Raw genomic sequence first — 288,358 nt, 5'->3', positions numbered from 1 at the left:
ACAGCCCTTCTCTTATTTTGTTGAGGAGGCAACTGCTAGCCCAGCTGCTTTCCTTCACCCTCACTTCTGGCTGCACAGTCCCAAGGCTGTGCCACCAATCCCAAGGGTACAAAAGCTCCCTGCAAGCTGCAGCTGACTGGTGCTCAGTGACTCCTGTTGTATTCCTGGCCCAACCAGCATCTGCTATCCCAGTGCCCAGCAAGCACCCTCGCAAAGAACAGAGCACACAGTCTTCTTAAAGAAAAGCTTTTACACAGACTTCTCGTCTCCGGCTTACAGGAATTGAAATTGATTCTCCTGCTTCTTTTTATGTTGCTCTATGATTCCTGTGTTCCAAGACCAAATGATTACTTAAGGAACAGCACAACTTACAGGCTAGGAAAAAGAAAAAAAAGTCAAAGCAAAGAGGAAGAAGACTTTCTCCCTACTTTTCCCAGATGAGTTCACAGACAAGGACAAACACTGGAGTCCTTGCTGTGCTTGGTTTGATTCTGAGACCTTCACATCCTCGATAAATCCCTGAGCCACATAGCTTTGCTTGTCCTTGAGCTGATGGATGGAATCCCTTTTAGAAAGTCTCTTTCTGTGCTACAGCAGAAGAAAATCGAACATCAAAATGTTAGTATTTTTCATCCAAAAAATCATGAGTTATGATCTGCCTTTTAAGGTTCACTGTTTTTTTATTTTCAAGATGCCATTAGCAAGCAGGAAAAAATCTGCAGGAGATCATTCTCTAGTGAAGATACATTCAACCGTGGCAGCTCTTGGGACAAAAGAAAATACAAAACCCAGCAACAGCATTAATAATCTCAATCCATAATCATCCTGATTCAACCTCACAGGGCAGAGCTTTTAAATTAAGCTCCTGTCACTTCCTGTGTAATTAATGTTGTTATTATTTTTATTTTACTGTAACAAGCCTTTAATATGTGTGCACAAGGAGAGGTGGAGGAAGCTGCTCTTTAGACAACAAAAACACTCAACTGTTTTGTGGGAAAAGGTGATGAATAAAGCCAGGCAGCACTATCTGCTCTGGGCCAGTAAGAAAAGGAAGATGTCGACACGGGCGTCACGGACAACACAGGAACAATCAATGTGATCCGCGAATGCCTATTTATTGCAAAGCTTTAACTCCTTGTATACCATTTCTTACAGGCACTTACAGTGATTTGGCGTATTATGATTGGATACATGTCTTGAAGACCTTTAGCAACCAACACATAATTGGTTAAGCACAGGTGTGAGAACTTGACCTCGAAAGCTTGCCAACAGTCCGCAGTTCTCATAACTCAGTGAATTACGGCTTCTTATCTTGCTTGCTTAAGCTTCCTCGGGCCTCTCACAGCCTTGCTGTACCTTTCAGGATTATTCAGTTTATGTAGCAATTATCCATTCTCCTGTGAGAACACTGTCTCCACAAGAAGAAACCTGTTTGGTTTGCCTGTTTGGTTCACAGGATCATGAGGGCCTGATAATGAGGGAAAATGAACAAATTCGCAACTCATCTGGCCCCAGAATGGCTGCTTGCCTCACTAAATGGTGTTTGCTATGCTGAGCACACTACCAAAGGATGCAAGCAGGGGACAACAGTCACAGGGTCAATGGAGGTGATCCTTCCCCTCCATTCAGCACTAGTGAGGCTGTATCTGGAGAGCTGGGTCCAGTTCTGGGCTCCTCAGTACAAGACAGACATGGACTCACTGGAAACAGTCCAGTGAAAGGCCACAAAGATGATGATGGGGCTGGAGCATCTTGCATGTGAGGAAAGGCTGAGAGAGCTGGGACAGTCCAGCCTGAAGAAGAGGCTCCAGGGAGTTCTCATCAAGGTGGTGTAACCATCATTCCCATACTTGATGGGAATGAAAAAAGAAGGTGGCAGGCTCTCTGCAGTAGTGCCCAGTGACAATGGCAGTGGGCACAAATTAAAACACATTAAACGATCTGAACACAAGAAATTTTTTTTTTTTTTTTTTTTTTTTTTTTTGCTGTGAGGGTAGTCAAACACTGGAGCAGGTTGTCCAGGTATCTTGTGGAATCTCCATCCCTGGAGATATTCAGAAATCATCTGAACAAGCAGCTGCATGTGGCCATGCCTGAGCAGGAGAGGCTGGACTAGATGACCTCCAGAGGCCCCTTCCAACCTCAACTGTCCCTTGATTCTGTGTAGTACAGCTATGACTTCTCCCCTTCATATCTCTGTTGTTTCTAACATCGTTGTTACTGTTTTTAGCTTTGTTTCCTGGGGCCTTTAACTGTTGCACGAAAATTTCAGATGAAATTCCCAAAGGGATTCTCCGAAGAGTGGAGAGGTTTGAAATCCAGAAAGCTGATGGCCTGTGCCACCTAGAAGCTGTTATGTAAGAGATGTTTTGGGTCCTTTACTGTGTAACGGATATTATTTAGTTAAAACCTATTAGGTGCCATTTAAGCAAGCAGAACCTTAGAATGCTAACAGAAATTCAATGAAAAACAACATTTAGGATTTTGTGTGATTTCAGAACTCTCCTTCCTTATGCTGTTTAAACTTCTGACTGCTAAAACTGGATTTCCTTTCACTAATAATATTGATCATTATTCAGTCTGCACCAACTTTGACACTTATTTTCAGAACTGAAGAATGACTCGTGTACCTTAAGACTTCTTTTGAACTACTGATCAATCCACTACTGATCCTCTACAAGCCTTGCCTAAATTCATTAAATCTTCTTTACTTTTGTACATCTGCATTTCTTTCTTTCTTTTTTTTTTTTTTTTTTTTTTTTTGGCTAGTACTGTTTGGGCCTAAATGGGTAAATTCCAAAGAAATCCTGAACATTTTTTATTTCTAGATATCTGAATTATTATTGTAATAAGAATAATTATGTGGTCTACTTATTTATTGGCCATAGAAACATACTATTTCACATTGTGGTTCTTTTCAGACCCACTGAAGTAGTAAAGCTTTTTTCAGATTTTGGAAGACAAGTGTAATCATGCAAACTTTACACCCTAGCTTTTACATATTTGAAATCAGACAAAAGTGACTAGCCATAGTATAAAATATAATTTATGATTAAGAAGTTCTAGCTTTGTGGTCTTCATAGGTGAGTGATAAGTATGATCATCTTTTAAATGCTCATTTTGGGGGGTTAAAAATTTTTCTTTGAAACTAACAGCCATTTTTTGCTCTGGCAGTCTCTACATAAAAGGCAGAAAGTTTTGTGTGAGCCCACGGATTAGAAAAGTTAAAAAATGGATGAAGAAGAATAAGCACAGGACTCCCAGAAAGAAACTCCATGGTAGAAAGCAGAGAAGAATCAGAATTATTAAAAGAAAAGGAAAGAAACAATAACAAGATAAAGCAAGCTCCATGATGAAGATACCTGTGGCATATGGCATTTTGAACATAGATACCAGACTTTGTCAATGATGGATGATTGTAGCATTAAAATGACTGTTCAAGTACCTAAGTGCTAGAGAAAGCAGTGGCAGAAAATATCACCTGTACTTAAGAATTATGCTGGTCAGATTACCAGTGAGATGACAAGATGTTCCTGACAGCGCCTTGTAGCAAGCATTCCTTGTATTTAAATTCAGACCTAAATCCCCCTCTCTCCCACCCTGTTTCCAAGACAATCTCCCCTGTAATTTCTATTTCAACATGCCAGTACGCAGTTCCTCCTCATTGATCCATTTTCCCAGTACTGTTCTTGGTCCTTCCTTGTCTGCAATCACCTTTGTCACCTGTTTTGTTTCTATTCTTCCAGTCATTTTTTTATTTCTTCTTAAAATTTTACAGATAGCTTTCCAGATACTAGTTTTGTTTAACTGGTCAAAAGCATGTATCTTTTACCTATTCCAAACAATCTCTGCTCTTGGCTGTTAATATCATGAAATATAATTTCAGTGATAATAACTGAGCTTGTTTATCGAGCCCAAAGTGTGGCATCTGGAGCTATGCAACAAAGATAATCTCTACTGCCTTTGTTCATCCAATTACCTGTTCAAACTTCAGACGGGTCCTTCCTAACCCTCTTTGCTGAATTTCTAGTAACTAGCATTGAAAGTTGCATGTATCTGTCAATGCCTTTCTTTGTAGATTAATTGTAATGCTGGTCTGACTAATGACTAGTGACTATGCTTCACCATAACCTCCCACCCACTGCTCTGCACTGCCTTCTCCTGTGTGGCACAGTCTCCAGTTCCCTTGCTCCTTCTTTGGAAATTTCAAACTAATTTACTATTTCCACAAAACCACCTCAGTCAAAAGCACTCTTCCTCAGAGGCATACATGGGAAGCAGCAAATAAGGGAAAAGAAAGGTTTCAAAAAGAGTGAATGCCACAGAATGCATACTTTAAATATTTACTTAGCTAGCGAAAAATACTCAGTATACAGCATAATTCTGTTCTTCATCCTCTTCCCCTGCTAATTACTGTTTGTTCCTATTAACTGCATTTGACTTAAATTAGCTCCTCAGAGTTGTCTCTTGGGTTTCTTCTGTAATTGTTATGTCTAACTACATACTGCAAACACGGGAGAAAGCATGGCAGATGACAGTAGATAGAAGCAGCCACTTTTGGTTCCCTAAATAAAATAAAGATGAACATCTGTACAAGGCAACTAAAGAACAGGTAGCATACTCCCACAGATGCACATCTGATGAAAGGAAGTGACTCCTTTCAAAACAGGTATGAAAAACAAGAAATCATCTTCCCTGATGAGTCAACAGCCTCCTAACATCTCTATCATCTAACTCCTCTTCCAGTTTCTAGGGAATATTGTGTACACCATTGTACATTGTACCATATGCCAACGTACACTATTGTGAATGCTGGCATTCCTACATTCTCTTCCTGCTGAAATGACATGCAGGAAGCTTTCTGCCAGGAGCAGGAGCTGGGATTGATTTCTCTGACTCTGAACACGCACAGAATCTCTTCTTCCTGAATGCCGTGATCAGCATGCTGGGGAGGCAGAGGATGGACCCTGGCTGATGCAAGCTGAAACGGCACACGTACACCACCATTCCATCTGCACTCTGATGCTGCACTGTCTGGACACCACATGGATTTAGTGAATGAGTGTTAGACAGAATCCAATCCTCCTGTGCCCAGGCCATCAGAGAGCCAAGAATGCTAGATTGCTAAAATATATAACACTACTGTATCTACATCTTACTGTTTCTGACAGTTCTATTCATTGTTTTCCTCATGTTCTGCTCCTGATTCCTGATTTTACCTTCACACTTCCCTCTTGAATCACAGGTTTCTAGGTGGGTCCCTGATGGCATCTCAGCTCCTCATAGCCTTCCCATCAATGCAACCATTAGCCTTTGGAGTGTATACAGTGTACCCGAAGTACTGACTAAAGTACGGACTGTACCCTAATTTCCATGCTTTTCTATCGGCAACTGTCAGTATTTCACAGGATTAGAGCTGTGCAACTAGCTTTTCAGGCTGACGCAGGCATGTCTGACGCCCGTGTGAACCATCTGATTGCTTCACTTACAGAATCATTCAGTGTTGCCACTTGGTAAAGGCAAGTCACGAAAGTCTTGGAGATTTGAGAAAGAAGGGAGAAAAGTCAAGCTGACAGTACAGATGAGAAAAAGTGAAACTACGGCTGTAGTTGAGGCCACAGCAGCACCACCACCATGAGTGGAGTCTGTTATTGGAAGAGGAGGGAAGTGAAGTCTCTATTGGTTTGGTCACAGGCTGCGGGGAAGATCCATGCAATCCTGGCTTACAGACCTGTCAGTTTTAAGTGTGCAGCACAGCTGTGGTTCTCTCTCTGGTTGGAGCACAGTATCTGCTTCCTAGTGGTGACCTCTTCTTGTACTGTCAGCTTTCCTGGGCCCTACAACTTAGATTTGTACCTGCTCAACAATTACTGCTTCACGTTTGAAATTCTGTAACTCTGCTCCAGTTCCCCCTCTTGCACATAGGGTGTAAAAGCAGCAAAGTGTGATCTAAACACCATTCTATAGTTCTAATAACTGGAATTGTTACAATTTCACAAATATTCTAAAACCCAGCCATCTCTGCAACTCAAATATTATTGAAATGTTTGCATTTACTGGACCTACTTTAAGACAGGCTGTGATAGATTTGTTTACATTTCCCAGTTCTTCAGAGTGTGTGTTATTGTGTATCAGGTTCTCCTGGAGTCAGCAGATCAAATCCAGAGATTACTAGATGGCAGAAGTCCTCTACCAGCTGCTAGCTGTATTTCAAGTTTGGGTTCCTGTACATTCTTCTGAGAACTGAATTAGAAATAACTTCTACTTGTCATTCAATCCAGAAAACTTTGTCCCTTGATACTGGATTAAGAACAGCACTTGAAAGCTCTACTGTCTGGTACAGTGTCATCTATCTCTGAACCTTAAAACACAAATATGTAAAAGAAATCCTTCCATTTCCAAACCTACACTTGGGTGACTTCACACTCCCTTTAGCTGAGCACTATTTTTGACCTTTGCTATTTTGTGCTTGGCAAAAAAAAGAAAATCAATACTTTTTTCAGTAAAATCATCTCAACATCTTGTTTTGTGGAAGAAATTACTATTACACATGACATTGTTTTCCTTGAAAACGCTGGGTAAAGCTTTCTTTTCAATGGGTCTGGCACCAAAAGATGTAGTTGGCTGCATCTGAAAATCCCAGTGAGAATTTTAGTGACTTAGAAGTGTAGCTCCGATTTAATTAAATCCAGATTAAGCCTGTAATTAATATTCTTGAAATTTCTAATAAATTAACTCTTATACAGTTTTAAGCAACAGCTTTAATCATCTGGCTGTTTATTTTAAGAGTTATTAACCTAATACAACAGTCTCTACCTCTTTAGGAGGCTTTAGGAAAAAAAAAGAAGTCATGGAGAGAATTGCTGAAGAATTACTAAACAGAAGCAAAGAAACTGTTGGGTCTATTGAGACAAAACCAGCATCCTGAATTTGATACACTGGCTTAAAATGAGGTGAGTCATCAGACAGCAAACACTTCTGTTTCAAAACAGTACTGGATTAGGAGATCCTACCCACCTTTACACTTGAAAAATTGCAAGAGAGCCTCAAGTTCAAACTCCTCTTTTATCAAAACAGATTGGATTTTAATGAACAAAGATGCTTCCTAGCAGCATCTGAGCGTGTTTCTTCTCCAAGCTTATTCTGGGCTAGCATGCTGAGTTTCTCTAGTAATACCATCTCTATTAAATGGACCTCTCCTATTTCAGGTTTCCAGTTCTAAGGTTACTGAGGTGCAGATTCATTTTTGTACACTAGTCCCATAGAATCTCAATTGAGAATCTCAGTGGACAGATTTGTCAAGCTGTAGGGCCACGAAAGGAAAACTTGTGTCATTCTTACAAGCTGGGCTGGAAATAGTGGCAATCACATGTCTGGAGCATAGTTTGGTTAGAGGACTATAATTAATTACCTAAGAAGTTTGGAACAAGATTTACCAAGCCCTTTAATGTTATTACTGAGATCTTTTCTAGATATTCATATAAATCAACTGTAGTCTGTTGCAGTAGCAGTACAGGCACAGCCCTTTTTGTGAAAAAAATAGTATTTGTTTTCTAGGAATTCTCTTGCAATATACTCAGTGACAGGAAAAGCAAATAGCCACATAAAGCTGAATAAAAAGAATAATATCACTGGCAGCAACTATAAAATAAATTGTACTGATTAATAAGAACAAGTAGCAGATATTAGGCTATAACTAACTAGTCATCAAACCAGTCTGCAAGATGAAGACTACTTCAGTGAGTCCAGAAGAGGCCATGGAGATGATCAGAGGGCTGGAGCACCTCTGCTGTGAAGGCAGGCTGAGAGAGCTGGGCTTGTTCACTCTGAATAAGAGAAGGGAAACCTTAGGGAAGCTCCCAGGATCTAAAGGGACCAGCAGGAAATCTGGAGAAGGACTTTTTACTCGAGCATGTAGTGACATGACAAGGGAGAATGGCTTTAAACTGACAGAGGGGAGATTTAGATTAGATATTAGGGAAAAATTCTTCACTGTGAGGGTGGTGTGGTGGTGCCCAGAGAGGCTGTGGCTGCCTCATCCCTGACAGTGTCGAAGGCCAGGTTGGACGGGGCTTTGAGCAGCCTGCTCTAGTGGAAAGTGTCCCTGCCCATGGCAGGGGTTGGATGTAAATTTAAGTTAGCATCTGGATCCAGAAACATCCTGAGGAGACAAATACGTTGATCTTAGCAGTGTAGGTCAGATACCTGGTCTCTGAATTCAACTTCAGACAACTATTAAAAAAAAAATGATTGCATTGTGCCTTTAACCTCCGTTTAAAATTCTGAAAATCCAGCAGTTTTTCATCACATTTTGCTTTTTAGCTTTCCTTCATCATCTGCAGGGTGTAATCTTCAAACATGCTTCAGTACTGAAACCATAGGAGAGCATGGTTATAATTTTATAGTCTATAGATTATTAATTTGTTAGGGTTTGTTTTTTGGTGTTTGGGCTTTTGCTTTTGGGCTTTTTTGGGGGTTTGGGTTTTTTTGTGTTTTTGTTGTTTTGTTTTGTTGTTTTTTGCAAATAAATGATTTTAAATTAATAGCAATGATTTCATGCATGTCTACATCAGGCTATCTTCTACAACACAGAAAGTTAAAGTCAAAGACTATGGGATGCCTTCCATCCTCTTGTACAGCAGACCATGGAAAAGAAAGCAATAATATGAATCATCTCCCCAAAACTTATCTTAGTGATTTTGGCACTTTTTTTTTATTAGATCTGTAAAGATGTAATAAAGGTGAGAAGATTCATGTTTACATCTGTGTTTACTGTTGACTACACACCAAAAAAAAGAATCACAAAAACCCATTCTGCCTTTACCATTTTGAAGGCAAATATGACATTTACCTGAAAACAAAACAAAACATGGCACTGTAAGCGCAGGCTCACAAGAGAGCAGATTTAAGCTTTTAGGGAGCAGCAAGGGCAGGTGAGCCAGGAATTGAATGTGACAACAAAGCAGGCAGGGCAGTGACCTCGTTCTGACCGTGCCCAAACAAAAAAGCAGAGTGGGGCCAGCAATGGCAAGCAGGGTCAGAGTGACCCCAAGTTTCCAGAGGAGTCCATAGTGACAAGCAGGTTGGAGGTGAAGCTGGTAAGTCAAGTCAGTGGGTCAGGATCAGTAAGGGACGTAGCCAGGCATAGGCATACCGGGCAGTGCTGCCCAGGCAAGGGCCCAACCTTGAAGAGAGCTTCAACTGAAGGGGAAGAGGCCACCCAGGCGACAAATCACAGCTCCTTATCACACATCTGTTTTCACTGCAGGCCCATCCCAGGGTACATAAACACACTGTACCAGAGCTGGCCTTGCCCACAGGCAACTAAGCCCCCAGGGAGCAGGGAACAGGGAACAGGGCTGCACAGAATCAGGGAACACTCACAGCCTTGACATGAGATCCTGCGTGGACTGCTTCATCTCCTCCTGCACATCTGCTCTTCTCTAAAGCCAGAACACACCGAGCACCCCAGTGACAGAAAACAGTTTGCCACCACAGCATACAATGAGAGGCTGGCATTTGGGACCCATTTTGAAGTCTAGAACAAGGACAGAGTTCCAGCTTCGGTTTTGTTTGGGGCTGGGTTTTTTTTGGTGGTAGGAAGGGAAAAAAAGGAGGAATTAAAGTTTTAGATTCCCAGAGCAGATCAACTTCTAACAAGAAGTCCATTTGGTCTGTAGGCACAGAAGGTAACAGCGTGTCTACATGACGCAGCTATGCTATCATCTATTCAGTTCATATTTTGCCAATGTGGTTTTTTCAGCATTACGAATGGAACAAGGTTATCAAAGACTGCAGGGTGACACCTGCAAACAAAACTCTCGGTTTCTCAGCAGCATTTCTTGATCCTTGCACAACAAATAGTTCTACAACAACTCTGTGATTTTAAATGATGATAACATAATGTTCAATGTCTCAAGGACAGGAGTTAATACTTTTAAGGAGTTTTTTCCTTTCTTTCACATTATTTTTACCTGCCCCTAAGATGGTGGAAATAACACGGATTTAAGTCTCTGATACAACAGAAGTTGATCAAGGCAGTGTCTTCTGATAGCTGTAGCAACCGGATCACGCAGAACCTGACACCAGCTGCTAAAGGTGTGTGTTTTATTTCTTTTTTTTTTTACTTGAGGGGTGTTTTACAACAAAATTATCCAGGCTTTAAAATGTGTGTTTTCTATTGACCAGCTTCTCATCTGCAACGAAGGTTTGTACTCTCAGTGACTCCTCTGGGGACGCTCAGTACCCTGTGCAGCAACAGATTAGCACACGGCCTAAAGGCTACAGAGGCTGGGATGTGGAACCCACACATTAGCCAACTGTCAATGGCCCAAGTAACACCACCACCACGAGGTTTGGCTTGGCACGCTGGGTGTTTAACAAGTTGGGACGACGCTCCCGTCAGAACAGGACAATCCAGGGCAGGACATCACATTCTCCGTGAAGCAATTTCCCTCCGTGGGAGCCCCGAATGCCTCGTCCTGGCCCGCCAAGGGCCAGAGCAGTTTTGCAGGCCTGAACATGGGGTGGCTTTCCGAAGACCGCCACCACGGTCCCCCACTTCCTGCAGACCCCTCAGCCAGCCGCAGCCGCCCCACAGCCCCCTCACCGGGGGCTACGGCCACACGCGGGACAGCCCTGACCGGGCACCCCCCACGAGCCCCTGCTGCCTGGGGCCGGGCGGGCCTCGCCTCGCGTTGCCGGGCAACTGCCTCCTCGCCTCGCCGGGGACCGGCAGCCGTCCTACTCTCACCCGCGGTCGGCAGCGCGCTCCCATTGGCTGCTCCCGCGCGGCGCTCAGCTCCCATTGAGCGCCCGCCGCCTCTGCCGCGTCCCCATTGGCGCGCCGCCCTCTGGCCACGCCGCGTCACTTTCTCACACCATTTCCCCCTCCTTCTCCGCGAGCTGCCGGCCGGCCGGAAGGCGGGACCTGTGCGGCGGCAGCTGTGATTGGCGGGCGGAGCTGCCGCTCAGAGGCCGCGGCGGCGGGGCTATTTAAAAGGCGCCGCACGCCGGCGCTCGGTGCGTTCTCTCGTGCGTGAGGACGGGCAAGAGTGAGGCGCAGCGAGTGACATCGGTAGCCATCGCCTGTACCAGGTGAGTGAGGCTCGGGCTCCGGGAGTCCTGCGGTTCTGCGACGGCCTCTCCATGTCCCCTCGGCCGGGGGCGAGGAGGGTGCGGAGCCTCCCGCGGGCTGGGGCTGGGTTGGTATAGCTGGGAGCAGTGTTCTCAGGGGATGCAAGCGCGTTTGAAGTGCCTGCAGTGCGGCAAGAAGGGGGAAAAGATAAAGAGTGAAAAAAGAAACGGAGGCGTGCCTGGGTGTCTCTCCACGCGTGTCTCTCTTAACGGGGGTGCCAGCACACCCACCGCGTCGGGCGCTGCCCGGAGCATGGCGAAGCATCGTCCGGGGCAGTGCGGCGTGGGGCGCTCCGCGTCCGGGGCAGCCGTCTGGGCCGGGCTCCAGCCGAAAGAGTCGCGTCCCGGTGCCCCGGGTGCTGCCCCCGGGGGAAGCCTCTCCATCCTGAGTGAGCCGTGGTGGGCGGCTGCTGCGGGGCTTGACGGGTTCTGCCCACAGCTCGCTGGTCGGGAAGGCGCTGAAAGCATCGGCACTCTTCGGCTTGTCACCTTACCGCCTCTCAGTGTCGCGACAGAGCGACAAGCCGGAGAAGGCTGGGTGGGCGTATCCCCCTGCCCAGCCTCCCCCTCACATGCCACAGGTAGCGGGCGCTGCCTCAGGGATGCCGTCGCCTTCTTCCATGATGACGCTTGTAGCCCGGTGCACGCACCCCGGCACACACCCGGGTGCGGGCGCAGTCCAAGAGGGTGCACAAGGCGAGGTATGGGGGGGTGTTTCACTGCAGAATTCAAGGCACCGTCCCGCAGTTTGGGGTTGTTACGCCGTTGGTCGGTGTCCCCGCAGCTCCCCCCGCACTTGTCGGGATGAGCGGTGTCCGGTACCACGGCGAGTGCCTTCGACCCGGGTGGAGGCAGCCACCTCCCGCGGCGTGAGCGAGGTCTTGGGAGCGCCCGGTGCTTCCCGGTGCTGCTGAGGCTGCCGGATCATCTTGGGGTGACATATGAAGAGGGGCTGAAGTGTCCCGCAAGTATCCCTGCTGCCACCCGAGAGGTCGGTGTGTCCGCCAGCTCCTCCTGAGCTGGGAGCTGCTCAGGGGAGCCGCTGAACCCATAGCAGCGTTGTCCATGGCGAAAGGCTGCAGGCTCAGCTCTTAACTTCCAGTCGTGTTCTGCAGGAGTGAAGGACTTCAGTGGGAACTGATAAAGTCAAATTATTGTCAGAATATTCACAATTATATAAATATTCTGAAATATATTAATATATGTACCAATGCATATTCTTAAATATGCGATATTTGACGAAAAAAAATATACAAGAATACACGAAGACAATGTAAGGCACTAGCTGTGGTGAGATAACAGATTTCTGGCAACACTAGCAGAAAGTGGTGGCTCTTTTATGCTGCTCGTTCATTCCCTACAGAATCCTGAGGGGATACAAGACAAAGCATTCTTAAGTGTCTATATGAAAACCTTTGGCATTTCTTTCTGTTAAAAGAAGTCGTACTTTCTTGAGAAAGCTTTTCTTTTCAGTCAGAACTGAGTTACGGGATGTTGTTTGCTGGTTGACCAAGAGGACAAAAGGCTGTTTGTTTTGCATTAAGTAAACAATTTTTTTCCCTGTAGTGACTAACTGGCTTAAGCTGTCCTGTTTCCTTCAGTGACCAGAACAACTTAATAAAGCTATGATTCTCCTTGCAGTACAGCTGGTAGCCCTATGACTGCTGCTATCTGAGCCATGTTTGGTGACCTTGATATTAGGTGAGCCACAAAAAGAAGCCTCCCTTTAGCTGTCTTCTGCAGAAAGCTTTCTGATGAAAGAGGCCAAGGCCTTATGTGCTGCATGAATTGGCTTTTAGTGTGTAACTTAAAACTGAGCCTCTTAAGATTCTCTGCAGCCCCTTAACTTGTGGCTTTCTGGCTCCTGGGGCAGAAATACGCTCTGCTTTGGGCTCAAGGCTTGTCCTTGGGATGGCTGCCAGACACTGTGCTGAGTCAGCAAGAATGTAAATTTCCTTTTTGACCCCTGACCCTTTTTGAAGAAAGTGAGGTACATTGTGCCAGAAAGAGCTGGACCCCAAGGCCATTTCTGCAGCTGGTACCTTGAGATCTCGCTGTTGGTGTTATGTCTGCACTTGTACAGGGAGCTGGAAAGCATCCTCCTCCCCTGCAGTGCCTGTGCATATCTGGGGTGAAATGATGCTCATGGAGCAAATTTTCGACCACAGTGCTGCTCTGTGTCCCCACAAGATGCATGTGACTTGCTCATTGTGCTGCTGAAGAGAGGACCTGAGCTTGTCCCACAGCTCCTAGGGAGTCTCTGGACCATCACGCTCCCTTCCCTGCCTGTGGCTTTAGGAAAGCTGTGATAGCGACTCCATTTCTAACAGTGTAAACCCACTGCTATGACATAACAAATCGTTGATCCTGCTCACCAGCTTCCTGGAGGCAGAAACATACAATGGCTTGGGTAGGAAAGAACCTTACAGATCATCCAATTCCAGTCACCCTAGCATGGGCAGAGATACTTTCTGACAGACAAGGTTGCTGAAAGCCCCTTGCAGCTTGTCCTTGAACACTGCCGGGGATGGGGCAGCCACAACTTCTGGGCAACCTATGCCAGTGTCCAAACATACTTGCAGTGAATAACTTCTTCCTAATGTCTAATCTAAATCTGCCCTTTGCAGTTTAAAGCCATTCCCCCTTGCCCTATCACTACATGGCATTGCCAAAAGCCCTTTTCCAGATTTAGTAGCCCCTTTAGGCATTGGAAGCTGCGCTAAGGTCTCTCCAGAGCCTTCTCCAGGCTGAACAACCCAACTCTCTCCTGTCTCCATAGCAGAGTTTCTCCAGCGCTCTAACCATTTTCGTGGACTCCTCTGGACTTGCTTCAGCAGTTACACGTCCCTCTTGTATTGCTCCCGAGCGGAACACAGTGCTGCAGGTGCGGTCTCAGCAGAGCAGAGGTGGAGGGGCACTCCGCCGTGACCTGCTGGCCTCCTTCTGATGCAGCCCAGCACACAGCTCTCTGGGCTGCAGGAGGTGCCGGCGCTGTCAGAGCCCCAAGGGGCCCCTCAGCGCTCCACGCACGATGGCTAGCGGCCCCGTCCCGAGAGAGGAGCGGGGCGATCTCCCCGCGCCTGCGCAGTTCGCGCCTGCCCGATCCGCATGCGCGGCCCTCCGCGCCGACAGCCGGGGATGGGATTCCGCACCGTGTAAGGGCCGTGCCAGCGGCGGTGGATGGTTGGCGGTTTGGCCCTGCGCTGCGGTGGAAGTGGGCGCTGCGGGTGGGACGGGGCGTGGCGCTGGTGCTTCCTGGCCGTGTCCTAGGCCGGGTCACCGGTAACCTTGAGCCATTTGTGGGGCCGGGGGGGTTGCCCGCCGCCCTCAGCAAGGCCGCGGCTTTGCGCTGAGATGAGGGGCTACAGGACAAGGGTGGGTTGAGGGGAAGGAGGTCGCGGTCGGGCACGGGATGTGGCGAGTAGCAGGAAAGCATGAGGTCGGGTGGCAGCGGGGTGAGCGCCAAACGGCTTGTTTTGCTTCAGATCGTGGCGGTGAGCTGTGCGCTCTGCGGCGCTTCCGTGGGCAGCTTTAAATAGAATTTTCCTCCCGTTCACGCGTTTTAATACAGCCTGCAAATGAAGGTTTAGGTACCTTATAGGTATGGTTGAGTTTGCCGGAGGCAGTCGAAATGGAGAACCATAGACTCGGAGTTCAGTTTTGTAAGAACATACCTGTAACAGAAAACACTTGGAAGTTTTCCTGACGCTTGTCTTAATATGCATCCTGTAAAGTCGGAATTCATGCAGGGAGAGACGTTATTCCTGCCCTGGTTTAACCACAGCCGTCAGCTAAGTACCATTCAGCTTCTCACTTCCCTCTCCCCGACGCCTCCACCCCTCTCAGTGAGATGGGGAGGAGAACAGGGTAAAAAAGTAAAACCTGTGGGTTAAGATAAGAACAGTTTAGTAAAGGCAGTATAATACTACTGCTAATGATAATAATAATGAAAAGGGAAATAACTAAGAAAAACCAAAACAAAACCAAAGAAAACCGTAATAAGCAGAAGTGATGCACAGTACTATCGCTCACCACCCACTGACCAATACTCAGCTGAACCTGAGCAGTGATCAGTCCCTTCCAGGTAACTCCCCCCCAGTTCATGTACTGGGCATGCTGTGGTATGGAATACTCCTTTGGCTGGTCTGGGTCAGGTGTCCTGTCTCTGCTCTCTCCTGGCTTCGTGTGCCCCTCCTCACTGGCAGAGCATGAGACGGAGAAGTCCTTTATCAGGGTAAGCACTACTGACTTCAGTGTGTTACCAGCATTACTTCTCAGACTAATGCCAAAACACAGCACTGCACGAGCTATTGGGAAGAAAATTAACTATCTCAGCCAAAATCAGGATAGTTCCTTTAAACAGCCCGCTAAGGCTTTATAGAAGAAGTTGAGTCAGTTTGATGATACTTACAGCTGGGCATGAAGGGGACAAGTGCTCTGTAGGAAAATGAGCAAAATTACAGAAAGGTGGTGCATGGCTGTATAATGGGGATAGTGCTAAAGTAACAGGATGTAAAATATCCTTGAGTGTAGTTACAATAAACTTACAGGGTTAAAATAAGAAAACTTGGTCTGTCAGGAGGAATCCCTTTGTATTCATTTTGGTATGTGAAATGCTCCTCAAGGCCTGGTGTTGGTAGTTCCGGTGTTCTGGAATACCAACACAGTACTCTTAACAAAAAAAAACCAACAAAACCCAACCCAACCAGAAATGAAGAGAAAAGAACAAACATCAGAAAAATGCTTGCTTTTTATCTTTGCTGCAAGTATAAATAAAGTGACTTGTTCTAAGGCAGAGATGAAGGCTAAATTTTAAACCTAAGTTTCAACTAGCAACGTCAAAAAAAAATAAAATACCCCATGTTTCTAGCTTGGTTGTGTAAAATTGAGACTTTGCGTATAAGCAGAAACACAATAGTGAACGTTAATATGAACTAATTTCTCAGACAACACTTGTTAAGCGTGTGGTTTGCTTAGGTGAAATAACTTGGGCGTAACCTTCATTTGTTCATCTCCAGGGCTGAAATCTGTATTGTCACTTAAAACTACTTCTTAATATAAAAATGTTACAGAGCTTCTAGTGATGTTTACAGTATGCTCAGACCAAATTCTCCCCAGGGCGCAGAGGCTTGCCTTTTGCAAATGACCTTGTAGAATACCTGAAATATAGCTTTTTCTACAAGCCTGCAGAAAGTGAAAGTAGGTCTCTCAAAACGCATATGAATAAATCACCTTTTGTGTGTGTGTGTGTGTGGTTTTTGTTTTTTCTTTCTTTAAAGATCCACCACGATGCCTGGGTCTCTTCCGGTGAACGCTGAATACTGTTGGCCCAAAGATGTGGGAATTGTTGCACTGGAGATATATTTCCCCTCTCAGTACGTTGACCAGACAGAGCTTGAGAAGTATGATGGTGTGGATGCTGGGAAGTACACCATTGGGCTGGGCCAGTCAAGAATGGGGTTCTGCTCCGACCGGGAGGATATCAATTCTCTCTGTCTGACTGTGGTTCAGAAGCTGATGGAGAGGAACAGCCTTTCCTATGATTGTATTGGGAGATTGGAGGTTGGAACAGAGACGATAATTGATAAATCAAAATCTGTAAAGACTGTCCTGATGCAGCTCTTTGAAGAATCTGGTAACACAGATGTAGAAGGCATTGACACCACCAATGCGTGCTATGGAGGCACTGCTGCTCTTTTTAATGCCATTAATTGGATCGAGTCCAGTTCTTGGGATGGTAAGTTCAGGGTATTTTCTCAGAAAAGTTACATCATCCTCTGGCTTTGGGTAGTCTGCCTCATAATGACAGTGTTCATGTTTAACCATGTAAATCCCAGAGGTTAAAATGTTTTTCCCTTCTGAAGTCTTAAATGCACTGGACTTTAAGTTCAACTCCAGTGGGAAAAAAAAAGAAAAGATTACATGGTTAGTAATCACTGGTCTATTCCAGTAAATTTCTGTGGCTGCTAAGTGATTGAAATGTGGGGGGAAAGGTCAAGATGGAAGAGCCCCTTAAACAGTGGGGTCATCTCCTCTGTGACCAACATCTGAAAATTGCAGATGGGTGTTAAAGTGTGCTTGATTCTTGGCTATTTCTCATTATTTGTGTGTGGTTTTCACAGGACGCTATGCACTTGTTGTTGCTGGAGACATAGCTGTGTACGCCACTGGAAATGCCAGGCCAACAGGTGGAGCTGGTGCTGTTGCTATGCTGGTTGGTCCAAATGCTCCCTTAATTTTTGAGAGAGGTTAGTCCTGTGGAAAAAAACAAATACTGTTCATCCAGATAACTGGATCTGTTTGGGAGCCTGTTTCTTGTGCTTTGCTTGAGGGCAGGATTAACTCCCACCATGTCAGAAATTGTGCTGTCTGCTCTCACTCTGGGCTAACTTGGGCAAGTCCCATTATAGGATGCATCAAGGAGCAACTAAAGCTGCTCGTGTCTGTTTATTTCCTCAGGGATTCTACAATAAAGTTGGGAAAGAGTGGGCCTGAAGTGCTATGAAAACCTGCTTAATGGGGGACAGATACTGCTTGTTTCCCCAAATGTGTTAAGTGATACATTCAAGTTGACTCAAAGAAGATGAATAATTTTTGTCAATTTCTGTCCATTAGGGTTGCGTGGAACCCACATGCAACATGCATATGACTTCTATAAGCCAGATATGGTCTCTGAATATCCTGTAGTTGATGGCAAACTCTCTATACAGTGCTACCTCAGTGCATTAGATCGCTGCTATACTGTTTATCGCAACAAAATCCACGCTCAGTGGCAAAAAGGTATGTAGCCTGACCTGGTGATATTGCAAGATCTGGCAGTTATTGGAATGTATCTCTGTGCTGGTAGTGTACTTTCAGAGTTTTAGCATTCGGTCTGAAGACTAGTTCCCATCTTGGTTTTGCATGTTCTGAGGCGTTTCAAATGTTTTGTCTCTCCCGTAAGAAATGTTTTACATCTGTTCTGGTATGGCTGAGTACCTGATAGCAAGCAGCAGTCTCTAGAAGCTTACCTGGGTGTAATGTAAAATACCTTGCTTAAAAAAGCATGTTATTTCTACCCCTTCACATAATATGCTGTTAAGATATGGGGGTTAATATTTAAATATTATGTAACTATACTGATTATTTTTTTTTAACCTCACATATTTAGTAATTGCTTTACTCATATTAAGGGGCATAAGGGTGAAGATTAGCTAATTAAATGAAGTAGACTATTACATCAAAATGCTGAAAAGGAATAGGGAGATTTTTATAAGCTTATAGCTTTTTCTTCTAGGAGGTCAAACATTGTTAGTTGGTGCAAAAGATAAGCAACTAACTTTTAAATAGAAGTAGCAGCAATGTTTTAAATGATCTTGACAGCCATAGTTAGTCTTACTGTAGTCTCTTGTACGGTGATGTGATACAATCACTAGTACCCTGCCACCCTTGTACTTTATTTTCATAGTTGAACTAAGTGCTAAACATAAGTTGTAACACAACATTTCTGCCACTTCCAGAGGGGATAGGCAGACGTTTCACCTTGAATGACTTTGGATTCATGATCTTTCATTCTCCCTACTGTAAACTGGTCCAGAAATCTGTGGCTAGACTCTTGCTGAATGATTTTCTCAGTGACCAGAACCCAGAAACAGCAGATGGTATTTTCAGTGGGTTGGAGGCTTTCAGGTGAGAATGGCTGCTATCTTCCTTATTCATATGAACTTAACTTGTTACACCTCCAGTGTGTGTCTTTACTTTCTATAAAGTAGTTTAGTAAAAGTAATTTAGTAACTGTTTATGGACATCTTTTTTTTTTTTTTTTACTAGGGATATAAAACTTGAGGATACGTATTTTGACAGAGATGTGGAAAAAGCTTTCATGAAAGCCAGTGCAGAGCTCTTCAATCAGAAAACCAAAGCTTCATTGCTTGTGTCCAATCAGAATGGAAATATGTACACCCCTTCAGTCTATGGTTGCCTTGCCTCTCTTCTAGCCCAGTAAGCATAAAATAATGGGAAAAAGTCATAGCTTTTTATATGTAAGGTTATAAAAGGTTTTTATTTCAGAAGGCCTTTCATAAAAGTACCATCTAGCAAACCCTTTCCTACTAGACTGTCTTAAGCAGAAAGCCTGAAGTTAAAAAAATGATTCTGCATGCACAGTTGGGTTCAGGTGACAAGCAGATTCACAAGTTATGTGTCAGAAGCTGATCTAAAACAGCTGCTTACTTCCTGCTGAAGAAGGATCTTATTTATGAGGTGGTAACTTTTCCCAGCCTCAACCTTCCCTACCCTGCCCCCCTCCAAAAAAAACCTCACTGCAGTGGCAAAGAGAATCACAATGGCTTCTCTGTTTCACTTACAATAAGCAAAGCCAAATTAAATTAGGGGCTTGGGAGGGGGTTGTTTGGTTGGTTGTTGTTTAAGGGGTTTATTTTGTTTGGTTGGTTTTGGGTGGAGTTTTTTGGTGGGTTTTTTTTCAGTGACAGACTTTTACAAAATCATGCTAAGCTTAAACTAAGCCATTCCTCTTAGATGTTTTTTTTGTTATTCTAACTTTGCCTTCCAAGATACAAGTGTTCATTTTAGGCTTTAGGTCACTTAAGAGGGAAAACTGACTTCCTTCTGGATAATAATATTCTGTGCTTTTCCTTGCTCTGTTTTGCTTAGGCAGCTTTGGAAGTCATCATGTAACAGCCACGCCTGATGCTGTTTAAAAGTCACTTAAGCATATAGCATGTGAAATGTGTATCGTAGTCAGTATAACTCACTGACTGCTTCTGCTGAGCTAGCTGCAGTTCCTGGTTACTTAAATTTGGCACTTTGGCTTAATTCTCACTTTATATAACTGTTGCTTGGTTTGCAGGTACTCCCCAGAGCAGCTTGCAGGACAGAGAATCAGTGTGTTTTCATATGGCTCTGGGTTTGCTGCTACGCTGTATTCCATCAGAGTTACGCAGGATGCCACTCCTGGTGAGTGAAAGGAAGAAATGTTAATTAACTCCCTTGCACAGCTCCCTGCTAAATGCCTAATGACACTACTCACCAGAATAAGTAAACCTGCAGAACAGTGCTTAATGACAGTAATGCTAAACTGAAGATGTTCCAACTCCTGGGAGTGTTTAAGTGTCTCCTTGAGCAAATAAGTAATATTCTTCAAATTCCATTACTGTTTTGATGGAGTAATTGGGAATATTTTCAATGACAAAAGGTTTAGCTGCTGTAATGCAAAACATTTTGAATGAGATTGAAATGTTAACATGCTAACACGCAGTTCTTGGCACTGGTGCGACCTTACATGATGGTTCTGTATTGTAGGTTCTGCACTGGACAAAATTACTGCCAGTCTGTCTGATCTCAAAACAAGGCTTGACTCAAGAAAATGTATTGCACCGGATGTCTTTGCTGAAAATATGAAGATTAGACAGGAAACACATCATTTGGGTAAGAGCTTCATAAGTGTAAATTGTTTGTAGTCTCACAGCAAAATGCTCATCACTTAGTTCACTTGACTTTAAACGGTTAGGGTGTAGAACAAAGGAAATGTCCAACTTCTTTCTGCTTCTGACAGCTTGTGTTCATTGGTCCTGTGAGGCTGACATGAAAATGTAGATATGTTTTTTTCTGTCTTACTGTTTCCAAACTTCAAAGCCTTGTGCTGTGTAAAACTGTTACCAGGAACCTATTAACAGTGTGTTATTGGCTTTGTTACAGCCAACTATATTCCACAGTGCTCAGTGGAAGATCTCTTTGAGGGAACTTGGTACCTTGTGCGTGTGGATGAAAAGCACAGGAGAACATATGCACGGCGCCCGCTCATGGGTGATGGACCGCTGGAGGCAGGCGTTGAAGTTGTCCACCCAGGCGTTGTTCATGAGGTGAACGCTCGGCACTCTTTTAAAAGTTGAAGCTAAATGGTGGAACGGTTTGTGTGTTTGTCGTAGCATGTGCATGTATGTTAAAGGAAGAAGTGGTTTCACAAGTTATATTAAATACTTAGCTAATCTATGTGAGTAAAATAAGTAAAAAAAGAAATTGAACATGGGATTTTAAAATGTACATTTCATCATAACAAGAATGAAACCGCACAAGAATGAAACAAGAACAAAATGGCTCTTTTCATGTTACCAGTTTGCATGAAGCATGACCGATTCAGTTGACTTAAAATGAAGCCGTCCAGTGTAGCATGAATGTTGCTGAGATTTGGACTAGCCATGAAGTATGGATGTCTGTGGACAAGAAAACTGTATTTAATGTTTTTTTTCCCTTCTTCTTAGCACATCCCAAGCCCTGCTAAGAAAGTGCCAAGAATCCCTGCAACAACAGAATCTGAAGGCGTTACTGTTGCCATTTCCAATGGGGAGCATTAAGATACCTCTGTGAGGTGGGGAATGAAACAAGGTGTGAGGGTAGGGTGAGACAGGGAGAGGACTGCAGTAGTGCTCAAGTTTCAGTGCACAGTAATACTTCATTGGAGAATGGAGAATTATTAAAGTTCCTTGAAAGGTTTTGTCATAATATGGTATGCTGATGTTTATAGTATTTTCAAGACACTACATTCATTAATATACTGGGGATGGAGGGACTTGCCAGGGGCTGTGTGGATTCATTAACATGTCCTTTTTTTTTTTCCCAATTGCTGAGTAGTAGCTGTAGTCCATTACAAGGTGTTTGTACACAGAAAAAATATTTTGCTTGCTCTTTCCATTCAAAATTACTTGAAACCTATACTGTTAACTTCTACTGTTAACTTTTACTTCAAACCTCCTACACTATTAACTTCTACTGTAAACTTCTACTTTAAACCTATACTGTTAACTTCAGATGTGTGGCAAGCTAGTCCAGGCTTTTCATGTTTGGATTCTCAGTGCCTTGACAATAAGCTGTCTTCAGAATACTGTGCTTCTCTTTCTCTCTGCCACCTTCCTCTTTTCTGCCAGTTTGCATCCCATCACCCCATTCCTTTGGGAAATACAACCAAGTAGCACTCATTGCTGGAGAGGAATCTCTCTTCCCTGTCAGAGTGACTGGATCAAGAATGGCTAGACTGACAGGTGTTTTTCTTCCAAGAAACTTTGTCACCTGCTGTCTTAGTTACTGTGGGATTCCTCTGAACACCCATAATGTGTATTTTGTGCCAGCTTTATAAATCACAGCAGTGTGGGTGGAAAGAGAAAGAAGGGAGGTAGGGATTCTTCCAAAAACATGGGTTCATTGATCTGGCATCTCTCAGGATTGTCTAGTAGATCCCCTTTGGAGTACTTTGTACCATTCTGGTTTCCTCAACGTAAAAAGGACATGGAGCTGTTGGAGCAACTCCAGAGGAGGATAATAAGGGGCTTGGAGCATCTCCCGTATGAACACAGGCTGACAAAATTGGGGCTGTTCAGCCTGGAAAAGAGAAGGCTGTGTGGAGACCTTTTAGCAGCTTCCCAGTGTCTGAAGGGGGCCTACAAGGATGCTAGAAAAGGACTCTTAATCAGGGACAGTAGGAGTAGGACAAGGGGTAATGGGTTCAAACTAAACCTGGGGAAGTACAGGTTAGATGTAAGGAAGAAGTTCTTTACTGTGAGGGTGGTGAGACACTGGGACAGGTTGCCGAAAGAGGCTGTGAATGCTCCATCCTTGGCAGTGTTCAAGGCCAGGTTGGACAGTCTTGGGCAACATGGTCCAGTGTGAGGCATCCCCACCCATGGCAGGGGGGTTGGAACTGGATGATCTTAAGGTCCTTTCCAACCCAAACCATTCCATGATTCTATGGTTCTATAATTATCTAAGGCAGCAGAATTTTCTTATAGGACTTCTAGATATTACGGAGCTGTTTTAATTGGCAAATGAAGAAAGGGAGAAACATCACTGTGTCTGGAGCACTGGCCTCTCACTAGTCTTTATATAATACATTTCTGAAAGACTATTTCTGACTTTGAATTTGGCTTTGTACCTTGAAATCCTTCTGACAAATGGTGATACTGTAGGAGTAGGGTCTTTTTTTTTTTCTCCTTTCTTGTTTTTTTCCCAATATGCAAGCTAAAAGCTGTCAATTTTGCAACAGGTAGATATACCGTACTAATGGGGATTCCATTCTGGTAGATTTTTAAAGCCCAGATTGGAAATTAACTATGACATGAGCCTTGTAAGCTTGTAATATATACATATTTAAATTGAGCTAATGTACAGAATGAAATTTTGTTGGATTTATTTCTTTGCTAATTCTACAAAGCTGCATTATCTAATATAAAGTAGCAAAAAATTACATGTCTGTTAAATTACATTTTTTTTTGTGTGTAATGAAGTGTTTGTATTATCTGTCACTCACTAGGATTTGATAACTTGCTGTATTTGTACAGTCAAGCCTTGGTAAAATAGTTGTTTATTATAAATTGATGGATACTAATCTGTTTGTTCTGCTGAAAACGATGGAGCAATGATGCATGATGATAGTGTTTGCAAGTACTTTGGTTTAGGTTGCCCTCGTGAAACTTAATCTTGGCACCAGGAAAACAAATTGCCATGGAACAAAGTCCATTGCTGGCAGTGGACAAGCCAGGAAATGAGCTACTGGCAAAAAGTTATCACAGGGGCCTCGTGGTTTGTGAGGCTGATCCTTTATTAAAATAAAGTTTGAGATATTTGAAACCTGTTGGAGTAGTGCTGACTCATTGGATTTTCAGGATGAATTTTTGTTTTCTTTAACAGGAAAAAAAGAGGAAACTGTGCCTGTGAAAACCTGAAGTTGTGGGTTCACCAGCTGTGTGGACCTTCTGGATCTTTCTTCTTAGTAGCATTCCATTACAAAAGTGGAAAGGGTTACTTAGGCTGGTGGGAAAACATTGTAAGGCTGTGTTTCAACATAACTTAATGCTTTCAGAGGAAAAGGGTTTGTAGTAGAGGAATTCATTCACAGCTTATGAAATACAATTCATATTTATTAGTGTCCTGTGAAAGATGGTATTGTTTTATCCCCTTCAGAAAAATCTCTGAAATGGTGTTGAAGCTTGCTTTGTACTTACCTGAGCCTCACTGAATCTCTTTACTTTTCACTCATTTTGTGGCTCATTTACATTAATTAGCCCTTTTAAAGTCAACTTATCATCTCATCGCCCTTAAATTTGAAAGCACCAGCTGTACCTCTAAGCCTTGTATTAGTTTACTTTCCTTAACTAAAGTAGGACGGGATCTGCCTCTTAGTTTGGATATGTCAGCTGTGCCTGTTTGGAGAAGGACAGCTACTGCACTCTTCCACTGTTTGCATTGGAGCTCATCATGTTGAGGATGAAAATATAAAATAAATAGTTAAAGCTGAAAATCAGAGTATCTACATCTTGGTGATGCTTGGAACAATTGGAGTTGTCAGGTTATCCAACTTTTAACTTGCAGTAGTCAGAATCAGCTTTTGCTGCCAAAGTATAATGGCAGGAGCTTGTACAAGCCTGTAATGCTCAATCTATAAGCAGATTTTGTTACTGGTTGTGTCCAGCTTACTGATACTTAACAGCTAAAGCAAGAGTTTAAAACTACGTGAGTTTTGGAGTACACTTAAATCTTTCTTTACTGGAGTGCAACTGGAGTCCAAGCTGCTGGAATCATCCAAGTAATGGAAGGTGGTAGCGCAGTAGGTGGTAGCCCAACCAGTTCTGCAATAGGAATTGTGTCCACACATGTAGGGTTCAAGCAGTATATCCTAATTTGCCTTTTGTAATTGTGGCAAATGGGGAATCGTGGTCAACGCCACCACTGCTGGGTTTTTAAATACAATTTTAAAGCCCATAGAGCTCTGTTATACACTTATCCATGTTTAATTTGCTGAGAAGTTTTAAAGAACTTACAGTTGTTTAGATTGTAGTCTGCTTTCTGCTTAAGTTTAGTTTTCTGCAAGAAACTGTCCTGGTTTGTAGTGGTCAAGCTGAGGCACAACTTTTCAAGATCTTAGCTCTAACGTGCCTGTAGTATGTTAAGTGTAGTACTGTTTGACCTTTACTAAAAGGTCACTTCAACTAATGATCTCTTACCTGTTCCACTTGCTGGGGTTCTTGTACTGGGTATACCAAGTCCCTGGAGCAGGGGGCAAACAAATGAGTGAGAGCTCTGTATTTGAGCACTTCACTGTGAGTGAAGAAATGCAGAGATGAGGCATTCTTGGTTTATTCAAAAGTTACAAAAAAAATGTAATGCCAGAACTTGTTAATAAAACACTTTGTTAAATATGCCAATTATAAAGCCTGCAGTGCAGTTTATAAAATAGAACACAGCTTGGATGTGTTCTTCATCCTGCTGTAAGAATGGATTCCACCCCTCAGGTCTTGTTCTTTGGGGTCTGGATGGGACATGATAGGAACACATTCGAGTGCCCTTTTCTTCTGAACTTTGTGCAGAACAATTCTGTAGACCCCTGTTACTGAGCTGCGTGCATCTCTTCCCTGGTTGTTTTGAATGTGCTCTTCTGTGATTCCCAGATCTTCAAGAATGTTTTTTACTTCGATATCTTCCTCTTTGAGTGCACTGATGTCTGATAAGTACCTCGGATCCAGTTTAAAGGGCTGTAAAGGTTTGGGATACTGTATCCCTTGCATCCATTCACTGTCCATGATAAGTTTGACGGAGTATCGTTTGGTTGGTACTGGTTGAAGGACTCCTTTTATCAGTTTCTGGCAAGTTTCTGAGAGGCAGGAAGGCAAACTGTATGTCCCTTCAAGAATGCACTTTTTCAGTTTGGCCACTGTATCTGCCCGAAATGGCATAATACCCGTTGTCATGAAGTATAACAGGATTCCCAGTGCCCAGATGTCTACATAAATGCCAACATAGTTTTCATCTCGGAAGAGTTCAGGGGCAGCATAAGGAGGAGAGCCACAAAAAGTATTTAAAGTTTCATCTCTTTTACTTACTGTGCTGAATCCAAAGTCTCCCACCTTAACACAGGTGTTACTTGTGTAGAAGACATTTTCTGCTTTTAGGTCCCGGTGAATGATATTGTTCTCATGCTGCATAACAGGAGGAAGATTTGGTATTAGCTTGTTCATGGGAAAGTTCTCAAATTGAAAAGTTAAAGTATTTAAAGAAAAATCTCTACTGATACAAAACCAATCGGGTAGGTAGAAAAGATGGGAAGAAGGATGCTGGGTTTTTAATGATAGCTTTCTCAACTTGTTAACTGGTATCAAGTATTTTCATGAAGCAGATCTCTGGTATCATGGCTAATCCTAAAAGACCAGGTATTTTCATGTGCAAAATCTGTAATTTTTTTTCAGGGTTCAGAGCCCTTGCTTTAGCAATTACTGTCTTTCTATAACAATGCAACTAACAAAAATAATTGAAATTTTGTATATATTGCAAGCTTCTGGACTTACAAAGTGAAAGTGTTTACCAAGTGACTGTAATCACAGATAAAGTAAGGACACTACAGTTCTGTTACATGATCTAACGTCCTGTAAGGAACTGGTGGTGGCAGAAGGACCATGCACTTGTGCCTTGTGGTATTTCTTGTTGCAAGAAATAACCAAATGACACCAAGTTCAGTGGCATCTTCTAGTTTTAGAATCTAAAGTAAATACATACACTGTAACTTGTACTTCATTTCCCTTGGAAATGCCAGAAGTAGCCAAGGACTCAAACTGAATTTTCTCTGCTTAATGCTGATATATACCTGTCTTGATTAAGCAAAGGTTTAGCTTCATGTTTGAACCCGCAAGAACAACTGATGTGTCTGAGCACTCTCCCCCACCTTTGGAAGTAACAAAGTGCAGTGTCTGAGGGCAAAATAAGGAAAACCTTCAGCATCCTAAGTTTTTTAAACTGCTATCGATGGCAGAGATCTTCCATCCTCACTGTGGACTGGCAGCACTGAGATGGGATTTAAGTAGCCTGGATTTTGTGGCTTAGCAAAACTAAAATGTTCTGTAGAAGTCTCTGTGTACAAGTGAAGAGGTTGGCCAGCTAGGTAGGTAGGTCTGGGCTTAATGCCAACAAATAGACGTCATCTTAAAATATAAGTTCCAGTAGCTGCAGAGTACCTATCCTATGGAAAAGGTGTTGGAGCTAATCCAGCATTTACAGGAGATTTTATAATTTTGTCAGAATATGTAAAAAATGCAGACTCTTTACACATGAACAGCTTGTACTGCAGTTTCTAGAAGCCTGACTGGGGAACACCCTTGCTTTTGACTTTACCTGAGGCTATTATGTGGCAGCCTACACGCCACTGGGGGGCACCCTGAGGCAAGTTTTAATGCACACCACTTTTATTTCTCAGTCCCTCAGAAAAGTTTTCCCGTGGTTTATGCTGTTGTTTCGAGTAGCTATAGTTACTACACAAAGTTCAGAGGAGATGGTACTTAAGTAGTTTATTGCTTCTATTATGCCTTTACAAGATGCTTTGGGCTCTACATAAATAGCATCATACTAAACCCAGATACTGAAGACTAGGCAAGGGGGAGTGACTTGCTGGGTGTTAATTTCAGAGTGGGAATCAAGTATCTTAAGTGCCAGTCTCCCACATTCATTAATAAGCAAGCTAGACGTTTGCAACACCTGACAGCCTCTTCTATGGAACACATCTAGCAGAAGAGCCACTGATCCTGTTTTGAAATAGCTGGAGGGAGGAAATGAAGATGTGTTAGCTGGCCCCTGCACTAACTTAAAGCAGACAACAGAATAGAATACTGCTGCTAAAGGGATGGTTCCACCCACCAGGTGAATCCCAGGTCAGACTCCTCCCTAAAGCTGTCAACAGAGAGCAGTCACTGGAGGTGCATGTGAAAGCTCTCTGATACCTTTAAGACATCATTTCTGTGGCTGTTTGCTCTTCAGAAACACAGGCCTGAAATCTTGGTAAGAGTAAACCTATTAGTTGAAAACCAAAAAATACATCCACAAAATCTGCTACTGTAGTGACAGGCAACAAATCTGTAGAAGATAACTTACCATGTGCTCCACAGCAGACACAATCTGGGAGAAGATTATTTTACACTCCATTTCTAGCAGCTTGCCTTCTGTACTGATTTTAGTGAAGAGCTCCCCACCTCCTGCATACTCCATCACCAAGTGCAGTTTTGAGAGTGTCTCCACAACTTCATACAGTCTGATGATATTTGGATGGTGAAGTTTTTCCATGCTCGATATCTCACGAGACAGCAAACGTTGAGTCTTCCGGTCTAGCTTTGTCTTGTCCAAAATCTTTATTGCGACTTTCTCTGAAAATAAGAATGATCTTCCATGTTGTTAATGCAACAGGCACAGATGTTAATTCCATCTACTCACAACAAACCTTGGTTATAGAAGTGCAACAAAATTCCACCTCTGATCAGTATAAACTAAGCTACAGAGGCCTACTAAGCCTTGCGGACTTTCACACACACCCATGCCCTTGTCTATGTCATCCTACCCACTGCTGAGGTAGCTGAACTCTGGCAGTGTATTGCAAGGGGTGATCAAATCATCTGCTGCTTTAGTATGCTCCACTGCTGTCAGGCTAATGTGTGACTGACGGCCACAGTTGCATCATCTGCTTTTGGTGTCTAATGCTGGTAGAGAAGGTCCACGCTTTCTCCTTTGTTGTTAGCTCTTGAGATGAGCCAGGCCTGAGCCTGGTAGTTCCAGACTAATGGAGGTGTCAAATTTAGGTGCTTTGTTTCAGAGCAGACAGACAAACTTGGGTGAAATTTTGGGTCTCTGGCAATAACCTGCAGGTTAATCATGGAGAGGTGTTTTTAAGTTGGTGCGACTTACAGAACTCTTCCCTCATTCTTTATCCTGTATCCCCCTTCCTGAATTCTCCGTTACCAAAATCAGTGTTGTAGAGCTTTGTCTTTCTCAGGATAGCTGTGTCAGTTTTTCCAACAGGTTCATGTATGAGTAGTTCTTGGTAGTGTACAGAATACAGGAAAAGTACATTTTTATGTCTGTATGCCACAGTAGGCCATGAATTCACTTCACACACAGATTTTGAGGAAGAGAAAGAACACAGTGAGGTAGCATAAGTTCCAGAGATCCTGTAAGACAGCAAATCTAGCTATTTTATGCTGTCCTGGTAATACGAAGCTGCTGTTAAGTTCTACATGTTTCTGTAGCCTAGCTACAGTGAAGCCAAGGGCCACAAATCAGATAGAGTTTGCTGCTGCACCATATCATCAGGGTAGCTCAGAGCAGAATGAAAAGGTCAATTGCAATTGCCCTCATGTTTCTGTTTTAACTGGTAGGTTATGGCTTTTTTCTACTGAATGCATCTGGTATGTGAAGGATTAGCCTGTTTAAAATAGGTTTACAGTGGCTTTGTATAACTTGTCAGGAAAGCTAAATTAAATTGGATCATGGCAATAAAAACAACTGTTTATTCCGGGGAAGAAGGTTTTTCCCCAAGAATATCTTAATTAAACATTCACAGATATCTTAACAATTAATCACTTCCATAAAATCTTTCAGGAAAACACCCACTTCACCTTAGTATCTAGTACATAGCAGTAAATGAACAAAAAAAAAGTATTGTTTACTTCTGCTGTAAGAGTTAGAGGACTTTCACATTTGTACGTGTGTTCTGGTATAAAAGCATTCAGAATATTTTTTATTAAATATTATAAAGTTATTTAACTCAAATTTAGTATTTCATCGCTATCTAAAGGAAGTGTTAAGGATACATATGCATATATATCTGTACAGATCAAGAAAACTCCATGTTTGGGATATTTACCTTTCATAGTAACATACGTGTATAAATTGATCTCCCTACTAACGTGCAGCTTTCCAAGCAAATGTGATTCTTGTGAAAGGTGCTGAGTTGTCCCTTGATAAGCCTATTGTCAGCAGGTAGCCTTGCGCTGAGACTCGGCAGTCTTCCCCATGCTGCTTCTCTCTGACCTGCTTCACGCTTTCTAGTGAGGCCCTTAGGAAACCAGGTACATACTCCTGCGTGGTGCTGGTGGCAAACTGGGAGGAAATGCAGCTATTGAACGGTAACCACACATGACACTGATCCTGGCAGAGCTCTGACTGATGACCTAGGGGGAAAGACTAAAACCCTTGTCACAGTGGTAGCATATTGATCACCTAAACCAAGAGGAAAGGGCATCCATCCTTAGATAACACTTGCACAACTAAATGCTGAGACACTACAAGGATAACAGTTCTTATAATCTTAAGTATGCAATTGCATCATTACATCTCAATCTATAGAAGTTGGAGGCATTTAGGCTTTAAAAAAATACAATATTTTAGGTTAAATTCCTTCCCTTTCCTTTCTCTGGAATGTACTACTCCTCCTGGTAAGTTTTCTTTCAAAGCTTTAAAAGAGAAAGGAGGTGGAATAAAAAAGAAGGAAATAAAACATCTAAACCAGGAGGGCCTGATGCTGTTGACACACAAGGACTGAGCTCCTTTAAATCTGCATCACTGCAATTGTATATGCATGATATGCAAAGAAAAAAGAAAACCAGCCCTTCCAAAAGTGTAAAAACCCCAACACCCTCCTTTTCTTTTTTTAAACTCATTCCTGCTGCTTCAAAAAAACCCGTTGGTCTACAAACCCCAAATTACCCTTGCATGGCAGCAATGCTGAACAGAAGGGCATTTTTAGCAGCACGCATATTTACCAAAATAATGAGTGGCAAGAGATTTTAATTGACTATATGCAGTATATGCTGAGGTTTGAAAAGAGCTAGCTGAAATATTATGAGAAATCACTTCAGGAAGAAGTGGTGTGTGCTATGATGGCAAAAAGGAAACAACACAAACAGAACCAAGTTAAAATTGCTTGGGCAGCAAGAAAAAAAATTAAGGAAACTAGATACCTGGACGTAACTGCCTTTGCAATGGATGGTTCACATTAGATTGGGTTTTTACTAGCTGTAAATTTTGGATGCTCTTAATTGCATCTATTCAGCTGTGCTTTCACCCTACATTCGTCAGCTGGAAGGTATGTAAAATGAAGGTCTCACAGAGCTTCATAACCTAACAGTCCTTACAAGCAACTCTTCAGGTCTCTGGAGAAAAACTCTGCCAAAATTCAGGTTAATAAAATGGGCAATGCTTCTGAATAACTGAATGCACATCATAGCACTGAAGATTTTCCTGTACCCTCTAAGCAACCAAGACAGCCCTTGTGAGAGAAACAAGGTTCTTTATCCCTTCAACCAGTATGATACTGCAGTTTTTTCGTTTCTCCTTTTAGAAAACTTCTTCCCATTACCCAGCCGCAAGAGACCACAAGGGATACAGAACAGCACACACATGTAACTGTTACAAAAGCTCATCTTAGTAAAGAACAGAATTGTTTCCTTTTTTCATATATGGTAACATGGAAAGAGAAAAGACCATGCTTAGAACTTAACACTATGACAGTAACTGAAGAGCTGAACAGGCCCCCACACATACTCCTTCCCCTATCACAGGGACTCAAAAAGCATTAATAACAAAGCCTTTGTGTTTGTATAATAATAAAAAAAAATGTACTCATTAGCACTGTGCAGGAACATCACTTCATTAACAACACAATGGTGTGCATCCACTGGCAAAAACAGACTCCTCTTTGTGGGTGGTGGGGTTGTGTGTGTGCATGCATGTGCACATGTGTATGCACACGTGTGGTTGTTCCTATTCTCCTATCCACATAGTGTATGTTAGGAGGACAGACAGAGTCAGAAGATGTTTGTCTTGAATCCTTCCTTCCTCATGACAGTTACAAACTCAGTATCAAAAAATTAAGTCCTTGACCAGTGAACATTTTAACAAAAAAAAAGCTACTAGCAAACATAAGAAAACATAATTTGAGAGATTTCTGTTGAAAAAGAACTTTTTAAAAATTACTCATTTTATTTTGGTATTAGTTTATCCAAACTTACTGTATTCATTGAAGTTCAATTTTTTTCAGTCAATCAGCTCTATTTAACTGTTAAAGCATCCTGTCTCCTAACTAAATTTAACAGGTAAAAGATCCACCCAGATCAAATTTATAACTTCCTTTCATTAGCATTCCTCCTGTTCTCAGTACAAAAGGAGCATTTCCTCCAACAGTAAACACAGTTTTCTCTGGAAGAAAAAGAAACAGTCACAGAAGAGGAAATAACTCGCTGTGGGCCAAGCAGAACATAGATGCTTTTCTGAAACAAGCAAAACCAAAAATGTTCACCCTGTTAAAGCAGGCTTAGATCTGGAAAAAATAAATACGATCAGTTCCCCACTTTAATTCCCAGTGCAGCAACTGCTGCACAGGAGGGATGAATGTGAGCTTTCACACCTCTGCAGTGAGGGCTGAAAGAGGTGGCTAGAGAAAACAGCAACAGGTAACAAACAGCGCATGAAGGCTTTGGGGTATATCTCATTCTCTTTCCTGATGGAGGGAAGGAAAGTCTATGAGAAAAAAGATAGTAGAAGACAGAGATACGGGGAAAACCAGTCATTCCTGAGGGAAAACAAGAACAGTTTCTGTTATTGTCAGAGAGGCAGAAGCAGAAGAGAAACAGGAGAGATGAGGATAAGTTCTTAGTTATACCTAATAACTGAGGTGTCTCCTGAAGTTACCTTGCCTTTCATGTTCTTCTTAGAAGCAGTATATAGGATGCTTCTCTGTACTAAAAAATTCATTGATAATTCAATACAAACCTTGGGTTGGCTGTACCAGAGCTCATTTCCCTGCCCCTGCTCAGCCTACACCTATAGCCCTGTTCCAGCTTTTTACAGGATTGATCCACCCGCACATGAGCCAGCAAAGCAGACATAACATTTGTCACCAAGCTTACTGTGACCAAATAAAGGCTTTGTCCATACTAGTTAAGGTGGCAATAAAACAAAGGCAGCCTGGCTAACCCTGTCAGTGGGCAGGAGCACCCCTACCCAGGCTGCCCTTGAGGGGGCACCACGTACAGCCCTGCAGTCCATGAGCTGGGGCAGGGAGGAGGGCAGATGGGCAGGACAAGTTGTAGGAGGGTAAACACAACACCATGCTTTGAAGCATGGAGTGTTTGAGGCATGGTATGAGATGTGTCAAGTCCAAGAACTACAGAGATAAATTTTTGTTTAATAGTTGCCATCTAGAGAAAATGCTTATGGTTTCTTGAAAAGCTGATCCAAATGCAAGCATTTACCTGTGACTGTACTTCAGATGCACTCAACAACAACAAAACAAGAAACACAAGGTTCAGACAGCATCTTTCTTTCCAAAGAAGGCCATTTGTATGCATTCAGAACAACGGCATCAGAACACAGGTGACCCACACACCAGTGCCTACCTTTGACTAGGGAATGAATTCCAATCTTCACTTGTGAGAAACTGCCACTTCCTATTTCTCCTCTGACTCGATAGAAGCCAATTCTCTTTCCCAGGGTTAATTCTTTCACCACTTTTTCATTCTGGGACATGTCATGCATTAGTTTCTCAAATGGGGTCAGTCTGTGTTCCCTGCCCTCTTCCTCTCCTCCATAGCACTCCGGATGCCCATCTTCTTCTCCACTGTCCTCACGATGCCACCTGGAATAGTAACGTTTTCCAAGACTTCCTCCATTCATATATCCTGTTGTCATAGTCTACAGGGTAGTCACTTCCCCATTTAAACGAGATGTTCCAATAAGGAGTTTAAATTAAATAATTCTGTATGAATATGCAGTCCTGCACATAATGAACACTGTGACAAACTTAGTAAAAAAAGCAGCTTACTGACAGTCCAAGGATTAGTTTGGAATCACTTCAGAAACAAATCTGGCACATCAACATATTGCAGTTCTGTCTGAAATCAAACATAAAACTGAAAGCTGTTTACATCCCTCTTTCACTAATGGATTTAATACATCAGTATCTTAATCTACAAGATAAATGAGGCTTTGCAATTAAAACTGTAAACTTGCTGCAAGAAAGCAGCAAGTTGCTGCTACTATGCAGTACATTTGACACATGCAAGACATTTGACACAAATTTCAGGCTTTAGCTTGTTGCTCTGAAAACTAACTTGATAGAAGTCAAACAAATAGCTGATAAACTGCTCTGAATAAATCCAGATGTTTCCAGTTCATTTTGAATAGCTGACTTTAACAGAATAGTTCTCCTTGAGTCTGGTACCAGTCCAAAAGCTGAGCACAGGGTTTGCCTTTGATTCATTCTTCAGCCGTGAGCTTGTTAGCGTGCCTTGGAAATGTCACTGTGCCTTGAAACCTTGCCGTAAAAAGTTTGCTGCCCCTTTGTTTCCTTCCCATTGCAGGTTTAACAAAGCAACTGACCCTGAGAGATGACAGGAAAAGCATAATCTGTGCACCAGGCAAAAGAAACGCTGCACCTCAGTATCCCTGCAGTCACATGGCAGGACAATACAGGATTAAGTAACTGCAATGTCACATTAACCCTCCTTTATTTAGATGAGCTTTCTTTAACGCCTTGAGCCTTCTCAAAATTTTGCCAGATGCGTGTTCCTCCTAAGCAGACAGATGAAAAAAAGTCATTTAAATCTTTACATAACAGCCCTTCACTAAATGACAGTACATCACACACCATTTCACCACTTTAACTCTGTTTGGCAGCACAAATGAAGTCCTTATTCTATATACACAAGCATTCACTTACCTTTAAAGCAGTACACCATTTTTTTCTTCTTTACCTTTCTTCCTTAACCTTAAAAAACAGGAGTTGATTAGCAACTGCAGTTCATACGGCCATGTGCCTGAGGGTGGTGAGCTAGACACAAAGGCAGCGCAGGTTATGGCAATGCTCACCTTCCCTGCTCTCAGCCTGCAGCACTGGTGAATGCAGGAGACACCTCACTGCGGTTCCTGTATCAGATTGAGGGGGAGGGAATCAGACCAGTAACTCAGTGCCCGGAGCTTAGGAAAGGTAGACAGTCACCTAAGGTGCCACACTGAAAGGGGTCATGTGACACAGCCAGGAGGAGCTGCTCTCTAAACCCTGATCTGAGTGACCAAGGGGAGCAGAGGCCAAAGGCACCACATAAGGGCAAAGAAAAGGCAAGTGGTACTGATTTCATTATACGGGAACTGGGGTGGTACAGAAGCAACTGCTGCTTCTACAGAAAGGCAAAGGTGACAGACACAGCCTCCAGGAAGCTTCTCCTTGCTCCAAGACTCATACAAGTGTTTTTGATAGCCACATCACCTCTTCGTGCTGTGGCCAAGTTGCCTACAGCTCTGCCTGGGGAAAGGCCCTCAGGACAGAAGGGTCTCCCCACTTCCCTGTCACTGCTCTGAGACAGGGATGCTTCTTACTGTGTGGCTGCAAACTTACATCTGACCAGTTCATAGCTGCAATGGAGGAGAATGCACTTGTTCTATGACTCCTTTGACCTCTCATTACTTTTTCTGGTTTAGTCCTGTTCGAAGAAAAGAGCCATTTTCACAGTTGACAGGGGAAAAAAAAGCATAAAATAATAATAAATAATCATATGTTATTCTCTGAGTATAGATAGAGTTAAACACTCAACAGATGCTGTATGTGTGCAACAACTATTGGCTAAATCCTGAAACTGTTAGTAGCAGAGAGACTGGGTGGCAACTGAAGAAAGTCTTCAGCATTCTCCCATCAAACCAGTCTCACTTAGCACTAAATGTTCCCTCTAACTTTATTATTTGATACCAAAGATGAAAAATCTGTGTGGAAGGACACCTCCTCCCCAAGCAAACCAAAATCCCATCTAAACCCACACCTTACATTCTCTACTTGTTCTCCTTCAGGGAAAGGACAATTTTTTTTCAGGATTGCCTTAATCCTGGCCCATGGCTGTTTTCTGTTTTAACCTGTTGCACATCACAATTTAACAGTATTTTAGGTAACAAAAAACTTGCAATATGAAACTCAACTGTATTTGAGAATTTCCACAGTGGATGCCCCTCCACCTTGCAGATCTTTTGACAGACATTTGTCTGCTGTACACCAACACAGTGATTCAGAGATTAGAAAGGCCAAACTCTGCTCCCATTCTGCTGCTTTATCTTGAGGCAAAATCACAGCAGATCAGGTTGTCCATATGAAATGCTTGGAAAAATTCACAAGCAATGTCAGTGGTGCCACGTACAAGCTACAAACCATTATTTAATTAAGTATATTTGGGCAGGAAGCGACATCCTTGTCATCTTACCAAAGAATTGCTGTAGCTTATGGCTACAGCCTGAGCACTCCAGAGTGGCAGGTATGGACAATTCTGCTCTTGCAGAAGGAGCAACACAAAACTACTAATAACAAATAACAACAAACCAAACCAGGATGCTCCTGATTGCTGAGTCTTACGAATCAAGCCTATTCAGCATTAGCAGTCACTCAGCTAAAGATCATCCTCTGCAAAAATAACCAGGAGCTTTGCAGTTAACTGGCTGTACAGAAAGGCTGTCTTTTAAGATAAGCTATTTCAGTATTCCTGGTGTTAGCAGAATATATACCATCTATTTATAGCCTATGTTCCTTCCTGTAATCTAAATGAGTAAAATCCACCCTGATACCATAGAAAAGGGCACTGACTGTGGAAGAAAATAATTCTAAGGGAGAAGGGAGAAACAAGGAAATCGGAAATCATCCAAAGACAGTGAGGGACAATCATTTAATTTTTCTGCAATATGGCTGGCTGTGACCTGAAAAACCTCATCAGAATCTATTAGTGACTTATTAATAAATTATTTATTTATTACTTAAAAAAACAAAATAGACAAGCAAAAAAAACACCAAAACAAAACAAAAAAAACCACCAGAAAACCCACCCAAACAAAAAAACACAGCCCCCCTCCCCCAAACCAACCACAAACCAAGAAAACCAACCCCCCCCCCCCAAACAACCCACAACAAAAAGGCAACACAAAACAGTGAGTAGATGTATAATTCCTTTAAGAACTGTGCTGCTCTTGTTTAACTGTTTTCCAAATATTTCCAGGTACTGACATTCTGGACCTATTCTAAAAAGTGCTGAATACCCTCAGGCTTCAGCTGCAGACTCAGTTAAAACCCTGCATCACTGCTCCAAGTACATTTAGAATGAAAGGAAAAAGGATCATGCCAAAAAAGAGATCACTGGATACACAGACTTCAGTTCCTAAAATCCCATCTTGGCATGTATAGAAAATTCACCTGGTTTTAAGACCGCAGCATATGTGGAAACATAAAAGCAGCTATACCAGGGCTTTGAGCACTGTGGTTTGCAAATTGGTCTTTTGTTAAGCCTGTCTTTCAGAGACACCAAAACCCATTCATCTTTGCTTGAACTGCTGCAGCTCCTATTCCAGTGAATGTCAAAGAAATCACAGTGGATGGTCTCCTACCACTCAAATACTCAGAGTGACAAGGTTTTTTTTTTAATGAGGATGCCACTTGATATTGCAATACATCATTAGAGTTCCCTTTTCAGCCCCTCTGCTGTCTAGCCTGAGAACAGTAGGATTTTGGAGGTATTTCCCTAGGGTAAGGGATTAGCTTGATTTGTTTGACTTACTTACCCTGAATAACAGCTTGTCTCCTGCTTAGAACACTTTACACACCGGGAGTCAACCGTGGAACCAAACTGAATTTGACATAGCAGGCACTTATTTTTTATGTCATCCATAAGAAAAACATTGAACCTTTTTTTAACCATAGCCTTGAAAAGTTCACTTATTGCAGGAAAATATCAACAACCTAGTACATTCTTATGTTTAGAAGACATACCTTTTATGAAAAAGATGAGAGCACAGCAGAAAAGTCCACAAGACCTGTACCACAGACCAACATGACACGAAAGATTTCCCGTACATCCACACACCATGTTCACAAACACAGGGAATGTCCAAATGGCTGCACTATTGTATCTCTGCTCAAGTACTACTGGTTCAATGCATGGCAGCTGTGGACAAAAGAAATCAGTATTTGTTCAAGGTTTCCCCTGACCAGATTTTTTGGATTTGAGTAAGAATCACACTCAGTGTTATTTCTGTGAATGACAGAAAACACAGTGACTGTGTAAAATGAGCACCCCAAAGCTTCATATGAATTATTAAAAAACAAGATTCAAAACATACTGCAGTTACAGGCTGACACAGATCTGTGCGTTCCCAGCTCAGGTAGGAGGAAACACAGTGCATTGACGGTGGAGAGCCTCCAAAACCAACTTCCTTTCTCTGCCCAGGCCCACATACCACCCATTTCAGTACATCCCAGAATTACTACTGTCGGCATAGAATTCAGTTCACCTGTTACTGTTTGATGGAATAGACATGATCAACACCATTCTTAACCTTATAAATATCCTTGTCTAAGAACCAACACTGTCTGTCTGCATACAGAGTATTAAAACAGGCAGCCAAGGCCAAGGCAATATAAAACAGTATTTATATTGCCCAGCCAAATACACAGCCACTCTTGGCAAGCTGTGCCAGTATATTAACTAGTCAAGCCAAAGCACTCTGCTGTCCTTTATGCACATCTTATACAAACCAGAGATGCAAGGCTATCTTCAAGATGACAAAATGAAAGAGAAGTCTAACAAAGAAAATAATATTCAAGATCATGGTATCTGTTATTTTTCCTGCTGCACATTACTTGGTGAAACAGAACACGAACACTTTCAATGGCTTCCATGCAAAAGCCCACCTGATGGCCACAGCACCAAGAGGGGAAGCAGAAGGTGGTAACAAATGGTTTATTGTATTGACACCTTCACTACAACAAAAGGCCTATTCTGCATGCTGATGCCCCAAACCAAGAAAAAAAGAAAACCTGGTGTAAAAAGGAAAAAAACATAGCCAATCAGAAAAATCCTAACTTGGACCACACTAACTCTAGCCCACAACTTATTCCTCAACTGTAACTAAGAGGAGAAGACATTGCACTTTGAAACCTACTCAGAAGTTTAACAGACCTGAGTCCTGCATACTGGAGCAGAATACAGGTGGATGCTTGGTCAAGCCCCCCCCCAGACTCATTAGAAAGACTGAAATCCTTATATTTTGTGTGGATCCCACATTCATTCTGGGATGGACGCCTAAAGAGAAACATGGGTATTTCCCTGATGGAACCTGAGCCCTCACTCAAGGACCTTACGAGAGCCTTGGACTGGTGATGGGCAGGAGCATGGACAGCACCACTTAGCACAGATCACATGCTGGAAGTTCATATATCCAAGCAAGCTCCCACGTTCATTTAGTCACACTTCCTTCTCACCAAGAGCACAAAGAAACAGGAAAAACCCAACAGGTGTGCCCTCATTTGTGATCCACTACTAAAAGATCTCACCATGATTTCTAACAGTCACTGTGTCCAGGGAGACCACCTAGCAGGTGGACCGTAAGGCTGGGCCAGCTTAATAAGCACATTTCATCTGTCAGCAATACCTGTACCCATATCTACACGACAGCAGCAGTTCAAAGGAATCCAGCAGGGCTACTGACAGGAAGTTTGTGTGATACTGGCATCAGCGTGCAGCAGACTCGCCTTTCCACCTCCCCTAGTGTTATTACTTGCTGATGGGCTGGAATTAGCTCTTGGACAAGAGCATCAAGCACGAGAGGCTGCACAGAGCACTCAGTTCTGAGATGTAACCCCCAGTCCTAGCTGAGCTGATGCCAACAGGAATTGGGTACAGCCCAGCTGGTGGAGTCTAACATCATATGCACAGCCTGCAGACTATGGAGTATATTGAAAAGAAAATAAATGCACTATAATCAAAATACCACAAACTATACTAAGATAATAGATTAAGACCTGTGAAGTAGAAACTGAAATGAGGTGGGGAAAAAATATCCCTTTCATCCTTTTGCAGCATTGCATGATGAAACAACCGGAGAGAGAATAATTAGGCTTTGAATTGTGCAGAAACTTGAATTAAAAGCAAAGACAAAAAAGTAATTTATTAGCAGAGGCCATTGATTTCCCAGGCCTTTGAACTACATGGGAGGGATTAATTTGAAGTCTGACTGCGTTCTGAAATCAGATTTACCTTCTCAAAACTTCAACCTGGCCAATCTCTTTTGTTTCCTTCTCTGGGATATAACATAAATTGGTCAATTGGCACGGAATTGTTCTGCCAAGGTAAAACCAACTTCCATTAAACACATATTGTGAGGCAAAAGATATATTATACTTTTATATAGCATGACAAAATTTACATCTAATTCAGTTACTTCACTAAAAATGAATTTGACTCATAGGTTTTCAGTGAAAAGAAATTCAGCTATCTGGAAAAAGCAAGTACAAGAAGTAAGAAGTAAGCTATACTTTGAGTCCCACTGAAATCACTGCAGAAATCAATCTTTACTTATTTCAAGAAAATGACTGTATATTTACGCACTGCTAAGCAGATGGCCTGTAATAAAAACACCCTGCTGGTATTTGCAGATATAAGAAACATAAAATGTGTTTCCATACAAAGGAAAACAGAAATTCTGTTTTATATTGCCTGTCACAGTTTTCATTTCACTATTTTTGCACTTATTGCATGGGCCCCAGCAAATACAAATAAGTCAGGTTATTTCTTACAAAGTGATCAGGTTTAGCTGCATCAATTTATTTGCACTTCTCAAAAGTACTGAGTCGTGAAAGGTTAAGTATTCATAAGGTACATTTTAAGTGGATCCAGGCAGAAGATAAGCAGTTGCTATTATTTTCCAGTGAGGTATTTGGAAAGATATAAATCCTGCACTGCACTTTGAAATGTACTTTATATACTGCCTGGCATTTCCAGAATGTCTGAGACATACGAGATTTACCCTGAACTGGCATTAACAGGCCACCACACTACAGTAATTATGTTACTGAACCTGACTAAAAGAAGGCATCGATGGAAACTGACAAGACTCACATGAAAGTGTCAGGAGCCATGGAGAAACAACAATTCCATAAAGACTTGATATTACAATCACTGAAGAACTATCCCCTGAAAATGTCATTGCAACGTCTTTGTCCTTACCAATTTTAAATGTCCCAAAGTGAATGCAGCACTGAGAACTTTTAGAACATTTAGAGAAAAATTTTAGATACAAAGACAAGTAATTGCACTTTTTATCTAACAATTGGATTGGAAATCTCTATAATCCACCAGAAAATAACACTGAAATGGAAAACAGTCCCAGCCATATTTCTCTAGCAATATATAAGCATGCTGCATTCTCAAACAACATGGTCCTCTCACCATGCAGACCACCCACCTGCTCCTCATATGGATTGCCGCCTCTGAACCTGTATTTACACACCACATACAGAGAAACCTCTGCATCAGGCAATGGCCTGCTACCAGGTCTGCAATACATATGTCCTCCTTGACCTTTGCAGGCACAGGGCCATGCAGGGGAATAAGCACAAGCTTGCCAGAATTGCTGAATCTTCAAATAACCTCTGGAAACTGCTTAATGCACAGTAAATCTTCAAGACTTGGCAAGAAGCTTAGAAGGAAGCAGCCGGATCTTATTTGACATCCTGCAGGTCATAAATTACTAATCTCTGCATATCAGAATCTCTGCAGTCTGTTGCCCATTAAAGAATCCCACTAGAGTGAGAACAGAAGTGAAATTGGGAAAGGTATTTTTGAAACTGGGACCTAGAGAAGCTGTGTAACGGCAGCAAGCAATATTCAAGAAAGACAACTGCAAACTGAACTGTTCTCAGTTTCAGCTGCTGTGGTGCACATTAAGGATGCTAAGTGAGAGATATTAACCCAAACAAGACGGAGCACAACTCTAGATTTTCTCCTTTTACACCCTTATTGTTTTCAGTATTGCAGGTAAATGCTTTGACATGCATCCTAACATAACTTTTTTCTCTTTTTTCCCTTTCTTTTCCTTTCCTTTCCCCTTCCCTTCCATTTTCCTTCCCTTTTCCCTTCCCTCTCCTCCTTTCCTAGTTTTTCCTTTCCTTTTCTTTCCTTTTCTCTTTTCTTTTTTGTTTTGGTTTGTTGGGTTTTTTTGGGGTTTTTTTGGCTGGTTGGTTGGTTGGTGTGTTTTTTTTACTTGTCTGGTTTTGGATCCCTGAAAGGTTCATAATATCGTCTCTCAAACCAAACTCAAACCAAATATCCAAATACAGCAGCATGCGCCAGGGAGCCTGTATCCCAATACATTTAGGCAACTGCCTTGTCCTGCTATAAGGATCAGCAGGGAAGCCAGGGTATGAGGACAGGGAGTGCTTGCAGGCTTTGAGGACAGGCACAGAACAATACTTCTCTGGCTGGGAGAGTGCAGAAGACCAGCACGCCACAGGTATGAGGAATGTACAGCTTGCTACTCATCCAGTGACAGTCAGGGTTATGCTAAAAAAATGCTACATCCTAAATCACTAAAATCATTCTGCTTTTCACATCAGCTTTCTTGGATTGAATGAATATTAATGTTAACAAATTTGGCTAGTATTTAATTTCATTAGATAATCTTACTGAGATTTGTTGAGTATCTGTTCTGGAACACAGATGATGATTATTTATTATTATTATTATTATTATTATTATTGTTGTTGTTGTTGTCGTTGTCAAATGGAAAACTTACATAAACCGTGTTCCATTAGAAAAAACAGTGCAAATCTGAGTACCCAGCAGCATTAGGAAACCAGTCAGTGTTCTTTCTATTTACTTTTTCTAAATTCACTGAAAAAGGGACTGTTGTTCCAAAGATTTTGGGAACTGCTAAATGAGTACCATGCGGCATTTGAACTGCTGTACAAAAGTTTAACACACAGAAGACCACACAGCATCTCAACTATGACAGCTGATACTAATTTTAACAAAGTAACACATTCAGTGTTCACGTTTGGGGACCAGATTTTGACAAACTTGCAAAAATGGAAATGAAGAATAGGTCTAACTCTATGGTTTTACATAGGTTAACATTCCATGGTTTCAGGAAGCGTAGGTTCACTCGTGAAGAAAAAAGCCAAATACAGAGAAGCAGATCATAAACCAATTTCACATCACTAAGCTATAATCTTTCCTGAAACAATCCACTCCCTTGATGCAGACAGTTATGTGGTATCTTTATTTTCAGTATCGCCATTCACATCAAATTATCTGAAATCCCAGGTTCATGCAAAAGCCTATAGGTAAGACATTCCAGTTCCTCACCTTCCCTCAATTTCCTCCATAAAGAAATCTGCAGGAGAATTTCAGATTAGAATCCAGAAATATACTTGGGTATAGAGACATGCAGAAGTGTTTATTAGACTAAAGTTCTGACACAGCAATCCATTTTTAAATAGACAATATAATGATTCTAGCATTTCATTCACTGACTAGCGTATCCTAGATCCTCTCCTACTACACTCTGCTCTCTTCTTGTTCATGAACATAAAACCAGGTATGCACACTAACTAACCTATTGTTCATTCTAGGCAATGTCACAGCTCCTGCTTTTTACCTCAGATGATGATACTCCTTTAAGGTGTCTCTCATATTTTTCCATTATAACAAGCAAATGCAGAGTTCACTTTGAACAAGTAAACACGTTCAGCCAACGGCTTTAAGGAGTTGTTAGTGTATGCCCAAGTTGACGCACAGCTGACCACAAAGTTTCACATGCTCTGGGAATTGAAAGACTGCTGAGGACTGAAGCTGCCAACTTGATGACTGTGATCCAAATGATGGAGTCTCATTCCTGCTGAAGATGGCATCTGTTCACCTGTTCCATTTTATTACCAAGATGGAATTTCTCATCATGTAAAGAAGTACTGGCAATATATTTGCTAATTCTGAATTTCTTGCATTACAACTCTGAATGTAAGACAGGATTTTCCATAATACTATTGAAGCAGATTAAAAACATTTATACTGGGACTTCTACTATGGCCTGATGAAGCTGAGTTCTCTTCCTTCAGCCTATATGAGAATTCCATTTCTAACAAAATTTTCTTTCGATCATTATTGCAGAGCAACCTAGAACTTTTATTCTATTTTATGACATACCAATTCCAGGAAATGTAAAACACAGGCATTTTTCAACCTTCCTCAAACAGTTTCACCAGATAACCTAGTATTTGAACTCCAAGATTGAGATAAAACACAGACATCTTTTGAGCATCTCCATATACCATCTATACCAAAACACATTTGTCAATCCCTCTATTAGCAGAATGGTTTACATATATGAAAATTATAGTAGCAGATGTAAAACTTGCCCATAAACACAAACAGAATCAGAGTCCAAATGAGCTTTAACATTCAGAAGGCCTTGGGAGATGACACCTGTTCACAGCATTGAAATCCTTTGCATACACTATGTTGTAATTCCCTTTGGAAGGACTGGCAGAGAACACAAACAAAAGCTTAAGTTCCAGTGCTAAAACTGCCAAATTTAGGAAGTCTTCACAAAGTATTTCTGAAAGTTAAAATTTCTGTGTAACCGTACTGCAACTGGTTGTGATCTAAGTACCTACCAGGTGAAATTCATGTCCCTGGTGGAAAGACTCTGATATGAACAAGGCACTGATTCTCATTTTTGTGCAGTCAGAAACCAAGCTTTACTGTAGCACCATTTTTTGTAGACCACCAGTCACAATACCAAGATCACTGCTGAGTCTGCAAGACTTCAGAGCACACATTTGCTTAAGTGCATTCTCCAAAACTAGCTCTGTTTTTAAAACTTTTCTCAGCATTTCTCCTTACACTCACAGACAGTTACACTTATCTCTAAGGTGACCTGAACAGCAACATAAAATAGAGGAAGGGCTCTCTCACTGTATGCACACACATGCCAGAGTAACACATGGTCCTTCGACAGAACCACTGAAACAAAACAGCATCAGATGCAAGTGTGTGATCTCAAGGGTTCTTGGTCAACTTTTTTCCTTTCACACCCTTCTGATCCCAAATTCAACCAAATCTTAAAATACACCTACCACACAGACACTATCTGTAGGCTGATAGCCACCACAGACTCACACATGCAATATCCAAGAAAAACCAGTAACTGCTGGAGAACTGGGGGTTGCTGGAATTACTCTTCCCACACTGGCTCTGATGACCACCGAGGCACCCACTACTGTTAACACTGGCTTTTCACCCCTCACAGACCATCAGTGCTTGTTCCTCACTTGCCTGATGAAAGCAAAGCATGGAGTGCAGGTCTGTGGCAACAGCTTTTCTCACTCACTCGCAGCTGGTGTGGAGCCAACAGCTGCAGTACTTTCGAATTAAACATTGCTATCACTGTGGTCAGCCCAGTGCAACACAGTATACCCAAAATCATTTATTTTATTCAACCAGCCATGTAAATGCTTTATTACTAATAAGTTCTCAGATCAGACTGAACAGAGGAAAAATAATGAAGAGGAAAACAAGGAAACTGCCAAGGCTTTTCTCTGATTGAAACAATTTCTGAAACAACACATCTGTTAAGGGAACCACATTCGTCTTGTTTGTGATGCACTGGCTCTACTTTTAAGTTTCACTGACACCAATATCTTTTCCATGTGAATGGCATAAGAGTCAACGTGCAAAGGCAGTTTCTCATTTTGTAAATGTCCTGTATTGCTTCATAAGCCGGTTACATGGAGCTGACAAAGACAATTAAGTTTCCTTAAAGAACGTGAAGTTATTCCACATGTGGATCAAACCAACTTTTATGTTTTTAAATAAAATGAAACAAACAGAACCAAGGTCAAAAGAGTTAGCATGAAGTAGACTCATGACAGGAGCACCTATTCAGACTTTGGTGCTGTATTTGAATCCCTATCCTGAACTCTGCAGGAGGGTTTCAGACACAGTCTTTCACCACGCAGGAGAATGCTGTCACTGCTCAACTGTCCTACAGGCCTGCCTTGTCAACACCATTAAGGTAAGTTTCTAGAGAGGTGGGAGGAGGGGAATTCACCCACTGTGATTCAGACCTATATAGCAATTTATACATAAAGTTTACGTACCTGACTATCACCCCCTCATGTGAGGAAAAGTAAAGAAATATCTCCTCAGTATCAGGAATATGGGAATAGCTCTATGCAAGATCCCCAAATGAAGTAATGTGACAATTAACAAGAATTAAGCCTCAGTTACACAATGAGCTTGGTCTGACCATTCAATACAAAAAATTTTGGCAACTCCAGTCTATGTTTTTATATATACTCAATACATTTTGCTTACATTTTCATGTGAACTGTAAGGCTAGCTTCTTGGTATCCATTAACTCCAAGCTTTCATTGTTCTGCCAAACATGTCCTTGGGAGGTCATCAAATCCTGGGTCACCAGAGACCAAGAACAGAAAAGAGGATAATATAATCCACATCTGGGAAAAAGGCCAAACCCAGCTTGTACTGATGCTCCAGCACTTGATTCTGGAAGGAAATGTACATCTTTTTGTTCTACTTAGCAGGATACCAGCTGTTTCAAGTTGCATCAAGAAGCGAAAATGGGTCTGGGACAGAAAAAACCATAAGGGATTAAAAAAAACAATGAAACAAACCCAACAAACCAAGGAAGCCTAAGCAAGAAGGCTCTGAAATAAAATACTTCAATAAAAATCTTCATTACTGATGCAAGAAGTTGTCCATGTTAATAACAATTGAGCTGCTGTCAAGAGAAATCTCCACCAAATGGAGCTGATTACACTTCAATTAAGATAAAAATCATTCATCGAAACCCTGCAAAGGAGCTGACACTTTGCATTAGCACTACTGCTGAAATGCTTTCCTTTGATGTGTTTTTATACCTGATCCTGCTGGAATCTGAGCATTTTTCAAGATGTCACGAATGTCCCCATCCTCAGGGGAGCCCTCCACGTGACCCTCAGCCTCTAGACACCTGCAGAAATGCAGCTCCAGTGATAAATACAAGTCCTTAAGGACAAAGAGCGCAGCCGCCTTCTCTCTGCAGCAGCACACATAAAGGAAACCTGCAATGAATTTAGTTCCTTCCAAGCATACAAACAATACATACAGGCGCAAAGTTTTGCAGTGTTTGGGTTTAGTGCAGTGGTGCAGCTGTGCGATGCACCCACATAGCATAAACATGCTACAGACTATGACACAAGGGGCAAGTTTTCTTCATAATGATGGCCTTTATGAAGGTAACATCAATGAGAAGTTACTAACATGAAAAATACGAAGGCATTGTGTTCACAAATCAACATCTATACCTTCCAGACCTTTAGAACCCTTAAAATACTATTTTCACTTTTACTCCCAAAATTACTCTCTAGTAAGACACATCAGAAATTCATTTCAAAGCTACCACCCAAGGATTAAAACTACTTCTCAAAACTGTTTTCTCCTTTCCCAGTCTTAGAAAGAAAAACCTAAGATACAGTAAATTAGTAGATCTAGAAACTAGAATTTAAGAAAAAAAGATTGCACAGTCTCACTGCTTCCCACCTTCCTCTTCCCTCTGCAACTCAAGTTGGAATAGAGGTAATCACTTACAGTGGGGAGAGCAGCCCAAGGACGCCAGTACAAGCTGCAGCATGACACCCCAGGGAAGAGAAAGTGAGGGGGGAGAGGACCTCTATGGTTTATCACCAGGCTGAGTCAGCAAGCATGTAAACTTTCCTGACATTCATTCCTGCATTTGTTTCACTGCATTTGGAAAAGCAAGACTTCTCTACTAAATGCACATGAAAACGAGCCACTGGGATTTAAACACTCACTACTCATTTTCAGTGTTACATTTATCAATGCTGGAAAGTGATCAGCTGTCCTTCACTGCAATTATGGCATGCTTGGCCAGAGAAGTGGAACTTCAAGACCAGAACCCCAGGCTCAATCCTACAGTGTAATTTTTGCATCTTCTGAGTATCAGAGCGGACTTGGGCATGACAGAGGCTCTTCAACTTGACTTCAGCAAAACCAAGATTCTAAATGAGGATTCTGTGGAACCTGTAACCAGTAAGAAAAAAAAACAAGTTATGCAACTCTGTTGTATAGGAAAATAAAACAAAGAATTAGAAGCACTGGAGGATCCTCCCTCTGTAACTAGTAGCACAGTTTCATGCTGTCAGTCTCAGCCCAGAATTAACTCAATTCACGGTGGCCTAGCAGGGCACACAACACAACCACCACACAATCACTCCCTCCAGGATTCAGAAAATCCCATTCTTTCACCTGTGCTGTACAGAAAACAGCATTACATAGGAGGGCGTGGGGGCCGTCATTTTACCCAAGTGCAGCATTTCAAACAGGCCATCTCTCACACATGATCACGGTTACCTTGACTTCATGAAAGCTTTCACAAACACTGCAATCTAGAGGGAAAACTGTGTAAGTGATAATGTAGTAACTGCAAAATAATTAAAGAGGGATTTATAGCTGAGGATCAATTCACACAAGGAGTTCTCCCAAACTGTTCAATGTCATTTGAGTTTTCACGCATGCTCCAACCACCTTGCAGGGAATACTCATGTCTTCTAACCTCCTTCCAGGTTAAGTATTTTCTCATTTTGCAACAAAAGCTTTAAAAGCCATGATACTATCAGCACTCACTGTAATCACATTATCTTAATGAGGGGCTAAAGAGGCCTAATACTGCTGATACAATCTCTAAAACATAAATAACATAATAATTTAGACTAAGAACAATGGCTTACTGTAAACACCTGAAAAATACCAGGCTTGGGACACTGAGCCAAGTTATACACTGCTATTACAGCAATAAATTGCTCTGTGGCTCTGTCTTTCCTAAATGTTGCAATGCATCTTCCTTGTAGGCGCACGGGTTGGACTCCAGGCACTATTTTAAGAGAAGAGAATGGAGAGCAGCATTTAAACCAGTGGTTACCTAAGAGCTCAATATTGATGACCTAATCTGGAAACTGGATTAAACTACACAGATTAACACACTCGGTACAGCTGCATGGATTTATGGTTGTCATGACAACCAGCAGAAAATGTACGCCACTGATCCGCTCCCAGCAGATCAGTCTCTGTGCAGCATTAACAAGACCTATCAGTAACACAGACATACTAAGTGATTTCACTGCAGATATCTGGATTGGTATAATCTCTAACTCTCTCTGCATCTTAAAATACAATTTACAACCAGAAGGAGAGGCTCAGTTTACGAACGAATGCTGGAAGCAATGAGCACCCTTGGGTGTTATCTGAAATGTGTAACTTCTTAGACAATATTAGTGCTAACTTCTTAGAAAATATTAGTGTTTTCCAATTAATCTTCCAGGCTAGTGAGTGCAAATATGTATTTGTTTCATAAACATAATAAAGTGACTATTACTCTATGCTTCACACATTAGGCAGAGTCCTCTCACTTTTCAAACAAGAGACACACTGATTTGGAGTCATCTTTCTCAAAACAGTGTGAAATACAAGCTCACTCTTCTAATCGAGACTGAGGGTTTTATTGCAGGACAAAGTCAATAAAAAAAAAGTAACAGCCCTGGGCGGGTGACCGTAGCCAGAGATGCACTGATTAGCATTTGTTACAGGTTTATATACTTTCACTATTGCATTAGTCATATACATATTCATAATTCCCGCATATAGGCAGGGAATATTATAACTACCTCCAGGAACTGATTATCGTAAGTCTCCTCCTCTTGGTGTCCGCACACTGCTCTCCAGTGACTGTGGGCAGGCATCTCAAGGATGAAGTGAACAGTCTTCCTCATGTGAGTAGGGGTCTTCAAGATGAAGTAAGCAGTCTTCCTCACGGTGTACTTTACACCTTTGGCACAACTGGGTACCACAGTAATCACAGAACATGCTGAAACCAGCCATATCTGTAATTTTGCTGATAGCTGGCAAAGATTTAGAACAGTGTGACCTTCCTGTGAAATTTATTGCAGGATGGGCAGACAACGAGTATCCCAAGCTAGCAGATGTTTGGGAGGCACTGTCTCTTAACTAACTGATAAGTAGAAGGATGGTGTGAAATAATTTACCCATGTTTAGTGGGGCCACTAAATTCCAGACTTACAACACAACATTGTTCTTTAACTTCGACCTAAGTTAGGCTAAAAGTACTTTAACCCTATGTTTTCCAGGCACTAGCTTTTCTTATATCAAGCTCCACCCCCACCCCCCTTTTACCTTTACAAACTCTTTTGCTATGTGACTCCATTTTGCTCCAGAGTTCTGGCCATTTTCAACTTGCTGTCTAATCTTGTGTCTTTAGCGAGCTTTGCAAACTCATACAGTTATAATCACATAGCAACACCTAGGATTTGTGAAAGCCAATACATTTACGTGTTTATCACAGCGGTAACTTGTTTTCTTTGCAATGAGAAGAGCCTTTGGTTTTATACTTTACGAAAGAAAGCCAGGAAGCTGGACACTGTTTTCAGTTACCCTGCTGCCTGTTTGGACAATTATTTACTCTCTGTAACCACAATAAGGTACAGCAAAGAAAAAGGAAAGTAACAGCCATTTACCTACTTTACAGGCACAGTCAGAGGCTGAGCTAATTAATATTTGCCAAGTGTCCTAAAAGACAGATGCACAAAGGACTACATTTTTTCCAAATACAGAGAAGAGCCATGCTGGAGGGTTCCAAAGGCTGAGGTTTATTCCAGGCCTCTCAGTAAAAATCATAAAGAGAAGAAAACATTTCTGACTTCTAGGGCTTCGGAATAACACTGGAGGCTGTGACATGTAAAAGCTGTGTGGTGGTCCACCTGTAAGGAGCTCATCCCACTGCTCGACAGCGTGCTTTAAATCCATGGGCTCTCGTTTGTTACGTTCCCCACCCTAGCATAACTTCACCTTTAGGGCCGCTCGTCGGGGCGGGGGAAGGGGAGGTGAGGCCCTGCGGGGCCGGCGCTCGGGTGCCTGTTGTGCCAGCGCCGCCGGGTCTGGCGGCCTTTGCCGGGAAGTGGAGCAGTGTTCCGTACCTCCCTGCGCTGTAACCGGGGCCGCAGGGAGACCCCGCCAGTATGAAGGAGCTTCCCCTCGGAGCTCTGCTGCGGAGGAGCCATAATAATTTGAATTACACTTTGTCGCGGCTGTTTTAATTTGCATGGTAATTTGCATAAAGGACATATGCTGCCTAAAAGGCATTCTTTCCTCATCAAAGTGTAGCGGCCCATACGTTCCTCTTTCTGACCTTTCCTCAGAACGCTCTGAATGTGGCGACGTCTGGTGCAGTCCCAGTCACAGAGGACGGTGGGTGCATCGCCTGCCTCAGCGCCGCCTCCCTCAGCCCCTGCCCGCTGCCCGCCATTTGCTCCTGTCAGGCGGACCGCCATTTGCCCGCCTCCCTCCTCTTTCTTACCTTCTCGCGGCGAGGACAGGCCTTCCTGCCTGTCTGATAACCGGGCTGCCGGGGACGATAGGCGGGCTGAGGGGTTGGCGCCCCGCCTGAGGCTACCAGCGCCATCGGCTTTTTCCTGAACTTTTGACAGCTCTAGTGGCAGCGGCAGGCGCAGCCCTCGGCATCCCGCTTACACCTGCCAGGTCCTCTTGAGACCCACACATTCGGAGCTACAGGTGCACCCCCTTCCTAGATTCAGGTCTTTTAGCCATATAATTTATCTCCTCAAAGGGCTTCAAGTCCTCATTTAAAGGATGGGAAGAGAAGGCCCAGAAAAGTTTCAGATGTCAAGGCTCCAGCTAGAAGAAAAACCTGTCATGCAAAATGTACCTGGGAGCTGCGCAAGCAGCTCTCACCATCTGCACAGAGCCGTGGTGAGGATGCTCACAGGGCTGAGCTGGCGGGTCAGGAGAGGGCCCAGCTGGCAGTTGTTGAGCAAACAACAGTTAAGTACTTGTACTGTCATTATAAACAGGTTCCTTTAATTTTTAGATTATTTGCTAGCAGTGCAACAATAACACAATTTTCATGGTAGTCCCTGTAGAAGACGTACTTCAACCCTTGAAAATAAGCAACCAAATAAACTGCAGATGGAAAATGCTTTGATTCAGAAAGACTGTTTTCAAAAAACAACAAAAAAAGGTAGCTAGTCCTTTCTTATATTGCCTGAGTAACTCAGCAATTCTCAAACTTATCAATCACCTCCCTTTCCCCTCCCTGCCCTGTTTTCAGAAATAACTTATGGCCTGTCATCTGTTGGAAGGGTGGTACAGCCCAGCACAAGCAATCCAGGAGGTTCCTCGATTGTGCAGAAGACAGCTCCCTTCTGCAAGTAATAGAGGAGCCGACAAGGAGAGGTGCCATGCTTGACCTCGTGCTCACCAACAGGGAAGGGCTCCTTGGAAATGTGATGCTCCAGGGCAGCCTTGGATGCAGCAATTATGAGATGGTCGTGTTTGAGATCCTCAGGACAGTGAGAAGAGCGTGCACCAAGCTCACTGCCCTGGACTTCAAAAGAGCAGACGTTGGCCTCTTCAGGAACCTGCTTAGTAAGGTTCCATGGGATATAGCCCTAGAGGGCAGGGGACCCAAGACTCTTGGTTGATTTTCAAGGACCACCTTCTACAAGCTCAGGAGTGTTGCATCCCAACCAGAAGGAAGTGCAGCAGGAGGGCCAGGAGACCTTGGATGGATAAGGAGCTGCTGACAAAAATTCAAATGAAAAAAGAGGCTTATAAAAGGTGGAAGGAAGGAAGGGCCTATAGGGATGCTGGAGAGGGACTCTTCATTAGGGACTGTAGTGATAGGACAAGGGGTAACGGGTTAAAACTTAAACAGGGGATGTTTAGATTGGCTATAAGGAGGAAATTCTTTCCTGTTAGGGTGGTGAGGCACTGGAGCAGGTTGCCCAGGGAGGTTGTGAATGCTCCATCCCTGGCAGTGCTCAAGACCAGGTTGGACAAGGCCTCGGGTGATATGGTTTAGTGTGAGGTGTCCCTGCCCATGGCTGGGGGGGATTGGAACTTGATGATCTAAAGGTTCTTTCCAACCCTAACTATTCTATAATTCTATTCTATGAATATCACATAAATCTGCCTCTAAGCTTGGTCTCAATTTGATGCGCAATTTATATCCAGAAACACCTCACGGATCTTTGTCCACTTCCACTTTTCTTATTGCCTAGACACCCCTGCTTTAGCTGATGAGTTTCATTTGTCATTAACCCAAACACACTGCCTCACTGCAAGCAAGACCAACACCTGAGTTAACACAGGGCACTGGGAACCAGAAGGAAGAACTTCTCCAGTGGTGTGTTTAGGTAATGCAGAGTTTGGAGAGGTCTGTGTGTCTACACTGACATTTGCAGCAGAAAAGAGGATGGGAAGGTGGCTGTTCCAGACAGCCGCCAGACTCTTGACACCCCCAGCATCCCCCAGTGGCAGTAAGGAGGCATGAGGGAGTCCAGTGGTGGGAGCAATTTGGGCTTCAGGCATTTGGGAAGGAAATTACAGGGGGCTGTGAAGGGAAAGGCTCACCCGCAGAGTTAATTCTCCCCTACCCCTCGGGGTGAGGAGGGGATGGCTCATGGCCCCACTAAGCTCTGGAGTCCAGATGGAGTAGCACGGGGCAGAGCATTATTTCTTCCGTGCCCAATTTGTGAACCATTTGCTGAAAAGGGGAGATCAGGCAGAACAAAGAAATAGCCTAATTGTGCTTACCAAACCCCAGCCCTGCTACCAGTACCACCTAACTGCCCCATTTGCATTGGACTTAAATTACTTACAAGTTCATTTAGACACATAGCCAGATTGTTCCTTTAATTTTGCAGATACAAACATTGTGACTGTGTGCACAAATACCTAAAAAATTAGAGTATACGGCTATAGAAGCAGGGCTGTTCTCTCTGTGTTCTTCTTATCAGAAGCCAGGTATAAATACAACAGCCAACTTTTACTTTCATGATTAACATTCAGCCACATTCTTCCTTCTGCACAGAATTTTATTCCATATTATTTGCATCTTAGAAAACACAAAGTATAATAAAAAAGAATGCAAGTTACGTTAATCAGGTTGTTGGAAGTTTTAATTGAGATCCATGTTTGGTTTGCAACAATTTCTCAAAGTCTATGATGAAACAGAAGAATAATTTTGAATGGGAGTAAAAGCACAAATCTGCAAATTCTGCATTTGAAGAACACTGAATAAAAAAGCCTGATTTTCACTAAGATCTACATAATTACCAAGAGCATAAGGGAACATCCTTGCAAAAATTCCTCCCTTCAGTTAAGGCTTTGGAAAGACAGATTTTCAGAAGCGTGGAGCAGTTCTAATCTCAAGGCAATAATTGAGAATTAGAAGTCCTTAGCATCCTTGAACATAGAGCTAGGCAATTGTTTTCTAAACAAATCTAACTTTACAGTAAAAAGCTATTAACCTTACTAAAAATCAGACTGATTCTTGTAAGACTCTGGCACTGTAATTGCCAGTCAGTTGTTCCTAAGTTATTGGATGAAATAAATAATGCAACATTTCGTGGTTGGCATTGTTTTATTGTCTAATATTGATTAAATTATTTACACTTCTACTTTTCAATTGACAGTTTAGCACTCATACCTATGGCTTTTATGTTTAGCACATCTTTGCGTCAAGTGTCAGAATGCATTTGAATAAAACAGGAACGTGATACCATATAGACAAGTCTCTATGTTTAAACGTACTCATTTTAGAAAATGACGATTTATAAGAGTCTGATAGTAGCTCTTCCAGCTCAGGTTTACCACAGATTCTACTGAGCTCTTCCTGTTTTAAAGTGTCCTGCTGCCTCCCTGTGGAGGCAGTTTCCTACATCATCCCCCCTGCCTCTAAAATTAATGCAAAAAAAAACCAAAAAAAACAAAAAAAAACCAGTAGCTGACAATTTTAAGCAAAAATATAAAGCGCTATAACTAAGCTGCCTTTTACTGAACTAAGATCTTGAACGCTAAAAGCTTTACAGAAATTTAACGAGTCTGTAAAAAGGCACAGGATTTTTGTGCTCAGAAACCTCCACCAACTATGTTTGTTCTCCAGCCTGAAAGTTAGGGACCACTTTAGGGAAACAGCAGCCTGATCGAAAAATTCCTAGGTACCCGACTGCTGCTTACAATAGAACCCACCAGGTTTTACTGATTCTTCTGCCACACACCCTGTGAATCTGTAACAAGAGTTTGCTTGTACTGCAAGAGGAAAAGAGGTAAAGTTACTCTTTCATATATCCAGGGATGGTGTAAAAACGGTACAAGTTACTATTCTTAAAATCCTCATAAAGCTGTCCGTGTCTGTGGTAGCTTCTGTTCCATGGTATTACATGAATGGGCAAGTTATTTTTCACGAGAGAAGTTTAGTTTTACATGAAGAGAGCTAACTTTGGTCCACTTCCTAAGGACAGCATATTGGAAATATGCCCACTGACAATTCAAAACCCAATGTAAAAGTTAACAAAAATAACTTGGTATTTAATTCATGTATCTGCACAGTGTTGTTATTTGTCCTAGTTGTTCACCTTTTTGTTCTGCATGTCCACTAACTGTTGAGTCTTTAAGCCTTCAGCTTGTTCATGATCTTCCTTATCTCCACCGTCTACTTGATTAGGTTTCTTTTCTTCTGGTTTTCCTTGATCAACACTTCCATATTCTACTTGTTCAAGTTCTGTTCCATCTATAAGTTCTGCCTGTACTTCTTCCATCTGTATCTGATTTACATGCTCAACATGTAACTGCTCCACATGAACTTCAGCACCTTGTTCAGTCTGAATGTGTTCAACTTCCAAGTAACTAATCTGCATCTGTTCTTGCAGTTCATCCACCTGTGTGCCTTTCACTTGATTGTCCTGTATGAGATCCTGGTGCATCTGTTCCACAGTTACCTGTGCAGGATCCACTTGTACCTGAATTACTGGAAGAACATGGACTTGCTCCACTTGCTCTATTATAGTCATTGATGTTACTGGTTCAGCTTCCACAGCTTCCACTGGAAGAACCTCTTCTGTCACTATTCGCTCTGAAATACTGTGAATTTCTTTGAGATGCCTTCTCAGCTCACTGCCTTGCATAAACCACAAATCACATAGGGTACAGTGGTTGGGTTTGTCACCGGTGTGTATTACCAAGTGATCTTTGAATTGATCCCAGCTGTTAAACACGCTGTTACAAACCTGAAACAAAAGATACATAAATTTAAAAATGTCAACAGAAATATGATAAAATATAGTACCTATTTCAGATCATGGGTTCACATAGTGTAGCTTCTTAATGCTTCGATTAAAAAATGTTATGCATTAGGGGTAAAAGCTGTCAGCCTCAGATGAACAGAAGGCCTGGTATTTATATGTATCTTTTTAAGAAACAACATGCTAATCTAGGTTGTGCACACACAGGATACCCACAAAATCTGTAAGTCAGTACGACATTAGAAAGTTTACTCATTTTAACCCTATGTGAAATTCACACAGTATCATGCCCCAGTGGTGTGGGTTGCCCTCACTGAAGGTCACATCCCTACCAAACCACTCTGTTGCTCCCCACCTCAGCAGGACAGGGGCAACAAAATCATGGAAGATGGAAAAAAACATCATGGGTCAAGATAAAGACAGTTTAATAAAGCAAAAGCAAAAGTCATGCGTGGAAATTACTCAGTTATACATAAAGGTAATGACTTGGTAATGCCCAAGCACATAATTACTGTTCTTGCTACGTGGAACCTAATTCAGTGCTCAAGGCATACACTGAAGAGCACCAGAAGTGCTCATCAGGAAAGAACAATTTTGCTTTCTTTCATCTCTTTGTTCAGTGAACTACGAGTTATTTACTGAACACTACTCAAATTTAGTTCTCAAGAAAGAAAATTTCAAGAAAAAATTATCCACGAATTGCTGTAGTTTCTGCGGGCTGAGGAAACATTAATCTACATTGACAACATCTGTGAGAGGACGTGGCATCAATGTAGAAACAAAAACCTGTGACACAAAGTGATTAGACCAAAGGGTCATAAAACCAAAACAGTGATGCTATTAAATACAAATTCATGTTATACAGTAATTCTCATATTCAGAACAAACATCTTTAAGACACAGGTACACTCCCAAGAATTAACTCCACATTGGCATAACTAAATTATGCAACAGCATTAGTGAAACTTCTGATTATGTTATTTGATTAGCAACAAAAATTAATCAATCTCTTGCAGTGTTCAGTGTTTTCTGTGAATAAGTTCACTCTTTCTTTTGAATAAAGACTATACCCAGCAGTTTTCTTCACAACACAACCCAATTCAGCCTCAAATCGCAGCCATGTTGTGAACTGAATAAGGTGAGGGTCTTAAGGGAAAAAAAAAACCCAAATAAAAGAGGACAAAAGAGGACAAATGTGAAAGAGAGTCCAAAGGCATGCGAGAAAGAGCAGTCAAGCCCAAGAGGGTGCGCAATGGAATGAGAGCATGAAGTGCATGTGCGAGTGTGTGAGAGCAAGAGCACATGTGTGAGAGCGGAGTGAGAAAGAGGGGCAGAGAGTGAGTGTCCATGAGAGACAGCCCACACAAGAAAGCAAGCACAGAAAGACTGAGCCAGAGAGCCAGTGCACCAGACAGCCATACTGTGGTTCACTGCAATCACAGAACGTTCTGGGTTGGAAGTAACCTTAAAGACCATACAGTTACAGCCCCCCCTTCCACTAGATCAGGTTGCTCCAAGCCCCATCCAGCCTGGCCTGCCAGAGATAGGGCAGCCATAGCTTCTCTGGGCAACCTGTCCCAGTGCCTCACCACCCTCACAGTAAAGAACTTCTTCCTAATGTCTAAATTATATCTCCCCTCTGTCAGTTTAAAGCCATTCCTCCTTGTACTATCACTATATGCTCTTGTAAAAAGGCTCTCTCCAGATCTCCTGTAGGCCCATTAGGTACTGAAAGACTGCCATGTCAGCAGAGGAAGGAGGTAACTAGCCTGAGTCTGGTACTTCCATCACCCACCTGACATTCATACAGCTTCTTTCTTCCCTTTTTAGCTCCAGCTCCAGACTGACAGGCTGTCAGGTGACATTTGAGTGTGCTATTCCTAGCAAAACGTTCATGGCAGTTTGGACATTCAAATGGTTTTTCACCTGTTAAAGACAGATATGAGGATTTGTAAGTGTATAAAACCAGACAATTTTCTGACAGCTTTCTCTCTCCCTTTGTGTAGGCTGATAAATATCCTGTAAAGACATGGCCAACTGGATTATTCTACAGAAGAAAAAGACATTCTATGTAAACTTCATTTATGTAAATAAAAGGGTAAAACCCTAATACCTCTCACTTAGAGAAACCACCATTAACATGTAACAATGTAACATATAAAAATTACCAGTGTCATTTAAGGTCCATTTAAGTTTTCATGGAAATTAGATCACTATTCTGATGGAATATATTAAAGAAATAGCAGCTCTCTTCTTATCTGATAATATTACAATTAAAGATTTTTTTTTGTCTGATAATATTTACAGTTAAAGAATCAACATTATTAAATATACAAAGTGACACATTAAAGAAGGATTTAAATAATACAAAATTTTATTTTCAAGAACAATAATAGCTTATGCTTGAGAGCTGAAATTGAGCTACAGAGAAGTTGACATGGAATGACCATGAAATAACAATGCATCAGTATTAAAACAACCAACACTTCCTCCCTCCCAAAATACAGTGAAGAGAAAACACAGAGGACATAAATGGGCACAAGCAACAAAACTACTGTTTTCAGTTTGGTCCCTTCATTTCAAACCTGGTACCAAACACAAAGCCAGCTGATGACAGCTGGAAACAGGTCATTTTCTCTTTTTCGTCCAATGTAATGCATTGTTATTACTGTCATCAAGCAATAGCAAAGAACAGCTGGTGTCTCTGTTTACTAATTTCACCATGCACAAACACAGTGAAATTCAAGGGAATTAAAAGTACAAAAAATAAGGAACTGTGTTTCTTCTAAAATTCTGATAATTAATCTGTGGAGATACTGATATCACATCAGTACTGAAATGAACAACTTTAACTCCAAAAGAGGCTGAGACATTTTACTGAATAGCATACAGATGTATCCTAGCTAGTTTTAAAAAATATTTGGAAGATTCCAATTAGCTTTTCAAAAGAAATCCACAAATAGCCTGTAATTCTCCCTTACACCACTGAAGGCTACAAAAAAAAAAAAAAGTTAAAAGTTGAGAACATTTCCCTTAACTGTTACAAAATTGTATGTTTTGAAGACTGCTGGCCAGGTAACACAGAGGACTCTGAACTCCAATCATGGACTTTGCCCAAGAAACCTATGGATACTACACAACAAACCTCACACCACCGACCCCCCTCCCTGACTCAAATTTCTTCAGTCATCTCTAATGTACTCTGCCAGAAGTGTCTGAAAGTGACAATTCAAATATAATGGTGGCAACATTCAAAAGACACTGTGTGACTTTTTGCACAGTGCAAATCAGTGCTGTGACCTGGGCTGTACAATGGCAGTGCATCACTGCAGTGATGGAAAACACAGTGTGCCAGCTCTCTCCCCTTTTCTTTATTCTCAGAGATGCACGCTGGTAAGCTGAAGCTAACCTCCTCTGCTGAAGGTGACAACTTGCTTCTCCCGTGTGTCATCCAACTATGAGTGTAGTTTCATGTAAGTGAGATTTTATGAAGATTTTATGAAGAACAGGGTTTTTGGCCTGATCTAATGATTATCTTTTCTCCCTTTCTGAGAACAGATGAGATTTCACTTGCCAGTCCTAAGTAACCCACAGGACAGAATTAACTTATTCAAGGTATGTAAATAAAGTTAATTTATTCACTGCTGTAGAAGACAGTACTCACAGTTCAGATTAAACCTCCTGTAAAACATATTTTCATTTTTCCAAGAATGGCAAAGACCTTGATTAATTTTTTTTAAGAACTTTGTATACAGTTTACTTCAGCTATAGATTCTTCAGATGAGGCCGATTAATTTGGCTGCTTGGAACACCTCCCAACTCTTTCACTTCCACCTTCACTCATAATCAAGTAAATCACTCATAATCACTTCCACACACATAATCAAGTAGGATCAGCAGGAATCAAAGCTGTTCAGTGTCTGTGCTAGGGAAAAAAACCTTTGCAGAATAGCAGGATTAGACCATCATATTGAAAGCAGTAGCTTCATTCTAAGATCAATTTCTGTACGAGGAAATGGCTCTTTTTGTGTAAAAAAGAATTAGAACATAGGAGATACACATTACTTAAGAGTAGCCTTGCAGAGTTTCTCTCCCATGCATTACTTACAATAGGCAAGTGACATATCAACCATACTCACAAAGGGGAAAAAGATAATCAGATCACACCAAAACCCTTTCCTCTAAGTTCTTGAGATGACTGTTACTTTAGCATGCAAGACATTTCTGAGGTATATTTTCATTGACTCAGAAGCTGCTTAAGGCTCTGTGCATATGAATGAGACAAACTCCATGGTTCTCCTTCCTTTCTTTTATTAAGACAAAGATAATAGCCATTGGTAATGTCAAACTCCTATATCAAAAAGAATTACCCACCCTGAGAAGGTGTCTATTTATGCCCCAACTTCTATTTTCATGTTATTGTTGAAGGTATGATGAAGCAGGAATGGGATCAAATGATTTGTAGGACATTTTCTCACAGGCCTTTTAATTTCATTTTAGCATTCAACCAGTGCTATACAAAATTCAGAACTTAGCCTTTGGCTGAATAGGAGTTTTTTTCCACTGTTCTTAGCGCAGACCACAGTTAAATGATAATCTGTTTTGATGTTAAGCTTAAGGTCTTTGAAAATGCTAAATCAAAAGCAACTATATTCCGTGAGCTATTCCTGTATCAATATATATTTGTGAAGTACTCTGTACCTGCTGTGATAGGCTAAGTTGCTTGGTCCCCAAAATTCTTTGTCACAACAGCAACTAACATACTGTGATTTTTGGCTTACTTTGTTAGTGTGCCACAAACTTTTCTCTGAAAAGACTTCTGTTAAGTATCTTGTATTTGGATTGCTCTTAATAGAGAAACACCCCCTGGTTCTTAGGGGATGAGGATTTGCCAAAGACTGTTTATAAATGGAACTTTTAAGGGCTACTGGGAACAGACTGGACACAGAGTCTCATATCAATACTCAGCAGTCCCACATACAAAGAAATGAGATTTCTTTAAATTTCGAGGCTTTAAGAACAATAAAAATCTGTGAAAGAAACAGGGCTGCTACCTTCCATTCAGTTCTTACTGATGCCTCATGACTGACAAATAAAAACATCTGGAAGATCAGGATTACACACATTTTACATTCAGAGTTATCTGTATAAACCTCAGTATCTGTTCAGATAGCAGACTTTTCAGCGAGACGAAGAAGTAGTATCTTAACCTCCCAAGTAGAATAAGAAAGAAGAAGCACAAGTAATTTTGTACTCAAAACATGCTATCCAGATTTCAAACAGGTATATTTCAGAGAAAAAGGACAGTGTACATCAGTCACTAGAAGTGTTTTGATGTGTAAATTAACAAATTAAACTCAAGCCATAGATGAGATGTCAAGAGCAAGGGTGAAGCTTTGCCAACAAGGTAGTACAAGAGGGAACTGTTAGGAGGTATTTATGCCTAATGCATTAATAGGCATTTGCTCCATTCTATTAGATAAAAACACTTCTGAACAGTATTCCACTAAGAAGTTCACAGGTCAGATCATATTTCAACAGAAACATTTACTACTAGAACTGTGAAAATAGAAGTAACTTCTCAGTTTTGTATTTTTGAAGAAGGACACATGCCTTAAGATGATTTTGTAAACATCTTTAATAGACTTGAGAGAGAAGCTTCATTATTGCTTTCTGGTTTTAGGTGCCTATTTTTAACCACCTCACTCCATTACAAGTTTACATCAACAGAAAAAAAAAATCCCATACAAAACCAAACAACAAATGAACAAACAAAACCCGGCATTTAGTTGTAACTAGAAGCCAAGTATTTCTAGCACTCAAGGGTCATGTGCTCTCTTCAGTATATTCTCTATTTCCCCAAAACATGCAAATCCCCAAAATCCTAGAGCCAAGGCTACAAGGACAGGACTACAGCAGTGCTCTTACCTGTGTGTTTCCGGAGGTGCTCTTTAAAATGTCCAAAGTGATCAAACTGTTTATCACAGTACTGGCATATATGGATTTTTTTGCCAGGTCTTTGCTTCTTGCTGGCACCACCTTCATCAAGGTGGTAACAAGTGAGGTGCTGTTTCAAAGCACTCTCTCGTAGGTACCTTTTATTGCATATGTCACACTTGTAACTCTCAGTGGAGTGTGTTTTCATGTGTTCCTTGAAATGGTAAAACAATTTAAATGAACGATTACATTTCTCACAGTGGAATAAATTGTTCATGTGTGACAGCTGAAGTTCCACAATTTCAATACCTTCTACCTGTTTGCACGAGGTATCAGTTGCACTATCACCTTCTTCCTGGATCTGGGATTTTCTCTCCCCCTGACGATACTTGCTGGTAATGTCTGCCAAAAGAGCCAATGCAGATTCATCTGATGTACCTGTGGTCTGTATGTACTTTATGGATTGCTCTGCAGAAGCTACTTCTTCAAGTGTTTCAATGCTGTCGTCTTCCACTTCAATTGTGCCTTCCGCAATCTCAACCTCAATTTCCACAGGCTCCGATTCTGCAGATGGAAGTGTTTCTGTGATAACATTAGAGGTTTCAGCTACCCTCCTCTTTTTTGGTTTGTTTCCTTGTGCTTGATTTGAGTCTAAAGGAGATGAGTTTTCTTTGTTCCTGTAAAGCATTTGCATAAACATGGTTAAGATTCATAAGCACTGACATAATTCCTGCCTAATAGTGAGCTTCAATATCTAACACTCGAGCTGTTTCTCAAGAAAGCTGAATGATAGCACACATAATCTGTATGCATATCAGAAGCTGGTTTGTCCTTTTATCTATATTCCTTAGAGTTGTAAAATAGCATGGTTAAAGCTGAAGAGCCTTGAGATAAGGCAACTGAAGAGTGTTAAAAAGGTCCTCTTGCATGACACAGAGCACCTATCCAGAAGAAAGATAAACTTATGTCATGAGGTTAAGTGGCCTAAGAAACCTGTGAAATTCTGTACTTGGAAAGAAAACTTCCCCCAAGGAAGGAATTCTTTGGCCTACCTACTCAGAAATAAGATTCAAGTCCTTCCTAGGCCTTTAACCTCTTAAGCTCTTGGAGTATGTGCAATTGCCTGCATTGCTTACAGCTTCCTACAAAAACACTACAGGTGTGATTTCACACAATGACCATTATAACCTCTCATACTTCTGGAAAGAATACAGCTAACAGGGGAGGTAAAAATGAAAGATACTGGAGTGTGGAAAGTTTATTGTTTACTTCTCTGGGCTTAAACACAACCAACCCACAGCTCTGCTCCTATTCTCCCTGCATCATATACAGGCAGCCCCCTTCCTCCAAAGTATGAGGGACGGCATGCCACCTCAACCACAGAGCCAAGTGGGCCAATGCTTTCTATTCACACCTTCAAAATCATCTGCAGCACTTAATGCACTGGAGATTTTACTACTAATAATCAGTTTCAAAAATGAGTAGCTATCTTCCACTTAAGAGTGACAGAAGTAAGCTGTGCTTTTGCCTTCCTCTGCAGTGTGATGAATCCTTTCACGTAATCTATTCCCTACCACTTCATGTTTTCTAGTTACACGAGAGACAACTTACAGGTACTGTGCAAAGCCTGATGATGTCAGAGATGTGCAACTGATGATCTAATGCAGGATACAGCTTATTAAATCGCAGCTTACTCAGACACAGGAATACAGAGCAGCTAAACTTAGTTTCATGTAGCCTAGACTCCTGATACCTAGAAGATATCAGTTACTTTGCACATTACTGCAAGGAGCTGCAGGATCACATATCAAAAGAATAATCTGCTTAGCAAAGTGGAGACTATCATTGTTGACCACACTGTGTGAAATTTTGGATGGGAATACACACATACAACACTAGTGAAAACACTTTAAGTAACAGCAGCTGGTTGTTTTCTTTCTAGTCTAAATGCGATGTGCAATTCTGATGTATTATACAAATAGTTCTGTAATCATCTCTACTTTCATCTCTAAGTTTCTGAAGCTTACCCCTTTCAGTCAAAGTTCTGACTGAGGCACTGTATTGCAATTCTTCCCCCTCTTACTGTGGAGGAGAAAACAGAAACTGACAGTAGTACACAAGCTTGTCTTTCTAACAAGAACCAAAAAAAACCCCAAACCAACCAAACAATCCAAAGCAAACCAAACCAAACCCAGAAAACTTAAAACCCCCTCACTTCAAAACTCATAAACAATGGGAATAACTCTTAAGAATAGACTGGCTTGCATGTGTGTTCATTAAGCAAAACATTTTGTTTCCTTGCAACATGAGAATTACAACATTTATTAGTGGTGCATAACCAAGAAACTACATAACATCACATAATAGTGGGACATAATTGCAGGCTGGACAGTTTAGCTTGAGAGATGGATCTGTTCAGTCTGGAGAAGAGAAGGTTCAGTGGGCAACCTTACTGCTTCCTACAACTACCTGAAAGGGGGATGGAGCAGAGGTGGCTGGTCTCTTCTCCCCAGTAACAGGTGACAGGACAAGAGGTAACAGGCTCAAGCTGCGTCAGGGGAGGCTTAGACTGGATACGAAGAACAATTTCTTAACAGACAGGGTGCTCAGGATTGGAACAGTCTGCCCCCGGCAGTGGTGGAGTCACAGTCCCTGGAAGTGTTCAAAAAGTGTGTAATGAGCCCCTCAGTGCCATGGTTTAGTAGTGGACTTGGCAGTCCTGAGGTAATGGTTGGATTTGATGATCTTAAAGATCTTTTCCAACTGAGAAGATTCTATGAATCCTCATTCAATAGCTGTAGTAGTGTACACTGACCCGAAGTGATACTGATTTGAACACACATTTTCAAGTTTCTTTTGAATTCCCCAAGCAGGCAGATACAGTCTGCTTTTCTTCCAGAATTAAAATGTCAACCAACCAAACAAAATTAATAATCTTTTGATGTTACCATACTTAGTCTTAATAATATAAAAAAGGGTGTTTGTAAGGTTGGAGGGTAAGACCAGAAATGCACAATCCTGTATCTTTCCTATTAAAAAAAGTCACATACTTATTTGGCTCTATTGCTAACAGAGTAGCAGTTAATTTGGAAATAAACCTTTGTGGAGCAATGGTTATTCTCACGAGGGCCTGCACAACACAGGATTAGAGCTGAGTGAGACAGCCTTGAACTCTCTTAGCCAATAGCAGTGTATAGACAGGCGTGTGAACAGGTTTATGTAGCCAATGAAAGATGTACAGCTGTCACGTAAACTATCACCAATGGTATAAATTAGGTGAGCCTGTGTAATAAATCGAACAAGAAGCGTAACTCATATTGGGATTGTCTTCTTGATTCGGGTCGCTCCCCCGACAAACCCTGATGTTGAAAACCAAGTTTCCAGCATACCATGTGGTGGTTTTTTTAAACAAATGTTATCGAGCTGCTAGAGGGAGCTAATGCCACTCTCAAGGAAGCAACTCTTTTCTTAGACTGAATGCAAAGACCTTTCAGCAGGCCTAGAAGAGAAACTGATAATAATTCCAATGCTGGAAGCATTTATTGCCCCTTCCTCTACTTCACACAGACAGAGCATGCAGACATTCCTCATGAAGGAATGAAGATGTGATGGCACTTTCTGGAAGTGTAAGGCAAGGAAACAGTATGAAACCAGCATGATGGGACTAGCACCTGCTTTTCTCTGATTGGAGTTTGTCAATGGAGTAGCTGCTGGTACTGGAAAAAAAATGCCACAGCATCCTTCCATAAGTACTGAGCCTGTCTAAAACTGATTAGAACCATTCAAGAAATTTGAGAGGTTAATTTTGGAGCAAGAAGTTTTAAAGCCGCTGCTTCTTCTCTCAGAAATAGCAGAAAGCTGCATGAAATCAAAGCACCAGCACAAACTTGTTAATGTGATCTAATTACCTGCGGCCCATTGTCACTCCCCAGCTGTCAATCAGGTGTGGACAGTTAAGATAGCAGAGAGACATGGTATTAGTTACCACAAAATCACAGCCCTACAATGTCTGCAACATTTACCAGCCACGTCACTTATCACTGAGTTCCAACACAAAGAGTGTGACATTCCTTTTTTAGCCTGTATAATTTTGACTTGTATTTTATAGAAGAGTATGTGGTCCACACAAGTTTAGAAGGTTCCAGGAGAAGGAACAGAATCCTGGCAGCCAGCTCTTGTAAAAGTATTCTTGTGACTCTACATTTCAGTGTTGGGAAGAAAGAGAGGTTTATGGGCTTACCTGATTTGAAGTGCTTTGATCGCTTCTAACATCTGTAGATACTCAGCTGCTTTCCAAACATCGTTTGCTTCTTCTTCACCTTGGACCATTAGTTTTGCTGTATATGTGAACTCAATTAGGTGACGAAATGCCATGTTACTTACACCTGTATCAAGGAAGAAAAAGAACTGTTTTCTCAGACTTATCTATCTGATGAATCTTGCATACACCTGCTCACCATTTTGTGCATAGTACTGTAGCTCCCAGTTTCACAAAGATGACACCCTTAAAGGGCTCATGTTGGAATAAAAAGTCCACTATAGAAACATGTGAATCTGGAACAACTACAGTTATATCACAACAAAGATACAAGGAATGACAATATGGACAATAAGCTGAATAATAAAAAGTATGAATACAGAAATACAACCTCTCTCCCAAGAGACTTTTCAGCAGCAATTTATTGGAGGCTGAGATACTGCTCCAGGAATTTGCTCCATGTTTACCAGGCAAGTATTGCTCCATGTCTATCCTGTTCTTGCATCCCAGCCAAGGCATCTGCCATTGCCTGTCCTTTTTCATCTCACCCTTTTTCATCTCACCAGAATGGCTGTTTTCAGGGAAAAGACTGTATGTCACACTGCTAGTCCTAAAAATGTAGAGGGTATGCCTGACCTCCGTTAGCCATGTACCTGGGGGAAGAAAAAAAGGGAAAAAAAAAAAAACCCAAACCCAAACCATCCATGAAACCTCACACTTTCCTTTCCAAAAGATTTCATGACTGGGTATTTTCTTTCTAATTTTTCTTCAGCAGAGATATTTTTCCAGTGGTGGTAGCTGCCTCAGAACAACACAAGAGCTGAGATGTGGAAAGCTAATTGGTATGACCAAGCATGCCTGTTAGCCTGTACTAAGAATACTACATTCATTTCCAGCTTGGGCACACAATTCTGAAGATTTTTATTTGCACAAATCAGATTACCTTCAATCTCCACCAAGGGCTCCTGAGTGAAATCTTGGAAGAACTTGTAGAAGAACTGGCTACAGGCAGCAAGAACCGCCTTATGAGCTTTGAAATGGTGACCTGCAAAAAGAGACAAAAGGTTTTGTTTAGGGTAACATCTTCCTCACCCACATTGAGGAACGTGCAGATGCAGAAAAGAGACCACCCAGTCTACAAATCTATTCCAGCAGCATATAGTCACTTAGTATTTCTCTTTGTAACATGGGATACTACCACAGTAGACCTTTGCTGACATCAGACCTTGCTGAAGTTCTGCAACTTAGTCAGCTGGACGGTTCACTCACTATAGAGTTTCTCTTTCCAGGTATTTAAGTCATGGGAAATTCCCAGGCAAATTTTTTCCTGTATGTCTTGGACTCAGCTCTCAGGTTTCACCCAGGTTCTCCTTGATTTCTGTTGCTCTTACAGACTGATGTATTTTATCACCTTTCTGCCAGCATAAATACCACTGCAGAACAAAAGAGGTTCTGCTCTTCCCCATCACTATGTTTCCTTCCCCTGGGGATGAACATCCAAGAGGCTCCATGCGACACAGGTAAGAGAAGCAACATGGATTATAACTACACAGCTGCACACAAAAGCAGCTTTGAGCACAACATGTGGATTTGGCAGTAGCAGAGCAGGAACAAGCACTCAAGCTAAGCTTTGTGTGAGTGCTGCAGGTGAATCTACCAAAGTTCCTGAAGTGTAATTTTATTTCATTTGCTTACTTTACTTTGGAAACTACAGACCAGTCAGTCTCAGGGAGGCAGGGGAGATCCTGCCTCACCGATTTGGTGGCCTTCTATGACAGGGCTATGGAACTGATGGACAAGGGTAGAGCAGTTGATGTCATCTACCTGGACTTGAGCAAATCATTTGACACTGTCCCGCATGATATCCTTGTCTCTAAATTGGAGAAGCATCAATTTGATGGTTGGACCACTCAGTGGATAAAGAACTGGCTGGATGGCCTCACACAAAGAGTTGGAGACCAGTAATGAGTGGTGTCCCCCAGGGATCGGTGTTGGGACTGATCCTGTTCAACATCTTTGTCAGTGACATGGATATTAGAATTGATGCACCCTCAGTAAGTTTGCTCATGACAGCAAGCTGTGTGGTACAGTTGATAGGCTGGAGGGAAGGGATGGGATCCAGAGGGACCTTGACAAACTTGAGAGGTGGCCAATGCCAACCTGATGAAGATCAACAAAGCAAAGTGCAAAGTCCTACACCTGGGTCAGGGCAATCCCAGGCTCAGCTGCAGGTTGGGTGGAGAAGGACTTGGGGGTGTTGGCTGATGAGAAACTGAACATGAGCCTGCACATACCATCAACAATCAAAGTGATATCTGTAAACTGGTCCTGCTCACGTTGTTCATTCAGTCTATCCAAAATAACCTTATAGTGTTCAGGAAATTCCTGGATACACTCCATCGTTTCTTCAGCTTCCATGGCAAAAGGACTAGTCTGCAAAAGATATGGCAAGAGGGTAAAAATAGTGTGCCAACTGGTAAATACTAACAGTCAGGGTAGTATACAAACATGAACTAGCTATCACTATTAAGGGAGTACAAAAACAACAGAAACACTTATTTGTCTTAGGACAGGTTTACCTCATTTTAGTTGACAGGTAGGCGGTGGTACACTTAATGATGTGGAATCTTATTTATACACAGAAAAATCATTCGAAGTGGGTAAGTGTATTTCTTTACAGATTCAGCAGGGACCCACCTCTACCAAAGCACATGCTGCAGGGATACAACATTTTCAGAGCTACCTATTCTACAACATCTCAGTAGCATAATGTCAGAATCTTTCTACAGTTACTTCTTGCAACTCCACCAACCCACTTGGTGGAAGAACAGTTCTTAACATTTCCATATTTATGTCACATTTTGCACCCAAGGAACACACGATATTTACTTCCTTTAAATAATGATGTAATAAGCAGCACTTTTCAGTTTCTGAGTACACAGGAATAGCCAGTGATTTAACATGCTGTCACACCCAAGAAAAAAGTGTCTTATTCACCAGCCTATTCAAACTTCTCCCCCTACAAGGTAAAATGTTCTTTCAAAAGAGACAGATACACTTGTAATCTGATGGCTCTTCCTCCCTTACTTACACAGTAAGTATAGCTGTGGGTGGGAGTTGCAGAGGTTCTCAAACCTGAAAAGGTTTAGCAGAACTCTGCCTGTTGATGAGATGTGGATGTTAAGTCTGCTGCTTTTGCGAAAGAACACTGGGAGAGAGTCCAAGCACTTCAATGAAAGGATTTCATAAATTAACTCCAGGCAAAATGATTCAGATCTGTGGAGCAGCACTCATCTCTAACTCCCACATTCACATGAGAATGCCGCAGAAAATAACGCAAGCAGTTCAAAATCACGTTAGCACAGGAACATGGTCTCTTTGCAGCAATCTAACTCACTCCGAAGAACATGTAGTTTCTGACTAGGCTTGAATGAGTCTTAAAGGAATATGAGACATACCTTTCAGTGTACTGTTACACTTAGTATGGACAAGAAAATCAGGAGAGCAGCCAGTATCGAACCAAACACTGAATACAGAGGCGGAAACTTCTGGGGTGGCAAAGAAGCAGTTTTCTTCAGAGTGCTAGGAGAGTCTATAAAGCAGGTGATACCCAGCTTCTGGTGCAGATCCTTTTTGTGTGTGACTTGAATTGGGAAGTCCTAACTACAAAACAGTTCCTAGTGTGTACTGAACACATCTGAGCTCATGTCACCACGCTTGCTAACTCCCTGTGCGACTGTGTAAATTCTACCTCACCTATAGCAAACACACATAAGGGTATATGGGGTTTGATACAAGTAGAGAAAATTATCCAGCTATGATGAAAGCAAAGTTACTTTCTTACGACTTTCTTAAAAGTCATAAAGAAATTGTGGAATTGCTGTTTCACCGCAACTTCATGCTCTTTGCGTCTCAGAAAAAAATGGCACACAAAGAAGTCATTTTGCCAAGAACATGAAAAAAGAATAGCAGAACCAACCACCTATGGAAGCCTACCTGCAGCTGCTATTACTGCTTTGCCAAGCAGATGCTGAAATACCTATCAGGGTCTTACAAGGGTCAGAGGAGACCAGCCTGTGAGGACAAGGGGGAAGATGAGGTGGAAGAGAGGAGATGCTGCTGCTACTGCATTCACTTCATCTCATCTGTAACAACGGGCTTAATACAGATGACCAGCAGCTCCTGCCTTTTCTCTGCCATCTGGTGTTCCATATCGTCTCACAAGGGAAGTTGTCAGCCATTTTCTTCACTGTTTAATTCTTTTTGCATATTTTTGACACTTCATAAAAACAGACGACTTGCAGTTAAACACGTAATTCCTTAGAAGTTAAATCAAACAATACTTTGGCCTCCAGCTCTCATGATTTCCACCTACCCAAATACACTTTATTTCCAAATTGAATGATTGGAGGGATGTTACCATAAAAAGCCTCAAAATAATGGAGTAACCTCTCACCCCTATAAAGTCTAAGAAGTTTTTGTCTTAGAACACTTAAAAAGCATGAATAAGAAAACATACAATTTACAGTAGCTATTTATTGTCATGAATTAACAAAGAACTAGTAAAATGTGTGAATTTATTGCATACCTAAATGCAATTGCAACATTCACTGAGTACTCACATTTTAAAAACTCAGTGATATTGCAGAAGCCCAACAGAACAGCATATAATCAGTAGGAGCATGACTTTGGGGGAATAAGTGAATGACACCGCTGAGAAAAGCACGAGGGCAAGGCAGGCAGGCAGAAGTGATTCAAACTGCCACTTACGAGTAGGCTTACACACAAGTGTTGGGAACTGGACTACTTGACTGTTTAGCTTATTTTCTTGGGAAAGGTAGTAAAAAACTAACTTAACCTTATCAGCATGTAACACCAAGCACATCTCATGTCACGCGTATGATCTGCACATCCGCTTTTACAAATCTACCCTGTGAACCCATCTTATTACGGTCGTGCATTACAACCGTAACTCATCTTTTAAGCACCCGACACCTGTCCTTGCCCTCATTGGTCGCACAAGAATGCAGACAGGCAGAACAGCGTTGCGGCCACCCAGACACCCCGAAGCAGCCCGCAGAGCTCTGCCCAAGCCACCGCCGTCTGGCTGCAGCCGCCTCAGGAAGCGCTATCCGAAGGGCGTGTGGTGGCGGCGGTCGCTTCCAGGCACCACAGCAGCGAGGGCTTCCTGTGAGCTTCGCCGCACGCTTCAGAAGCCGCCGCAGGACAGGGCAAACCCCGCCCCCCATAGCTACCACACGCGAGGTCCCGCTTCCCCCGAGCCGCCTCAGCAACAGCCGGGCTGCACCACAGCGCACCCCAAGCCGGAGGAAGGCCGTTCATTCACCCCCTCGCCGCTCTCCCCCCCCCCCCCCAGTTCTTCCGGCTCCCGCGGTCCCCGCCCCGGCTGGTCCCCGCCCCGGCTGGTCTCCGGCGGCCGCAGGCGCCCCCACCCCCAACGCGCTCCAGCCCCGGAGCCCCCACTGCCGAGCCACGGCCTCCCGCGGCCACACCTTGGCCCCATTGGAGGACGCTGATGGCAGTCAGCGCCACCCCCGCCAATCACAATGCGGCGGTAGAGCCTGCCCCAGGCCGAGAAGCCAATGAGCGCCCGCCCAGTTCAGGAGCGGGAGAAGGCGGAAGGCCTAGCCCTCGCTCAGCGTCCGCCGGGCACGGGCGCCCCGAGAGCAAAGCGAGAGGCCGCCTTCGGCCATGAGTGTCCCACGTAGCGCCCCGGGGAGGGCCCCGGCCGGCGCCGGCCAGAGCCATACGCTCCGCAGCACCGCCGCTTCGTTAGCCCCTATTACGTCATCAAAGCGCGCATTAAATCGATCCCTTTTCGATTCCCAGCCGGGTCGCGGCCCGTCTGCGCGGCGCCCCGCGGCGAGGGAAGGTGGTCCGGCCGGGTACTCACCTCGAGCACGGCCGCCCCGCCGAGCCCGCTCCGCCGCGGCCGCTTCCTGCTCCCCGGCACGCTGCAGAACGGGGCGGGCGCCGGCCAATAGCGACTCGCATTCCCGGCCTGCACCGCACTGAGGAAGTGACGGCAGCATTCACCTTTCACATGCGGGGGGGGGGGGGGGGCTGCTGGCGTGGTGTACTCTGGGAGCTGTAGTCCGCGCCTCTCACAGCACCGGGAGGGGCACGGCCCTCGGTGTTAGCGGGGACGCCGAGAGGACCGCCGGGTAGGCGGGGCTGGGAGTGCGGGGAGCGGTAGCTGTGTCCGACCCGCCGTGCCCGCCGGAGGGTGGTGTGGCCGAGGGCGGGCGGCCGCGGCTGTCCCACCCATGGCCGGGCAAGGCTGGTGTCTGGCGGCGGCGTCAGTTAAATCATCAGCGAGATCAGATTGATCGCCGCTATTATTGCCAAACGTCGGGTGGACGCGTTCGACGGCTTTAGAAATGGAGTGACATGCCCGGGCAAACAACCGCGCGGTTCGGCCGCCCATACAGGCGGCACAGTCCGGGCAGACACGTGGGTGCGCGCTGGTTGGTGGCGGGGGGCGGCCGTATCTGGTTCTGTCTGCGCAGTCTGCAGTGGGTGTTGTGCGAGGGCTGCGACCCCTAACCCGGTCTGCCGGCACAGCCCCGCACGGACCGGACTCGGGGTTTGGGGATTCTCTTCAGCTCCACCCCCGTGAACCAGCCGTCCCTGTTGCACAACCACTTTTCCATGCAAGACATGCACACTGTATTGGTTTTCTTTTATAGTTTAGAGTGGTACTGGAGTTCCCGGAGTTCTGCGAGAAGCAAGCAGTTGGGTTTGTTGATGCTCAACCAGTCCCTTCCAATTCGAGGTACTCTGCTTCCATGGTTATATGAAGTGGTGTCAGGTTGCCCAGGGGGGTTGTGGAGTCTCCCACATTGGAGATATTCAAGGCCCGCCTGGACAAGTTCCTGTGTGATGTACTCTAGGTTACCCTGCTCTTGCAGGGGGGTTGGACCAGATGATCTCTTGAGGTCCCTTCCAACCTTTGGGATTCTGTGATTCTGTGTCAAAAGCTGCACTGAAGTACTGACCACCAAGGCTGCTGGTCCTTTCCATGATGCTCCTTTCCAGCGCTGTCCTATTAACTCCAAGAATCCACAGCTGACAAAGAAAACAGCCAGCCTGCACCTAATGGCTCCTGCAGAGCTGCTGGGATACTTACCACAGAATCATAGAATGGTTTGGGTTGGAAAGGACCTTAAAGTTCATCTGGTTCCAACCTCCTGCCATGGGCAGGGGCACCTTCCACTAGACCAGGTTGCTCCAAGCACCATCCAGCCAGGCCTTGAACACTGCCAGGGATGTGGCAGCCACAGCTTCTCTGAGCAACCTGTGCCAATGCCCCACCACCCTCACAAGGAAGAACTTTTTTCTAAAGTCCAATCTAAATCTCTTTCAGTTTAAAGCCATTCTGCCTTGTCATGTCAAAACCCCCTTTCCAGATTTCTTGTCGGCCCCTTTAGGCACTGGAGCTGCTCTAAGGTCTCAAGACACCTTCTCTTCTCCAGGCTGAACAACCCAGCTCTCTCTTCCTGTCAGCAGAGCAGAGCTGCTCCAGCCCTTGGGGCATTTCTGTGGCCTCCTCTGGATTCACTCCAGCTCCCTCTTTGTGTTGTTGCCCCAGGGCTGAACACAGTGCTGCAGGTGGGGTCTCACAAGAGCAGAATGGAGGGAGAGAATCATCCCCCTTGACCTGCTGGTCGTGCTGGTTTTGATACAGCCCAGCAGCGCTTGGCTTCCTGAGCTGCAAGTGCTTCATGTGTTGTCACCAGTTTAAAATGCATTTGTCCCAATAAACCAGCATAATAATAGAACTTGTCAGACACAATGGTCATCAATTTGATATGTCCTCAATTCTATGTCAGTCATGTCCACAGAAGAGCTGCTGCACACAGTGGATACATGTCTTACAAGCTTGCCCACCTAATTCCTGTGAATTAACTTGTTTGTGAATTTCTCACTTGTTCCTATGCCACATGTATGTGATTTTTTTGCCAAGTTTATCCTCGACTAAGAATGTTAATGCCTATGAAGTTAAGGCAGCTGTTCAGTACAGAAATCCTACAGAATCAAACAAAACATAAATAATAGACATTCAATTTAATTTTCATACACTCTTTAATACATAAACTTCTAAGACTGCAGTGTTTTATAGTACAATAGTACAAGAAAGTTTTATCAGTAATTATGTTTTTAAATGCAATATAAAGAGGTTTCTTTATTTACTTTTTTCCTATGACTTCATCCATCTCATTTTACTGTCAGGTCAGGTGGGAGTTTTTTGTCCTAATAGCTTTTTAAATATAAAATTAGACTGATTGCGCTTGATCTTTTCATGTTCTCCTTTTCCTCTCTTGGGTTTGCGTTTCCCAGCATACTACCTTTAGGATTTCTGAGAGTTATGTTGCAAAACAATATGGTTTAGTTGTTAGTCTCAAAGTAACCTGGCTTACAGTGCATTTTATTTACACAAGGAGAAACAAATGTTAAGCAAACATCCAAATGATCCAAACATCCAAACATCTCTCCTGAGGAAAATTCAAATGAAAAAAGAGTTTTATAGAAAGTGGAAGCAAGGACAGGCGGCCTGGGAAGAGTACAGGGATGTTGTCTGGGAAGCTAGGGACCAGGTTAGGAAAGCTAAGGCCCAGTTAGAATTAAACTTGGCTAGGGATATTAAGGATAACAGGAAGGGATTCTACAGGTACATAGCAAATAAAAAACAGATTAGGGAGAACGTAGGCCCCCTCAGGAAGCTCTCGGGTGAACTAGCTACACAGGATTTGGAGAAGGCTGAGGTTCTGAATGACTTCTTTGCCTCGGTCTTCTCTAGCAAAGGCTCTGACCGCACCACCCAAGTCTTGGAAGGCAGATGCAGGGACTGTGAGAATGAAGACCTTGGGCCCACTGTAGGAGAGGATCTAGTTCGAGACCATCTTAAAAATCTGAACGTGCACAAGTCCTTGGGTCCTGATGAAATCCATCCGCGGGTCCTGAAGGAGCTGGCAAATGAAGTTGCTAAGCCACTGGCCATCATATTTGAAAAATCATGGCAGTCAGGTGAAGTTCCCAACAACTGGAAAAAGGGAAATATAACCCCCATTTTCAAGAAGAGGAAAATGGATGACCTGGGCAATTACAGAGCAGTCAGTCTCACCTCTGTGCCGGCAAAATCTTGGAGCAGATTCTCCTGGAAGGCATGCTAAGGCACATGAAAATCAAAAAGGTGCTTGGTGACAGCCAGCATGGCTTCACTAAGGGGAAATCCTGCCTGACCAATTTGGTGGCCTTTTATGATGGGGCTACAGAACTGATGGATAGCGGTAAAGCAGTTGATGTCATCTACCTGGATTTGTGTAAAGCGTTTGACACTGTCCCACACGACATTCTTGTCTCTAAATTGGAGACACATCAATTTGATGAATGGACCACTCGGTGGATAGAGAACTGGCTGGATGGCTGCACACAAAGAGTTGTGGTCAATGCCTCAATGTCGGGCTAGAGACCAGTAACGAGTGGTGTCCCTCAGGGATCGGTGTTGGGACCTTGTTTTGTTTAACATCTTCGTCACTGACATGGACAGTGGGATTGAGTGCGCCCTCAGCAAGTCTGATGATGACACCAAGCTGTGTGGTTCGGTTGATACGCTGGAGGGAAGGAATGCCATCCAGAGGGACCTTGACATGCTTGTGAGGTGGGCTGATGCCAACCTCATGAAGTTTAACCATGCCAAGTGCAAGGTCCTACACCTGGGTCGGAGCAACCCCAGACACAGCTACAGGCTGGGCAGAGAAGAGATTCAGAGCAGCCCTGCGGAGAAGGACTTGGGGGTGCTGGTCGATGAGAAAATGAACATGAGCCAGCAGTGTGCGCTTGCAGCCCAGAAAGCCAACCGTATCCTGGGCTGCATCAAAAGGAGCGTGACCAGCAGGTCGAAGGAGGTGATCCTGACCCTTTATTCTGCTCTCGTGAGACCTCACTTGGAGTACTGTGTGCAGTTCTGGTGTCCTCAACATAAAAAGGACATGGATCTGTTGGAACAAGTCCAGAGGAGGGCCACGAGGATGATCAGGGGACTGGAGCACCTCCTGTATGAAGATCGGCTGAGAAAGTTGGGGCTGTTCAGCCTGGAGAAGAGAAGGCTGCGTGGAGACCTCATAGCAGCCTTCCAGTATCTGAAGGGGGCCTATAGGGATGCTGGGGAGGGACTCTTCATTAGGGACTGTAGTGATAGGACAAGGGGTAATGGGTTAAAACTTAAACAGGGGAAGTTTAGATTGGATATAAGGAGGAAATTCTTTCCTGTTAGGGTGGTGAGGCACTGGAATAGGTTGCCCAAGGAGGTTGTGAATGCTCCATCCCTGGCAGTGTTTAAGGCCAGGTTGGACGAGGCCTTGGGTGATATGGTTTAAGTGTGAGGTGTCCCTGTCCATGGCAGGGGGGTTGGAACTTGATGATCTTAAGGTCCTTTCCAACCCTAACCATTCTGTGATTCTATGATCTTTATCTGTGTCTTGAGTCCAATCTGTGTTAGCCATTTGTATGGTTAAAAGCACCCAGTGTTGTTTTTTCCTTTTCCAGAAACGCCTCAGTGACACTCTGGAGAAATCTGTCTTCATTAAGATAACCTGGTACACTTCTGGACACAAAGTTCAGCTGAGTTCGGGAATAATACTAAGAACAGATGTTCTGTTCCACCTCTGGGCTTCTCACGTCGGTGCTGCACAAGGCAGAGAGCATCCAGCCAGACTAAGTGTTGGTTCCCTCTCCCAGGGAAAGCCGTAGTAAACAGACAAAAATGAGCACTGAACTCATTGTAGGAAAGCGTGAATCATATGTTTTCCATCTTCAATAAAGAAAACCCTTCTTGTCTGAAGAAATGAAGGAAATAATAAGCTGCAGATGTGAAACCAAGTATTCAGAAAGCGTACTTATGTGCAGGATCGATGAAATAGTTATTTTGCAGAAGCGGTTGATCCAGGTTATGACTGAAGGCCAAAAAGGACTGTTAGCTTATCTAGGGCAAGTAGGTAGCAGGCTGTGACCTACACCCAGCTTTCTGGAGAGTTCTGTCTGGCTCACCAGATAGGTTTGGAAGCTGCTGAGTGCATGCATTACACACCCAGGTCTCCCACCACGTTGTCCCACATGAAGGCCAAAGGATTCGCTCAGGGAGGTGCAGAATCTAGTTAGCTATGATATGGCCCTTTGTGGTAGTATTAAAACAAGTCTTACGAAATCAACTGCACATTCCTGTAGCGATATTAATCATTTGCAAGAAATTTATATCAGACAACTCGACACGTCTCCATTGTACAGTGACCTGTTCTGTGCCTGAAAAGCCTTTACTGTTATGCCCAGAGCAAGCCAGATGTGTGCTATTACACAAGAAAAACATATTTCTGCAAAGCCCCTTTGATAGGTATGCCTAGTGGAACAATACCAGTGACTGTTTATAAAAGTTTGAAGGAAAATAACCATGGATTGTGCCTCTGACAGAGAGCTATTCTGGTAGTCCTCCTCTATACTATTTCAAGAAGGAAGGGAAGATAAAAGGATTTAATGGAAGCCAAAACATTTCTTGTAACTCAATTGTGTAAAAACACAATTGAGAACTGTAACATGCTGAACAGGGTGTGTGTTTGTATCGACCCAGTGTTATCGGCTGCCCTACAAGCTCCACGCCAAATCTGATTGCCTTTGTGCAAGTTTTGTGTTTGTGACTCCACGAAGATCAGCTGACCAGTGAAGTTAGGGAGGTCAGTGTCCGGTGAGTGCTGCAGGAGAGGGTGGTTGAATTCTGGTGTTCTTATGCAAATATTTTCCCATATTTTATTTTAAATATCTGAAGAAGAAGCAAGTCTAAGGAATTAAGTGTCCATCAGTCTTAAAACCACAGTGATTTTGATTCTTCAGAATTATGAGAAGCATACCTAAAAGAATCGCATGGTGGCTTACTGCTTAAATAACAATAGGGTGAAGTACTTTGCTATCTTTTCCTCCTATCCCAGAATATAGAATCACAGAATTATAGAACAGGTTGGGTTGGAAGAGTCATTTAAAGGTCATCTAGTCCAGCTCCCAGAAAAAATTCAGCAGGCCTTGGCTAGATCAGTATTTTCTGGGAAACTTCTTAAGGAAAACCTTTGCTAGAAAGTAATCTGTGTTACTTGTTAAAATACATACATACCATGGCATTTTTGTATTGTATGCATTCTGCATCATGATTAGAAAAAACATACACACACACAGTTTATAAAGATTTCATATATGTAGATACTACGTCTTCAGATGTAACCCAGATTTTCACAAGGAAATATGTAACCTGATTTGAAAAAGTGGTTTTGGGGGGGTTTTTTGATAGCAGTGAACATAGCACATCAAGACATGAAATGTGGTTTTTTTTTTAATCTCTTTTTAATAATCCATGGAAATCTAGAGGGTCTGAAAAAGATTAAAGCTAAACTGGAAAAAAAAGGCTTTGACCTAGCCCACTATCAGTGCTGCAGTTCTATGTATTGCACTTTCAGAAACACTAGCAGATAATCTGAGATTACTCCTTCTTTCAGGCCACATAATCTTCCTAGAAAACCATAGACCTATGGACTATATTATTGCTGGGAGAAATTACGTCTGACTGATAGGTGCATAAAATTTTCACTGTAGATGAAAGTTTACTTCAGAAGCTGGGGACAATCAGAGAAACGTCCCACATGCAGTTAAGGTAATGTCAAGAGCAACAAAAAGTTGGAAAATCAGGCAACCTGGAAATGATTCTTCACAGCATCTAGGGGAAGACTTTTTCCTTCAAGAAGTATTTTCTTTCTGGCACAGCCTTGCATCCATTAAGTGCATCTTCCATCCGTGCAAGACCATGTGTGCTACGTGGCACATTGACTGCAACTGTGCAGATTATAACAGCAACTTCAGTCCTGCCTTTGCAGGCACACAGATGAAGCAGCTACCAAAGCACATGTGGTCCTGTTGGAGCATCCACCCTCTGTTCTGTCGTTTAAGTTCTTGAGAGCAGCCTCATGCACAATCCACACCATAAGCCTCAAGCAGTGCCTGAGCTGCTGACTGCACAGCATTTTGCCTGAACCATGGAGAATGAAGTCCTGCATTTGGCTTCAGCACAACTAGATGTTTGAAATGCCAGGTGGTCCTTTAATTATGCATTTTGTAACTTACCTTGAGAACATGTAAAAGAGTCGAAAAACAATTTATCATTAACTTAAAACCTTTACAAGCAATACATCATTAAAAATCTCTGCAAAAAGTGGAATATAATTGAAAAAGCATTTATTTTTAATTATCACTGTTATTACAGTCATGGGATCACTTATGCATTTAGCTTTTTGATCTGTCCCTCCTTCTGAATGCCTGCTAGCTCTGTTGGAGACAATGTCCTGCAGCTTTATTGCCATGGTTTTTGAAGTGCTACAAGGTTTTTCACATCACATTCATATTTTGTTTCCTCTTCCTGGGGCTTTACAGGAAATCTGGCAATGATTGTGATGCAAAGTCAGCACAAATGTCTGCTTTGTTTTAATTTGTTTATTTTCCTTTTTTTTTTCAAACAAGAAAAAGTTGCAGTTTAGAGGCCTGCATGAAATGCTGAAGGTCACAGACAGTTGTGGAAGCTGCTCAGCTCTTCCGACATGAGACACTGACTCTGGGCTCTACTGGGGATACCACCAACTCCTTACATCCAATTCTTAAAGACTTTAAGAATAATAGCCAGTAAATAATATAAGGCATGCATGACTAATGTTTTGAACATGTCTCCTGCTAAGAGACAACCATTAAAAAAGTGAAAATAGAGGTCAGTTAGAGATGAGGACTTAACCAAAGTAAAATGCCAGCCTGGTACTCATCTCTCCTGTAGTTCTACAAAAATCCTTACAAATGAGCAGCCGTGAAAGCTTTTGTTGACTGGAGAGGTGTTGAGGCATAACATTATGACTATTTCTTGTCAGGATCAGAACTCACTTTTCAAGTTCCACAAGCTGAACCAGCGCTTTTGGAAGGGGCTGAGGAGACTCAGAAGTGGGTGTTGCTGTTACTGCCTGTAATAAGAGAACACAATATGAAGCCCATTCAGTGTGAATTCTCAGGCAAGCCAGGAGGTCCATCTGAGCACATGTGACCATATGAAATAAGGGAGAGCACATGTGACCATATGAAATAAGGGAATCTCACAGCAGCAGCCAGTAGTGGCTGCGTGAATTTTGCAAGGCAGATTTTTTTGTGTCTTTTCAGTGCAGTGGCTTGTCCAGGTGACTTCCAAAGGCATCCTCAGGCAAAATGTCGTCATATCTTCTCTGCTCTCACTTATCTTTCTTTCAAACACTGAGTTATTTCCTTTGTGTTGAGTTCTGCACCCTTCATTATGGAATGCTGTTACAGTTCTACTGATTTTGACTTTTCCCTTAACCACCCAAACCCTAGGAGACCAAAGCTATAGGAAAAATAGGAAGATTGACAGTGTAAAGGCAGCTCAGATACAACAGTCTCCAATCTTTGCTGGCCCATTGTCAGCATAATACAGCAATAATACCCTATATTCAAGATTTTACTTTTTCTTCATTGTTACCTTCAGGAACAGCATCTGCAGAAAGTAAAATGTAGGACTGTAATGTCAGATTAGGGACTTCTGTTATACATATGTCATTCAAAATACACAAGAAGAAATGTGTGTTAATGACTGTAATTTTCAACAGAAATGTGAACTCTTCAGGAGAATGGGAAATACATGGAAATACAAAGCTGGTGACTTTAGGTTTTTGACCGGTTAATATGAAGTTATTACAGCTACATTGTATCTAGTATTAAAACTATTCCAGTCTATTTATCAGTGAGAATGTAGCACTTCCACAATGTGTGCAGTTATCCAGCTGGCTGTAGGCATAGCTGTTACGGTCTGAGTGTGGGTTGTAGATACCAAATAGCTGTATAGCAGTAACTGGACTGTGGCTGCTGAATGTTTAATAAAGTACTATCTCCTGAAGGCACAGCTTGTAAGCCAGTATAGCTTTGTTAACAGAACTAAAATCTAGGCAGGGCTGAATACTAGTCACTATTGCTGACTTTTAAATAATGGAACTGAGAAGCAACAGGAAAGGTGTTACTGTACGATAGCTGGTATGAGGTCCTCCTCACATATCAAATGATGTTTCCTGATATAAATCAGATAAAGATCTGACTCTTCCAGACTTCAACCAGCATTAAAAGATCAGAAGGAGACAACCAGTCTGTTCAGGCTTTGATTGTTGCAAGCATATGTATTAGCACAGCTCTCCCTCTGCTTTTATGTGTAACACATATAATAAACAGTTCAGTTCTTCTACCAGTCCTCAGAAGGCCAGTATTGGCTTACAATATTTCTTTATCTACAGAGACCATATGAGGTCTTGTGTTTGGAGTTTATTATTGTGCTATGAGGCCCCTTTTTTGTGAAAGTGGTTTTTACTCATGGTGGGAGTAGATGGCTGATATCCTCAGCTTCCTGTGTGCTGCAGTAGCAAAGTATATTTTGGGTAAAAAGTGTCCCTTAGACTTATCTACTTTTTATTTAATCTGCAAATTGTTTCAGGAGTTCACAATTTACTACTTAGAGTGCTTTGATGCTGAAGTGGTAGCTGCTTTTGGACTTCTGGGATATACAGAACAGTAGGAAGTGGTTGATTTAGCCAGATGTACCTTCATTATACATGGTGGCACACTCACATACTCTTGTCCTAAGAAGGGCAAACAAGACTTTTTCCACAGTTCAGCATTCCAGGACTATGCTATCTGAAAAGTCTCCAAAACAGATAACCTCAAATATCATGTATTTGAAGCCATAATTAGTTTAGTTTGTCAGACTCCATTTAATGTAAAACAATCTCCACTATGCACTTGGCTATCTGAATCTGTCCCTAAGCTCTCTTAACATTTCTTGCAGACCATGATGTTTGCAGCCACTGTTGTACTCTCAGGAAAATAAAGCAATATAGAGCCACAAAAATAAATTTAACCAAAAGTATGCAATCCACTTTTTAATTACAATTCAACACTTCCTGAAAGAGAACTTTTTTATACAAATTCCTCTTATTCATTAGCTGGACCCACTTTTCACTTCAGTGTTCTTGTATTTCACAAATAAGCAAAGAACAGACTTGAACTTCCTGGAAGGTTCACTGTATATTGTCACTGAATCCCATGTACTGTGATGTTGTGACTTCCATTCCATGGGTAGGGTTCAGTGCAGTGAACTATGCTTGCATGACCTGTTACCAATAATTAACAAAAACTTGCTTGTACAGGTATTTCTGGTGAGAAGCATTTCTAGTCACCTGGAATGAACTGCTGTGGGTTTAGCTGATCATTCATTTTCATTCCCATTTTCTAAAGAGAGTTATTTGGTATAAAGACTTTAATGGGAATTGTATGTATTGCTGAAGTTACGGTAATAGTTACACTCTCTTGAAGACTTGCTCTGTTAATGTAAAGAGAATACAGAAAAAAACCCAAGGTTTTGCTTAACTTTGTATTCATTGGTCCAGATCCTTAATCACTTTAGTTATGCATTGACTCAAGGCACCATATTGGAAAGCCCAAAGCTGCCTGCTGGATTCCTAGTGAAGCTGTATTATTCCTGTAGAAGGGATCACTGATCATTGTGTGGGGTATGAGATGCATATGGGGGACCTGTACAGATACCCTGCTTTAGGCATTGCATGGTTACATTTGTTTCTTCCTGATTTACTACCCCCACAACTAGGAGCCTAAGCAGAATCACACCAAACTGAGGGAATTTTCAGTTTTCTTCTGTAGGTCACAGGACTGCCAAGTAGTAACTGAATACACTGAAAAATACAAAAATACAGAAGATACTGTACAGCTGTGATCTTCTTAACCATCTATTGGGTATCGTCAGCCAATTTGTCCTTCCTTCAAAGGGTAAGAGGACCATTGGTTTTAGGCCCACTGAGGTGACATGGAGAACTTGCAGGCAGATAGAGTGATTGCAGGATAAATGCAAGAAATAAACAGAGCCAGTAAGGAACGCAGAATAGACGTAGGTGTTCAGCAAATAGGGTCAGTTTGCATTTGTAATGTGTGTAGTGATTATGACTTAAGACATGTCTGATAAAACCCCATATTTCCCTTGCTAATTACAGCGTGCTTCAGATTGGTTTAAAGAGAGAAAGATACTTAATTATTATGATGGAATTTCCAAACAGAAAAATAAAATGTTTATCTAACAGAACAGAACTCCATTAAGTCTCACATTGTTTTTAAGCAGACAATTGGATGTATCAGATATTCCTTCATTCACTGAAACAATATCCAGGCTTGTATCAGAGGATGTCAGCTTTTGTTGCTTCCTTTGAATTCGGAGAAGTATGCATTTATTTATCTGACGCTACACCAGTTCTCACATGATGGGAGCACGAGACCAGTATTGCACCATGACCCTTTCCTCTGGAGTTACTTTAACTAATGAACTTTTGGTTCTGATTATTTTGCTATATTTACTTTAATGTATCTTCTTGGTTTCACTTAAATTACACTTTTATTTATAGCATTTATCAAGAGCTTAAGGCCTCATAAATAAGTGGAAACTTGCTTATGTAAGCCATTAAAGTAAACCTCCACAGCCTGCTCTTGTTGCAGTTTATTCCACAATAAAGCATGAGTAACTGCACTGAGTTGACTCAATGACACTGTTATAAAATGAGGAGACATGAGGAGAATCAGTAGAGACTTAAGATCTGCCACTGGACTTTGAATTTCCTGTTTGTGACATCCTTCAGTCACAAGAGCAAAACAGATGCTGAAGTTCTAAGGTCTTATGATAAAATTTGAGCTGTATCTCTGTCCTCTCATTATTTGCAGATGTTGCGAATCGCTCCAGCAGACATTACCAGCACGCAGTTACTGACAGCCTTGTAATTCCATATCCATTTGGTTTTTTTAAAGAAACATATACATTACCAATCTAGATAACAGAAATTATGAACATCAGTTAATTTCCAAGGTCACTGATATTTCTGTGCTGTGATGCTTTGAACAGTTTGAAACATGTCAAACAGGGGGATCATTTATGTTCAGCAGGAATGGAAAGGGGCTGTTATTTCCACCAGGACCATTACTCCTCCCAGATAAGAAAGTGAGTAGAAACAAGATGATAATTATAAATATTATTATTTGAAATTGGAGACTTGTCCAGATTAGAGTTCATAACTACCTCCTGCAGTGAGATCAGAACATACTCAACAAAAAAGAATATACTTGCAGTGGAAGCAAAATTAAGGCAACTATTCATTTAGAAGCTATGGACAAAAGGCTACAGAGGCCTACAAATCTAAGAGGGGTTAATATAAGAACTGGAATGGTCAGACAATTTTAAAAGTAGCCTGTAATAATTTAACAATTGTTAACATCTTTATTCTACTGTTTGTAAAACAAAAAAGTGTATTTTTTCCGCACAGAATGGGTAATGCATCAGACCAAAGTTTAAACCTATTTAGATTTTATGAATTTCCAAAACTGCTGAATTAGATCTATCTACACTCACAGCCAACATTATAAAATTCCCTAATATTTGCTTTAAGACAAAGGAACTTTTTTCCCCTCAATGAATCTTGAAGCAGAACAGTGATCTAAGGTAAGGTGAATGTTATAAAGCAAGATGTTTATGGCTTATCACTATGGATGTAGTTAAGCTCTCCTTAATATTATAAAAGTTATAGTAAAGATAAGGTAATAATAAATAATACAGTAAATAGTATCTATCAGCCCAGTGATAATTGCTAACAACAGCTGCTTCTCATCTCTCTATATGGGAACCAAGGGTCTGCAGGTGTCTCTGCATACTATGTGGGAGGAAATACCAGCTTCTCAGTAGTGACCACTGTACATTTACATCCTCAATCTGCTTTCCATTGCAAGGTAGCTGTTTTTTAAGTTACCTTTTTCAGCTCAGTTTACTCCCTCTAGACCCTTTATTCTTCAGTGCTTGTGAGCTGCTAGTCTCAGCAGCCCTTAGTGCTATTAGATACAGCTTGTAGGCTCAGCACTTATCAAGTCTTGTGCATGGCCCTCTCTACAAAGCTGAAAAAGAAATGGGATGTGCTATTGCTCTGCATTTGGTAGTATCTCCATCTGTGCTGCAGCAACTGGCAAGAGACAATGTTGATCACTACTGAGCTGCGCTTTATTTCTCACACTATTAATGGATCTGTACCTGCTTCATTTATTTTTGTCTTTGTCAGTGCTTATTTAGGAATTGACAGATACGATGCATACCAAATACTTACTACCAGCCAGACTTGCAGAGCTTTATTGGCACTGAAAATCAACACCCTACCTTGAGGCAGGAGGCCCAGCAAATAGTCTACCATTGTAATAGTAAAGGACATCATCACAATTATGAGGGCTTGTTCCCAACCTGGCAAAGAATATAAGGATGTGTTTCCGTGACAATATCAGGAATGTGAGCACATTCTACCCTTTAAAAAAATTCAGTCCCATTCTGATGTCTGTTTTCTGCAACATGTCCTCTGAGACTACTGAATAAAACTTCAGATCTTTCTTCCTTCCTTCCACTGACTTGAGCATAGGACTTCTACAGGAAAAACCCCAAGGTCGCAGTTCCATTTCGCACACCCAACCAGAAGCATAAAGCTCATCTGTGCAGGAGACAGTCTCAGGCCATAGAACTAAGCAGTATAAATCTCACCACCTTAAACTCTGAGCACACTGTTTTTTTAAACACTTATTTTTCTATAAACACACATAACATGTACATTGAAGGAAATGAAACTCAAGCAAACTGCTGCCAAAATAAAACACTCCATGCATAAACAGTTCTCTCACTGAGGAAGGAGAATAAGGAAACAGTTTAACCTGAATGTCTGCACAGACCTCAGTGATGGGGGTATTAAGATACAGAGTTAAGTGGCTGTTGCCAGTTGGTAGAGCTTCATGGCTTTCATGTAGCTACACTGATTTTAATGGCTGAAGATCCAGACTCTAAGCTTCAACCAAAGTTGTTAAACTGACAGGTCCTACAGAAACCAGTTTTAAGGCTGACATAATTAAGAGCAGCTGGGCAAAAGGAGCTCTGTACTGCACATGCCCTCAGACGGGGCATGCCATTCTCTAAGGCAAATACCAGATAAAGAACATGAGAGAAAAACCTGCTAGCTCAGCATTTTTATAAATAGAGGAGTAACTTCCCCCCTCACTCTGGTTACCACTGTGTTAGGGAAGTAATGAGTCCTTGCCCCACGCCCCTCCTCTGACTGTACCACTAACTCCTGCTGGCTGGGGAGACCAACAAAATACATACGCTGATATCCAAAGTCTTTGTATTAAAAATACCTTGCTGTTCTGCAACAGGAACCGTTTCCACGTGGAATTAGTTAACAGGGAAGTATTTTGGCTACTTTTGCTAAAGGGGTTTGCTTTGCTTGCAAGGTCATGCAGAATGAGCTCCCTGAACTTTGAACCGTATCTGCGAAGTGAGATAAACAAGAGCAGTATAAATACCACAGCCCTTCTCCCCACACAGTTTTCTTCTGCAGCAGCATTAAGCAGAGCTGCCAAAGAGGGGGAGGAGGAGTGGGTAAGTGTGCTGGTTTTGCTGTGAAATAACTCCATGACTTAAGGTTTGGCAGCGTGTCTGCTTGTTGCTTTGGCTGAAAGGGCTGACTGTTGAAATTCCCATTGGAAACCAACTAGAGAGTTGAAATGAGAAGGGAAGTATAATTCAGAATCTCACGGGGTGAAACAGCTGTTGCTGGGTGCTCTATGCTAGTGCTGTAGAAGGCCATAAAGGCATAGAAGGATCTCAAGGTGTCACAGGAGTTTCATGTGTTTATAATGGCTGTAAAGGTGGGCAGATTTCCAGATGTGTGGAAAGAGTGAAAAACTGCCCGTGTTGATATCTGTTGGACCACAGATTAATCTTCAAAGTCCTGTACCTAAAATGCTTTTGGCACAACTGCAGGAAAGAAACATTAGGGACAGACAGATGTCACAAATGATATTGGCTCTGCAGCAGCTGTCTCTTGTTTTAAAAAATTAATTATTAAAATGTTGGATTTTTATTTTTTTTTTTAGAATATAACAAGATTGATGTAAGCACAAGTGTTATTTATGAGAAATCAGTGTTTCCAAAACATTCTGTGTTTACTGTGAGACTTTGATGCAAGTGGTGAAATTACCAGCTTCACAACCTAGGACATACTGGGAAGGAGTTTCATATTTTATGTATTTCTCAATAATGAGGTTTTTTATGAACATACTAAGCCAAAATTACTAGCTAATGGAATAAAAGGGAAAGGTAATTGCAGGGTTTCTCATATGCTTTGATTTTCATAAACATTTTGTAAATCCCTGCTAAGTGTGGGTAGAAGATTTTGTGAGGTCTGAGGAATCCTGAAAATCTGTTTTCACCTCCTGTTTTTGCAAAATTGTTTCTAGTGCCTGAGTCCTTCCGAGATTTTTCTTGATGGTTCCCAAATGCCACAGACTGAATTGTAAAAATCTGTAAGCTTTTTTTTCTTTATAAACTTCTGCCAGGTTTTGTAGTTCTGTGCACTGCATTAGCCTGTCGATGCAAGTAACTTTTAAGTCAGTGGAGCTACTCTGGAACCTGGAGTGAACTAGTCTAGATTCTTAGCATAAACAGGCTTAGCAAAACTGATTTTGAAACACAAGTAGTAGGGCTCCTTTCCAATCATGGAAATGTTAAAAGCATTCAAGAAAAAAGTCACAAAGAGGAAAAAAGCATAGTCTGAATAGTGGCATTAGAAGAAAATCCAGTCATTCTGAACACTTACTTTTCAGCTGTTTATGTACAACAACAACAAAAAAATGCTACCTAATTATTATTGGGGAATTCCATTGCAAATAGAGAAAGAAGATACAACATCAAGCAGGAAACAGAGAAGCTGAATTTATTTTATTTTACTTTTTTTTTTAACTGGATGGAGCCAACATTCCTGTGTGTTTTGTTATGGAAACAGCCTGAACTTTTTCTCATTTTGTTTATTTTCTCTCTTTTCAGACAAAGCCCAGCCATGTGGGCAGGGCTGGGGCTAGTTCTGGCTCTCTGTCTCCTCCCAGGGGGAGGGACAGAGAGCCAGTATTGCAAGGAACCCCCAGAATGGCATATTGGGGAGGAAAATCCAATGCTGAACTCTAGGGGGTCAGTGACAGTGGTGGCTCTCCTCCAAGCTAGCTGATACTTGTGTGTGCTGCAGGCTTCAAGGTAAGAGTAAATATTTTTCCTGGGTTTTGTTAAAACATGAACTGGTCAATGTTTTAATGCCATCTGAGCATAACACGTGTCCAACTACATACGTATGCACTCCATAAACTCTAGCTTCCTCAAATACTGCCATCCCAGCTGGCATGTATGACCCAGTGACCAGGTTAACTCTCAGCAGTAGTGTTCTGTGCCAGTTGCTCAGATTATCTCTTGACTTAGTCCTGACTGAGAGGTAGTCTCTCCAGATTGTCCTTACACAGAAGTATGATTGACTTGACTTTAATGAAAACCAAAAGGAACAGTTTCTCAAGACCACACTTCAGTCACCTACAGATGATTAATGTAGCCAAGATGCTGAGGCCAAGAAACATCATAATACCCTGGCATGGCTAGAACATCTGAAACAGAGATCCATGATCACTCATTTCTCATGAGAGATCTGTAGGGGAGAAGGCACATAAACCCATGTGCTTTTAATGTGCTTTTCCCTCTTCAGAGGTCCTAGATATTAAAGAAAAAAGATAAGGTCAAAGCTGGCCTTTTGAAAAAAAGATGAAGCATTTAAGGGAACCATCAGTGTTACATTTTCATACAAGACTGGGACTTTGGGCTCTGTTTTCTAGAAGCTACTTCTGTGTAAATAATTAGCTTACGTGACAGTAACAGCAGCAAGAAAATAATTCTGAGCTGACCCAAACAGGAATTGCATACAGCCCTTATCTTGGATTCATTTAATGATTGTGAAATCATTTTGGTTTAAGAATTTGTAATGCTCATTTCAGAGCTTCATTTTAGTCACTGTAATAGCATCTTAGTTTTCCCCTCTTGGCTGCATGACTTCATATTATGAAAGTCTTTACTAGTTTTTGAAGAACTAGACACAAAAAATGGTGGTAAATCTCTGGCTCCATCAAAGTCAAAAGTGAGCTTTGTGGTTGGCTTTCAAGGTAGTTAGGTTTGATTCGGTATATTTATTGAAGGTTTTAAAGACTCTTTCAAGCTCTAGATTACTTCCTGAAATTGAGGGAAAAAAAAAACAAAACAAGAACACCCAACAAAAAACCCAAACCAAACGCCTAAGTTTTCTAGAGCAATTCAATAGGAAGGATATTAAAAGAAAAAAAAAACCCCAAACCAAACCAGCAAAACCCCCAACCACGTTGTAGAGGAAGAAAGCAGCTTTCTGTACTATAGACTAAAGACGATTTTTATGGTTGGATTCCAAACGGAAAGACTTGCAACTGCCGGCCAGGTTGTGCACATATTCTACAGCTATCCTTTTGACCCTGTTGCCATAATATCTTTTTTTCTGGCTATTATAGAAAACAGCTATGTCAAGATGAGTGAGAGAGCTATTGGCCTTTTACTGAAGGTTTGCTTTCTTTATTATTCACCTCCCTGTTGTATTTACAGTGTGCATTCTTTGACCAGCTATGTGACCAAAACCTCAGCATTTAAATAAAGATATCAAGATAAGCTGTGTTATACCATGGAGAGTGTGAAAGAACCAAAAGAAAAACAACATTGAATTCAGTCTGAAAACAGATGTCTGCTTTACTTAGTGCTTCATTCTACTTCCAAGGACCGGACCCAGGGCATGTTAGCTATTGTAGAGCCTGGTTTGGCAACAGCGCGGTTGGTAGTCATGGCAAATGGTAAGAATGTTTTTGTAGTGTTAGATTTTTGTCATTAAAACTAGGAGAAAATAACATTCAGTGTAAAAAAAAGCAAGATGGAGCATGCAAACTTCCTTTGAATGTGGTAAATCCTATGATTCTCTAGTGATCTATGGTCTTGCTTCTTTACACTATCCACTAGATTGGAAGACCTGCGAGTGAAATTAGAGAATGAAGGACTGGTCAACATCTCGTATATCATTGTCAATCATCAGGGGTCCTATTCCCAGAGGAAATTTCACCTACTGCAAGAAAGCGTTTCAGAATACATTACTGTCTACCAGCAAGATGAGCAGCAAGATGACGTTTGGACTAAATTAAATGGAAACAAAGATGACTTTCTCATCTATGACAGGTCTGTTTAGAGGGGAACACAGGGAAATATTTGCATGCATTTGTAGAGTAATGATTTGTAAATCTCTATATTATTTCACTGATGTGCAAATTAAACCACAAAAAAAGACAATAATCAATTTGTGAGTTGCAATAAGAAAAGTGCTTGCAGAAAGGAGGCGATAAGAGCAAATCTGTTTAAGTAAGCTTGGGATAAACAGTTTTTTCTTTATAATTAATGTGGATTTAGATTAACATAACTGAGTGTAGAGACTGACAGCATGATTCTGGACTTACACTGGTTTTTATTTTCAGGCAACTTCATTACATCCATGCATGTAAAAGCAGAATCAGATGAGGAGAGCTATCTGAGTTCTCGTGAAATCACTTTGACCAAAGTTTTTGAAAATGTCTTGTAGCCGTATGGAAAAATTAGTCTTTAGATGAAACTTAAGACTTCAGAAGAAAGTGTCTTTTTGATCATAGGAATCTGGGACATGTACCTTTTAGCAGAACCAGTAATAGCTCTTTAATTGAAATCCTGATTTTTCAGCCTTGTGTTGGAAATTATTTGAGAAGTCCTGCACTTCTAATACATCCATCCTAATTACTATTACATTACTGTAATGAACATTCTCTGTTCATACTGAAGCACAATTAAGTCTAATACAGAATTAGAAAGTTACTTAACTGCTTTTGGGTAATACGATGAAATGGAACAAATTAGCTTAATTCTGTGGGATGAAACTAGCACTGTGATGAACTTCAGAAAGTGAGTGTGTGTTACAGCAGCAAGTATGCCTAAGTATGGGAGGTTCTTGTTGTGTGACAAATAGAAGGCAGCTGTATGGAGTCTGTGGAGGGACTCCAAAGCTAATGTTTGGCACACAGCATTTGAAAGGTTGAACAGTTCTGTGCTGTTGACACATAGGGTACACCTGCACTATGAACTGGTATGGCCATGGTCCATTATGGTTCTAGAAGTATATGGTCTTATTGTGCCTTTACTGGAAATGCAGTTTTTGCCTGTTGCTGGTTCTAGTTCTGCACTGCACATGTGTAGGGAGAGAAGGTTTGAGGACTGTGTGTTGACACTGAAGGTGGGGTACTTCACCAGGTGCCCTTGAACTCAAGTTCTGCCTTTCACTGTACTAGTTTTGTAGCCAAGAGCGTATCAGAATGCTCAAGTACAGATCTGAGACAAATAGGCACCATGAGAGTTCCCTTAATGCACACTAAATCAGTAATGAAGATGATCCATAATGGACATTCCAATCAAAATACATGTTATGTTGCACAGAGCATTCTTTGTAAGGATGCGACAACATATGGCGATTTGTACCACCATTTAAACAGTCCTCCTCGTTAGCAAGACTGGTCTGTAATGTGTGCCTTTGCTAGTCTAAATGCTACTAAACTAGAGGCATCTGCCAGTAGAGTTACTACATCAGCCAGAAATCACGCTGCACGCTGCTGACCAATGCAGTTGAATGGGCAAATGTTTCTAAAGCAATACTCTTTCTGCCTGTAAATTCCTTGCGCAGAAATACTCACCATGGGGCTGTACAGTGTGTGTTGATTGATGTGAATAAAATAAAGTACGATGAAATATTTATGTTTATATATATGTAATCATAAAGTTCTTTCTCTCCTTAGATGCGGCCGTCTGGTGTATCATCTCGGTCTGCCTTACTCCTTCCTGTCTTTTGACTATGTAGAAGAATCTATTAAAATTGCATACTGTGAAAAGAAGTGTGGAAACTGCTCTTACACGGTATTCTCTCATTTCATTCTGTATATACTAGGAAAGGAAACTGGATTTGACTGGCAGTTAAAAAAAAAATAATTTCAGTGTGATTAATCAAAATAAGACCTGATTTAGAATTTACAAATTCATGTGTCTTGATGTAGAGCTTTTAAGCTTTCAAAATGAATTAGATTTAATTCCTAATACACTGATTATCTGAGTTCTTGACCTTGATAGAAATATGAATAATTTTCAGAAGTCTAAATGCAATCTTGGAGGATAATCTGTCTCTTACGTACAGATAATGGGCAATTAGTTGATCTGGTTTTGGGGGCCAGGTAGGTCCTTAAACATACGGAATCAAATCCAAGCTGATTTATTATTCTTTTTAGTTTACATTTAAACTAAAGTATGTAATAGTTACTATTCCTTTATATAACAGTTACTTTTAAAAAGTGATAATACAAGGTGGCAAATTTTAAAAGGTTACCGTTATAAGAGGATAGCATTGTTTTATATATAACTGAAGATCAGAACTGCTTTAATGATTATCAAGAAATGCTCATATGTAGTCATGAAACTTCAGTGATATGAACAGTTTTTGATCCCATCATGGAGTTTTCTCAGGCAGGCCAGATGTCGGACCTTAGAAAAAGGTTGCTTCTTATTAGCAACTACTTGAATTCAAATTCCTGTAAGTTTGCACTGAGAGCCCTGTCTTGTCATCAGTGGTGTTGTAAAACAAGGTTCTTTTTGATACATTCATATATTTTTTTCAGCAAAGTAGCACAAATAATGTAAAATTGGGCCTTCCCTTCCCTGCTTTGTATTTAATGCAAGCTTCTGTTTTGCAGGAAGCTGATACTGATGTTGTATGTGAAAACATCACAAAGAAAGCAGATGAAAAGCTAGCAGAGATAGAACCCAAACCAACTGGTCAGCATTTGCATCACCACAGCCTGCACAGAAACAGACACCACCACCATCATGAAGGCAGTCGTCACTCAAAAAATGAGAACCCTGAGGCTCCTTCTGAAATTCAAAGACGTCATCGCCATGGTGGTAGACGTCATAGAGTTTTTGGCCATAACAGACACAATCAGACAGGCAGTCAAGAGCAGGTAGACACTGCTCCTCCAGAAGAAAGTGTAGAAACTGCACAAGATAAAAAGCTATGAAAAAAGGGGAAAACCACCTGTAAAAACCAGTTAAGTTGAAATTGGCAGACAGCATCAGACTCAACTTCTAGTAGCTGATGCTGTCATTGTCGACACCTTTTGTTTGAAGAGCTAGGGAATTCTGTCACTTGACAGTGTCGTGGAGCACTTCCAAATTCCTGCAGGTGACATGGCCAGCTGTCAGCAGAAGACATCACTGAATCTTGACAGTGACGTCTGCTCGCTGCTGCCTGACAGTCGCCAGCAGCAGGAGCAAGTGAAACCAGTGACACCTGACAGTGAGAGGAAAAGGCAAGAAACTGAACCTGAAAAACAAACTAAGCACCACCTTAAAAAAGTGTAAGGGAGCCCTAATACCTAAATTCATAGAGTTGTGAGAGTAGAAAAATCAACACATTAAGTGTTTTTATTGCCCTCCATTAAAAATTATACTAGAGAGAGGTGTGTAGAATTAAAATATTATAAAGAGACATTCGGAGCAGTGCTCGTAGCATTACACAATACCTGTCAAATCCCATCAGTGAAAAGCTTCATAATTTCAAGGAATTTAATTGGCCTGTTGTTTGTTTTTCAGATGCAGTGGAAAGGTGTCTTGATTAATTTGTCTTTCTTGTTTCTCTTTTAACATTCTGCTTGCATTTGTGAGGACGGGAGCATAAACTATGACCTAGGGGCTCCTGATCTGATGTTTTGCAATCAAGAATGGAAGATAACAAAAAAAAGACATTTTAATCGTTTTTTATTAAGAAAATGGAATATATTCCAAATCTTTTTTTTCTTCTAACCTGGGGATACATATTATGTATGTGAAAAGATTGCTCTTTAGCAACATGCCAAAACAGCTGTTTATCTCAAACATAAGATACATGCACTAATTGCATTATTTCAAAGTAATAGATTAATATGCTTAACTTTTGTGGCTTAGATACAGTATCAGGATCCATTAATGCTTACTATAACAACTTAGAAATTCAACCAACTTGCTGAGATTGTGCCTAAAGTGAAGAACAGTGTTAACTCTTCATGTAGAATCAAGAACAGTATCAGAAAGAGATAGGACAAATTTAATCCTGGCTTAATGCTTATCTTCATTTATAACAGTGCTGAATTTGATAAATCCGTCTTGATTGGTAAGGTAATGTACCACTTAACCTTGTATAACTTCTCTCTCTGTAGCTTAGCATTCCTAAACTTTGATTAACTGAGTTGAAGTAAAAATACAGTTGTTTGAAGGATTCCTGGATGAATAAGAGATTAGTCGAGAAAGGAAAACTGCTCTGAAAGTGTACATGATAATTAATGATGGTTTAATAGGAAAATTATTACTCCTTTGAAACCTGAATCTTCTTATTGTGAATGCTGATGAGCAAGAAAGTAGCCCTGAATATACACAGAATGCATGGTTTTGGAATATTTGACAAGAGTCTTTTCAATAAAAATAATACTCAGCATTTCTTCATATCTTGTTTTTACTTTTATGTAAACATTTTGAAATACACTGAGCCTACTTCTATGTAGTAATGAAATACGTCATGTCATTTACTCAGAATTGCCTCTGTTTGAAGTGCTGCTCTTGCTCTTTAAGAAGACGTTTCTCTAATTCTTTTATGGTGTTTCTGAGACGTTCAAGTTCTTGGTTTTTCTCCTCCTGGAAATTCTGCAGCTTCTGTAGAAATGCAAGCAAAGGCTTCATGTTAAACATCACACATAATTACGTACCAACACAATACGCTGTTACTAATGAGAAATATTCTAGTGAGAATATTTTTCTAACTATTTTGTGTCACAAAACTACAAAGCTGACTTCCCCAAAATCCTATTTTTTGTGACATCCCAATGTCCCAAGCCTGCAAAACCAATAATGCACATATATAATTTAAAGCACAGTAATTTATGTTACTCCTGTCTGAAGTTTCCAGGTTAACAATTCTTTACTGAATCCACTTCATGTACGGGCTTTTGATGTTGAGCTTTATCAACATTGGTGCAGAGACAGGAAACCAGCTGTCTAGAGGTGGGAGGGAATGTAGAGAGGAAGATGGACATGAAACTGCACAAACCGCCAGCTCCCCAGTCTCCAAAGTTTTGTTGCAGAAGAGACACAGTAAAACCACAAGGAGCTGCTGTTTCAAACACTCTCTAACAGTGTTTACTATCTGCAGAATATAGACACTTAAAAATACGTACTCTTCTATAGATACTTTGTGGAAACGCAGAAGATTCCCAAAATGATCTTTTTCTACCCTGAACTGTTGCCAATTTAGCATTGAACTGAAAGAATCAAGAAAAAGCAAAACATTAAATATGGGGGAAAAAAAGTAAAATAATATAAATACATAATATAAATACAATTTTCATTTTTAAAAATTGGATTTTGTATATGAAAGCTTATCTACTATTTCTTATGAGGACAATGAAGCTAATTCAATTTATTTAAAAGAAGAATGCAATTACAAGTTATGTTTCTTTAAAAATACCTCAAAATATTGTAAAAAGTGAATAGTACAGATACAATACAAACTAAATACATTTAGACAAGCAAAATGATCACTAAAATATTTGAGGTGTCCACCATGCATGTCTGCAGGAGAAAATACAAAGGATGCTAAAAACCTCTGGAACCATCATCTTTCCCTCATGTCCTAAGGAAAACTCAGCCCAAACACTTCAACACCTTATTTATTTTTTGATATGCAAAAGTTTTGAAGTATCTCCTTAGTTGTTTCTGTAATGACAGTGGCTTAAAATCTGAGCCATGTAATATGTGTTGAATTCTGTGACTCAAATCACAGGATTAGAAGTCTTTAAGCTCCTGGAAGTTTATATAAAAAGATATCTTTCCAGCTTCCAGAAGTTAAAAAGAATAAAAATAAGCAAAACATTTTTTGTACAGCTCAAAAGCTAGCAAAATTGTCAAAATGTTTTAACACAAGAAAACTGCAAACTTCACTCTCCCCCTATAGCAGGTAGAACTCCATTCCTGAGCAGAAGCAACTCAGATACTATTATGGAAGGGAGCACATGCCACTGAGCTTTGTAAAGACAATCTTTTTTGAAACTTCCCAGATACCATCATATTACTTTGTTAAGTACTAATTACTATTTTTCACAACACAGTCTCTTCTAGGTTTACCCAAAGCCCAGCTGATCTTAACTCAGCTTTGTGATGTGTACCTCTATCTGCAGTTTAATGATTTCTTTCTGCTTCTCTTCGTTTTGAATTCTCAGCTGTCTAGTTATCTCTTGTGTTTCCAGGTCTTTTTTTTCTCTTTCTTCTTTATACTCCCTTTCTTTTGCTTCAACTAGTAACACAGTAACATCAAATATGATGATTACAGAAGACGTTTAGATTGAAAAATGACATGATTTCCCAAATACTACAAAATTTAATTAATAGCAGATCCACATTTCACAGGAAAACAATTTAATTCAAGCAAAGAACATAAGAACCCCCCCCATCCTATCTCATTAAGATGAAGTCTCTTTGAGGAAGTATCATATTTTACAAAGAGTTTGCCTTTTTTCAGCTACTTGGATGAGCTTCTTCAAGGCTGTTGTCAGTAATGGGAAAAATAAATATTGAAATGATTTTTCTCTTGTTGCAGTATTATTTATTTGTGAAAATGAGCATAGCTCATTTGCTCATATGCTTATACTTTCCTGAGCATAGCTGGAACACCCTAACAGCAGTCTAACTAATAGTTCAAAGCAATAGTTCAAATTAAAACAAACTTTAATTCCTTCAGATTTTTAGGTCCAAATTCCCATTGTCTGTTCTACCTGTTCGGGAATTTCTGCTCATCCTGTGTTGCTGTACCAATGCCTCATTGCCACTGTCTGCTCTTGAACTAAGATAAAATTCAGTTAAACACTACCCATCTTTAGCTTTATATTTCCACAATGAAGCAGAACTTGTACTTTTCCTAGATGACGGTGTCGCTCCTACAGGTTACAACATATTTTACCTAATGCCATAGCATTCAGTCCTCAGAGAGCTTACTTTTTTTCATCATATCGCAATTCAGCTTCATTACTTCTGATTTGTGGTCTTCCTCTTTGGTTTTAATTTCCTTCATAAGTTTCTCAATCTGACCTTTATATTCCTGTGAATGCAAAAGGCTTCATAAAAATATTGAGTTTTCTGTGCTCTCAGTCTTCTGTGAAGCACAGCGTTCATGTGAAATATTCAATACTCTGTAATTCAGTATGCGCTTTATCCTCCATCTAGTAAATTCAAAATGCCCAATTACTTCTTACGCAATCTGACTGAAGTCCACAAGCAAAAAATATAGCACACTTCATTGTACAGCATCTATCAGTTAATATAAAATCAGAAATTGTACTCTTTAGGAGAACAAGCAAATGGAGAAGTAACATTCCTTTCCCCAAGGATCTGATATAGTGCTGCTGTTACGGAAGTGATACAGTTTTGTATTTGTGGGTATTTGCCTGTAAGATTGTACAACAAAAAAAACATATTTAAAGTATGAATTTTCTCAGTATTGCTTATCCCAAGGATTTCACAACTTCCTACTGGCAGCAGTCCAAAAGTCAGTGATATCAGCAGCAGTGATGCTGATGGCACTGATACTCAAGTAGAAGAGTTTGAGCATGCCTATTGTTAAGTTTGCTCCAACTACTACTCCAGAATTATCAAGGAACTGGCAGTAGCTGGCAGTGTAGAAGTACTTACTCCAAAACTTTTGTCAGAGCCTTCTGGTAAGGTAGGTAGCCACTCACCAGAGCAATGCCCAGAAACACTCAGAAAGGCAGTTACTGATCAGTGGTAGTAGTGTATGTGGACATAGTCAAGTAAGTGCCTTCAGGACAACAGTAGGAAGTTTCGCCATGCCATACATCTGTATAATGCACAGAATCATAGTTTTCTCATGTCTGCCAGAAGGTGTTACTTATTTTATTCTCAAGCTGTCAAGATGACACCTCTATTTGTATAAAAATTTAATTTTAACTTATGGTTAGTACAAACACAGGGAAAGAAAATCAGCAGTGGGATTCCTAATCCTATAGAGGTGACAGATCTGCAATCTTAGCACAGAGAACTAACACAAATAGTGATTACCACTGCTGGTGTTATGTCCTTTCCAAAAATGAATGGCATAGATAAAAAGTAGAGGGATGACATATGGAATTTATTATGACGTACAGATAAAAAGTACAGACCTATTATCTTTGTAGCATTTACTCCAAAAGAAACTATAGTCAAAATTCAGACAGTTCTTGATTCTCTGGCAGTACAGCAGGCATTGTGAATATCAAAACCTTAGTTCCACATGAAAATATAGTCTTACTCAAGGGATTAAAGTTTTGAATTAATTTAGTTGAATTTGAAGCTAAATACAGGGAAAAAAAAAAAGTGCAATTTAGATTGGGCCAGAATTTTCAGCTCTTAGGAGTTCTGACCTCTTAGTCCGTCTAACACATTCTCATATTGATATTTCATGAGAACAACTCTTCTCTTTTTACACATGATGTTAGAAAAAGTGCAAAAATAATGGTATCAGTAACAAACTCAAGAATATAAAGGTATATAAACTGCTAACACGGACATGAACTAATATGCCTCTACATAAAGAACCATCACTTGTGACGTACCTGTTCACAAGTCTTTAATTTCTCTTCCAAGATGTGAATGGTACCCTTTAGTCTATCATTCTCATCTATGTAAATAAAAAATTATATGATACACTAGGAAGTACATTTTGACAGTATTATTAGCAGGAAAGCAGAATAAGTAAATCAATTTTTTGACACCTTTAAGAAACTTTTTGTGTAGACATATTAACCATCATTTACAGAACTACATAGTCTCCATTTTCTTCTTTAACAAGAAAATTAATAGTTTAACCAATTGATAAAAATTATGCATAACCATTTCAATACACTACAGCCCAACAGCTGAATGATAACATCTCACTTTTTGTAAAACTGCCTGTGCTATGCTGAAGTAAATTTAAAGTCCAGCTATTGATTAAAAACCCTGCACTGAGGCAGAACTTCTTTTACACGTGGATTCTAAGTAGGATAATAGCAACAGACATTCATTAAGCACCACAGACCACTAAAGTCTGCACAAGATTGATTTTAGGTAATTTTTCCCTCCTTTCTGCTTGACTGTCTGTGAGTTTCTCTCTCTGAAAAAGAACAGTAAATATAAAATTAAAAAAATTAAATGCCTGCTCATTCAAAATTACGGTACAATATACATGTAGAAACATTTTTGCTTTTACCTTTCACGTTACACAGTTTTTCAATGGTTTGTGTTAAACCCTTCACAACATTCTGTAGAGTAGCACATTCTAAAAGAAAGTAGAAATTCACTATTTTTAAATTACTTCAAAATTTTAATTTTATATTTTCTTTATAAAACATTTTATAATTGTCTTGATTAAATATTAGTCTAGGTCTTTCTCCTGACTACAGAAATAACTAAGATTATTATTACATGGTTACTGCTTAATTTTAGCTTTCCAAGAGATTAAAAACAATTATGTCAAGCAATATGAACACTTTCATAAAGCTATTACATTTTTGCTTCTAGCCAGAAAACAGAAATGTTACTGTTTTCTGGGCAATAATGAAGGTCTTCCATATCAGCATTCCAGCAACTTAATGTAATTAATGAAACTGAGGCTTACTTTCCTGCTAGTGTTTTTGCCAGGATTCTTTTTCACAAGACCAGCACCATCCACTTATTCCAGTTTCTCACTCCCTTTTTAGACCATACTAACTTCATCTTCTGGGTAAACATAAGCTTGGATAAATTCAGAATATGCTACTATAACCCCATTATCTCATTTCAAAGAAAATAATTATGTCTGTGTGCACATGCATGCAACTTAACAGTTTAAATACTTGTGTATTTAATTAATTTTATTTTTAATTGTATTTTTAGTACTTGAAAACCATACTGGCTGCCTGTAATAAAACATCTGGTTTTCATTAAATACTGGTTTCATCCCTTATGTTTGTTCCTTGTAAACTTATCAGTAAAGTAGCAAAACATTCAAAGACTGGGAAGACTGGGGACACTAAACTTGAGGTTGCTTACTTATTCTTGCTTTACTCTTAAAACCTTTTTATTTCCGGAGTACCACTGCATTTAAGGGACTATTAGTTTCCGCAACAGAAAGATTATGCTAAATAACAGCTGTTTGTCTCATGAAACCAAAGCTTTGTCGCAAATTGTAGATCATAAAGATTAGATTACAAATAATGGAGTCAGGAAGACGAACTGAGATCCCAGCTCAGAGGTCCAGTTTTTCACTCAATCTTTTTGACCCTTAGTCTATTCTTGCATCAATTTCACTTTTCATGCAGCAATGTTAGTCAGCTGTATTCTCCCGGTCCATGCATGCAAGAAGCCAGTAGAGGGAGCACGAACAGCACAAAAACATTGCCTGTCCTCAGATCCTGCACTGGAACGAAAAGCGTTTGTGGAAAACCCCTAATCGAAGGCGGAAGCGGCAGTTAGCATGCCCATTGACACTAAGTCAAGAAATACGCAGTCCTAAAGATGCTAAGTAGAGACACCTTAAGTACTCATAGACAATAATATGATTGGTTTCTTTTCATAAACTACAGTAGTTTTCAGTTCAGAATTGTAGCCTGCACCACGAGAGTCCATTCGGTCACCAGAGAAAAGGTTTAGGGGCAGAAGACAAAAATTCAGGCTTGTGTGTGTCTTAAGCCCATCTGTAATGATTCACTGTAAACAAAAACTGGAGTTCTGAATCTCACCTTTGTTTAACAAAGAACGCATCAAGCTGTCAGGGTCCAACTGGAGAAAAACCCCGGTGCTGCACCCTGTTTCAGTTCGTGATCCCAATAGTGAAATTAAGATGCAAACAAGGTCAAGTACCATAATCAGACTCTTTGTTTATTACACATTTCAAAAAGACAGTTATTGTAAAAAAGGAGGGAAATTACTGTAATAAAGGGGATAGCGATAGGACAGATTGGAAAAGAGGTAGAAAATGAAGTAAGAATTTGGGGTGCAGAGAGGGTAAGAGAGAGGTAGATAGTCACCACTACAGATTCAGCGGTGTCCTGGGGATCTGTTGTTGTCATCATTTGGGGTGGGAGTTCTTCAGGGTTCGTAGTCTTGTAGTATTAGACCAGAGCGTCCCCCAAGAGTCCGTCTGCAGTGGTTTGTCCTCGTGGAGGCATCCTTCTGGAGTCCCCTTGAAGGTACCCCGTGGATTGTGTCTCATGGAAGTGCCCTCATGGCGATGTCTCATGGAGGGTGTCCCTCAGGGTCTGTAGTAGTCATCAGCAAAAAGCATCCTCACGTAGGTGTCCTTCTGGAGTCATCCTCATGGCAGTGGCTCCCTGGTGATGTGTCTCTTGGTGATGTCCTTTTCCCCTCTTGTAAAGAGTTGGAGGGAGTACCTCTGCTCTTCATGTCACGTATTACACATTGTTGGTGGACCAGTTTCCCTGGTCTTGCAGCCAGCTCTTCAACTGCGATGTCTGCACACACATGTCTGCAGCAATTGGGATAATGGACAGCAGTTTCTCACACCAGTCCTCAAGGTAAGGGACTGAAGAGTCTTACCAGATCTTTCCCCTTCATCCCTCAGGAAACGGATGGTGAAGTCCCATTTCAATTCCTCACACCAATCCTTGAGGCAATGGAAGAATCTTAACTCCTCACACCCTTCTCCCAGGCAATGGATGGAAGAGTCTTATCTCAACTCCTCCCACCAATCCCTGAGACAATGGTCAGTGGAGTCCCATTTCAATTCCTCACACCAGTCCTTGAGGCAATGGAAAGAAGAATCTTATCTCAGCTTCTACCAATCTTTGAGACAATGGACACTGGAGTCTGATTTTGGATCAATCTCTCACAAAGGCTCATTTATGACCATTCAGAACATGTATTCATCATTCATGGCTTGACTTCGCGAACGAAGATTTGGGAAGGGCATTTACCCACGCTTACTGCAAGCGCGCTGATGACTAAGAAGGCCAATGTGGGATAGGCAAATCCGGCTACAAAAAGCACAGCAGAAGGTCTCCTTGGGTGGAACAGGTGGGACACGATTCTTCCTGCGTTGTCTTTTCTCCTCGAGACAGTTCTTCGTGAACATGTATACATTTGCCCAGTTGCTCATCTTTTCTTTTCTTTGGTTCAAGTATTTCACTCTCCCCCCTCCCTTGAGATTTAGAAATTTTCTTTCTTCCTTTGCATTTCCTTCAGAATTCTCAGTCCCCTCTTACCTTAAACAGTTCCAGAGAGAAACTTCCTGAAATCAGGGGTATCATGGGGTCCTCAGGTTCTCACACTTGTTGGAGACTTTCCCAGGCACTATTTCTGTTTCTCATAGTAACAAAGAGTTCCTAGGCAGCATAAAATTCAACCCAACCACCACTAGCAGTCGCAAACCCCTCAGGATAGATGAAACAGCTTTTCTTGCCATAATGCCCCTTCACTCTGCTCCTCTGCTGTAAGTAGCATGTTTATCTAAACCATTCATCACTATGTGGTCTCTCATGTTTTTTGCCTTAGCTGTTCTGTGAAGCGCTTTGTGGTTTACTGATAAACCTTATATTCTAAAAAGAAGCGGTTTACCTATCCCGCAAATTCACACAACTGGAGAATAGCTGTTGCCAGAGTAAGAATGGAAGTATCAGTGCTCCATGTGGCCCCTTATAGCTTCTCCAGTTCTGCAGAGGATCCTTTTATAACTGCATCAATAATAGTGTTTTTTAATCCCACGGTGCTTTGGCTTTCAGAAAAGTTTTACAAGGAATCGCAGTGGTCTGATTCTGAATACACAGTATGCTATTACCCCTTGTGAAGGGTCAATGTTGCAGGTGAATTTGATGAAGGTGCAAAGTCCATTTCTATCCATTTCAAAATGAAAAAAACCTCCACAAATCCAAAATGTTTTATAAATATGTACTATATAATCACTACACCAACCATAATGTCCTTGTGAAATACTTCTAACATTATGGTCACTGCTGATCTCCCGTAAAATGGGAACTGTTTATCTCAAGATTCCACTGACAGCATCTGCTGCAGATTATGGCAATTTCCTGCGCAAAATGTTTTGTGAATATCTGCTTTCTCATCACCATTCATAAATGCAATTAAAAAATACAAACTCGTAAACACTTCATGACACGATACTTGAAATGTTTGCCCTATTGGTAAGCACATTAACCTAATAGAACAGCCACAATAACTGTCTAATTTCTAAATGCATTCTGTCCCCTTTGGTGCCTCTTACTTACCTTTTACTTTCTGAAGTAAAAGGGGATACCTCCTGGATGATCTATCTGTTTCAAGTTCCTGCTTTTCACTTTGTTTTGTTACTGCTACTAACAGCTCTGCAATCTCTCTTCCTCATTGACCAGAATCCTTGCATTGCAATAATTCTGCCTCCTGTCTACATCTGTACTAATTTTACAACCACTGTGACTTCAATATTATTGAGATTTTTTTCTTGACTATCCCTGCTACTAAAACTTTAATTAATTTTTCATGCCGATTGCTCTGATGCTTCTCTCTTGGACTTTGGCCATTCAGATTTTTTTTCAAATCATGTGTTTCAAAACAGATCCAGAGGTCATTTTCTTCAGTTGTATCTGCGTAACTAACTCCTCAAATCATTTCACTCTTACCTCAACAAAGTGAGGCACTACTATTTACAATGCTGGAATCTCTCTCCTGACTTTACAGCATTTTCAATCCATCCTACTTGCACAATCCTTATTTCAGTCAGCACAGCTGCTCTGATTTCCTGAGTTGTCGCCTTCACTTTTCTGCTATCTTTATCTTTAAACCCATAGAGTTTCTGTTGAAAAAAAAGATTTGTTGTCCACCTTTTCCTTCCCCCTTTTTAAAAATCTATATTGTATAATCTCCCTCCTCTCTGTTTTTGTCAATAATGAAGCCTCTTGATCTGTTTCTGAATGACTGTCCTGCATTGTCTTTTGTCCTTAATAGAGAAACAAATGCCTCTAATGAATCAAACTGAAGTTCAACCCCGTTCACTATCCCACTTCACAATACCCAGTAGAAGATACTTCAGAAAAGAAGGAAAAAACCTGGATAAACATTACCCTTAATCTATTCTGACAGTTTCACAAAAAATGAGGGAGACCTGAGTGAGAGGTACTGCCATTATGTTTAACAAATATGTTAAGTTTTGATAAATAATTTTGTAAAATCTTTTTGGACTAATCTATTCTTCTGTTATCCACAATCTCCTGTAGAATTGATTTAACAAATTTATTTTGCAATATATGGAAAAGTTCCTCTTTTTGTTTGCTTTAAATCAATGAACAAGTTATCTTATTAAACAGTGACTATTCATTTCTTAGTCACTTTATGTTGATAATTTTATAGCCGTAAGTCATATCAGCTTTACTCTTTCTCCTCAGGCTGAAAAGGACCCAGTCAATTTAAGTCTTTCTTCAATGATGTTCCCAAATTGTGATCAAACCTGTGAGGACCCCAAGTGCACTCCACCCCCCCCACCTTCTGGGTGTTCTGCTGGGCTCAAGGTCAACTTAGAGTATCTCTGGTGACCTTGAACAAAGCTTTTTGAACAAAGCTGTCAGAAGACTCAGAAGGGGCTGTCCCTCCTTCCCCTGGGACCTACTTTTAAGCTGAGGCTTTTGCCTTTGGCCTACCTTGATCTATGGCACAGCTGTGCTGCAGCGATCTAGATACCATGTAGATCTAGAGCCTCCTCATGACCTAGGGAGTGACTTCCTGGCTTGATTTCAAACTTGTCTCATTACAGACAGTGTCTGGCCCGTTACTATTTCTGAAGCTGATCCTGCCTCAGCCTCCTGTCTTGACCTTGGACCTGTTCCATCACTACATACGTGTTTGGTAATGTGCACTTTTGGCTGATCCTGACAGCCCTCACTTGGGCCAAGCCTGCGTGGGTACAGTGGGAGTGAATCTCGGCTGGTGAAGTTCCCGCTTCTGTGGGCTTTGTTACATGATTGGTTCCTGGTAGCCCATCCCCTGCTCCTCCTTGACAATAGCAAACCTTGCCACCTTCTCTATTATCTTTTCTAGTTCTGGCAAGTCCATTTTGAAACATCCACACCAGAACTTCACATGAAAATCACAGATTTTAAAAGGACATTACATGCATTTCTCTACTTCTCCCGTAAGCTTGCCTATCACTGTTTTTGCTTCTTTGACCACTGACATTTTCAGAGAACTACCTAGAAACACACCAATATGTCCTCCCTGAAAAGTAGCCAACTAGGGCCTACCACTCTGCACAAAATACCTCCCATATGCATTGTTACTGGTTTTCCTATCCCCTTTTTACACTCATTATTGTGTACCGGATTCTTGGTGTAACGGAATTGACTGGCATCATGAGCAAACTTCACTTACTTACTCAATAGGTTTTCCAATTAATTTCTGATTATGCTAAATTATTTAAGTCCCATTACATCTCTAAGTGAAACCAACTAGCAACCTCACTCTAGCATGAAACTAAGTTTTATTCTTAAACTTGTAAGTTTTATTCTGTTTTATTGTTTCTTAACACTTAACAAGTTGATTTGTCAGAGACCAAAGTTCTACAAAAAGATGATTCTTTCAGCAACTCTATAGAGAATAATAAGCAATCACAAATGTATGCTAAGTACTAGATACTATTTATCTTTTCAAATACTAATCTGAAAAGATATACTTCTAGAATAACAGTAATAAAAATCCTCTGTCATTTGGCAGGATTATACATCATTTTTGTTATGATGTATAGGCTTATAATTTCCACCTATGAAACAATAAATGCCATATGCTTATTTCATTATGAACAGTATGAATTCTCTTAATATTAATACATACTGTTACTACCATTCATTACTATTTAGCACCATAATGACATCTGGTATACAAAGCAAAATAGAGCCCCAACTGATCGCATTAAAGCTGACAGTAACACAGTGCAGCCTGTGGAATAAACTTGTAACAGTGATATCAGCTTAACTGAAATCAGCCTTACATGACTATATACAATTCCTTACACTTCATAACTGGAAATAAGATAAACTCTTGACAGTGACATTAAACGCACAAAATGGGCTGTCACATTGTTTAATCTGATCTCTTCAGAGATTAAATCTCACACAGATAAAAAGTATAATCACTTGGGCCAGTTTTTTAGTCCTGTAGAGACTAAACATTTGTATAGGCAGAAGACACTGAAATTCCACCAACACCCAATGTCCTTACATAACCAATTTATGTGAATGGAATTCAGACAGAAATACTAAACCTTCAATATACCAGTCAACATGGTGCAAGGAAAATATATTCCCAGGCAATGTGGACTATTGGATTGTCCCTAAGCAAACCAAATCACAAACGCTACTAAGAAACATAATTCTTTATGTTACCTCAGAGCAACAGCCCCACCAGCCTGACATGCCATCTCCAATTGCAGGCAATCTTTAACATTTCAGAGGGAAGCAAATTATGCATCCAAGAATGCACCTGACTCATTTCTCACTGGGCAAAACATTTCTGGTGACCAGGTGAAACACAGCATTTGCCATCTTGATACCATTAGAACAGCTCAGCTGGAGGCACGATAGCGTCAGTCCTGACCTTATTTTTCCCAAATGAGAGTGACAGAGCACTGGAACAGGTTGCCCAGGGGGGTTGTGGAGTCTCCCACATTGGAGATATTCAAGGCCCGCCTGGACAAGTTCCTGTGTGATGTACTCTAGGTTACCCTGCTCTTGCTGGGGGGTTGGACCAGATGATCTCTTGAGGTCCCTTCCAACCTTTGGGATTCTGTGACTCTGTATTGTTCTACACAGACATTTGAGCTGCTTGTGGATTAATCCAATTCACAGACTAGCATTTGAAGTAAAACTGCTGATGATAGTTTGCTTAAAAATACTGCCTTTGTAAATTGTGGAAGTTCACTAGAAGCTCAAGAGGCCTGCATGAATGGGAAAGGCAAAAAATCAAAAGAAAAAAGATGAAAAAATAATGCAGAAGGAAAGTTTTTACTGCATAGGTACTGCATGCACTCAAAAATCTCTTTAAGTGGATGGATATTACATCATGTGGAAACTAGTAACTTTAATGCAGTTTTCAAGGCATGTTTGTGGGTTATCTGGTTTATGCAAACAACATGGATTCTATTACATGAACCAGGATTAAGTATTACTGGTTTTCACACAGTATCTTAGATCTTTGGTGGTTTTTTTCGTGTTTTATATAGCTGAAAATAATGGAATTTCCTAAATAGATGCAAAAAACATACAGTTTTTTAAAAAATAACTTACCTTCTCTTACTGATTCTTCCTTTGACTGGCTTAATGTTAACAATCTGTTACATTTTTCCAGCTTAAAAACCAGTAGGTTATTTACATCATTAACTTCTGTTATTTTCTAGAAAATTAGAAAAAAAAATATACTACTTATACAAATGATACAATACCTTTAAAGTTTTAAATCTTGAGTTTTACATTAATACAAAATCTAACAATTTTGCAACAGTCACAAACTGTTTTGCAGTCACAAACCCATTTCACTGGCCATTCTGGAAATTCTGTTATAGAGAAGAATGATGCTTGACTTCAGAACCTGTGCTAGTAAGAGTTTACTCTTTAGAACTGAGAATGCCAACTCACATCACTAGTTATAAATTGAGTTATTCTCAATTTGGTAGTCCTCAGGCTGGATCAGTCCTTGGCAAGGTTCTTTTTACTGCTTTGCGTATGAGGCTGTCAGTGCTTTAACTGAGCATCAACATAAGTAATGGGTGTGAATAGGAACTGGTATATTTTTTCGATGAGAAATGCAGAATTTATTTCAGATAGCCATTTTATATTACACCTTGTCACAGTATCACACAGTATATTAGAGATTGGAAGGGACCTCAAAAGATCATCTAGTCCAATCCCCCTGCCGGAGCAGGAACACCTAGATAAGGTTACACAGGAATGTGTCCAGGCGGGTTTTGAATGTCTCCAAACAAGGAGATTCCACAACCTCCCTGGGCAGCCTGTTCCAGTGTTCCGTCACCCTCACTGAGAAGAAGTTTCTTCTCAGGTTTAAGTGGAACCTCTTGTGCTCCAATTTGTACCCATTACCCCTTGTCCTTTCATTGTTTGCCACTGAGAAGAGCCTGGCTCCATCCTCGTGACACTCCCCCTTTATATATTTATATACACTAATAAGGTCACCCCTCAATCTCCTCTTCTCCAAACTATAGAGACCTAGCTCCCTCAGTCTTTCCTCATAAGGGAGATGCTCCACTCCCTTAATCATCTTAGTTGCCCTGCGCTGGACTCTCTCCAGCAGGTCCCTGTCCTTCTTAAACTGAGGGGCCCAGAACTGGACACAATATTCCAGATGAGATCTCACCAGGGCAGAGTAGAGGGGAAGGGTTATCTCTAGCATGGATTTACTGATCAGGAAATCAGCAGAGAGCTGGCCAGCATGGGTCTAACAAGAAATACAGTACTGATTTTCCTCAGTGGGTCAATCTTTTTCAGAACTGGCATGTATATAAAATACAGATAGCTCAATGCATAGGGAATAAATAAAACAGATATTCCTGCTACGGCAGTGACATTTTTCAAGAACAAAGAATAACTTCTGACAGAGTAGTCCAGCTGTTATCTGTTATGTCCAATAACAATACTGTTATCTCCAATAGCAGCTACTGAGACAAGGGGACACTTCCATGTTTTTCATGAGAAGCCTGAATTGGCCTCTGCACATTACAATTCTAGCACAGAAACAAAGGCTTCTCTGACACCACAGAAGTCATTCATAACTGAAATACAGTCAACACAAACACTCTGAAGACAGTATTACAGGACGTTGTGGTAAAAGAATAAGCTGATACCACTTAGAAGTAATTTCACTCAAGAAGCTTTTTAGAGTGCCACAGAATATTTATAGTTAGCAGTTTCAACATTTTTTGCCTTCTATGCTTACCTTTTCTATCTCTGAGATGTTATCTAAAAGTTTATCAAGGTTGACCACACTGGTTCGCTTCATAGGTTCTTCAAGTCTGTGACTCATTTTTTTCCCTCAACCAGTGATCACTGTATACGTGAAAAAAAGATCTGTGAATTTATACACTTCTTATTCACATGCCGTCAAAAGATTTCATGTGTACAAATGTGATCAGAATAACAATTTTTTAAAATCTAAAACTTTCAAACATAAAACTTTTAACATTTTTTTAAAAATAAGATTTTTGCATGTGTAGCTAAACTTGAACCTAAGATCTTGCATTTCTAGAAAATATAATGAATTGTAAAAAAGTGCAAGGAACATCTACCAAACTGTAAGATGATACAGATGAACTGGGAATTCTTTTCTGCAATTAAATATAAACCTGAATCCAATTCCATCGTGGACGCAGTTTTACATAAACATGTCAGTGGTGTGCACATAGGATGCTTTTAAAACATGTGACTAATTTCTCTTTAGATACCCTGTTAAAACAGATTTGTCTTCCTGCCCTCACTTTAAATGAACAAAAAACAATTACTTGCTCTCTACTGTGCCTAATTTGTTGGCAACAGATGAAAGTTTGTTAAGTTTGATCAACTTCAAAAATATTGCTTAAGCAATAAGATTTCACCAGGCACACATTAATGCAGGATCTTTTGTCTGTGTAGATTCTTTAATACTTAACTACTCATGTTTCAAATTACTTACACGTTTTCTTAGAAACAGTTTGCATTAATGCCAGGGATGAGACACTGCAGCACAAAAACCTTATGAGTAAATAGACAAAATTTTTGAAAAGCACCCATATCTTCCAGATAAATCCCTATTTTTAGCAGACATTCTACTTACAGAATCTTCAACATGTATTTGTAAGATGGATCTGAAAGACACAGTATGAATCCTTCTAAGAATACTGAAACTATGTCTGAGCATCAGGCTCCATGAAGCAAAAAAAAAACAAAACAATGCCAGGCAAACCATGTATTCCAGATAAAATCATCACTTTTATGTGTTAATGTATGAACTGCCTTTTTACAAGTAAGAAAAAACAGCAGTGAGAGATGGAGCAGAAGTTAGAAAGCGTGCACTACCCAGAAACTGAAAGGGTTTCCAGGCAGAAATACTTACGTAAAGTTAGGAGGATCTGTAAATGAACAATTACTAAGCAGGAACCAAAATTACATAATTGAATCATTTTCTTAGTCATTCAATATTTGTAAGTCTTCATGTGTACATAACTTTTTCACCAAAGCAGTAATATGAAGATATCAGTTCTGTGTGTTTAACACTATTTTTTCTTTTGTATCCACTGTTTCCCCAGAGTGATTAAAACTAATTCATTAAATAAAGCTATCTTTTTTAAAATCAATATTATTTTAGAATGTGTGTAACATTCAAGAACTCACATTTCTAAGCTAAATTAGGGAGATTTTTACAAAGTTAGCAATCTTACTGACTTCTCTTATTACTATATAATCACTTGTTAAAGTGTATTTTAAAATACTCAGTACATTCAATTCTGCAAAACAATTACATATCTTAATATTCTATGAATTGATAAATTATCTAATCTATTCTTCACACTATAAAGGCCAAGCCCTAACCTTTCCTGGTTAGGGTCAGTATGTGATCTGTCAATCACCATTCCTTTTTGTCATGCTTTTTTACCCTTTAAATTTTGACAGAGGATGGCAGCTGCCATGTTGCATGCTGTTTTACTATTTCCTAGTTCCATGACATCACTTGTTTCCTCTGAAGATAGAACTTTAAGCAACAGAGCCAATTGTTGAAAACTCCTGTTGAACTGTAACACTAAATCATGGAATCATACAATGGTTTGAACTGAAAAGGACCTTAAGATTATCTAGTTCCAATCCCCCTGCCACAGACAGGGACACCTTCCACCAGACCAAGTGGTCCCAAGCCCCATCCAACCTGGCCTTCAACACTTCCAGGGATGGAACATCCATCCACAGCTTCTCTGAACAACCTGTTCCAGCGCCTCACCACCCTTACAGTAAAGAGCTTCTTCTTATATCTAACCTAAATCTCCCCTGTTTAAGTTTGAACCCATTACCCTTTGTCTTACCACTACAGTCCCTGATGGAGAGCCCAATATGTTGTCCTATTAATGCCTTTATTAATTTATTAATGTCCTGTTAATGTCCTATATTGAATATATTCATCTTCCAGCAGGAAATTGAATCACTTTTGTGTATGTAATTACTGTGTATATTTTTGAAAATTTTTCTAAACCTCCCACCCCTGCTTTGAACTATAGTATCTCTCTAGGGGGAAAATCAAGGATTTAAAATGTACTTTTGTCTGTCATAAAATGGACAATTTTACTTAATCTTTCTTTAACCACTTGCTGCCCATGCTCTCCAAGTAACCTCTCTTAAGTAGTGTAGCTGGTTACCTGATTTTGGAATTTAAGGTTTCATTTTTACGTCATGTAACAGTGAAACCTGTATTTATAAAAAGAATGTTAGTAAACACTAATTTTTAACTGCATATCTCAATCAACTATCTTAATTACTCAATAACAGGCACTCTAGTAGTCTTTGGACTCTACCCTTAAGACAGTTATCTGTGTTGATTATAACATCGTTTCAACTACTCTTCAAAGACCCTGGGCACACTTAAAATATCATTTACAGCTCAAAGTTACTGCCACCCAAGTGGCACCTACTTGTGGGCCCCACCCATCGACTCATCCGGTTCCCCAGATAGCTCCAACAGTGGCACCACTGCAAACCCCACCGCCGGCGCCCACGAAGCCCTGGCGACCTCCTTTCCCTCTCCCACTTCTGAAATCAGCCTACAGACAGTGCAGTGCGCTGGGTAGACGTAACACCTTTGCACAGCCTCAGAAGCACCACGGGGCCAAAGAACCACCTGTTTCTCCTCAGTGCGTTGGTAAAACCCGCAGACAAAACACGACACCTCCTTACAAACCACCTCAACACACCCACCGGAAGGCGGGAAATCAGCTCAATGGAGCGTACCACCACCGACCGTGGCGGGGGGGGTAGAGGGGTCTCTCCCCCTCCGCGCCCATCCTCTTGTGGGCTCGACCGCGCGTCTGCTCTGGGACTTTGTTTGAGGCCCTCGAGGAGAGAGTGCCTGAGGGCTGAGCTGAGGGGAATCGAGGCGGTGCGGGTGGCGCGGTCCTCGGGGCGGCGTGACAGGTGAGTTATGGGAGTGCGCCCCGATGCTGCCCTGACACAGCCCCAAGGGCAGTGCAGCTGCTCCCTGCCTCACCAAAATGCCCACACAAACCTCTACGCCAGCAGAGCACCTGTTGACGCCCTGTTTTCACTCCTCTGTGTAGTACGTGAATTGTTTTATAAATGGCTCCTCACATTGACATTAACCTCAGCTCAGGGGGGACTTCGTGTGTGAGTGAATGTTCCTTTGAACAGCAGCAAATAAGCACTGGATGGAAGCCCTTCTCTGAGTGGTAGATCAATCAATCGATCGATTCCTTTTATCTCAGGTTTCTCAGTATTTATACTGTGCATGTATCTATGGCGACCAAGCTGTGATACTCCCTGGTCTATCACTCCTTTTCCTGAGGGAAATTACCACAAAAGGCTTCTGAGAAAAGTTTCCAAGACATAGAATCATAGATTCAGTTAGGTTGGAAAAGATCTTTAAGATCAAGTCAACCCTTAACCCAGCAATCCTCCAAATCTGAAGTACTGAAGATGTACGGAGCTGGGTTTCTTTATTCCTTTCCTTTCTAAATGTTCCATTTTCTGAAGGCAAGAAGACAGATCAGCTTTGTGAGGATTATGCTGTTTATGGAGGGAAGAACCATGTCCTGGACCCTGTGCTCTCTCCAGGCTACCATGTTGCTTTGTCTGTACCAGGGCAATGGGCTGGGGGCAGGGAACAGCAGGACCCAGGTCTCACCAGCCCACAGACAGCAACCAAAGCGGCAAGAAGCGATTCTGAATCCCAAGGTTGTGGAGCTGGAGGTCAATACCACAGGCAGGATGCTGTCTGCTTGTGATGGGCACTGTATGCAGATGCTGCTGGTGGTAATGGATGGTTATGCTGCTGAGGATTTTATTGTTCTTCTTAAATATGAAAAGGAGCAAGTTAATGCCATTATTTTCTGTAACTGAAATTTAGTAGCAGGTCCTGCTAAGGTTACTCTGTCCTAAAACACTTAGTATTGTGCTAGGATATCTTTTTTTTTTTTTTTTTTTTTTTTAATTATTAAATAGACGTGAAAGACTGGTAGTTACCCACTGATTGCTGAGTAGCATACCCATGAAATCAGATGCATTCAAGCCATGTGGTCCCACAGGAAAACGGGGGAATCCCACTTCAGCTCTTCGCACCCTTCTCCCAGGCAATGGATACTGGAGTCTTATATCAACCCTTTCCACCCATCTCTGAGGCAGTGGATTGGTGAAATTTAATCTTAGCTTCTCATACCACTCTTTGAGACAATGGACAGTGGAGTATGATTTCAGATCAGTCTCTCACTTTTTATTGTCATTATGAGCATCCCTGTGTGAGAAACTTCTGTGCCAGAGACCTATGAGATGGCAGTCCCAGCCATGTTTCCTGTTCAGTTTCTCACAAACAGCATCATCTGTGTACATTAAAAATGTTGTGGTTAGTCACAGGCTTGAGGAATTTTTTACTGACCTTCATGTTATTATTACATTTTTATGGTCTTTAATACCCTTCCTTACAACCCCAGTCATGCCAGGAGAATGTGGCAGCTTCATTTACAGAGTTAAAGTTTGCCAAGATCCAACTCAGTTTACAAAATGATTGTTTTCTCTTACTCTGAAGAGCACATGGAAACAAGACTGTAGGTTTTAATCTGCTCTAGACTGCTAGAGCACTCATCACCATGTTTAAAACCCTGTAGTGTCAGGCTGCAGAGTAGCTTGGTAAAACAGGGATAAATTGTAGTATTATACGTCCTGGGCACCAGCACGCTGTTTGCTATGTTGTATTCCTCATGCTAAAAAGATTTATTCTTCTGGTTTAAGAGGTGAAAGTTGTCTGTCAGGAAGGATATTTGGTACAGAAGCACCCATTTCTGTTTCATTGTCCTAAATGTTCTATATTTGTCCAAAGAATGAAAAGAAATATGCACAAATACGTAGAAATCCATCTTTAGTAAGCAGGTTAATATACTGGAACACATTTAAGTATAGATATTTAAATAGAGATACATAGCTGTGTAGACAAATATATCTATTAAAATAATACCTGAAGCCATTAAAGTGACCTCAGAAAAAATAGTTGATTGCATGTTACCATCACTCATGCATGTTTGTTTCCTTGGAGTTTAAGATTTCAGGAAAGAAAAAAAAATATACTACGTGCCTGACCTTATCCTCATAGCTGGAGTCATCAAACAACGTAAAAGGCTACTTAGTTTCAGCATGTGCTTGAGCTGTTATTTTGTTCAGAAACAAAAAAGAAATGTGCTTCCACAAATTATTTTTTCTCATGTTTTTGTGTCTTTTTGCTTGGCAAAGAATGACCTAATCTTTTCTTTATAGCTTCAGTAATTGAAAAAATAATGGCTTAGCATTAGTGTTTATGATATGTATCAAAGTATAAGTTTAATTATTTGTAACAGGACACTGGTAGGCAGTAAACTTCTGACGTTGCTTATATGAATTGCATATTCTTGTAATTTCAATAGGAGTGTTCTGTAAGGCAGGATGAAGAAAAAAAAAGCAGGTAAAAACTAGGTAAATTGTAAATGAAATCTTCTAAAATGTGTATCATTCTGTAACTGTGCAAAAACCTGGATTCTGTAATCTCCAGAAGGAGTGGTCAGGGTCTGTTCTAAAAATGACATGATCTTCTGTGTTAGCTGTATGACATACCAGTTTTAAATGGCTTTGGTTTGCTTTCTGAAATAACTTTATCAATTACTACAGATGGAAAAACAGCTCACTTTTATACTGTCTACATGTCTTTGTCTGGAGTAGCCTGTGTTTGTCTGCAGTATAAATATTAAGAAAATATTTAGCCATGTGGTATTGAAGGTAGACATCATGTTCCAGCACTTTGTTGCATAGACAGACTAGTATGTGCCGTTTCCAAGAGGAGAAAAGCCCCTCATATGTCATTACAGCCTAAGAGATCTTTGCAGTCATTTAGTTTGTCAGAACAATATTTTTGTGCTAAAAAATCTCAACCGTCACCCAAGCAAAAACAGCACAAGGAGTAAAGAGCGTCACAAAGGAAATCCAGCCACTCCAGCCAGTAAATCACTTCACTGGGGGACCCAGCTTAAATGCCTGTATGCAAATGCATGTAGAATGGGGAATAAACAAGAGGAGTTAGAAGTGTGTGTACACCTGCAGGCCTATGGTCTTGCTGGCATGGAGACATGATTGAGTGATTCCTGTGTTACGTTGGAGTGTTGGAATGGAAGGATACAGGCTCTTCAGGAAGTACAGGGACAGGAGGTGAGGAGGGGGTGTCACCTTTTGTGTCAGTGACCAGCTGGAGCATGTAGGGCTCTGTCTGGGAATGGTTGAGGAGCTGACCAGGATCTTATGGTTTGGGATTATAGGAAGTGCAGGGACAGGTGACATTATAATCAGGGTGTGCTACAGGCCACCCAACTAGGAAGACCGAGCAGATGAGGACCTTTATACACAGATAGGAGCAGCCTCATGTTCACAGACCCTGCTCCTCATGGGAGGCTTCAATCAACTTGTTATCTGTTGGATTCACAGAACAGCAGAGCATAAGCAATCCAGGAGGTTCCTGGGATGTGTTGATGATAAATTCCTTCTCCCAGGAATAGAGGAGCTGATGAGGAGAGGTGCTATGCTAGGCCTTCTTCTCACTAAGGAGGGAAAGGTGAAACTCAAGGGCAGCCTTGGCTGCAGTGACCATGAAATGGTGGAGTTCAAGATCTGTGGGGCAGTGGGGAAGGCACACAGCGAGCTCAGTGCCCTGGACTTCCGAAGGCCTGACTTTGAAAGAGTTCAAGGCCAGGATGGACAGAACTTTGAGCAGTGTGGTATAGTGGAAGGTGCCCCTGCCCATGGCAGAGGGGTTGTAACTAAATGGTCTTTAAGGTGCTTTTCAACCAATCCATGATTCTATGAAAACATTAATTTGTAGCACAGCTTCCTTGCACTTTGTTTGAGACAGATCATTTTTGTTGAGTTTGTTTAAATTTTCTCAAGAGTACATAGGTATCCATGCCTAAACAGAAATCACATACTTAGACGTAATAATTTAATTACATTAATGCAGAAGTTTAGCCTGTGCCACAGGGAAGAAAGTTTCTATCTGCACAGTATATTTATGCCCTGTGTTATTCATTAGAGTCTATTAATATAATTTACAAGGAGTCAGTTTCAGAAATAATGTAATTATGCAAAAATAGATTGTTGGTTTTGATAATTTGCTTCTGTAAAACTTGAAGTCTCTAGAATATTTTTCTTAAAAGATTTTCACTTTACAAATTAATATTTACTAATTATGCTGCAGCCATGTCAGCATTCCAGCCATGCCAAAGCTCAGTCCTTCAAGCCATGGTGTGAGCCTACAAAAAGAAATTTTTGCTTGGAAGCGTTTAACAGATAGATATTCTGTACAGTTTAAATAGGACATGACAAAGATGACTGGTAAATCTTAGGGATGAATAATAATAGGAAAAGAAGTCAAGAAAAGTAATCGTATTGCTTCCACTGGCTTCCTAAGTAACCTAGCCAGAATCCCTTTGCTTTCCCATTTGCATCAGATTTTTCTGTTGTCATACTGATGGGTCAAACTATTGTAATTTCATTTGTAAGCACAATTATTCTAGTTATAATTTTATAATTTATTTGTAATTCTGGATCTTTTAAAATAATGCTGAAATTCTGACCTAATCTTCTTCTACTCCTAAAAAAAATATCACAATGGTAGTGAGTGTTTGAACCACAGAAATGTGTGCATATGTGTCAGACTGGCAAGGAGCATGTTTTCTTAAATACATCTAGTACACCACAAGAACATACTTCTGTGTTAGGCGCTATATTTTCCAAACACTAGCAAATCTGGTCTAATTAATCCTATATTAAGGAGTCCATTTGGACAGTATTTTGTTTGCTTCTTTTGGATTTTGTTTGTTTGGGATTTTTTGTTTTTTACTTTTCTATCCATTAATTTCTTCTTCTGTGGAAGTTAAACAGCTAGGGGTAGCCTTGTGATAAAGGAATTCCTGTTTCTAAAGCATCATTTGCTGCACTAAGGAAGCGGGATGACAACTTGTAATACACATGTGCTTCTGGTTTGTTGTATTTGTTTGTGTCAGTGCTCAACTATCAGTGTCAGGTTAAAGCATGCATTTTACATCCAAATAGTCATTTAATACATTCCTCAGTGAAGTGAATTCAGAAGGTTTTTATAATTGATTGATTGCTGATTGGTAGAAATCAGATCATTAAACCTAATCACATTCTGAAGAAAGTGATACAACTTTGCCATTACACCATAAAAGCAAAAGACTTCGTATCCTTACAGCTTTTCATGAAATAGAATCAAGTAAGTTGGAAAGGACCTTCAAGATCATCAAGTCATCAAGGAGGTGATCCTGCCCCTCTACTCTGCTCTTGTGAGACCTCACTTGGAGTATTGTGTGCAGTTCTGGTGTCCTCACATAACATAAAAAGGACATGGAACTGTTGGAACAAGTCCAGAGGAGGGCCATGAGGATGATCACAAGACTGGAGCACTTCCCATACGAGGATAGGCCAAGGAAGTTGGGGCTGTTCAGCCTGGAGAAGAGAAGGCTGCGTGGAGACCTCATACCTCCGATACCTCCAGTGTCTGAAGGGGGCTTATAAGTATGCTGGGGACAGACTATTCATTAGGGACTGTAGTGATAGAACAAGGGGTAACAGGTTAAAACTTAAACAGGGGAAGTTTAGATTAAATATAAGGAAGAAATTCTTTACTGTGAGGGTGGTGAGGTACTGGAATGGGTTGCCCAAAGAAGTTGTGAGTGCTTCATCCCTGGCAGTGTTCAAGGCCAGGTTGGACAGAGCCTTGGGTGCCCATGGTTTAGTGTGAGATGTCCCTTCCCATGGCACGGGAGTTGGAACTAGGTGATCTTAAGATCATTTCAACCCTAACTGTTCTATGATTCTGTGATTCTACAACCCCAGACCTTGACTGAGCTACGGAATACGTGAAAAGATTTCACCCATCATCCAGGGGAGCACATCATCACCTGGTTGGTCCAGTGCTGGGACAGTGGGGCTGACAGTCACGAACTAGAAGGCAGGGAAGCTAAGCAGCTGGGTCCCTGGAGCGGAGGGGGGGGGGGGGGGTGTCTTTTTGAACGACATTCAACTGTCTTGTGGCCAAATTTGTCACATCTAATACATTTGTCTGCAAAACCAGTAACACCACACTGAGGGGGTGGGTTGCTGAACTGATTTTCTTTACAGTACACTGTTTCTTTTCCTTTTTTTTTTTTTTTAAATGTCCCATCTGTCCACAATTATAACATCTCATACCTTTAGTACCCCCACAATCACCCTGACCTTGTTGTAGAAGGGGTTTAACAGCAGCGGTGAAGGCAGTAGCCATGTATCCAGCGTATTCCTCTGCTGTGTCCACTTTAAACCATATCTGAAGGTGGGGAGTAAGCAACAATTGAGCTATCATATGGATATCATATGGTGCTAAGATATGTGCAGAAAAATATGTGCAGTAATTGCCTGAGTGTACGATGATTTTAACCCGTAGGATGTTACTGGTTGACGCGCCTCCTTTACTACCTTTAAATCCAACGCCTCCCACTCCTTTCCCCCCTGTGGAGTGTTAAACACCCGAGGGATCCATAGCCAAAAATTCCCCCATAACAATTGCATCTTTGATCATCCCACGCCAATGTTTAGAAGGGTTATCACCATAATCCCGTACCCCATGCCCAACACCCCCCTCCCACTCCTCTTTCTTTACTACTGGATTGTAGGAGGGTGGGGCAGAGGGTTCAGAGGTTTCTTTTGTCTCCAATGCTTCTAATTTCTTCAGCAGCTGTCGCAGTTGACCATCACTGAGGCCGGTTTGCATCTACAGATGAGCCGAACTGTCTAAACCGTCTGAGTCTGAGTCGGGGAGGGTACAAGTCCGGTTCTGCCGGAGACTCTGGGTCTGGTTCCAATTTCGATTCGGGGTCTCCTTCCTCTGGGTCAGAGGTGACCGCGTTTGCACTCTCTGCTTCCCCCCCCCCCCCCCATTGCATGAGGCTTGGGGGTTCAGGGGGGGCTGAAGGGGTCTCCCTCTCCCCCACCTGTGAGGGTTTCTGCAGAACTTTGTCACTTTCCTTGGCCACCTCTTCAGGCGTGCCCTTAATAGGGATAATAACGCCTTTGGCTGTATCGGCCAATAGGTGGTCAAAAACATGCGTAACAGACGGGGGGGGGCCCTTCTGATCTCAACAGCTTAGTGGCTGCCATAGCCGTCTTCTTCACTGCCACCATCTGCTGCAGCTGATTTATGACCTCCCTCCAGGTGACCCCCAGGTCTTTAGCGGGCTTATTCCCCCCTATGGTAGCATCCCACAAAGAGTCCCCAGTTTCCTTCCATTCAGCAATGCTGAACATTAGCTGTGGGTCCTTAAGATGTCCTTTCTCTTTCACCCACCGACATAGCTCTCTGAGCTTTTTCGTGCTCACACTAGCCTCTCGCTTAGCAAGTAACTGTCCTAAAAGTGTGAGTGCCACCACTCAGTCCATGGTGGATTTTAGAGTGTGGTCTTACCCATGCAGGTGTGGGTGTGCAGGCCACATCAGCTGTCACTCCTAGCCGAGCTTCACCACTTTTGCTGGGAGCCGAGCTTCACTGCTTTTGCTGGCAGCCGTTTCACCGCTTTTGCTAGTAGACACTTCCTGCACCGTCATCTCCGCTGCTCCCCCCGTCTGTGCCTTTGCTGCAATGGCCGGACAGTTTGGAGAAGTCTGAGTCCAACCTGGAGTCCCTGTTTGGGCGCCAAATGTCAGAGGAGCAACCCGAATCAAGAAGACAATCTCAATATGAGTTAAGCTTCTTGTTCGATTTATTACACAAGTTCATGTAATTTATACGATAGTTCACGTGACAGCAGTGCATTTTTCATTGACTACATACACATGTCCATGCACCTGTCTATACATTGCTATTGGCTAAGCTAAATTTTACACACATATCTCTGCAACAGCAGGGTGCATGCCTTGTGATAAGCGGTGCATTCCTTGTGGCCAGCAAGCTCCTGTTTCAGCGTTCTATTTTCATTTTTTCGACTCCAGGCTTCCCCGGTTCAGCTGTGTCACAGAGAGCTCAAGGCTGTCTCACTCAACTCTAATCCTGGGTTGAGCAGACCTTCATGTGAGCCAGAATTTATGTTACCCAGCCCTTCATAATTCATATGCCCACGTTCTGCTAACCACTGTTCCACATAAACCCATCTGGGCTGTTGCACTGTGACAAGATGTCACTTCCGGGCTGCAGAAGAATCGAGCCTCTGAGGAACGCCAGAACAACTAACAGGTGGATAAAGCTGCTAAGATTGAAGTGGCTCAGATGGACTTAGATTGGCAACATAAGGATGAATTATTTTTGGCCTGGTGGGCCCATGACACCTCAGGACATCAGGGCAGAGATGTGACATACAGGTGTGCTCGTGATCGAGGGGTGGACTTAACAATGAACACTATTGCTCAGGTTATTCATGACTGTGAAACATGTGCTGGAGTTAAGCAAGCCAAGCTGTTAAAGCTCCTTAGGTATGGAGAATAATGGCTGAAGTACAAATATGTGGAGGCCTGGCAGATTGACTGTATGACACTCCCATCAACCCGCCAAGGCAAGTGCCATGTGCTTACCATGATGGAAGCAACCACCGGATGGCTGGAAATATACGCTGTGCCCCACACCACTGCCCAGAACACTGTCCTGGGCCTTGAGAAACACAGTTTGTGGTGACATGGCACCCCAGAGAGAACTGAGGCAGACAATGGGACTCATTTCTGGAGCAACCTTATAGACACTTGGGCCAAAGAGCATGGCATTGAGTGGGTATATCACATCCCCTAACATGCACCAATTTCTGGGAAAATCAAACAATACAATGGGCTGTTAAAAACTACACTGAGAGCAATGGGTGGTTTGACTTTCAAACACTGGGATACACATTTACCAAAAGCCACCTGGTTGGTCAGCACTCGGGGGGATCTGCCAATAGGGCTGGCCCAGCCCAGTCAGAACTTTTACATATTGTAGAGGGGATAAAGTTCCTGTGATGTGCATAAAGAATTTGCTGGGGAGACAGTCTGGGTTATTCCTGCTTCAGGTAAAGGCAGACCCACTCGTGGGATAGCTTTTGCTCAGGGACTTGAATATACTTGGTGGATAATGCAGGAAGATGGGAATTACAATGTGTACCTCAAGGGGATTTGATTTTCGGGGAGAACAGCCAATGAACCCAATTGTATGCTATTGCCTGCTATGTAGCACTTTCATAGTCCACCAAGTAGATGTCTTAGTGTCACCAGCCACTGGGCCTGTCTACCCTTGGATCATCATCCCAACAAAGAATGAACTTTGATGAAACCAGACAAGCTCAGCAGTAATCAGATGAGCTCTGAGGTGTCATCAGCAGGCAATGATCCAACACTGCACACCATCCCTCCTGCTCTGAAAGACTGTTACAAGACATGGAGCCTGACATCATGGAATGGATGAATTCAGCAGCTTTATAGGGTCCATGGACTTCAGATATAAGTTTATTGGTCCATGAACTAAGGAATGACATCTCTCTTTGTGTGTGTGGGAGTGTGTGTATATATGTATATATATACATATATATATATACATGAGACAAAAGTGATGGTACATCGAAAATTGTGGGATCTAAGCATGACGTGAATGGTATGGAATGAGGGGTGAATACTGTCCTGGGTTCAGCAGTAGCAGTCATTTTTCTTCTTAGTAGCTGGTGCAGTGCTGTTTTTTTGACTTTCAGCCTGGGAACAGTGCTGGTAACACTGATGTTTTTAGTTGTTGGTAAGTAATGATTACTCTGATGAAGGACTTTCTGAGTCTCATGCTCTGCCAGGGAGGAGGAGAAGCCGGGAGAAATCAGAGACAGGACACCTGACCCAAACTAGCCAAAGGGGTATTCCGCGCTACAGCGTGTCATGCCCAGTGTATAAGCCAGGAGAGTTAGATCACTGCTTGGGCTGGGTATTGCGCGGTGGGTGGTGAGCAGTTGTATTCTCTTCCCTTCTTATTTCCCTTATTATTATTGGTGGCAGCAGTAGTGGTTTTGTGTTATACCTTAGTTACTGGACTGTTCTTAAGCTGTGGGAGCTACTTTCTTTCGATTCTCTTCACCATCCCTCTGGGAACTGGGGAAGAAAGGGAGAGAGTGAGTGAATGGCTGCCTTGTTCTGAGTTACCGGTTGGGCTTAAACCACGGTACTTGCTTAATAGAGTTATGCCAGAGTGTTTAATTAATAAGCAAATTATGGAAATGGATTTGGGCTGCATCTTGGTTCTGTGTGGCCTGAGGGCATGTTTTTTATGGCAGTTACAGCACCAACTATATGAAATTAATAGTGATTATTCAGAGGATTAGTCTCTGAAGTTTTTCATTCAGAAGGGAAAGTTTGGTATTTCATTTGTTTGTAACTCAAGATTGCAGCACTGTACACACTATACAGACAGCTGCTGTGAAACAGATCAGAAAATTTTAACTTCTTAGTATGAGAAAATTACCTGATATTTTATGTCTTTGTGGTATAATGTTTTGAAATTTCAGATGCAAGTAAAAAAAAAAAAGGAAACTACATGTTCTATTAATTTTACTACTGAAGAAAAAGTTGTGAGGAATCACTTTCCTGGCATGCTGTCATGGTTTAAGCCTAGACGGCAACCCAGAACTGCGCAGCTGCTGTCTCACTGTTCCCCCTTCCTCCCCCTGCTCCTGGAGGGATGGGGAGGAGAATCAAAAGAATGTAACTCCCACGGGTTGAAATAAGAACAGTTCAGTAACTAAGGTATAACACAAACTGCTACTGCTACCACCAATAATAATAATGATAAGGGAAATAACAAGGGAAGAGAATACAACCACTCACCACCTGCCAACCGATATCCAGCCTGACCTGAGCAGTGATCTCAGCTGTTTGGCTTCCCTACCTTCTAGTTAGTGACCGTCGGCCCCATTGTCCCAACATCGGAGCAACCAGGTGATGATGTGTTCCCCTGGTTGATGGGTAAAATCTTCATATATTCTGTAGCTCAGTTGAGGTCTGGGGTCGAAAAGTCACCTCTTCTTCCTCTGATTCATGCAATAGTAACTCCTGATCAGATGCTGTCCCAGGTAGTGAGTGCATTGTTTCTTCTTTTTGCTTTACCTTTCTTTCCTCTTTTTTGCTTCTCCCCTTGCGTACAGTATTGGGCAACCAATATTGGCGCGAATTGGTCCTCTGGTTTAGCTGTAGTGATTATCACTGTGGTTGGAGTGGCTGCAGTATCTGTTGTAGGGGTTTGGGTATCTGCTGTGCTTGTTGCTGGGGTTATAGCTGCTGTGGTTGGAGCTGGAGTAGCTTCGCTGTCTGTGGCGGCTGGAATTTGAGTAGCTACTGTACTTGTTGCTGGGGGTGGTGTAGCTGCTGTGCTTGGAACTGGAGTAGCTGCATTGCCTGTTACTTTGCCATCAGATCCAGAGACATTTTTTTCCCTTTGAAGGTGCTGGACGATGTTGAACAGGGCTCTGTAAGCATAGGCCAACCCCCAGCATGTTGCCATGATTTGTCCCTCTCTGGTATGTTCAGGATGACAACACACCTCAAGTGTTTTACTAATTTTTCTGGATTTTGCACTTGTTCACTGGTGAAGTTCCAAAGCACTGGAGAGGCCCACTGACCTAGATACTTGCCCATCCTATCCCACGCACCCTACTACTCATGACTGTCCAGCCTTGGGGAAAATCTCTTGGTCCTCCTGTATCATTGTCTAACCCTAGACAAGACCCAAACCCAACTCTGCTTAACTTTCAAGGTAAGACAAAATGGGTTTTGGTAAAACACACTCTATGCCTGCCAACATGGTGATCCCCGTCACAATCAGCAGGTATTCAAAGGCCATTCAAAACCTTCAGAACTCTCAAATGATTCTGTAAATGGTCTGTTGGGGGGACCGGGTGTGTAAGGGAATGTATCCTTCATAGATTGGCCACCCAAGGAGGGGAAAATATACGTGTAATTGCTAAACACTTCATTATGTACCTCCCAAAGTATAAAGGTGGTGACCACACTGGGAACGCAAGCCAGACCAGTTGCATGATCAAGGAGTCTACTGTATTATAAGTCACTACCATAAAGTACAGTGAAACAAAAACCTTAGCCCAAGGCCTCCCAGCCGATAAACACTAACACAGCAAATAGTGGCTGTAAGTAAGGTGCGACATGTTGAAACTCTGAGATCAAGAGTTTCGGAGCCAGTAAATCAGCATTGTGATGAGTGGCTACTAACCTGAAGCAATGAATGATAATCACAAATACAGTTAGACACAGTCTGGTCAGATTTGTTGTTATCTCAACCCTTTGTGCCTCATGTTGGGTGCTAAAGCCTACAGCACCCAGGATTCCTAGGCAGTCTCCCATTCAAGTACTAACAGAGCCCCACCTTACGAGCCCTGTGCATGCGTGTGCTCTGCAGTTTTGAAGGCGGGGGGAGTGAATGAGTGGCTGCGTGGTTCTGGGTTGCTGGCTGGGCTTAAACCATGACACATGCCTAGGCCTCAGGTGTATCTTGTACAAATTTTTTTTCCTTCAGCAAGAGCTTGAAAGCAGAGCAAGGACAGTATTGGAAGCATCATTTATAGCATCTGTGATGGGAAGGTACAGAAAGTTGTCAGCTCTTCAGCTTTGCTTTTACTCTCACTAAACCTTCTGTAGACTTTTATTCCTTCTGGTTTGGAGGAGGGATGTTCAGCTAGTTTCTCTCAAACTGATGTGTAACAAAATGTGTAAGGATCCTCTCCTTTCTCTTGACTAATTTCAGGAAGATAATGTATCATTAGTCATCTAAATTTCATATATTAGGATAAGGAAGTGTATGTTACACAAAAGAAATAACAAAGCCTGCAGTAAAAAAGATTAAATCTATCAGACAGTTGTGTCAGTTTAAATTTACGAGATGCATCGATTTTAACAGCTACATCTGCTTTTCACTACAGCTACTGACCGCAGTTGTCATTCACAGCACTCCTACAGCTCCACCTACAGCTAATTACCCTGTGCATAGTGGATCCTGGCAGCTACCACTGCACCTGGTTCTGTAACCACTGTTGCTGTTTCTCTTCTTTTCCATCTGTTTCTGAATGTCGCCTACTCTCTAAAAGCCCTCATTAGAGAAGGTGCGGAAATGGTTGCTCAAGAGAGTTATGCCAGAGTGTTTAAGTAATATGCAAATCATGGATTTGGGCTGCATCTTGGTTCTGTGTGGCATGAGGGCATGTTTTCTATGGCAGTTAAAGCACCGACTCTGTTAATAGTGATTAGTCAGAAAGAAGAATTTGTACTGTAAAAGTACGTTTAAACAGGAGCAGTTCCAAGAGAGAAATACATCCACTGATACTTTCTCAAAGTCAACTTGATGTAAGAGCTAGTTAAATTCTTACCGATAACACTGTTGTGGTGAACCAAGATATTCTGAATTAGAACTGAAAAATGGGTCATGAAAAATTAATTTTCTGTAGTGTTTATCTCTTTGCTTGCCCCCAAGTTTGCATTGCTTCTTTAATAAAAACAAGAACATGGTCTGAATGTTTTCTCCCATTTCCTCTCAGATCAGGCACTCCTTTTTGTAGTGTATCTGGTAATGAACCCCTGAGACAGCACATCTCAGTGCAGGAAAAATGTTTGCCTGTGGCTCCATGTCAAATAGTTTTAAGTTTCTCTTTGAAGCAGAGCATTATTTCCAGTTCTTACAACTGTGCTGGTGCATACGCGGTGAATGGCAATAGTGTTCCCAACACAGACTGCCGTAATTAACTTGAGGCATTTCTAAAAACTTAGAACACTCATCACTTCTTTAATACTCCTGCTATTTTGAAATACAAAACATACCTTTGATAATGCTAATTTTGAGGCAGAAAGAGTGAACAGCTCTCATCTGTTGATCTCACCTCCTATGTCATTAGTCAGGAAAAATATTTCAACTGAAAGTAGTAAAGAGTAGAAGTATAAGTCACTATGTTTGACAAAATTGTTTCTCTTAATGGAAACTGATCTAGATGTTGCTGTTTCATTCTTTTTTAACAGTAACTTGAAGCCTTGGAAATGCACATTTTCTTTGATGGAAAAAAGCAGCTCAAAGCCAAAAGAGGCTCTTCCAAACTGAATGTCCTTCTTGATGACACCAAAAGGCAACCAGTAGAGCAACTTGAGTCCTCCTTGCTTTTGATATCCAACATGGTTTCCAAATACAGATCTGCATATAGAGGTATACATGTATGTATATATCTCCTGTATATGGAGATATACATATGTCTCTATAGGCAGAATATTTGTATATATTGCCCGGCATGCTAGCCTCTGCCAGGTGATATATGAATGTCATTCCAAGAATGGGGAGAAGTTTGTCTGGTTTATGTATGAAAAGCTTCAATTCAGTTAGTTGCTAGGTTTATCCCCCAAAACCTCAATGTCCTTCTGTGATGTGTTTCTTTTCATCTTGTACATTCTAATCATTGATTCAACTTTGGAAGTATTGTTTTAGTAGGCATTTCTAAAATTATGAATTCTGTCACTTTGACTCATATGTGTGGTAGTGGGACAATATGTAGCATTATTTAAAAGTGTGAGTAAGAAGATAAAAAATTACTGGTCCAGGGGGCTCTTTCTGTAGAGCAGCTACATATTTGCCCACTTCAAGGAAAAGGATAAAGTAAACAAACAGGTTGTTTTGGAACCACATTAATTCAAGCTTTCCTGTGTCTGGTGAGTGAAACATCTTGAAGTATCTTGAAATAATAGGTTGCTGCGTTCTGTAGGAAAACAGTAGATTGCCAGCATAAAATTTAAAGTTCACAGACAACTGTGAGGTTGACACTTGGATTTCTCTTCTAAGCACCCACATACGAACTGTACAGAGACTACAGTCATTAGATTAGGCATGCGATTACTTGAGCTGCACTGCTGCTGAAGGTGGGAGGGAGCTCAATCTGGCTTTCCAAAGTCACTTTAAGCTGAGCTAGGTGATAGTTACCATCAAAAGAGATCATTACACTATGTCCCTGCAAACACACACTGACCTTGAGCTGCGTATTCTTCCTGTTTCTTGACTGCATGTGTGAGCTGCATGAGGGAGCTCTTTTCACCAAGAAGATACTCTTGGAAAGATCACTCTGGCTTCCCATTCTTTTGCTCCTGGCTATGTGGTGCTGACTTTCTTCCCTTATGCTCATCGGACACTTTGCTCCATCAGTTTAACTCATTATTCAACAGCAGGTAACTTCTGATACTGCCCAAACTTTTGCAGGCCTTAGGAAGTTGGATCAGCTCAGGGAAGGGCACTGGCAGAGAGCACTGGAACTGGAACAGGTGAGACTAGTGGGAGCAGGAGTTCCCCACACAGTGCTGGTGTTCCTGCCATTTCTTTAAGTCCAACTGTGAATCCTCTAACTCCCACTTGAGCTCAGGTATTTTTAGAGCCTTATTAAAGGCATAAGCCTTCTGAACCTTAATTCTGCAAGCAGCAGGTATAAGTAAGCATATGTATTCATAGTACTTGCTCATTTGCACTGAGTTCTACAAAGTTGTTTCTACAGACAGTATAAACCATGAAAGAACACCAGTACCCCTCTCTGACTTACCCTGTCCAACCGTTAAGGTGAAATTTCCATCAAGATACCTTAATTAACACATATATTTGGTGTCTGAATGGAAGCAAGATGCTCATGCTCAATGCAAGAAAACTACCAAGTTTTGTGAGAGTATCTGATTTGTGGGTTGAACTGTATGTGTAGATCTTGAACTAGTGTGGCTTACTTATTTGCAACCTCAGGCTGTTCTAGCCAAAGGTAAACTGGTCTGCTAAGTTAGTATGCTTTGGCCAGTTCTGGGTACACCATGTCCTATCTCCATCTACAAATTTAGGTTGTGTTTCTATTTTTAACAGTATACATATCAATCAGTGAAAAGACTGATCTCATTAAGCATTGCTTCTATTCCAAGAACAGCTGCATTTTACTTTATTCAATGAGAAATACTTGATGTCTCCTAGCAAAATATCTATTTTCCATAAAAAAAAGAAACAAACAATTTACGTGCAATAAAACACACTGTGTCAGGACAGATCAAAGACAATACATTTATTAAACTTTGAGAAAAACAAACAAAACACTGACATAAGGGAAGTTAAATAGAAACCGAAAGATACATCTTCTGACCGGCGTATAATGGCTTGTGTGACCAGTAAAGTACCAAAATGACATTCTGAGTTTGACTGAGGTATTTAACTATTTTTGGCAATAGAAACAGAATAAGAAACTTCTTCCAAACACACACATAGGCATTACTTGCATTAGTGTCTATCATCTATAAAATTTTATATGAAACTAAATAATGCAGCCGTTAGAAAAATATAGCAGCAAATTAGCAGACTAATGCACATTTACCATAGAGTTCGTGCTAAACTTAAAAACCCCACCCAATGGTTGGGCCCAGTCCTGTAGCGCTTGGTCACAAAGAGAGCATGAGTGAGTTCAGTGGGAGACACCATGAGCAAGACCTGCATATGCTGCACTTCATACACTTCTGTTAGGTTTAGGGAAAGGAAATTAACATCCTTATTTATTGTCTAAAAAGAACCCTGCTATGATGAAGACATGGTCTAGGAAGGCAACTTCTGAAGCAGTGATAGCTCATTGCAAAGCTCCATTAAGTTCTTTATAAACACAAGAACAAAGGGAGTTTTCCCACTGAGTTTCAGTTTTCTCTCCTGTCCTTCTGCAAGTCTGCCTAACGCTGTCAGAGGAGATGCAGTTAGGCTGCAAAACCAAACATTTTTGAACAATACTTTATTCAATCCCCTTGTTCCACTGAAGTATTTTAATCCTGCTGTATCTTTAAAAATGAACTGCTGGCTAAGTCCTGAAGTCCTTATTTTATTTTTGTAATCAAGTCTTTATGTGGCACAAACTAGTAAGTGTAGCAATACCTTTGGCTGTAGTAAGGGTTTACAAGTTGCTCAAATGTGCAATTACTGGAGCTTATTCATGTATTCTCAAAAATTTTCAGTGAAAATACAGATGCACACTGTTTAATGCTATAGTCAACAACATTTTGCTTATAAAAAGGTATATTAGTAGCATTAATCAGAATCTGATGAAGAACAGAATAATCTGCCCACATTTTGTGTATTTTAAAGTTTTCTACAAAACTTTAAAGTGAATGTGTATTTCTGTTTTAGTTATAAGAAAGTAACAGAATCAGTTACTTTGTTTCTACAATATTTCAAAATTACAGATTTCTTTGGAGGTATAAAATGGCTCTGTAAAAATCTTTTTTTTTCCTTTTTTTTTTGCTGCAAAGAAAACTTTTATAAAACAGAAAACTCCTTAAGACTGCAGCAACTGCATTCCTTAGATGGGCTATCGTAATTGGATTACAGTGTGTAGTGTAATAGAAAGCATTTGGTTTATGACTAAAATATTAAAATATATTTTATTAATTTATATAAATCAAAATAGATGTGTTATTTATTCAAGTTACTTCTGTGTTTTTCACCTATATGTTCAGTTCCCAATTACAGATATAAAGATCTCTGCCAACAGCATGGTTTTTACTAAGTTCTTAGACTTTAAACCACCTGAATTTTTAGCTTTATCAAAATGTATGATTTACTGTACATCAAACATAGTGATTTCAATGTTTAGTATCACAAAAATCAACACCCACAAGAACAAGACAGTCACTGCTAGTAAAACAGTCTCAAGACAAATTCACAGATGATATTTACAGAGCACAATAGGAATATTTTGATGACTATTTTATGTTGCAACATTTCAGGTAAAATTATAAGAACCACGAGAAACTTTCAGACTTCATTTTGATTTCAGCACAGAAGCCCGAGCTGACTCTCTGCTGTGAAATACTGCGCACATCTAGTTGAAGAAGAGTTATGGCATGATTTTGTTCAGCTGGTCTGTGCTCACATAGCCACAAGACATGTTGAATTCCTTTTCTGGCACAGGCAGTGCGGTTGCATTGAGCACAAGGCCTTGTGGAGAGTGAACAATATGAATAGATGTATAGTCTGGGACAGGCAGCTCTGAACTTGGGTTTTCTGCTGCTGAAGCTCCAAGATTGACACCAGTAGTGGTAAGGCTCTCTGTGGTGAAGTAAGCATCCTCATTATAGCTTTGCTCCTGAACACGTGGCTCATCCTCTTCCTGGGAAGTCACAACAATACATTTTTTCACATCTGCCTCACAGAAGTAGGTATTGTCCATGGTGAAGTTTTGTTCTGTGCAGCCTTCACACTGTGCTCTCCCCATCTTGTATTTCTGGCCTGGCGAAAGTACAACTCTGCCTGCTGGAGTAATATCACTCACTTGCGCGTAAAAATCAGTACTTGTCAGTGAATTCTGGTTACTTAGCTGGGTATGGACCGATGGACTAGCTGAATCAATGCTGTCTGCAAAAGGTGACCATGGCTGGCTATTTTCGGACTGGGCACTCATATGCAGATGTCTGGTGTCTGTGTCGGCAAGGCTTGCAAATGACTCATCTTTTCTGTCAAGGCACAAGAGATCATCTTCTTTTTCAGTTACCTTTTTGAACTGATCAGTATCAGAGATGCCATCACATGTGTCGCTTGCACTGAAGTCTGTCTCTGGAATATCTGGTTCACAACAACTGGCCCGTCCGGAATCATCATCCTTTGCTCCCAAGCAACTGTGTGATTTCAGATGATCTTCACTCAGGAGCCTGTCAGTATCTGAGGCTCTGTTCTTTTCATCAGGGTCTTCTATGTCCAACTCAATAAACTCAACCCACAAGTCGTCATTGTAAAGCTGTGTCTTGTAGTTGTCATGGCTGGCTAAGATGGAGTTCACTTCATCTAGCTTTCCTTTCTACAAAGCAAGAAAAAATAAGTATTATACAGGAAATAGTAAAAATGCTAATGCTTTTTATGATGATAACTTAAGGAAAGGTAACTGCAGCTGATGTAATAATTGCAAGGGTTTTTTTTTATTATTTAATGAAAACAAGTTCTGTGGCAACTCCCCCCATGTCATAACTTTTTCCTACAAAACTGTTCTGACTGAGGTAACAATTGTCACCTGCTGCTAATACAACGATCTCCACTGTAGATTTCAGAGTGCAATATTACCTTCAAGAGGTCTGGGTCAATCCCTTTAATCTTTGGAACTGGCACAGGAGGAAAAATAAGCATTTTTAACCTGGAAAAAATAAATGACATCTTTTAATTGACAGAGGTCCTTTTTGAGAAAGTTAGAAAGAGAGCCTTACACTGCATTTACACTGAATTTCTTCAAAACTGACATGTTTGCAGATTCAATTTCAAATAGTCCTAAGGAAAAGAATGATTGTTTTATCTCACTGCAAATAAGAAACCATGTTTTCTGCAACCTTCCTTCTTGAAAACACATATATTTACGTGGGAATCTGTTTTGTAGTTCAGTCTTTGATATTTTAATGCTTCATAGGAAGATAGCAAACTCCTAGAGCTCTTTCAATAGTTTCCGTTTTCACATAATTTTGAAGGGAACCTGATACTCACTGTGCAGACTGACTTTGCCAATTATTTTTTTCAGGGACACAGTGTACTGTCTTGCATAAACCAAATAAATTTAAACAAGGGGTCAGAAAAAGAGAGTTGTGAGAAAGAGTGAATTACCTTAGAAATAATAAATAAAACAGAAACACAACTGCAAAACCTAGTATTTTGCCATCTTCATGACATTTCTGTTTTCTGAATTATTAGCGTAACAAGTAACATATAATAATGATAGGGTTTTATCCTTGGGGAGCAAGGACTAATAACTTGCTTATGCATTTGCTCACTGTGAAAATACATATTGTCCTAACTCTTCATGAAGTGAATTTTTAATTCGGGGGGGGGGGGGGAGTTCAAATGGAAGGATGATTTTCCATTAAATAATCCAACACTAGCAGGTCATGCCTATGTCCTCCATTTTACCTCTCTGCTTCTTTTGCAAACTGATAAACAGTAGTTCCTAAAGGAAAATTCAGCATTCTCTCTATAGTGGGTTACTAGTTTATATTAGGAAGTAAGCTGTGGGAATGGTAGATCCAAATCCAAGTATTAGTTTTGCTGCATTGTTAATGACTTTGGCAAGGTCCAGAGAAGATCAGGGAAGTCTTAAAAGAGTGCTAGAGAGGAATTTGGACAGGTTCTGCATAACTATGGCAGGTTAACATTCCCCAGCTGTTTCTGTTTTTGGCAGACCCTTGAAGGTCTGCCCAGCAAGCCTCAATGAGAGCCAGAAATCGAGTAATTTTTCATCTAATTCCTGGAGGCACTGTGCTAGCCGTGCACTGGCTGGGCTCTCAGGGTACCAGTTGAAGACTTGCACTTACAGTTGAATCCACAAACCAGCTGTTTTGACATGACTGGGCACTGCTTCTAATGAAACAGACACAGGATTTTATCACTTGCTTCCTGGAGAAATCAGTCAGGAGGAAGAAATACACTCTGCTCCCTTCTTAGCTTTGCATAATTCAAGCTTGCATCTCACATCTAAGAGTATGACCTAACTCTGTGGCATCTGTTCTACAGAGCCTGGTTCAGATCTTGTGAGATCAGAATCGAGGAAAATATGAATTACTATATTTTGAGGTACAGGAGAAAACTGAACCTGTATATTTTGCATGATGGGAAACCCACGCAGCCCACTCATCTGCAGGAGGCGTTACCACTCCCACCACCATGTGCACCAGTTTGAAGGAAAGGGTGCGGGCCCACAGGTCCAGAAAAGCTTTTGAGATGAAGCGTCCTTAGAGGAGGAAGGCCTTCTCCAGCAGACATGATTAGCATGGAACATATTATTAAACTCTGATCACAGACATGCTTCAGCCCTCAAGATCTCTGACACACTGTAAGCTCAGGCGGCTGACCTTAGTGAGCTCCTGGTCCCATGTGCTGGTTGTTCTTATTCTATTCTGACGCATCAAGCTTTTGTCATGCATTGTATCAGAAGCCTTGGTCTTAACTCTGGGACTGGGATTCCTTTGCAGGGAGTGGCTTCCTGAAATGAAGCTCTGCTGAAGCATAGTGCTGCTTGCCTGAATTATTTATTTAGAGCTGCTCCAATTGTACCATATTGTTTTCTCTTCAATGACTTGTCCTTATGCTGGTATATGCAGACCACCTTAGTGTTAATTTTTGAACTGTATACACCAGACCACTGACAACAACCATGTATGCACTGGGACTTGACCATGGTGTTGCTCCATAGTCTGGGACAGTCCTGGGATGACAACCAAGCTGAATTATTCAGCCAAAACCTATCGCTGAACACACTTATTATGGGATGAATTCACTTTGAGACCATTTTGTCATTTTTATGTATGTGACACTGTTTCATTTTTATAAATGAATACAATTTTGTAATGTTCATAAACAACACAATCCTGTGCTTTGTTTTATTTTATTCCTTTGATTTCGTAGAAGCTGCAGTCTATCCACAGAGACCAAATATTCCCTTATGCCTCAAGCTCTTCTCCTATGCTCAGTGAAGAGATAGAGATTAGTGGAACAGTCTAGGAACAAAAAGAAATGTATAGACATATGTTTGTGTGAAACTTTTGAACAGTATGTGAGTAAAAATAGTATTTACAAAACTAGAATAGGCTAAGAAACCAATCCCCTTCAAAGCCTAAGTAAATTAACTACATAAATGCTGTAGAAGATGTTCTGTAACCCAGAAAGGAGATGTCGATGTAATCAGATTCCTACCACTGAAGGCCCAGAATGTATATATACCAGCATCCATGTAGTTTAGGAGAGTGGACTACAATGCTCAAAATAGCTTATAGTCCCCCAGATTTGAAACAACTGAAGCCCCCTATTTTTCAGGCTACAAGTACATAAATTCTGACAAATAAAACTTCTCTACCTTGGTTGTTTAGACAGCAGGATCAAGATCACTGTTACGGCCAGCCCACATGTTCCAAAGATAACAACTAAGAACCATGGAAACTCAATTTCTGAAACAACAGAACAAAATAATGTTAGCAGGAATTTGCATCTCTGTTGCACCTTTAATCTCATCCTCCTCTTTCACCACTTGAGGATTCCATAATGGTAAAAACCGGTAGGAGAACTTTTTGTCACTTAACTGTGAAAATTCAGTTTTAAGAAGAAATAAAAATACCCTTTTGATCTTAACAGTTTCCACACTGCACTTGAGAGTCCACTCAAACTCCTTGCAAAACCAGAATGAGTTTTTAAATATAAACAAGATCTTAGTACAAACAATATATGTAGCAAAACCAGCCATGAAGAACACTCTGCCTGCTTGGAACATGCAATCCTGTAATCCTGTTGGCATATAATGCTGCAGACCATGTTAGTGCTTGTTCGCCCAAGCTGAGAGAACATTATTAATAGCATACTAAATCATAGGCATACTATTATTTTCTCACAGAAACTAAATATGTCTAAAATATGGTTATGTCAAAAAGCATACTCCTCCTCCTTACAAAGGCTGAACATGAATTATGCTATGAACTGCCAAGTAAAAAATACAAATTTCTCCTTTTTATTTACCTTGCAGGTGGTTACAAAGAATTTAAGTCATTGAGAAATCCAGTTTGGTAGGTATGAAGAACAATGCTGATAAACTAAATATTTTATTTTTTAAAGAATGGCAATTCCAAGATACTTAAGCTGACACTGTAGAATACAATGCATAGAGAAATTTATTCTGGCTGTAGTCTTAGATTCTTCTCATTTGTTTCCAATTTTAAATTTTCCATTCATTTCATTTGGTTTTGGGCCCAAAGAATACTGGACAGAAAGCTTTAGAACGGTATACATAAACATTAAAATATGTATTTTTTTGAAAAAAATTGAATAAAATTCAGGTACCAGTTTTACACCTGTGCTCCAAGCTTAGATTTTGACTGGACATGTTTTCAGGCATGAGTAAAATCCTGTCTGCATATGTCTGTGTTAGACAGGCCCCTATTTTAATGGAGAATCATTAGCACCTTGTCATGTGAGACCTGTGAACGGCCAGCTGCTTCAAAAGGTTAGAATATTGCATTTAACTACTTTATATTTCTAATACACAGAAAATTTAAAATTTAATTATGTGTCCCTAGAGGTGATATATAAACCAAGCAAGAATAAATTCTCAGCCAAATTAGATCACTGCTGCTGTGTGAGATGGATGGATACGGATCAACTTGCAGAATCTGGGTTGTAGAAACTGAAGAAAACTGTGCTTGTATGATGGTCTTAGATTTTCACAGTATTTTAATTCTGTTCATATGAAAACCATGACAAGTTAATGCAGCTGGGGTTAATAAAATAATGCCACATGTCCAGAACATTAGCTGTTCATATAAATTAGGAATTGTAACTAGTATTAAGAGTTAAAAAAGGGGAATCTAAAGAGATTTGTAAAGGTAAGGCTTATGAGTGGTTTTAACACCTTGACTAATACCCTGGAAAATTAAATGAAGCAGCTTGTTAAAATGATTTGCTGATGAGCTCATATTTTAATGAATTAATTTAGTTGCTCAGACCTGAGAATGCTTTAGGAAAAGGCACTGTCTCACGCTTTTAAAAGAAAAAAAATGTGGCACTCAATGGCTGCTTCTTCTGTGTTGAAGAGCACTTTAAAAACAAGTACAAGACAGAAACAAGAATCAGAAAAACACTGTCTTTGATAGCATTGGTCAGATCAGAAAAGCACAACATTCTGGTAACAAACTTAGCAGTATAGCACTTAATTAGAAGTGACTGTTCTCTTCATTATCAGAGTACTTATTTAAAATGAAGTATGAAATTTAGCTGCATTTTAGGCTCTATGAGATGTGCCACAGCAGTTATTATTTCTGATACTTAACCCATCTTTATTTTTGCTCTCTGATGAGCTGTGAAATAGTCTTGCTGAGTTTACTTCTGAACTTGGACATTCTCAATCTCACCAAATGATTTTCACATAATAGGCTGAATTATCAACCTATTCAAGCATATGACATCAACAGTAAGAAGAAAAGCAACACCACCAGAAAGGCAAAAGGACAGCACCGTTATAAGAACAGTTTGCAGTTTACTTACCTTCAGCACATTGAACAAGTTCAAGGCCAGTTTGAGAAAAAGATACAAAAAGGATTTCACTGAACTCCCCAAATTTCTCGGAGGTACGTTGTCTTGATCGAACTCGTATCTCATAATCTCTTCCAATCTTCAAAGAGTACAGTGGAACCATTGTTGAGAGCCTGGGTTCTAACTGTAAAAAAAGAAGTTTGAGTTCTGTATTAGAGAAGTTTTATTTGTTTTGAGTTGTACTGGCAATTTTTCACTGCTTCTTGACCTCATAAATAAACATTTGAAGGTGTTTTTGCTACTTTGAACTGTACGTATATTACAAGAAGAGTTCAGAGAAAATTCACACCCTTTACTTTTGACTTACTAGCCATCAGACTTTGCTTTGATTCAGGGGACCATGAGTGGAAAATCCAAGCTCTCTGTATATACTGAAGAAAGACAGCAGCCCCCACTTAGGTACTTGCCCTAAGTAGTTGGTGTGAAACTGTCTAACTTATCAAATTGTAAATCCCTTTTACTGTTGTAATACAACACTACTGACTTCACAATGCCAAGGTCAACACGGGAGTCTTAACAACTAGTGCAGTCAACTACTGAACTAATTTTAAGAAGAAGAATGATTGAAAGGCCTTCTAATCAGATCTACTGCATCTTACAAATGTGTTCATTTGGGAACACTGCATAGATCCCAGGAACTTCAAATATAAATAAAATGTGATAATGGAAACTCTGTGAGAATTTCTGGCATCCAGTTGTCAGTTTTAAGACTTCTATATTAAGTATTAACTACAACATACTTAGACACTGCCACACATCAAACTATACCGGAAGTTACATTAGAGGTCTTATTTTGCGAAACCTCTCTTCTTCTATTACTACTCTGGTAACACATATTTTAGCTCCAACAGACAAGCAAATGTGTGTAAAAATAAAGAAAAATGTGCTCAAAATAGAAATGCACATGGCCGATGTTACATTCTACTTTCACTTCTGAATTAAGGATGATACTGGCTAAGAATTAAAAATGTTTCATATTTTGTGCTATGAAGCCACACGAAATGATACAAAACCTAAAGTTTTACAGGTAGCTTTTTTGTGTTTATTTTGTTTCTTTCTTTTTCTCCTTTTTTTTTTTTCCGCCTGATACAATTAGTGGGGGTTCTTAGGGATGCTGGACAATATAAAATTTTATGTACCCTAAATAATGGCAGCACTTCGAAAAAACAGTGTGCAAGCTAATTTAGAGCCCTGAAGAATACGAGGTAAAGCTATTGTAGCTATGTATCTGAAATTGCAAATGTTGCTAAAGAACAGATGACTGATTAATGGGCAGGATGTCCTTAGACCATCAATGAATTTGCAAAACTTCACGTAAGACACCTGGATGGAACAAGTTGCATGGACTGGGGAAGGTTCCCCATGAACTGAATAGATATATGGCATCTGTCATATGGATTAAATCAACTAAAAGCTGTACGAGAGAGACATGCTAAAAGATAACTAATAAAAATGCACGACAGCAAATTGCAAATTCATGTAAAGTATGTGAAGGGGAGCTTGGAACCAGACTCCTGGGTTGCTGGACTTAATGCAGGCTGTTCAGTCCGTGTACATGGCTTGTGATCGCCATACTGAAGAAACGCGTGACAAACCTGCTGCCACACTGAGGTGTGTGCCTGCGCTGCCTGTGTGAGACTAGCCCTGCAAGGGAGTGTTAAGGCAGACTGCAGAACAACTGTTTGTCACTAGTCAGCTGGAGCCGCTGGGATGCTGACAGTGCCCACTGTGATGGGAGTAGGAGAGGCAGAGGCTGACCCAGGCATGACAGGCAACACAGCAGCCAAAGGCAATGGCTTTCACCAGTTTTAGCAGAAAAAAGTGGAAAACTGGGAGATGGGCACTACCAGGAAGGTTCAGAGGCACCCTGGGTAGGTAGGTCTTATCACTATAACTTACTGTTATAATACTTTCAATTCGTAAGTTATTTTCAGTTAGTAAAGGGACTGAAAGAAATGAATGCTATAAATGAAAAATCAAACAAGGACATTCCAAAACATCTAAAAGAACTGCAATCAACTCTTGGTAATTATGAGGCTTCGTACAATTTCAAGTACTATAATTTTTTATCAGTCATATGTACAAAGCACTATGGTGTCTTTAAGCAGTCAAAGACTATAATTTCTGTAAAAAACTAGTAATAAGAGTATAACTGAACATCTCTTTGCTGTTTCAACGCTCATTACAGAAGACATTTGTAGCAAAAAATACAGAGTTAAGTGAGTTCTGCTATTGTCTTATGCCAGACCAAGTTTTTGTTCAGAAATTTCTTTTGTGCTCTGATAGTGTCTAAGGGAATTATGCCATGTTTATGCTTTTAAACTGAAAGGCACAATAACATACAATATATATAGCTGGAATGTAACATAATCTACAGTACTATTCTTCTTGAGGCAAGTAGAGTACTCAGCAATTCATTATCTGTTTTCTCAAAGAAAAACACTGAACTTCAAACCTTTGCACTCCTGAGAAGAGCTATTCTCAAGGCATGCTGGAATTATTGATGGTACATGAGCAAGAACAAAGCTTTCTTAGGGTATTTATGCAACTGATACCTAAATCCTCATAAAAAAGTAAAAAATGTGCATTTTTAAGAGGTATTCCATATTGCCACTTGCTTTTGTAAATCCTATAAATGTTCTGTAGATTTTTAAGTTCTTAAGGAGTACTGATTTATTGCCTAAACTTAACTCATTTTTTATAGGGTTTAAAATACACAGGCAATAAAGTAAGTGAAGCTTAAACCAGTATATCGAGAAATTCAGACAAGTATTAGGAAAAAGCAGACATTATAGGTGATTTGGCTGTAGACTTGCTAAGAAGGAATAGTTAGCACAGAAAGTGCTAACATCGAGATGGATCAGAAATAACGAGAGGTCCAAGGTCTTTCAGAGATGAATGCAAGCAAACCTGTTTATGTTTCAACTGGTAATTTACCTTTTGTAGATTATGACAAATTCATAACAGTATTATCTGCCTTCCGTCAGTTAGCTCATACTGCTAAAAAAGCAAAGGAAGGGTTCTGTTCTGAAATGATGTTCTTATTGCATTGAAATGGTATTCAGGAAGAATTACCCATGTGCAAATATAACCTGACACTCTGGCACTTGATTTGAAATTGCTGAGTGCAATTTCTTCCCCATATAGAAAAACAGACTATATAAAAAGCTAAGAGATTTTCAAAAAGAAAACTGAAAAGATTTGGGTATATACGTTTAATATTTTCATGGACTATCCATATAGTCAGAAATTTCCCATTGCTATCTGGTATGAAGTCTGTATATCTTATCCATGTCGATTTATTTTTATGTGATTATTGTATTAAATTTTAAATTATAACCCAAAGATTTTTTTTTTAATCTACCTAAATGATTATATAAATATTAAAACTCTACAGGTATCCCAAAGAATCTGGACTGACATGGTGACATTTTCCAAGCAAAATATTCCTGTTCCAGCTACTAAAATTACCAAGCACAGTTTCAAACAACTGAAATTCAGAAAAAACAATTTATCAAAAAACTTGCAGATATCTGACTATTGCTACTAAACTTTCTAATCCAACACAGGGATTCTGGGGTTTGTTGTTACTATCCTGTATGCTCACTATCTTGACACATGAAATTATAATTTTTGCTAGAAAATTTCAGAGGAACATGGGTCTATTGTGTAAGACTTAAGGTTATCATCTAATTAACAATTACAAAGCTTTTGACTTTTCATAGTAGTACAGAAGTGTCAGGGAAAGAATGAGCCTTCACTGTACTGTGACTACTGCATAATAAATATTTGCTTCATACCTCCTTCCATTTTGTCTCATTAACTTCTTTGTACTGCAATTCATACTCCAGAGTAATCCATCCTTTCTGAACATCTGCAGTTGGCGGTGGATCCCATCTTACCTGGATATCCCCATGGATCCCAGTCTGACTAGTATTTAGCAGAGTCCAGTTAAGGTGGACAGGGGGATCAGGTAGTACTGTTTAAACAGAGTATTTGGAATAAAACAGCCAGTTTTCAATGTGAAATGATCATTTTTACTATAAACTGTTAAATGATTCCAAGACTAAAAAAGCATACTAAGCATGTATTTGCTGATTAAAATCTAAAGCTATGAGTCAATGACAAGTCACTACATGTTTGATAACAAGAAGGCACCCTGCCATTGGTGGTAGAGTTGCTCTGCATAAATCTCACTTGAGTGACTAATAAAGAAGACTCAGAATGTTAGGCCACATTTCCTAATAACAGCTTATAAAACACTAAGACACAAACAATTCTTCATCAAAATTTAAAGTTAGGGTTTTCACTAGAAATAAAACCAGCAATTGGAGTAACACAGTAAGATAAATTAAATATTTAGTAACTAATATAGATGTACATTGAAACACTTGTGTCTGAAAAATTAATCTAAATTTGCTCAGCTGAAGAGAGCAGTGGGTATTCTAGTCATGTGCAGGAATAAATCAATTGCAAATTTGTACACCACTGCTCTGAAAAAGCAATAGCATTTGTAAAGTGCCAGTGAGTTACAATTCATATTGCTTATTCTAGCTTATACATCCTAAACATCCTGATTCTGTAGATTAGTGTTGATTCAGGAACAAAAAGCTGTTTAGTTCCAGAACTTTGCAGAATCAAGATTTTCATGCTACCATTGCTCAAACAGAAGAAGGGCACGTAGCATCGTTTAGAAATGGCTCAGAGTGACAACAAAGGCAAGCTCAGATGAACACGTTTGAGAGATCACTGGTGTTCAGAAAGAGAAACCATATATTTGCTTTTATCCTTTTAGCTTTCTTCTGATTTGGGCAGTATTTTCTGGTGTGGATCGCCTTACATTTGTTAGAAACCCAAATCCCTTCCTATATATATTTTTTAGAAACTAACCTCTCTGCAATGGAAAATTTAAATGAAATAATATAAAAGCTTACAGCATCACACCTACTGCAATATAAAAATATACAGGTAAAATGCATAATGAAATTATACCTATTTCATCAACGCTGAAACATTTTTCATCAAATACTTCATCTTTATTGGCAAGCTTAACACAATATGGTATCCAAATAGAGGTGTAGGATGTGTTGAAATAACAGCTATTTTCTCCTGCAGTGATATAATCAGGGCATTCTTTCCAGTCTTCGTCATTCCTAGAATGACAACAAAAATGTAATATACGTGAAAGTGGGGCTTATAGATCTTACAAAATACAAAGTATAGATGTCAGAAGACACATTGTTGGTAACTCGTAACTTCCACAGAAGTGAGACAAATACATCAATACTGATTATGGTTTACAATGAAACCAAACCACTACGTAAGTAACTTGCATAAATGTGTTTAGGTTCTCATGTGCTGTAAGTGGCATTTCTCTGCTTTGGATGCTGCTTCCAAAAAACAGTCAGAAAGTGTATCTTTCAGATACCAAAGGTACAAACAGTGGCATGAACTCTCAGACTGAGAAAAAGTGCTACTTGCGTAGGGTCATTTTAAAGCAGCCAAGCTGAAACTACTCAGCAGGTTCAAAACCAAAAATGTCTTCAGATAAAGCAAAATGGGAATGACCAAAGTGTTAGAAATAAGTCTATAAGAAAAGTGACAGATATTTATTCAATATTTCTAAAGTCACTTTAGAAAAACAAATCTAGTAGCAAACAGATCTGCTATTGCTATTCTTTACCTTGATACTATCTCTCAGCCGAAATACAGACTGAACAGGAATCTTCTAAAAATTCAGTCTTGGGTTGTTAAAATATACTGTAAATGCCTCTTCTTATCAAGAGGAACTGAAGCTGTACAGGAGGAGGATTAAGCTAAATCAATTATGCCAAGTGCAGCCTTCAGTAGTAAAGTGTGTGCTTAAGGAGTAAAAAGGCAGATGTTACATAAACTGCCAGTAAGCACCGATCCTGTGCTTAGCTGATGAGACCAGACACTTTTTTAAAAGGAATGCTCTACAGTTAGGACTTGGTAAGGGTGCAAGTGGTTAGATACTATGCCTTGTGTTGAGTAGGAGGCTGGGTTAGGTTGCAGACTTCAGTCCTGAGCCTTAAATGTTGCTCACATGTTGAAATGTAAATACTTTTAATGTGGATTCTTTATTCACATCTTTCATTGCGCTACCCTAATTTCTAGTACAAAGATGAAATATGTGGTCTGCTCAGTGTACATGGTACTGCTTTATCATGGAGTTAATTTTTAAAGTCTGAACCCTCATAGTACAAGCACTGACAACAGTCAGCTAAACATTTACATTTAGATGGTGATTCTAATTTGTATCCTTATTATCTCTGAGAGATCCCAGAAAATTAAGGCCATCCTTGCCTTTAGGCTTATGTCTGCCGCAAACTTATCATCACTGGTAGTATGAGTCTGTAGATAAAACAGCCTGAAACTCTGGCCATTAGAGGGAACAAAACTTTACATCCTGCTATTCCTGTAAACAAAAGGCCTGTTTTCCTAAATAGCCATTATTGGTAATGTCAATGTCCTCTTTTAGTTTAATCTTTGTAAAAACCTGAAAATTGCAAGAACTTAAGTAGAAAGTGAATCAGACTTGAACAGAGCTCAATGAAAGACAATCCCCAGTCTCAAAGCATCCTTCTCCCCTGGACCTACACATAGACTTTAATCTAGCGACAGATCAATAAGAGCTTTAAAAAGCTTTAATAAAAATTTGGAATGGTCTTGTATCGAAACTCCATATCTGTGCACAGATACAACAAATTTCACATTTCTAGATTAGGTTGATAATGAATAAACGGAAGCTCTATTAAAATCTCATTTCGCAAGCCATACACTGTTCAGTTTTGGATTCTGCAACCTGGACCTAAGTGTAGTAAGATCATATTCTTAATTATCTTCAAGTAATGCTTCTTACCACAAATAATTTCATACTTAACAACAAATTTTGACATTGAAAAATATGCACTTAAAACACAATTTAATGCCCCTAGAAAAGTATGGCTCATGTCATAGCAAAAAATTAACAGCAATGAGCTAACAGGCATAGCAAAATATATGACTTCTCTCTTTCTCTCTTTTGTTGTTTCCATATCATTACCTTTTCATGTACAACAGTTGTATTGTTCCTGGAGTAGTGAGGTTATAAAAGCTGCCGTCAGTCCAATAACATGAAAATGTCTCCAGTTCAGGTGATCTGCACTTGCTGATTTGTGGCCACCGTGAAAGGTCTGTCAGGAAAAATGGCAGGGGACAGAAACAGACATATTAAACAAATCCATAAGCCTGACTAACATGCTGTTAAAATTAAACTCAGCATTTTTTATGAATAATTAACATTTTTTCTGAATTTTGTATGTACAATGAGTCAGGACTTAAATTCTTCTTACGTTCATATATGTAGATGACTGTACCTGTAGGAAGCCATATTTGAAAGATGGGGCAAGGTCTTTATTGTGCAGTGTAGAAGTGTTAGTATCACAACCTGACACACAGCCTGCGGATCTGCCAACCCCATCACTGTAGCGGAATGGAATCGCATAGGCTATTTCAAACGAAAGGGACCTGCAATGATCATCTTGTCCAGCCAGCTGCCTGACAGCTTCTGGTTAAAGCCTTTGTTAAGGGCATTTTCCACAGGCCTCTTACCACTGACAGGCTTGGGGCATCAACCACCTCTCTAGGAAGTTTGACCATTCTCTTGGTAAAGAAATGCTTCCTGATGTCCAGTCTGAACCTTCCCTGTACAGCTGTGAACCACTCCCGTGTGTCCTGCCACTGGATACCAGGGAGCAGGGCTCAGCACCTCCCTCTCCATTTCGCCTCCTCATGAAGCTGTAAGGGATCAAGGAGGTCACCACTCAGCCTCCTCTCCAAACCAGACAAGCCCAGAGCCACCAGCCACTCCTCACAGGACATTGCCTCCAGCCCTGTCACCAGCTCTGTTGCCTCCTCTGGACACACTCAAGGACCTTCATATCCTCCTTAAATGGTGGGGACCAGCACTGCCCACAGTGCTCCAGGTGAGGCTGCACCAACGCTGAACACAGCAGGAGAAATCTCTTCTGTTGACCAGCTGGTGATGCTGTGTCTGATTAGTTCAGTACAGATAAATCCGAATTAGCCCTGCACTTGATGTAACTGTAGTATTGCAGAGTTTGGTATTAGACTAACCACAGCTTAGTATTTACACAGCTGAGCAGTTTTGCAATGTGCCTACTCATTAGAGTAGCTACCTTGAACTGAGTTTAGACTTGTGCATATAACACTGTGTAGATACAAGCTTGCTCTGAGAGTGACAAGGGAAGCTGTAAGCATGTGCCTGTTCTGCACACGTCACTTCTATATTCACAATTTCTGTTTGTCAGAACTGCAGTGATGGAGGGCCATGAAGTGACTGATACTATTTGGCAACATGTGCATAAAAGATGAGATAGAGATCACGTGCATAGAGATAAATGACAGATGAGATAGAGATCACATGCATATAAGTGTCAACTCTGTTGTGGTTTAAACCATCCTGTGGCTCTATTTGGTTATATTTTGATAATACTGTGTTCAAAACATTTACACTCAGAGTTGGAAAAAGTATTAAGGTGGAGATACCCACACCAGAGGCTTCCTCCTACACGTAAGGATTTTGTTGCCTTCCTGCATGTCTACTTTATTTATAGCTCAGACACAGCCACTCCACACCAGAGCAATCTGCATTTCTTGAGCTAAGCAGTTCAAATGATGTGCTCTATATTACATGCTGCCAAGTATCCAAAAATATATGAATATTAGGAATTTCTGGTTTGCTCATCCCATATTATTGCCTCATTTCACACTCTGGACGTTCCACAAGGCCTGAACATATGCATGTTAATAACAGATTTCATGAGTTGGGTGGTGGCTTATACCCCTCACCTCCACCCCCAAAGCCTTAAGAATTCTTCTTGCCAACCTAAAATACCTGATATTTGCTTGGAAAGATTGAAGCAGTAACTTTTTTTCTCTTTCTTAGCCAGCATGTTCCACTTCACTGAACTTTAAATAAATTTTGGAATTTAAACAAATTTTGAAATGAAGTCTTGCAGCAAATAAAAAATATTACAGTTCTTTTTCAGAAAATTTTGTGACAATTTTTAAAATTATGTGTGATTTTGTTTGGTATGGAACTCAATATTTAACAGCTTTGGACTAAATCCCAAAACGCTTTTGACTGACCTGGATTTGAGCTTTTACACATTCTTACATCATTTATGAAACAATTTTCATGTGGTAGATATCTTTGTTAAAACCAGGACATGACCATGAAATTACAAACTGTCATGACATACATCCAAACTAAAACAGAATAAAAGATTCAAGAACAGCATTGTAACTTTTAAAATATGTTCAGCTTTCAAACTTAAAAACTTTCTGTTTAACTGAAAACAAAATAATTGTTTAAAAACAAAACAAAGGAAAATAAACTAAATTTCATGCCTTTACTTTGAAAACATAAGTAAAGTTGCCTCAACTGCATAATAGCTATAATCAACAAAAGAGGAGTCTCTCCCTTTTTCTCTAAATAGTTAGTGTGCAAGGAAGTACATGTTACAGCTTTCCTGTTTCTATCCTCAGCTACATGCATCAAGAATAAATATAGCTGTTTTTACTGAAACAGGTTAAGTATTTCAGAAAATGATACACTGGAAAACCCTCTTAAATTAGAATATTTGTGTTGATGCCTGCACCATATTATAGCTAGAACATAAAATATCTAAAGCCCATGAAGACCATGTCCTCATCTCCAGGGATCAGTAACGTTACACTGTCACTTTTTTATATGATGAAATGAACTGAATAGAATAAAACTTCCATTTTGAGAGGTTCAGCAGGATCTTAGACATAAGCTCTACAATGTCTTAATAATGAATTCTGTTGAATTCATCAGCCTCATACTCAAATTAAAGACTGCAAGATGTACAAACTCTTCTAGGAAAATGAATCATAACACAGCCAGAAGTGGCATCAGTTACAATGGGAAGGATTAGCAACGCACACAGAATACACATCAAGACTTGTTCTCTTACACTTTAAATTCAGAGGAATGTATCCTTGAGGTCCGACTCTCTTTTCCACTTTCTCATGACAGGACTTTTCTTTGTCTCACAAGTATTCCTTCAACAGGCACAAGAGTTTTTGAGCAGGAAGCAGTTTGCTTGGGATTCAAATACTCTTGGTTTACTGTGGGTTTTTTTTTAATATGCATTCATATATATTTATGACCAGTTGCATTTGTAAGAAAGATTATCTTCTGATGGCTTGTTTCCAGTATCTATGACAAGTTCCTAGCCTCCAAAACATCAGGCTTTTGTGACTGACTGGAGAAAGCTTTTGTTATATTGACATATAACACTTGGCACTTTTGGGATATATCTCCTGAATTCCTTGTTTCTCATGCAAGTGAATTACCAAAATTGTAAGCTGTGTGAGCTCTATTTCCTGAGCAAACTGTGCCAGAATGTGATAAATGAACACAACAGCACACAGCTGAATGCATTTAGGCATAAGGGCAGCAGGGTACGGAAAGTAAAGGCTGTCAAACTGAGATTTTAAATAGGCTAGAAAAGCAAAACAAAACATGGATAAACAATTGCTCTTTTCCTACCTGATCCAATAATTTCTGGTCAAATTGTCATGAATAAGACCACGCACTTTAATCAAGATAATAGCTTTGCAGAATATGCAGATTCAGTGGTAGAACACATGGGAAAACCTGTGGTTTCCACTGTGACTACAACGAAAGACTGGTACTGGTGTGGTTTAAGCCCAGCTGGCAACTAAGCACCATGCAGCTGCACGCTCAGTCCCCCCTGACCATGGTGGGATGAGGAGGAGAAATGGAAAAAGGTAAAACCCGTGGGTTGAGAAAAGTACAGCTTAATAATGAAATAAATTAAGACATAATAATAACAATAATGACAATAATAATGAAAAAGAGTGAGAGGAATAAACCCTAAGAAAAACAGGTGACTCACAATACAATTGCTCACCACCCACTGACTGATGTCCAGCTTGTACCCAAGCAGTCATCAGTGGTTCCTGGCCAGCTCCCTCCCCCAGTTTATATACTGAGCTTGACGTGCTGTGCTATCTCTTTGGCTAGTTTGTGTCAGCTGTCCTGGCTGTGCTCCCTCCTGGCTTTATTCAACATTATTTTCATAATAAATGCAAAACACAGCACTGTGCTGTACCCAGCTGCTAGGAAGAAAATCAACTCTATCTCAACTGAAACCAGGACAGGTAGAAAAGTTCCTAGTCCTGTGCCTCAGTTTGGCTGAAAGTAAATGTTCAGCTGCCACAACTGTGCTGCAAAAGAGTAAAATCTCTTCACATTCTGCTCTCATTATGTTATGACCACAGATTAGCTATGGTCTGAACGCTGGCTCAGACAGAAGAAACTTTGCCAAAACAGTAGCAAAGACAATAGTGTGGTTTATGGAAAGAATCAGTAATGCAGATGTGCCATCTCTTCTACTTATATTTGTTTGTGGGTCACCAGACTGCAGTTTTCCATTTAGCATAGTTTCGATGATATATATTCTTTTTTTTTTTTTTTTTTTTTTTTAAAGAACACAGTATTTAAGTGTAGCTTACTGGAAGTTATACAGAGAGGGACTTTAAGACAAAAAAAAACCCTATAATCTGGAGGTGTCAGAAGGCTAATTCCTGTACAGATTAAGTTCCCTTAGTCTTTTTTTCTTAAAGTCCCTCTAGTAAAATTTAACTTCAGAGAGAGCTAGCCTTGAGCATGGAAGAGTAAGGAACTGAAGTTTATAACCAGGGTGTAACAAAATAGGTTATCATTATCTTGGGGAAAGTCCTACTGTCACCAAGGCCCTCATACTTCTGTAGGAGCAATGGTGAAGCAGTATGCAAGTTGTATGGAAATGTCTCTTCTTACTATGGAAATTAGTTGAGACAATAATGAGTATATGAATGATCTCAAAATAATCAAGCTAACTAAACAGAAAATAAAAAAAAGAGGATAATTTCTTTTTTTCCTGAACAAAAGGCAGTCCTTCTGGTTGTGGTAATCGTAGAAGGTTTCTGTACAATTATCAGTTATCATAACATAGGATACCTATCAAACCTAGTGCAAACTTAAACTTAGAGAAGAGTAACATGTTCCAATGTGCAAATCAATGGCAAAATGACCCTTATGCAATAGTGTATATGCACTCTCAAAGCATACACAACCCATCATTCTACAGCATAAAAGAAAAAGATGGAAATGGAAACACAAACAGGGGAATTAGCAACATTTAAAATGAGAAACAGTTATGAAGACCTGGAATGTTATTTACTGTAGCTTGTATTTGTATATTGAAAGTGAATACTCCATCAACTAGGTTTTTCTCCTGAATTCACCAAGCTCAACAAACGTTGGGCAATTTACTTTAATAAGGGCAGGTGGATTTCTCTGGTACCAGGAAATTCCGAGTCTTTCAAGCTGTGCAGCAAAATGAACGTTTGTTGTCAAGCGATGATATTTTGAATAGGTACATTCTAGTACTAATAAATTATCATACAACACATATACAGGGAGAGTGGGATGCAGTAAGTGGAGACAAGAGCCAAATCAATTCTTCATCATGCTGCTTCCTAGTCCAACTCTGCTTTTGCTCTTAGGTACAACTTGTTCTTGGAGGGCCAACAGTAAAGTACTGGAACAACTTGGGGAGAAGGACATATTTATCACATCAGTACCAGAAAGTACTCAACAGAAACAAAGCAAAGTTTTGCAACTCTTAAGATGCTATACTGCAGTGCAAAGTGAAGACAAATGCTGCACAAGGGATTTTTTGACCATGGAGTAGGTCTAAATACTGTAATACTTCTTGATAAATATGGGTGTTTTGCTAAGGAATATGAAAGAGGAGTATGTTGTCACTTGTGCACTGAAAATTAATTTGGTGACAGCTACTTTGAGCAATCATCATCATCATCATGGCTTGACTTTGTGAACAAAGATTTGGGAAGGGCTTTACCAACGCGTACTACAAGCACGCTGATGACTAAAAAGGCCAACGTGGGATAGGCAAACCTGGTTGCAAAAAGCACAACAAAAGGTCTCCTTGGGTGGTACAGGTGGGGCGCGATTCTTTCTGCATTGTCTTTTCTCCTCAAGACTAGTTCTGCGTGTGTTCTCAAAGGAGGTAACGGCATTATGTATGGTGTGCCTCCAAGTCCACTGACTGGAGGCCATGGTGGACCACTGATGATAATCAGTACGGCCAAGGCTAAGGTGTTGTTTCGGGGCGTCCTTATGTCTTTTCTTTGGGGCACTTCTCTTGTGGCAACCGGTGGCAAGTTCACCATAAAACACGATCTTAGGAAGGTGACGATCCTTCATCCCAGAGACGTGCCCTGCCCAGCGCAGCTGCAATTTCAGCAATATGGCCTTGATACTGGTGACCCCGCCTGTTTGAGGACAGTGACATTTGACACAGAGTCAGTCCAATGAATATTTAGAATTGTACTGAGGCAGCGCTGATGAAAGCGTTCGAGGTGATGAGGGTAGATGACCCATGATTCTGACCCATATAAAAGAGTAGACAGTACAATGACTCTATAGACACTTATCTTTGTGCTTCTCTTCAGGTGTTTATTGCACCAGACTCTTTTATGGAGTCTCTGAAGGCTCTAAGTGCCTTTGCTATTCTGTTGTCTATCTCCTTGTCAGCTGTGGCATCTGAGGAACTAATGCTTCCCAGATAGCTGAACTGCTGACTTAATCTCTGACTCACCAACAGTAATGTGAGGATGGTGATAATCTTCTTGCGGTGCAGGTTGGTAGAGAGCTACTGTCTTCTTCAAGCTGACTTCCAGCCCAAAAAGCTGAGCTGCCTCCGCAAAGCAAGATGTTAAACGCTGCAGAGCTGCTTCTGTGTGGGCAACAAGGGCGGCATTGTCAGCAAAAAGCAGTTCATGGACAAGATGATTTAGGGTCTTAGTTTGGGCCTTCAGCCACCTTAGATTGAATAGGCTCCCATCAATACGATATCAAATATAAATGCTGTTTTGTTCGTTGAGGTCTACCGTAGCCCTTTGGAGCATCATGCTGGAGAAGATTGTGAATAAAGTTGGTGCGAGAACGCAACCTTGTTTCACATCAGTGATTATTGGGAAGGGCTCAGAGAGTGCATCGCCATATCTGACTTGGCCTTGCTGGCCCTCATGTAACAGAACAATCATTTTGAGGAACTTGGGAGAGCAACCTAATTGTTCCAAGATCAGCCACAGGCCTTTTCTGCTCACAGTGTCAAAAGCTTTGGTGAGGTCAACGAAAGTTACATAGAGCTCCTCATTCTGTTCTCTACACTTTTCTTGCAATTGTCTGAGAACAAATACCATGTCTGTGGTACTTCCATTAGCTCTGAAACCACACTGACTTTCAGGTAGAAGTTCTGTGGTAGCAGGTACTAGTCTGTTCAACAGTAATCTTGAAAGAATTTTACCGGTGATGGAGAGAAGAGTTACACCTCAGTAGCTTGAGCAGTCTGACCTGACACCTTTTTTTCTTATGCAGAGTGATGACGATTGCATCACTAAAATCTGATGGTAATTTACCTTGTTCCTAGCAGTGCACAACTAGCTCGTGAAATTTAGCATGAAGTGCTTGGCCTCTGTGCCTCCAGATTTGGGGTGGGATTCCATTGACCCCATCTGCCTTGCCAGTTTTCACCTGCTGCATAGCAGTAAGAGTCTCTCCCATGGTAGGGGATGTATCATTTTTCACCGGATGTTGCAGAATGTGCTGGATTCCTGAACCTTGGACTACACGATTAGCACTAAAGAGGGTTTGAAAATGTTCAGACCAACGATTCAGGATGAAGATTTTATCTGTAAGAAACGTTTGGCCATCTGCACTAAGTAAGGGGCTTTGAACCTGAAATGTGGGTCCATACACTGCTTTCAGAGACTCATAGAATTCTCTTTGGTCACCCAGATCTGCACATAGTTGAGTCTTTTCTGCTAGGTTAAGCCACCACTTGTTCTGGATGTCTCAAAGTTTCTGTTGGAGTTTACTACATGCAAGACGAAAGGCTGCTTTTCTTACATGGCACAGTGGCTGAGTGAGGTGTGCTTGATGGGCAGATCTCTTCTTTGTCAGCAATTCCCGGACCTCCTAATTGTTATTGTCAAACCAGCCTTTTTCTTTAAGGAGAACGCAAAGGATTCTACGGAGGACTGCAGGATGCTATTTTTAATATGTTGCCAAAGTGCTTCAGAAGAATGTATAAGCTGGTCTTCAAGGCTAGTTTGAAAGTTAGCCTGAAAGCTGTCCCTCACTGCAGCTATTTGGAGATTATTAACATTGAGCCTCCTCCTCGGAATGCCACCCCTCTTAAATCTGGGGTTGAAGTGGAAGTTAAGTTTGCAATGCACAAGGCGGTGGTCTGTTTGACATTCTGCACTAGGCATCGCTCTGGTCTGGCAGACATCATGAACATTTCCCTGGCGCACTAAGACATAATCAATGAGGTGCCAATGTTTAGATCAAGGATGCATCCAGGTTGTCTTCCAGCTGTCTTTCTGCTGGAAAATAGTGTTGGTGATGGTAAGCTGCTGCTCTGCACAAAACTCTAGCAAGAGGCGACCGTTATCATTGCAGTTGCCAACACCGTGCTTGCCTAGTACCCCTTTCCAGGCTTCAAAGTTCTTACCTACTTGGGCGTTGAAGTCACCAAGGATTATGATCTTATCATCTATAGAAACCTTTTGAGTGATGTGACGCAGATCAGGGTAGAATTTGTCTTTTTCTGCAGGATCGGCTTGCAGAGTTAGAGCATATATGCTGAAAAGAATAACATGTTGCTTATTGTGTAGTGGAAAACGTAAGGAGATAAAATGGTCGAAATGACCTATAGGCAAATTTTCAAGTTTACAGACGCTGGAGTTTTTAATCATGAAGCCAACTCCAGAAAGATGACTTTCAGTTTTGGGTTTGCCTGACCAGTATATAGCCGGCACCATGTTCATTAAGGCTACCTTCCTCATGAAGGTGAACTTCACTAGGAGCAGCAATATTGATGTAGAGTCGTGACAGTTTGTGGGTAATTAGCGCAGAACAGTGCTTGGGACGCCCACTGTTCACTGTATCAAGCATAGTTCTGATGTTCCAACATGCAAGTGTCAATCTGGACACACCTTTGGAGGCAGGTGTATGCCTTTGTCTCTTTATCTTTAATCAACCACAACAGAAGATGCCCGTTGGCTGCAGATAGCCAACCAGGTGAAGGGGGAGATGAGCTTTGGTTAGGCCACCTTTTCTAGGCCTCTCTCCATATGGAGCAAGCAGTGCTCTCCCTGAAAAAAGGCTGCTTGGTCATTTAGGATGCTGCTGAACAAGACTCTCATCTCCTGGGTCAGTCTTGAGCGACCAGTGTTCTGAACCGCCTGCATGCAGGGTTGGGTTTGCGACTTCCAGTGCACCTTATCACCTGCTGTTTCATCCCTCGCCTGTCACTGCAGGGCTTTGCAAGTGTGGGCCTGCGCAGTGGTTTTTTTCTTTTGAGCAATAATATGTAGGCACCCCCACTTAATAGATGGAGGTGTGCACAGTGTTTGGGGAATGCTAGAAAGATTGTTTTTAGCAAGTTTTCAACATTATCAATGAACAAAAGAATAAAACCCCAACCACAGAGCTTGGTGACACTGAATGAAGAGGCAATGGCTCTTCTATATCATGTTGTTCTCTTTCAAAACAAACTTTTCCCTTCTTTTTTTTTTTTTTTTTTTCTGGTCAAGTGAGATTGATACAGTTAAAGAATAAAAACCTTGCCGAAGCAGAACTTTTTCACAGCATCAAAGCTCACTGGTTATACTACTAGTTTCCCCCACTTTCTGTGTCCACAGACTAGCCATCAACGTAGCTCATGGATCTGGTGTCCATAAGGGTACACACAAAAATAAGTAAGGCTCAGGGCTAGGGAGAAAGCACTGCTGTTCAGTAGTCCTGCCCACAAGACAGTACATGAACGAGCGAGGATGTGAATAAACATGTGCCATGTTCCATGGTCTTGTGTGTGTGCTTTCCAAATCATGCCTTCCCCTGTGCAGTAGTGGAATCTCATGATTTCTGTCACAGGCAAGCTGTATCAACTGGCCTGCCTAGATATATAAGGAGGAGTAGAACTGGAGGTCACAGTATTTGTAAATGGAAGGCAGTTAATGTAACAACCCCATTTCCAATTATCTCTTAATTGCTTACACAGTTGTAACTTAAATTGAAATTACATTTTCAATAAAGTGTGTATAAAAATAATAATGAATAATTATTTTATCTGTTATGGCCATTGCTCTTCAGTATTGACTCACATTATGTAGTAGGGCATATGAGAAAATACAGAAGCACTAATGAGGTCCTGCAGGCAAACAGCATGTGCAATAAGCAAACATCACAAAAGGTCTTCCATGCCCTTCTCATAGCAAACAAATACAGTACTGACAAAAATCTCCAGCAACCTTCTTTCTTCTGCACGTGTACTAGCATTCCCAGTCTGAAGCCCAGTTCAAAGCTAACAGCTGCCTAAAAGCAAACCCATTGCTCACCCCAAGGAAGCCTCCACACAGTGGTGAGGGGATGTGCTAGCTGAGACCCAGGCCCTCTAAAGCTGCCAGGTATGGGTGCTTGGAACCAGGACTGCCTTCTTCCAGAAAGACAAGCTGAAGTATAATCCAGCATCCCCAAATTGGGCTCCAAGCTGACACTCACCACCCCAGACTCAGGGGGTGAGGGAGACTGTTAGGTATGAAAACAGGTTAAGGACTACAGCTTTACAACCACCTTCATGGAAAAGTCATGCTAGGGTACTTCTTTATGGTCCTGGCTAAATCAGACAACTCGGCTCCGTTGTTTTAACATTACTCCACGTGCTATCAACAAGACACTGCGCAGAGAGGGGGCTTCGACAGCACTGGTGTGAATGCTTGCACAGGACAGCCATGATCCAGCCTGACCTGGGACAAGACAGCTCCAAGCCTGGCTTGAGTGCAGGTGCGCCTGGGGCTGCCAATAGCACAGCTGCATGGAAGGTGTTTTTACAAAGGAAAAGTTACAGCACAACTAACATCTGTGGTGGGAGTGGACAAAGGGAGCAAAAGCAGAGAGCACAAAGTAAAGAACAAAGGCACAGAAAGAAAAAAGGATGAGAAAAGAAGACTGTATGTTTGGAAAGAAAAGCATGAGAGGACACGTCAGTGTGTGTGAGAGGGAGACAGAAAAGGGTAGCAAAAGACTTGAGGTAAATGCAGAAGAAAATTAATATTGATAAACTGCAACTGAAACGTGTAAAGTGACGCAAGCTTGCAATCCCAGTGTCAGCTTGAACAGCAAAGATGACAGTTTCCCGGTCTAGCACATACATATTCTGATAGCACAGAGAATAAATTGCATGTATCTGGGACCACCGAAAAGAGATTCTGAGGTAAGAGATGAGGAGAAAGCAGGTGGCTGTAACAATGTGAAAAGAAACACGCGAGCAATGGCACAGTGCACTGCTGTTTAAGGACACCTTCAGAATAATGGCAATGTGACAGAAACTCTGAGGTTTTCCTCACAAATCTAGTAAGTTTTCAATAACTAGGTGCCCTATAATCAGTGCTCCACAAAAGCAGGGCCATGAACTTGCCAGGTTTCATTAGACAGATGGAGCTGTGTATTGTTGATTACAATGACACTACATTCCAAACTCTGTATTTTATCACTGAAACAGTGCTGGTTATATACAAATGCATACTGATGTTTCTGGTTATTTATCCACCACACACACCCTTGTTACATTTGAATTAAGTAACTCATGAAGATACTGGCCCTCAATCTGGTCTCTTTCTTGACATTTGGTCTTTTAATTCATGCTGCTTTTGGAAGAGCGGTATAAACCTGTAGATTTTTGTACTTCCCATTGCTGAACTTTCAAGCTACTTCTGGCTTTTGCAGATTTTAACCAGTCTTCAAAATAATGACTGCTGAATTATGTGCAGTAACACACAACAGAAGAATCATACCCAAGTACTCTACAGAGACTGTCATGGAGTACAAATCATCAATCTCCATTTGAAATTTGGTAGTACAGTTTGGTGTGGTTTTTAGTCAAATGAAGTAAGTGAAGGGAAAATGACAGTTTTATCCACAGAACGACTATCTGATGTCCTTGAAGGATTCTCCCAAAAGTCAGCAGCTATCTTGTTCCTCAGTCTAGAGGTTAAGTTCCCTGTTACAGCCACCACATATATACAGTCAATATAGAAACTAAGGAGGCAAAAAACATGCAGGAGCTGTTATCAGGAGGATCATTTGTTACCTTCCAAATGTGGACTGAAACTCCAACGGACATCACTGACCTGTTCCATTCAGAGACTCCTCGGAGAAGTCCTGCTACAAGGCCACGTGCACTGAATAAAAGTTGAACCCCCACAGCAGTCAGAGGAGGTCCTTCCCATACTCTGATCAGTGACAGTGACAACTGAAAATTATCTGGCTTTGAATACCCGGACACTGAAAGTCTTGATGAATCTTTAGAATTCATCATGATAAGAACCATCCAACTTAATCTTTGCAGAGACTGTAAAGTATACAGGGGCTTATATGGTATTTTCACTGGTTTTGCATGTTGGGACCATAGTAACTTTTCTTGGATCCCAAAGAAAACTGAATTGATTTTAGTATTTTAGAGCATTCTAGCATGCAGTATTTCTCCTGTGCTTTTTAGAGTGTCTGTTTTATTACTATAGTCAGGATATTTACTCGTTCAGTAATTAACAGCTTTATTATTGCAATAAATCATGAACTATAAACTACCAGCTTCAAGGAATCACAGAATCATAGAACAGTTAGGGTTGGAAAAGACCTTAAGATTGTCTAGTTTCAACCCCCCCTGCCATGGGAAGGAACACCTTACACTAAACCATGTCACACAAGGCTCTGTCCAACCTGGCCTTGAACACCGCCAGGGATGGGGCATTCACAACCTCCCTGGACAACCCATTCCAGTGCCTCACCACCCTCACAGTAAAGAACTTCCTCCTTATATCCAATCTAAACTTCCCCTGTTTAAGTTTTAACCCGTTACCCCTTCTCCTATCACTACAGTCCCTAATGAAGAGTCCCTCCCCAGGATCCTTGTAAGCTTTGCACAAGTCCAGGTAGATGACGTCAGCTGCTCTACCCCTGTCCATCAGTTCTGTAGCCCCATCATAGAAGGCCACCAAATTGGTCAGGCAGGATTTCCCCTTAGTGAAGCCATGCTGGCTGTCACCAAGTACCTTGTTGTTTTTCATGCACCTTAGCATGCCTTACAGGAGAATCTGCTCCAAGATTTTGCCAGGCACAGAGGTGAGACTTACAGGTTGTAATTCCCTGGGTCATCCATTTTTCCCTTCTTAAAAATGGGGTTATATTTCCCTTTTTCCAGTTGTCCAGTGAAATTTTAGAAACACCCTAGAGAACAGCAAAAGCATTGTTCTCCACTTTATTTATCCTCTTTGCATTTTGCAGTGATCTTGTAAGAGCATCCTGTTTAGTTGGGTTTCAAAAGGAAAATATTTCTCACAACAGTTCTGTCCCCTGTTTAAACAGACTTACAGAATCATAAAATGGTTTCGGTTGGAAGGGACCAGATTGTCCTTTTAACATTATTTATAAAGCATAATCTCCACTCTTAACTGTTAGAAATTAAGACAGTATAGTGGTATATCATGTAAAAATCTTGCTAATTTACAAACTAGGAAAAAACCCAACTAACCAACCAGAGTATCAGTCAGTTCTTGGCCATGACTCTGGATCCCAGCTGGACTCATGCACATGAAAGGAAATGTATTTGACACATTTAAAGTTACAAACAGGGAGTATTTGACCTTCTTCCCAAAATGGGAAAGTTGCTGAGCTGGATACATTTTAACTTACTCTGAAATCCAGGATGATGTAAATACCAAATGAGAGAGAAACCATGCCAATGATATTAGACTGATGGAATTAAGTTAGCAGTGGAAAAACAACACTCATCCCTCCTCCCCCGAAGTACTGGCGATCAGCTCTAGGATGAACAAAGCACCAGAGAAAATGCAAATAGGGAGGATTCATGACTCAGAAGGGAGTTGAGCTTAACAGAATAATACATATTTTCCTTCAGCTTTTATTTCTATGATCCAACTATAAGTCTAAAAGAATCTTCTGATCCTCTGTATGGTGCTGAGTGCCCCGAAGTAAGTCTCCAGACTCATTTCACTATTGCAGAGGAGATTTGGACAAAACAGTCATATTCAAAAGCACAGTGATCTATAAAGGGAATTTTTCTTTTTTTTCTGACCAACTGCCAAAAGTGATTTAAGTTGTATGTATCCTCAGCTGAGCCTGACTTTCTCTAACACCCACTCCCTCTTGGTGGGAACCCAGTGCTGTCAGTCCTCGGCTTCAGAGATTAGTTAGGGAAGAGTCGCTGGCAGAGGTGGTGTGGGCTTTTCTTCTCAGTATTTGAAACAGAGGCTCCAGGGACAGATTTGAAGTTTTATCACTATTAAAAAATGGGCATTTCTCATTTGATTTGTTTCTCATTTTCTTCCAGTGTCTTTTCAAATAACCATAGGAGGAGTGTAAAGAAAAGACCTGATTTTCATTTGAATAAACAGCCATTTCCTTACTGGACAAAATAAAGAGCAAACATTCAAGTTAACTAATGACCAACCTAGCTCTCTATAATTATTGTTATATTACTCTTTAGCACTCCCAAGAAGACTCCACTTCTGACAAAAGCACAGACTTAAAGGATATTATGTTCATTCACCTGAGTGACATTCATGCAGAAGCAACAGAGTCTTCACAGTTTATTTAAATTAGCAAAAGACTAATAGGCACTGTCAATAAGAGCACAACTAATGACTGTTTCAAGCAATCAAAGAAATATAGGTGAGTCAAAAAATCATCTTACATACCACCTATAACAGTACTTGCTTATCACAGAATCACAGAATCGTTGAATCATAGAATAGTTATCCTCTAGGAGCCTTCCAGTACACACTTGCAGGTTCTGGACATTCAATACACAATACAGTAAGAGTACATGTCCTCATTCAAGCTGTCATTCAAATAATCACACATAATCTCCCTAAAATTATGGTGACATACGCTTTTTTTTTCTTTTTTTTTTTTTGCAGTGGGAAAAAGGGGGAAGAAGAGAGTTCGTTACATAAATACAAACAGAGCTCAGAAAGTGAGAAGAAAGAACCGCTGCCAAAGCCAAAATGATTACTCAGAAAATCCTGGCACTGACAAGTTGCTTTGGTGTGTTAGAACTGCACTGCCAATCAGTTAGGAAGCACCATTTACATTCAGGTTTCTAAGTCCATATGTTAATCACTGATATATGTGCTATAGATTGGTATGATGTATTACTACTGTGAGCTACACCTTTTCTGCTGTGGAGACCCTCTAGCTTTGGAAAGCCTGAGAGCAAGTACTGCAGAACTCATCTCCTACAGTGACTGTGTGTCACTTCACTTCTGGCCCAACTTTCCTTGTTCTCTTAATTTTTCTTTTGGTATCCCTCTGCTATTCTGCAAGTGTCAACAAATGAACCATTTAAGCTGGCAGTCTTTCTGTTGATTTTGCTCCAATGCCTTAGTAAGAGAAAACTGAGCTTACATCAGCCCACAAACCCCTAAATCTGGCATTTTGCTAGATTTTGGTATCTTGACTATAGCCTCAGCAAGTGTAATTCCATCAACATTCCCTGCACAGTAAGAGAAAGACTTTGCTACTCAGACAGGTCTCAAGAATAAAGTTATAATCACACTATCTTCTCAGCAACAACTGCAAGCTGTAGTTATGTAAAATGACCAAAACTACATTTTTTGCACACTGAGGGACATGCGAGTCAAGTGACTGATTCACCCCCTCTACAGGTGAGCAGAAACATGATGAGTGCAAGAGGTTTAGTCTTTAAAACAATAAATGGAATTAGCTATAAGGATAATTCATGTGAGACCATCCTTGAGTGATGCTATTAGGTTTTACTTTAGGAAACTGTTCCACTTTGGTGGAAGATTCCTCCCTAACTGGCGCTGGATTTACAATTGTATGAATCAACATCAGCAGGTAAAATGGATTTACTTGAGTGTTTTACACTTGTGTAAACAAAGACAAAGAGAAACAAAACTGAGATAGTTTATTTTTTGGTAGAAGGATACTCTACTACATTTAATTTTGGCAGCCTTATTTAATACCCCATGTGATTTACCAATTCTGCTCAGGAACTTTAAGTTTCTCTAAAAACTTGCCCTGGAATGTGTCTTTAAGGAAGTCTCATAGATGTCATCATGATGCCACAAAATCACAGATATTTCACATTTGTCCTGGTAGGTCCAACTGCAGTGGACCTCAGTTTAAGACAGAAGTTATCTTCTTTTTCAACAGGAAGATTTTCATAGTGATGTTTTCCAAAATTTTAAGGGGTAGTTTTAAAAATCTACAATAAGCATATGTTCACCGATCAGATTTTAAGGATAAAGCAGTACCTGAAGAGGGGGAAACTAACGTTTACGACGTCTAACCCAGTATATTTTCTGCATTATACTATGTTTCTTGATTGCAATTTTAACTGGATTCAAGAAGTCTTCTTCATTATTGCCGTGCTTACACTATACAGACAGCTGCTTTTGTTAAAAGAGTGACCTTGTGAAATGTCACCCTTTTACTTAGATACAGTTCTTAATTATACACTAAATCATACTGCCTCAGTTTATTTAAGCAAATGCTAAACCTTGATGGCTCTGCAGGGCCAGCACAAGTGTGGAAAGGTGAGATGAATTATACATTATGGGCCATATTTCAACAGAATTTGTCAGAGACAGTTGCAGAACCTCTACCTTGAGAATTATAGTGCTGAACCCCTCATCTAACCTTTAAATAACTGTATTTTCAGTTACTTCAGAGGTTACATTGAGCTACAAGCAGCCCAGAATAAGTAGGTGGAAAAAGGCAGAGGAAAAAAAAAGGCACTTAGAAGCAAGACAAAAAAATTGCAACCATGAACTATAAATCCTGACACCTATACTTGGAAGCTGCTTCTTTTTAAATGTATGCTATAGGAAGCAACTGGTAAAAGCGAATGGAAACTTTGTGATTCTTTGTATCCCAAAGAGCTGTATTTGCAATGAGAGGTTTGCTTTTGCCTGACGGTGGGGCTCGTCACTACCCATCCCTGCACTAGAAGGCTGTTTGGTTTCCCGTGCAGTCTCCCTGTCCCCTGTCCCTGTCATTTGGGTGAATGCCACCTGCCCCAGACACCACACTGCAGCTCTGTGCAGCAATTCTGCTGTCTCTCACCACACACAGCAGCGGAGCAGGGTGAGGTGATGCTTCTCATCCAGTGGGGAATGGGTGCTTGGTGCCAAGTTGATTTCAAGGGTAGGAGATTTGAAGCCATTTACAACTGTGGACAGCAAGAGAGCCTCATACAACCTTGATGGCACAAGAGAGGTCAGCTCTTCCTGCTGCCTTACTTGGTGAAACAAACACTTGGCTGAGCGCTTGAGTAAGCATCAGAGAGCCAGAAGCTATAAAAGGAGATTTTCTAAATAATTTTACATAAGAAGATAAGAAGGTCAGATTCAGTGACGTACACCTGCCTGTGGACAGAAAGCCCACACACAAATATGCACATAGGGTTTATTCAACTGATACTGACAGTGATACCGATTCTCCTGTATTCCAGCCACAGGTAATACTTAGTCTGTTTTTTCCAAAAAGTCAGAAAGTAAAAACTGCACAAACTGGTGTTTGCCTTAAGAATCAGCCTAAAGCTCATGCACAAGCTGTCACTGACAGACAAAAAAAATCCTCATCTGAAACAAACGGTGGTTCCTTCAGAAAATTCAATCTTTTCTATGCCAGGTAGCCTCAGAACTATTTTTCAATGAAAACAGAAAAAAAGAAAGAGCGAAGTATTTCTGTGGAAGGTTGACATTCAAGAAGCACAACACAAACAGATTAGCTACAGCAAAAGATTAGGTCTCAGAAAGCTTAGGACAGAAGTAGATGGCAAAAGCAAACAAACAGTCTGTATATGTTGCAACATTTCAGACCCACTTGTACTTACTGGCATGTCTGAAAAGTGAACTCATCAATAAAAGCCCGTAATGTTTGCTCTTCATCATTGATTGTGAGGCTAGAATGATTCCGAACAGTCAGACAGGTTTACATCAACCATTAATACTGAACCCTGCAGACTATGAAAAACACGGCTTTGTCTCCTGAAACACTGCAGTAGAGACTTTACCAAAAGAAAAACACTATTTCCACTAAAAGCCCTTCTTCAGCAGATGTTCACTAGTGCTAAATGCCGCTCACAGTGCTGGACTAATGTCAGGAAAGCTGAGCTCAGCACTTCAAACTTGGATGCTTTCTCTCTAGAGGCAAATTCTTCTTCAGCTTGCAATCCTGCTGCTTTTAGTGATGCAAGCGTAAGAGGGTTTGCCCCACGGCCTGCAAAAGCCGAGCTGGAAGCCCCTGAGTGAGGCCCCTCCTGTGACTTCCATCACCCTCTTTTTATAGCTGAGCTAAAAGTAATCCTAGAACCAGGAATGCATTTATGTTTTGGAAAAAATAATTATGCCTAGGGAGGCTTCTACCTACTCTGAAACACTCAGCACCATGCCACACACAAAGATCAATGTCCTGAGGGAATATGCAAACTGCACAGGGGCTGTTTAAGGCTCAAAAGAGCACTGAAATCCATGAAGTTTTGAGTTTATGAGAAATGTCAATGTTTCTGTCAGCCTGTTTATCTCAGTGACCAAGACAACACTGCAGTGAATGACATAAGCCATCACATTCTGATAGCTACTTCTGAAATAAAATACAAACCACTTCTGCTATATCTGCACAAAATATGGTAGTAGGATGTATGATTACCGACTGTGTGTAGACCTAGCAGAGCAGAGTCAGGCCCAAGACAATAAAAATACAAAGAATACTATTTTACTTATAAAATATGAAAAAACCTGTTGATAATTTAAGAAACATGAAAACCTTTCTTTCTACAGCTGCTCTTAGAAAAAGTAAGCAAAACCATGGCTCTTATCTGGCAGTGTCCAGGCAATCACACAGCTCACTCTTCATATGCTTTGTCCTGCTGAAAGTCTCCAGGTGTTACAGAGGAAAAGAAATTGCAACAGTTGTGAGAAGAGGGGACAACTGAGCTGTGAAGGGTTGTGATCCTGATGACAGTGATCAGGAGCAGTGTTCCCCGTACTGCGGCATGGGCGGCCAGGATCGGCTCCGCAAGGGATTTCTGAGTACATGCTGCTGCTCCCAGGCTGTGTAAACTTAAAATTAACGGTGCAATTACAACCCACAGCTCACAAGGTTCTTCTTCGCGCTTACAGGACCTGCAATGCCTTTTGACACAACTGTCTGATGCAGTATTATCATTATGTCAAACTCCCAAGAACCTCATTTATGAAGACCTAGCTCAGTTTGGTCCCCTGATTGGGATCCAATGCTACCATGTATTTTTCTTGACCATGAGAAGGCAAGAAACTTAAACAGTAAATTAAATCATGACCTAAAATAATGTATTTCCACTACGAAGGAGGAATAGTATATGCAACAGCTACAGGCTAGCTAATGTTTGTGGGTTCCCTGCTAGTATCAAAGCAAAAGAGAGCAGGGAATCTTTCCATGCTCCAATTTGTTGTGTCTGATCTCTACAAACAAGTCTGACGTGTCTTCTTTAACAATCCCCACACAGTGTTGTGAAAACTCCCTCAACCAAAAGCCTCCCAGGGTGTTATGGACACATGCCATGAATGCCATCCCAAAGCCTTCCTTGTTCAGGGTGGGATCTACCACCTTTCCTTTCCTTAGGCTTCTAAGCATGCTTTCTGGGTGTGAAGATTCTTGCCTTCTAACTTCAAAGACCGTAATCCATGCCCCTAAGGCAGGAGCTGAGGTGCTCTGATCTGCCACAGGGAGACACTGCTCTCTCCTCCTTGACTTCAGTCAACTCCTGCAGAAGGCATGGCTGGCTGTGAAAACAGGGCTGGAATAAGGAGGCTCCAGGGCTACTCACTCTTGCTCCAAGAGCCTGTATGACCAGGTGGCACACTAGACCAGGGAAGGGAAGCAGGCGACAGATAGCACTAAGGGGGAAAAAGTATTTTTCAGTCAAATCGGTTTCTCAAACCATCTTCCCATTTGACTGCAAAAAGGCTTGTGCCAGCATGTGTGTGAGGCACCAGTGAAGGTTTGGTAATGAGCAGCCAGGCACAGATGAGCCCAGTTCTTTCACTGGCTCATCTTTGGGGAAAAAGCCAACCACCCTTGCTCGTTATGAGGTGCCCAGCGCTGAGTGCCAGCTTAAAAATGATGTGGGGCATGTGGTATGGAGTAAGGGGCTCAAGCAGAAATTGATTTGCTCCCTTGTCCTGACTAATGGTGTGACTCCAGCAGCAGGAATGAGCAGAAAAAGATAAATCAGCTTGCATGTTTTGCACTTGCCACACATGGACTTACGGACTGCAATTTATTTATATTGATCAAATGAACCTGAAATTTTGGGTAACTGTTCTGTGTTGACAGTATAACCATCTCCAGCAATTCTGACTCCAACAAATTTGAGAGACACATATATTAAAGAGGAATAAGCAAGTCAGTTTAGGAAATAACAACAGCATGAAGTTTTATACAGGCTTACTACCCAGCTTGACTTTGTTTGAAATCTGAAAAACTGAAGGGTTTTATTTTTACTCTTGGAGTTTTTCTTACTCTTTAACTATACTTTTTAGCTATACAAGGACGAATAAATGGAAATGTCAAATTATCATTAAAAAGATACATATCAAAGTATGAATTGCTCCAACAAAGAACGTGGGAAATACATGGGAAATGCTGATGTATTAAAAAACAGGTTTATTTCTAGATGATTAAGCTTGAGGTAATCATCCAAATTAAATCACAACACTTCAAATGAGAAAAAAGAATTATGGTAGTCAAGAGACTGTAAAAAAACCCCTCAAACTCCACTGTTTTTGGACTTTTATCTTAGCATAACAGAGAAAAAAATGGGAAGATGGGAAGTTAGAGTAGTAACAGGAAAGATGGGAAAGAGAGTAGAGTAGTGTGGGTAGACATAATGTCCACGTGACAGAGCAGAGGTATGAGAGGCCAGAAACAGTAAAATATGTATGAGTAGCAGAACAGCGCCATCCGCTAAGTCTTCCTTGTATATCCCACTACAAAATCTGGTATTCAACTGCTGACGTTTTGCTGTAATTTATTTGAGATGACGATTTCAGTATCAGGCACCTGTTTCTTATGGAAATCCTAAACAGATCAGAGAAAGCGGTTTGCTCATGCGAAGTACTTAGGTGTTCTTGATTTTGAAAACAGCTTTTCAATTTGGAACATACCATCATCTGGTGGAAACCCAACTCCATTATTCACCACAGTGAGGGCTTCACACCGTGCCTAGATTTGTAGTTTCCGCTTGCACAGGGCATAGTTTTATCACAACAGGCGCAGACATACCTATTATGTTTATTAAAGTGACTGCTTATATAATGCTATTGTAGGTCAGCATAGGTCTCAGTCTCTTGGTGAGATGTTTGTGTTGTTATCTGAGCTGGGAAACCAAGCCCAGGAATGATCCCTTTTGAGCCCTGAGGCCACAGAACATGGTGGCACATGTCAGAAATTCCTATAACAGTGGCAAAATGCTGACAGAAATCTACACCTGGCCCCAAACATACCTAGTAACTTTCACCAAGCTATAAATGAAATATGTTTTTACAAGTTTTCTTCTTTTAGAAATCACTCAGCAAATACTTTGAGCTTGAATCAGGATCCTTTTTCTCATAAAAGTGCCAAACCCTTTTCAAAACATGTTAACTGATGAGCAGATTAAAGTATCAGTTGCTTAAGCATTTAGAAAGGCAACACTACAAAGGAGTGTCTCTAATGTTGCCTTGCAGAAGATAAGTCAAAGAGCCATTACCTATTATCACTGAAGAAAGCCCACGAACATCTTTCAAACAGCTGCCATTGTATTTGCAGTGGGTTTGCATAATTGGGCTCTCTGTGCTGTGGTCTGCCCTCCCCACTTGTGCTGTGCCAGTCCTACAATGGTGTTACCTGTGAGTATGAAACCACCATGGTGCAGAGGGCAGGAGTGTATGTACACGTGCATGGTCACATACACGTATCTCTTTTTTCTCCCTTCAGCACTGCTGGAAAGGAAAATGATTTCCTATCCTGAACTGGTTTTCAGACAAGGTGATCAAAAAAGCTAAGGAAGAGATTTTTTATGATTAAATAAGCTAGGGCTTTCCAGCCTGGAAAAGAGATAGCTTAGTAGGGAGATCTTTCTAGTTTTAGGAAGAACAGAAGAGATGACCAGGGACTGACTATCCACTGTTTCTTGAAATAAATAAAAGGGCAGATGCTAATGCAATTTGTAAGTAGCAGATTCAACGGAAAAAAAAAAGACACATTTTTCCACTCAACTTGTAGTTGAGTTGTGGAAGTCCTTATGACATGACATTTGGGATACAAAAATTTTATACATCTGCATGTTCAAGAAGACAATTGTCAATTTCACAGGGAAAAAAACCTCACAGGTGGTGGGTGATAAATATCAAGGCACCACCTCTGGTTCCAGCCTCCCCTACCCAAACACACAATGCTGGAGGAAGGCAGAATATTCAGTGCCTAATCTATTCTTCTGCTCTTCAGTGTGCATTTAGTAAGCAACTCCATACGGGAGATAGGTTACAAGGCTGAAGGAATTTTAGGTCTTGCTTGGCACAGTTATTACTGTTTTACAATGCTTTTGAAAAGAGAAACCTGCTAGGAAGACAGACACGAGTATGTAGTGGTTTAAAGTATTTTTTCTGGTACAAAATAATTTACACATTCATCAGTCAGCCTAGCTTTGTCATCCCTCATCAGTATGTCATCCCTCATCAGTAACAAACTCGATAACATCTGTTATGTAGCACCAACATGATACAAACTTTCTTTTCTACTTTTATTCAGAGAGTACTGGGCAAGCTCAGATCCATTCATACTTCCCTGCCAAAACCTGCTATACAATTTTACTGCTGCTAGGAAACCTGAGTTATGTATGATATATGTAGAGAGAGCTGACAAAGAGCAGTATGGCAATGATAGTGTGAAATTAAGGGTTTAGAAAGACGTGAAGTCCTGTCCTCTTCTTTTGAACTATACCCTGTCTCCTCAGGCTTGCTTCCAAGTTACTATATAAGCATTGCTCTGGCAGTGTAGCCAAGCATGGGGCATTCTAAGCCACATCCCCATGTTCACCCCATTGGCAAAGTAGTTTTTTTGGTCTTTTTTATAAAAGAAGGAAGAATGTCAAATGGGATGACATACCAAATTGTACCGAAAGCCAGATTAATAAAGCCCTTCAACATCTAGTCATTTAGCACTAGCAAGGCTGTTATTCCTGATGCTGTGAAAACAAAAAAAAGCTAATTTGTCAGCTTACCAGAATTCATACAGCATTCATGGTGGTTTTTAGCTTGCTCCCTATGCAGAACTGTGAAAAGCAAAAGCGACTCAAAGAACTTTCGTAACTATTTCCTGAACTTTGCCATGCACTGATTCTGCTGCTGAGACTGCACCAGAGAAAGATGGAAAAAGATTTATTGCAGGCTATGATCTTTCCTCCCCAGCCTCCTTGTAAATCTTACGGAGCAGTTCATGCAGCATTAACTCTCTCTCTGTGGCTTCAACACTACACATGAAGGTAAGGCAAAGGATACACAGCTTTGGGAATCCAGTCACTCACGATACACCACGATCAGTCTGAGAAATGAACAGGAAAGCTTAACAAAGGGAAGGGGCCATCGTGGCTTGTCAGAAGAGCCAGAAATACCTCTCGTTTTCAAGCTCTGAAGAATCAAATACGTGGTATTGTTTGTGAGTGATGTGTGATAATGCAGTGGGGCGAAGCACACACTAGTAAGGAGATGTGATTAGTGGAATAATCTCATCCAAGTACTCAATTAACTTTTATACATTGAAGTTGAAACTGAGCACACCTGGTGCCAGCCTCCTAGGAGAGCAAGAGTCAAAGAAAGGCAACACTGGCGTTTTTTAAGTCCAGTTTGCAAAGAGTAACATCCACATGATGGGAAGATCAGAGAACAAATTCCCTTTCATGCTGTTCCAGAACAGTGAAGATCTCAGATTTAATCACTTAACCTAGTGACAGAAATCGTTCTGCACTTTACATTTCCTCCTTTTTGTCTTCTCTTGTTCCCTCTTTCCCTCCCCGACTTCTTTGCTTCCATCAATGAATTCCCTGCCTCTTTTCCCAAAATGCTTTCCCTTTACATTTATTTTCTTTCCTTTCCTTTTCTCTTTGATATCCCACGCTTCCTGACTGTGATTCTGAATTGATTTTCACCCCTGACAGCATGCGATGCACCACTGCTGAATGCCCAAGAGAGCAGGCTGCTGCCAAGGGACAGACTCTGGGACCCTACCAGCGTGCAGATCTGTTTTCTGTTCAGGGCCAAAAGTTCCCAGCAAACTTTGTGAAGAGGGAGGCTGGAAACAGGTTAGTTCAGCTCAGTCCAGGGGGAAACAAAACACCCAACCAAACCCAAAGATTTCTGAAGGGATCTATCTTGGCATCTCGACGTAGTACAATTAGGGTACATTTGACAACTGTGTTGCCTTTTCCACAGAAACCACTGAACTTTACTATCAAGACAACAAAAACTCAATTCCTAAAAAGTCAGAATTTTGGTGACCATTTGTGTGAACTTTATTGTCCATTTTGAAGTCCAGAAGGGCCCATGAGAACTACAGCTCTGCTTTGTGACCATGAGCTCTTACTGAAGCCTGCTTGAAGAGCAGAACACTAAAAACATCAAATGAATATCACAAATATTGTAAGCGAAAAGGCACCAAGTCCCTAAAATTCTGCAAAGCTCTCTCCAAGCTGTTGACACAGAATCCTTGTCATCCTTTCTAAAAGCCTTGTACAATGAGCATTTAGCCATTTGTTACAGAATTTACAAATGGATTTACCTTTTGACACAGTCGTTCTGGTGAGAAACCTCTTCTTGACACAGACAATGGCAAATTCCTTCTGTGTAAACCACCTTTTAAGTTCACATCAGTGGTACACTGAATAGCCATTAACATTTCAACAGCTTTTTAGAAAGCTGGCTTATAAATTAAAAATGCCAGGATCAGACTGACTTCTGAGCAATTTAAGTCCTATCACTCACACTAATAAAGACACTAATTCATGATGAAATGAACAGAGGGTGGGACTGGCTTTACCACGCTTACTCATGCTGAACAGGGTGTACCTAGACAATTCCCCCACGGCACCCTCTGCAAAATGTAATACAGGCCTGTTCCGATTAAACTGAAAAAATAACTGTAATAAAATGTTCCCTTTTTAATGCCTTAAAATGCTAATCTGTTACTTCTAATGAGACCAAACTGGTGCACGTCTAGCGCTGTGCCTACATGAATCTCAGTCACCAGCAGATTTATGTTTTTTTTTTCCTGCAGCTCTAGTGCACAGTGGAAAAGAGATGTATGCACAGAGGAAGAAAACATGCAGTAAATATGAGCCAGTCTTCCTGAAATGTCAACTGCAGCAACACTGCCTGGATGGGAAAGGACTAACTGCTGGTGCTCCATAGCTGGCTTGCACTGTGCTTTGTAGTGAAATTTTCATCTCTTTGGTATGAAGCAGCAGCCTTGTAAGACAAAGAAGTCCGGTTTTAATTCAGGCTCTGGAAGAAAGTGGGCTATAGGGCTTATGCAGAGCATTTCTGTGAATTTCTTTGTGTCCTGGGTTCAGCAGTAGCAGTAATTTTTCTCAGCCTTAGTAGCTTGTGCAACGCTGTGTTTTTTGACTTTCAGGCTGGGAACAGCGCTGATAACACCGATGTTTTTAGTTGCTGCTCAGTAATGTTTGCTCTGACCAAGGACTTTCTGAGGCTCATGCTCTGCCAGGGAGGAGGGGAAGCCGAGAGGAAGCAGAGACAGGACACCTGACCCAAACTGACCAAAGAGGTATTCTATACCACAGCACGTCATGCCCAGTATATAAACTGGGGGCTGTTACCTGAAAGGGCTAGATCACTGCTTGGGTCAGGCTGGGTATCAGTCGGCGGGTGGTGAGTGTTTGTATTCTCTTCCCTTGTTATTTCCCTTATCATTATTATTATTGGTGGTAGCTGTAGTGGTTTGTGTTACAACTTAGTTACATAACTGTTCTTATCTCAACCTGTGGGAGTTACATTCTTTCCATTCTCCTCCCCATCCCTCCCAGATTTGTGGGGGGAGGATGGTGGGGAGTGAGAGAGCGACTACATGGTTCTGAGTTACTGACTGGACTTAAACCACGACACTTTGCCAATGTGACCCCTGGTGTCTCAGTATCACACACCTCTCATTTGCTTCTGACTTGTCCTTACCGCAGGATCCAGTCTTCAACCTCTTGTGCTCAGCCCCACTTCTTCCATTACGACAACCCTAATCTTTTCCTTCTTTGCCACAGTGGTCCTCCAACACACAGAAAGATGCTGTACAGGTGCCTTCTTTCCCACCCCATCTAAACCAGTCCAACCTAGCTCCTTGGATGTATATCCTTCACACTTGCTGTCCTGCACTGCCCCTGGATGGAGTACTGCATGTCTCTTTTTAACAGGAAAACTTAGACCCTGTCTGCTTCTTATCTCATCTGCCTGTAAGTTTCACAATGCTAGATCACCTTTAGGGAATATCTGCATGATGCCAACAAGCCAGCAACAGATAACTCAGGTAGAGACTGTACAGAGAGTTGGATTCAACTGCATAGCAGGTAAGCTTACTCTAAAGCTTATCCAAACAAAATTTCAATACTTTCAGGAAGCTTCCCCTGCAGCACGTAGAAAGTCACTTCAGGAAGTACATGCAAGAGGCATGCAAGCAGGTAAATAATGCAGACAGGCATCTACACGACTGCTAGGACTCCTTCAGCTCATGTGTAAACAGTTGCATAAAAATAACCCTTGCCCTTATCCCTTTCCCCCAGTTTGGTTCTTGTCCCCACTAAATCTGAACCTATTCTCTCCTCCAGACTGCACTGGCATCAACAAGGGGGTCACTGAACGCACACAAGAGATGGACTTCCTGCTCTTGCTTCAAGGGCTTGGCCACAACCCAGCCTGCAGCAGCTGGCTGTGGCCACTGCGAGAAACTCTGCTTCATTTCTGCAGCCCTGGGACAGTGTGTGCTCAGACACCCTCCATCTGCGGCACATGCAGGCTCATCAGCGCTAATTGCTAGGACAGCCTAAGCAAGCTGATGTCAGGATCTTTGGAGATTTCAGTTACTAAATGAAAGCAAGTTTCTACTGAGCACACATACACAAACCTGAGAATTCCTGTGAGAGTACCAAAATCTGAGCCTGTTTTCACAAACACAGTAAAAAAAATCCCTGGTGAGCTACAGGCAGAAGGGAACATTTCAGTAGGATGACTTAGGTAATCATAATCACACAAAGTGTCAGCAACACTGCCTGCAGTCATTCTATCATCAGTGAGCTTGGAAGCACAGAGATGCACATAAAATTGTGCTTACGTATGTGCTGTGGTTTAAGCCCAGATGGAAACCCAGAACCACGCAGCTGCTTGCTTCCTCCCCCCACTCCCAGAGTGGGGAACTGAAAGAATGTAACTCCCACAGGTTGAGATAAGAACAGTCCAGTAACTAAGTTATAACACAAATCACTACTGCTACCACCAATAATAATAATGATAAGGGGAAGAACAAGGGAAGAGAATACAATCGCTCACCACCCACCGACCAATGCCCAGCCTGACCCAAGCAGTGATCTAACCCCTCCGGGTAACTGCCCCCAGTTTATATACTGGGCATGAGGTGTTGTGGTATGGAATACCTCTTTGGTCATTTTGGGTCAGGTGTCCTGTCTCTGCTTCCTCTCGGCTTCCCCTCCTCCCTGGCAGAGCATGAGCCTCAGAAAGTCCCTGGTCAGAGTAAACATTAATGAGCAGCAACTGAAAACATCAGTGTTATCAGCGCTGTTCCCAGGCTGAAAGTCGAAAAACACAGCATTGTGCCAGCTACTAAGACTGAGAAAAATGACTGCTACTGCTGAACCCAGGACAGTATGATGCATTTATGAGAATGACAGAATAATTTGGGTTAGAAGGGGCGTCTGGGTGTCATCTATTCCAACCCCGTTGTCAAAACAAGACCATCTTCAAAATTAGATCAAGCTGCTGAGCGCCTTGCCAGAAGATGGAGATCCTGCGGTCTCTCAGGCAAAACCTGCTCCACTTGCAGGGGGAGAATTCTCTTCCTTATGCTCAAATGGATCATCTTTTTTTTGAGTCTGCAAGTCGCTACTTTTAGTGTGTACATCTCAGAAGAAACCAGCTTTACCCAAAAGCCCCTGTAGGTGATGCAAAAAAAAACCCTTGTTTCCCCTTGTGTATTGTGTGCTCGTGCCCTCTATCCAACCCAGCGGGCTTCTGCTGGACTGCCTCCAGCTTGTCAGCAATATTTGTAAGTATTTGTAAAGCTCTCCAGATGGCACAGTCCCACAAGAAAACACTGACTTAACAGCAGTAAAGTAAGTATTATGAATGCGTATTATGGATCCTTCATGATTCATTAAAGAAAATGGTTGCTAGCAAATTAATAGATCTGGGTAGTAATTACAGCAGAGCAGAGAGCAGTTTCTGCCGGTATGTCCTACAAAAAGGTTAGAAAATAAACCTTGTGTCAGAATATAAATATCAGGTAGAAAATACACTGAGAAGTTTGGGAACTTTAGAAGGGAGTCACAGACAGTACATTTGTTGTAAGTACAGGTTACACATTTTCAGTTTCAATTCCTTTCAGTTATTATTCAATACCGAACCTTGGGAAATGCAGCTGATGAGAACTCCTCTGGTACAGGGAGGGCAGTTAGCTTATCCTACAGTATTATTCTGTAGTCCTCACACATGGTTTTATGGGTTGGCCAGGTCACAGTTGAGTTTTTCTTGCCACCATGAAGCCTGTCTTTCTTTTCATTATGCAGAGAAATGATGGGGAAAGCAGGGACCATGTAGCACCAGTTATGATATTTCCCAAGGAGAATAAAAATGATGTATTTCTGACAATATATGCCACTGCAAGGAGCAGGGCCACCAAAATCCCTCTCATATCTGAGTTAGAGATCCTAAGGACAGTGAAAAGAGCGTTCAGCAAACTCACTGCCCTGGACTTCAAGAGAGCAGACTTTAGCCTCTTCAGGAACCTGCTGAGTAAGGTTCCGTGGGATATAGCCCTAGAGGGCAGGGGTGCCCAAGACTCTTGGTAGATATTCAAGGATCACCTGCTACAAACTCAGGAGTGTTGCATCCCAACTAGAAGGAAGTGCAGCAGGAGGGCCAGGAGACCTCCTTGGATGGATAAGGAGCTCCTGAGGAAACTTAGAGGGAAAAAACCAGTCTTACAAAAGGTGGAAGCAAGGCCAGGTAGCCTGGGAAGAATACAGGGATGCTGTCCAGGAAGCTAGGGACAAGTCAGGAAAGCTAAGGCCCAGTTAGAATCAAACTTGGCTAGGGATGTGAAAGATAACAGGAAGGGATTCTATAGGTATATTGTGAATAAAAGACAGAGTAGGGACAACATGAGCCCTCTCCAGAAGATATTAGGAGAACTAGCTGCCCTGGATTTGGAGAAGGCTGAGGTTCTGAATGACTTCTTAGCTATGGTATTCAGTGGCAGATGCTCTGACTGCACCACCCAAGTCTTGGAAGACAGATGCAGGGACTGTGAGAACAAAGATCCCAGGCCCACTGTAGGAGAGGAACTGGTTCGAGACCATCTTAAGAACCTGAACAAGTCCATGGGTCCTGATGAAATCCATCCGTGGCTCCTGAAGGAGCTGGCAAATGAAGTTGCTAAGCTGCTGGCCATCATATTTGAAAAACCATGGCATCAGGGAAGTTCCCGAGAACCAGAAAACTGGTAATATAACCCCCATTTTCAGGAAGGGAAAAATGGACGACCCAGGGGACTACAGACCCGTCAGTCTCACCTCTGTGCCTGGCAAAATCTTGGAGCAGATTCTCCTGGAAGGCACATGAAAATCAACAAGGTGCTTGGTGACAGCCAGCATGGCTTCACTAAGGGGAAATCCTGCCTGACCAATTTGGTGGCCTTCTGTGATGGGGCTACAGAACTGATGGACAGGCGTAGAGCAGTTGATGTCATCTACCTGGACTTGTGCAAAGTGTTTAACACTGTCCCCCTGACACCCTTGTCTCTAAATTGAAGAGACATCAATTTGATAGGTGGACCACTGGGTGGATAAAGAACTGGCTGGATGGCTGCATGCAAAGAGTTGTGGTCAATGGCTCAATGTCCAGCTTTTGTCAGCTCAGTGTCAATGACCAGGGACTGGTCTTGTTCAACATCTTTGTTAGTGACATGGACAGTGGGATTGAGTGAGCCCTCAGCAAGTTTGCCGATGACACCAAGCTGGGTGGTTCAGCTGATAAGCTGGACGGAAGGAATGCCATCCAGAGGGAACCTGACACACTTGTGAGGTGGGCTGATGCCAACCTCATGAAGTTAACCATGACAGTGCAAGGTCCTGCACCTGGGTCGGAGCAATCCCAGGCACAGCTACAGGTTGGGCAGAGAGTAGGTTCAGAGCAGCCCTGCGGAGAAGGACTTGGGTGGTGTTGGTCGATGAGCCAGCTTCACTGTGTGCTCACAGCCCAAAAAGCCAACTGTATCCTGGGCTGCATCAAAAGGAGCGTGACCAGCAGGTTGAAGGAGGTGATCCTGCCCCTTTATTCTGCTCTTGTGAGACCTCACTTGGAGTATTGTGTGCAGTTCTGGTGTCCTCAACATAAAAAGGACATGGAACTGCTGGAACAAGTCCAGAAGAGGGCCATGAGGATGATCAGGGGACTGGAGCACCTCCCATATGAAGACAGGCTGAGAAAGTTGGGACTGTTCAGCTTGGAGAAGAGAAAGCTGCATGGAGACCTCATAGCAGCCTTCCAGTATTTGAAGGGGGCCTTTAAGGATGCAGGAGAGGGACTCTTCATTAGGGACTGTAGTGATAGGACAAAGGGTAATGGGTTAAAACTTAAACAGGGAAGTTTAGATTGGATATAAGGAGGAAGCTCTTTACTGTAAGGGTGTTGAGGCACTGGAGTGGGTTGCCCAGGGAAGCTGTGAATGCTCCATCCCTGGCAGTGTTCAAGCCCAGGCTGGACAGAGCCTTGGGTGCCATGGTTTAGTGTGAGTTGTTCCTGCCCATGGCAGGGGGTTTGGAACTAGATGATCTTAAGGTCGTTTCTAACTCTAACTATTTTATCATTCTGTGATTTTGTATACTTAACACCAAAAACTCTGCTAGAGCGTTTGCGGAAATGCAAGACCAGGTTTACTGCAAGCATCCTTCCTCCACAGAGCACTTCAGAAAGGGAAGCAGACATCAATACTGCTTGATGCTACTTATCTATATGATATCACAGGTGACACTCTTGGTCATGCTGTGTGGGTCAAGTGCCCATCAAATGCTCTGCACTCTAATTTTCATTCATAACCCATAGGATCAATCCTACTTCTCCAACTGTATTTAAAAATACGGTTTTAGTTTATTTTTCAGATGGTGAAATTACGCTGTTTTGGATAAGGCTACAAAAGCTGGTAAAAAAATGTACTGAAAACATCAGTATTTGTAAATCAGTCTATCTGGTAGGTAGAAGACTGTAGTCATGGTGTTGAGTGAAACAGATAGAATCCTTGCAGTGTAACTCCAAATACTTATTGGTGGTACTACCCTAAAATAAAAATACACCCCACCAAAAAAAAAAAAAAAAAGAAAACCAACTTATAAGAACTAGCATTATGATGTATTTGAAATTGAAGGCCTATGTATGCTGAGATTGGAGCAAGTACGTTTAAGGGTTCAGTAACAATTTCAATTAAACATATACTGTATTAATTCATTTTTAACAGCATTAGAAGTAGTGAAAATCACTTCTAACAGCATTAGAAGTAATAAAAATAACAACAGTATAGTAGCAGCACTGCTAACAGAGGTGATACAAAACTCTTTTTTCTTTAATTCTGTCTGTCTCTCTGTTCTTTGTAGCAGGAAGTTCATGTGTCTGTCTTGGTACAGTCATACGAAGACAGATGTTTAATATCTTTGCAGCTGGTCTGCTTTTTACACCATATGTGATAGCAAGAAAGGAAAATGAAAATTTGAACAATGTACTGCTATAAGGCTTCTGGACCTGGGGACAGGAGGAAAATTTGTAAATGTTTAAAACATACTTTTGAGGATGAATTGTGGAGTTGTCTCTTGTATGAATTTCTGACTTATCTAAATAACAGATAAAGACTTCTGCTGAAGAGAAGTGTGGGTTATGTGCTTAGGTTACCTAAAAGCCCATAAATGCTCTCCCCCTTTCCTGTCTATCTTCACAAAACAACTGTTAAACTCTCCTAACAAATGCCTGTTTCAGCTTCACATATTCCTTTCCTATCTGGCATGGTACCTTCTTCTATGATTTCCAAATGTCCTCTTGACACACACTTGTGCACGTACTGCTGCATCTGCTACTGATTAGGGAGAGATATTTAGCTCGTTTGAGAATGGGGCTCTTCAGCAGGAAAAGGAAGCTTGCAAGTTAGAAACAACTTTTCGCTCCATCTCTATTAATTTTTATATACACTGAAACAATAAAAAGCACCCATGCACCTTTTCCAGAAGGCCAGAGTATCTGTGCAAACAGATTCAGGTTTCTTCCCAAGATGCTGGAAAGTGAATTATTTTGCTTTCCTTCAAACTCCCAGTCAAACTGGCATTTTTCCACATACCTGTCCATGATGGACCTTTTCTGTCAACAGTTGTTAAAACTCTGTCTAGGCTTGCACAGACTGAACAACAGATTCATCCTGCCTAATCCAGCCAAAAATTATAGGATGTCACTGTGGAACAGAACCAGGACACAAAGTTACCAACACGTCAGCAAATATGCACAAAAAAAGTGAAAGCCCTTATAACCTACATTAATTTAAAAGGCTTAGCAAATATTTTTGAGCAAAGGAACAGGATATTTAGAGCCAATAAAAGTGCTGTGCTACACTAGAGTACATTCTACTGAATGTTAAATTAATGTGAATATTAAACTGGTAAATATGGTGCTGTTAATGCCATAATAACATTCCCCTGTTGGAGAGGTACTTCAAAATACAGCATCTATCATATTCATGAAGTTTGCATCCTGACTTGCAGAACGGATCTCAGCGTCCACGAGCAGCAGAAAGATGTGGTCATCTACATAGGTTAGCAAAGGTGAGATTCATTTAATCCAGTTTTAGACACCCATGATGCACAGAGCAAGGTCAGCAGCCTTTAGGAGAGAAAGGCTTCTCTCTCAGGAGAGAACGGTTTCTTTCAGTGGAGAGCAACAGTTGCAGTTCACACAGCATTTTATGGTCATCTACTTTAGGATGAACTGAAACAGGGTTGAAGCATGCCCATCATTCTTGTGTTGCTGTCCATCTATCTTTTAAAGCATTTCTAGCTACAGATACCTAAAATTTCCCCAGAAATGTTGAAGAAGGCACATTACTTTCAAAATCCAGACAAACTGACTCCCAACATGACAACTTATTACTGCAGACACTGGTCGAGGCCAACTGAATGAAATGCTTTGCAAGGCCCACAATTACGAAAGAGCTCATAGGAAATGTGAAGTTCTACAGGAGCTTCAGAGCTGGTGAGGTGATAGAACCTGTGCTAAGTGAAGTTCTGGTTAAACATAAAGATCGATTTTTAGCCCACAGTGGGGGTGGTCAAGGACAGCAACAGGTCTGACACAGAGTTGGTGGAGTTTCCATTGCTGGAGACATTCAAAACTTGACAAACCCCTGAGAAAACTGGTCTAACTTCAAAATCAGCCCTGCTTTCAGCAGTCAGTTGAATCAGAGACCTGGAGAGTTTTCTTTGATCTAAGTTCTTCTGTGACCAACTAATTCCATGACTCAATAGGGACCATTGCTTAACTGTAAACTAAGCAGGCTGTGGTTCCACAGTTTCATAATACAGGGTTCACAGATTCAACTTTGAATCAAAACAGCAATATCTGGAGACACAATGAGAACTTGTAGGGCTTTTCTCAAAGGGCAAGGTTTCCTCACAGAAAGTCACTCCTGAAACATTTGAAGACGCAAGATGATTTCTTCCCTGCTGCTGTGAAGGAACACAAAATCGGTAAAACTCTGAAGAAAAAAAAAAAGGAGAAGGCAATCTTACAGACTGTGCCCTCTTGATAAGCCAGCATGGTATACAACATTTTTTTAGAGGCTGCCTGAGTTTGATTTCTCTCAGATCAGTATTCTTACCCTTCCTACTCCAGCTCTCAATCTTACACATTTTTAATCTACTCCAGCTATACTTTGCTGTCCAGTTTATTCTTGACGTGAACAGCAATACAAAAAATGACTTTATTTACTCTCTCTATATTCATGTGAAGATATTAAAATATCCAGGTGAAATGCAAAACCATATAGTTAACACTCACGTATACACACTTGCTGCTTCTGTTTCCATCTAGTGGCCAAATGATACTGTTTTTTTCCTCATCTTCCATACACTGGTCTACTTTTTGTCTTATTCCAAAGAGTTTTACACAGTTCATAACAGAGTTAGAAAGTGGGTATTTGTGTAACAGTGTACCAAACTATGGTGATTCACTGCAGGTTTTTCACCATTCTAACATTTAGAAACAGTATCCTTAGACATCTGGCAACAAGACTAGGAAAATGATAGTTGCACATCTCTAAACCCATGAGGAGTGTTTCCAACAGTAAATCTTACTGTGTCTCTGGAGCACCTTGCTATTCCTTGCAAAAGAAAACAAATCTGGAAAACATTATTTTAAATGCTTTTGCCTCTGTAAGTAAAAAGTGGTGCAACCCATTAAGAAGGCCATAATTAGGAGAACTAAGTCCTGTTGACAAACGGAACATCTTGTCACGTTCAGTACAAATGTAATAAATTAACAGTTAGTTATGACAAGCAGAGGTTTAAGGTTCACTAGTCTGACACAGAAACAAACATCTCCAATTTCCATGACAATGCTGCATGTAGATTCCAGTTGTGTCTGCTCATTAAGATCTTGTTAAAGCATCATGAGCCTGATAGACTTAAGCCATGACTTGTTCTTAGAGTAGAATGTCTACTTTTTAGAGAATCATCTTAATAAAGATGCTTTATCGTTCTCCAAACTGTAAACAAGACTATCCAACTTGTGACTGCAGGCAGAAAGATCAAATCATTCAGCATGGCGAGTGTCCTGGGTTTAGCAGTAGCAGTCAATTTTTCTCCTTCTTGGTAGCTGGTGCAGCGTTGTGTTTTGACTTTCAGTCTGCGAACAGTGCTGATAACACTGATGTTTTTAGTTGTTGCTAAGTAATGTTTACCCTGACCAAGGACTTTGTGAGTCTCATGCTCTGCCAGGGAGGAGGGGAAGGCAGGAGAAAGCAGACGCAGGACACCTGACCCAAGCTAGCCAAAGAGGTATTCCATACCACAGCATGTCATGCCCAGAGGGGGGGTAACTGGGAGTTGGTTATTGTCATATGGCCACACCACCCTGAAAACGCCCGATCTCGTCTGATCTCGGAAGCTAAGCAGGGTCGGGCTCAGTTACTACTTGGATGGGAGACTGCCTGGGAATCCCGGGTGCTGTAGGCTTTGGAGGAGCCGAGCCTCGTGACTGCCAAGAGCATTCCCCGGAAGTCACCCGCCGAGCCCCAGGAGGATGCAGGAGACCCCGCAGCATTTCCCAGCAAGGCAGAGGAGGGAGATCTTGACTCAGAAAAAGAAAAGCTGGTGGTGGGAGAGCCGGCAAGCACAGCAGCTACACCAGCCCCAGTGACAAGTACAGCAGCATCCTTTGAGAGTTCTGAAGGTTTTGAATGGCCTTTGGGTATCCTTGGGACCTGCCTCCTGATTGTGATGGGGATCAGCATGTTGGCACACATACAGACTGTGTTTTACCCACCACCATTTTGTCTGATCTCAAAAGTTAAGCAGAGTCAGGTCTGGGCCTTGTCTGGGGTTAGATGACAGTATGGGAGGACCAAGAGGTTTTTCCAAAGGCTGGACAATCATGAGTGGCAGGGCATGTGGGACAGTATGGGCAAGTATCTAGTCCACTGGGCCCCTGAGTGCTTTGGAAGCATTGGAGATGGAAGGCAGCTGTATGGAGACCCCAGCAACAAGCTGCAGAAACTGATGGAGGGGACAGTGAATTATTTTGAGCCTAGTGGGCTCATGGCATTTCAGGCCAACAGAGCAGAGATGCAACAATGAGGTGGACTGCAGGGTTGGAGGAGGTATCGGTTGGTGCTTGGTTGGGCTGGTGGGGGGAGTTATTGGTCACCTGGTGATAAGGTCTTGTATTCTCTTCCCTTGTTATTTCCTTTATCATTACTATTATTGGTGGTAGCAGTAGTGATTTGTGTTATACCTTAGTTACTAAACTGTTCTTATCTCAACCCGTGGGAGTTGTATTCTTTCTGATTCTCCTCTCCGTCCCTCCAGGAGTAGGGGGAGGGCAAGAAGGGGAGGGAGTGGGTGAAGAAGCTGTCTGGCTGGGGTTAAACCACGACAGTTATCTGGAAGTACATGGGGTCTTCTGGGTCAGACTCGTTTTTCGGTGAGTGGTATCGTATTCCCTTCCCTTGTTATTTTCTCTTATCATTGTTGTCGTTGGTGGTAGGTGTGGTGATTTGTGTTGTACATTGGTTGCTGGCCTGTTCTTGTCTCAACCCGTGGAAGTTGCATTCTTTTGATTCTCCTCCCCATCCCTCCGGGCGTGGGGAAGGGGGGGTGGGGGGGAAGGAAAGAAAGAGAATGGAAAAAAGGGGTGGAGTGAGCGAACAAGCTGTCTGGCTGGGTTTAAACCACGACAGTTCTTTTTGGCGCCCAACGTGAGGCACAAAGGGTTGAGATAACAACAGATCTGTCTGAATTAATAGTCACTCGTCACAATGCTGATTTATTGGCTCTCAGAGTTGTTCCTCTTGATCTCACAGTTCCAGTATATCGTACCTTCCTTTCAGCCAGTATTTGCTGTATTAGTGTTTTTCAAGTGTGGGACTTGGGCTAAGGTTCTTGTCTCATTGTACTTTATGGTAATGACTTGTAATACAATAGAATCACTGATCATGAAACTGATCTGGCTTATGTTCCCCGTGTGGTAACCACCTTTATACTTTGGGAGGTATATAATAAAAGTGCTTAGCAATTACATATCTTTTTTCTCCTTCTTGGGTGGTCAACCTGTGAAGGAGACATTCTTTTACCCTCCCAGTCCCGTCCCCCCCCCCCCCCCCCCGAGCATTTACAGCATCATTTGAGAATTTTGAAGTTTTTTGATGGCCTTTTAATGCTGTTGAGACTCGTTTGCTGATTGTGATGGGGATCACCATGTTGGCATGCATGCAGAGTGTATTTTGCCCATGACCATTTAGTCTGATTTTAAAAGTTAACCAGAGTCAGGTTTGGGTCTTGTCTGGGGTTAAACGATATAGGAGGACCAACAGATTTTCCCCGAGGCTGGGCAGTCATGAGTGGCAGGGTGTGTGGAATAGTATGGGCAAGTATCTAGGTCAGTGGGCCCCTCCAGTACTTTGGAATTTCACTACCGAACAACTGCAAAATCCAGAAGAATTAGTAACACACTTAAATGAGGTGTGTGGTCATTCTGGCCAAACCAGAGATGGACAAATCATGGCAACACGCTGGGGCTTGCCCAATGCTTACAGAGCCCTGTTCAACACTATCCAGCACCTTCAAAAGGAAAAAAAACGTCCCTGGATCTGAGGGTAAAGCAACTGTCAGCGCAGCCACTCCAGCTCCAAGCACAAGCAGCTACACCACCCCCAGTGGCAAGTACAGCAGCTACTCAAACTTCACCTGCAACAAACAGTGCGGCTACCCCAGCTCCAAGCACAGCAGCTACACCACCCCCAGCAACAGGTACAGTCGCTACTCAAACCATAGTGATAATCACCACAGCTAAACCAGAGGATCAATTAGTATCAATATTGGTTACCCCTGTATGCAAGAGAAAGAGCAAAAAAGAGGCAAGAAGGGTGAAGCAAGATGAAGAAACAATGTATTCACCACTTGGTCTAGCATCTGATCAGGAGTCATTGTTACAGGACGAAGAAGAAGAAGAGGTGGACCTCAACCGAGCTATGGAATATGCAAAAAGATTTTACCCATCAACCAGGGGAGCACATCCTCACCTGGTTGCTCCGATGCTGGGACAATGGGGCTGATGGTCATGACCTACAAGGTACATAAGTCAAGCAGCTGGGATCACTTGCTAGAGAAGGGGGAACTGACAAAGCAATTGCAAGAGAGAAAAAGTCCCTCAGCCTTTGGAGGTGGCTCTTGGCAGCTGTGAAAGAAAGGTTTCCATACAAGGATGACCTTATGAGCCGTTCGGCCAAATGGACTACTTTAGACAAAGGCTCTTTCCTCTGAGGGAATCAGCCATCGTAGAGATGTTTATCACATCAAGCCAAATAATGGGGATATACCCATAGACCCAGATGAAGTTGAATGTACATGACCCATGTGGCAAAAACTTACCCGGAATGCACTGTCATCATATGCCTATTCATTGGCAACAGTAACCTGGAATGACATAGTACCACTAACAGTGGATGAAATGATTCATAAACTCCGAGAGTTTGAAGACAATATCAATCCTTCCATCATTTCAGCTGTGGAAAACCTGTCCCAGGATCTCAAACAATTGAGAGATGATCGATAGATTTATCCAGCTACTCACATGTACCAACACACGTCTCAGCTATTAACAAAAGGCGCTCTATTGCTCGAGAGAGGAGATACAGGAGGTATACGCCACAGGCCACCCCATGGTTTTACCTGTGGGATCATGGAGAAGACATGACGAAGTGGGATGGAAAACCTACTTCAGCTTTGGAGGAATGGGTGAGTGAATTGAAGAGGGGAACAGGGCCAAGACTGATAATCCCATGAGAACTACGACTTCGGTCTCTCGTGAGCAGGTTCCTAGATGGAGTGGAAGAGCTGATTTTACTCCAGCTCCTGTGATAACAAAGAATAATCCCTTTCAACATGACTTACGTGTCCAACGTTGTGATGACTAATAGAGGGGCCCTGCCTCCAGCCAGGTGGAGGTAAGGGACAATTGGATTTAATGGACTGTGTGGATCAGATAGCCTGGCACATCAGTCCCACAGAAGTAAAAGGCTCTAGTAGGTAACGGTGCACAGTGTACCCTGATGCTATCAAGCTGTCAAGGGGTGGAACCCATTTATATTTCTGGATTAACTGAAGGATTCCAAGAGCTGATTGTACTGGAGACTGAAATCAGTCTGACTGGGAGGAAATGGCAAAAGCACCCCATTGTGACTGGTCCAGAGGCTCCATGCATCCTTGGCATAGACTGCCTCAGGAGAGGGTACTTCAAAGACCCAAAAGGGTACCGATGGTCTTTTGGTATTGCTGCTTTGGACACAGAGGAAATTGAGCAGCTGTCCACCTTGCCTGGTCTCTCAGAGGATCCTGCTGTTGTGGGGTTCCTGAAAGTTGAAGAACAACAAGTGCCAATTGCGACCACAACAGTGCACCAGTGGCAATATCGCACCAAGACTCCCTGATTCCCATCCATAAGCTGATTCATAGACTGGAGAGTCAGGGAGTGATCAGCAGGACCCACTCACCCTTTAATAGCCCCATATGGCCAGTGCGAAAGTCTGATGGAGACTGAAGACTAACAGTAGACTATCGTGGCCTGAACAAAGTCACACCACCACTGAGTGCTGCCATATCGGACATGCTAGACCTTCAGTATGAACTGGAGTCAAAGGCAGCCAAGTGATTATGCCACGACTGATACTGCCAATGCATTTTTCTCAATTCCTTTGGATGCAGAGTGCAGGTCACAGTTTGCTTTTACTTGCAGAGGCACCCAGTTCACTTGGAACCAACTGCCCCAGGGCTGGAAACACATCCCTACCATTTGCCATGGACTGATCCAGACTGCACTGGAACAGGGGCAAGCCCCAAATCACCTGCAATACATTGAGGACACTATTGTGTGGGGTGATACAGTAGAAGAAGTCTTTGAGAAAGGGAGAAAAATAATCCAAAGCCTGTTGAAAGCCGGTTTTGCTATAAAATGGAGTAAGGCTAAGGTACCTGCACAGGCGATTCGATTTTTGGGAATAAAACGGCAAGATGGACGTCGCCAGATCCCCACAGATGTGATCAACAAGGTAACAGCAATGTCTCCACCAACTAATCAGCAAGAAACACAAGCTTTCTTGGGTGCTGTGGGGTCCTGGAGAATTCACATCCCAAATTACAGTTCGACTGTGAGCCCTCTCTACCACGTGACCTGGAAGAAGAATGATTTAAATGGGGCCCTGAGCAACAAGAAGCCTTTGAGCAAATTAAATGCGAGATAGTTCATGCAGTGGCCCTTGGACCAGCCCGGACCGGGCCAGATGTAAAAAATGTACTGTACACCGCAGCTGGGGAGAATGGCCCTACCTGGAGCCTCTGGCTGAAAGCTCCAGGGGAGACTCAAGGTCGATCCCTTGGTTTTTGGAATCGGGGATACAAAGGATCTGAGGCTAGATATACCCCAACTGAAAAAGAGATACTGGCAGCCTATGAAGGGATTTGAGCTGCTTCAGAAGTGATTGGCACTGAAGCACAGCTCCTCCTGGCAATCTGGTTGCCCGTGCTGGGCTGGACGTTCAAAGGCAGCATCTCCTCCACACATCATGCAACCAATACTACATGGAGTAAATGGGCTGCACTAATTACACAAGGAGTTTGAATAGGAAATCTGAGTCATCCAGGAATTCTAGAAGTCATTATGGACTGGCCAGACAGCAAAGGTTTTGGAATGTCACCAGAGGAGGAGGTGATATGTGCTGAAGAGGCCCCACCGTATAATAAACTGTCACAAAGTGAAAAGCAGTATGTCTTGTTTACTGATGGGTCCTGCCTTATTGTGGGAGGTCACTGGAGATGGAAGGCAGCTGTATGGAGTCCCTGACGACAAGTTGCAGAAACTGCTGAAGGAGAGAGTGAATCGAGTCAGTTTGCTGAGGTGAAAGCCATCCAGCTGGCCTTGGACATTGCTGAACAAGAAAAGTAGCCAGTACTTTATCTCTACACTGAATCATAGATGGTGGCAAATGCCCTGTAGGGGTGGTTGCAGCAATGGAAGCAGAGCAACTAGCAATGCAGAGGTAAACCCATCTGGGCTGCTGCACTGTGGCAAGATATTGCTGCCCGGGTGCAGAACCTGGTGGTGAAGGTACATCATGTAGATGCCCGTGTAACCAAGAGTAGGGCCACTGAGAAACACCAGAACAACCAACAAGTGGATAAAGCAGCTACGATTGAAGTGGCTCAGATGGACTTAGACTGGCAACATAAAGGTGAATTATTTTTAGCCATGGGCCATCAGGGCAGAGATGGAACATAAAGATGGGCCAGTGATTGAGGGGTGGACTTAACAATGGACACTATTGCCCAGATTATTCATGACTGTTAAACATGTGCAGCAGTTAAGCAAGCCAAGCTGTTAAAGCCTCTTTGGTATGGAGAATAATGGCTGAAGTACAAATATGTGGAGGCCTGGCAGATTGACTATATCACATTCCCACCAACCCGCCAAGGCAAGTGCCATGTGCTTACCATGGTGGAAGCAGCCACTGGATGGCTGGGAACATACACTGTGCCCCACACCACTGCCCGGAACACTGTTCTGGGCCTTGAGAAACAGATTTTGTGGTGACATGGCACCCCAGAGAGAACTGAGTCAGACAATGGGACTCATTTCCCGAATAACCCTACAGACATTTGGGCCAAAGAGCATGGCATTGAGTGGGTATATCACATCCCCTAACATGCACCAGCCTCTGGGAAAATCGAACGGTACAATAGGTTGTTAAAAGCTACACTGAGAGCAATGGGTGGGGGAACTTTCAAGCATTGGGATACACACTTACCAAAGGCCACCTGGTTGATCAACACTCGGGGGCATCTGCCAATAGGGCTGGCCTAGCCCAGTCAGAACTTTTACATATTGTAGAGGGAGACAAAGTTCCTGTGGTGCATACGAAGAATTTGCTGGGGAAGACAGTCTGGGTTATTCCCGCTTCAGGTAAAGGCAAACCCACTTGTGGGACTGCTTTTGCTCAGGGACCTGGATATACTTGGTGCGTAATGCAGGAAGATGGGGAAGTCTGATGTATACCTAAAGGGGATTTGATTTTAGGGGAAAACAGCCAATCAACTTAATTGTATGCTGTTGCCTGCTATGTAATACTTTTACAGCCCATCAACAAGATGTCTTCAGGTCACCAGCGACTAGCCCTGACTTTCCCGCAACCAGCATCCCAACAGAGAACGAGCTTTGATAGAACCAGATGAGTTCTGCAGTAAAGGAACGATCAGCATCAGCAGGCAACAACCCAACACTGCACACAGCCTTTCCTGCCCTGAAAGATTGTTACAAGAGATGGAACCTGACATAATGGACCGAATGGGCTCTGCCGCATTCTAGGGATTGGTCCATGCACTAAGAAATGATCTCATTCTCTTGGTTTGTGTATGTGGATGTACATATATGTGACAGCGATGGTATATTGAAAATGTGGGATCTGAGCATGATGTGAATGGTATGGAATATGGGGTGGATACTGTCCTGGGTTTAGCAGTAACAATCAGTTTTTCTCCTTCTTGGTAGCTGGTGCAGCGTTCTGTTTTGACTTTCAGCCTGCGAACAGTGCTGATAACACCGATGTTTTTAGTTGTTGCTAAGTAATGTTTACCCTGACCAAGGACTTTGTGAGCCTCATGCTCTGTCAGGCAGGAGGGGAAGGCGAGAGGAAGCAAAGACAGGACACATGACCCAAGCTAGCCAAAGGGGTATTCCATACCACAGCACATCATGCTGGGGGGGTAACTGGGAGTTACCCAGAAGGACACCGGGTATTCTGGGTCGGCCTCGTTTTCGGCGGGTGTTATCGTATTCCCTCCCCTCGTTATTTTCTCTTACTGTTGTTGTTGTTGTTAGCAATGGTGATTTGTGTTGTACATTGGTTGCTGGACTGTTCTTGTCTCAGCCTGTGGAAGTTGCATTCTTTTGTTTCTCCTCCCCATCCCTCCGGGAGTGAGGAGGGGGGGGGGGTGGCAGAGAAAGAGGGAGGAAAAAGGAGGGGGAGTGAGTGAATGAGCCGTCTGGCTGGGTTTAAACCACAACAGTGAGAAACTTACTATTTCCTAAACCTGAACAGAATTTGTTTGCATGTTTCTGGAGCAACCCAAATTTCAGAAGCACAGAAATGGGTAGCTATGCTGATTGTGGTATACATGGAGCTCATATATAGAGCTTTGGATGTTCATCAACTGAAAATATTGCTTACCTTGTCATCTTGATTTAAGTTTAAAAGATGCAGTTGCTACAGATTCCTTTTTTTTTTTCAGTAGAAAAGAAAAAGCCTAAAATACCTTTTGCTGAATCTGTTTTTCCATTCATATGCAAGAAACCCAGTATCACCCTTCTTCATGTATTCCTCCCTTTTTCCAGAAAGTTCCATACTCAGTTCACTTTTTTAAACTGTTCTGGCCTTCCAGTCTTTTATCTGTTTTCATTTCCATGTTTTGCTCAGTGAGCACTCAGAACCATGGATCTGGCAGAATAGCTGTCCCTCACCATAACTTACCATTTTCTAGCATTACCTTCCCTGAGTCACTTAACAATCCTTGCAATTTCCTCCCACACAGGAAAATAAATCCAGGAAGAACCCTTAATTTTTGAGTGTTGTTGGGTGCAAAGTGTTCTCAGCTCCCTGTTGAGTGAAATTAGGGCCTGACAGTCATACTTAGTCCTTTGAAATGTAAATGTACTGTCTGAGATTAATAAATTACCTTGATAGCACTGCAAACTGCAGTACAGAGCACTGGTGAAGTCTTGCTCCTACAAGTATTTACATGCTAATGTAACTGAAACTCAGTAAACTCTGCATGATTGTTCTCTCAGAACACAGATATGCTGTTCCTAGCTTTCAATGCAGTATATATAAGATGATGTATTTGTCTAATTAGTAAAAGAGTATTGCAACCTGGGCATACCTACATACAACACCGCCTTATACAATGGGCTTGCTTGCTGTTTATGGAATGGCTGGGTATCCGGTACTCAACAGAGGTCACCTCTGAACACTCACCATCTCAGCCTATCTGGGATCACACAAGTACAGAATAATTAAAATGTTAAGTCTCTTTGGTGGCTATCTAGTTCACCTTCAAAGCCAACTCTGAAATTATATCAGGCTGCTAAGGCCCTTCCCAAGCCAATATTGAATATATATGTAGCATGATCTGTACCATAATACTTTTTTTTTTTTTTGCACGTTTTGCATTTTTTTTTCAGGTTTCAGACATCGTTCACATAATTTCATAAACACATCCCTCTCAGAAATGCCAAAGTATTCTCATAAATTATATATGGTAACTAAGTGAAATTGTCAAGGTATTACTCGCCAGGAGTTTCTGATCTCAGTGGCCTAAGAGCTAATAAAATCTGAAGAGTGATCAGCACCGTACACAAAATCTTTCTCTTTCTCTATTTCATGCTTTCAGTGAGGAGAATAGTATGTGTAGTTAAGTAAAACATAAAATAAAAACAAACACATGAGAAATTTTCTTTCGCTGCTTCCTAAAACACCAGATTTGACTTGTATACACAAGGTTCCATTGATCTTCCCTTTCAATAACTGAAAAGTCAAGTAAGGGTGTTCGCAGTATGACTGGATTCCAATCTATCAGGATAATGCATACTATAAAAACATCACCTTTACTACTAATATAAAAGAAAATGCAAAACCCAATAAAATGAGAAAGCTTTCTCACCATTAGGATTTTATTTTTCTCCACCACATTCTCCTTATGATTTATGGAAAATTATTGTTTGTCTGTATCTGTTCCCCCCAGCAGTTAAATGAAAATAATACTGTGAAACATGTTGTGATTCTATCTTAAATCTCCATTAAGTATTTTGATATTCTCAAACACAAGCAGCATACATCATGGATATTTTAATTTATATATATGGTTCTGTTTCCAAATCTGCACTGTATATGAAGGCATCAAGAGCTTTCTAAAGATAATTTACCATAACATGCTATACTAGTACCACTGCTGCTGCTAAATGATTTCACTTATTTTAAATCAAATTTTAACACTAGTATAGGCTAGGGATTTTTTGTTTTCAAATTACACTGCACTTGCCTCGGATGGGTGACCAGATCATAATCCTCCCAGAGAGGCAGCTGGTGAGATTGCTTTAAATTAATGGGCACTGCAAACAATTATTTGAAAGCAGCTCTCCCTATTAAAATAATGTGGTGATTCAAACCTCACAATTATATTTTTTCTCCCTGTGGCAGATGTGCTGAAGCTTTACTGATAATGATTTATCCAACATTATGGTTAGCTGTACAACTCTGCTTTTAACACAAATGAAGAAACTGGAAAACAAGCTAATTGCACTTACAAAGAAGTACAAAACAAAGACTGAACATTTATTTCAATGACTGATTTTTTTCCACATTATTCAAAAAGGCAGAGAGAGAATTTGGATTTCACAAGTGACATCAGGTTTGATACAATTCCCTATGCCCTGTATTGTATTTGTGGGCAAACTGTTCAGCTGCTTATTTCTGAGAGGAAAGAAAAAATTCCACCCAAAACAAAACCCCACTCTCAGCCTCCAATTCCCTTAATCACACAAAATATACTAAAACCTAATAGCATTGGATAGTCATGCCTGACGTCTTTCAGGTCTGAAGTTTTTCCCTTAAATTATTTTGAGTTCTCCAGCTACATCAGATGGCACCAGCTCATTGCCAAGAGCGTGTGTTCTTGGACGTGTCTGCAGTTCCTGAGGAGGGATAAAGCCTCCTCAGCTGGAAAAATCTGGCTGCAGAAGGATCTAGCAGAACAGTGATGAGGGCTGTCCATCCTTGTTCTGAAATATTCTGAAGCTTTTCTTGTGCTGTTTTACCCCTTGTCCCTCTTTTTTTCTTGTATATATATATATATATATTTTTTTTTTTTACTCTAACTGGAATGGTACTCATCTCATACCAATAGCAGAAAAGGAGCCAAGGACTCCCTAATGCTGACTACTGAGTCAACTACTTCCAGTATTTTCTGTGGAAATAGCACAAATACCAGAATGCAGGACGACATACCAACATGGGAGCTGCCCTTATTCTTCACTGCATTTCTATTGATCCTGCTCAACAACTGAACCTTTATCTAGGCATAATGCCTTTAAACTCTAGCACAAGGTTGGCAGATAAAGGAAAGATCCATGGAAAAATAAGTCTTTTGAGACCCTTATGCTTTTATTGCTTTCTTTTAAAAACTAGCTGTGAAGTCTTTATCTCAATTAAAACTATTTTTAAACGTGTTACTTCAAAAAACTTGTATCTGATTCAGTAGTTAGTATAAACCGGATTAGATCCAACCAGAATTACTTTCACTATTCCGTACACACTGGAACACAGTGTAAAATTAACTACACCAGTGGGCTTCTTCCCTCCAGGGTATGGCTTGATGCAGCCTGCATGCTGCCATCAGGTAGCATCTGCACTTAGCATCCCAGCTGCAGTCCAGCAGAGTGCATGTGAGAGACACCTTTGTTGTTGAGGCTGTTGGTTCTTCGTATCAGGACATCAATTATAGCAGCATCTGAGGAGTAACAGCTTAGGGAATGCCACACAGAGGGAGACCTCCACAGAACCTGTTCCACAGCTTTGACCATCCTTGGTGACATTCTCTGCATTTTTCCAGCTCTGCTGCATGTTTTTGGGGTGGGGACGAGCGGAACTGCGACAAGCAGTGAGCTGACCTCAGGAGACAGGGTGCCACAATGGCAAAATCTCAGCCCCGAGACATAACTTTCGGAGCCTGCGGATTTACATGGCACATTAGGGTTATATTTTGATTACAAGCATTGTTCTACATTTCACAGAATCATAGAATGGTTGAGGTTGGAAGGAACCTTAAAGATCATCTAGTTCTGAACCCCCTGCCATGGGCAGGGACACCTTCCACTAGACCAGGTTGTTTAAAGCCCCATCCAACCTGGCCTGAACACTGCCAGGGATGGGGCAGCCACAACATCTCTGGACAAGCTGTTAGAGTGCCTCACCACCCTCACAGTGGAGAATGATTTTCCTAATATCTAATCTAAATCTCTCCTCTTTCAGTTTAAAGCCATTACCCCTTGTCTAGTCACTACATGTCCTTGTAAGAAGTCCCTCTCCAGATTTCCTGTAAGACCCTAGAGTAGGAAGGCTGCTGTAAGGTCTTCCCTAAGCCTTCTCTTATTATCCTATTGACACAGAGTTCCCTGATTTACTAACCAGGCACTTGCCTTGTCAGGCTTTTCTGCAGCTCCTCAGCTAGCCCTTCATGGTTTAGTGGGGCATCAGCAGACTTCTTATTTTCCAAACTTCAGCATTCAGCTCCTTTGCAGAGTTGCTTCTGAATACGTAGAGAAGAACAGATCCCAGCACAGATGCCTCCAGCTCTCTGTCTCCTAGCCTGCTTGTCCATGCAAGTACTGCCTACTCTGTCTAGGAATTAACTTTTCCTTACATGGATTTGGATGGATTCCACCCTACTATGCTTGCTTCTTAAGTAGCTATTGTTTTATGCCTGCACCCTAATGATAATTCAAGATGAAAAACCATTCCAGTCGATCACAGTCAATCAACTAAAATCTATCTACTTTCCTGAACTTGTGCTCTCCCACAAGGCTTTACTGGTTTTGCCTGCTGTTTTTAAGGATGGACTGTCAGGCTGCATGCAAAGAGAAGGCTGTGTGTCTGGCCCAAGAAATGCAATTTTTCTAAACATTTTAATTTACCAATTCTGCATGCAATGTGAAATTAAGCTGGAGGTCCTGGGAAATAACAGAGCGAGGTGAGACACCAATTCAGCAGGAATACTGAACCCTGTTTCGTGAAATGGTTGTGACTTAACCTTGTGCTGGAAGAATATATTCTAAACTTCCCATGACAAAAGAGGGATTTCAGTTTTCACAGCTTTCAACACACACCATATCAAGTACAACAAAAGCAATTTTAAATACAAATGAAAACACACAAATGGTAAAAGCCTTACACCCTTCCAGTAAAAAATCTCCCACAACACCATATATATATTTTTTTCCAGTATATATTTTTGTCTCTTTTACAGAGATTTCACCTGCTGTATTTTGCTGTGTTTTACGAACAACAAACTATTTTAAGCATCTAAATTGCCACATGATTCACACTGATGATAAAAGCCAGCAGAACACATTTGAACTTTGTACACATCCATCTCCTCTTGTTTTTAATGGTTTAGAACTGCCCTAATGTATTTACACAGGTTAGGCAGCTTAAAAAGCTGGAACAAGGAAACCTTTGGGCTAAGCTCAACATGATTAAAGTTCACAGTAAAGGATGAAAAGAAAACAAACCCTAAACCAAACAGAACATGACACAACAAAAATTTCAATCTGTTTTCCAAACCTGCAAATCTACAGAGTATTTCTTGTTGAAAACACAACTAAGTCCAGTTTTCTCAGTTACTACAAAGGTTTTCACAGCTACAGGTTGGGTGGAGAAGAGATTCAGAGCAGCCCTGTGGAGAAGGATGTGGGGGTGTTGGTCGATGAGAAAATGAACACTAACTAGCTTCAGTGTGTGCTCGCAGCTCAGAAACCAACCAGGTTCTGGGCTGCATCAAAAGGAGTGTGACCAGCAGGTCGAAGGAGGTGATCCTGACCCTTTATTCTGCTCTCGTGAGACCTCACTTGGAGTACTGCATGCAGTTCTGGTGTCTTCAACACAAAAAGGACATGGAACTGTTGGAACAAGTCCAGAGGAGGGCCACAAGGATGATCAGGGGACTGGAGAACCTCCCATATGAAGACAGGCTGAGAAAGTTGGGGCTGTTCAGCCTGGAGAAGAGAAGGCTGCATGGAGACCTCATAGTAGCCTTCCAGTATCTGAAGGGGACCTACAAGGATGCAGGAGAGGGACTCTTCATTAGGGACTGTTGTGACAGGGCAAGGGGCAATGGGTTTAAACTTAAACAGGGGAAGTTTAGATTAGATATAAGGAAGAAATTCTTTACTGTGAGGGAGGTGAGGCAATGGAACAGGCTACCCAAAGAAACGGCAAATGCTCCATCCATAGCAGTATTCAAGGTCAAGTTGGGTGGCATGGTCTAGTGTGAGATGTCCCTGCCTGTGACAGGGAGTTGTAACTGTATGATCTTCAGATCCTTTCCAATCCTAACTATTCTGTGACTCTAGAATTCTGTGATTACAAAGTTTTCTTCATGTTTCAAAGGTAAGTTTGGCAAAAGGATTAAATATGACATCTAGAATACGTTCTTATATATTACATTTATTGCTTAAAGTAAACCATGCTCCTTAAGAATCCATCTTCTTCCTGAAGGTATTTTACAAAGTGAGAGTAAATGAAGTCAATTAGAAAATCCCATTTTGCCCACAGTTCTACAAACGCATCTATAAGATGACAGATATGTGGTTACTTTTATGTAATTTCAAGGAACTGAAAGCAGAGGTTTATCTACTCAGAGATCCAAAAAAAAAAAAAGAAAAGTGTTTCAAGTGGCCAACATAGCACATACAAAATATTAAGGTAACTCATCAGAACACAGATAACAGTTACACTGTCACTATTACAGTTACCTTGAGAGTGGAAAAGACAACTAAAATTATTCTCTTTCGAAAGCTACAATATTGATTTTTCACTGAGAAAGATCCTTTCTAGGATCATTAAAATATTTTGTAACTTGAACTGTCTTCTGCCTTCATTTAAGCAATTCAGTTTAATGAATTCTTAAAATTCTTTAAGATGATTTAAAAAGGTAAAACTTCAATAAAATGTTTTATATTCACATGCTTTTAGTAATACCTTTTCTTCATTAGTAAACTACTCAGACTAAGAAAGTGAGGTAGTATGCGACAGCTTCATAAGGAGATGTTTAATTTCTTACTTTCACTTTCAAGATTGTTAAGACATTACTTTCACAATGATACGTAAAGAATTTTAGTCCAATGAGATCTCCTCATTCAGTATGGAGAAGATAAGACTCTGGGGAGACCTTATTGTGAACTTTCAGTTCTTAAAAGAGGCCTTTTAAGAAAGATGGGCAGAGACATCAGGGGCTGTTGAGACAGGATGAAGGGCGATCATTTTAAACTAAAAGAGGAGACATTCAGGCTGGATGTGAGGAAAGAATTCTTTACAGTGAGGGTGGCAGAACACTGGAACATGCTGCCGAGAGAGGTGGTGGATGCGCCATCCCTGGAGACATTCAAGGCCAGGCTGGATGTAGTTCTGGCAATCTGATCTAGGTGAAGATGTCCTTGCTCACTGCAGGGGGCTTGGACTAGCTGACCTTTGATGGTCCATTCCAATATGCTCTTCTATGATTCTTTGAAATATAAGCACACAAACCATTAGATGACAGTTAAATATCTATCACTTCTCAAAATCCCACTAAGCATCTAGTCATCTGTAGGTATCTTCTCATCTTCAAAAATCAAAAGCTACAGTAGTACTCCTATCATAATCAAATCAGATTAATAATGTGTACAGTCTCCATCCTTTCATAATAAAACAGGGAAGAGAGGAGTGGAACAACCTAATAAAAGGCATAAAGCCACACAGTTACGGGACCACTAATGTCCATGCCTGAGTGACAACTGCAGCTCATCCTCTATTTAGCAAAGGACCTGCTGGTGCTAAAGGCGCTCACACACACCACAGAAGTGTCAGAAAGGAACAAGTGGTTGCTTGCTGTCCTAAATGATGACATTTATATTAATCCAGTCAGTATTTGGGTATGCAGAAGGAACTGGCAGGTTAGACTGTTTTGAAGGCAGGGAGGAACCCAAGCATTGTACTCTAGTGCTGGTGTTTCTTTTGTCTCAATAAATGGTGCCAAATCCACAGTCCAAAACAAATGTGCAGCTCAGCCAGTGACAATGCAGTGCTTTCCACAACATTTCATCAGTATGTTTTAATGTGCTTCACATAGATCCTGACAGGATGGTGGTGCAGCTACACTTAGGGTGCAGCTATATTTCAAGAATGACACATAAGCTGACACATAATAGTGAAAAAATTACATTTCTTGACCCTAGTGATTTTCTAATGCAGCTTATTAGCAAGCACCTTGGCTTCAACAGCATATCTAAAAGCTTTCTGAAACCAAGCAGCTTAAAAATAAGCAGAATTTAACATGTCAGAAAGTGTATCTAGAATTGATACAGGCACCACCTTCTTGTACAAGCAGCTTCCACAAGCACCATTTCCACTAACTCGTAGTTAGCAGAAACCACAGACCTGTGACACTCCTTCTCCTGTCCCAGCAGAGATGTCTCAGTCACTACCTGCTGCCATGGGCAACTGGGCCACTCACAGCTTCTCCACGTATTAGCAACCTGAGCTGAGATTTTCTAAATCAGGTGGATGTCTCATGACAGAAGTATTTTAGAAAAATCACAGAAGACAACACAGCCTTTCTGAGTACAAGGGGAAAATAGGCTCATAATTCATAATAAAATACTCTGTTCTTTGAAAAGCTCCATCTTTCCAATTTCTTGTTTGTATCATGTTATTGTGTGGGGAGAAGGGATGCAGGGTGACATGGACAACCACACAGGACACAACTGAATAAAGAAAAATGAAATTCTTAGAACTGGCTATGTCTTTCCATATGCTAAGAGCACATCAATAAACTGAAGCAACACAAAACAGTACTGTGGGCATCTCAGCCACTTGAGCAGCCCCACAGTGTTCCAGGTGCTGCTGACAGAACCAAAATCTTCAACATCAAAAGCAACCTTTTGTAACTCAACCATGCTACACCAGGGAAGAAACGTATACACACACACACACACAGAGTGTGGACTTGACACACAGACTGAAGACTATGTCTGAACACAAGCTCCATTCAGATATAAAGTGTGGGTGGCTGTTTCAGAGTTTTCCATGGCAACAATCAGTTATGGGCCCACTTTAGCACAAGTTCTTGCCTGCTGGAAGAAACTCACAGTTTCTGCAAGTATGCAAATTTATACAGAAAAATACTCGCTGATCAAATGTCAATGTTTTCTCTGCTTGCTGGTGGTGTTCCCTGCCTCATGAGAGCCACACCGACACCTTCCATTGCCTTGGAGGTATTGTGCCAGCTTTGTGAGCGCTGGAAGAAGAGATATTTTTCTGTCGTTTTGCTCTGCACAGTAAATGTAATCTGTTGACAGAGGATATTGCACAACCTCAGCAGTTTCATCACCATAATATCTGATCAACTCAAACTGATTAAGGAGTTTATCCTTAAAGAGCCTTCTCACTTTACAGCTACGGACACAAATATTAATCAATTTTCCAAGGACACAGAGGAATTTCTGTGGCACAGCAGATGCTAAAAGCTTGTTTCAGACCAATGTCATTATTAGAGAACTACTACACTTCCTGGAGTCACAGGGATTTTTCTCACTTTAGGACAAGTAAGTGGCTTTGGAAGCTCACCCCTTCCTGCCAACATGCCTCAGCCTCAATTGAAGAGCTTAGCTTATTGCCACCCCTTTGCCTTTCTGCTGAGACCCATGACTTACGAGTGCGAGTGACAACTCAGGTAACTGGGGCATGCTTCCTCTAGGAAAAAAAAGAACGAAAATGTCAATTTCACACCACTTGTGTGGGAAATAAAAAGAATCCCAAACAAAATAGGCTTAATCAGTAGAACAAATCTCACATTTTAGCACCAAAAAAAGCACTTGAGAACTGAGTATAACCAAAGCAGCTCTCCTGACACATCCCATATGTTGTGCTGCGAGGATTTGAATATGACAGCTCTGTTCCTTTTAGAGACATGTCCATTCTGTAGTCATCCCAAATATGGAACAATTTTTATTCCTTATCTATGACCTAAGCCTTGCCCTGATTTATAGGAAGGTATCTTTCTAATGTGCTGCATTTAAAAGCTACAGTGTATTATGTTGACAACAAGGAAATGCTATGGGACTTTCCCACCGGTATAAGAAGTCAGGGCAGCTTACCTCTACTTCACCCCCAGTATAGCAGATATATGATGGACTCAGGGCTTTTCTAAAAGTAATTTGGAAGAACACTACAGAAGCTTTTCATAAACAGCAACTTAATGCGTGATGGGATTGCCACAGACAAGTAGAACAACATACAGAGACCATTTCTCATGAAATCCAGGATCCTATCAATATAAGACATATTTTTATTGATTTTTATTGGACACTTCTGTCCTTAAAGAGGGTTGAGTCACATACTAAGTTTAATATTCTGTTTCCCTTAGGGATAGCTACGACTTTGGGAAAAATTATGCTGTTTCTAGAAAGCCATTGCGTGTATACAGGTATTTTGGAATTACTGGAGATCTTAATTGTATTTCACACATCTTTGCAAGTTGCTCAGATGTAAAAGCCATGAATCATTAACAAGGTCATAGATCATGTTTCTTAAGGGATTTCTTAAGGGATTTCAAGGGGATATAATGAAATTAAATAGCAAGACATTAACTGTTGACACTTCTCTAAACAAGAAAACAACCTCATTCTCTTAAGAAAAATTGCACTTTTGGCTTAAGAAATTGGAAGAAAAAAAAAACCTGCTGAATTCCAGTGGTTAGAAGATCTCAACTGAAAAACAGCATTTAACAATAATTTACAATCAAGTCTTCTGTTATAAGGTTGGACAACACAGACCAACCACTAACTCTGATAGATGTAACCCTTGCACAGTCTTTCCTGCAACTAGAACTGCTACTTAAGTCTATTAGCTAGATAAACTGGCATGGCAGAATATCAAACCTACTGTACTGAGGGGATAAGATAACATGCCAGGCTGAGAGCTCTGCGAGGACAATATGGTTGCTTTGGTAATACTGAGATGGTCTGCACTTCTGGAAAGAAGCCTTCACCTCCTGCAGAACAATGACTGGAAGCAGTCACTCACTTATCACAACAAAACATTCACAAGATTGCACCATATGCAAACATGCAAATTCTGTAACGCATGTTCCTCCTGGTAAAAAAAAAAAAAAGTTTCTTGATCTGGGGAGGAAAGAAAGTGCAACCCAGAGAAAAACCTACTTCAATGAGCAGTGTTCCTGGCCTTGGAAAAATAGATAACAGCAGCTGGATGTTTTGGGCAATCACATTAACGTTTGCTGGCTTTGTCGTTGCTACCTCTCTTTAACGTGAAGTGCTGGTCGGAAGGGTTCTGCAGTATTATTTTAAGTTTTGTAGACAAGGATGTAACTACTTCACTGGATTGGTCAGGAATGGTAGGTTAAACAGTCTCAGCTGTGGCAGCTCGATATGAAGGGCTCGCAGTGCATCATTTCAAGAGCCAAGTCTTGCCTTCTACCTCTGTAAAGAATGGCATAGTCCAGCCAGGACTTTAATTTAGTACTCAAGGGCCCTAGGTGTGTTGAAAGACATGTGCCAAGAGTAAGAGGAGATACCTTGGTCTTTTTTTTTTATTAACTTCTACAGCTTCCTATAGTGCAAATGCTACAGAGTCAGAAAGGAAAGATAATAAGTTATTGATCTCACATCCATTTCATTTTTTGTGGAAATGCTCTAGATGCAAGTGTTTTTCTTGTGAAATGCCTTGATAGATCTTCACAGCATGAAGAGCTGAGCTCTGGAGCCAAGCGAAGGCATCCTTGGGTAAGAGGGAAATCTCTGACTAAAACAGTTAACGCAATTGCATTCAAAGCTAACTCAGCTAGTCAGCAAGATGAAATATCCCCTACAAATCCACTGAAGAACACACTGGAAAATGAAATAGTTCACTAGAAGATAAAATTCTTTTTCTACATTGTTCACCATGTATTTTATATCCCCTTTCTAATAAACCACTCCTATTTCCTTTCCCTTGTGAAATAAACGGACTCAATTAAGTGCTGGAGAATAATCAGAGAAGTGAGTTATACTTCCAAACACCTCACTGGGATGAACCCTAAATATCAATACATAGATTATGATAGCTTTACACCCCATCCTCAACCATTTTCAAGACGGGGAAAACGGAAGACCCAGGAAACTACAGACCAGTCAGTATCATCTCTATGTCTGGCAGGACCATAGAGCACATTCTCCTGGAAACCATGCTAGGGCACATGAAAAACAGCAAAGTGGTTGCTGACAGCCTACATGGTTTTACTAAGGGCAGATCATGCCTGATCCATCTGATGGCCTTCTATGATGGGGCTACAGAACTGATGGACAGGGGCAGAGCAGTCGATGTTGTCTACCTGGAATTGTACAAAGTGTTTGACAGTGTCCTGCACAACATCCTTGTCTCTAAATTGGAGAGACATCAATTTGATAGATGGACTACTTGGTGCATGAAGAACTATCTGGATGGCCGCAGGCAGAGTTGTAATCAATGGCCCAATGTCCAACTGGGGACCAATAATAACTGGTGTCCCTTAGGGACTGGTGTTGGGACCGACTCTGTGCAACATGTTCCTGTTTGGGGCAATACCAGGCACAGCTACAGGCTGGGTGGAGAAGAGGTTCAGAGCAGCCCTGCGGAGAAAGACTTGGAGGTGTTGGTTGATGAGAAAATGAACACTAACTGGCTTCAGTGTGTGCTTGCAGCCCAGAAACCAACCAGGTCCTGGGCTGCATCAAAAGGAGCGTGACGAGCAGGTCGAAGGAGGTGATCCTGCCCCTCTGCTCTCATGAGACCTCACTTGGAGTACTGTGTACAGTTCTGGTGTCCTCAAGATAAAAAGGACATGGAACTGTTGGAACAAGTATAGAGGAGAGCCACAAGGATGATCAGGGGACTGGAGCACCTCCTGTATGAAGACAGGCTGAGAAAGTTTGGGCTGTTCAGCCTGGAGAAGAGAAGGCTGTGTGGAGACCCCATAGCAGCCTTCCAGTATCTGAAGGGGGTGCCTATAAGGATGCTGGGGAGGGACTCTTTATCTGTAGCAACAGGACAAGGGGCAATGGGTTAAAACTTTAAAGTTCAGGTTAGATATAAGGAAGACAGTCTTTATTGTGAGGGTGGTGAGGAAATGGAACATGTTCCCCAAAGAAACGGCAAATGCTCCATCCCTGGCAGTGTTCAAGGCCAGGCTGGACAGAGCCTTGAGTGACATGGTCTAGTGTGAGATGTCCCTGCCCATGGCAGCATGGTTGTAACAGGATGACCTTAAGGTCCTTTCCAACCCAAGCCATTCTATGATTCTATGATTTCTGGTGTTAGAAGCCCGCAAAAACATACACTAAGAACTTTAAAAGGCATTTCTTTTTCTTGCCAAACCATGAACTACTAATAATTTCCATTCCTTTAATAATTACTTTTTCAACTTCCAGAAAAACACTCCACTGCAAGCAAAGATCAACCCGGGATATATGCAAGTGGATTAAAACAGATGATTTGAATAAAATCCAGCAGAAACAGAGGGCTCCTGCTCACTCACATTCTTCTCTTCTCTTGCCACCATGAAGGACTGCACTGGTTTTTTGCTCCATTCTGACAGGGAGCTTTCCTAGCAGCAGAGATCCTGTTGATTTAGTTTCTGCTTGTATGGTCTACTAAAGGAGAACATGCTTCAGTGTTTCTGCAGTGGGAGCTCATAATTTGGTCCTTTGTTTCCCGTTTTGGTTAATTTTTAATCCATGTAAATCCTTCCATTTTACCCCCTGGCATCTTTTTAAGGAACCTTTACTATGGTGGTGTATCACAGGCTCTCTGAAAATCCACATTGGAGGAATGGAACCACCACTTGCTGTGTGAATGCTGAAATCTCTTTTTGAGTCAGTAGCTACAGGTGACAGACACTAAGTGTCTTTTGAAAGAACCGTAACTTACACAGACTCCCAAATATATAATATTTGCCAATTAATTTACCAATATAAGCTTTTGTCATGTTTCTTGCCACTTGCCTTGCCCAGAGTACAAATTTTGTGATGTGTGATGTCCTTAAGTCCTTTATTTTAAAGTTGGTGTGAAGTTTGCTGCATCTCACTTCTTTGGTGCAAGGCTGGTAAAATATAAATTCCAGCTACACAATATTTAATAGTTTCCTGTTGCTTTCTTTGAAAATCCCAGGAAAATCTCCTTGAACAACTTAACAAGAATGAAATATGGGACTAAATTGACATAATGCATGGCTCTTTAGATAACAGACCAATCACCCTACTTTATGGCTATTCTATACCCTTTAGCATGGAATTTCCTACTTTGTAGAAGGTTTTTAACTATCTATAATAAAATCATTCTCTCTGAGAAAGAGTCTTCACCACATTATGCAAGAAGAATTCAAAATCCGTAATAGGATGAGTGTTTTCTAGAAGTTCTGCAGAAAACTAATCATTGCTGTTACTATTCAATTTTACAGCACGCTTCTGCAATAGGCGGGAATGTTCTCTGCAAAGTAGAGAAATCTCTAATTTGCAGAAAACAAAGTAGAGAGTCCTTACAGATAGTCTGCAGCTCTGCTTCCCACCTGCAGCATCATAGCTTATTTGAGCACTTCTCTAATAGCAGAAAAAGAAACAGCCTAGGTCAAGTATTTTTATTCCCCACAGGGAACCTGCCACTGTGGAGAGAAACACAACAGCCAAGTTCCCAGCACTATCTCATGACCCTTCTCATTTCTGTTACACTCAGAAGCAGATAAACACCTGGGTACCCATACTCTGCTGGAGTGCAACAGTAGTAGCTGAGGTTGGAAACAAGCAAGTGGGGGACTCCGTGGAGCCCGGCTGACAAAGTGTTCTGCAAGGCTGGACCCAGGCATCCTCCAAATGGCAGCTCCAGTTCCTGAAGTATCCAACCATGCTGGAAGTGCTGCTGCAACCCTGAGAATCCTGTTTCTGATGGGGGTGGTGACCAGCACAAAGCTTTCAGGGATGCTCTGTGTGCTTCAAGGATGGCATCTTGTGAACTTCTACGCTAAGATGTTTCTCTTTGATGTCTGATCCATTGGAATACCTTAAGAGAACCCAGGTATACCAAAATATTGCTGAGATGCACACAATACTCCCTCATTTATACTGGTTGGAACCAGGTCTGCTCAATGATGGCTCTCCAATTCCCAGTCACACTGCCACTTTTGAGGAGCAGGGCATAGAAAGAAAAGGTGCAATGCTGTAGACAGCCTCTTGGTTCTAAAAGTCTCTGAAAACCTGCAAGTTACTACACAATAACTGCATCATTGTTTAAATGAATGAAAAAATGTTACTCCTTCCCATGGTCACTTCATTGTATGCCATGAACGTGCAGTAACAAGGATTTGTTTTTCCTGGTACAGATGCGTGGTACTGAAAGCAATTTACTCTGGGTGTGTGCTTTGCTGCATGGAACGATTCATTGTAACCTATGCAATATGCTTTTATAATATAGATTAGTGTTTGCTTGAGCTACTTTTCCTTCTCCTGCTGCACAGTCCCTTTATTAACCAAGTCCATTTGGCTATTGCAGTACAAACTGTTCGAATAATTCACATAAAATAGAATCATAGAATAGTTAGGGTTGGAAATGATCTTAAGATCATCTAGTTCTAACCCCCCTGCCATTGGCAGGGACATCTCACACTAAACCATGTCATCCCCAAGGCTCTGTCCAACCTGGTCTTGAACACTGCCAGGGATGGAGCATTCACAATCTCCTTGGGCAACCCATCCCAGCACCTGACCACCCTCACAGTAAAGAATTTCTTCAGTAAAGAATTTCTTCCTTATATCCAATCTAAAATTCCCCTGTTTAAGGTTTAACCCATTACCCCTTGTCACAGTATCACAGTATGTTAGAGATTGGAAGGGACCTCAAAAGATCATCTAGTCCAATCCCCCTGCCGGAGCAGGAACACCTAGATAAGGTTACACAGGAACGTGTCCAGGCGGGTTTTGAATGTCTCCAAACAAGGAGATTCCACAACCTCCCTGGGCAGCCTGTTCCAGTGTTCTGTCACCCTCACTGAGAAGAAGTTTCTTCTCAGGTTTAAGTGGAACCTCTTGTGCTCCAATTTGTACCCATTACCCCTTGTCCTTTCATTGTTTGCCACTGAGAAGAGCCTGGCTCCATCCTCGTGACACTCCCCCTTTATATATTTATATACACTAATAAGGTCACCCCTCAATCTCCTCTTCTCCAAACTATAGAGACCCAGCTCCCTCAGTCTTTCCTCATAAGGGAGATGCTCCACTCCCTTAATCATCTTAGTTGCCCTGCGCTGGACTCTCTCCAGCAGGTCCCTGTCCTTTTTAAACTGAGGGGCCCAGAACTGGACACAATATTCCAGATGAGGTCTCACCAGGGCAGAGTAGAGGGGAAGGAGGACCTCTCTCGACCTACTAACCACCCCCCTTCTAATACACCCCAGGATGCCATTGGCCTTCTTGGCCACAAGGGCACAGTGTCGGCTCATGGTCACCCTGTCGTCCACCAGGACCCCCAGGTCCCTCTCCCCTACACTGCTCTCTAACAGGTCGTTCCCCAACCTATACTGGAACCTGGGGTTGTTCCTGCCCAGATGCAGGACTCTACACTTTCCCTTGTTATATTTCATCAAGTTATTCCCCGCCCAGCTCTCCAGCCTGTCCAGGTCTCTCTGGATGGCAGCACAGCCTTCTGGCGTGTCGGCCACCCCTCCCAGCTTAGTGTCATCAGCAAACTTGCTGATAGTACACTCAATTCCCTCATCTAAATCGTTGATGAATATATTAAATAATACTGGTCCCAGTACCGACCCTTGAGGCACTCCACTAGATACAGGCCTCCAACTAGACTCCGCCCCATAGACTACAACTCTCTGGCTTCTCTCCTTCAGCCAGTTCACAGTCCACCTCACTACCCGATCATCCAGACCACACTTCCTCAATTTAGCCGCAAGGATGCTGTGGGAGACCGTGTCAAACGCTTTGCTGAAGTCAAGGTAGACCACATCCACCGCTCTACCATCATCCATCCACCGTGTTATTTCCTCATAAAAGGCTACGAGATTGGTCAAGCACGACTTCGCCTTGGTGAAGCCATGTTGACTGCCCCTCATAACCCTCTTATCCTTGATATGCATTAAGATGGCACCAAGGATAAGGTGTTCCATCACTTTCCCAGGAATGGAGGTGAGGCTAACCGGTCTATAGTTACCGGGCCCTCCTTCTTGCCCTTTTTGAAGACAGGAGTGACATTTGCTTTCCTCCAGTCCTCAGGCACCTCTCCCGTTTCCCAAGACTTGGTAAAGATGATGGAGAGCGGTCTAGCAATGACCTCCGCCAGTTCCCTCAGCACCCGCGGGTGCATCCCATCTGGACCCATGGATTTATGGATATCCAGATTGCTCAACTGGTCTTTAACCCATTCCTCATCGACTAAGGCAGACCGCTCCGTTGACCTATCTTCATCCGAGGTCTCAGCGGTACAGGGCTCTTCAGGACTGCCTCCGGCAGAGTAGACAGAGACAAAGAAGTCATTCAGTAACTCTGCCATCTCTGTATCTTCTGTCACCAGGGCACCTGTCCCGTTCATCAGCGGGCCTACATTGCCTCTGGTGTTAGTTTTACCTGCCACGTATTTGAAAAAGCTCTTTCTGCTGTCCTTGACCCCTCTCGCCAGCTTTAATTCCAAGGAGGCCTTAGTCATCCTAGCAGCTTTCCTACATCCTCTAGCAGCAGCCTTATATTCTTCCCAAGTGGCCAGCCCTTCCTTCCATGACCTGTAAACTCTCCTCTTCCACTTGAGCATACCGAGCAATTCCCTATTTAGCCACGCAGGTCTCCTGACCCTCTTCCTTGACTTCCTACGTGTCGGGATGCTCTGATCTTGAGCTCGGAAAAAGCAGTCCTTGAACGTCAACCAACTATCTTGGGCCCCTTTCCCTTCAAGCAGCCTAGCTCATGGGATTTCCCCTAGCAATCGCTTGAAGAGGCCAAAGTTTGCCCTGCTAAAGTCCAGGGTTGCGATTCTACTTGCTATTCTACTGACCCTACCACACAAGATCCTGAATTCCACCATCTCGTGGTCGCTGCAACCAAGGCAGCCCTCAACCTTCACTCCTTCAACCAGACCCTCCTTGTTAGTGAGGATGAGATCCAGCAGCACACCTCTCCTGGTTGGCTCATCCACCATTTGCATGAGGAAGTTATCATCCATACACTGGAGGAACCTCCTGGACTGCGGCTGGGTTGCCGAGTAGTCCTTCCAGCAAACATCAGGGAAGTTAAAATCCCCCACGACGACCACGGGCTGTGACTGTGAGGCCGCTCTCAGCTGCCTGTAGAAGGCCTCATCAACTTCCTCACCCTGATCCGGTGGCCTGTAACAGACCCCCACAACAGTATCGCCCCTGCCAGCCTGCCCCTTAATTCTCACCCACAGACTCTCGACTCGCTCATCATCTGTCCCTGGACAGAACTCAACGCATTGTAGCTGCTCTCGCACATAAAGAGCAACCCCACCACCCCGCCTGGCTGGCCTGTCTTTCCTGAAAAGGACATAGCCCTCCATGACTATATTCCAGTCATGTGAGCTGTCCCACCACGTCTCTGTAATTGCCACCAGGTCATAATCTCCTGACTTAACACAGGTTTCTAGCTCCTCCTGCTTATTTCCCATGCTGCGCGCATTGGCGTACAGACATTTCAGGGAGCGAGCCGAGCACACCGATTTCACCCTAGGATTACAGGAGGCCTCCCAGTCTTCATCAATTCCGGAGCGCTGTCCCACTGAGGCAAGCCCAGCTACAACCCCATCCCCCTTCAAATCTAGTTTAAAGCTCTCCAAATGAGCCCCGCTAATTCGTGCCCCAGCATCCTTTTACCTCTGTGCGATAAACCTTTCCCACATGCCATTGTCCAGACTGGTGCCCTATAAAACCAGCCGTTATCAAAGAATCCAAAGCCCTGCCTGGAGCACCAGCCTCGAAGCCAATCATTTATGGACTGAATTTTCCCATTCAGTCCCACATCATCAACAGAAGATGGAAGGAGCGAAGAGAAGATCACCTGAGCCCCAGAGTCTTTCACCATCCGCCCCAAGGCCCTGTAGTCTTTCTTCATCTCCCTCAGACTGCGGGAAGCAACTTCCCCCTCACCCGTCTGGAAGACCAGCAGCGGGTAGTAGTCTGTCGGGCGCACCAGGTTGGGGAGCACCCTGGTGATATCCCTGATCCGGGCTCCAGGCAGACTACACACTTCCCTGTGATGAGGGTCAACTCTGCATATCGGGCCCTCTGTTCCTTTCAGAATGGAATCACCCACTACAATGACCCTTCTTTCTTTCTTACCAGAGGCAGTCTTGAGGTGCGAAGTCGACCGCTTTCTTCTATGTGGCCTTGTAGGCGGGCCTTGCACCACATCCTCACCTACCTCTCCTTCCAGATCCAGGGCCTCAAACCTATTACAGAGGGACACCTGGGGAAGCGGGGCAGGAAGGGAGGAGGGCTGCCCACGACGCCGAACCGGAACTCGCTTCCAACCCTCCTCATCTTTTTGGTCCCCTACCTCCGGGCGACAGCTACATGACAGGGGCTGTCTCAGGCCATCCCCCTCTGTCTGAGAGGGCAGGGGGTCCATCCTCTTTTGGGGGGTATCTCCCTGGAGCCGTACCAACTGGCCAGCCAGGGAGTTACTCCAGCAGTCGATCTCCCTTTCACACTCCCTGATGCTCCTCAGCCTCTCAACCTCCTCCTTAAGTTCAGCCACCAAGCTAAGCAAATCTTCCACCTGCTCACACCTCACACAGGTGGAATGCTGTCCTCCCTCCCCCGGCAGCAGCAGGCTCTGGCACTCCCTGCATCCAGAGACCTGAACAGCCACGGTTAGGGCCGGGGTCTCTGTCTGCATTGCTACAGCCCTCTTACTGGTAGCTCTCTTTCTGGAGGCGACCATATTGGTCAGCACAACGACCTACCTGTTCTTCCCTGCACCTGGTGGGCAGCTGCCCTCTCAAAGGCTTTTTCAAGTCAAGGGGCAAGGGAGTGGTCGCCGTTCGCCGTGGGAACGCCCCCCGCCACGTCAGCCGCTCTTTCGCAAGGGCTGCTGGAACTTCGGGAATCCGGAAGTGTTGGCTAATGTGGGGAATCGCGGTGGCTCCGCTCTATCCCCTCTGATTTTCCTGATCTCGGTAGAAGATCGCGGTCGCTGTAGCGTGCCGGCTGCGGCTCTAGCTAGGCTAGCTCCAATCAGCTGTCCTACCACTACAGTCCCTAATGAAGAGTCCCTTCACAGCATCCCTATAGTCCCCTTTCAGATATTGGAAGGCTGCTATGAGGTCTCCATGCAGCCTTCTCTTCTCCAGGCTGAACAGCCCCAACTTTCTCAGCCTGTCTTCACATGGGAGGTGCTCCAGTCCCCTGACCATCCTTGTGGCCCTCCTCCGGATTTGTTCCAATAGTTCCATGTCTTTTTTATGTTAAGGACACCAGAACTGTACACAATACTCCAAGTGAGGTCTCACAAGAGCAGAATAAAGGGACAGGATCACCTCCTTCGACCTGCTGGTCACGTTCCTCTTGATGCAGCCCAGGATACGGTTGGCTTTCTGGGCTGCAAGCGCACACTGAAGCTGGCTCATGTTCATTTTCTCATCGACCAACACCCCCAAGTGCTTCTCTGCAGGGCTGCTCTGAATCTCTTCTCTGCCCAGCCTGTAGCTGTGCCTGGGATTGCTCTGACCCAGGTGTAGGACCTTGCACTTGGCATGGTTAAACTTCATGAGGTTGGCATCAGCCCACCTCACAAGTGTGTCAAGGTCCCTCTGGATGGCATTCCTTCCCTCCAGTGTACCAACCGAACCACACAGCTTGGTGTCATCGGCAAACTTGCTGAGGGCACACTCAATCCCACTGGCCATGTCCACCAACAAAGATGTTGAATAAGACCGGTCCCAACATTGATCCCTGAGGGACACCACTCATTACTGGTCTCCAGCCGGACATGGAGCCATTGACCACAACTCTTTGCATGCAGCCATCCAGCCAGTTCTTTATCCACTGAGTGGTCCATCTGTCAAATCGATGTCTCTCCAATTTAGAGACAAGGATGTCGTGCGGGACAGTGTCGAACACTTTGCACAAGTCCAGGTAGATGACATCAACTGCTCTACCCCCGTCCATCAGTTAAATATACAACTACATTTTAAAAAATCAAAACAAGTTAAAGTAAAAACTGAAACTAGGACTTTTTCCCACTTGTTAGCTTCTTAGACAATGGGCAAATGTTCATATTTCAAACCAGCCTCACTGCTTCTCCTCAAAAATCAAGACACAAGGGGCCACCACCAGCCAGCAGTTTTCGATACAGCTCATCCCTGGTGAAGGAGGAACAGTTCTGTTCCACAGGAGGAACAGTATGCATGTTGACAGCTTGGCTGCATTCTATAGATCTGCCTGTGAGAATGAAGATGTACACTGGGATTACAAATATTGCAGCTGAGAGGCAGAAAGACTGATTTTACTTCATCTGGCACTAACCACAGAGGTGTGGCAATTCTTGCAGATGACCTCAAAACTAGCAATCAATAGACAGCAAATTGGCAAGTTTGTGTTCAAAAGAGAAGAAAATAATAATGGCAGCTAGAGAGCAATGAAGGAAATAAACACAATAGCACGAACGTTAAAGATAACAGAGATAAGTGAATGGGATAACTACGGCAAGTACGTTATTTTGCAGGGTGTCTGACTAAAGCTGATTGCTCATGAAGTGCTTTTGGCAGGTTTGCGGGTGAAGATATCCAGAGGCTTGAAACTTCAGTAAATGTTGGAGTCACAGACGTAGTTTGGAGGAGCTGACAAAAAGAGGTAAGTCTGTGGCAGTACAGGTTAGCATTTGAAACACTGGATGCACTCAGTTACTAGCTCAGTAGATTTTTGGGGGCATAATTTAAGATTACTGTGACTGAAAATTTCAGCACTATGTTTTTTTCCTGTGTTTTCTCACAAAATATAGGCCTGTCTGTAATTGATTTCCAGTATGTGTCTTCCACTCTTAAGAAATCCCAAATCCCTTCCTGTTAAAGTCTATGTATGCTCCCAACAGAGAAAAAAGAAAGGTGAAATCCTTTCTTACCAATATGAGAGCACACATACTATCACAGAGGTCAGAAAAATGGCTTATTTGAAATATAAACAATTGGCAAGGAAGCAAGAGTGGTGAAAGTAACTCAGAAGTGCACAGATTTAAGGCTTTCCCTTGGATTTTTCTGCTAGCCATCAAAGCCATGCCTAATCACAGTGGAAACTGATGATGGAAATATTACTCTGCTCTCTGCCAAAATGAATCTTACCTCCAGCCAAAATGGGTTAGCCAGAGCAGAGTGGTATAACTTACACCTCCCTGTGCCAAGCTTTCTGATCCTGGCTCCTGGAATGACTCTATAGCAATTTCTTCTACACTATGGAACATATTTCTTGCTCAGAAATACTTGAAAACACTGGAAATAGGGCAGGTATTCCGAAGGCTCTGTCTGCAGGTACAAGTTTCAAATTTACATTCTCGACAGTTCCACCCCTGTCCACGTAAACCAGGATGTACTACGATGGATCACAGTTTTGAGCTTTTCAGGTTTTACTGCCAGGTCTGCTTTGGCTTGTGTTTCATACTTAAATAGTTGCCTATGCTTGAGAAAATATGTAGCGCAGAGAAAGGCCGTAGTAAAGACACACTAGTTACAAGAATTAAGATGAGTAAATGACCACAATAAAAAAATGACTACAAACTATATTATGGCACTACTGTTTGAGAGGACACAAGAGAGTTCATAGCTTAAGCTAAGAAAGATTCTTCTCTTTTCCATTACCTTTTGTCCCTTCCTAACAAGATCAGAGTTGTTCCATATGCAGGTATGTCTAGTCTTTCTGATCATCAAAAAATAATTAAAAGAATGCTCTTCATGTGTGAGAAACAGTTTGTCGTTACACTGACTCCAATCTATAGAACTAGAGTTTTTCTAAATCATAAAACGTTTTGTCAGTTCCACAGACTGACTCCACAGACACACTCCACACAGCTATTAATCTTTCTTCTGAATATTTCAAGCCAAGCCACAAAGGTCCTGGTCCCTCCTGACTCCATGAAGAGATAGACAAATTTCCCTTTGTCAGCAGATAATATGCTGCAATTCAAAGGAACCTACCTGCTTAGACAAAGAATTTCTCCATGTACCACGAAAGTCAAATCTATGCCTTTACACAACTCCCATCTGCCACTTCATCCCACTGCTATCCAGTAAATCCAGTGAGAAGACCCCTCATCTTGGCTGTAGCTAACGGCCTACAGCTTGTGACTGAGCAGCTGGGGCCTATAAGGATACTGGGGAGGGACTCTTCATTAGGGACTGTAGTGATAGGACAAGGGGTAATGGGTTAAAACTTAAACAGGGGAAGTTTAGATTGGATATAAGGAAGAAATTCTTTACTGTGAGGACTTCTCCTCACCATAGAGGCATGCTCGGACCAGCAGCATCCTACAGTAGTGAAATTACATACTTCTAGAGCTCAGATGTTGATGAAATATCACTCATCAGGGTGAAATGCTGTCACTGGCAACTTTGAACATGAGAGTTATAGGACACACCTCCCAGGTTACCTAACCCCTGGGAAAGGAGGAAAGGTGAACTGGATTACCAAAGCTGATTGAGTCAAATCCAACGATGATGTCTGTTAAACAGCTCCCACATTTCTGAGGTCTTCTGCTTTGCCAGGAGAAATCACTGTATTCACCATTCCCCCACAGTAACTGACAGAGATGCTGCAGGACCACTGTGTGGAGTAGCTTCTAGTAGGGAAAACCAGGGAGATAATGAACAACTGTCCAGTTGGAGGGATGAGGCTCTTCGTTTAAATGACCTTGAGGTGTGTCAGTCACAAGGCAAAGTCTGGCAATGATGCATTCATCTTTCTCTCAGCCTCTGCCCAGACCATAATCAGAGGTCATGCCACAAACCCTGCTGACCTGGGAGCTTTGCTGGTATTTATCACACCAGCAAATAGTACACTTGCCAGCCCAACAAATCAAGTAGCTCTAAGGTGAAGTTGCAACATATGAGGCGCATTAGCTTATTGGGAAATAAGCAGAATGTTATGGAATAGCACAGATTATCAGAAAAGTACCCCTCTGCTCTTGTGAGACCTCACTTGGAGTACTGTGTACAGTTCTGGTGTCTTCAACATAAAAAGGACATGGAGCTGTGGGAACAAGTTCAGAGGAGGATCACAAGGATGATCAGGGGACTGGAGCACCTCCCATGTGAAGACAGGCTGAGAAAGTTGGGGCTGTTCAGCCTGGACAAGAGAAGGCTGCATGGAGACCTCATAGCAGCCTTCCAGTATCTGAAGGGAGCCTATAAGTATGCTGGGTAGGGACTCTTCATTAGGGACTGTAGTGACAGGTCAAGGCATAATGGGTTAAAATTTACACAGGGAAGTTTAGACTGGACATAAAGAGGAAGTTTTTTACTGTAAGGGTGGTGAGGCACTGGAATGGGCTGCCCAGGGAAGCTGTGAATGCTCCATCCCTGGCAGTGTTCAAGGCCAGGTTGGACAGAGCCTTGGGTGATGTTGTTTAGTGTGAGATGTCCCTGCCCATGGCGGGGGGGGGGGGGGTGTTGGAATCCCTTACTATTCTATGATACTACACAGAAAAAAGAATGCGGAATTATGCATATTCAAACAAGGCAGCTAAAGGTGTGAAGTTTAGTTCAAAATGAAGACAACTATATTTAGCTCTCTCTATGCAAAATAGGACAAAAACCAGTTGCCTAAATAGCTTAAGGTATTTTAGACTGCCTAGGATATTCTTCCCGCTTTCGAGTGTCTGCTCCAAAAGGCAAAGACATTCTGACTACAAGTCTCATGCAGATTTTTTGAGTACCTAGAGAATACCCATGCAATTAACACATAGGTGTTCAAGCTCCCACTAGTCAATGGAGAGCTAGTCAATACAGTCTCTGGAAAAAAGGATAGCAAATAGAGTTCATTGAATTGCCTGAAAACAGACGTTCAGGTACATATGAGATGCTAAGGATTAAGGTTTTTATGGAGTTCTTTACACTTCTGGCCATTAGAGAAGGTTGTAGGTATCTTGCAGGTCCTGTGCTATCGCTGTGAGTCCCATGCAGATGTCTTGCCCTGTGGTATTTCTAATGACACTTAAGTCTTATGCATGGGACATGGATTCCACCCCAGCTCTGTAAGTGGGAGCTTTGATACCCACTGCACATCTACACTTAGATGGTTTAATCTGAATGCATAATGCATGAAAAGCATCCAAGTTCAAGAAGCAAGCAGACACTAGCATAAAAGAAGGATATTTTTATGGAAGTAAAAACTGTATTTTGATATGTCTCAGAATGGAAAATTATTAATCCTACTTCGTATTTAAAAGGGAGGAAAATAGAACATGCCAGCATAACAAAAACTGCGTTTCATACAAGAAATAAAAAAAAGTTGCGATGGAAAAAATAAATAGATTTCTAAAATTAGATAAAGTGAAAAATAAATTCAGGCTTGTAGTTCTTAAAATTACCACTGTAAAAAAACAGTTCACTCAAATATTTTTATTGTTCTATATTAAATATGAATGTCTCCCCAAACCTGCTTCAGAGGCTGCATTAGTGTAGCTGTAACATTCTGGAATTAACTTTGATCTAGTATAAAAAAAATGATAAAAGACATTTCCCACTTTTCACTGGGAAAAAAATAGTTTTGGAACTATGTAAGCTTATGTATTGTTTTATTAACTGGGACGAATTCCCAGATTATTCCTCTATGTCCTTATGTGACCTACACTCATAAATTGTAGAGAAGGAACAAGCAGACAAAAATTGTTTCTTAAAAATTTTGCAATCTGTCTGAAGCAATTCCCCTCAAATACTTTCGAGGTCAGCAGGTACAGTAAACAAAAATACCTAGGTGTATGCTGGGTATGTACTTGAAACACCACAGTTAAACCAATATAAATAGCTCAAATACAAATTGTGTATGCGTACATGAACACAAGCTTTCTTTTTTTTCTTTGAGCAATTAATATTGCATAGATGTAGGTAATCTCTCTTGAAGCAGTACTCTTTGTTGCTCATGTACCTAATTAACTAAATTAAATGAAATTTTACAATCACACAATTCTGCATCCTCAAAGCAACCTAAACTCTCAAGAAGAATAAATTTTGTTGACTTAACAAAAATGTCTTCATTGGCTGTGAATATGGGCCTTATGGTTTTTGAACCCTTAGGGCACAAACTCCATTTACCTATAGTAATACAAATCTATTACAAATTACCTTTCTATTATTGTGGCCTTTACACTTAATTTCTACCACTGCCTCTGTTCTTCTCTTAACCATTGTGCTGCATGCACCTTGAGGACATGGCCAGTGTGTGGGTCAGTGTGCCCTGGTAGGATGCTGCAAGTCCCAGACTTGCTCAGCTCTGAATTACAGAAGACCTGAAGTAGACATGCACCAGACACATTCAGGATCACCATCTCAGAGATGGGGGGTACCCCTGTCAGTTCATGCTAGCCACAGCCTCAGTTTAAGAAGCTGTCAAGTCAAGCTCTTTGAAGGAGAGCATGAAAACGAGCTCAATCTATGGAAAGCCTCCAGCAGAACTTGGCACAAGCCTGGGGACAGCAAATAGGTGACTAACTGCAGTATCTAGTCTCAAATGCTGTGCCGTTGCCTGGCCAACTGCTAGCCTCACACACTCTCCTGCCAGGAAGAAATACGTATGGGATTTCACTGTGTGCCAAGGGTGGGTCCAGCCCTACAGTAGAAAGCCAGCATAAAGCACAAGCTCTGGTAAGGCTGCATGTAAGCTTTACTTACTTTCAAGACATAAAAGCCTTCATGTACAAGTCAGTGTTACACTGTCTCAGTAACATGCTTTGGTGCAAGATTAGCAGGTTTTTTTGCATGTGCTGCCAGAAGGAATGTAATTACTGAAGTGGATTTTTTAGGGAACAATGAGACTGTAGATCAGTCCCTCAGGCAATGTATCAGATACCATGAAGGTATGGAGCACATCTAATTAAGTTTATGGGAAGGCCTCTGCAAGACTAAGCTGGGCAGAACTCTGTAAGACGGGCAGAATACATCACCTGAGTGAGGCTGGATGCTCTTAAGAACTTTTGCAGGTACAAGCACATTCACATGGAGGATAAAAAGAACAAAACATCTAATAAACAGATATCATATAATACACTGTTCCAAATCACACAAGAATGGAAAATGGATGTTCTCTCAAATATTTCTGTTCAACTTACACCTTTTTGTCTGACTTTTTCTGTAAAGCATTTCTGCTACTCAGAATAAACATGTTCTAGTATTACAAGCAGTTTAGAGGTTAGAAATTTATTCTTGGGACAACAAACCTCATCTCCCTTCAATGCACACAGTCCTTTAACAATGCAACAAAAAGGACATAAATATTTAGTATTGTGTCTTAGATTTAATCACAGGAACACAACTTAAATATTCACCAATTTTGTTTCTGAAGGTAAGCTCATGGAAATTATTGTTTCACCAGTATAAACAATGTCACGCAAAGGCGAAGTTGTGGTTAAGTTTTATTCATAACACAGATTTTTACTGAATGCAGGACATCTGGACCACACCTCATCTGCCAATGATCAAAAAATCCTCATGTGCTCTTAAACCTCGAGAGAGAAATCAATTGGTTCAGCAGACTGCATCTGGGCAGGGATTATTTTTGTCTATTGAATGAACGTACTGTAAAATGCAGATGCTGTGGGGTAAGGAGCAAGTCAGAACACACGCGTTTTTGTTCTACTGACCATTCTGTATGAGGCAATGAATAGAAGCTGGTACATGTATCATATTTCACTGTGAAATACTGACTTTCGACATTTGAGCAGAACCAAGGAGGAATTGGCAAATTTTATTTCAGCTGATAGGTTTAACTAAAGAGACTGGTTACACAAAGGGAGAAAAAGCTTTATTCTGCAAATTACTATCTGAAAATTCTTCTTTTAACCTAATCAGAAGGCATAGAAGGATTCAAAACACATCAAAGGCCCCATATTGTTTCATCCCGATTACAATATGAAAATAAACACTGCCCCAGACTTCCTTAGACACTTCTTAAACAGGCACTCTTATTTCCCAGAATGAAGTCCTGCTGCAAGTAAGAAATGAAAGTAGGGAACAAAAGTGAAAACGTGATTCATTCATTGCCTTCAATGGTTGGATACACTAGAAACTAAAATCAAATTTGGTAAACGCTAAGGAAAAACCCTTCTAGGGAGAAGAGAATCTCTTCCTGGTAACACAGAAGACAAGTGTCTGAGCCACATAACAGAGAATAACAGAAACTTGTGTTTTCCTTATCCAAGCCCCTTTTTTAATAAAATTGCCTTTTTGGAAGAACTGCCTGAAAACTGATCATTTTAGTTCTAATTACATCTTATTTCAGCTTAATGTCTCCATTAACAATGAGGTAATACCTCTTCTATCTCTCCAGTGCTTCTCCAAATATCCGCACCCAGAAGTTTTAAATACACAACTCCAAGAAAATGTAGACTGTACCAGTGCAAAGGAGGGCACTTATACCTTTAAACTCTAGCACAGCTATGCCTATTGGCCACTACGCCATAGCTGTTTGGTTCAGTAACATTCTAAAACTATCATTAAAAATGCTAATGAAACAGGGTTCGCAACTCTACAGGTATTTAATTTTCATTCAGTTACATGTAAAGTATGGACCTAAAGAAAAAAAACCCACCAACAAACACTGAGAGATGTCAGAAATCCTCACTGACTTGCAGTTTGTTGTGGAAGCTGTTTCCAACCCAGTTTCCCCAAAAATTACTTGTCAAACTGCCTTTCTCTGCTCACACGATTTTGGTTAGGAAATGAGGAGGCGCTTAAGGAGCCACTTTTCTGCTCTATAGCTCTGGGAGAAGCAGTGACACGTTTGCATAAAATTAGTAACTACGGGAAACTGTTACTGCTCTACACAGGCCAGAACAAGGCAGAGCAGACCAACTTATGCTGCATTTGCTTATAAGAGCAGATCATAACCAGCATAAGCAGATCAGTTTAACACAACCTAAAACTCCCACAGGACTTAATGGGTATTTTTTGTTAAATGAGTAAAAGACCAGTCCCAGAGGACCCACCAGACTCAGGATGACACCGAAATGGTTTTAAATCATTGCTGTTTACAAGAAAAAACATCAGAGAAAGTTCAGCTCAACCAAATACTTTCTAGCCTGGCATTTAATTCACAAGACGGAAGAACTGAGGTGGATAAAGACTGAAGAACAACTGTGGAAAACCAGGGAAATATTCAGTGGAGTGAACCCTGAGCAGATCTATTGAATCATGGAAATGACAGGATGTGCCTTCAGAGCTTCTTGCTAAAAAGGCTTCTGCTCGCTACCCACAGCCAGCTGGCTGGTTGAGGCTACATGTTCTTTTCAAATCCCTTTTATAACCTCTTCTCAAGAATTTCTAAGTGTATTTATGAAACTTGTTCAGATTGGCCTCAGACCCGGAGTGTGCAGACTTAAAAATGCTTCCTCTGTGCACCCAAATAATTCTGTATTCAACATACTAAAAAGACTTAAGGTAAACCCCCACGTTTCAATTAAAAAAAAAAAAAAAAAAAATTAACCCCGTACAACTCTTTCATTATTTCAGAACCTGATCAAAGAAAACACAGCTATCTAAAACCACGTTGATCCAGCCTGTTCACACATTACACATCTAATGCTATGAAACTCAGCTTCGTTCTGCAACATATTTTAGTCGCAGCCACTATCTTTACAAGATCAACTGATGTGTTTTTCACATTTCAACATTATGTACCCAAGTTGCTGAAATCAAGGAACCTGCATAGTCCTGACACATACAATATAAAAATACTTTTTATATAAAGATATATATGTATGTACACACACAAAGGCACAAAAAGGTATGATAGAACTTACCATCACTTGCAGAAAGTAAGTCATTTGCACAGACCAGTGCCAAAGCAAACAGCAGATGCCGAAGATCCATACCTCTAATTCTGTAATAAAAGATGGTAAGAAAGTTTCTTTATATACCAATATTGCTAAGTAATATGACATGACATTTAAAATATGATCTAGTTTTATTGAATTTATGATTGGATTGAAACCAGAAGGGTATTTAGTTTACAGTTTACTGCCCCATAAAGTTGTAAGTCATCTTGCAGTCTAGGACAGAGGGTAAATAATATTTTTATAAGAGAACTAGCTTTATGAGTTTCTAGTTCATTTAATATACAGGGAGAAAAAAACCCAAGTACTGCTGATCTCTAGCCTGCTTCCAAGCAGTAGCCACACTCTCCCCCAGCAGTCCTTGGGGGATGGATTCCAATGACTAAGCTAGGGTAAATGTCAACGTAGGAAAAGGACAGTATCTCCTTCAGAGATCCCTGCTCACTGCAGGGAGGCTGGACTGGATAACCTTTAAAGGTTCCTTCCAACCCATGCCATTTTATGGTTCTGATATGATGACTGCGTTTCTAGCACGTGTTCTGCTGAAGCTGTATTCAACTTTTATGCTGTGTATAATCCTTCCTGGATCTAGAACTAACTACATGCAATAAAGCTGAGAGGAGTGGTGGTAGTTTAATAAGCCAGCTGCCACACCAGAAAGCCAAGTGGGTGCTAACAGCACAACACTAGCTTAGTACCTACAGTCACTGCCCATGGCAGGCAGCATGCCAGGAGTGGGGAGGGCAGCAGAAGCTATGGTACTGCAAGAATGAGAGCTACCCAGGCTAATTCTCTGGTCTGTTCCCTAGTGGCACCCTGCAGAACCTGGAACACTGGCCTTGGTGCGTTTTGGGGGCTGCCATGGAGGCTGTCTGATGCTGGAAACTTCTACCTGTGATACTTCTGGGATGGCACTTTCTCATGGACGTGAGCACATCCATACAAACTTTTACAACCCAAACATAACCCAACAGGCCTTTACAGGCTCCCCACACTCCTCCCTAATTTACCTGGATGACACACACATAGCCTACAAGCCCACCACTACTTTGCTCCTGCCATCACCAGCATCTGATAACAACAGGGATACACTAGACTTGTGGACAGTACAGCCTTCTGCACAGAATTTTCCCATGCCGCAAAAGATCACCAAGTCACCATATGTGGTAGGGTTAAACATACGTGGCATAGATCACTTTACAGCCAAGCTAGTGGAGCAGAGAGACCACTGGAGACTTTCAAAAAACAAAGCTACAACACCAAAATGAACACAAACGCCGAAGCAGCTCAGGCAGCAGTTTCTTGTTCTGTGGCACAGAACTGCCAAGGTATAGTCACCCCAGCTCAGTGAGGCAGCAGAGAGTGAGTCTATTAGCTCCACTTTCACATTTGACAATACATTTGTATGAAAAACCTTATTTCTACACTGGAGTGTTTTCAGCTGGACATTTTCTTTGACCATCTAACAGGACGCTAAATCACAAGTGTTAAACAACCAAGCCCATGAATAAGTAACAACCTCTAAGTAGACACTACTGACTAACACTGGTACTGTCAAATCTGGGTATCAAAACCTAGTCATCATAGAATCATAGAACAGTTAGGGTTGGAAAGGACCTCAAGATCACCAAGTTCCAACCCCCCTGCTGTGGGCAGGGACACCTTGCTCTAAACCGTATCACCCAAAGCTTCGTCCAACCTGGCGTGGAACACTGCCAGGGATGGAGCATTCACAACCTCCCTGGGCAACCTATTCCAGTGCCTCACCACCCTAACAGGAAAGAATTTCCTCCTTACATCCAATCTAAACTTCCCCTGTTTAAGTTTTAACCCATTACCCCTTGTCCTATCACTACAGTCCCTAATGAAGAGTCCTTCCCCAGCATCCCTATAGGCCCCCTTCAGATACTGGAAGGCTGCTATGAGGTCTCCACGCCGCCTTCTCTTCTCCAGGCTGAACAGCCCCAACTTCCTCAGCCGATCTTCATATGGGAGGTGCTCTGGTCCCCTGATCATCCTCGTGGTCCTCCTCTGGACTTGTTCCAACAGATCCATGTCCTTTTTATGTTGAGGACACTAGAACTGCACACAATACTCCAAGTGAGGTCTCACGAGAGCAGAATAAAGGGTCAGGATCACCTCCTTCGACCTGCTGGTCACGTTCCTCTTGATGCAGCCCAGGATACGGTTGGCTTTCTGGGCTGCAAGCGCACACTGCTGGCTCATGTTCATTTTCTCATAGACCAGCACCCCCAAGTCCTTCTCCGCAGGGCTGCTCTGAATCTCTTCTCTGCCCAACCTGTAGCTGTGCCTGGGATTGCTCTGACCCAGGTGTAGGACCTTGCACTTGGCATGGTTAAACTTCATGAGGTTGGCATCAGCCCACCTCACAAGAGTGTCAAGGTCCCTCTGGATGGCATTCCTTCCCTCCAGCGTACCAACCGAACCACAAAGCTTGGTGTCATCGGCAAACTTGCTGAGGGCGCACTCAATCCCACTGTCCATGTCAGCGATGAAGATGTTAAACAAGACCGGTCCCAACACCAATCTCTGAGGGGACACCACTTGTTACTGGTCTCCAGCCGGACATTGAGCCATTGACCACAACTCTCTGTGTGCGGCCATCCAGCCAGTTCTTTATCCACCGAGTGGTCCATTCATCAAATTGATATCTCTCCAATTTAGAGACAAGGATGTCATGTGGGACAGTGTTGAATGCTTTGCACAGGTCCAGGTAGATGACATCAACTGCTTTACTGCTGTCCATCAGTTCTTCAGCCCCATCACAGAAGACCACCAAATTGGTCAGGCAGGATTTCCCCTTAGTGAAGCCATGCTGGCTGTCACCAAGCACCTTGTTGATTTTCATGTGCCTTAGCATGCCTTCCAGGAGAATCTGCTCCAAGATTTTGCCAGGCACAGAGGTGAGACTGACTGGTCTGTAGTTCCCTGGGTCATCCATTTTCCCCTTCTTGAAAATGGGGGTTATATTTCCCTTTTTCCAGTCGCCGGAAACTTCACCTGACTGCCATGATTTTTCAAATATGATGGCCAGCGGCTTCACAAATTCATTTGCCAGCTCCTTCAGGACCCGCGGATGGATTTCATGAGGACCCATGGACTTGTGCACATTCAGGTTCTTAAGATGGTTTCGAACCAGTTCCTCTCCTACAGTGGGCCTAAGGTCTTCATTCTCACAGTCCCTGCGTCTGCCTTCCAAGACTTGGGTGGTGCGGTCAGAGCCTTTGCTAGAGAAAACCGAGGCAAAGAAGTCATTCAGAACCTCAACCTTCTCCAAATCCTGTGTAGCTAGTTGACTTGAGAGCTTCCTGAGGGGGCCTACATTCTCCCTAGTCTGTTTTTTGTTATGTACCTGTAGAATCCCTTCCTGTTACCCTTAATATCCCTAGCCAAGTTTAATTCTAACTGGGCCTTAGCTTTCCTAACCTGGTCCCTAGCTTCCCGGACAACATCCCTGTACTCTTCCCAGGCCGCCTGTCCTTGCTTCCACTTTCTATAAGACTCTTTCTTCACTTGAATTTTCCTCAGCAGCTCCTTATCCATCCAAGGAGGTCTCCTGGCCCTCCTGCTGCACTTCCTTCTAGTTGGGATGCAACACTCCTGAGCTTGTAGCAGGTGATCCTTGAAGACCAACCCTTTAGGGCTATATTCCATGGAACCTTACTAAGGAGGTTCCTGAAGAGGCCAAAGTCAGTCTCGTCGTAGAATCAGCAAAGTTTGAATTTAGTCAGAAACTGTAAAACACATGCACACTGAGTATGTAAAACTCTGCTAATACTGCATTTAAAAGATAATTTCCTCCTTCATCTTCTTAATCCAAGAGAACAGGTTGAATCACAGTACCGAAAAAAAACCAAAGCTGTTACCTGATTTCTCATTCATGCTGTTCAGTACAAAACTGGAAAATCAGAAGGTATTTCTCACATCCTCATTACTGCAACTGTTCAACAATTCTTGAGTTTCAGGCCCAGCACACGAAGCATTTACTGAACCTGCTCAAGGCTGGCAGAGTGTAACCGAGACTTGCAAAGGGAAGCCAGGGGATGTTCCCACTGCACCCTGCCACCAGTGTGAGCAGGCACAGGGCCGCCTGAACAGACAGAAGAGCTGAGGGAGAGCTGGGGATATGCCAGGCTTTGGGCAGGGCTCTCCCCTGGCCAAGTAGTGCACGGGTGTCTCCAGAGGTGACAATCTCAAGTGGATGGGGAGGAAGGGAGGGATACGGTGATTCTAGAGGCATGTTAGGGAGGATCTGGGGCAGTGTGAGAGAGAAGCAGCCTGAGCAGCAGGACCAGGAGCAGTGAAGGCTGCAGCTGCTGGGAAGAGTTAATAAAGCAATCACAGGCCAACAATGCTCTTGCAGAGCAGCTACACTCTCACAGCATGAAGTTCACCTGATACCAGCTACACTTTCAGCTAGCGCAATCCTTCTACTGCTCCATCTGTACTCTTGTCTAAAAGATTCTTATTGTCTCTTATTATTAAATCGCTGAAATGCTCATCTGTATTTGCCAATTCCCCCCTTTTACATGATTTCTAACCCATCACACAGTATCCCCCCCTCTCCTTCAGCCCTTCTACTTTTTCCTTACAGTTTTGTTTATTCTTTCACAGGCCTAAGCACAAGGTCACCTTATTTACAGCCCTCCTGCTCCCTCCCTGTATCAATACCCAAGCATTCCCTGCTGGTCCATATTCACATGTCCCTGTTCTCCAAGTTCAGCAGCCTCTGCTGATCTTCCTACTGCTCTTCTTTGCCAAGCTTTCCTACTTCTTCCTGCCTAACAACAGCCACAAGAAAAGACCAAACCTTCACAGGAATTCTCCTGTGAGGAAAAAATGTCATCAACAGAGTCGATCATTCAAAGCACATCTGTGAACACTGTCTCATTTTTCATAACAGCATCAAGCCATTCTGTGGTGGGACCAGGATGAGCCCTCATGTGCAGCTGTCACAGCACGGCTATGCCCTCTGTCCCTGCACTGCAACTAGCAGCCATCTTGGCTTCCTCCCAGGAAGAGTGGTATGACAGCTGGGACACCAACCCAAGAGCCTGGAAATACATCCCAGCAGTCAAAAATCATGTTTGAACTCTGGAAAGGTCTTGCTGCTGCAGATAAAAACAATCTCATTCCAGTACTGCTCTTCCCCTTGTCCTGGAAGACTTGTTTACATGGCTGCACGCACTGAACTGCCAAAAAATTGGTCCAGCTACAATTAATCCATAAACATTTATTGTAAGAAATCTGTTTGCTGACCAGCTTTATCAGGAGTCCACAAAGGTGCACATCAGGAGCAGCACAGGCGTGAGAGTGAGCAGCCAGGTTGGAGTAGAGGACACAGCACCCCACCAGCTGCTGCTACTACTTGTTTAAGAGGGATTCTGTAATTACTGCACAAGTTCCTACTGAAACAGACTTCAATTAAAACATCTAGGTCTCTGAAAGAGGGCACAAGATTAGTTTGTGTTCCTAAACCTCAAAGATGATCGAAATTGTTGCTTAATTCCTGGCCTTTTTACAAGTAAAATGTGGTATAGAAACAAATTATACTTCTGTGGATTTTCACACATGCACTACCTTAGCAAGGCAAAGAAACAGTGTCTTTGCTTGGCCTAAATCCACATGGCATCCTCCACTGAGTTATACATTCAGACAAGTTGCCATGTGTGAGAAAAATCCTACCGGTGTACTTTGAACCTGCCAATAGGGACACGACTGAGCTCAAAAATGGTAACTGCTCTCCTTTGAAAATATGGATAGGCCACGCTTCATCCTTTGTACAACAGCCTCTGGAAAAGGCAAGTTGAGCTAGTTTCCTTGAGCTTAAACCCAGAGGCCCTAGGGCAGTGCTCATATGCAAGGTTTTTCTCACTCTATAGGGGCTGTGAAGCACCAGGAACTTTGTGACTGCTCTGCACCAAACACGGTGCTGGGCTGCAGGTACAGCTTACACATCCAGAGGTATCGGAGGCCAAGGGAGAGCTACACAGACACAGCTCCATCATGGAAGAAAACCTAGCACAAGGCAGGAGCTGCCCCAGCATGTACCACTTCTGGTGGTACAGAACAGAACTTCTGAAAGAAGAGCTCTCTGAAGTGCCATATGCCTCACCACCAGCTGACTACTGCCTTGCACAGTTCTCACGAATCTGTCTTGTCACTACTCATTGCTGTTCCTCTAGGGCGCTTGCAAGCTTGCTGCCAACAAGAACAGTATTGTTCAGAAGCTGCACTGTTAATTTAGCAAGGAACAACTTTTCCATCGGCTCTGGGACAAAACCGACCTTTTAAAATCTAGTCATATTTACCTTCCAACACTATTCCTGTACGCAAATGAAAGACACATGCCACTAATGAAGTCCTCTTATTTAGTAGGAAAAAAATTCAGTGTCTGCAATACACTTTTCTAAGGAATAATGTTCTGTATCTTACCAACTCCAGCAGTTTGTCAGAACGAAGAGAGCTAAAACCAGGGGAAAAAAAAATAAAAAATACAGCAGCTGACTGTCCTCAAGCCAGCTGAAACTTGACCACAGGAACATTTGGCTAGGGGTCAGCTCAGGCTAATTGCTTCAGAACAGAAAGGGAGCCAGGAGTTATAAAAAGGATAAAAAAAATTCTTGGCCCTTTTCTATAGCGATGCTGGAGTAAGGCCAATCACAAGTGATTTTAAACACGACATCTCTCCAGTGGGACATGAGCGTAGTCAGCATAAATAGGGGAAACCGGGCTAAGAAAATCCCTGAGAAAAGAAATAGTTTAGTCACAGTGTACCGAACAGTTTGCATCAACTCTGGTCAGGTAACAATGTTAACACTCAAAGTAAACCATCAGAACTTCTGCTTATGAACAAAACTATTGTTTGAGGTGAGACCTTGACGTTTAAATAGCTCCTTAACCTGAAAGGACCTAAAGGATGGACAAAGACATTACACCTTGTTAAACTGAGCCTGTGAAGGGACTTCTGCTTTTGTAATCTCTATGAACTCACCGTACTTCAAATACAAGAGACTTTTTCCCCTGTAACCACCCCCAGTTTAGCACTGCTTGCAAAGCCGAACAAATGCAGCTAGTCCAGAACCAGAAATGACCTCTCCCTGCAAACCTAACCACAAAATTAATGAGTGAAGCATTAATCTGAGGAGCTTTTTTGTACATTGCTACATTTCAGCATTCCATCAGATCACAGACAAGAACACAGGAGACTGCAATGCAGGTGAATACATACCAATACATACATCCACTACCAAGTAGGAACAAGTTCTGAGAAGGGAATTTAACTGAAGGCTTTCTAGATCTGTCCTTCATCTTGTTTATACATCTATAAATTACAGACACAGATACATACATACCCTGGCCGAACTTTTCTGGGTGAAAGGCCTTTATTTTTCAGCGTGAATATTCCTTATCAACTACCTCATAGCATGAATAGTGACACCAGAGGAAATCTTCTTTCTGTGCTTGCATAAAAACATGCACACCGGTTTGACTGATCACACATAGCTGAAGTAATTTTGCCTGCTTACCCTCACCCCCGAATGCCAACAGGACAGAGTCATTCTGCAGACGAAATGAGTTACAGCCTTTCCAATCAACACAATCTAAAACTGCCACAGACCTAAAGACTTCTTCCCCTGCTTGCTGATACTACAGCTTGATTGAGTCATCAGTGGCAGTTGGATGAACGCCTGTTTTTATAGAACTCTTGTCAGTGCTATACACTCAGCCCTGTTAAGAAAGAGAAATAACAAATTGTCTCAGTTGGCATGAATAACACACCGTTCACCTAGTGTGTGAGGTTAGTTGGGATATGAAAAGAACAAGGAATAATACCACAGAAGATAAACTGAAAAAAACTCAGATCGTGTAACAGGCACATTTCATGGAAAATAGAAAAGAAAAAAACAAACAAACAAAAAAAAAACCACCCCAACCAACCAACCAAAGCTTAACAACAAAAGACAGCATCACTAGAACAGAATGAAGGATGCTGGCATAAAGCTGCGTTTATTCTGCATGGTTTGACACAAATTTCAATTTATTAAAAGGTACGTCATTCTGACTAAAACTATGGAAAAGACTTTTATGTTATTAATTAAAGCTCTATTTAAGCTAAGTAATTTACAATAGTTTCAATTGTTAAAATTGAATCTAATAAAGTAATTCCTCACTTTGGATTTAGAAAACTTGGTTGCTTTTCACCTGAACAACCTTTTAGCTTTGGAATAGAGACTATATGAAAGCTTTGTTTTAACACCAAATTTGTATCCCCACTGTAACAGACACATTCAGTGCTTTTAACAGAGACGACTCCTTTTTCCCTGCAGACAGATGTGTCAGCTAAATACTCTGTTTTAAACTGCACTTAAACCTGTAACAGGCAAAACAGTTATCAGTTCTTGGATGTAGTTAAGGAGCCCAACAATGAATCCTGAGTTTGGATATTGCGCTGGGGTTGCACAAAAAGCTGCTCTAGGTTAAACCAGCTACAAAGTCATACTCCAGAACTGGGCTACGAAGTCCAAGGATGGCTGTGGCATATGGCATATCAATTCTTTATTTACAATAAAATCTGTTATGCTTTGACAGCAGTAACATAAGGGACTAGGTAAACAGAGGGAGGACTTTAACTGTAAGACTAGTAGATTATCTCCATGAGAATAAAATTGCTAAAAAAAGAATGGAAGTTAGCATTTTAAGTTTTTGTCTTCTGCATAGATGATTTTTAAATTGGAAGAGGCTTGTTTGCCTTTCAGCCCCCAAAACACATTGAAGCAGTGAAATACATGCATCTCACCTGAAAGAAACTGCAACATTCAGCTGCTATCATGCAGATGTGAACTGCTGAGCTGACACTCAGCTTTACGTGTACTTGTATGATTAAGAAAGAGGATGTAGGCCTGTTTATGAGAGTGGTAATTTTTTCAGGCTATAAACACTTCTCTCAACTTTAGTAGTAATTTTTCCTAGGCTACTTTTTTTTTTTAATTATTATTAATACTTAGCTAAGTCATCCAAAAGAAATAAAATAGCTTTGTTATTTTTACGATCAATTGCAAAGAAAAGAGAATTTCTCTATAGAAGCAAAAAGTATACTCCAATTTGTCAAGAAGTATAATACATTAACTTAACGTCAAATATCATGACAAAAAAGGAAAAAAAAAAAACAATCAAAACCTACCCCATCATAATCTGTACTAAAAATGTGTTTTTACTCAAAGAAAAAGATTTCACTGACACATTTCTTCACACTTTATGATTAAATATTTCCAGTGCTGTAAAACATTTCTGTGCCAGTGTAAAAAAAAATAAAAAATAACCAAATCATCAAAACCCTCCGAAAAACCCCAACAAAACCAGCACCACCACCAAAAAACCCCAAGCCTCACAACCCGAAAGATCAAAACCAAAAAAACTCTTCAGTGTCTTTCTAGCATTGAAGTTTAAACCCTATCAGGACTCAGCAGTGTGAGGCCAAGCCAGCAAAGCAGTTAAAGACTTTTGATTTTAAGCAGGCAAGGTTAAATATTTAACAAGAGGACACAGCCAAGTAATTCCCCTAGCATAGCCAGGGTCCTTAGCACACTGCAGAAACTATGAAGAAATTATGAAGCACAGAAATTGTGGTGGAAAGCCACCTATGTGACATTACCAGGAGTAATGCTAGAACAAGATGGAAAACAAACACGATTTTTCACATGCTTAGTATTACGTAGCCTTCTTATATGTGCTGCTGGATTGCCACTGTTACAACTGGCATTTTCTTTGCAAGCCTTCTTCAGTGTGCTAGTATCTGCGTATCACTCAGATTAAAAAAACATATTACCTAGTAACTTGGGCAAATATGGTCAGTTACATTTCTGCACACACTATAAATCTGCATCTGATCTCTTGGAGCTTTTCTGTAACATGAAAGATCTGCACCCCGTGATTCCCTGGAACTGTTAACTTGTTCAAAATGCTGGGCTACAATCAAACCCTGTTTTACAGTAGCTCAGCAGGAGCTTTGTCATTTTGAAACAGTGTTTGGTTATACACCAAAGACATATTGAACAAAGCATCCTCAATTTCTTCTTCACCTTGAAGTCAAACCTGCTTTTCAGACCTCAAACAGCAATTTCAGGAAATCAGGGGAAAGCAGGGTTTTAATTTTAAGCAATATTTTATATATGAAAATATTTATTCAAGGAAAAACATCTTCAAGAAGCTGTAAATTTAAATTCAAAACTGTAGTATTTACCTTAGACTAATGAAAGCACTTAATGGTCCACTACCATGAGCCAAATTAATTAAATGATTTAACTGCATGCTAAATTATTCATGCGTTCCTAATCAGACTAAAGACTACATAACAAAGCCTGTATGGCATGTACAAAGTCATTAACTTAAATAGCGGATTAAGTGAAAGCTGGAAAACGACAGACAAAGGACTTGCGCAGCATTTCTGGACAGCCACTCATGACTCAAAGTAGTCACGTATTTACAATCACTTGGTCAGCATACAAAGATCAATCAGGTAGACAGAAGGTACAAGGGTAAACAGTACGTTTTAAATTGGTGCAATTGTGCATGTCCTGAAGCTCACATCAGTTTAAAATATTAACTATACTGATTTAATTTGCATCTGTAATTTACAGACTGATACTAATTTTAAATCTCATTCCAACCAATGTAGAGTAGCATGCCTACTCAAAACCATTTTTCAGAATAACTGCAAGTCAGTATCTCTTTTTAAGAAGGTCTCTGTTAATGAGAAACAATGAGATTGCAATTTCTTTTTCTGTGCCCTCTGTACGATCATACTCGGTGCTGTTTCTCTGCTGATTCGATGCTTTAAGTCTGTACAAATCTGAATATAAAACCTGTGGACACCTACCAAAAAGTAGTGTATTGCATTCAGCAACTATAAACTACTTCATATAGCCATAGACAAAGATTTTGAGGTAGATCTTTATTAATGTAAATCAGTGCTAAGTTGAAAGAGATACTAAATGAGACCAATAGCAGATTATTCAGTATTTTTAAATGCAGTGTTACCAGAACAAGTTTTCATGAGGTAAGGAATAATTTGTGAAGAGAAGATGATCTCTGTTCAAACCTTTCATAAAATCTTAAGAAGGCACTTAACTTCTTTCTCCACTTGGTAAGATCTGGAAATTGAAACACCCAACTTTTAAGCTTAAAGTATATTTTGATTAAGCACTTCACATACGAAAGTAGACAATGTCCACACTTAACAAAGTGTGACTTAAAAAACACATCAGCACTTTTAGTTAGCTTCCAAATATCTCTAGATCTCTAGAACATTTATACTGAACCAATCAGTTCTGATACACATTTTTATAATACAGCTGTTGACACCTTTAAATCAGGAGCCACAGGAGAGATCCTGTTAAACTGTTTTAACTGGAGACTTTTCAAGGTACAGGGAGACAAATCAGATCATTTCACTAACTGAATTTATTCAATGTAACGAATATACTGGTTATGCTGATTTATTTTTTAACACTTTCAAGCAACTTTTTCCCCCAGATCACATTTTAAATCATATCATGGCACTATTTCAGCCAATTATCACAGGTCCTGAAACAATTCTTCTCAAGGAAGAAACAGCAGTGGGGTCTGGTTTGTGTGCATGAGCTTGCACACCCAGAACATACACACATGCATATTTTTTTGCTGAAAGTTGAACGTGTAACTTGACTGGCATTTAGCTTGCTATTACTTGCCATGGCTTCACCCCATGAGGCAAGTGAGTGCAAGGCAGAAGACAAGACCTGATGAGGAATAAGTATGGTAAAGATCACAGTGGGCAATCAAGCCAGCCTGACTTTTAAGGGGAATCAACTGACCAGGCATGCCTGATAATTGCTAGATTTAGTGACCCATTGAACAGTTACTGGTTTAGTGAAGATAAAAATTGGCCAGTGTAACCTTCCAAGTGGATGAGTGCAGCTGGCACAGCACTGCAAGGAAAGCTATCTTCTGGAATAAGGAAGATGTCAAACTGCAGTTAAAAATTCAGACTGAAACTTGAAAAAGCTGTCTCAGTGCCCAACATCTGCTATAAGTGAACCCCATCTATCAAGAATTTAAGAAGTGTCTGCGAAACAAGCAATAGAAACAGCCATATTAATTTTAAAGGTAATGTGCCAAAACTATTTCTAAAGAGGTTTTTTAATGCTGTTAGACAATATTTTCCATCAGCAAACCCTCAAACAATGTGCAGTGGGGTAAGTGGCATCATCCATTTTGCAAATGGGAAGATGGAAACACTAGGAAGAGGAGTGGCTTGCCTGCATTTACACCACAGCCCAGCAGCAGAGTAAGGCATGGACTGCATCCCTTTCCAATGCCTTACCTACCACAGAACGTTACAGAGTGGATTTATTGCCAGCCGTCTTAGCATCACAAAATAAGGCTACAATGGATTAAAAAAAGAAAAAATTAAAACCTAACAGTTTGGATGTAAACTACTTCCTCCACATTTACCAATCCTAAAATGTCAGAGACTAAAAGAAGCACAGTCATGCATTGCAACTTTGCCTTTAGACATCATAGATAAAATACATAAATTCTGAATTGATCAACTCAAAATGGGATACACTGCAATAGGTGCTACAAATGACAGTGCTGCACAGTGCAAAGCTGGCTGGCTGAAAGCACGTCTACCACTACTGATGCTAAGACTCCCTCCTCTGCAGGAACTCCAACACGTTACAACTGATTAAAAAAGTGCAATTTTGGAGCAGATTCAGCTGTCTTTTATTAAAACAGACTAATGCATTCACATTTCTCCACTGCTGTTTTGTTGTTTGGTTTGGGTGTTTTGTTTGGGGTATTATTATTTTATTTTTTTTTTTTTACACAAGACTGTGGTGAAATACATGTTTACAGACAAAATTCACATCACTACCACAAGTAATTCTTAGACTCAAACCCATTTTGTGAGGGCTACCCTCAAAAATAAATCCCACACCAAGCTAGATCTCAGGACTTCCATTAGACACACAGTACAATAAAGACAAGCAGACTAAAGGGGAGGACTGTAGCCACAGAGAGTTTTGTTAATACCCGGCTGAAGGCTTTGCTGATCTAAGCATGATACCCAATTCCTCTGAAGCCTGACCAGCAGTCTTGCCTCAGTACCCAGTTTTATACTGAAATAGGGAGTGAGGCTGCTTGCACAGGGGCTTGTCAGCAAGTCTTAGCAACTTGCTCTCTCCAGTTTAATTAGTGCATCAGTAACCATCCCACTCAACACTAGGCCCTGTAGACTAAACTGCAGTCATTTTAGTCTCACACGCGTGATAATGTGTGGAAACTGTCTATGTAGAAGGGAAAGAGTAGGACAGCTCCTTTTTATGGTTCTTACGCTGAACAGCTTTAATATTATATTATAATGAATACCGTTAGTACAATATAATTCTATGATCCTATAGTATCACGGGGAACTTTATTTTTCGAGAGATAAAGGGTTCTGGTTTTAGAAAACCTTACCACATAAAAAAATCTTTTTTCTTTTTTTTTTTTCTGTAAGAAGTCATTAATGATGATAACCATCTGCTACTAAAATATAAATAACACTTACCAACCATACTTGACTCCTGTATAAGCAAAAATGTTCACAAAAAGCATTGATGGGACTGACTGCTCTGATGTTCTACTACAAAGTGTATGGCAGCATTAGATAAATCACTTCTGCATAGACTGTAATTTTCCCAACATTATTAAGACTATGTAGTATCATAGTAGACAGAGGTTTGAGTTTTGAATTGCTCTGATACATAAATATTTCCTGATTTTTAGTTCACTATTGCATACAAGTTTTTCTCAATTATTAATTGCAAGTCTGACTGCTCATAACGATTATCATCAGCAATCACACTTGATAACAGGCAAATGGACTCATACATTACAAAGAATAAAAAAAGGGTCACACTTGAATGCAAAGGTTTTGAGCTCTCCCCGGGTAACACAGTGTCAGTATCACATCAAATAGAACAGATGATGTGTAAATAACAGCATTTCCTAAGGATCGGGATGCTTTGGTCCTTTCTGGTAGTTTAGAATTATTAACCTGATTCATTCACTGATAGGAAGCTGAAACACAGAGAGGTTACAGAAGGTGGCAGAATCCCTGAGTGAGCCCACGGTGGAGCTCAGAAGCAAGGCCAGACCCCGTGTCCAAGTTGTGTGCTCCCACCATTGGGCATGCTTCTTGCACTGCTGCTTGCAGAGGAATCAGGAACAGACAGGTTAGCTAAAGATTGACTGACTCACTGGGCATGGAAAGCCAGGAAAACAGGCCACAGAAGCAGCTTTTTGTATGGTTGTGTTGCCATGCTTCAGCTATAAAATTAGAGAAGTCATTCATAAACTGTTTTTCTGCTGTGCTTAACTCTGCATGAGAAAGCATGGTAACCACAACAAAGGCAACTGTGACTGAGGAAGTCCATAATGACTCTTAAGTTATGCTTATCTTACAAGCACTTCTACAAGAAATTTTTCACTACTCTTACCTTCTTATTTTCTTAGTGAAATTAGTATATCATTAGACAAATCTCCCAAGCAGAGATCCATGGTGCAATGAATGCACTTAGGATTCCACCATCTGGTTTCAGAAACATTAAAACGTGGGTGGCAAGATTTACCTTTTGTTATCGCAACCAAAGCAAAACATCTCTACAATTTCACTTCCATTTAATGGCATTACATTTGCGTACACTTAGAATGGAACAGCAAGCTAAGTCTCATAAAACTGCTATAGTACACAGACAGTAGCTGTAAAGTCTCATGCAGCCATTTAACACCAGATAACAGCTTTTCAGTTCCACAGCATGAGCAAGTATAGGTCTGAATCCCTTACACCACAGTGTATTTCTGTGTGATGTTTGATTCAAGTTTACCCCACTGTAATCTGATTAAGCTTTCAGTAATACACTCCAGGTATAAATTACATTCAAACATTACATACATTTAAACTAGGTATCATTTAAGTGTCATTTAAACCAGGATTTGTTATCGACAATGCTTTGATATGCATTTTAACATTCTCACTCCCTGGAAAAACATTTTTTTTTTTTTCTCCAGTTGTTTGAGTATTGTGCATTTTGATAGTCAGGCAAATAATATGTCAAATAACATAAATGAAAAATAGCTCATTAAATACAATAGAATTCTTCTCTGACAAGAAAAAATGGCTTTGAAGCACTTCTAACAGTTGCCAAGCCCTTTGTCTCAAATGCTACCAGAGACTGGTAGAAACGCGCTTGAAGTCATCAGTTTATATTGGGACTGAATGTGACAGCCTTAATTCAAATATCTTTGTTGTCTGGAGTACTAAAATACAACTACTGGATCCCAGTCAGAATTCTGTATACTGCGTATTATTGTTACCACCTTAACGGATTACAGATCTGTGAGGATTATCTGCAGAGCACAACAGGACACTATTGATCACTCTACTTAGCTGACTTTCACCCTAAAGTCACTTGCAGGTAAGATAAAGGTTATCACACTACCTCAAATGTCAGCAGGGATGTGTGATGCTTCACGCCTCCCTCAGCTCAGCTGCGAATTGTGACCTTCTCCAGCCATCCCAGCACCTACACAAATCAGGGAAAACATAAAAGAGATCGGCAAAGGTCACAGGCAGCAGGAAGGCAACACAACAAAATCCAATCAGGCACCCTGGCACTGCTGTCCCCCAGGAAAGGGCACCTCAGGAAAGGCCACCAGCTGGGCAGCCTGCAGGAGCACCTGGGCTTCTCACTCAAAGGGCAGCGGCTGCCTGAAACGCCTCATGCTACCAGGGGCTTGCCAAACCGTAGGATCCCATGTTAACCTTGACACTGAAATGCACAAAGGCAGATTTAAATGGCAAAGAGAAGTCGGGGTGACTGATCAAGACTCATTTTCAGGGCACATCCACAGTGGAAATGGGCTGAACTGGAAGTAAACTCAGTTACCAAGAAGAGGGTGTGATTGAGTAGTATCTCACTACTAGTACTTTAGACAATTAGATTACAGTGTAGTAACTTATAAACTGGTGATCTGAAGACAGCAACATTTCCTTTTTTTCTAAAAGGACTGTGTGTAACTCCCAGGAAGATAGCAAGCTGTTAAAAAAAAGAAGTACACCATTTGTTATGTTCAGAATTCCCAGGCACATTATCACTCCCCATGATATTTGGCACAGCAGTAGCATCTAAAACAGTTTTGAATTAGTAGTACTTCTGTGTTTTAATAAAAACAACATTAATTCAACATGGAAGGTCGCTTTTTCTCAAGGATGCAAGTCAGCTTTTTAAAGCACTTTGAAAAGTCAGCGATGGTGCCCACATTAATTGAATAACTCATAATAATTTGGTTCCTAGTGGGTGGAACTATGAAAAAAATGACCGGATTTCACAGTACCTGGCTCTTTAAATAACCAGGAAAAGAAGACAGTTTGCAAAAACCCCAGAAGCAACATCTAAAGAAATGCTGCATATATTCAGACTGAATGCCTAGGGCCACAGTGCCCCAGCCTCAACAAGGAGGAAGTAATATTTTAAAAGAGAGTTTTCCTTGCTGAAAGTATGAGCACTAGCTTAAGAAGAAGCAGCACGATTCTTGATTTTTACCAGAAGATTTCTCTTCTTTTTATGTGTTTCATGTTAATGTATGGCTAGATCCTTAAACAACAAAGAACTGAAAACAAAATGTGACTGTGAGTGAAAATTTCACAATACTTTTCAGCAATCCTTCTTCAGTGCAATGTGTAAAAGGCTAAGTGTCACCTCTGCATTTAATTTAAAAACAGAACACCCTCTACAACTACCAAAAGAGAAAATCATTGAACTGAACTCAGACAAAATAAACATTAAAAAAATAGGAAGTAGACAGTTGGAAACAATAGAATGTATTTTCCATGCAAAAAAAAAAAAAAAATAATGTGCAGGTATTATAAATCACTCTATGTGTGGCTAGCTGAAATGAAAATTGCAAGCAGGGTTCTCTCCTGGTTCACATCATGAAATTAGGATTAGACAGGTCCAAACACAGTAAGTGTTTATCTAGTCTATCCCATCATATGCACAGCCAAGTTCTAATATCCCACTTTTCAGAAAGAGCCTGCTCTCATCATGTCAGAATCTAACAGATTGTGTGCCCCAGTTACCTATATTCTACAAGGAGTCTTATGTTGACTTAAGGGATGATTTTCAAAAGAACTCTTAATTTCAGAGAGAATAGTTGACCAGGAAGACACAAATCTCTTCCCCCAAAACAAAGGGACAGCTTAGACTGAAACAAAGCTGTGAAGTTTGAGGCAGCTGCTGACTCAAGTTTGCTACCAAGGACTACTGACAAATTCCTGTTTCAAAACACTCAGTAGTACATTAGCAAGTGGAAATGAGCACATGACAAAACCAGAATCTTACTACAACGCAACAGAGAAAACTATTCCAGTAGCCTTTCCAAAATATTCTGAAATCCTGCTTAACAGAATAAAAGATCTCTTAGCTACTTTATGAGCAACAAAAAGAGTATGTCATAACTTCTGATTACCTGACTGTACTCAAGAATATTTTGTTTCACTCTTCGTAGCAAGAGGTGATAGCACAAACTGCATGTAGTGACAGTGTTTATCCGCAATACTGCAGTTTAGAACAAGCCACACAATCATGAAGAGAGTTAGTTATATTTGCACTTGGCTCTGACACTTCATTATGTGTGAAAAAGAGGCACACAAGGTAGCAAGCTAGATGTTTAAATGGCAAGCAGCCACCTTTTAAATGATTCTTGGAAAAACTGCAACTTCAGCAAAAGGAGAACAGATTCATGTGAATAAACTATATAGGTGAGGTTTCTTAAGACACATTTTCTCAGAAACACATATGATTACTCTAATCCACATGGCAAGCAAAAGGATTGCAGCACCAAGTTAAGACAGGACCCATCTGATATGCAGAGAAAGGACATCCAGGACTAGCTTGTTTCACGAACAAAGAGACTTGGACTCATCGCTCCCTTGATAGGGATCCATGCCCATTATATCTTCTCAATACATCCTGTGCTAACCTACCGAAGAGTAATATACTGGAGAAGATGAGAGGTTCCCAAATATGAGAAAAGATCTTTTGATCTTCAATAGAGCATCCAAGCAAAGGCCCAGCGCTGAAAAGATATCAGAAAAGCTTTTGATACTGTAAAACTTCATTGGCAAATTGATGAAGTACAAACCGGGTAAGTGGACAGTGGACTGAAAACTGGCTGAAATGCCTGGCTCAGTGTTTCAATTAGTGCAGCTGACAGCTAGTCACTAGTGAAGCAGCCCAAGGGTAAATGCTGTTTAATATCTTCATTAAAGACCTTCACTGAAGAGATAAACAGTGGAACAGGTTGCTCAGAGAGGTTATGGCATCTGGAGATACTCAGCACCCGTTGGACATGGCCCAGGACAAGTGCACTAATGAAACCCCACTCTGAGCAGGAGGGTTGGGCTAGATGATGTCAAGGGATCCCTTCTAACCCCAATGATCCTGTGATTCCACGATCCTGTATGTTTAGGTACAGAACTGAAAAGTTGCTGGCAGCAGGCAAAAAAAGAGGAGGCTATAAATGGCATGCTCTGAAGTTGGTAAAAACATGGACACCCTATGATTGCATGGACCATTGAGGAAGGATGAGTTATTTCCTAGCAGAAACATGACTTGGTCTTGCAAGTCCTTACAGATTGCTTAGAAGTCCTCTCCCCAACCCCTCAAACTGGGCTACCAGCATGAGAGGATCTCTGGAATTTGAGATAAAACTATTTCCAGGTTGTTTGTTCTCGTAAGATTTGGCCTAGGAAATCCCAATTTTCTCTTTATTGTATTTCTCTTGTATTTTACTTTTCATTTCAGTTAAACAACCTTCCATCAACTTTCACTTTTCTTCCTCTATTCAGATAGCTAAGGCTTTTAACCTGCTTTCCTCCTTTAATCCTCCCACTTGCCTGACCAGTTGCTCTTGTTCATACTCTGGACAAAAGGTTACAGTCTAATTCCAAATCAGAACCTCCCCCCCCCAGTCTCTTCATATACATAGCAGTGTAACAATAAATCTTGCCATTCACTTTTGAAATATTTCACTGAACCGCATTTCTTTCTTACAGATGTGGCATTCTTTGCCTCTTCGACATAACAATAACCAGAACATTTTCTTTGTAGCACTAAGCTAACAACTGATAATTTGTTTCCGCACTTGTAGTGGGGATGAAAGGTGAATTTATGTTTTCCACTGCATTAGGCTTACAAGTTTATCTGTGGACAGGATAGCTCAGGAGGCCTGCACTGCTGTGCAAAGCTAAATATAGGCATTAATACACCTCTCTGGGTTTTAAAAGGAACCATCAGCATTGTGAAGGACATGAACAGACAAAAAGTTCAAGCTTTGTGAGTAGGTAGCAATTTCACTTGACATATAAGGTAGCTCTTGTGGTATCAGAAATTCAGGCTGTCTTCCATGAGTGAAGTATGTCATATTCCCAGCTACAACTATCTACATGAGGTGGAGGAATGTTATGAGGTAGAGTTTAGTCAATGTTTATATATAAAGTATTTTGAGATCTGGGCAGCTGGACATCCAGAACTCTACTAGCTGAAACTGTTGCTGACATATCAGTAACTTAAATGAGAAATTTTCTTGATAAATTAACAGGGAAATGCCAAATATAAGCTGAGAACGTATTACTGGGTTACTGTAGCCAGTTCTCATGTCCACACTTCAGAGACTAAAAAAACTCAAAAGGACCTAAAAATATTATTTGAAGTCTTCCACTTGCCACATCTTTTTGGTTTGAGAAAAATATGCAATGGCTCACTCAGTTGCAACTGATAATAACCCCTACATGGAAGAAGCTATTTAATGAAGTAGAAGAGATACAGAGAAATCCAGAATGGAAAAAAGAATGAAACAAATCTTCTACAGGCTGAAATAAAGTGCAAACTGGAAGTTTTCTGTACTGCTGAACATTCTCACAGCTTTCCTCTAGACTCCCTCTAGTTAGCCCAAGTCTGAAATAGCAGTTTGAGGCTTTATCAAAGCTAATATGAAAGGATTACCCCAGGCAGTTCCCTTTCAGCTTTATACATCCCACCATATCTGTCTTTCCACAAGAGGACGCCATTGTTAACTCACAATCAGCCAGCTCCAGATGATTTTCTGCAAAAGTGGAAAGCCTGGCTTTTGAATAATATGAATACCTTTCTTCTCACTGTCTCCCACTCCTTTCTGATTAATCATTTCTAAATATGCAAATAAAATATAAAAGGATCTGGAAAGACAAAGCTGTTAAACTAACTAAAGATGAAAATTGTAGCTCAAGGAACTAAGGCTGTAAAAAGTTAGAACAAAACATTTTTCCAAAAGGAAATCGAGCCTATTAGGAAAATATTAAGAAAATCACCTATTAATTGCATGCTGCCAAAACTGTCACTGTTCTAAGGAAAAACACAATATATGAGACAATTTGGCAAACTGTTAAACATACAAACAAAATTTAGGGGATCAAAAAAGCTTATGACTAATCAACACTGTGAGTGATCAGTTTATTGCTTTAAAGTACAGGGCTTAAAATTCACAGACAAAGATTTTATTTTAGCCTGACTGGTGCCTTAGTGTGTAACTTCGGCAAAGTTAAAACCTCGACTGCTCTCATTTCTTCCCCACTTTTGGAAATGGTGTAACCTTAGGACAGTGTTTTTGAGAACAAAGGAGGGAAATTTAGAGGATAGCTGTAAATTTACCTAATTTTCATCACTTGTATTTTTGAGTTTAATCTGCCCATTAGGTGTTGCAGCTGCTATCCTAAGCATTATTAAATAACTTCATCTTTAAAGAACTGGCTTTACGAGTTCCACAAATGGCTCACATTCAAACAAAGCATTACCTGCAAACTAAGACAGTGGCCACCTTCTTCAACCTTCCCTTCACTCAACAGCAAATCTAAAAACCCCAGTTTGTTGTTAAATTCCAAAACATTTACTTCATTTCCTGCCTTCCTGCCTAGTCACTGAACACTCTGTCATTTTGTTTCACCAAAAAGCTAACATTTATCATTGTTTATGTTCACTTTCTGTTTAGCAAGGGTCAGATTTCTCCAGCACAAGAAAATACAACTCTTCAGGAGCACCCAAAACTATTTAGCAAATAAACTGATCTCCTCTCTCCCTGCTTTTGAAGTCAGATAGCTCTAAGCTTTAGAGACCCGAACTGCACTTCCTTAGCCCTTTTGCAGAGACAGGGAATCTGGACGTACTTGGCTACACAGAATAATATCCAAAAGATAGACCTTTGAGCCTGCTGAGTGGTGCTATCAACGAAGAGTGCATGTGAACAGGTTAAGTGTTAAACAAAGGGATTTACTGCAGTTTAAGAAGGAAGATGCTGAACTCAGCCAGGACAGAAAAGTGCAGGTGGAAGGCATGTACTCCTGTAGGGCTGAAGGGCTAAACACTGCCCCTTCAGCAGTTCTAGATCCCCAGCCATACACTCTTCCTTGAGTCAGGCATCCAAGCCTCATCAGCTGTTTCTGCATTATGCTACAGTACTTATGGATACAAATACTACTGGAATGTGAGTGTCATAATCATGTTAAAGATAAACATGCTATTAAAATTGAATATCGATCTTATTTTTGTTCACCAGCAATCACTAATGCTGTCTCATATAAGGCAAAAAGAGTCACTGAGAGTTAACATACTAGTTGTGGCTTCTCTATTACCCTCTGTTAGTTTTCTGTGAGGAACTGTTTGCAAGATACACATGTACTTCGTGTATTTTCATACTTTAATCTATTTCTCTTCTGGCTCTCCTCCACAAATTTGAATAACAAAGAGCCTTAATGTTAGAAAGCACTCTGTTTAACAAAGCCGCAGGAGCCATATGTACACTATGACATCAAATAGTGATTTTTCCAAACTCTACAAATTTCTTAAGAAACATTTAGTGCTGATTTCAGTCTCCCTTTTCTTCATGCTTTCAAACGTTTCTGCCTTTAAAAAATCTGAATCCAAAAGTGCCCCTACAGGAAAAGAAGAAAATAAAACTTCTGAAGTTCTCATCTAAAAGAAATCAGCATTTTATTGAAGTCAAATACTTCACCTTGGGAGATTTCAAATCCAGATCCTTATCTCAAATAAACATTACCCATGCCATTACTGGCCTACAAAACCCATGGAACAGAAACCCAGGAGAGATTTCCCATGTGACACATTTGTTAATGTATGTCGCTATATAGACACCTCTGTATTTTTCTTTGGCTCTATTTTAAAAGCAGGATATATGCATATGACATGTTCGTATCACATATCTGTTTCATGCTGTGAGCTCTCATCATGGTTGTCATTTATTTTCTCTTAAGCCCTGCCCCTGATTTTCCTGCATATTTTGCATCCACACAGCCTCCTTAATCCTTTTGATACACCCCAGGAAAGTCAGAAGACAATGCACTGCCCATCTGATGCAAAATGGAGTCCAATTATAAGAGCGTCAGTACCAAAATGTAAGATTTCTTCACATGTGGCTAACAAGGCAACAGAAAGTATCTTTGGCAGGAATTTTTTGGGGGCATGGGCTGGTCAAAATTAACACAGTAGTGGGGTGGATAATTCCTCCAGAGTGTGCTTCTCCTCAGATGCCAAGTGAGAACATGCATCTTGTGCAATTCATATTTTCAGCCAATTATGTCTTGAATGATTTAGGCTTGTTTTCTCTTCTAAAAATATTAAATCAACAATCTTAAATCAGACTCAGGAATCCAAAGAGGCCTATTTTCAGGCGCTGGCAGGATGACCACTGATGGCAGGATTCAAACAGCTTCCAGCCTGCAGCCAATGTAAGACTATATTAGGAATATAAACGTACTTTTGTGTTCACATATATAAACTTATGTAAGTATTTCTCAGCAATCCTCTCATGTTTGGTTATATAGTACATGACAGAAAAGTCCTGTATAACAAAATGTACTGAGCAATTGCAACAGAGAACCAGATAAACTCACTTAACATTTTCAGTTAAAAGAAATGGAAAGTACTTCCTCTTCTCACTTCAGTATGCAGATATCACAAGAGAGCCCTGAACATACACCACCATATGCCAAATCAGATAATCTCTAATAACTTCCTTACAGAACACTTATAACTTGAGGTAAAGGACAGAATTTTCAGTTTTCTTGCATTTCTAAGATATGTTTATCAAAGTGTTCGTAAATTTAACTGTCTCTTTAACCTCAGATTATTACAGAAGTTTTCATCATAATGGACTAATTGATGCTGACAGTAACTGAGTGGGAGATGTTACAGAGAATGCTTCTGGGCATAACAATTACTGTCATCCCACAGAAAGCATGTGCATTTATACAGATGCAATTTATGATTCACTGCTCTTCTGCTTAATGGTAAGCTTAATGCAGAGTTCATTTATACTTCAGTTTTCTGAGCCTTTCCTCTGAATACACCTTTTTAATTATTGAATCATTAATTTAATGAAGCTCTAATTTATCTTGTCAGTGTACAAGAATCTAGATTGAAGAATCAAGGGTTTCATTTTGTTTTTCTGTGAGTCTCTGAAAAGATTACTGACAAGTAGTCAACTCTGTAAGCAGTTCTGTATTAGGCATAAAGAAAAATAAAGTCAATTTTCTAGAAATCAAACCTGAACGTAAGTTTTGAAAATAAAATACCAAACTCAGAATGAAAACAAATGATCTATACAGATAAACAACAAAAAAAAAAGTTATACTGAAAAGAAACATTATTTTTGAAAAAGATCATATTTCAAACAAATTTCAGTTCAACTTGTTCTCCATAACTCTGGTGCATGCTACCTTCCCTTGCCAAAAATAACGAATCAGAACAGTAGACAGCAGTTAGATTGCCCAAATCATAAAACAGATCACTGTCAGACTGAAAACTCACAACAATGGTTATAAAGGAAAAAGTATATTATCAGCATTTGATCACAGATCTGATAAAAAACCCCTAAGACTTACACATCTCCACAGCACTTTGTTTCCTTCTTAAGTAGCACTAAGTTCTCAGACCACATCTTGAATATAAGAACATTCTGACTATTTTATGACTTTTGAGCAATCAGCGATTTGACCCTTTTATGAAATACACCTTACTTTGGTAGCTGATTACTCAGAGGTCTAAAAAAAGAAATAAACTGCCTCCAGCGGCTCAGGTTGCAATAGCAGTCTGAAAAGCTGAGAGCGCTTCTTGCCACAGTGACTCCTCTCCAAACAAGAGTGGGTCCAAGCAGAAAGTAAAGTCAAGATAAGTGTGGTAGGCAGAAACAAGAGAAGGAACCTGAGAACATCTGACATATTTGCAACAGATGTAGGCAATGGCATTTCAGAAATCCTGACTCTCATGTACACATCATGGTCATCAGATGTGCTCAAGTAGTACAGGCCGCAGGAAGGATCAGGGCAGAGTTAAGCATTAGGGATGTATTACAACTAACTCAAATAACTTCAGCCACAGGAATAGTGATTTTAACATTACTTACATAAGCTCCCACAATTTTTACACAGGAAAAAAGATGTAGCAGGGATAGAGAGCCAGTGATTTAGTCACCTACCGACTAAATTCTTCCTTTTCCTTAGGTCAGAGCTCATTAACCAAGAACTAATTATCTTCTGGTGTCACTTTGTTAAACACCCTGGGAAGAAACAATCCCAAAGAAGCAGCCTGAACCCCCCAAAGTCAGTGGACAGCAAGTGTAGAGTACCCACAATTGGAACAGGGTCTCCAGGGAAAAGTCTGTGCCTTAGTGCTACAGGTAACAACACTGATAATATCTAAAGATGTAAAAGGAAAAGTTTGAAAATTGAAATTATTACGACTTCATTTTAAAATTAATATTTATTTCCCTCTACACACTGCTTGAAGTCTTTAGACTGTGACAGTCTCCCCCGTGATTATCCAAAGGGTTCATAAAGGTAGTTCCAGGGTCCTGATGTGCCCACCATTGACAATATTCTACATGTACTAACAAAGGGGCAGAGAATACATTAGCTGAGGAATGCTCGAGTTAGATTCTACTTTTTAAAGGTAAAAAGGAGAAACATCTCTCACACAGCGAAGATGAACACATATAAAAGGCTCTTTTTTGTTTTCAGTGCTAACTAGCTAATTATGCATGTGTAACATATGCACTGTTCCTAACATAGAAAACTGCAAGGGCCCCTTATGCAGCAGTCACGTGGGGAGGTGGACTCAGTTCTTAGTTATTAATCTGTGTAGTAAGAAGCACTATGAGCCCAAAGATACTGCAAAATTCAGGCATGTTCTTTCTTCCCATTCCTATCCCCAGGAGTGCTGAGGGTAATGGTCTGTAACTATTAAATAGCTGGCTGTTTGTCACTCCCCCTTAGATCACTGAACAGAAAATGGGGGATTTGTAATGAAAAGCTGAAAGCTCTATTTCCCATAATTCCCTTGCATGATTTATAACAACCATGATAATTTAAAGCTGGCAATCGCAGACCAGAGGGCTTGACTATTATTATTTTAGTAGCAACATCAAATTGCCCATTTGGGGCTTTTACAGTTAACTTGTTACATGCATATGTTATCACTTCCTAAACAGCAATATTACCAGATGGAGAAATTCAGCAGGGAATAGGAATGGCAACAATATTCGGAATATAATTCCTATTCTGAGCCACAGTGAGAAGTCTTTTATCATAATACACATTTAATGCAAAAAAAAAAAAAACAATTTTAGTATGGCAATCTGTTCTTTTAAGTCCCAGAAGAGAAATTAAGGAATAAAGACTTTTAAAAATAAACATATAAAATTCCTGAACACTAAGATAATTGCATGGATGTTTAAGTAACCCCCTGGGTTCTTAAAACTTTAATTAAACCTCTAACCTACAAAAATGCCTACTGCCAAAGCTAACAGCAGTCACATACCTGCTTCTTTCCCAAGTTAGGATCATGAATTATGGCAAGATACCTTTGTAAACATGAGTAATGCATCAGACAGAACCCTAAAAGGTCATTCTTTTCTTACACTTCTTACATTCACTTTAGTGGAGAGATTTGTCAGTAAAATTAGTAAGTTAATTCTACATGACTGACATGGAGCTCTGAAGAACACAGAATGCTACAACAAATATCACTTCACTCTACTGAAGCAAGAGAGATGTATAAGAAAGGTTTCTTTATACATCATCTTGAGAAAAAAGCATTATGAATCACACCAAGTGGGCAGCCTAGAAGTATTTCTCTGTAAAATAACTACAAAGAAAAAGAGCAGGGTCCACCAAAGTGCCACCTAGCACTTCTATTAAGGAATTTAGGTTTAATGACAGAGAGCTATAAGAATTTCAGTGGAGAAAGCTGGTGGTTGAGGGAAATCCTTTCCTGTCTAAGCAAGAGAAACCCTAAAATGGCATCATGACAATCGGAGACACCAGTCACAATTACATGCTGTCCTGCACTGCTGTGGGTGAAATGTTAAGTTGCATGTAGACCCTCCCTTACTGCTCAAATCCTGCGTCCACAATCAGGTTTGTTTTACTGTGGTTCTTATCCTGGAGAGACATCAACTCCTCAGAGGTATTATTTGCTCCTTGTTTACTCTAGGCTTGGATTTCATACAGCTGTCCTTGTGGCTTGCCCAAGCTACATCTGTCTAAAACAGACCACCAATTCTTTTGCAAATGCAGTTGCAGGAACATGTCTTGTAACTATCTTCTAATAAAGTGAAGATTTTGCAAACAGTATCATCATTAGCTACCACCTGAATGCAGATGTAACTCTGTTTCTTGAAAATCTGCCTTTAATTAAATAAACTATGAGCTGGTGGCTGTGCAGGTCTGCTTTACCATAAAAATCAAATAACTACTTGAAACCACTACTATCACAAGCGCAGTGCTCATCTAAAGAGTACTGCTATCTTTCAAAGCATCAACAGATACTGATTTTGGCTTTAACTCAAAAAAGCCCCAGACAAGCTGGGTGTACCTTAGAAGGCAACTGTGTTATCACCAGATCCCTACTCAGCTGAAATTACAATGGAGAAATACAGTATCATAGAAACCCAGCTGGCTATTAACAGTCTTCAAGTGAAGAGCTCAAATTACTTTCCCTTATTTTCTCTAAATATGTAAGTACTCGAGCAGTATATATGAAAGTCAACTTTAAACAAACCAAGCCAATACAGGAAAAGAAGAACAATACACCCACCTTTCAGAAAAAGATCCAATGATGAAGATAAAGTTTGCCACTTAAAGCAAAACTTTGCAGTTCTGCTCAGGGAAGAAACACAAATAGAAGAAACACTGTAAACTAGTTTAACTGCGTATAAAGTTCTGCTATAACACTGAAGCACAAGTTCTAACTGAAGCAACAGAACTGACCTGTAATAATATATATTTAAAAGTCTGATAAACTACAGAATAAAATGGTTCTAAATTAAAAAAAAAAAAACAAAACCCAAACCAACAATACTGACTAACAATTCAGCATGGTTATTGACAATGTCTGTCTATCACAGTGGTGAGCAACTATGAGAAACACATTTCAAACCCCAAATATTCCTTTGTCCGTGGCAGCGCAACACACTGCCTATTCACCCAAGACAAGAAAACTCTTTCCATTTAAAAAGAGAACTTTTCCTTAAGTGTGGGTCTTCAGTATGAATACACTCAAAGCTTTCATACCTTACATTTACCTACTGTGCAACATGAATTTGCTTACTGAAGAGATCTACCCTCATCTACAGAAAGGGCAGAGATCTACCACCATCTATAGAAACTGAGCTTGTGATAATCAAATAGGTCCAACAAGAACTGCATGATTTCTTTATGATTGATCCATCCTCCAAGCTGCTTAGGAGAAAAATTCCATAGTTACACCACCTGCACCACAGCACAGTGATCTCCCCTCTCTCTAGACTGCGTTAGGGATGCATGCTGGTAGTAGCAGTATGGAGAGACAGCACTTGCATCAGGTGCCAGAGGAGGCATCAAGAGTGTATCAGCTTCCACAGAAGTGGCCTACAGACAGTATAACCCAGTGAGGTTTCTGCACAATTTCCCGAGGAGTTTTGATAGGTCTACTCCAAAAACTTGATTGATTTCAGGTATTTTCCTACTGCAAACTCATGCTGCTGAATACAGCTCACATTTAATGTAGCCATGATGTTCTAAATAGCATCCCATTAAGTTCAATATACGTCAGAATTTGGTTTTTTGCTTTGTAGTTGCCCTTCCATATTAACTCTACATATGCATATGCTAGTAGTCGTAGTAGCAGCAGCAGTAACTGATACATAATGCATAAAAGCAATTATAAACCCAAAAGCTCATGTACTGAAATCCTTGACAATTAAAGCCAAGCATGGAGATTTTTAGCTTGGATGCTATTTTATTGTTAATAAAAGTTGGATTGTTGTGAATCTTCTGAGAAAGCTGCTATGCATTCGTAAGCTTTTGAATCCAATTACGATCTATAACTGTAGATGTAGATAGATGTAAATATACATCTAGATGTAAATACTACCCAGTGACAGTGCTGGTAATCAAAAGCTGAAGTGATGCAAGCCTCAGGTATTCCAATGTGAACACATCAACTGCTAAAATTACAGCAGGGCACACACATAACTCCAAGTGTCTCATTGTTAAATACGACGTTCTGGGAAAGCAGACCTTGCTAAGACTGAATTAAAACATTTAAAGAGTAATTATGTTGCTGAAATTTCCTAGTGGTTTGATACTACCAGAAGCCAATTATATAACATAATAAGAACAAGAAAGACAAAATTAAATCCTTGGGTAGTGTCCCTATTAGAAAGTCATTAAAAACAGCAGTTTTGTGCGATTATGAAGTTGTTGTATAATGACGTACAAACCTGCAAGTAAGTTTCTATGCTACTACAAAAAGGGAATTTTTGGATCATAATCACTTTCTTTACAAGTCCTGTGTAAATGGAAATACTTTGTAAAAGCACACTGAGCTATGCCTCAGTTATACAAAAATGTTATGAGTGCAAGATATTGGAGACTGCTGTAAAAGGAATCTAGAAATCTACACAGGATTTTATAAACTTGAAATTTTAAACTTGATCAAGAAGAAGAGTGTAGATAGGATCAAGGAACTGCAAAAACAGTGCGAAAATTAGGTGAAACTAGGTATTAGGTGAAAATGCCTAGACCATCACAACATGCTACAACAAAGCCAACTCCTTCTCTAATAGTTCCCTCATTAGTCTAACCCTAATATTAAGTACATGAGTAATACACATCAAGTAGCCATCCAGATGCTTCCATACACCTTATGTAAAACCGTTCAGCTGTGGCTCATATTAGGTTCTGTCAAGAGCAAAAAGTATTTCAGAAGCCAAATTACACATCAGTGGAGAGGAAAAAAATGCATTTCTTGCACGTGATCAGTGGATTCACTGAACACTGCATTAAATGAACTCAATAGACATTTGCAGTATATGCAAAAAAAAGTTCTTTTGATGGCTTCTTACAGATACCAGAAAAATAAGTAATTCTGAAATTCAATCTCTCCCACTCAAGATGTCACTGTAGATTTTCCTGTTTAATGTAATTAACTTCAGAATTTGTAAAGTGAAGGGCCATGGTGGTCCACCTGAGATTTTAAATTTAGAGAAATAAAATAAAAAATAAAAAACAAAACAAAACACTTTAGCAGGGACAACTGGATCTAGGTTTCATGTGGAGAAAGTTCTCATAGCAAACCTCTGAAAAACAGTAAAAGAAATTAAAATAAAAGGGAGGGCTGGCCACAAAATTCGTAAAAACATTAGGCAAGTATACCCCCAAATGTACCTAGGTTCTAAATATAAACACCCATTTCTTCAGTGTACTCTGACAGTGTTGACTGGACAACATCAGCAGCATAAACTGTCAGTGCCACAGGCATCCACTCCAGGTCCCTACCCCATAGATTAAACCACAGGTGACAATTCATTGAAGATTTAGAGGAAAAAAGGCCTGTGGTATTAAGCGGTGTACATTGTCAGATGGTCTATTTGTACAGGAATCCATGTCAAAGGCACTGCAAGAAAACCCTCATCGCACATCAGCGAGTTTTCCTAGTCTCTCCAGTCTTTCTTGTTGTTACTCCACCTTTAGGATGTTACATCCATCATTGTGGATGACCCAGACACCCCTGAAAGTCACAAATGTAGCAGAACGTTTGTTTTTTTTAATAGAAACTGAAATTAAAATGCCATTCTGCTATCACTGTGAGCTCACAGCCCAGAAAGCCAATTGTATCCTGGGCTGCATCAAAAGGAGTGTGACCAGCAGGTCGAAGGAGGTGATCCTGCCCCTCTACTCTGCCCATGTGAGACCTCACTTGGAGTATTGTGTGCACTTCTGGTGTCCTCAACATAAAAAGGACAGGGAACTGTTGGAACAAGTCCAGAGGAGGGCCACGAGGATGATCAGGGGACTGGAGCACCTCCTGTATGAAGATAGGCTGAGAAAGTTGGGGCTGTTCAGCCTGGAGAAGAGAAGGCTGCATGGAGACCTCATAGCAGCCTTCCAGTACCTGAAGGGGGGCTATAGGGATGCTGTGGAGGGACTCTTCATTAGGGACTGCATTGACAGGACAAGGTGTAACGTGTTAAAACTTAAAACAGGGGAAGTTTAGATTGGATATAAAGAGGAAGTTCTTTACTCTGAGGGTGGTGAGGCACTGGAATAGGTTGCCCAGGAAGGTTGTGAATGCTCCATCCCTGGCAGTTTTCAAGGCCAGGTTGGATATAGCCTTGGGTGACATGGTTTAGCGTGAGGTGTCCCTGCCCACGGCAGGGGGTTTGGAACTAGATGATCTTAAAGTCCTTTCCAACCCTAACAATTCTATGATTCTATGATACCTCCTCCAAGTCAAGCCCTTCCTCCTGCTCAAAATCCTTGGCCAGTTTGGCCTTAGTATCTATGTCAACATCCCTTCGTCCATCAATAGGGCTCACTACTGATGTGCATGATGACTGCAGCTTTTCTCTCAGAATGTCAGAGGTCTATCCGTGTCTTAATCATGAGCCTGCTGAAGCCATACTGACCTCCATATGGAAAGGCGATGAGGAGAAAAGGGAGGAGAAAAGGACTAGTATCTCCCCATCTCTCCATTTGGGCTGGGCCTCAATTAAACACTGCAGAAGAATGCTCCCAGGCACACTCTCCCTGCAAGTGCATTTATGCATTTCCCACAGACCTCTGTTATCTCTAGAGCTAAAATGCTACTATGATGTCTGGCAGAACCCTCAGCTTGGGTCAAGTACCAGCCATTAGAAACCATTGTTAAGCATGACTTCAGAACAAAACAACTTGATTGGAAAGAGGTAGGCCATTCTGCACCAGCTGGTTCTCTGTTCTGGGAACAGTCCTAGACAACCTTATGGTACCAGCCCTTCGCTCCCAGGCAGCCACTTCCACCCACCCTAGACACCAATGTCAGAGGGATGCAGCAATGTCATTTTTAAATGGTTGTGGTATGACAACAGGAATGCTGCAGCCCTGCCTTTTCTCTCCTGGCCCTCACTCCCAATAAACCCACGGATTCCCAAAATACGACATCCAAGGAGGCTCCCATGCAGAAGTCACAAAAGGATGAAAATCAAGAGCAAGAGTGCTCAGCAAAACCACTTGTTGAAAAATATTCCTGGTGTGGCAGGATGTACAATTAGACAGTACTGCTTGGCACTACTTAACATCAGCACAACCTCACGGTGCTGGCCAGAGGGGATCCTAGTGAAGGGAAGGGGAACTGCGGTGTTGGAGAAACAAATACAGTTTAACATCATGAGAAAAATTCAGATTTCTCTACTAGTTTTGAATGCTATCAATCACACCAGCTGTCAAGCCATTTTCAGCAGAGACACAGTCTTGTTAACAAACAGCAACTATTAACAAAGACTAAAACCATGGAGGTCCGTAAGGGGGCACAGCAGGAATAACAGGCAACAGAATATACAGAATGCAAAATTCTGAGACTGAAAAATATTACAGTTTTTCTTAACAGTCTACAAAATCTCTAAGTTCAAAACTGTTTATGACACTACTGGATGTTCAGAAGAACTACAAAATGTTTATCATTTTCTATTATATCTTAAGTACTTTTCTGTAAATGAGGGTATATTTTATTAAGCACATTTCTCACCAAATACATTACAGATTAATATGTTAGTCTGTAACAACAGCTGGGAAAGAAATGCTTAATAATTGTTATTTTTTTTACAGAGCAAAGGTAAACTAAAAGTGCATTGTGTAATTTGTTCTTCTGTTTTTATGACTACATACACAGCAAAAGACTATGCTATACCAATGTTTAATTTTTAATGGACCAGCTGCAGGCTTAATTATTTTATTGCACTATCTGTCCCTTAGAACATTTACAACTGCAGCAATTCTCCATTGCTTGGATTAGTCACTTGTAAAGCACATGCTGAGCTATAAATTTTGAACCACACTAATCTTGTGTCCACTTCAGATACAGGACTGACAGATTATCTGAACTAGCTGATAAACTTCTAACAAAACATTCAGAGTACAACTGTCTTGCCAAATACAGCTGGGATACATGAAGTGAGTAAGGGCACAAAAAAGCTTCCAAGGTAACACAAATGACCCCTTTTTAAGAAAACACATAAAATTACAATCTAACTCACTAAAAACTGTTACTTAAATTTAAGTTAATCCAACTAAAATATTCTGCTAAATTGTATGGTTATTTTTCCAATGTGTACGTCTCCCTTATTGGTGTAGTGCTAGATAAAACTGTACCATACGAACTAAAAGCGACACTAAAATGCAGTCAGAAGCACAAAGCAAACAACGCACAGCAATTAAGAGAGAATAATAATTACATATTAATAAAACCTTAACTAAGAATCAACATTTTTTCACACATCCTTTTAGAGACTACCATTTTCCAACTTCTGTAGTTAAGTTTTATCTTTTGCTGAGCATTTGTACAGTATCTAGTACAAGTTTTGCAAAATTGTAACTGCATCGCTTTTAAGTAAAAATACACAAAAGGAGAATGAAAAGAGGTATCCCTTCAAAAGCTGACTACTTTCCAATGGTTAATTCATCACTTGAAATCCAACTACTGAGGTGTATGCAAAGGAAGACAGGGTGACAGAAAAACATTAGGTGAATGTCACCGCTGGATGATCTATGTTTAACATTATCCATTCTCTGATAATGGCAATCAAATCAAACCTCAGGTTTCCAAGAGAATAGTATAGGTAAGAAGGATTAAAGCACAGCTCCCATCCTTTCTGTAGACAGCAGCAGACCTGGCTAGGGTCAGTATGATGAGACAAGGGTTCAATAATTGATGTCTGTACAGCAATGTGCAAATATAGAGTACTAATGACTGAGAACAAGAGGGGAATGCCATTTCAGTCTTGCAACAGAACCTCATCTTCTGGACAAATAAATAAACAATAATTAGTTTATATAGAACTGATGATACAAAGAGTTCAGCAAATTCAGTTCATCTGCTTCTGGACAGCCTTTGGTCAACCTGGACAGAAAATAACATTATTTAATATCCATATAATCGTAATTCCTGGAGCCATCATTACAAGTAAAACTAAAACCACCACCTGCTTTACAAATAAAAAGGCAAACAAGGGTTCTGAGACTTTAATCTCACTCATTCAGCCAAATAAAGAAAAAAGAAATCAGAAAACTGAGGCCAAATTAATGTTGTGGAGGTTTTTTGTTTGGTTGTCTGCAAGGTTTTTTTGTTTGTTTTTGTTATTTTGAGAGGGTTTTTTTTTAAACTAAATTGACTGCCTCAATCAATAAGTAAGTTTCAAAGAACTCTTTTTAGTAAAGGCTAGGCGTAGCCAGCAGGTATTACATTAACAGTCATTATCAATTAGGACTTGCTGGGAACAGACCTTATTTACAAAGCAAGAGTTCTGGGAATCCACTCATGTGTTAAAAGAGCCTCCGTATTGCTCCAGAGCAATGTTAGCAAAGCTAAATGCTGCTTCATTAAGTGCAGTGCACACACTTCTTAATGGAGAGCAACTTTAATAGTCTGCAGGAGCTCATCTTCAATACCTAGTGTGGGATATAAGCAATTGTGTTAGCAATTTCAGAAATGAGAATAAACATTGGTGTTTCTTTTTCTCCTTGGAAAAAAAGGCAGGACATCATAAATCCAGTCAGTGTGAACTAGACAAACATCCTTCATGGTTAATAAACTGACAGCCTTTAGCATGTTTAAATGTAGTGAAATAAGGAGGTTAAAAACTGAAAAATATTTCATTTTCTGAGAGTTACCTCACATCCTCAATCCTATTCAGACAGGCATCAATCACTCCAAAGTTTACAACAGAAATAGCCAAACACGGGAAAGAAAAGAGGACAAATATTTCTGAGTTATTTTTCTCTTTCTCGGTAACTCCTTCTTTTCCCTTCTCCAAATCCCTCTTCCAGCAGACACAAACATCAGAAACACACTTATTCAGTCAGCCATGCTTTCCAAAAGGTTGTCCTGATGATTACAAAGCATGCCAGTTACACAAACACATAAATACCACTGCACCACTGTAGCTGCATGCAACTCAAACCCACCATGGGGGCCTACTAGCTACAGCTAACAGTCTGCACAGTAAGAACCCAAACCTCTATTCTGGGCTATCAGGACATGAAGGATTTGGGTTTGGGTGCAGTATTATGAGCCATAGATCACAAGGAGATAACTGGTACCATTCCCTGTGAGAGAATAATGCTCTAGAATGCTGTTAGTATTTGCACTAAGACATGGAAAAATATCTAAATGAATATAACAGTGTCTAAGGAGGAAAACATCTTAGGTAGCACAATTAAAAAGGCATAAATCACTCCACTACAATCAACCAAACGTAACTGTCTCTCTCTTTAACAGAAGCCATTTATCACTACCCTGAAGGTGCCTATAAACTGCAACGGGCAAACTGTTTACCAGCATGGTGTTCACATTTCTCCCAATGGCAAATGGCATTCAAAGTCAGAGGGTTTAACTGTTGCTTAAAGAAACAGTAGAAAGAACAGAGGGCAAGATGATTTCTTCACTTTTAAAAGCAGCTTAATTCTGAAATGTGAAATTTCTGTGTTTTGGTCATGTTTGGGTAACGTCCTATTAATCAGGGGCACACTCTTTCTTCTGAAATAATTTAACTGCTACTTATTTTAACTGCTGCTTATTTTAACAAGAAAACTTTTTTTTTTAATATATACACAAGTATGAGTCAGTCCTACGCAGTAGTTTAACTGCTAAGAACTTCCTGTCCCTTCCCTGCACTTGAAACAGCCTGTCCAGCATTTCCATGCTAAAACATGCCCTGTTGCTCTCCCTTAGCACTACATAGACATGAAACAAGCCCTGTTCAGAGAGACATGCATGCTGTCTCATCCTGCATCAGTGATTTTAGCAGCTGCATACGCTTAGAAATCTCACTGCATGACTGGGACCTAAGCAGTGTCCATATAGAGACAGCAATTAATACACAACATGTATATCTGTAAGTTTGCTCACAAGCTGAAAAAGAATATGTAGGAAAATATGCTGTTCCACTCTCTTCAAGTAGCTGAAGCACTCATACACCAAAGGCAGCGAATAGGACTGTGTTAAGAAGTTATTTGACTCGCCAAGCTTACCACAGGCATTCAACATTCATGAGTTTGGCTTAAAACTGCACTTAAAAATGACCTTATTTCTTCTGGAGCCTCAGCCTTCAGGAGTCACATCTGAGAAATTCTGTAGGCAACAAGGCAGGCTATAAACTTTAATTAAAAGCAAGAGAAAGGCATACTGTACCTCCTTCAAAATAAAATGTTTTCAGACATTTTATAGCACTAAGTGTAAGACTGAATCTCTATCAAGATGCCTACACAGACTGGAGTTACACAGGGAGTAAACCAGGCAGAATGAACCTTGCTATATGCACTCAACTCTTTTTAGCCACTCCCCAACCCTCTGAAGATGACATTATTAAGAAATTAGCACAACCAAACAGAAAAGGAGGCTATACCCCTGGCTCAGGCATTTTTTAAACATTTCTGGATTTCGCAATATTCCAGTGGAGAGCATCCTTTTTAAAAAACCAACCTTTTATTACAGTGAATTGTCTGTAGAAGACGCTTATAGTCTTCACCACTCAAACACAAGGCTTCCCTTAATTAGCTTAAGCATAAAGAGTAACACTGCCTTTGTGTACACTCTACTGCTTGGTTTGTAAATTTTTAATTAAATATAAATAGCATTAATTTTCTCCATGTGATTCATTTAGCAGGTTAAAAAGTTCACTTGAATATACAGAATTCATCTAAGCAGCCTATGGTGCAGAGTAATTGTATCTGAGCTGTCACTGGGAAAATGGAATGCAAATTGATTAACACTGTACAAACAAAAAGCATTATTCCTCAATACTGAACAGCTTCACCTTCAAAATCTCGTAACAGCTCTTATAATTCAGTACTGACTTCTGCCCCTTCCATCCCCTCCCCTCCAAACCAAGAAGATAACAATTAAAAGATAATCCAGCATGCAGAGTGGGAGTCCAGCCAAGACAGAGAAGCAGGCTGTTCAATGGAAGCTCACCTTTTGGCACCAAGGTCAACTTTAAAAGAAGAAAGAAGCTGTGATGTCCAAGGGAAGGAGATGGGCTGAAGGACAGAGGGGCAGCAAGCTGTGCCAAGGACAGCGGGTGAAGGTCAAGAAATCCCTGCTGGTGAGTACTGTCTGCTACAGTCCCTCCCAGCTACCACCCCTTCCCATTTTCCCCACAGGCAGCAACTCCCAGCTAAACCCCACACTCACATCCTACCTGTCAATCTCCCTTTCTAGGTGTGCACCCCATCCATTCATCATCTCTGGTAATTCAAATATTCCCATCTGCAGTGCTAAAAAATCTGTAACGTGTAAAACGTTCACAATCCGTCCCATCAACCACTCTTAACAGCAAAAGAAGTGATCACCCTCAGCACAGTTTGGAAACTGTACTCATGTTCGATTTTCTGGGAACAAGCCCTCTGACAGAAAAGGCAATAAACAAGAAAATGTGTACAGGGATCATCTGGAAGCTTAAGGGCAAAACTGCACTGAGTGAGAGCAATGGCCTTGTGTACCCAAAAGTCAACAACCAGATTCCAAGTATTTTGGAATATGAACTCAGTATTTCTTTGGTTAACAAAGTTTACAAACCTGATTTGATGCCAGAGACAAAGGGAACATTCTCATTTTGCAATAAACCTCAGGGAGAGTAGAAGCCCTTAGAAGGGCTCACCCTTTAGCTGAAGAAAACCAGTCTTTCAGTGTAGGATCTGTATTTGCAGTTTTTATAAGTAGCAGTTAGGGCCAAAGGGGAAACTATACTGTCAGAAGCTTAGTTTGGCCACTACAGTTAACCCCTTAACCCATGAAAAAAAAACAGTGCCAGGATCTTTACTGACCACAAACCAAACAGGACTTTGACCGTTTGCTCTCACAAAGGACAGTGCCAGCAGCAGGGCACCAATGCCACACTAACGCAGCCATGGGACCTGTCCATGTCCACAGCAAACTCTAAACCTGTTACGCCCACCCCTAACCTGGAAATGGATTTTGTGTATTTCACTGAAGCATTTTTCAGTCTGAAGCTTCTTCAAAGGCACATTTAATCTAGGCAGTGTTTAAACAAAAAACATTCCACCCCCACCCCCCGAAAAGCAAAACCCAAATAAAAAACTGATTACATACAGGGATTTCCCATGATTTCAAGACAGTTTTGTCATTGCTTTATTACAAGGTTAAATGTCAGTGTCATGTTCTACCACTAAACAATATAAGTAAGGATTGATAGGCTAGACAGCAGTTTAAATACAAAAAAAATTCCCATTGTCTCACAGGCACCAGGAATGCCGTAGTGATTAATGGGAGCAGCACACGCCAGAGAGGTGATTAGTTGCTCCACACTCCCAGGACTACATACACCACTTTCCCTTTGGGCTGCTTCTCCTTTCCAGCACTCTGTTGCCAAACAAAGAGCACGCAGAAGGCGGCAGTGAAGATACACTGTTTGTAAAGCCTAACTAGCAGAGAAAGGTTTAGAGTGGCTTACAGAAGAGATGAGAGATTTTGGGGAGCAGGAGAAGGGAGGCAAGCCCAAAGCCTTGCAGCCTGGAGAGGTAGTTGCAGAGGAAGCAGCAGCTGATCCACTCTGGCTGTGATGCTGTCATGAGCAGTGACTGCAGTGAAGAAGGCTTGTTAATTAACTTTCCAACTAGGAAATTAAGCAAAGCAAAACGCCCTAAAGAGCTGCAGAGCCCCCGCAGACCCTGTGGAGCCCACTTGGCACAGCTTGTTCTGAGGCTCTGCTCTCCCACCTGCATGAGGGGTGACAGCTTCCATGACACGATGCAGTGTCTTTCAAGGACAGAGAGATGAGTCCCCACTCAGTGTCTAACATGGTACCAACAGCATCACATCTAGTGTAATCCTTAACGAAGATTGTTCTTCTACAGTTAATACCTGACATTAGTAAATAATCATTTAGTAAAATTCTACCCATTTCAAGGCATTTTAATATCCTCATAAACATCATACGAACAATGGCTTAGCTATAAAAGAAAACTGACAGCAGTTAGCCTAACAGCAAAAACCAATTCAGTAGCAGATCCTTTCTGATGAAAAAAAAACAAAACAAAAAACATCAGCTGGTTCTATTCATACTGCTATATTTATACTGCTACAGGAGGACTGTTTTATTCCTTTTTTATTATTTCTAGTCAATTTGTATCATTTTATGCAATACAAAACGTATTTTGATTAATTTGAATATACTTGAGAATATTCAAACTTATTATCTGAATTTATTTGAAATTACTTCTTTTTACCAGTTTTCAATTCCCTGAAATCATGCTTCAGACTGAAAAATTCATTTTTAATTAAAATGTGTTCAACCAGCCCAGCATTTGTAAGTTATATAGTCCCAACTACTTCTAAGAGATGAAACTTAGTCTAATTCAACCCAAAAGATTTAACTGGCGTGGCTTCTTGAACACTTGTGGTTTTTTTCCTCCAGAAAACACCACTTTGCTTTACTCAGTCAGAGGCAAGCTTATAATGAAAACCCTATATACTTCACAGAAGAGACTAATTATCTTCACTCTAAATTGAATATTCAAGGATCCCTTCACTGTAGCTCATCAGGCTCTGTTCAGAATTCCCTTAAACACTCAGATTTCATAAAAATACTTTCCTACAGCTATTTTAGCATGGCACAAAGAGGTAACTAATACTGGGGAGTGTCAGATTTCAGCAGGCATACAGCCAACAAAAAAAAAAGCATTACAAGCACAAGTAAACAGCACACAGCACAGCCGCATGTGACTGTATTTGTTTTGTTCAGCACTATAAATTATCCTGCCATTCCTGAATGCCGCCTGACAGTTCTCTGGGGCAGGTATCTTCATGTTTATTTAGCATAGTTGACTGAATTGCAAACTATGGATAAGGCACTGTATTAGTAATAAATTATTGTCCCCTGAGGCAAAAATCTGCTCCCGTTTATCACAGCATGGCACATACCAAGGAGATTCTGCACACAGCACTGAAGAGCAGGCACTAAACTGAGGTGGCTGAATTAAGGTCTTATGCTTATCATAATCGGTAGAATCTCTACAGAAGGTGACTAATTCAGGTATCTAGTGCAGATACGTAATATTACACCATGTGAATACTCTTTAGCAACTTTAACAAACTTACGAGGTATCACGAGACAGACCAGCCACCATTTGGATGTATTTCCCATCTACTGCTATAGCTAAATCTTGCCCAACATTTCTCTTTGATCGCAATGCCTTGGCTGTAGAGCTCTCAGATTCTTTTTCCATGACAAAAAAACCTTTGAGTCGCACAATGAACCTGGGCCACCTTGCAGGTGACACAGCAGATCCTAATGGCTGCTTTGTCCTGGGGCTCCAGCTGCCCAAAAGGTTTCCTCTAGCCCCAGCCCTGCAACAAGGCTGGCAGCATGTGGTACACGGGGCTGTCAATAGGTAGCTTCATGCCTAGCCAAAACCAATCTGGCTGTGAACTGCTGCCAAAAGGAGCTCTCTAACCTTTCTTGATGCCATAGGCTCCTAACCTCTCCTGCTACCCCAGCAGCTGTGGGACAAGCTGCATCAGGCCAGCAAAAAATCTGCTCCCAGCCAAGGAGGCAGCTCAGGAACCCTGAACCGCAGTGTATGCTACAGCCCCCATGGCAGAGAAACAAGAGGCATCCCAATTAACCCACCTTACGTAAAAAATACTTGCCTTCAACTTCCAGCCACAGCCTTCTAATGTATTTCACATCTATCCTAAGCTGCCTGTGTACTGAGATGTGCTCCACAAAGCTGCACCACTCTTAATTGCGGTGAGCCTGAAGATTTACTTTCAGAGTCAGGAACCACAGCTATTTTGGGAGACAATAGGTTTCTGATACTCCAGCACATTTTCAGGATAGTCAACTGACAGTCAACAGAGAATAAAATCCCAAGAAACAAAGGGAATGCCAGCTGGGAAACTCTCGATTTTTCACTGATGCAGTTTCTATTTACCACCAGCTTCAGGAGAGTTATTGTAGCTCGCTAGTAGCTTACCTCAGGGGTAGGAACCGCAAATCTGCTTCTGTGTACATTAATGAATTTGTATGTATAAAATCTGTTATGCAAACACCACAGTTTCCTTTGGTAAAACACGATGCAGCATACAGAATACCTGCAGGGGAAAATCACACACTTACATGCTCTGAAAATAACCAAATATGCTTAATGACTAATTTTCAGATATGAAACTTAACAGTCCTATTCCTTCAGGACAAAATGCTTGCTGATAGTAAGGGACAATGCAAGTTACTCTTTCAGAGAGGAACAAGTTAATGCATCTGCACGTGTATTTCTCCCAACAGTTTTCCACCTCAAAGAGTATTTTTTTGTTGTTGTTAGCCTAATTATGGAAGCATTTCAGCTGCACCTTTAAAGAAAAATCATCAAATATATTTTCCTGTCTCCATGTAAACACCCAGGAACATGCCAAAAAGTAATTAGAAATAACAAGCATATAATGACATGTGAGCTGCAAGTATTCAGTTTTTAGTCTGGAAAATAAAACACAACAACGGATATGGAATGCTTTTGCTCCAGTTCTTTTATGCATAGCTGGCATGACTAATTTGAAAAATAAGAAAACGTGTGCCAATCTACTTTTCAGGCAGAGTTCAGACAACAGAAAAATTAAACAGAAGAAAGACGATCAGACTAACCACTCCAGGTGTCTACATTAAGTTTGCAGGGCAAGATCCAGCACATCAGAGGGCCTGTGGGCAAGCCTCCACAAAGAGACTGGTTTGTACTTGGGGCCCTTCAGATTCCTTTGGGGTTTTTTTTTTTGCTAAAAAGCGAGCTTTTAGCCATTCTGAGATTGGTGAAGTGCTTGTTTTCTGCAGACAGGTTATCATGTAGCAGAGACCAGTTTTAGAAATTAGCTTAGAGGTGCTTGGTTAAATTATTCTGGATTTATGAATATAACTTTTAAATAAATTTGGCACCACAGTCTGACTCTTCTGAAAGTATGCTGAACACAGAGTAAATGCCAAGGTTTCTAGTACAGTATATCAAACTTCAGAATAAACAGATTTGCTAGTGAGCAACAGAATATGCCTATTAACACGTTGACCAGAAACTCACCCTTAAATCTTACCAGAAGTAGAGTTGCTCAGGCTCAGGTTTCTGAAGAACAATACACGAAAGTTTCAGGATGGAAAAAAGCTGTTCTTTCCATCATGCAATTTGGTAGCAACAGGTTATCAAATACACATCTGTCCCAAATAATGCTGATACTGTCTTTCAATTACTTAGCAAAGTAGCTGTGCAGGGTATTATTGTTCTGTGCCTCACAAGACAGGCTTGCTGTCAACTAGGTCATGTAATACATCAACAAACCACACTCCAGAAAGGATGCTAGATTCCACCCAGCAGCACCTACCATTCAAGCAATTACATGTATTTAGTCAGTATAGTGCTGGATTTTCACTTTTTTATTAATGAATTGCTCAAGGGGGTCTGATCAGCAGATAATTTTAATGGCCTGACTTCATATTCAGCTATGAATCATTAATTCATGTAAACCTTTCAGCTCAAGCCACTGCCAAAGAGAATGGCTTGAAAAAAGAAATAGGCTGTTTGTAGGTTCCCTGGACTCTTGGGTTGAATACGTCACCCGTGAAATACAAACAGCACCTAGCTTATTACTAATTCCTACACTACATAAAAATGAAGAGCATAATACGTTCAAAACAGCACCCAAACACTCAACCAAGTATTCCCCTGTTCTAACAGAGAGAAAAAAAAAAAAAAAGAGAAAAAAAAAAAAAAGAGAAGAAAAAGAAAACCAAAACAACCCTCCTTCCCAAAAGAAAAAAAACCCACAAAAACAAAAAAACCCAAACAGAACAGCTGTAGTGGTTCTGCTAGGGTTTGGAAACCAGTGCCATGAGCACAGACTCTGAAGGCTCATGTCTGGTTGAGGTTTCTGAGCTCACTGCAGAGCCTCCCTTGCTGTCACAGCCAGGAGTATGGCCCTGTTCCTAGCCACAAGCTTCATATCGCTTCCAGGAGCTACTGCTTGGGAAATGCAGCCCAAATCTTTCAATCCAATCCTACATTCTATGTTACAATTCCTTTTCCACAGCTACATTCCCAAATAAAAGATGCTGTATGCATTCCTGGAGTTAACAGGATAGGCGAGAAACACTTCCCTCCAAAACAGCATACTTACCTGCTTACTTGTCATTCAAACTGGAGGGTAGTCCACAGAGTATTAAGATCCCCCTACAACAACTGGACTGATACTTGACTTTGAATAATTTCAGAAAACTAATCCCCCCAGTTGTGACTGATGTCCTCTCTCGTTCACCATCCGGCAACAAGTGATTCCACTGTGTAATCTTGGTAAAACTTGGAGAGATTGTTTTGAATTTCCTTCACAACTTCTCAGTGCACCACTGTATTAACAGCTGAAGATGAAACACTGTTTTTGTGGGTCTTCTTAGTTCCATAGTAATTAATTTTAATGGTTAATGGTGGCACTTCTTTACAGTTTCAACGTTTGCTTCAATTCACTGCAATTAAATGACTGTGGTCTACACGGTGACTTGCTGGTAATACGAGGAAGAAAAGCAGCCATCATTTAATGTACATGCTACATCTCTGAGCCAAAGAATGGACAGAAATACTAATGCTAGATAAAATGCATCCAAAGTTTGTAAAGCCATCTGCAGAAAGCTCCCTACTTACAGCCCAGTAAGGTACTGCATCACTCCTCAAAAGGAGATGCCAGGATGGCTTTAAAAGCAACATCCCTCACTACCCAGACACACAAGGGTCTGCAAAGAAGTCCTTGAGGGAATATGAGCAGTTCTGTATGTTTTTACTGTTTTGAATGACAAAACAACATAATAAATGGCATTAGTCCTTTCTGGTACTAACTGAAGTACTCTAAGGCAAAGGAATGAATGGTAAGAGCAATAGGGGTCAAAAGTCAGGGCCCAAAGCCAGAGCTGACAATAAACAACTATTTACAATGCAGAACATCCAAAAAGCTCCGTGGTGTCCACTTAGAACTACATACCTTTCATCCTTCATCTACTGTGTTAGAGCTACCATCTACTTCCATGTCTTGCCCCTTAATGCATCCCAGAAAGATTATGCAAAATAAAGAATCAATGCTAGCCTGTTCAACATACTTTCAGTGCTTTTTTGTTGTTGCTTTTCAAATGTCTGAATTCATCTGGTATTGTTTGTGTTATTTTGGCACCTACAAATGATCAACAGCCACCTGCGCCATGAACTGCACCAAGCAAACAAAACACAGTTTAACATTCATCTTTCCCCAGAAGATGCCTTATTACTGTCCAGTTATTCCCATAATGAATATGGTTGCTTGTTCAGGCTTCCTGCTATTCTCTATGAACAAGTTTCCACCTCCACCAGTGCTGCACTTCCCCAGCTTCTGCAGCTCTATTCTTTTATGGACGCTTAACACACGGGCTTTACCATCTGCTGTTTCTCCTGCACAGGTATCAGAAGAAACCAATTGCTGAGTTCACATACATTAGCTTGAACTCACAAAGACTTCAATTTCTGCTTGGCAGCACCCCAGGGAGAGGGACTGGGGAGGAACTGGGTATGGCACACAGGCAGGTGTGATCCCAGGCTGCTGAATGTGTGATTGAAGCTGCAGCTGCCATATCCTCCAGCTGAGCCCAGCTCAGCACTCTTCTTGGGCTGGCTTTGACCTGTGTTGTCTGAATGTGCTCCACAAGCCACAGCTTGTGAATAAGTGTGCTGCTTCTGACAGGGAACTTTAATATCACTCTTGAAGAGCACCTATCTGTATTGTTAAGTTAGGAAGCAATCAGAGCATCCTGAGAATACTAATCTACTAGGATTATGTCCCATAAAAGAAGCATCTTTCAGTGCTTCCATGCTTCCTCTAAGCCACACAATTGAGAAAATCCTACCCAAAACTGAATGTCAACTTTCATTCAGAAGAGCTGGAATGAAGTGCAGGAAGTAGCTTTGCTAGGTGTATTAATTATAACAATAACATGAGGCTCAATGTAGATTCTATAAAATAAAAACACAAGTTGATACATTTTTGTCTTTAGGGATTGTTCTGTTAAAGATGTCTGCAATTTGACTATACACCCAGTAAGCTGCGGATCAGCATTCTGGTATTTGCCTTTGCCATTTATTTAATATGACTGCTTAAGAACAGCCAGAAGAAAATAAGAAAGCCTCCTATCCAAGCCTCTGCACGTAATCTACCTACTTCTCCATCACGGCGGGTATCGACACTGACAGAGCAGAGATTAAAAGCATTCCTCCCTCCGCTCTGCATCTTTGACTCTGCACCCTTTCTGGCAGGCCAGGTCATGGTAACTTTTCCACAGAATAAGAGTCAGTAACTGTAATGAATGTCACTGTAGTAGGTTACAGAGACACAGGCTGCCAGACAGCCTATGAAAAATAACAACATAAAGAATGTTTATATATACTGTAAACATAAGGAATTTCTAAAATAGTTTGCAACACACTAGAAAGTGTCGAAGGGTTCAAACTTAAAGGAATCCATTGACTAAGACTATCTAGCTCTTGGTCTCAGCTGAGCAAAGGTTTTGGCACATGGCTCCATGGGCAGAGGAGTCTGGCCGCCCCGATGAAGCAAATAAAAAGCCCTAAGAACAGACAGCTGTGTGACCTGCTGATCCAGAAGCCACAGCTGAGGTCACTGCTGTGTAGCACTGCTCAATGTGAACAGGAATGAATGTACTTCTTGTACTCACTTTCAAGATATCTGGTCAGTGCAGGTGACTGACATGTAGACAGTAGGAGAGATGATTGTTCTTTTGCCCTTAAGTGCAAGCTTCTGCTTCACACAAACACACAAACAATAGCCACAGCCTATTGTCACTCCTTGGCAAGAACCTTGTAAAATTGTTTTAAAAACTCCAGACAAAAAAAAAAAAAATAGTAAGAGATACCTATTCTGTTTGATTTCTAACAAGAAATGGTGCCAGTCATTTTTATTGACATCTTCACTTTCCCACACACACTTCTTCAATAAATGAAAACGTGCAATACAAACAGTATGTGTACTAACTGCTCACACACAAAATTAGCAGGTGAAAGACTTCAGTTTTTTATGCAAAAATACCATTTTTCTGTTCCCTGTATTTTATGAGCTGCTGCACTGACAGGCTCCCACAAAACACTGCAACCAGTACACCATTTGGAAAGCACAGCAATGCAACCCTCTAGCAAAATGACATCTATGCTACCAAAACTATTTCTACTCCTAATACAGCTTTACCCATGAAGTGTCATAATTTTTACAGTACTATTAATTAAAAAGTCTATTTATAAAAAAAAAGGCAGTGTGAGAAGGTCCTTCTGGGTGCAATTCAAATTTTATTTTAATTTTTTAATCATCTTGAGGGTTTTGGTTTCTTACTGTGGTTTAGTCCAGTCATGTCAAATATCCTTAAACAAATCATTACACTTGCTCTTAAGCAATCCCTTTTGATTACTGGTCACCTTATGTTCAGGTTTTGAAGACAGTGGAACCAAATAGCTTGGAGTCTGTAACTCCAGTCTTCCCAAAGTTCCTCAGGCTTTCATGTCCTCGTCTTTCTACATACACATATTCTGTTTTGTTCCAGAAATTATTCACAATCTGTGTGCAGTCACTGGCTCCTGATCCCTCAGATCATGAAAACTCCTTTTCATTTCTGCATGATTTAGTAAATCAAAACACCTGTAGAACACGCTCGTCCACTGTGAAAAACTTCCCTCTTCTACTCTGAGATCTCATGGTTAACTGTGCTCCCAAGTTCCATAGGCTTGAAATAACATTCAAATGATAGAGCAAAATTTCTTAAAAAATGAATTACACCTGAAATCATACCTCAGCATACAAAGCAGGAGTATGATGACAGAAATGGAACCTCTGTATGAAGATTTCCATTTTCTGCAATATCAGTGTAAACCACTAATCAGGACTCATCCATCCTCCTAAATCTTACGTTCTTTCACAGATGGGACTTTATATTATCACTGGATCCATTAAGCGCCCTTGGGCTCTTACAGAGAGAGCCCTCTGCCTTCAGTAGTAGAATAGGAGAGGAAAAGAGACCTGAAATTGTTTTCACAATACTTGTGGTTACTTCAAGAAAGCATTAACTTTCTTGTAATTGGAAAAAATGCAACAGAACAGGCTGCAACAAATGCATGGGTACAACAGTAAACGGCATTACTTTCTCTACCATGGCATTAAGTGCACTCACCTGTGCCACAAGCAGTATCGAACATCCAAGGGCACAATCACACTATCACACAGTATCACAGTATGCTAGAGATTGGAAGGGACCTCAAAAGATCATCTAGTCCAATCCCCCTGCCGGAGCAGGAGCACCTAGATAAGGTTACACAGGAACGTGTCCAGGCAGGTTTTGAATGTCTCCAGAGAAGACACCACAACCTCCCTGGGCAGCCTGTTCCAGTGTTCTGTCACCCTCACTGAGAAGAAGTTTCTTCTCAAGTTTAAGTGGAGCCTCTTGTGTTCCAGCTTGTACCCACTGCCCCTTGTCTTACCATTGTTTGCCACTGAGAAGAGCCTGGCTCCATCCTCGTGACACTCCCCCTTTATATATTTATATACACTAATAAGGTCACCCCTCAATCTCCTCTTCTCCAAACTATAGAGACCCAGCTCCCTCAGTCTTTCCTCATAAGGGAGATGCTCAGTTCCCTTGTAAGTCAGATACAGGTTCTACACAGTTATATGCAGTAAGCCTGAAATACCAATGATGTGTAAAGGATCTTCATGCAAATATTCTTGCTTTCCTCCTTGATCTGGTGTCAGTTAGGCAGGCCCCTAGTACCACTTAAACCAGTGAATACCATCCTTCTGCCATCACTGCCAGCATCCCTATGGTCAGCTAAAGCCTGAAGAATGAACAGGCAGTATATCCACTGAGTTAAATCACCTGCGTGGGACTTGCGGTGGATAAATTACATGCACTGAAAAAAGTGTGCCTGGACCCAGTACAATCAAAGAAATACATCTTCTCGAAGCTACCTATTATTTCAATGAAATTAGCTATTCAAGCAAAAAAATAAGAACCAGCAGTAATGAGGTTCTGCTTTACAACAGTGGCTGCTTTTTCTGAAATGGTTTCTGAACTGATATGGCCACCCTTACTAAATACACCTTAGTGCAGAAAGATACCAGAGCTCATCACATGGTTCCACAAAAATAGTCTTCCTGCCAGGGAGGTGGAGGGGTCATTTCTTCAATCCAGGCTGCAGTCTCTCAATGCCGTACACACTGTCCTGCACCAGCAAGATTGGCTGGCATACAGGCGGCCAGCAGTGACTGTATCATGTAACAAGCATCTCTCCTGGGCAGTGTTTGTTACCACCACCCAACAAGAGTGAACCGAGGGACTCACTGCTGCTCTCCAAAGGTCAAAAATCACAGCTAACAAGCATAAAACACGGTGTTGCACACTCTCTCAGATCCTATTGCAGTGAAGTTGCGGCCAGGAGTAAGAACAGCTCATCCACGTGTACTGGACCAGCAGGTTGGCAGTTTGGAATGAGCACAAGTCAAGTCTGGAAAGTTTTAGTTGTACGTTTCAGTTACATGTGTGGATGAGCCAAAAACTGCAAACAGATTCAAGAAAAATGAACAGGATTTACCTCTGCACGTTGCAAATCATTCCTTCTGGAGGCTCAACACACTGCAGCAAGCATGTCCCTAATGTGTGCCCTACAAAAGCCAGGGCTCAACTTGGCAGACCAAAAAGCCCCAGCACAGCTCACTGGGCTTGATCTGTGCATGCTGTGAAGATGGGCTCGTGGAGTCCTGACCATGCTCTATTCTGCCCTGTTTATTTAACATCTGACTTAGAGCTGCTCTCTGTCTAAATTCAGTTGCAGTCACTACAAAAGCAATGATTTCTTGGGGGTTTCTTTGCAAGTTCTACAGAATCCCCCAGACAGACCTTAGTGGGCTCAGCCACAAAAAGTAATCAAAGCCAGAGATACAGCAGCTCATGGCTTTTAATTGTCTTTCTCCTCTTAATCCTCATCCCAGACCTTCCTTCCTCTAAGCAGAAGAGAAAAGCCTGGTCCCAAATGTAATCACAATCAGTCTTGTTCAACTCATGCAAACAAAGCAAGGGACAAGAACCACCACCTAGAAGAAATCTTGCTCTCTTTACATTTACTTTTCACAGCATCACATGAAGCCACTAGGAATCTCATTAAGTCGAAACACCAAATAGTTCAAGCTTTTTTTGGATGAAAACAGTATCCAAGGCATTGTTCAAAACAATTATAAAGTAGGTTCACAACATAGTTTCTGGGTAAACACAATTTAATAAGCATTGGAGCGTGACCAGCAGGTCGAAGGAGGTGATCCTGCCCCTTTATTCTGCTCTCGTGAGACCTCACTTGGAGTATTGTGTGCAGTTCTGGTGTCCTCAACATAAAAAGGACATGGATCTGTTGGAACAAGTCCAGAGGAGGGCCACAAGAATGAACAGGGGACTGGAGCACCTCCCATATGAAGATCGGCTGAGAAAGTTGGGGCTGTTCAGCCTGGAGAAGAGAAGGCTGCGTGGAGACCTCAACTCTAACCCTAACCCTAACCCCCAGTTATCTGAAGGGGGCCTATAGGGATGCTGGGGAGGGACTCTTCATTAGGGACTGTAGTGACAGGACAAGGGGTGATGGGTTAAAACTCAAACAGGGGAAGTTTAGATTGGATATAAGGAGGAAATTCTTTCCTGTTAGGGTGGCGAGGCACTGGAATAGGTTGTCCAGGGAGGTTGTGAATGCTTCATCCCTGGCAGTGTTCAAGGCTAGGCTGGACGAGGCCTTGGGTAATATGGTTTAGAGCAAGGTGTCCCTGCCCATGGCAGGGGGGTTGTAACTTGATGACCTTAAGGTCCTTTCCAACTCTAACTATTCTATGATTCTATTCTATGATTCAGTACCAAATTCAAACAGTATTTGCAATCACATGATAAAGAAGAGCCCTCTCCACCAATTCATTCTCAAGTTAACACTGCCATAAATTCCTGCATGTGTGTGAAAAAGGCAGGCAAAAAAAACCAAACATGAATTACAGCAGAAACCAGCCTGCTAGCTGAACATTTGAGAGCAGCTGGGAATAACGCATGCCATTCATGAAGTGAAGCAAAAACTGACAAACACGCTCATTTAACTGAGACAGATGAAATAAAATTTATTGGTTCTTTCAGTCTGTTTCTCCTGGCCTGCAGCCTCTCTTTCATGGTCAAACTACCCCTAACAAATCCTCAAACTCCAACAGGAACAAAAAGGAATTATCTGGCTATATCAGTAATGCTGTAGAGATTAATGATGTACAGATTAAATCCCAAAATTGTTGCACACTGGTCAGGCATACAGACTTCTGTTCACAGAACTAACATCGAGAATGTTTCTACCTCCAGGGTACGATCAGTGCATCCTAAACATCTACTGGAATATGGGGCCAGGCCACTGCGATTTAAACAAAGCCAGCATTCTACAGGTGCAGCAGATTTTCTAGGTTAGAAACAGCCACTGGATATCTCTAACTGGAGAAGAGCAGGTAAAAATGCTTCTGTTCTCCCAAAGTTCTAGGCTGGCCAGACCTGAACCAGCACCATGGCAAAAGCTGGAATACTGAGCGACTGTATGAGGCTGCCCAGGACCACAACACCACAACAGCCTGGAGTGCAAATTAACAGCCACTGAGCACAGTGCTGGAACAGCTCCTGGTAATGTCAGGATTTGATTATTCTCTCACTGAGGGTCAAGTTTTACCAATCTCATTTTCCCCTGAGGTAGTCAAACTTCAAACTCAATTTAAGTGCCTGAATGATGCAACATGATGGCTGTTACTAATAACTGAACTATTTCCAGCTACCTCTCAGAGTTGGTGTGTGTTAGCTGCTGACAAATCTGTATTGCACAAAATTACTCTGTAGCACATCTGAAATATTACTTTATGTTTGGACTGACTACTTATGAATGGAGTCTGAAGACTGTAATGGATTTATGACAGTATTATGGCATCTTTTGAAGTTCTAAATGTTAATTATCTCCATCCCTATTATTGCCCAGTGTTTAAATGGTATCCAAATGCAACTGATTATTCGTATTTATGTCTTCATACATCATCTTTGTTCTGGGATTATGAGCAGTAAGCTTATTAAGCAATAAGAGACAAAAACCTTCTGCCTTAATGCATGTAAAGCTGGTGAAACATCTTCTCTTTGCTCATTCCGAGTTCAGTTTCCCACATTACACACCCACTTTGGTAGTCACGTGTGCTTGATGCACAGGCCTAACAAGTCTGGCACTGAAATACCCTAATGCTGTGTGTCTGCTACAGAGAAGGAGAAATGGGAAAGCGTAACTCCCTTCGCATCAGGAGAATGGGTGCTGTGTTTACTCTCTTCATGCAGAGTTTACATTTTCTGCTAAATTTACCAGAGCTCTGTTCCTCCTATCAGCATTCCCTAAAGTTCATGGTCCACCACATCTCCAGCAGCCCTCTGTGACCTTCCCTTGCATGACCATGATCCCACGCAGTGGATCCCTTCCACAAAATGTAACCACTAGCTTGGACATGTAGCAGGACAACAAACTACACTACAAATAGGAGTCTCTTAATTACTCAAAGTTAGAAAATTGAGCGTGATTTCGAAAGTAGAGATGTCGGCATCACGGTCAGTGGTTTTTTTGGAAAGTCAAGAGAGTCACATAAGTATGATTAACATGGTAAGTATGAACAGCATGACAAATGAATTTTTAAAGTTCACAAATGCTTGATTACTACTATAATCCTTCAGCTATTGAGTGGGTAACAAATGAAGTGGGACAACCTTATTCCTGAAAAGTTACTCTTTGCAAACATGCATCCACACATTTAACAGAAGTATCTCATGCATCAGTGACTTGAAGCAGAAGGCTGGATAATGCTGTTTTCCAGCTATTATTCCTTCAGTAAAAATAATTGTAATTGTTCTCTACATGCTCACAACAGCGTGCCTCTGAAATTCTCAGGTAACAGTAGGGAACATTACCTTGTTTAGTTAGGTCCCATCCTACCACAAACCACCCTGCTACTGTGAACTGTTTCTGAAGTTCATATTAACTTAAAGAAGTTTCTGGTGATTAGTTTCAGTTGAATACCTGTTTTCCAACAGAAATATTATCATCTTAATTTTAATTTCATAATCTGCAGTAAATGTGATATGGACAACATCTATCTCTGTCAGGAAATGGCCTTTACAATTAATCGGGAATAAAACTGCTTCTCATACATTAAGAGCCAGCTCTTTGGTAAAATGATGCTCACAAATTTATATTATGTGTAAACAAACACCTCATACAAAGAATTTAAACTGGGATTCATATACAATAAAGACAAGATTTCCCTTGAGGTAAACAATTTGAGCACAAAGTGTTCCTTCAAGTCCTGACATAAATCTGCTCCTGCCAAGCTAGTATCTCATTTCGTCAACCTTTCCGCTTCACCACAACTGTAGTAGCAGCCCCACGACTTCTCTGCCTCTCTCACACTGTCCTCCTCCCAAATTTACCATTCCAGCTCTGCTGGGCCTGCCATCAGATGCACATTTGGTGAAAAAAAAAAAAAAATAAAAAAAAATCCTTTTAGTTAAAAGGAACCTAATCCTCAAGCTAACCCATCATTTTGGGACACCCACGTGGACTAAGCAGACCCATTACTGCACTGCTGGTACCCTTGCCCTTCCTTTCCCCATCAACTTTATCTCCTCTTCTTGTTATTTCTACCATTTTTATTTATTTGCAATGCTCCAAAAAATGTTTTGGCACCTACCATAAGATTGAAAGAGCTTCACCTGGGCTGAATGCAAGTGCTGTTGTGCCTAATAATTTTTTTTGTTGTTGTCTTTTTAAAATCGGGGGGAAAATAAATAAATAAATAAAAGCATCAAATATTCACAGCTTCTATTTTGCTGATGGAAATCTGGTATTTCAAATAAGACACATGATGTTATATTTATTCAGCTCAATGCTCCCATTAGTAGCGCAAGATAAACACTAGCTTTGATAAAAAAAAACCAAACCAAACAATTTCTCCAGCAAAAGGAAGTTTCATTTGATAGGAGCAAGTGCTACCTTGAGTTTATATACACATTAACAGAAATGTGCATATGGTCAAGGGAAAGAGACACTATGAGTGAAAGTTAAACTCTATGGGACCAATATATATATATATATATACACATATTGGCATATATTTATCATACTTGCTCCATCTTGAGACCATGGAAAAGAAAGTTACCAACCCAGAAATAGGGAAATGGCATCATAGATTAATTTGAGGTTTCCTTACTGGAAATGGGCACAACAGGTCACATACTGACTGAAGCAGCATGTGCTACTGTAAAACTATGCAGAATTGAGCTCGTTACATCTCCCCAGCACACCTGGCATGGCATAGGCACATATGCACTCTCCAGGAGGGCTGCTGCTGTGCTTCATGGTGCTACAGAAAATATCACCTCTATAGAGCCCCCAGTGTTATGTATTTGCATGGTGCTGCCCTGTGCTGTGCTCCCTCAACACAGGGAGACAATGAAACGTCCCATTGGTAATGGAAACAATGCTTGGCCATACTTGGAGAATTTGACTCCAAATATTTGGGGGGGGGGGGTATCCATGACTTCACTATACATTTGAGTACGTTTAAAAACTTATTTTCATATATTTAATAAAAGTACCACTGTAACATTACCGGCAATTTTAGAAAGAACCAGCGTTTAGAAAGAAGCGTTGCAAGCTCTCTGGTTTGTGAGTCGTTTATAATTATTAAAACACACTAACATCCCGAATTAACACAGTAAGCAGCAATTCTAGTAATGCAAGACTGAGATGTGGGGGAGATGAAAGACACCACATTCCTATTTAAACATTTCAATCTGTCTGAATAACTTTCAGTAATACTTGTATCTGCAACTCACAGCCACAAAAAATCTCAACTATCTACTCTAATCTCAGTATTTAAAATAGCATATTTTAAATAAATACCAGTATTCAAATGACTCTTAACAAATCTCCTTATATTGATTTTATTCCTAACTACATTTTCATCGTTGCTGGGAGCAATCAAGTGTATGCTGCAGCTAAGAGTCTTGGATTTAAGTTAAGCAGCCCTTTACCTGGTAACTAACTTAAATTTCTCCCACCAGCAAACACTTCGTTAAAGCATTTATAGAACAAGATCCAACTCAAGCGGAGAGCTACAGTTTTTAATTGCTTCATTCTTATTTCCGATTTAATCGTGAACATAAGAATGACCAGGTGCAGATCTTTTGTAGTTGCTACACAAGGAGTAAAGTGGAGCTGTGACAGAATACATTAAGTTAATAACACACGAGATTCTGAATGACAGACACACTACTGAAAAAAATAACTAATGCACATCCACTTACTCGATCTCGAGAAATAGCCCGTGAGTTTGTAACTGGTATCACTGAAGACGTTGCTGTGAGAAAACACCAGTCACTGCTATGCAGTAACACCTACTGTTCTTCATACTTATGCTCAGAGTATCTGCAGTATTTGTCTTTAAAAAGATTCTCTCCGTTTTTCCCCGTGCAGCACGTAGGGCAGACCACACGCTAAGAAACGCGATCAATTAGTGATGGCATGAAAAGTTTAAAAAAAAGGGGGGAGGGGGGGGTGAGGTTGAGGGGGAGTTTGTATAAACTGGAATAAACCACACGAACGGGAAACTCCAAGTCTGTGGCATAGGGAAGACCGAGGCGCTGGCAGCTCACCTTTTTTAAAAAAGTTCTGCTTTATTTTTTTTCAGTCCAAGCGGGTACAGGAAAGGTTTTTCTGAAGAACACCGTTTCCCCAGACCTCCCAGGCCGCGTTTCCCTCCCCCTCCATCCCGCGCTGCACACCAGGTCGCACAACTTTCATCCCCAGCAGCGGGACCGAGCCGTGCCGCAGCTCACTCCCGACTGCCACGACGCAGGGCCAGCACCCGGTCCGCCTGCCCAGCCAGCGGGACAAGCCGTGTGCTCCCTCTGGCTCCGTGGCCGCTAGGGCTGTTCAGAAACCCCGGGCGAGAACCGGGGAGGGGCAGGCGGAGCTCTACAGCAGTCGGACGCTCCTAGGAAGCCTCCTCACAGCCTCCCGGCGCTGGATGAGGTGGCGGGACAGGACGCGGGGCCGCCACCTGGTACTCACCGACTCGCTCGTAAACTTCGCCCAAGTTTCGGCGGGGATGCGGGCGGCGGCGGGCGCGGCCCCCCTCGGAGGGTGCCGGCACCATGAGAGCGCTTCAGCGAGCGGCCGCCGCGGCGGCGGCACCGCCGGGCATCGCGCTGCGTCCGCCCGCAGCCGGCGCCAACTTCTGAGGCAGCAACGACCGACAACACCGAGCGAGGGCGGCCGGGCGCCGGGCTGAGCCCGTACCCCGCCCGCAGGGCGGGGCGGGAGGCCGGGCTGAGGCGGGAGAAGCCGGGGACACAGGCCCACCCTACTCCGCTCCCCGTTCAGCGGCGGCACCGCTGCCTTCGACCGCCGCCACCCGTGCCGGGGCGCGGGGCGTTCCGTAGCTGCCCCCTCCTCCTCCTCCTCTTCTTCTTTCTCCTCCTTCTTCCCCCCCCCGTCCCCCCATGGCCGCCGCGCCCCAATCACCGCCGGCTCTGGCTCCCCGCCGCTGCCGCGGAGGGGAGGGAGGGGGCTGGAACAGGCGCCGCGCCAGGGTAAAGCGTCTGCCGGGGCGGGGCGCCGGGGCCCCTGCCCCGGGGCACTTTCTCTGCTCCATGAGGCTCCGTCTAGGGGGAGACGGCGGTTACTGCAGCGCTCCGCCGTGTCGGGCAGAGCTGCCGTGGGCGACGGCTTCGCCGCGGAGTCACTCCGGTCCGGTGGACCGGCTGCCGTAGGCGTCCCCGCGGAGATCGCCGGTGGTAAGGGGTTCGGGTAGAGCCCGGCTCCCAGCACCGGCGTGTGCTGTGAGGGCAGGGCTAGCCCTGAGTTTGTTTTGGGGAACGCGGTGAATCCGGTTTTGAGAAGAGGGTCACCCGCGCGGCTGCTGGGTTGAGACGAAGCGGCTTTGAGCAGCTGAAAGCGAGTAGCTTCCTTGACTAGGTGTGCGGCGGAGCAGCGTAAGTGCATGCATGAGCCTGGGCGAAAGGGAGAACGGCTGCTTGGGCTTCACTTACAATAATAAAGATACCACTTGAGAAACACCTTGGGAAAGAGTCCAAATGTGCATAGTGCCACCAGTTTATTTAGGTTGATGAAGTAGTAGAGGTGGTCCCGCATGTACAAAGGTGACTTCATCAGTGACACACAGATCTTCTAAGGCCCTTGCAGCAGCCATCCCACCCCTCACTTCATGCGGGTTCAAGAACAGAGGTGGACAAGAGCCACACAAGCCACTGTTGCAAGAGTTTCACAATCATCTGGTAAGCTATGATGCAAAACCCCCTCTGAAATTAACCCAGAACAGAAGAGAATTGTAGCTCACCCAAGTTGCCTGTTGTGGCTCAATGAGCAGGACTGTTGCTGCCACTCACTGCTTGGAAGTTACTGGGCTCCAGGGGCCAGGGACGTTTAAGCCCTAACAATATTAGCTGCTGAGGTTGGTGCTGCCCTTACCTTGCTCTTGCACGAGGAGGAGTGTGGCTGGGCGCTGCATGGCCGAAGGCAGATGGTGTGCCTCAATGATGCCTTGCAAACAGTAAGTTGTCAGTCCTCAGCCAGGCTGGCACTCCAGGCTGGCGCTCTCCCCACTCACATGAGTACCAGACCAAATGGGGGGTGCAGAGGGTGGTAGAAGCATGTAGCTGTGGTGAAATGGACAGTGAGATGTGACCTCATCAATTTTCAATTGACTTAAAGGAATTTAAACCTCGCATGCCAATGCCTATCTGCCAGAAGCATCGCTGAGGTTTTAAAATAAGGCACACAAATACATCTTTCTTATTCCTACATCAGAACCATCTGTTGCCTTTTTCTTATTAAAAAAATCACGAAACAGATCTCTACCCTCTTTAGACAGTTCCAGTACCGTAGCCTTTCCAGTAATAGATGTGCAAAGACATTAGGTTTCAGTTCTTACCACTAGCTAGGGTATTCACATCCACATTTTGTGGGAGGTGCCTGTGCTGTCAAATTAGTGGTTGTTCCTCAGGCCTTTCATTCTTAACTCCTGCTACTCAAGCTCTGGCAAAGCATGATTAGTAACTCATTGGGTTAGAAATTGCAACCACAGACCTAATCCTGACTCTGTAGTTTTGTGGCTGGAGCACTGTGTGAGGAGAGAGAGGCTTGTATTCCAGCTCCAGACGTTTTAATACCACACTCCTGTAATATAATTAGTTCTGAGATTATTACAAACAGTTTTGTATTGGCTGACTAGCAGTGAGAGTTGAGCATATGAAATACCACATAGATAAACCAGAAAAAAATTCTTTACTAGTCCCTCCTTATACATACAATTAAGCACAGATAATATAAAAATCAGTAGATTTGTTATATATTCTGGATTTATACATTTCTGGATTTCTGTATGCTAGGTAACATTCTCATGGCAGGTGGTTTACTTTCATGGGGATTAATGTGAAACAGTTCACTGCCAACAAGACCAGATGTAGGCAAAAGCAGCTAATCTTCAGTCAGAAAGCTGGTGGGAGTGTGAATGGGACTGGGAAGACATGAGACAGGTAAGAGTTTAGATAGGTGCTATGGTGGGGTCCTTGCTTGGCATAGCTGGAGAATTTTGGTGGAGTGAAAGTCATCAGTATGCAGGTAGAAGAGGGTGAAGGTTGGTGAAATCCTCTCAAGTTGTAAAACGAGAATTCAGGTGGTTTTTTTTTTTTTATTTTTTTAATAATTAGGACTTCACCCCTAATTATTTAAGTTTCCACACTGTGCACGGCTAGTCCTGGTGCTACAAATGCACATCTGTTAAGCATCTGTAGGAAAAAAATTCCGTTATTGCTCCAATACAAGTAAATATCATAGTAAATGGTCAGTGACCTCTGAGTTTCTTGTATTAAAAAAGAAGTAGTCTGTCTTAATAACTAATATACTCAGTTTCATTGAAAGATTTTGGAGGACATTATAATCTTCTGTGCTGCTAGTCTGTGGTAGTATTTTAGTCATTAACAGAAATTAGCTTCAGAATATTTGAGTTTGGTACTGATGGAGCATGAATTTTAAATTTAGCTTAGCAACAGTATAGAATTCCATTATATTCTTTATACATCTGTTAGGAAATACCTACTTATCAAACTGTATTATTTCACATATGCTTATGTACTTTTTCATTTAGGCTATATTATACAGTTCCAGATTCCCTCCAATCCCCTTAAAAAGCCTGAAAAAGCAAGTCTGGTTTGAATACACTTGGTAAAGATACCTGAATTCATTGTCCTGGCATGAAACATTTCTTGTGACATGATATCCAGTAATACCAGCACTAGCTAGTGTAAATACGCTTTTCTCTGTACACACAGTTGCCACTTCAGCCCATTCTAAAGAGTGTATGGAAAGTGCTCTCCTTTCTGATCATGATGCTCTGGAGCCATGTTCAGAAGCTGAAATGATAGCTGGATCTGGCATTGCTCTCTGTTTATGTTATTGCATAAGGCAGTGTTTATCAGCAGGATGTTGAATAGGATTCCAGCAGCTCAGTTCATACTAGTTCTTCATCTTGAAGAGGTTCTTTCACTTTAAAGTAACTACAGCTAGTGCACAGTATGTTATAGTAGTTCATACTAGTTCATACTATTTCATACTAGTTCTTTGTCTTGAAGAGGTTCCTTCACTTTAAAGTAACTACAGCTAGTGCACAGTATGTTATGATTGGCAGTAATTTCTGCAAGACTAGCTGTGAATGCCTAGTGTAAGCACTGGCTTAGGTCTGTGCTTGTACAGCAGAAAGGTAGCTATGGTAAAACCTGCCATAAGTGGAGTTACAACAGTTGAACTCTGACTGCTCGATTTAGCAGGCAATAGTTTGCTATAGTCAGCAAAAGTTATGCTAATATAGACATTTCTGAATCAGTTTAATGGGGTCCATGTGCAGGCTCTATGCTACAGAAACAGGAAGTCTTCCACTAGTAAGAGTTTATACTGGACTTTTTTTGTTGCTGGGCATTCTGCCAATACAGTATTGCAAAATACACTCTTAATTGATATTGCTTTACCTGCTGAGCTTTTAGATGAGGCCTGAAATTCTGAGTTTAATCCGAGCAGTTCAAAATTCCATAAACTGTCATTTGTGGTTTAAGTGAGTATGAGTGTGTTTGAGTGAGAAACTACCTTATATCTTACCTGCAGCTTAAATCTATGTTCTTGTTTATTCTCTTTGCTTTAAAAAAAAAAAATAAAAATCATGAAATCAGAGGAAAATTCAGCTTGGAAGGATCTCCCTACTCCAGCCTTCTGCGCAATGCAGGGTCAGTTAAGAGGTCAGAACTTATAGCTCAGGGTTCAACCCAGCTGGATTTCAAAAACTTCCAGGGTGGAGACTGCACAATATTTAGGGAAACGTGCTTCAATGCTGCGCTGTTCTCATGGGGAAAAAGGTTTCCCTTCTTCTCCAGGTTGACCATCTGTCCTGGGTTCAGCAGTAGCAGTCATTTTTTCTCCTTCTTGGTAGCTGGGGCAGTGCTGTGGTTTTGACTTTCAGCCTGGGAATGGTGCTGATAGCACCGATGTTTTTTAGTTACTGCTCAAATGTTTGTTCTGGCCAAGGACTTTCTGAGCCTCATGCTCTGCGAGGATGGAGGGCAAGCTGGGAGGAAGCAGAGACAGGACACCTGACCCAAACTAGCCAAAGAGGTATTCCATACCACAGCACATCATGCCCAGGATGTAACTGGGAGTTGCCTGGAAGAGCTAGCAGTGCTCGGTTGGACAAGGTATGGGTCGGTGCTCGGTCAGGCGGGGTGGGGGGAGTTACCAGTCGGGTGGTGCTGAGGTGTTGTATTCTCGTCCCTTGTTATTTCTCTTATCACTGTTATTATTGGTGGCAGCAGTAATAATATGTGTTATACCTTAGTTACTAAACTGTTCTTATCTCAACCCGTGGGAGTTGCATTCTTTTCGATTCTCCTCTCCATCCCTCCAGGAGCAGGGGGAGGGAAAGAAGGGGGGAGTTTGTGAACAAGCTGCCTGACTGGTTTTAAACCATGACACCATCTCAAGTTCAGCTTACGCTCATTGACTTTCCTCCTGCCACCACTGCACTGCTATAGAGAGCCTGGCTCTGTCTTCTCAATGACCTGCTTGTAGCAAGGAGAAAACTGCTCTGAGGTGCTCCCAGAGCCTTCCCTTCTCCAGGCTGAAACAGCCTTGTCCCTCAGTTTCTCTTTGTGGGGCTGATGCTCCAGTTCCTGAGCAGCCTGGTGGCCCTCCGCTGGGCTAGCTCCGGTTTGGCAACGTCTTTTTTGTAGAGGGAGGGAAAAATGATGGAGTATGCAAGATATCATCTCATGACTGCCAAGTGAACGGGGATAGCCACTTATCTTCATCTCCTGGCTATGTTTCTATTCACACAGGTTATGATGCTGTTAGCCTTCAGTGCTGCTGAGGAACCTGGCAATTTTCTGTCTACCAAGTCCGCAAGGTCCTTTTCAACAGGACTGCTCCCCACACGGTCAGTCCTGAGCTTGTATTACTGCATGGGCTTCTTTCTTGCCAGGGCAGGATTTTGCATTTGTCCTGGCAGAATTTTGTATGGTTCTCATCAGCCCATTCATCCAGCCTCTCTAGGTCCCGCTGGAAGACAGCCCTGCCCTTAAGCATATTGGCTGGTTCCTCCAGTGTGGTTCGATGAGAATGCACACTACTTCCTCCAGTAATTCATACAGGTGTTAAACAGGATAGGTCCAAGTATCGATCCTTTGGTACTCTACTTGGTACTATACTTGTTACTGGCCTCCAGGCACAGGGACTAGAAATCCATATTTTTTTAGTAATATGGTGTCTTTTATTAGTTAATCACCACTGATCTCATTTAGGTGGTAATGAAAAAATGGGGGATGTAAAAGGAACATGTTGATCTTTTAGAAATAAGATGGAGAATGATTCAGGTGGATGTCTGTTTCCCCCTTTACGTCATAGCTTCAGAAAGCTTAGGGAAAAAAAGAAGTCCACTGGTGCTGTGTGAAAATTGATAACCTTTGCAGGGAGTAGATCAATCTTTTAAGCCCATACTGTGTTTTCCATCAAAATTTCTGTTCATAGGATAGGAGCAAGTCAAAATTCTGAGCAGTAGGTAGGTTAATGCCTCCTCTTTCTTCACCTTCTTAACGTTCTTTATTAATCTAAGAAATAAGAATAGCTGAGAGAAGAGAAGCACTCTTCTAATCTAAATTTCCGTCATAAATTGAATTGCAGAAAAAAGTACCATTTGGGTAATTTTGTTATGGCACAGGATTGCTTGCCATGAAGAGAAACCACACTAATAAAATGCATATTGCAACTGTGATCAGACTTGTGCCAAGAGCTGGGAATGCACAGTGCTTGCTGTATGCAAAAATAAAAACAATATTTAATAGCAGCTCTGCTCTCAGCCTCTGTACATGTGGAAAATTTTAGGTTGTGGGTTGTCTGGGTTACTTCCTTTAAAGCAACAGAGCAAAGCTCGCTTGAATACTTTATGTGAAAGCAGAATAATTACCTAACCAACAAATATCTGTGAAAACAGAGAATTTTCTTTAAGGAACTAATCTCCAAGGAATCTATATGAGCATGCATGCAGGATAAGAAGGCACAGGCAAAGCGAGAGAGGAAAATGAACACCCTGCCACAGCCTGCAGTCTCTTACTCTCTGATGTTTCTAAGTCATCCATCGTGTTATCTACAGCTTATATAAAATGAAGACCTGTCTGATTGTGTAATGAATACACTGAGTTTCTGGTCCACTGGGAAAGGTGACAAGGGAGGTATTTTGCTTGCTTTATTTCTGAAGAAGGGAGAAGGAGGAGAGTAGAAGTGAAGGTTTTGCTTCAGCCAGTGTATGCAGTGCTCCGTTTTTTAAGGTAAGGAATTTCAAGCTGATATCCTGGCTTCCTTCCAGCACTACACAGGCTGTCTTGCACTGTAGATGTTACATTAGCCAGAATCATAGAATCATAGAATAATTAGGGTTGGAAAGGGCCTTAAGATCATCTAGTTCTAACCCCCCTGCCATGGGCAGGGACAGAAAACCATGTCATGCAAGGCTGTGTCCAGCCCAGCCTTGAACACCGCCAGGGATGGAGCATTCACAACTTCCTTGGGCAACCTATTCCAGTACCTCACCACCCTTACAGTAAAAACCTTCCTCCTTAAATCCAAACTGAACTTCCCCTGTTTAAGTTTTAACCCATTACCCCTTGTCCAGTCACTACAGGCCCTTATAAAGAGTCCCTCCACACCATCTTTATAGGCCCCCTTCAGATACTGGAAGGCTGCTATGAGGGCTCCACGCAGCCTTTTCTTCTCCAGGCTGAACAGCCCGAACTTTCTCAGCCTGTCTTCATATGGGAGGTGCTCCAATCCCCTGGTCATCCTCATGGCCGTCCTCTGGACTTGTTCCAACAGATCCATGTCCTTTTCATGCTGAGGACACCAGAACTGTGCACAATACTTCAAGTGGGGTCTCAAGAGAGCAGAGTACAGAGGCAGGATCACCTCCTTCGACCTGCTGGTAACACTCCTTTTGATGCAGCCCAGGATACGGTTGGCTTTCTGGGCTGCCAGCACACACTGCCGGCTCATGTTCATTTTCTCATTGACCAGCACTCCCAAGTCCTTCTCCGCAGGGCTGCTCTGGATCTCTTCTCTGCCCAGCCTGTAGCTGTGCCTGGGATGGCTCTCACCCAGGTGTAGGACCTTGCACTTGTCATGGTTAAACTTCATGAGGTTGGCATCAGCCCACCTCACAAGAGTGTCAAGGTCCCTCTGGATGGCATTCCTTCCCTCCAGCGTATCAACCGAACCACACAGCTTGATGTCATCGGCAAACTTGCTGAGGGCGCACTCAATCCCACTGTCCATGTCACTGGTAAAGATGTTGAATGAGACTGGTCCCAACACCAATCCCTGAGGGACACCACTCGTGACTGGTCTCCAGCCGGACATTGAGCCATTGACCACAACTTTTTGTGTGCGGCCATCCAGCCAGTTCTTTATACACCAAGTGGTCCATCTATCAAACTGATTTAGAGACAAGGATGTCGTGTGGGACAGTGTCGAATGCAGGTCCAGATAGATGACATCAGCTGCTCTACCCCTGTCCATAAGTTCTGTAGCCCCATCATAGAAGGCCACCAATTTGGTCAGGCAGGATTTCCCATTAGTGAAGCCATGCTGGCTGTCACCAAGCACCTTGTTGTTTTTCATGTGCCTTAGCATGCCTTCCAGGAGAATCTGCTCCAAGATTTTGCCAGGCACAGAGTTGAGACTGACTGGTCTGTAGTTCCCTGGGTCATCCATTTTCCCCTTCTTGAAAATAAGGGTTATATTACCTTTAGGAGAACTACTGCAAATGAAGACTGAAAAACTTAAATCAATTTTAAGATAAATAATGTGTGATTATTGCCCTGTGTGTCCTAGCTGAACACCATTCTTAGGCTTTTCAGTGCCTGTTGAGCACTGACCAGGCACATACTGCAAAACTGGAATCCATAGGCTGAGACCGCCTCTTGCAGCTGTATGCCCACACTGTTCTCCATTTCCTTCTGTCAGTAGCACAGGTTTAGTTGTCCAGTGAAGCTTCTGTCTAAACTGCTAGTGTTTAAAATGTCTCAAAGGTTTAAACACAGTAAACAAGGCTTTCTTGGCTTGCTTTTCTGATCTTAGGTTGCTGAATTCCAACATATTAGCGACCTAACTGGCTCACTTTCAAAAGTCACTCATTGTTTACCCACTTTTCATGAGCATTTTTCTGCAACTTTCACTGTGTATTCCCCTTTGCCACCCCAAGTTATTTTGCCTGTCAGATTTAGGTGGAAAAGAGATCATAATAGCTGGAGCGGAGACTATATTTGATTACTGGATACTCAAAGTCACTGATTATTTGGGTACTCAAATTCACTTTAATCTAAAACAGTAATGTTACCATGCAGAAGACAATAGACAAGAATTCGACCAAGGTCACAGCGTACAAAGTATAAGATTTAAATGTCCTGTCCTCCTTGAAGAATATAAACAAAAGCACAGAGTAACTTTGTTTGTTGTTTCCATAAGTCTGCTAGTTCCAGGAACAGCAGCATCCTTTAATTTATGATTCAGCTTGAAGTCTATAATTGGCAGGTCTTAAGCATATGTGACAGCAAGGGATTCGAGACAGGCTGACAAAACGTGGGTTGCTGTCTTCTATACATAACTGATACACTTTCTGTTGACGGTAACATTAACCTTTTTCTGGAGAGCTTTGTTTTCTACAGCAATTTTCCATTTTGAGAAAAACAACATCAGCAAAGGGAAATCTTGTTTTAATACTATTTTGTTAGCGTATAATTCAGATGTTTACAGAGTCTTTCAAGGCAGATAGTTGTTATAGACATGGAAATTCATAAGATGATATGAGATAGCATTTTGACTTTTCAAAATGACCATGTTCACTCACATGTTGTCCAGTCCTATTCTGTATCATTCACCTAGTCAGGAGTAAAACTCAGAAACACTTGTCTGTCTTTCCCTGGTTTTCTTATTATTGAGCCCTTTTTCCTGATGGGGTTACACTGATAGATCTCCCTTTAGAAATCTTAATTAAGACATAACTACCTTGTAGTCAAAATGCAGATCTCTGGACCCTTTTGTTCTTACATGACAAGTCCTCCTCTTCTCTGTGGGGTTCTCTTTCCATTCCATTCACAGAACATGATTTGGCTGCTGATCCACATGATCTAATGTCCTCTGGCCCTCAACCACTGCCGGGTGAAATTGCACACAGTTACTTCAAACTGGTTTCATCCTGCGTTTTTGTAATTTGATGATTCTTAGTGTTCACAACAGTACTGAAAGGCAGTGAAGGCAAAAGTCAGCTGACAGAGAAATTACCTCAGGAGTTATCCAGTTCAGGGAGTGTCCAGCCTTTCTGATTAGTGGAGCTGCATAACAACGTTTTACCTTGGATGGAAGCCATGTGATGCATACCATGGGGCTTGAAGAGGTGAAAGAACAGTTCTTATAGGACTCCAGAGCTGTATCATGTAGTGGGGGCAGCCTGAATATAAAGCTGTGTTCCAGTAAAATAAGTGACTTCACTAAAAGCAGGACCTGAAGACTACTTCTTTTCATAGGAGAGCCAGACTGAACAGTAGCTCCCATACCAGAGTAAACTACCTGCTAATCAAGTGCTTAATGTGCTTGGTATGTCATCATTTTGACATGGTAACCACATTTGAATTACTGAGGAGCCAAATGCAGCTGAAACCAACAAGTTATCAGCTCTTGATATAGTCCATTCACTTGTTCCAGAGCAGGATTAACTGTCCTTACCTTGTTCTTGGTATTTTCTAGACTTTTTTAACTAGTTTTCCCACCCCCTCCCCTTTCCTCCCCCCACTCCTGGGGGGATGGGGAGGAGAATCAAAAGAATGTAACTCCCACGGGTTGAAATAAGAACAGTTCCGGAACTAAGATATAACACAGGCTACTGCTGCTGCCACCAATAATAATAATGATAAGGGAAATAACAAGGGAAGAGAATACAACTGCTCACCACCAGCTGACCGATACCCAGCCTGACCTGAGCAGTGATCTAGCCCTTTTGGGTAACTGTCCCCAGTTTATATACTGGGCATGACGTGCTGTGGTATGGAATACCTCTTTGCTTAGTTTGGGTCAGGTGTCCTGTCTCTGCTTCCTCTCAGCTTCCCCTCCTCCCTGGCAGAGCATGAGACTCAGAAAGTCTTGTACATGGTGAGAGTAAACATTACTGAGCAACAGCTAAAAACATCTGTGCTATCAGTGCTGCTCCCAGGCTGAGAGTCAAAAACACAGCAGTACACCAGCTACTAAGAAGGAGAAAAATGACTGCTACTGCTGAACCCAGGACAAGGCCCCTCTACCTACCAAAGCCACCTGTATCAGAAATTCACAAGTTTATTATTAGAATATTTTCCTTAATGCTTAACTCTTACTATTCAGTTTTCATAACTCTTGTTATTCAGTCTTACTGTACAGTGCCCCGAAAGGACCAAGCCCTCTACCCAGTGTTCTAAGTAGTGCCAAGAAGAGGAGGGCTTGAGGGCTATACTGCTGTTTATAGATCACAGCATATTCCTTGTGTATTGCATTCACAATAGATTGTTAATTTTTATACATCTTCAATTTGTGACCTATTATCTCCAGGTACTTCTCTGGAAAACTGATTCTTATAAAGTCATTCCCTGGCCTGTGTTTTTTAAAATTTGATTATTCCCACCTAAATGCAGAACATGATCCCTGTTGCATTCCATCAATTTTTCATTCCACTACTCCATTACTCAGATAATTCTGAATTTGAATAATGTCTTCCAACACATTTATACTTGCACTTCTTTCCAACTTTGTCTCATTTGCAAGTGTATTAAGACTGTTATCACAATTGTTAATAAATTGTTGAATTAAGTCATAGCAAAGACAGATCCCTGTAAAACCCCTGATTTTATGATATGACAGTATCAAAGTACTGGATTTAAATGTAAAGTCATCAAAAATGGGTTTTGAAAGATATGCATCAGCAAATTAGGTCTTTTTTATGCTGTTACTTTTCCTGCTCTGTTTCAAACGTTTACAAATAGTTTGATTCTAGATTATTTTTTTGTGTCTGAGTTGAAGTTTATTATTTCTAGGCCCTTCTTCCTCTTTCTCCCTCTTTTTCTAAAAGGCAGCTGTTAATTTTATCCTTTCCCAGTCTTATGTATCTTATCCATCTTCAAGTAATAGGTAACCTGACTAATTCACCTAATTTTTAAAATATCCCAGACTATGGTCTATCTGGTCTGACTGACTTGAGGACATTTTTTAATGCTCTCCCATCCTGTTTCTTCCCAGTTTTAGATTGAGTTCTCAACTGTTTGTCATGAATGTTAATTATGCTAGTCATGTGCCTACAGCTGACATGCAATGGTTTGGAATACTCTGACCTTCTTGGGATCATCAGTTTTGTCATCACCTTCTCTTCACTCCCCCAGATAGACAGGAAAAACAGTAATTTTCCTTATTATTAATGGAAATTACCTTTTAAAGTGTTTCCTGGCTGTATGCTGATTTTGTGTCTTAGTTTTCTGATTGGGATTTATACACATGCACTGTTATTTTATATGTTTTAGAATTTGATCTGATTTCCAATTTCCAGGTGGAACTTTGTGAGCTTGAGATCAGCTAAAACTTCTATCTTACCTAAATCATCCCTCAGTACTTTCCCCTTCTGATAGGGATAGCTTCTGTTTCCTGCCACAATAACTTAATTATATTTTCCTTTGATTTTGTTGTTGACTTGAGTTGGTGGAAGTTTGCCTGCTTCAAGTCCATGATTTTCTTATTTTCCCTTATTTTATTTCTTAGGATTGTGAACTCTGTAATTTCATAGTCACTGTCTCCAAGTTGCCTTTCATCATCCTATTTTCAAACAACTACACTTCATGGGTTAGAACCACATTCAGAAGAGCCTCTACTCTCTCTGTTTTTTCCACAGCACCAGAAATGATGACCGATGCTTTTCAATTTAGAGCTTGCTAATCAATCTCTGTCCTCATGTTTTCATTTTCTATCAACTCTTTGGACAGTTAAACTCTCTCATGACTCTCTGGTCCTGTGAATTGAATGATTTGTCATGTTTTTCATAAAAAAGGCTTCCACAGCAGATATTCTCTGAGTGGTTTGGTTTAACAACAGTAGCAGTTATCTCCTCTTACTTCATCATCACCCATGGCTTTCAATGATTCCAGCTTCTTCTTCTGTCTGTAATTCAGGACTAGTGCAAAGCTGTATCCTTACTGTTAGATAATCCTATCATGCGAGTTATCTTACTCGTAAGTCTGTGCTTTGCCAAGAAGTTCATTTTGTGGTCATGTTTTAGATATTCTCACTTTTTTTTTGTTAATTTGCAGTATTTCCTCATGTTTTTCACTTGGCTTGTTATGATCCTGCCCACATATTTTTTTTTAATTAAATTTGTTCGAGTTTGCTTTATGCACTTGAAGTTCTCACATACGGAGTGGTACAGCGGGATACATACGGAGTGACATACAGAGTGACACATTGTGTATAAACTTAAGGCTAAGCACGTAACCTTTTCCCTGTACTTTCTGTTTGAAGGCTTTTTTTCTAGGGATTTTTATATTACTGACCAAGTGAGCAGAAAGAACAGAAAGACCAAAGAGCCAAACAGAATAAGAGGTATTTTATCAAAATTCTGAGTTGAACTGTGCTTTTATTTGTCATTGTTGACTTGAGCCAAGTGCAGTTTAGATACCAGCGCTGAAGTAATTTGCAAACGGAATGTTTAAATAGCTTCAAACAATGGCAGTGACATTTACCCACTGTGTGGTTTGTAAATTCTATTTTATTTTTAATCACAACACTTGTAGTCCCAAAGTGGAGCACCAGCAGATGTGTCCTTTTCAGTTCCCTTTGACTGTACTTGATAACATTCCATCTGTCCTGATGCTTGTAAACAGATGCTTAGATAGCCAGCCAGCTGAAACCTCTGACACAGGACACATCTAGAAATAGCTTGTACAGAAATAATCCCATAAAATATTTGACACAGACAAGAGGAGGATCCTGCAACATTGAGACTTGTGCTACTTGCATACATGCTATTTAGCAAGAAGAATATTGACTTTCACCCTAGTGATTGTGCTCATGACTTCACATGGGCTATATGCATTACACAATGTGTTTACATGCATTTCGTCCAGGAAGAAACTGTCACAACATTGCTGTTTCCCATTTTCATAGATTCAACCTTCTCTAAGTTTGAAGTAGTAGTTTTCAGCTATTGGCCCTGGGACAGTCATGGCCCTGACCGATGAGGGGGCCAGCAGCCGCTGCCATGTCTTGATTGCACACAAGGACACAGGGTTTAAGATCTGTTTGCCTCTGCCCTCACTCCCACATCAATATATGCCTGTCAAAAGCCTCTGCACAGGAGAGCCACTGGAGTATTCCTGTTAGGTCCTGAACTTTAATTTACATAATGAATCAAGCCATTGACTTTCTCAGGGGCAGGGAACTGTAAGGGAAGTTTGTAATGCGGGAAACATATCACTTAAAAAATATAGATGCTGTTACTTATGGAGCACAGATACTGTTTCTGATGCCCTGCAGAAGAAGTGAAAGCTAAGTGCTGAGCTTTCATAGCTGCTTAAAGGACTGGGACTGGCATCCTGGAGTGTATTAGAAGGGGGATGGTTAGTAGGTCGAGAGAGGTCCTCCTTCCCCTCTACTCAGCCCTGGTGAGACCGCATCTGGAATATTGTGTCCAGTTCTGGGCCCCTCAGTTTAAGAAGGACAGGGACCTGCTGGAGAGAGTCCAGCGCAGGGCAACTAAGATGATTAAGGGAGTGGAGCATCTCCCTTATGAGGAAAGACTGAGGGAGCTGGGTCTGTACAGTTTGGAGAAGAGGAGATTGAGGGGTGACCTTATTAGTGCATATAAATATATAAAGGGGGAGTGTCACGAGGATGGAGCCAGGCTCTTCTCAGTGGCAAACAATGATAAGACAAGGGGCAAGGGTGCAAACTGGAACACAAGAGGTTCCACTTAAACTTGAGAAGAAACTTTTTCTCAGTGAGGGTGACGGAACACTGGAACAGGCTGCCCAGGGAGGTTGTGGAGTCTCCTTCTCTGGAGACATTCAAAACCCGCCTGGACACGTTCCTGTGTAACCTTATCTAGGTGTTCCTGCTCCGGCAGGGGGATTGGACTAGGTGATCTTTTGAGGTCCCTTCCAATCTCTAACATACTGTGATACTGTGACTTCCAAGCCCCTTACATTTATCTGCAGTGGGAAAATTCAGAGAAACTTACAGCTAGGTAGGGTAAGCTAAGACAGGCAGAACAAGAATTACAGCAGTAGAATTACTCTTTGGTGTGTACATATTTCAGAGGTTCCAACAAAATACTGTCATATGTTGGGGCTGTCTTACTCCTGTACATTCACACACACACACACAACCTCACACACACAACCCCACACACCTGCCCCTCATCTTTTGTTTTTAATGGAGTTTATTGAGAGAGCCAAACCAGAAATGGGTGTAAAGTTTTGAATAAGTGTTGAAAAGTGAAACACAGACATCCCCAACCCATAGGATCAGGTGTAGAGTCTACATACATCCTGAGAGACAGGTGTTATGAGATACAGGTAGACACCATTGACTCCCACTGCTACTCGTGAGCAGAGAGGGAAGGATGATGTTCTTCAACGCATCTTCTGCCAGTCATATGCAGCCATCTAGTTCACTATTTTCAGCTGTTTTGTCATCTAAACATCTCAAACTCTCTCAAACCCCATCTTAAGCAACACAGCATTGAGTTTGTGTCATTGGAACTCAGCCTCTGTAATGGTTATTATTCATCTCATTTAATGCTTAAATATATTCATAGCCTGCAAAAATCTGTTTCTTTTGTGTGTCAGAATTGCCCTTTACCTGAAATTACTCACTTCCTCCCCAGTGCTTTTGCTACTTATATTGATAGTTACTTTATTGCCTCTTGTCTTCAACTTTGCTTTTATCATGCTGCTTTAGTCCTCTCCCAGGGAGGATGCTGATAGAATAATTGATTCTTGTGTGAATGGATATTTTCCTGATTGTTCCTTGTACTTCACTTCGTAATAATGCTGCTGCTGACCTGACCAAGTAGAAGAATTTCCAGTTCAATGGAAATACTTTCATTTTTTACTCCTTTCTGTTTACTTTGTTTTGATTTGGACCAAACCCTGAATATTTTGATATTTCCAGTGAACTAAATTTCTGAAAATGAAATTAAAAAAACTGCCCACATGGGGATCACCATGTTTTAACTACCCAAGGTCCCAAGCCTGCAGCTTTGACTTGAGGGGAGAAATACAGGTGCTTGGCTCCCATATATTGGATCTACCTGCCTTGGAGTCACAAAATCTGAAATCCCAGTCACAAAGTATTGGCCTTTGTGTGGTCCATCTGCTGAATCTAGTGGAGCAAAGTGCTTGGTTTCTGGGATGCTCCCAGCAATGCAAGCATACCTTGGGTTCTGCTGAGGCTCCTCAGGGCCTGCACAGATCACACATTTCAGTGTGTGAAATACACTGTTCAGTAAATTATCTTTTTTGTGTTTTGGCAGTACTGCCTATCTCTGTGCAAAGTCCCTTGTCTGATACATCTTTCTGCCCATAGTCCCTCCTTTTGAGCAACCCACAGTCACTACAGTGCTGGCTGAAGCTGGTGGTTGCTGGAAGCCATTGCTATTGTGGAAGAAGTGAAGCCATGCCACATGAGGAGCAGGACAGGCAGTGCATTTGGAAGTCCTAATAGGAGTATGTGCATGTATGTGCTCTGGTTCCCCAAGGATCACTGGCTGCATGCAGACATCAGTTCTGGAATCCCTTTTTCATTTTGATCTAAATCCCATCTTCTCTATTCTAATGAAAATACTTTCAGCATAACGCTAAGTAAAACAGGACCAGGCAATAAGTTTGCTCACTGGGCTCTAAATCACCCTATCACTTAACACACTCTTTGCCATAGTTTTGACCTTAGTCAAGTCCTAAATAATGTCAGGGGGATAATACTTGCTGGGGACTGCTTCCAGTAGACAGAATGGAGATGTGTAAACCTCCTTACTCTTAC

General features: G+C 41.5%; 7 protein-coding genes, 2 long non-coding RNA genes and 1 pseudogene across 21 annotated transcripts in view; 5 read left to right on the top strand and 5 right to left on the bottom strand.

Annotated features, from left to right (window-relative positions):
• CCL28 (C-C motif chemokine ligand 28) overlaps window positions 1–4,352 on the top strand; it is an 11,573-nt gene extending 7,221 nt beyond the window's left edge. Inside the window, exons 2-3 of the mRNA XM_061352174.1 lie at window positions 2,231–2,357; window positions 3,175–4,352. Of these exons, the coding sequence (XP_061208158.1) occupies window positions 2,231–2,357; window positions 3,175–3,331 (284 nt within the window). The 3' untranslated portion in view covers window positions 3,332–4,352. The remainder of the gene's footprint in view (window positions 1–2,230; window positions 2,358–3,174) is intronic.
• A 6,602-nt stretch (window positions 4,353–10,954) lies between these two features.
• On the top strand, window positions 10,955–21,503 carry HMGCS1 (3-hydroxy-3-methylglutaryl-CoA synthase 1). 2 transcript variants are annotated; one of them, XM_061352188.1, is made up of 10 exons: window positions 10,955–11,097; window positions 16,416–16,873; window positions 17,259–17,384; window positions 17,752–17,916; window positions 18,636–18,804; window positions 18,946–19,116; window positions 19,985–20,091; window positions 20,437–20,562; window positions 20,833–20,996; window positions 21,396–21,503. In XM_061352188.1, exons 2-10 carry the CDS (start codon window positions 16,426–16,428, stop codon window positions 21,486–21,488), a joined length of 1,569 nt encoding a protein of 522 aa, XP_061208172.1. In that variant the 5' UTR covers window positions 10,955–11,097; window positions 16,416–16,425; the 3' UTR covers window positions 21,489–21,503. The 2 variants fall into 2 exon arrangements, with proteins under 2 accessions (XP_061208172.1, XP_061208170.1); XM_061352186.1 differs by lacking the exon at window positions 10,955–11,097 and adding an exon at window positions 14,188–14,291.
• A 3,748-nt stretch (window positions 21,504–25,251) lies between these two features.
• NIM1K (NIM1 serine/threonine protein kinase) lies at window positions 25,252–35,328 on the bottom strand. Its single transcript, XM_061352173.1, has 4 exons — window positions 34,655–35,328; window positions 33,333–34,506; window positions 28,039–28,307; window positions 25,252–26,099 (listed from the first exon to the last, which is right to left on the bottom strand). The coding sequence occupies exons 2-4, from the start codon at window positions 33,622–33,624 to the stop codon at window positions 25,350–25,352; spliced, it is 1,311 nt and encodes a 436-aa protein (XP_061208157.1). The 5' UTR covers window positions 33,625–34,506; window positions 34,655–35,328; the 3' UTR covers window positions 25,252–25,349.
• Window positions 35,329–47,614: 12,286 nt separating this feature from the next.
• Window positions 47,615–49,204, bottom strand: LOC133211628 (uncharacterized). The gene is made up of 2 exons (XR_009725247.1): window positions 48,548–49,204; window positions 47,615–47,840 (listed from the first exon to the last, which is right to left on the bottom strand). It is a non-coding gene; the product is annotated as an uncharacterized LOC133211628 (long non-coding RNA).
• A 5,989-nt stretch (window positions 49,205–55,193) lies between these two features.
• On the bottom strand, window positions 55,194–69,913 carry ZNF131 (zinc finger protein 131). 2 transcript variants are annotated; one of them, XM_061352172.1, is made up of 8 exons: window positions 69,220–69,913; window positions 68,423–68,561; window positions 67,072–67,173; window positions 66,111–66,255; window positions 62,187–62,547; window positions 61,862–62,084; window positions 57,729–57,859; window positions 55,194–55,918 (listed from the first exon to the last, which is right to left on the bottom strand). In XM_061352172.1, the coding sequence occupies exons 2-8, from the start codon at window positions 68,544–68,546 to the stop codon at window positions 55,256–55,258; spliced, it is 1,749 nt and encodes a 582-aa protein (XP_061208156.1). In that variant the 5' UTR covers window positions 68,547–68,561; window positions 69,220–69,913; the 3' UTR covers window positions 55,194–55,255. The 2 variants fall into 2 exon arrangements, with proteins under 2 accessions (XP_061208156.1, XP_061208155.1); XM_061352171.1 differs by having other exon boundaries at window positions 61,862–62,547.
• LOC133211634 (uncharacterized) lies at window positions 55,701–58,043 on the top strand. 2 transcript variants are annotated; one of them, XR_009725248.1, is made up of 3 exons: window positions 55,707–55,835; window positions 56,950–57,071; window positions 57,940–58,043. It is a non-coding gene; the product is annotated as an uncharacterized LOC133211634 (long non-coding RNA). The 2 variants fall into 2 exon arrangements; XR_009725249.1 differs by lacking the exon at window positions 56,950–57,071 and having other exon boundaries at window positions 55,701–55,835.
• A 16,667-nt stretch (window positions 69,914–86,580) lies between the features above and the next one.
• Window positions 86,581–94,334, top strand: SELENOP (selenoprotein P). Of its 2 annotated transcripts, none has more exons than XM_061352194.1 (5): window positions 86,581–86,733; window positions 88,180–88,383; window positions 90,202–90,414; window positions 92,049–92,166; window positions 92,994–93,718. In XM_061352194.1, exons 2-5 carry the CDS (start codon window positions 88,193–88,195, stop codon window positions 93,618–93,620), a joined length of 1,149 nt encoding a protein of 382 aa, XP_061208178.1. In that variant the 5' UTR covers window positions 86,581–86,733; window positions 88,180–88,192; the 3' UTR covers window positions 93,621–93,718. The 2 variants fall into 2 exon arrangements, with proteins under 2 accessions (XP_061208178.1, XP_061208177.1); XM_061352193.1 differs by having other exon boundaries at window positions 86,582–86,733; window positions 92,994–94,334.
• A 497-nt stretch (window positions 94,335–94,831) lies between these two features.
• CCDC152 (coiled-coil domain containing 152) lies at window positions 94,832–110,176 on the bottom strand. Of its 3 annotated transcripts, XM_061352196.1 has the most exons (9): window positions 110,155–110,176; window positions 109,282–109,391; window positions 107,619–107,724; window positions 99,566–99,634; window positions 98,931–98,995; window positions 97,318–97,420; window positions 96,492–96,619; window positions 95,505–95,588; window positions 94,832–94,983 (listed from the first exon to the last, which is right to left on the bottom strand). In XM_061352196.1, the coding sequence occupies exons 2-9, from the start codon at window positions 109,366–109,368 to the stop codon at window positions 94,861–94,863; spliced, it is 765 nt and encodes a 254-aa protein (XP_061208180.1). In that variant the 5' UTR covers window positions 109,369–109,391; window positions 110,155–110,176; the 3' UTR covers window positions 94,832–94,860. The 3 variants fall into 3 exon arrangements, with proteins under 3 accessions (XP_061208180.1, XP_061208179.1, XP_061208182.1); XM_061352195.1 differs by lacking the exon at window positions 110,155–110,176 and having other exon boundaries at window positions 109,282–109,501; XM_061352198.1 differs by lacking the exons at window positions 95,505–95,588; window positions 110,155–110,176 and having other exon boundaries at window positions 109,282–109,501.
• A 19,898-nt stretch (window positions 110,177–130,074) lies between these two features.
• GHR (growth hormone receptor) lies at window positions 130,075–272,011 on the bottom strand. Of its 7 annotated transcripts, none has more exons than XM_061352179.1 (11): window positions 271,772–271,823; window positions 270,733–270,894; window positions 263,412–263,607; window positions 216,844–216,923; window positions 143,750–143,879; window positions 141,676–141,836; window positions 140,484–140,662; window positions 136,636–136,807; window positions 134,462–134,552; window positions 131,692–131,761; window positions 130,075–131,431 (listed from the first exon to the last, which is right to left on the bottom strand). In XM_061352179.1, exons 3-11 carry the CDS (start codon window positions 263,417–263,419, stop codon window positions 130,475–130,477), a joined length of 1,848 nt encoding a protein of 615 aa, XP_061208163.1. In that variant the 5' UTR covers window positions 263,420–263,607; window positions 270,733–270,894; window positions 271,772–271,823; the 3' UTR covers window positions 130,075–130,474. The 7 variants fall into 7 exon arrangements, with proteins under 7 accessions (XP_061208163.1, XP_061208167.1, XP_061208164.1 ...); XM_061352183.1 differs by lacking the exon at window positions 263,412–263,607 and adding an exon at window positions 232,425–232,508; XM_061352180.1 differs by lacking the exon at window positions 271,772–271,823 and adding an exon at window positions 271,006–271,164.
• Window positions 179,341–179,459, top strand: LOC133211646 (5S ribosomal RNA; annotated as a pseudogene).
• Window positions 272,012–288,358: the final 16,347 nt, after the last annotated feature.

Source organism: Neopsephotus bourkii, unplaced genomic scaffold, assembly GCF_033783945.1.
Source record: "Neopsephotus bourkii isolate Nb327-2 ecotype Australia unplaced genomic scaffold, CSIRO-AGI_Nbou_v1 NB_631, whole genome shotgun sequence".
Taxonomy (NCBI): Eukaryota; Metazoa; Chordata; class Aves; order Psittaciformes; family Psittacidae; genus Neopsephotus; species Neopsephotus bourkii.
Note: the sequence above shows the minus strand (reverse complement) of the source record. Positions and strands in the feature narration are given on the sequence as shown.

What these genes read in the sequence shown, in the direction of transcription:
- CCDC152 (XM_061352196.1), bottom strand. Translation starts at nt 109,368, where the DNA reads ATGAGTCACAGACTTGAAGAACCTATGAAGCGAACCAGTGTGGTCAAC. An exon ending in ACATCTCAGAGATAGAAAAG is followed by an intron (nt 107,725 to 109,281) that starts GTAAGCATAGAA and finishes CTAATTTTCTAG; the next exon opens with AAAATAACAGAAGTTAATGA. An exon ending in AAAACTGTGTAACGTGAAAG is followed by an intron (nt 98,996 to 99,565) that starts GTAAAAGCAAAA and finishes TTATTTACATAG; the next exon opens with ATGAGAATGATAGACTAAAG.
- NIM1K (XM_061352173.1), bottom strand. Translation starts at nt 33,624, where the DNA reads ATGACAACAGGATATATGAATGGAGGAAGTCTTGGAAAACGTTACTAT. An exon ending in AATTCATTCCCTAGTCAAAG is followed by an intron (nt 28,308 to 33,332) that starts GTAGGCACTGGT and finishes TCTTATTTTCAG; the next exon opens with AGAAAGTCGCAATAAAGATT. An exon ending in TGTCTGCTGTGGAGCACATG is followed by an intron (nt 26,100 to 28,038) that starts GTAAGTTATCTT and finishes CCTGTTATGCAG; the next exon opens with CATGAGAACAATATCATTCA.
- HMGCS1 (XM_061352186.1), top strand. Translation starts at nt 14,245, where the DNA reads ATGCGCGGCCCTCCGCGCCGACAGCCGGGGATGGGATTCCGCACCGT. An exon ending in CCACGCTCAGTGGCAAAAAG is followed by an intron (nt 17,917 to 18,635) that starts GTATGTAGCCTG and finishes TGCCACTTCCAG; the next exon opens with AGGGGATAGGCAGACGTTTC. An exon ending in TACGCAGGATGCCACTCCTG is followed by an intron (nt 20,092 to 20,436) that starts GTGAGTGAAAGG and finishes TCTGTATTGTAG; the next exon opens with GTTCTGCACTGGACAAAATT.
- GHR (XM_061352177.1), bottom strand. Translation starts at nt 253,868, where the DNA reads ATGGGACGGATTGTGAACGTTTTACACGTTACAGATTTTTTAGCACTG. An exon ending in ATGAGACAAAATGGAAGGAG is followed by an intron (nt 136,808 to 140,483) that starts GTATGAAGCAAA and finishes CTTTTTTTACAG; the next exon opens with TTAGAACCCAGGCTCTCAAC. An exon ending in TTGACCCAGACCTCTTGAAG is followed by an intron (nt 131,432 to 131,691) that starts GTAATATTGCAC and finishes CTTGCTTTGTAG; the next exon opens with AAAGGAAAGCTAGATGAAGT.
- ZNF131 (XM_061352171.1), bottom strand. Translation starts at nt 68,546, where the DNA reads ATGGAAGCTGAAGAAACGATGGAGTGTATCCAGGAATTTCCTGAACAC. An exon ending in GCCCTTGGTGGAGATTGAAG is followed by an intron (nt 66,256 to 67,071) that starts GTAATCTGATTT and finishes TCCTTGATACAG; the next exon opens with GTGTAAGTAACATGGCATTT. An exon ending in GCACCTCCGGAAACACACAG is followed by an intron (nt 57,860 to 61,861) that starts GTAAGAGCACTG and finishes TGTCTTTAACAG; the next exon opens with GTGAAAAACCATTTGAATGT.